Here is a 278,762-nt window from a genome sequence, read left to right as displayed (position 1 = left end):
GTATTACACAGTCGATGGACTTCAAGTTTTCTAATCTTCATGAAAAAAAATTTTTGAGCGAAAAAAGATGTCTCCAATCAAAGCCTTATACAACTTCGTTACTTCTCATAAATATCAACGTTCACATAATGATGAACTGACTGTTTAGAACGCGGCTTTGGAAAACAACGACTGAACTTTCGTAACCAATGTAACTGGACTGGTCCTACTTGGCAGAGAAATTTCTTAAATCCCAGTAACCATTTACACCCTAACATCAGTATACGCATCTTCTCCATACTGTCCTCTACACAATTCATGAGGTACTGACAAGGAGAATTTGTTTAACAATCAAGAGCTTCTTTAGTTGGTGATCGTTTCCCTTATTCTTGTAAACTTAACGTTTGACTCTGGGGTGATATTGTAAGGAGAAATTAGATCCTGGTCACTATTGGGTCAAAGGATTAAAAAGTAAAATCATAGTAAGCACTCTGACCAGTAAGTACTATACACTCACTTTCTCCAACAGATTTCTTAAATTTTCATCATCAAAAGGAAGTGCTCCCTGAGAAGAAGAAGAGTAGGACACATAAGAGAGAAACTTCTCGTTTGGTTTTCTTAGTTTTTTTTTTCTTTTAATGCAATTAAAAATTGCTAGATCTTTGATTATGGGAGTACATTTAACCAATCTGCAAAATGGTGTTGTGCTGATAATAAGAGTTTTATGAAAAGTTCCCGGATCCCTAAACCTCTAAACTTGAGCATCTAGGGTACCCAACATATACTCTACGGTTTGTGCTGGGGATAATTTCCTAGTTCCCCAAATGTAAGGTGACGTATCTTTCAGTGGGTTATCAAGCACTGTTGGAGCATAGCCTTGCTGAATTGAAGGCATGTAGGCAATGGACTGGGTGACTTTGGCCACCTCTGCCACCATCATTCAGTCGAAAAACAGACATCAAATAGAGGAGGGAGGGAGGGGGGAAGTAAGAGAATGAAGAAAATAGAAGTGTATATCTCATAAGTGGTGCAGCAGAGAGCTTTTCCCTTGACTGTCACAAAACAAAAACCAAAGTGATTGAAACAGCCAATCAGAAGAAAAGAAAAGATCACAAAGAGCCAATCAGAATGCAAAGTAAAATCAAGCACAATGCTGACAGACATTGCTTTTGGTTTTGAATCTAACTGGTTAAGAGGATGGTACAAGTTTTCTGGAACAAGCACACAGCAAAGGAAAGAAAAACAAGATAAAGCCCAGATTACTTTTGACACTCAATTGTACATCTTTTACATAGGATAGGTTGTGCTCTTATTAAAGTGATAACTTACAACAAGCAGAGCATAGAGGATAACGCCACAGCTCCACACATCTGCTTTTCGACCATCATATTTTTCACCCTAAAATACAAATCACCTCACAAATTACATACATTGCAGATTGAAAAATGAACAGTATAAAACTATATTAGACAAGGCATACTATGAAAGTTTCAGATGGTACATACTCGAATGACTTCTGGGCAAGCATAATGTGGAGACCTGGCAGAAGATGAAAAAGAAAATACTTGAGAAATGACAAAATGACAGTTTGAAGTTGTCTAGCATGCACTTATAAAATGTGTATTACTATCATTTTATACAACATGTAAAGAAAGGATATAAAGTACAGTATATGTAGCATACCCACAGCTGGTCTCAAGCATGGCATTATCTCCAACCTGCCAGTAAAATGAGGCCAAACATTGTTACAAAAATTGAATGTAAGCATGAACATTGTATGGCATTATTTTCATGATTTGTTTTTTGAAGGATCAGTCTGAGTCACACTATCTCTTGACTTGAACTAATTTTTTTACTCCTTACAATACCTCTTGCTATGAAGGAGTATCAATGGGCCAAATCATTTTTTATCCCATCCCACCCTTGCAATGAACAGAAGGAACAGTCCTACCCCACTCCAACCCTCCCTTATTGCAATGGACAGAAGAATAGCAGACTATTTCCTTGGTCCACCTATAAACAGTTTTGGGCTGCACACCCCTCTGACGAATGGCAGGGCTGATTGTAATTCTCTTAAATGCATGTAAATAAGCCTTTCCAACCCCATAAAAACCATAAAATTTTAAATCAAAAGTGATATGAATAGGACTAATTTGCATGCACATGAAGGAAGAGTGGCAACATTTTCCATTATGAAAGAGGCAGACTCGAAGATTTAACCTCTTTTTTGATCAACAAAGACACATTTTCCCTTAAATAAGCACTGCAATTTCTGAGACACTTAACCCTTTAGCCCCTAAGAGTGACAAGCATCTAATTTCTCCTTACAATATCACCCCTGAATCAAACATTAGGGTCACGAGAATAATGGAAAGGATCAACAAGTACAGGAGCTCTCAATTGCTAAGCAAAATCTCTTTGTCAGCACCTTTAAGTTAGGAAATGTACAGAAAACAGAACTGAGAATGTGTACACTGATCTTTGGGTGTAAAGGGTTAACAAAAATAAATAAAAAGACACATAATTGTCAAAATACTTTAGAATTATGGGAAAACACACACATATACCTGTAAAGATGCCATTCCAAAGTCTGCAACTTTTATATTCATCTTTTTATCCAGAAGAAGGTTCTCAGGCTTCAAATCTCTGTGGCTAAAATATACATTATAACTTGAATTTAGCAGGCAAAAGCCAAAAGTCTCATAATTAAGAGAAGACCTCTCCAAGAACATGATATCAAAACTTAACTTAAGAAATAATTCACTCAAGACAAGATTAAGAATTAATTTTAGCCTGTAAAAAGCCATTGCTCACATTTACAAGAAATAATTAAAACTTGACTGTAACATCTTGGAGATAAGTGAAACCAAACATGAGTTACAGTACATACATCATTAAAAGCGACATTATAGAAATTTTCACGTGCACTCTAATTGGCTGTCTGTAAATGTACACATTTTCTATGAACAACACCAAAAGGTAGCAAAAACATGAAAAGAAGTCAGGAAACTGTGAACACCAGAAATATTTCTGGAGTATTTAATGTGTTGAGAAGATCAGACCAAAATCAGAACATATCAAGTCTAAATGGTTTTTCTGAGTTTGAAAGAAAAGCTTGGTCGGTGCAAAAATATATGTTAAACATGCACTCACCAAACACAATGCTTGTGACAAAAATCAACAGCCGAGATCATCTGGGCAAAAAATCTTCTTGCCTAATTAAGAGAGAAAAATGAAAGTATGCTCCCTGAAAATTATTTTTCCAAAAGCAAAGTTAACATAAAAACTTTACACTTAACTTTCAATAAAGTAGGGTATAAATACCTCTTACTAACTGAGTTCAAGGGCCCTACTGTAAGTTACAGACCAAGTTTTTTTTGCTCAGATTTATGGCCCAAGCATGAAATGCCCAGGCCATACATTATGTGAAAAAAGCAAGGTTCTGTAACTTACAGTACAGACCAAGAAAAACAAGGTTAGCAAGATGTTTATTATATCTCTGGGTTAAAATAGAAGGGAGAAAGATTTCAATCCAAGCAGAATGGCCATTGATGATTGATGTGCATCAAATCTTAACACAATGCAGCAAGTATGCCCATAACATTTCCATCAACCTGCTGTTTGCAAAACCCTTCAAACTCTCTCCACATATATTTTGTCTTTTCACAGTATTTGACAACCTTTTGAGTAGTCTTCATTGTGGATGGTCATCTTTCTTTATTTGCTACTTGTCTTCTTCAAAAAAACTCTAAAACTCCAACTGGGAAGTTTAAGAGCTTTGCTTTATTTTCTCATTTGCATAGTTTTCCTGAAATCTGTTTCAAATTTTTCTTCAAGAGACATATTGGCAATCAAAACAAACTTTTGAATTAAGTAGGCCATACAGTGAAATATAGCCTGCAAAATAGACCAATCATAGTGCACGTACTAACTGAGAGATATAATAATCCAAAATATGCTGAGTTACATTTTCAGTAAAAATTAAAGCTGGTGCTCAAGCAAAAATAATTTAAACATGTTACCTCTCCCAGAGGAAGCCTTCCTCTCTTGACCAGGTGGTCAAAAAGCTCACCACCAGAAACATGTTCTAACACTAAAAATCTAAAAGAAAGAGCAAGATACATTTGAGTTTAACTCTTTATACCCTAACATCAGTATGCACATTCTCCATACTGCTCTCTATAAATTTCCTTAAGAGCTGACAGGGAGAGTTTGTTCCCCAAACAAGAGCTTCTAAATGGTTGGTGATCAATTCTTTTATTCTGACTTATGACCTTAACCCTTTAACTCCCAGTTACTATCAACCATATACTTTTCATAATGTTAGTTCAGAGAATTTAGTATTGGCCAGGATCAACTTATTTTCCCCAAATTGATATTTTTCTTAATTCTCATCACTTATCTGGTTGATATTGTATTGACATTGTACTTGGAGAAATTTTGTCTTAGTCACTCATGGGAGTTAACCCTTTCACTCCCAAGATCTAATTAGTAATTCTCCTTACTATCTGCCATACAATTCTTATGATGTTAGTTCAGAGAATTTGGTATTGGATCAACTAATAATCCCATGATTGATATTCTTCTCTATTCTCATCACCTACCTGCTTGATATTGTATTGACATTGTAAGGAGAAATTCTATCTTGGTCACTTGTGGGAGTGAAAGGGTTAATGAGTTTGGGGGTGATATTGTAGGAAGAAATAAGATACTAGTCTCTCTAAAGGGGTCAAAAGAGTTAAATGATGAAAAAAAGAAGAAAATATTACAAGCAGTGTCATAATGATAGTTGAGTTCAGTAACTAGTGATTTCAATCAAGTATTGATGGAGTATCAGTCAAGTATCATGGCAGTAAAAACCACACCACTGAGTTGCCATTATACATCACAAGCGAGTCTGTCAACTCTTAGTTGACTATCATCAAATTTCCTCCGAATATCTGTTGACTATCTACTGGTGCAGAGGCATTTCCATATCAAGCAGCTGCCAATGGTGTCATAGGAAGTTGTGCCATGAAAAGGGGCTACAATGGGCTGAAACCCAAAGACTAACCTGCTTCCCTTGCGAAATGGCTTTTGGAATTCCTAGGAATTCCTAGGATTTTCCTAGGAATTCCTAGGAATTTATTCCTAGGAATTCCTAGGAATAAAGGTGTGAATTTTTACCGTAAATTCGGACTGGGAATTCCTAGGAATTCCTAGGAATTCCCAACCATAACAACTCTGGTTCTAAAAACCTAGAAATTCCTAGAAATTCCCAGAAATTCCCAGAAATTCCCAGAAATTCCCAGAAATTCCCAGAAATTCCCAGAAATTCCAAGTTTATAGCCAACAGGACTTGGAATTCCTAGGAATTCCTAGGAATTCCAACTCAGAGAACCAATGACTTTCCCTGAAAAGCTGTAAATCTAAAAAATTTCTAGGAATTTCTGGGAATTTCTGGGAATTTCTGAGAATTTTTGGGAATTTTTGGGAATGTTTAAGAATTACTGGGAATTTTAAGCAAAAATTTGAGGCTAATGATATAAAATAAATACTTTAAATTAAAAAAAACCCAGCTAAAATTCAAGTATTCAATGAAATTTATTTAGAAGCTTAATTAAGGCTTACATGTAAAATATTTTTGATTAAATAACATCAATGTGTGGTAATATTAGGATGGGATTTGATTTATTTTTCTTTTCTTGAAAACTTCATACGGATTAATCCTCAATTACAGCTATTCATATAAAATAGTTCTAATCAATCATTAAATTTGGTTTGACACAAATTGTGAATAAAATCTGTTGATTCTTTTCCATAAAATACAATATCTTAAGTTATATTTGAAAACCAAGCACTCTTGGGAGTGAAGGGGCTAATTACAGACCAATAAAATTGATTTTTTGATTTAAATCTTGTTGTAACTGTAACAATATATTAGAATAAAGTTATCCTAAACTGCAAACTTAGCTGCTGTTTGTACTGTTTGTATTTTTTTTCCTGGGCTCACAATGAGTTGGCCATGAATGAGGTTGTCAACAAGAACCTTGACCATTTTGTATCTGGATTCCTTGACATCTGAATTTGAAAAAAAATAATATATTAAAATATGTAAATTTAAAGCTCAGACCAGGCTTTTAAGATGGCTATGAGGAAAAGGGCATTCATTGGATTCTCAAATTGAGAAATCTCTGTTATATTGAGTGACTTTTATATTGGAGTTAGTACATCTCTCTCATGGATTTTACTAAAAAAGGGCTGAATACATTATTTTGTTTTTACCAAGGAGGGCTTCTTTATGTACTAAGGTTTGTTTAATAACAGTTCCTATTATGAATCTTGAATGTTCCCAAACGTGACTAGAGGAATCTTGAAACCTTACTGATAGGTTTATTTCATTGTAAAGCATAAGCTTAAGAAACTGCGGCATGCAAGTGACCGATTCGATTCTCAGAATTATTCTAGTTTCAGTTGCGCCGAGCGTTACGTAAGCTTAATTCAACCCGCTACATCTATTCTTTTATAAGATTTTGATCACGTAACGAATATCGCAATTTTTACTCACCACAAACTTTCAAAATCGTAGCTTTACAGATGGCCACTCGACCCTTGTTTGTAACAGTCAATATGTCAACTGTTGTCCCTTCTTTCAACTCCACGGCGCCAACGACTTTCTTTTCTTTTACAACACTCACGCTATTCTCGTTTTCCCATTGAACCACAATAAAAGCTATCTTTAGAAATGTTATATTAAGCAAAACAGTTGAGAAAAGCGATCAACCGATCCAAAGTACATTCAAAGATGAGCGCCAAATGGAGTCTTCTTTGTTTCCGATCACGGGCATGATCACGTGGATCTTTTAGGACTTGTAATTGGCTAGCAAAGTGAATCCGCTGGCTTGCCGATTGCAGTGTTAAGAGAAGCGCCCAACTTTATTCTGACTTCTCCGACCGGTTCTCTGCTTCTAGAAGATGGATAGTTCGGTGATACAAATAAAGATGTGAGCTCACTCTATGTAGAAATAATCGAAAAGAATCGATCGTATTACAAATGCACGATTTGTGGCCGAAAGTTGTCGAGGAAACAAAGACTCGAAACTCACTTGAGTTGTGTTAATGGCCAAGGTGAGAAATAACACAAGCCAATCACAGTTTTGAATGCGACTACAAATCGTCTTTTACCCTCATACATATAAAAGAAGGATACCACATTCGGAAGTATAAGAGATACATAGATGATCCCAGTGTACCAGTACCTAAATCTACAAAGCTTGACCGTAGCAAGCGTTCAGCAACACGTTCCAACACCGCCATCTCGATTCCTCAGTCAGTCGTTTCCAATGAACTTAAAGCAGTATTGACAACAGAGTAGAGTGCGTCTTACAAAGGAGAAACATTTGTACAAGAGACAGGAGTAGCTATATGCAATTACAGAGGTGCGTTGGAACTCTGGTCCACAAATAGTTATGCACTGCCCGAAGTATAAAACAATCTTGTTGATAGCTGACAGACAGAGAAGAACAACAAGTAAACTTAAGAGCTGTTATTGTTGAAGTGTGACTATCACTTTTCATTTTTATATAAAGAAGGACTTGTAATTTGCACCAAAAATAAAAAGATGTAATATTTTTTTGGGAGATCCAGTGATTGGGACATTTAAGAAATTAAGTTATGAGAGAAAACTTGGTTGGTACTTCTCACTACTAACAAGTCTTGTTGACAAATATTTTCAGATCAGAGTTTCAAATAAAGTAAATTGAACATTGACTACCTTTGTCTTGTCTGCATGCCAAATGTTTGCAAAGTGTGTGGATGATCCACAAGTATTGGAACATATACAAAACATTTTTGTAAGAGTTCCAATACTTGTGGATCATCCACACACTTTGCAAACATTTGGCATGCAGACAGGACAGAGGTAGTCAATGTTCCCCTTTTCTTACAAAAATGTTTTGTAAGAATAAAAACAGCAAAACAAATTACAGCAATTAGTCATGAAAATAGAGCAAAAAACTGAAAAAAAAAGCAGCAACAACAATCATGAAAAAAGAAAGATTAATTAGGTGTTGAGTTTGTTTGTCTAAGGCATGAAATTTCTACTAAAAGTATTGTCAACAAAAAGTCTCTGACAGCGTTTGAGGCAACTGAGCTTGACTGTTCCAAGGTTTTTTAACAAAGGCAACCAGTAATGTAGGTTAGGGAAGTAAGATAACAACGTAATTATTGTTAATTATTGTGGAAGTTGGCAATTTCCATTTAACATAACTGACAGCTGGTTCATGAGAAAATCCATATTAATGTCAAGATTTACTAAAACTTAGTTTGAGTAATAAATTTCATGATCTTTAAGTTATAAACATGTACATGTATGTATATCTCTTGGTAAGTTTTGTATAGCATACCTTTTATTGAGCCAAAGTTTTAAGCCTCTGAAATTACTCTTTTTCTTAAAACCTTCACATTCAAGGTATTGAGAATTTCTTAGAATTTATGTGGACCTCAGGGTATTAAAATTGCCTCAAATAAAGCTGAGAATTCCTAGTAATTCCTAGGGATTCCAAGTCCTCACAAAACTGGAGTCTTCCTTTCCCAGAAATTCCCAGTAATTCCAAGCTTTCTAAATCAGAGTTAATTTGCATAGTTGGGAATTTTTGAGAATTCCTAGGAATTCCTAGGAATTCCTAGGAATTCCCAGAAATTCCCAGAAAACTGGGAATTCGGTTTGCAAGGGTCATTTGCATAATTGGGAATTTTTGAGAATTCCTAGGAATTCCTAGGAATTCCTAGGAATTCCCAGAAAACTGGGAATTCAGTTCGCAAGGGTTGCATGCAGTTTAAATAAACAGTGATAAAAGGGCTTATAGGCAGAGGTAGGGGTATTGGCTACTGCTAACAGGCTTTCAATGAAACACCTGGTTACATCCATCAACTATTGACCAGTTAGTCGATGAAGTGACAGAAGTTGCCACGATCCTTACGTTTCCCTATATCTTTATGTGGGACCTCTAAGATCTCAACAATTTCAGGACCTTGATATTATCATGGAAGATATTTGAAAGTTAACAACGGCAGAGAAAGCAAGAGTTTGGCAATATCAGTAAACTCACAGGTGTTTCTTGCTCTCATAAACATCGTATAGTCCAAGGACATGAGGATGATCGATAAGCTTCATGATGGCAATTTCTCTTTCAACCTGGAACAAAGAAAACCAAGATACACACATGTGAATCAGCATCATTCAGCATGTGACAAATAAAAAATTGCATGTCAATCATTGAAATGCTATCAAAGAAATTTGTTCCAAAACCATTTCCCAGTTATGAGTAATGTGTGAATCAATTCTACATTCTGAATTTGCTCAAAGGTTTGTGCAAACTTCATGGAACCCCTCAGACATTTACAGAGAGGTTTGGGAAACACTAAGCTGAAACTGCAGTGTTTATCGCGTAAGAAAAACACACAAGAATGGCAGGAGCAATGCTAAAGTAGCATTGTACCGGTATATAATCTCTGCATTCATATCACTATGCCTTAAAGAGCACTTAAATCTGTTATTGTGCATGCTCTTAAATTTAAAAGCATTTTCTATTAAGTTTTCAAATTTTAAAGAGGAAGTTTAAGTCAAATGTAAAAACATTTAGAGAGGAAGTTTATCCCTTTAGCTCCCATGAGTGACCAAGATAGAATTTCTCCTTACAATATCAATACAATATCAAGCAGACACGTGATGAAAATAAAGAAAAATGCCAGTTAAAAACCAAATTCTCTAAAACTAACATCATAAGAACTTTACAGCAGACAGTAAGGAGAATAACTAATGAGATCTTAGAAGTGAAAGGGTTAAGTCAAATGTAAAACCACTCTCTCAGGGTCATAGTAAATAATCAACTATGTGTATTTCACGAACACATGTACCTAAATACTCTCTGAAAAAAAATACACTCTTTTCTGGGAAACATGCTGGTTTTTCCTTTTACTAGACAAAATCTGTGAACTACATGTTTATCCAGTACAAAAAAATACTTCTCTGGACTTCAATCAAACCTGTCAAAAGCTGAAAATAGACTAAGATAAACAAAACAGCGCAATTTTACTTTAAACCAAAAAAACACATCATGCACAATTATGTAAATAAACACAGTATGGTGGGATGACATGAATTACAAATGAATTTACACTATTCCCCAAGGTCTAATCCACATGTTCCTTTATGAAAATATCATGTCAAATGAATCAAACTACAATTAAAAACAGTGGTCAGTAAATTCCTTGATTACAATTTCCTTTCTGAGAAAAGGTTAATTTTCTTCAAGTTTTGAAGTAGATAGATACTACAAAATATGGATGGCCTTGGAAATCAAGTTTTACAATAAATCTGTGTTGTCTACTTAACCACATCTCGAGCTGATGATTCACACACACAAGTAGATGAGGAAATACTGTGGCAAAATCAGTGAAGCTTTTTACTTTGGACTGCATTAATAAGAAAAGCTGAATTCATACAAAAATCTACATGTTTTATTCAATCAACAACTCTTACAAATGATATCATAATGGGAAATCAGAATTATTCACTTGATAAATGCAAATTTTGCCATTAAAGAAATATGTTCATGGTAAGCCAAAAAACACAGGTTCATCCTTTATTTCAGTCTATAATTTGGAAAAAAAAAATTTGGGATCTATTTAATAACAACAGTATCTCCTATTTCTACTACTAAGAGGATATTAGATAAGGAAACTATTTCATAATTTTTTTTACTTAAAAAGGACCAAATTTTATCATGTTTTTATTATCAGTGCAGGAAATTAAAAATAAGTGGTTTCTGTATTTACATCACACCATAGCTTAAGGTCATGCAATGCTTGAGAGACCAAAATCTTCACTTGAACTTCATGTATTTGTTTCATTAAGATAATCAACTGATGCTGGCTTTAAAAAATTGAAACTTTTACCAATACAATGTACAGAAATACAGTCTTGTTGTTGTTGATTATTTCAGCTTCTAAAAATAACTTGAGGAATTATTTCCCTTGCCATTCATTTATGATAATGAAACATGTCCGAATTGCACATACAAGCACGGAAATACTGTAAAACATCAATCTGTGTAAACCTTAGGTTCTCATCTTGTGAAGAATATTTTTTTGAGCCAATTTCTAAATTGATCCCAAATTTGGCATTCATACCACATCATTCTGACTACAAAATTACCTTTTCACACAGCACAAAACCTCATATTTAACCTTAAGGTAAATTTAAGAATAATTTGCTCAAAAACTATTACAGAAGGTTCTTCACGCAAGATCTTAGTGATCTGTAAGGAAGGCAGGGGGACCTGAGAAACTGCTTGTGGGAGAGATGGTGGGGAATTCGGCATCCTGAAGACCATCCCATTGAACAGGAGGCTTAATATATCATATTTACTTGTGCGAGCAATATCACTAGGCAGTGGACATTTTTCTTAAACATCAACTCAATTTAAAGCCCAAAAGATACATTTTTTTTATATACAGGAGTAATGGTATCAGCAGTACAACTAACTCAAGAAGAGAAAGTTAGCTTATGACAAAAAGGAGTGAAAACAGTCATCCCACCCAAGTATAGGTAAGAGGTTTCATTAAAAATTTTTTCCCTTAAAATTAATACCCCAAGAAATGTTCTTATTCAATAAAGAACTTTTATAATGGCAGTATAATCAATACTGCAATATCTCCAGGAGATTACTGCTGTAGTGGAACAACACAAGCTCTGCAAAATCAAGTCTTCTCAAAATCAACATTTTGCAATAATTGCAACAAACATGAGCCTTAACATCATAAATGTAACTTGTATATAATGTATAAAAATTGTAGCAAAAATGATTCTTCCTTGAAGAAGTTTTGCCAAAAAATAAGAGCACAGTAGGAATGAAGCAAAAAATAACAACTTCGAGAGTTAACCATACAATCTTCTCAGAAGTAATCGTAGTGACATGACGAAATTTCTACTTCCTGCAGACTGTCTGACTAGATTTATTTGCACTTGATTATTTGATTTCCTCAATACAGCTTCAAGTGCGAACATGATGTACTATTCAATTTCCTTTATGCATCAAGAAAAACAAAACAAAACAAATTCTTCAAATCTGACAATTGGGGGCGCAATTATTACATGTACTATGCAAATATAGAAGAGCCCCGTTGTGATGGTGTTGACCGATGAAATGTAACAAAATTGACAAGAAATAGACATGTCGACAAGTTGATCATGTTCACACATTTCAGAAAACATGGTATATTTTGATGGGGAAAAAAGATAAATTTTTATCACCTTTTTAAATGAATTAGATTAGAGTACAAAACTTTTTTAAGTGAGACTCAAACGGCGAATTGAGAATTAGGTCAGACTGTGATTGATAGAAGTTGTTTACAAGGTAACGTTGAATCGATTTCAAGGGTCAAATTTGTACCACAATTTCGCAAACTCGTGGAATCTTACTGAGATCGTAAGTTCTCACATCGAACAAAATAGTGTTCTTCGGTTTCGAACTCTCGAAAACAACATCTGCATGTTTTGTAATAAAAATCCCCTAATTGGCCGGTTGACATAAGATAGTCACCCAAAACTAACAAATACAACGTGTAGATTAACGGAAGCAATTTCTAAAAATTCTAGCGTATGCAAAGAAGTTATTTATCCGGATAAGGTTCTGTTCCGAACCTAAATATTTTTTTCTTTCGCAAAAAGAAGCACTGTCTCCGAAATAACGTTTGTCAGTCGACGGACAAAGCGAACCATAAACCTAAGTTTACACATATTTTCTTTAAGGAATACAGAACACAACAACTGACAATGTTTTACTGTGAAATAGAAAAGGCGAATGTTTGTTTTGAGTTTTATCTTATGTCGAAATTACCGTCATCTGTCATGTAGTTGGCGGAAGAATTTATTTGTCACGGAAGATTTACGAAACACTTCAAGCGCACAAACTTGCTTAAAACAAAAAAAAAATTTTGACCCTAACCTCAATAAACAGGCTAAACGAAAAATCTAGTCCAAATATCCTAGGGAAACAAAGCAAGCCTGAAACTCATCAATATTTCAAACAGGGAAGTTTTGGCAAAAACTAAGACGAAACTTCAGTGTTTATCGCTTCACTAGAAACAAACAGGAATGGTACGATACTAGTGGCAAACAACGCGTAAATAAGCTGATTTCTCGTATTGCACAAGGATGTTGGCTGCAACGTAATGAAGATAACCCCGTTACAAGATAATGTGGAAATAAATGGCGATCTGTCAAGCCGTTTGTTATTTTCATCGCACAATCAGATGCAAATTGCATGTTTACATCGTCGGAATATTCTAGAATCTTTCAATTTTCCCTAAAGTTCTTATTTACGTTGAAACAACCAATTTGTGAGAAGTTCCTACCTTGCTTAAAACTTGCTCGCTAAGCTTCGTACGGTCGATAATTTTAACTGCAACTTTCTTCTTGGTGACACAGTTAATTCCAAGTTTCACGAGCCCTGTTGAAATGAAACAAAAACAGTCAAGCGAGCTGTAATAAAAAAAAATGAAAGTACAAAATTTAGAGAGCGCGAAATCATTGTTCGTACCGGTTTGCCCTCTACCCAAAGTTCCTTCGAGAATGTAGGGTCCCACAGACCGTATTTCAAATCCTGCCATGGCAAATCAAAATTTTCAACACTTGTGGTGCAGAACTGATTTATAGAAACGCAAATACTCCCCAAATCTGCCGAACTTCAGCATCATTTCGGAAGCTGTGCGATATTCTCAACAAAAACTGGCAAACTCCAGCTTTGAAAAGCTTCAGTTTGAACCTAATTATACTACATCTGTCAATCAAATCTTATTGTTCCCTCATTGACTGTGATTGGTTAGCGTCCATTTTCACAAACAAACAACGAACAACCAATTTTTTTCGCGGCAAATGAGCTGGGATCACGGTTTCGTTCCCGCACCTGGCCGCGAAACGATATTTTTAGGCGTATTTTTTTCTGTGTTGACAAGAAGCTTGCGATTTATTTAATTGAAATGTTATTTTCACCACTTTGGTATTCTACACATCGAAAAACCTCCAATCTGAGAGGCAGATGTCTCTATGATAAAAAATGATAAGTTAAACCAATTCAAGAGATCGTAAAATTTCTGTTGCAATATGAGGAAAAATGTAAATTTGACCAAAGTGGCTGTGTTTTTTAAAGAAAAATCTATTTGTTTGGCACAAACGTCATTTAGCTTTCTAGATTTAAACCTATTGCAACTTGTTATTACCACAAATTTAAATGAAATGATAAGATTTAGTCTTATGTAGTCACGCAAATACAAAAACGCCGAGAAAAAAAAGCAGAAAATTTTTTTTCATTTTTCTACCCTATGGTATTTAAAAAACGTATATTTGGGGAGATTCGAAGGTATCATAGAGGTCAGAGTAAAGAAGATTTCTGACAAGCAAAATCTAGTATACAAGCTGCCGACACCCATTAGTATTTCGGATTCCCCTCGTTGTAATAATTTAATTATACCCACAAAGTCTCACCAGGAAAGGTCAAAAATAATAATACAGCAATTATGATAATATTAACAATAAAATTGTAATGAAAGTATTAATGTTAAGTGGCTCCTAATTTGAATATTCGAAGATCGCGCTCAGAAGTTTTTATCCGGCTAATTCAGTATTTGCATCGCGACTCTTTCGACATTGCTGATCAAGAGGAGTGCGGGCGCTTGTCTAACCGGCTATTTAACTATATGAAATATAAATCTTCCGTTGAAATTAACTTCCCTTTGGAGGACTTGGTCTAATGATCACTAAGATAAAAAAATTCTTAAATATGAGCAAGAGTTGATTTTCCTCCATAATTAATCGAGGTCATTCGCTCTCTGACCCGTTCGTCGATCGATTTGAAGTGCAAAAGAGTGCGACGTTATTAAAATTTAAGCTCCGAACCACTTGATTTAAGCCAGGTTGTTGGATCTTAAGACCAAGATAGATTTTCTTGCAGAGGCACCAGATGCCTTGCGTTGGACCACGGCGGACACCAAATTCCCACAACCACCCTTCCCCAATCTCAGCATGCACCAGCATGCATCCGTTGTTGTCAGTCTGTTGCTAATTGTAGTGTTAGTAATCGCTCAGTATTCTAAGCAGCAATGCAGTTTCACAACCTATTTATGCGTTCTTCATTGCCAAGTCATTATTCTGAGACAAATTGTTAAATGCCAAAAAACTCTTTCTATTACTGTAGGGCGTACAGCTTCGTTTCATTCCTTCACAAATGGTGCATCTAATGACGAACAAAAAGAAAATCCTATGACGGAAATCTGATAAATCCTTGATGAGGGGGAAAGGTGGGTTTCTTTTTGATAGACCAAGTAGCTCAAGTATGCTTCATAGGACAGAAATGTTCAGCCATATGAGTCAGTCTTACGAGCAGTCTTCCTACGGAAATAATAATTGATGATTCATTGTGAAGTCAGTGTGGTTACAGTAGGTTGTCTCCTTGACGTTCTAGTTTATGTTATTTAGCTATTGAACCAATCACAACTCTAAAAACAATGGCCAAAATTGTCGGCATTGACGTCAATACCTGCCAAGAGTCATAAGGATCTCTTGTATCTGCTAAAAGCATCGATATGATGTTCACATGTTTACAGTCATTTATTCATCTCTTTACTGGTTTGCTACGAACCAACATTATGACCAGCTCTCAGTTGGCTTGTTAGCTAAGTTGGTAGAGCACTGCACAGGTATCGCAAAGGTGATGGGTTCAAATCACTACTGCTTAAGTAGCGTTCATTACTGCGAAGATTGCTTTCAAATTCATTTCTCTAACCGCAGTCCGCATATACGATTTCCATATATTTACAGTCATTTAAAAGCATTCATGGTTTTATGATTCATCAAGGGGACAAAGAAGCGTTAGGAGTGATTTTATAGTAATCAATAAGAAAGCAATGTGACAAGAAGGCGAGCCTTTTTCGATTCGTACTTATTTATCTGTTACACAAATTATTCGTTAGCAACTTCCATGATTTGTAGTCTGTGCTAAGCTCTCAGTTAACGGAAACAATCGAGAAATGCGCTGTCCTGATTGATCAACCACTGTCTCTACTTGCCGCTTCCAGGGCCAGGGCCTGGCGAAAGCAACCTAAAACAGACCATCAAATGTATAATATTCTGACCTGGAAGGAGAGCCCTATGATTACAATTTCAAGCGATTTCCTCCCGAACAATAACTACTTCAAACTTCACCCTCTTCCCTCTTCCTTCTCGACTGAAGTTCTCTCGCTCAAGTACTTAAGTGCTGTTGGTGGATCTTAAGTCCCTTGATGGGTTATGTATATTTTAGCGCAAATATTTCAGCCAAACGGAGCTTTACAAAGCTTTTTGTACTAATTTATGTAAGTTCAGTTGTCTTTTCTCTGGTATAAGCAACCATTGTTATTTTATCATTGAGAAACAAAACGCGATCTAGAAAGGCATATTTCCTAAAACAAAACTGGCGGCCGCTCTTTGCGTACAGGAAGGTGTGAAAGACACTATAACAGATATAAACCAGTTATACATTTTACATATGTTTGCGAATTTCCCTATAACCTGTTTAAAGCACCGCACTCCATCCAACGGAAACTGGGATCAAACGCCACGCGACCACGTTGTGCGAAAATATTTAGCCAGCGGGGTAGTTTTAGAATGCCATCCAAGATGGCGGACCACGAGACTGTTCTTCTGGAGGTAATAAACACCAAGCACAAAAAGACCGGTGGAACCTTGCGTCTCATGTCCAATGAACTGCTTTGGATACCTTACGGATCAGATAATCCTAAACTTTCATGTGCATACTCTGAAATCAAAGGTAAAATTGACCAACCGATTTGATTCGATTGAATTATTGAAGTTATGTCACGTGTACGGCCTGTCTTCATCAGCCGGTATATTGCTACTGATCCTACCATGTGATTATAATTCGAAAAGTGGTGCGTTGTATGATATCGTGTTTCGATCATTGCGCTTGTAGACTGATGCTATCACTGGAGTTTTCTTTCCTAATATTACAATCGTCCAGTTGTTGGGTCGATGTTAACTGCATTAACCAATGAGTCGCGGATGCCATAACATGGAAATAGGGTTGAGAGTGCATCATATATGCATGACTATAGTTTTAACGCCTCGAAATGTACGGTTTTATACATCATTTTTCACATGTCCACACTCTTCTGATCAGATTCAATTGAAGGACTCTGTTTCCCTTCAGCTTTTCAAACGTATCCACATTTTTTCTCACTTTTTCCTTGTTTTTAATGATTAACCATGCTCTCCGTCAGGTTCGCAACATGAGAATTTTTTAAATTTATGAGCCAAGGGTGGACTTGTACAATTCTTCAAGTGAAATATCCTAGCATCCCTACTGGGGCCAATTAATTCTTGTAAACCAATAAGAGGTGCACCCTGTTGTTTTAATCAACCATTTACACCTTAACATCAGTATGCATATTCTCCACACCATACATTTCCTAAGGTGCTGACATGGGGAATTTGTTTAATAATCGAGGGCTTCTTTAGTTGGTAATTATTTACTTTACTCTTGTAACCTTAATGTTGGATTTGGGGTTGATGTTGTGAGAAGTTAGATGTTACATGTACAGTAGTCTCTCTCAAGAGTCAAATGCTTAAATGGCGGCTCACTGCAACAATTAGCGCTAAGAATTTGACAAATGGAAATGTGTATGGTATCTCTGTTATTTTATAAAATAATACACTCTATCTGATGGTTTACCATGCACCACCTGTGGATATTGTGGGAGTTTTCCTAGAATTTGTCTGAGCCCCTTTAAGAGCAAGGTAAAATATGAGCAGTGAGCTCCACCAAATGGGCTTGTGTCAAACTTGTGTGGCAGACACCATTTTCCATAAAAAATTGACAAAATATAAATAATTCAGTGACTGAAGTGGTATTCAACCCTTTACACCCTAACATCAGTATACATATTCTCCTTGCTGTTCTCTATAAATTTCCTAAGGTGCTGACAAGGAGAAGGTGTTTATCAATCAGTATGTTTTTTAATTTGTGATTGTTTTCTCTATTCTCATGACTTAAATGTTTGATTCAGGGGTGATATTGTAAGGAGAAATTAGATGCTAGGCACTCTTAGGGGTCAAAGGGTTAATAATTCCACTTATTGTTCTTGGTGATGTCATAAGTAAAGAATAAATACCAAATTTATGAACAGGTTGTCTAAAGCAATAAGTTCTGTCAACAGTTCAACGAATAAGTCCAGAGGGCAGCTCAAAAATACAGATACAGATTGTTCTCCATGATGGAAACTCCTTCACTTTCCAGTTTACAAATGACTCAGCCGTAAATGCCAAAAAAGAAAGAGATGATGCTAAAGACCTCCTTGCTCAGCTTATCCCAGTCCATCGAAAAAAAGCCAATAAAGAGCTTGAGGAAAAGAACAGGTAAAATTTTGAAGTTATCAAAGCTATATTTTGTTTGATATGTCATGTTGCATTTGATGATCTTGTGAGGTAGTGGCTAGAAAGTTGTCCAAGACAGTTACAAACTATTTATGGGAAAGAGGTATCCATGGGAACTCTTCAAGTTGTCAACACTATACAAAGGCATTGTTATGCTATATCATTAAACTGTCAGTGAGTACCAAAAATCCAAATACAGTTCTTGTAATTACCTGGAAAAAGATTAGGATTTTGAGTAAAACATTTTCGCAGTTCAGCCATCAAAATAATTTGAACGCAAGACATCATAATAGGATTGCAAAGTACTTTTAAGGAAGGGTCATGTGTCACCACTGTGCTGCTCATTAATTGTCTGAAGGTTAACCTTAACTGCACTCCACATTGAAGAACAATACTTTAAAGAAGAGGGTTACATTGAAGTAGAACTTACATGAAGTTCCTCACCAGGGGCAGATCTAGGATTTTCAAATAGGTGGGGGGGGGGAGGGGGCACCACGAGTGCTGTTAAGTTGCAGGCTTTCTAGGGGAGTCTGGGGGCATGCTCCCCCAGAAAATTTTGAAAATTTGAGTCTCTTAAATGGCCATTTCCAGCATTTTAAGACCAATTTCTTGCTCATAAGCCTCTTTAAAATGATGAATTAAAAAACCTAATTCACAAAGAAATAAGTTTAGCATATTGTCAAAAGGGAGGGGTGGAGCACCTTGGTCCATGGGGATTGGTGTTTTGAATTTGAATGTGTCTACTACTGTGATTTGACTTTGCCACGACTGTGTAGCTTTGACTCCCTAGGACTTTGCTCTATAAATACTTCCTGGAATCAGTGAAATTGGAGACAATTGTTTACTAAGCTGAATCTAGCTCTTCATGAGGGCTAGGTGAGCTCAGTCTTTTGTCCATGAGTAATAGAACCATGCCACGAGCCAGTCAACTGTTAAAGAAACGACTAACAAAAAAAAAGCAATTATATCTTGTCTCGTGTTTACAACAACTGAACTTATAGAAATACACATCATTGGTGAATAATGTCATCATTTTTGCATCACCAGAGCGTCTTTTGACGACTAACTTTTAAGAAATAGCTTTATATCAGTAATGTTGCATTAGAGCAAAGTAGAATAGTTACACTGCAAAGATTTGGGCCACAACTGATGCCGGTTACATCTTGAAAGTTGTCTGATAATATTTTTTAGAACCTTTCTTACAGTGAGAGTTAGTTTTGATTTGAAAAAACTCAGTTCAGCACTGATATTAATTTTTGGCCGACCTAAAAGGGGGTGGCATGGGCTCCCCATGCCTCTCCCCTTGAGTCTGCCACTGCCCACATTGTCCTTTACTTTCAGAGAGGTCCTGATTGTGATATGACAGAGGTATAGGCATTTTAATACCAAAGATGATTTAAATGCTGTTCTTTGAGGACAAGTATTTTTTATCAGTAATGATATTAGTGCAGTTATAATTAAAGATCCTCAATGATTGAGGTATTTGATTAATTCAACCTTATATAAATGAAGTTGGTAACATAAACTTTTGCTCTTGTTTATTTATTTCAGAATGCTGAAAGATAATCCTGAGTTGTATCAGCTGTATAAAGATCTAGTTGTCAGTGGAGTTATTACTGCTGAAGAATTCTGGGCAAATAGAGCAAAGGTAATTGTATAGTTTCCAAAATATATTTTCATGTATTGTCCCTTTTCCTCTTGGGAACCTTTAGAAACCACAGCAATTAGGTCGTGGCAAAACAAATATTTAATGGGCAGAACAATTATAGTTCAGCATGTGTGTTTTAGAACTGTGTTCATTTCTTTGTGGTCCTCTGCAAAATAACAACATTATCATCAAAATTTGGGTGGTCTAAGAGAGGAAACGCTGCTCTTATACATTATTCTGATGTTAACTTGTGGTACCAGAAAATAGTCACACTACACACATTTATCCATTTGCAAAATTCTTAGTAAATATAAATGTATATATATTTTTAATGGATATTTACTTTGGTATTGCTGTTTAACTGTGAAAGGTCTTTCATGTTCATCTGTGTACAGTCCTTTGGAATCTCTTTGTAATGTATCAAGAAAACAGTTATAAGGGATTCAGGGGTACACCAGATCTTGATGGATTCCAACTAATGAGTGACAGCATTTCATGCAACATGTTAAGAAACTACTGAAAAGGACTGTCTCTTCCAAGCCCCTTGTAATGATTAAGTTTTGAGACTTCAGATTCGTAAAGTTTTTTCAAAGATCACACAATCAAACTAAGCGGCCTCGTCTGACAACCAAATAAAGGTATACTGTTTATTACAGTATACAGGTAAATTTCTCACATACCACCCAAAGCCACTCTTAGTAGTCTTTTCCCCTCTGAACAGGGGTGGCAAATGATTAGCATCAGGGCTGTTAATAAGGGTTGTTAGCCTTAACACCTGTTACAGCTGAGCACACTTGATGGTGTGAGTGAAGAGGTCAATTGCTGTTGAGTTACACCTGGGCAGGTATTACTCAGTAATGGGTGTTATCTCCTATGTAATGGCTGCTTCAAAACTTAGTGACAGCCCTGAGCAAATACTGGTACCACAAACAGAGACAATTGCCTCATCTGGGACAAACTTGGACATGTAATTGTTAAAATAAGACACTGCAGCATATCCTTGTGTTTACAATCTTGACAGCAGTTGAATGATGATGATGATGATGATGATGATGATGGTGACTATGGAGCATGCAACACTAAAGTTAAAGTACAACAATTTGCAATAATGTTTTTTTGTCTTTTCCTTGCAGAATCAGGACACCCAAGTAGTACAGTCAGACCAGGCTATTGGTTTGTCTTCGGCATTGCTTGTATGTTGAATATTTGTTGAATACATCTACATGTACTGCTTATTTCTTTAGAAAATATTTTGCATGACAATTTGTCCTCTTTGAAATTATTAAATTATCTCTTTATTATTTAGAATTATGACAGTTGCTGTTATGAAACTGGTGTTTGAAATTCTGTTTTGTTATTCTTTAGGCAGATATGCAACCAGAGAGCTCAGGCTGCAATGAAGTCAAATACAATTTAAATGTGGATACTATAGAGGCCATATTCAAGACATATCCAGCTGGTAAAGAGTTAGACACATACAGTTTAAATATTTCAGTGCTCCAAGCTGTGATCAAGTCTTAAAAAATTTTGGTGGCTAAATTTGCAGCAAAAGTCAAATTGAGGACTTGTGTTCTGTGGTCATGTAGCAAGTTGTAAATGTTTTTCTCGCTTGGTGTTTTTTGTTCAAATTTGAAGTAACATAAACATTTGTATGACAATGAATGATGTTGCTCAAAATGCACTCTTTTATTTTCTAGGCAACTAAAATTCTATTACTTAAAGCCCTTATTGGTAAAGGTCTTCAACGAAAGACACAGTGACTAGCAACTTGTTGACTTATGTAATTTATGATAAAACTCTCCCTCATTAGTTAAGAGAAGAATGTTAAAGAATTTTTGTAATGATAAATGGCTCTATGATTGATAATCACTCAATGCAAGATAGGGTTAATTTCCAGGGCATAACCATTCTTAAATCAATTAGTAAGAACATTTAGCAGTGAATTACTTATCAATTAATTACTAAAATAGTTAATTAATTATTGACTGTTTCAATCTATTTTATGTAGTGAAAAGAAAACACCAGGAAGTTGTTCCTCATGAGGTATTTGTCTTATGTTGAGAAATAGAGGTTATTCCATGAAAATTGCACTCAAATGATTTTCAATTCACAAGTTACAATGCATCAAAAGAACGAAAGAGTGAGCATAATGAACGAGTGAGTTTTTTATGCATTTCAGCAAGTGAATAAAAAATTGTTCAAGCGCTTTCCATGGTATAATGTTTTTATTTCATACATACTGAAATTTACACTGTGAAGTAGGCTGACTGACTGAAATACATTGTTTATCCAATCAGAGGCACAAAAAATAGTACTTCACAGTATAAATGTCAGTATGTGTGAAATGAAGTTTACTCTCTGATTAGCTTACTTGTGGAAAAATCACAAAGTGTTCATTCTTTCATTTTGTATATGGGTGGTTACTGTTGGCTACTGACATTCATCGTTGATTGTAAATACAAAGAAAGGTGTAAAGATCCCTTCATAGATGAGAAATACCTTTCTAAGTAGCACCTCATGTACTTTTGAAGAAGGCTTGTTCCAGGCTTTAGGTCAATGGAAAAAAGCAGGAATGTGCATCTTGGTGGAAGTGTCATTCTACTACTGTATCCCTTGACAACTACCAAGTGCCTTTCACCTGATACAGTGCTCGTTTCAACTTACAATGAGTGTGGGAATGTCTATTTTGAATATAATTTGAAATATTCAATTATACCACTTTCTTGTTTCCAGATGCCAGAGAAAGACTTTTGGACAAAGTTTTTTCAGTCGCATTATTTCCACCGAGACAGAAATGCCACAAGGGCAATGTCAGGTGACATCTTCACTGAATGTGCTAAGGAGGATGAACAGGGTAAAAGAATAATAGCCTTCCCTTCCAGTCAAACTAAAACAGAGGATAACAGGATAGTTTAGTATTATCAACTATGAGCTGATAAGTAAACATAAATTGGCCACCTTAAAGGATTTAAAGCTGATGTTTCAAGTGTTAGCCCTTCATCAGAGCCAATGATGAAGGGCTAACACTTGAAGCATCAGCTTTTAAACTCTTTATGGAAGCCAATTTTGTTATCAACTCAGTTGGTAAAAGTTAATTACCCTGTTGTACTCTTCCACTAACGCAACACCACAGTTTCTTTAGAAACTTAACTCCTTAAAACAGAGGATGATCAGCCATGCCTTGAAGATGTGTCATTGCTAAAATCTTATCTATTTTATGTGCCAAATGTGTTTTGTGTGGCTGACAATTGGTAATTATCAGGAAACGTCAATAAGAGACTGGAGTTTTAATTCGAAAAGAGGTATTCATTTACTCTGAATTTTGTGTGATCGTTAGGAGAGGGTAGCAAGGGAAAGCATTCTTGTTCCTGACCTGTGTTGGTTTTTCATAAATTCTTCATTGGAACCAAATGAAAAACTGTTTGTTGTCCATTTGTTGTATCTAAAGGCAGTTTAAATCAAGGTGTCTTACACCCTTCTTCTACACAGAGCAATTGTCAAGGAAACTTGCAACCTTCAATGATCCTTTGTTGGACTTAACAGGAGCGTCACCAGTTCCTGAAGAGGTCTGTAAACAGTGCTGTGATCAAGTATAACAAGAAACGAGTCAGTGTGCGCTAATTATTTGTTTTTGATTTTTTCACGACTTTGAGGAGCAAATTATTAATTGTCTTTCTTCTTTAAATAGGGATATGGACTAACTGCAGAAGCGGTAGATCCCAAGAACAACGCAGTAACTCAGTCCTTGTTTAGAAAGCTGAATCACCACAGTTTAATGGTGGTACAAGCCACAGCTTCTGGGTAAGAAGTCACAACATAAGTGACACCATCAACATGGTGACACACTCGCCTCTGCCTCGTTTGTCTCTTATTTGATTTAATACTGAACAGATTCATTATAATTTTGTACCATTCTCCTCAGTTCCAGCGTAAACAAAGAAAAGGAGAAAAATGGAAAAAATGGCAAAATGAATGAAGCAGATCCCCCTGCTAAAAAGGTTAGCAAATTATTCCTGCCAGTGGTTCTCCCTCTTTAACCAACGTAGAGGCTCTGTGCATGTAACAATTTGTTTTCTAATTTTACTGAAGAGGGAAGCATTTTATCACCGCTAAAAGGAAAATATAGGGAACGTTGGGGAGGAATAAGTCCTTGTCGTGTTAGTTAAAGATTTAACACTCGCTTCTTAATAAGAGTGACAAACTTATCAGCTCAGTACTTGACTGAAAGGCTAATACTCAACTTTTTGTTTTGCATAGTTTTCTGTCTGAAAAACAAATATACTTCACTAGTACTAAGTTTCATGTACTTTTTAATTTCTATATTTTAGAGTCGTCTCAGAGGAATGGTGGAATATGACGATTTGTCTGAGCAACAATCCAGAGAGCTCCCGAGCTTAAAAATTGCTGACTCGTCAAAGTTTTCGCAAGGTCTGATACCGGCTATCCCAAAGGTAAGACAATCCATGGATCAATTTTCAATTGAGCAGCAAAAGAAAGCCGGGCTTCGTTCGGGTTTGCTTTGCGACGTGGTGAGATTGGTCGAGAAAACTCGCTCCACTTTCTCAGCCAATTAGACTCAAAACTAATAATCTGTCGCGACGTGGTCACTCTCGTTTTTTCGCTCTTTATGACGCATACGTATAATTGCTTTGAGTTCTCGTTGGCTCGTTGTGTCATTTTTCTTTGCTCTGATTGGCCGTCGTGATTGCTTTCGATTGGCTTTACGACAGGCAATCGGAATACGCAGCATAGGAACATGGCATAGGGTTTTCTATACCAAGCTTTTGCAACTGAGCCTCTTTTTCAGTTAGGTATCAGTTTTAATTTGTTCATAGTGTAGTTTCGTGTCGATTTCTACAGGAAAGGGGATCAGTTCACTCCAAACTCAGTCATAGAGACATTTCCAAAGCCATCCAGAGTAACCAAAGGGAGGTTGAATATTGGCGACCAAACCTACCCGGGGTAAGTAGTGTATGCTTTAAATGCCCTCCTAAGTCACATTTAAGAGATATTATCTTGTTAACGTGGGTGACAGAAATAACGCAAAGCCTTTTTCTCTAGCGCCGTTAGCATGACAAAGGTAACGCAAAGCCTTTTCCTTTGGCTCTGTTAGCGTGACGAAGGTAACGGAAAGCCTTTCTGTTGTACTCCGCGCAAGGCAAAAGTGAGGTAGAGCATAATTTTTGGCGTAGTCCAGTGGAACACAAAAACTTTGCTTTTGCACTGTTGTGCGTGTCTGATATAACACAAACCATTTTCTTTGGTGCTATCGCGCATGACAAAAGTAGAGAAAGGTCTTTTCTTTTTGGGTCGTTGTGTGTAACCAAAACAACGGAAAGTCTTTTCTTTTGCGCTGTTGTGCGTGATAAAAATAACTGGGAACTTTTCATTGTTACTGTTTAGACTCTTCCCAGTGACATGGCTTGTCACGTCCTTACAGAAATGTCCCCTGGTGGATCTCTGATGAGCACAACTTCTGAGACAAGCATGCAACGTAAATATGAAATCAGTGCAAATTTTGAATAGAATGTCGAAAGTAATCTGATTGCATCAATGTCATTAATATCTACTCGAACTGATTGATTTATTGATCGATTGATTGACTGACGGACCAGCTGACTGACTGACTGATTCTCTAATTGACTGACTGACTTACCGACTGTCTGACTGACTGACTGACTGACTGTCTGACTGACTGACTGACTGTCCGACTGACTGACTGACTGTCTGACTGACTGACTGACTGTCTGACTGATGGACTCAATAGATGATTGTTTGATTGGTTGATTGCTTTGCATTGTGTAGCAAACTCGTGCTACCCTCTCAACCGATCAGATGTAAATGGAAAACCAGTCGCGTCTTGGTAGCGTACGTGTTCCTGAGCTCACTCTGAGCATTCATTTGTTTCCTCTGCTGTTGTTAATCTTTGCTTTAATTGGCTATGGACTTGTTGGCTTGGACTACCATTTTAATGAAAACGATACGAAAACAATTTGTCAACCAGAAACATTTCATCAGTATTAATGGCAAAAACGACGTGTTTGACAAAATTTCTGGATTTGCGAGAACGGCTTTTTAGATACTCTGAGTTTTCTAGCGTTTGTTCCATCTTTCATCGAGGAGAGAATATTTAACTAAGCAGATTTTTTTTTTGTTTTAACATACAGATTTAGTGTCTTCGTCAGTTCAGGCGGAAGTCAAGCTTCAGTACAACTCACTGTCCGAGCTGCTGAGACACTTTTGGTCATGCTTTCCAATCAAGACACAATTCTTGGAGGAAAAGGTGAGACAAGCTCGGGTAATAAACTGTAAGGTTTTTTTCTTAACAACCAGATGTCAGAAAGGCAATAGTTGGCTATTGTATGATATTTAACTGTATTTCCTCAAATACGCTCACGCTCCACGCTCTAATAAGTGCCCTTCCCCGAGTAAGCACCCACCCCTAAGCGCCCCTCTCGAATAAGCCCCCTCGGTCCCTCCTCCCCCACTTTCTTAAATAGTAGGGATACAAGCCTCTACTCTCACTTTATTTAAAGCTTTTTAAGCTTCAGAAACAGTGGAATCAGTGTAATAGAATGATAAGCGCACCCCTCGATTAAGCACCCCCTTCCGATAAGCGCCCCTCCTTATAGCCGAAATTTGAAATAAGCACTTAGGCACTTATTTGAGGATATACATTATTCTTGTTTGTTTTTTACACAACGTGATGTAAGTTGACATTCATATGCTGAGATGAAATGGCTTGATGTGTGAATTCTTGGTTAACAGATGGTTAAAATGGGCCAAAGCCTTGAAAAGTACAGAGATGCCAAGCTGCAGCAATTCCGCAATCAACTTCCCGCCGAAGAGGCTCATGTAAGGAAGAATGTTAAACGTTTAAAGCTTCGTGTCACTGCAGTGTACATTCGCCATCGTGCAGTCCTTTCTAATCTTTCAGTTTCACTTAAATCTGTCATAAAACTGCGGATTAGATCAGTCGTTACTCCTTTCGCTTTTAACCTTGGTATGATAGTACCGTAGAAGACGAAAACAGCTTTGTTATCGGAAACGTCGTTACACACACATTTTCTCCGATATAGTATGATTAAATTTCATCAGCAGGGAGTTTTCAGGTTTTAGGTTCTTTTATTTCCTCATCGTCTCTTTATGTTATTCGTACTCTTATTTTCCTTGTCCTTATTTAGCTGGCCAATCACTTAGTAGAGATGCTAGACACTGCGCTTACAAAGTACAGAACGTGGCTGGAAAAGAAGTCAGGCGCTAAGATCTCTAGTAGCTGACCGTGAATGCAGGAGACTCGCCGCAATTCAGCATTTTGTGATGCAAGAGTGAAGGGAGGAGAGGGTGGAGTGCGAATAGGCGGCCTTCTTTCGTACATTGGTCACCAAAGTGACACTCAAGATTTTTCCGCCTTGTTCAAGAAAAAAAGCGGATTGAGTTGTGTCTTTCTCTTTACTGGCAACTTGAGATAATTGTTTGCAGATAATTAAAGAACTTCGCTTTGTTTATATTGGGACATTCTTTGACAAAATGTTCCACCTTTTAACGCTGTGACAGTGAAAACCCGATGTCTGAATTGGACTTTGAAAGGTGTTTTTCATCGTTATTCAACCGATTACTGTTTTCATCAGTGTAACATTTTGAATAATGTAAATAATTTCTCCATTTCAATTCCTTTTTGCTAAAAGTGAATTAGAGTAAAAGAACTCTAAAGCCACTTCCGTAAATAGTTGTATTTTTTGCGTCCGAAAGACATGATAAATTCCATACTGTAAATCGTGTGCCTATTTGTACGTTTGGCAACTGAACAGAGTTCCTCACATCATGTGTTTTGGAGTTAAAAGGGGAAATAAAAGATGCTCTTACTTTTCTTTTGGGTGAGGCAATTTCAACTTGGCGGTCTTGGAACAGCTACCTTGAGATTTCTCTTTCTTGTGACTAGCTTCTAATTTCCCCAACAATATCACCCCAGAATCATACATTAACCCTTTACACCCTAACATTAGTATGCATATTCTCCATACTGTTCTCCTTACCTTTCCTAAGGTGATGACAAGGAGAATTTGTTCACCAATCGAAAGCTTCTTTGCATGGTGATCATTTCCTTTTTTCTTGTGACCTTGATGTGTGATTCAGCGGTGATATTGTAAGGAGAAATTAGATGTTAGTCACTATAAGGAGTAAAAGGGCTGAAGTCACTTGATTAAGGGAAATGATCACCAACTAAAGAACCTCTTGATCATAAAACAAATTCTCCTTGTCAGCACCTAAGAAAATGTTTAAAGAATGTTATGGAGAATATGCGTACTGATGTTAGGGTAAAAAGTGTCAAAGAAAAAAAAAATTTGTACCAAGGAAACCTTCCGCGGCCACATCTTTGTTATCAACAAAATCATCAAATGTTTTTAGCTTTCACACATTGCCCACCAATCAAATATTACCACTTAGGATTAACACTGAACTTAAAATCACCAGTGAGAGCACACAGAATTGAGGAGGATTTTGTGTTCTTTTGTGAACTTAGACCATCTCAGGTTGTCAAAATGAGACATCAATAATTTGGGCATCATGGTATGACAAATAAATAAAATGCAATGTTCTTACTAAAAGGAAATCTTATCAGTAGAGCTCATACTTATCTGCTTGAAAGTAGGTGGGTGAGAAACTAGTGAGGAGGGAAATATAAATCAATTTTGTCACACCTTCACCCTATTTTTCAGGTAATATCCTCTGAGGGAGCCACATCCAGAGGCAATTCTCCTTCTTTCCCCACCCCAAAAAAAACAATCATAACTTCATTTCACTGACTTTATTCTTTGCAAACCGTAGGTGTAATGCCACAGGGTTGTAACTACAAAGCAAAGCATGCCTGAGTAGAAAAATCAACATATTGGCCAAAAAGAATCAGTTGAGGAAGATGACATTGTCAATTTTCATGCATTTGTCGTGACCAGCGACAAAAACACTCCACCATCAAGGTGAAGCACAACCATGCAAGTGTTATCTGACACACCTTACTACTGAATTGCTCTTTAAAATGTAAAACAAGGAACTTGACTTAAACCTATGAATAGCAGAAACTAACTGAAGTGAGGAGCTTCTAAAGCATAACTTACAGTAGCAACTTAATCACCATTTCTTCACAAATGTTTCTTAACCTTAAACTCCCATGACTGAGTATCATGCAACCTCTCCTTATAATATCCATTCATTATCTCACAGACAGGTGATTAGAATATTCAGACTTATCAGGCAGAAGTTGCAACCTTGATCTTGCACCAAATTCTCAGTAAATAATTTACAAGAAAATGTGTAGCAGCTAGAGGGGAGAAAAAACAATCAGATCATGGGAGTTAAAGGGTACATTTAGTTCAAATCAACAAGCAAGAGTGTCTTTACAATTAAAGCTGATAAGTACATAAATCCCTTTTGTAGAAAATCAATCAGACTGATATCTCAAAGTAGAACTGAAGGCTGACATTAGTTAACCCTACGGTAAGCAGAATCATGTTTTGAAAAGATTTTAAACTGGACAGTAACAAATTCTAAAACAGACACCAACTAAGTTGTTGTGAAAGGCATTTCTTTTGCCAAACATAAACTACTGATAGTTAACAAGGTCTAACTGACCAATCTACATAGTACATGTTTACTATCACCAGAATCCCTCAAATTTTGAGCTAATAACTATTATAAATAATATTTACTTCTTAAAACTACATCAACCTTTAAAATTAGTATACATGACTAAACCTTTCACTATCAGGAGAGAACAATATTAGAAACTTATTTAAAAATAATATTGTTACAGTAGTGAAAAATCCTCATTCAAACAACTCACAAACTCAGAGGAAAACAAAACAAATATATAGTTAGGAAGATCTTCTTAAATTTAAAGGAAACCTCCAACCTTGAAGAATTGGGAAACACGAATTGAAATGTATAAAAACCTGTCAACAAATATAAGCAAAACTAGTGCTTGAATTTCCTGGAAGGCACCATTTTGGCACATTTGATGTTATAGCTCTTCTGTCCACAGAGTCCAAGGGGTATCCTGCAGATAACAGTGGCATCCGAAGCACACCACACAATTCAACATGGAAACACACACAGAATTTCAGTTTGAAAACTGGCAACATCTTTTTCCAATTTATCTTGCACAAAGTACAGTAGAATCCCACTAACTTGAACTCTACTAAGTCAAACCATTGGGTAACTTGAACAAGACCCCATTTCCCTACCACCAATTTTTAAAGTCATTTACTGTCAGCTAACTCAAACTCCCACTAGCTCTACCTTTTGTTTCCCTTCAAGAAAGTTGAATTTGCTGGGTTCAACTGTAGTTAATTTCTATTTAAGGAAAAAACTTTCAACTTAAAAGATAAGTTTGATAATTAAACAAAAAGTTTGTTCCATCAGTGGAGGTTTCCTTTAAGCCAAACTCAAATAAATAGCAAAACGCAAGAAATGTATAGCACACTGTAAGGGTGTAAACAATATTAAGTTCCTAAGAGAGAGAGAGATGAGACCTATTACCTAATTAAATTATCATTCAACGGTAGCCAATTTAAAACATACTTGTCTAATGCTAAAAAATAAAACAAACTTTTATTTTTTTAGAATTAAATTAAAATTTGGAGCAAATTTTGTTTCAGGGCTTCTCACAAATATGAACACCACCAATTGGGAAAATATAGTTACTTAATGAAGACAGATCTTTTATCTAAAATACATACAGCTGTACCCGTACAAGATATTTTAAAAAACTAACTTTGATTTATTAAACCCATTGCTTGAAGAAGGTCATCCAATGGTGCAGTTTCCTTTGGATCCAACAAGTTAAATTCTTGGTGATACAAAAAAAAGTTCATCAAAACTGTATTAATGTGAGATTGTAGTCCATGGTTTAATAAGTTGTTGAAGTGTGCATAGTACATGTGGGCCAACACATGAAATAGAAGCTTGAAAATTTTCCGCACTGTTGTCAGAAATGTTGCCGGAAATGTCAGACCTGTTGAGAGAGGATAAAAAGAGGGAAGTATCGATTTGAGATAAAATTCTCACTCTAGAGAACAGTAAGATTTAATTTTTTCATTATTGGTTTTTCTTGTTCTTCAGTTGATCCCTGTAATTTGAACCAAACAATTTCCTTGTATGATCCTGTTGTACTTTACCCTTTAACTCCCAAGATTTGATTATCAATTCTCCCCTCTGGCTCCTCCACTTCCTTTTAAATGAGTTACGAGAGTTAGATGTTAGATTAAGATAAAAACTTCTCATTACCAGTTTGCTTGATAATGTATGGATATTAAAGGGAGAAGTTACATGTTAATCACTTGTGGGAGGAAGGGTCAGTATCACAGGGCAGCAACTTCTTTAAAACAATTAAAAGGGAGAATATTTTCTTTGAGAAGGGAACATTTGTGAATGCAAAGTTGTATCTTGAAAGCAAAATGCAAACCAGTGAGAAATATAAAGAGAATTAATTAAAGGGCAAATTAATACCTTAGGCATAACTGTACATTTGTCTAAAAATTTGACAAATATTTGATTTTTTAACATGCCCTTTAATTGTTACATCACATGTAGTTTGTCAGTCACCTAACCAAATTATTGATACAGACAAGAAGGCCTATTCGCACATACATCCTCCTCAATCCTGTTAGCTTACTATGTTCATGGCATTTCAAACATGGTGTATATGCCACAAGTTTTCCATTTCCCTGACTAATTACTTTATAATAGTATTTATATGTTGAGGAAATGGTTGGGTTGAAATATAATACAAAAACTTGCCAGTAGATAGTTTTATTACAGTTTTTATTCAGTGTAACGTAGGGCTGGAAAATAAACTATTAAGAGCTCCGCTTTTAGGCTTGGCTAACAACATGGGTTAAAATGTTGGGTACAACCCATTTATTATTGGCTATCATTGACTAATTGTGACTTTTACATGTACTTTGTTTTGATCTAGGCCACTGCTAGTAACATTTATTACTAACATAATATCATCAGCATGCCTATTCTTTGTAATGTTCTTCATACATTTAAGGTGTCGAAAATGAGAATTTGTTTAACCCTTTAACTCCCAGATCAAGTTTGTAATTCTCCTTAATGTCAACCATATAATTTTTATAATGCTAGTTCAGAGAATTTAGTATTGGATCAACTAATTATCCCAAAATTGATATTTTTCTTTATTCTCATCACTAATCTGGTTGATATTGTATTGATATTGTAAGGAGAAATTCTGTCTTGGTCACTCATGGGAGTTAAAGGATTAACAAGACATGGTTTCTTTAGCTGTTGATCATTTCCTTTAATCTCATGACCTTCATGTTTGATTCAACAGCGATACTGTAAGGAGAAATAAAATGTCAATCACCCTAATGGGTTAAAGGATTACCCTTACCATATTTTGTTGGAAACACAGCATCATCATGAAGATACTTGTGACTACATGTCAAAACCAAATCAATGTACTGAGGTGCAGAAACATTTGTTTTGGTAGTTTTCTTTCCTTTGTCATCATGCCAAAAGTAAGTTCTAAAAATCAATTGAGATGATTAGAATTTTTTATGTGTAGTATGATCATTCAAGAAAGAGTGATACTTAAAAATACTGTTGTCAGTTGATGTGATCCGTGTTTCATTAACATGAGTAGGAGTCATTGTCAGAGATACATAAGGAGTTGCTTGTCTGAGTCAAATATCATCATAAGTCTAGTTCCTGAAAACTAATATTATTGGTCAGTTTTGCAGTGATGCTGTTGGTTGTAAGACTCTTGAAAAGCTGCCTAGGTGAGTTGTGATTAATAAGTTGGTTCTGACCTGCTGGTAAGGTAGTACTTAAGTTAGGTCATTCTGTTTAGTTCATAGAAAATGAATGGTCATAAATGTAGTTTTTCAACGATAGAAAAATACTACAGTTATGCAATAACTATTGATACAGTACATATACGACATTAAGACTTTGATTTGAATTCAAAAGACTCATCTAACTTACACAGAGCCAGGTGCTGACATGGTAGGACAGGTTGTTGTGGTACATCTCTCACTGACACTTCCATACAATAAGTCAATTTGGTTAAAGAAGGCTAAAGCTACAAAGAGGATGGAAAAATATACATTTCTATTTCCTAGTTCATCTGCAAATTAAACAGCATTATTAACTGAAACAGGTCATTAAGGGACAAACATATGACAACTGGTAGCTCCCATTTCACAGACCTCTGAAAAATAGTTATCCTAATGAGAACTCTGTTAAGTACATCTACAGGTAAACAATCCTCATAGTCCTTGTTTTGGAGTGAAAATTCTATCATTGCTGAACTGAACATGACTGATGGTTAGGGTTGGTGGAGATACAATGTAATTTACAGCTGTAATCAAAAGAATTGGAGTTTATAAGGCCAACCATATGGAAGAGATCTACAATGTTTCAAATTACTGTCAACCAAAGAAAACTGCAAACTGTAACATCGAGATATGTTATGGATGTTTGATGTGTGATCGAAAATCACACATGATCAGAACAATCGAAAAAACCAGGAAACCACAAACTTATAAAGTTTACTGCTTGGAGTTAAGTTTTCTCAAATCTGATGAGCTTGTTCTTCTTAATTTCAGAAATAAAAGTTTTCCTGTAGTTATCTCAGAGGTTCACCCTTCAATCAAAGCACAATCTACAGTCATACTAACTGTTTGATGCCAGCCATTCATTAAGGTCAATACTTGGTGGGAGAGGCACAAGTTCTCTGACTTCTGATATTTCTCTGATAAAACTTTTAACATATTGTTCCTCTAAGTACGGTTTGTTCTCTTTTACTTCTGGTTCAGCAGGCTTTTTCTTCCCCTTCCTTAACATGAGGAGAAAAACTTGAAGTTAACTACAACACATCTACTTTTTATGTTTAATTTACACCATGATCCCAAAGGCTCTGGATAACAATAAACAACAAAACTGCAAAAGGTCTGCAAGAAAGCTGCTCCTGGACTTAAATTTTTTACCTCCCAAGGGCAGATTCTCAATTCTCTCCTCTGGCTGCTAGACATTTCTTTGTAAAATCAGTTATAAGAATTTGGTGTTAGATCAAAATAATGTAGAGATATTATAGAGAGAAGTTAATACCTCTTTCTTACTTCTGGACATTTACACTGTCACCAAAATTTTTAAAAATTTTGTTCTTTTGCTCTTCAGTTGGAGAAAGTATTAAAGTCCAATTTGCTGAAAAAAATCATTGATTTTCTCATGAAATTGTTAAGTCAATTGGTCAGAGAAATTTACATTTGTCAGGGAAATTAGAGGTATCTCAAAAATCTGACAGTGGCAACTATTATGGTAGGGGGGTGTTTTGATACCAAACCTTCTACTGCTCAGTTTCATTCCATGTATCTCTTTTAACATGTAAAGAAGCCCTGCATAAACTAAGCATCAAGATCGCTTGTCAGTTCCTCATTAAAATAGGTATAGTTGGATGGAATACTATGAAGGTTGTCTCGATTTCTTAAATTCCCAGTAAAATTAATCACTGCTGGTTATTTAGTTATAAGAGAAACATGACCAGCAGTTGATATCAAGCAATTTCTAAGTATTCTGAGTCAGCAAAAAACCAAGCATGAGATATGAGATTTATAAATCTCCTCCTATTTTAGATTCTAAAGGTTTTCTCAATTTATGAAAACTCTCAGAAAAATTTGCCACTACTGGTCATTACATCATTTAAGATCATGTACTCAAAAGTTTCTTTTCCAGCATAAGGTGATTAGAATCTCAATTATAAAGTTCATTTCTTTTGTTCTACATAACCACAGTCTTTAGAGTGCAGAGTTATCAGTGAAAATGGACAATTCGGAAAGAAAAGAAGCAGTTATAAGACATCATCTGAAGCACATACTTGAGCAGCCATTTAGAATTTTTGTTATCCATTTCAAACCATGTGACCATGTAGCTAAAAAGGTCTATAACTCCTTCAGTGTTGAAAAATGGTTGAAATATTTTATAGCAGAAAGGGAAAAATTTCAATACACCAAAAGTAAAAAGTGAAGCAAAAATGAAAAAGTAAAGATGAGTCACAATAAAAATTCAAAGGCTTTTGATGTCTTCTAAGATTTTAACGAACTTAGTATTAAACCATTTCTTACATTTAGATCAATATATGCATGATGCACACTAGAATTAATAAGAACATTTTAAACCAGCACACTCTGATTACAGCTAAAGCTCAACATCATTATGCAATTATATAATTTGAATATTTTGTAACATTAGCACATAATAAAAGTGAAATAATAATGATCGCACAAAATATTACCAGTCAATTAATAGAAAATCCTATGTGCATATCAAAGATAAATTATTCAATATCCAATTATCCAATATTTTCTAAACTTATTGTATACAAGTAATTGTTCCTGTATTTTTCATAAATTTGATTCCCATTATAACTTCACAAAGATTAATTATCTACCTTTACCCTTGCTAGTTTATAAACAAAAACCCTTTCAAGATTATGAAACATGAATTAGTGTTTTGTTTGTTTCAAACAATGCACACTGGACTGCTACACAGCAATTACTGGTTATTTGGAATTCTTTTCTTTCTTTTTGTCTTTTCAACTACATCATTGTTGGGATGACATTTCCTCAAAAAGCCTCAATGGATGATGCTACCCCCAACCAAAAACAAGGAAAAAACAGTGAAAATACATGTAAATTAGACATACATTGTAAAATATAGCTGTTATTTCATAGTCAGAACTGATCCCTACCCATGTTTACTTAACTTACGATGCATGTCTAATTTAAGGGACATAATTTACCCATATATATCAGTTCTACATTAAAATATAGAACTGATGTATTTGTGAATTATGTCACCTGAATTTTAATGTTACCGCCGCATTCGCTCCTTGTTGGAAGAAAAGCATGCAGATCATTTCGAAACAGAAGCTAACATGCATTTTTCTTGTTTCAAAACAGACAGACGTTTATCGCACCTGTATATGTTGTCTTACTTAAATATCGCTACAATTTAAGTTTTTAGGCTCTCCATCACTTCCAAGAGAGAATAGGATGTCCGGGAAAAAAACAAGACAATATTTAAGCCACACAACAAAAAAATGGATTCAAAACTGACTTAAAACAAATCTCTATATTCACTAAGACAGTCCAATCGGAAGAAAAGGTTCACATGGCGATATTTGGTAAATTGATACGGACTGTAACGATATTCGTGCTCAATACTAAGTGAACGAGTCATCGAGCCGCCGCGCCACACAATTATGCGCTTTCTTGAGGTCTTTCCGCCCAAATTTTTCTTAGAAATTTCCTGTCATTTGATTTAATAACAAGTAAACACTATTTCAGTTTCTTTGTTTCATAATTATTGTACAGACCGCACCCAACATGACCGCGGAAGAAAAGTAAAGAAGACACGAGATCACAACACAACACCGGCTTATAACTCACCCCATCAACCAGTCCATGTTTCTGGAGAGCTGAAAGGGCAGTTTTATATAGTTCACACATTTGAAGAGTCTTCCAGCCAAATGTGTTTGCTACATTGCTTTAAACAGTGAGATAAATGGCTGTAAGACTTCGTAAACTTTTTGTTTGTAAAAGGAAAATAATCAGAGAAATTTCTCGTCGAGTATACTGGGAACCAGGCTCTTGGCTATGAAGAGGTTTCCGCTGGCTCGATACAATGAGGCGGCGCATTATTTCTTACTTGTTGTCCTGAAGTGCTGAAGTGGGTTAAGCTTTTGCAGAAGTCGTGTCGAGGGGTCAGGCAGTTTTCAACTTTTCAAAGTTTTTTCGGTTGAACTGAGTTATTCCCAATAGTAAGTTATCGCAGCTTTCCCTAATTTCGGGCCTAAAGGTATAGTTGTATGAGGGACGGAGGCTTTGAAAGCCAGCGTATCGGATGAATTAGCCCATGCGTGCAGGTGAGATAAAATCATCCATATTGAGAAACAACTAGCCACATGTTAATGATAAAGTCTTTCAACTCTATTGAATTTGTTATATCTTGAGACCACTGCACCTCCAAAGCCGCTAAATAGCCCGCTTAGTTACTGAGACTGTAGCTACATGTATTTGTGAAAAACTTGAAGCTGTAATAATCTTATCGCAACGGTTCGTAATTATCGGTTCGTTAGCAGGACTTGTTTTACACCACTACAATACCTCCAGCAATGCTTCTCTACGTGCTGAAACTTGTTTCGAGGGCTACTTTTGGCTTTATTAAACGTTCCAACTGTTATTTAATTTTACTGAATTCTTTCTTTTTTTGTACTGTTAATCCTATCGTGACTCGCTTGGTCAAGCTTGTACATGTCGCTGTTAAAAAAACACATCCGCATTCTTGCAGAATGTCGGTGATATATCGAGGGAAACGCTTCGCCACTTTCTCAGTTTACTCTGAAAACAAAAGGAAAACAATTGAACTCTTGTCTATTTTCATAATTTGTAGCTGGATTTAATGAAGACGTGATAATTTCAATATAAGAGTCTCATTTGTTGATACAGTACTAATCCTGTTCAGTGAAGTACTAATTGAGAAGGAGCTGGTAAGCTGTGGTTGTTGTCAGGAGAGGGTTATCTTTTTCCAGCACAGGGATTCCACTTTGAAAATGAGTCTTAATTTTTTTTAAAAGGTTAGCTCATTACATCTGGTGTCAATTTTACGAAGTGTTGAGCTATTTTTGAAGACAATGAACATTTTCCTAAAGCTAGGACTTTGTCCTGGTTACATGTCTACATCACATTCATTCCCACTAGCTGTCACATGCAAATGTAAAGGTCAAATGAGTGTTAAATGTTACAGGAGGTGGTTCAGACAAAAGAAGTGATTATTATGTAATTGTTGTGACTTTAACCCTCTGGTTGTGATCATAATAGGAAAAGAGACTGCCTACACTGTATTATTTCACATAAAGCCTATTTTCAGCACTCTCTTAAGAAAATTTAATTTTTTTGATGATATAGAAAATAATTTGTTGAAAACTGTATGTTATTTTCACTGATTAAGTAATTGGTGTCCTGTTGTTAGCAGCACATGTTAGCTACATGCTATTGCTTTCTTTACCAAGACGCTATTGTCTGAGTTGCTCTCAGTCTCTGTCTTCAATTTCTCATGCAACTTGAATAGTTTTATATTTTAGTTTAAGATTAGGCATTTTCTTACCAACCATTTAGAACTACTTCATTTAAAGGCTGCCTTGAGATTATTTATCTTTTCAATCTAGTTCTGTATCAGATTGATAGCATTTTTGCACGAGACTCTTAAATATTGTGCCCTAAATTGTGGACTGATGAGTGATATAAACATGTATGTAGTCATCTAGCTATATAAGATACTGTATTATGTAATCTTTAATTCAGAGCCGGAAAAAGTTTTTATTTAGTAGTGATTGTGTTTTACAATCAATTTTTATTGTATCAGAGCTCAAAGCCTAAAGCCCCTGCTCTTTTCATCTCAAGATTCAGTTTGTGAGGACAAGAAAAAACACATTTTAAAACCAGACGCGGAACTTTCCTGGTTATTAGAACCTTTGCCCCACTCTCAGTTGGATACCACATTTCAACTAGACATTGTGTTTATAAACACTCGATTTTCACCCTCAATACCGGTTTATATGATTCTTGTCTTATAAATTGTTTGCAGTGTCTGGAGGGAGTATTATCAGAGAAGAGGTTGTGCTGTGAATAAGTCTGAGCTGGTGCCAAACACTTTGAAGCCAGAATGTCAGAAGCAAAGGATCTGTTGTCTATAAGTGACTTTTACGCACAGAAAACAGTATTTATTACTGGGGCTACTGGATTTCTTGGTAAAGTCGTGATAGAAAAACTTTTAAGGGCATGTCCTCGTGTGAAAAAGATTTATCTTCTGGCAAGAAGCCGACGTGGTGTTAGCCCCCAACAGAGAATTGATGACTTGTTAGATGGAATGGTAGGTTTTTCTTATGACTCTTCTTTTTTTTTTACTATATTTCTGATGCCATTAACTTTAAAGTTGATTCTCATATGAGATTCAGTTCAGAGCTATCATCAAAAGTTAAATGCTGATAAACTTTTATGGAAAAACTGCTCACTCTTTTCACCACTTGAGACACTTTTGCTCACCACACAGTTATATTGTAATTGCGATTTACAGTACTTGTCATTTTCAGATGCTGCAACAGCTTTTCCTAATTATGGCTGTTTTTTTATCTCATTTTATGGATAGAAACTGTGATTTAATTAGCTCTGTAACTATTATGTAACTATGTATCTGTTATGTAGAGATGAAGTTCTGTTGAAAGAGGATAGTAAATAGATAAAAGAGAGGATTCTCTACTTTGAGGCCATTAGTTTTAGCTGGGAAATTCTTGATATTTGCGTGATAATCCTCAAATCTCCTGAAGCCAAAAAACACCTGGTTATGTAACAATCAATTGTTACAATTCTGTATTGACATATGCAGTATGTTTAATTAGAGTAAAAATTTTTAGTTAGGTCAGTAACAAATTGTAAATTTATATCTCGTTTATAGCTCTATGACAGAGTAAGAGACATGGGTGGTGACTGGAGAAGCAAACTTGTACCCATCAAGGGGGACATTGCTGAAGATAAACTTGGAATGTCTGATGAGGATTGGAAAACGCTTCAAGAAAATGTCGAAATTGTATTCCACTCTGCGGCAACAGTCAGATTTGATGAAGATCTAAAGTAAGCATCAGGAATTGAATTTAGTTACCGAAACAACCAAGCCAAGCTCACATTTTTCATTTTCATCTTATTTTTATTCCAGTTATAGTACTTAAACATGCTGCATTGTTAAGAACTCGAATTTAATCCCCTTTTCAATTTTGCAGTCTGTATATAAGTGCCCGTGATATCTTTCCATAGGGATGCAATGACTTTGAATTTATATGGAACTCAAAATGTCATTGGGTTGTGCCGTGGGATGAAACGTCTTGAGGTGAGAATTTTTAGATTTTTCAGGTGGGCAGTGTTCTTCAGAATTGATAGCAGGGAAAATCAAAGCAAGGAAACTAGAATGAGACTAAATTCTCAAATGTTAGGTTACAGTCAAAACAATAAAAAAAGTAGCTAATGTTTTGTTTTGTTTTTTTTTTTTGTTTTTTTTGTTTTTTGCTTTTTTAGAATGCACAATATTTTACATCTTTCAGTAATGTGTGTGGGTTATTTTGTCTGATCCAAATCTGGGGGTTTTAATTGGAAGATGAGAAACTTGTTTGATTAAGAACAAGGCAGCAAAAGATTTTAAATGATTTGATTTATGTAGATAGTAGAGTAATATTAGGTGTATTAGTTCTTTTGAAGACTCCTATAGCCATGTTGTTCACATACTTTTGGCCTAATAAATTGACCCTGTTACACCCTCCTCTCCTTACCAAAAGAATATTTAAAAGTTTCTCTTTAAATTTCAGATTTGCTTATCAAGAATCGTGTTAGAACTAACTTCAGATGAACTTACATCAAGCGCAATTTTAATCTTTTATTTATCTACTAGGGGGGAGGTCTAATTGTAAAGTTTGCCTCAATTTGAATTAATAATACATAACATACATGTAATACTATATACAAATATCTCTTATTTACATTTTCCATAATTTTTTCTTCAGGTCTTGGTTCATGTATCCACAGCATATGCTAACTGTGACAGGGAAGTCATTGATGAAAGGATATACCCTCCTTCAGTAGACCCTGACAAGCTTTCCTCATCTATTGGGTAACTAAGTGACAAAAATTTTTATGTACATTATTCATGTAGCATATGATGTACATGTATATTCAAAGATGTTTCCTCCACACAAACACATGCATGCTGAACAAAGATATTCATAATTACATCTTTAGGTTATGTTCTTGTGCTAGGCTCTTGCAAAAGTAATTCTTTGGATGCAATCTTTTTTATTGTGATCAGCTGGATGAATGATGACATGGTGAATTCTCTAACACCACATTTGATTGGCAAGCGACCCAACACATACACTTTCACCAAAAGTCTGGCTGAGCATGTCTTACTTCAAGAGGCTGACAACATCCCAATAGCAATTTTCAGGCCTTCAATCATTGGTGCAGCATGGAAAGAACCCTTGGAAGTGAGTTGTGTCATGCTTTTCTGTTAACCACCTAATAAAACTTCTGTCAAGTACTTGCACTACATGCAAACACACATTACTTTGTACTGGTCATTTAAAAGATTAATTTGCTGATATGTTCTTGCAGACATTCTGAAACAGGTCAGACATACCCTCAATAACTTACTTTAATGAATCAATAAATAATTAAAGGATATTTTGATTTGCAAATTCAGTTGTTGCGGCAGTGTTTGTGTGTGTCAGAGATCTGGAAACTGTATAGATATTGTAATTCCCCTTATATTATAATGATTTACAATTTCTCCAGCAGCAAAAAATCCCTGCATTTGATGGTTAATTTTCTTTTCAGGGTTGGGTGGACAATTTCAACGGGCCTAGTGGTCTTTTTGTTGCTGTGAGTTGTTGCTTTTGATTTCTTTTCCTCGATTTTATGTACAATGTACCCTCTGCTCATGCTGCTACTCAGTGTGCAATGCCATAAATCTAGAATTTTAAGGACACAAAGGTCATACTGTTCTTTCATCCAAAGGCATGTTTCTGTATATCATATTTGAAAGGTATCAATCTTTTTTTGAACTACAATCAAAGGGTGCAAACAATTCAAATGATCACTTCCTTATGTCAGGACAGTGATAGCTTATTGTTACAAAATTTCCTATCCTCAGACTTATGTTTCTTTTTTTATCTTGTATTTGTAAAATCAATCACTATACATTTTTATGTACTTGCAAAGTGAAAATGGAACATCTCCACAGATAATCAACATAAATGGTGGCAAGTTTGGTAGTAATTTTCTCATCTTTGAAACATTTAGATTTTGTTGAACTTGTAGTAGCTGAGTGAAGGACTGGTAAGATTCCATGGACAGAGACAAAGGCCTTTTTTTTCTTTTTCAGGCATAGTTGTAAATAAAATGTGTTTTACTTGTAGGCTGGAAAAGGAATGCTGCGGTCAATGATCGGAGATTGGAATGCCATTGCAGATATTATTCCTGTTGACTACTCAGCCAATATGTTGCTTGCCATTGCTTGGCACAGAGTTGCAAAAAGGTAGTTGAATGTCTTATTTTTGCTGCATAGGTACAAAGGAAGTGTCGGTAGCTCTATTTCTATGTTTCCAATACATGTAGATAAGCATTCATGTTCATACTGTAATCATCATCATCATAATCATCATCTTTTATTTGCCTTATTTTCACAGTACAAAATTTATTTACAGCGTTAATAGCTAGAAGGCGAGGAGACCCAGGAAGCCACCAGGCTTATGGGAGAGCCACCTCACTTGTAATAATAAATCAAGTTAAGAAAAAGTGCTGCGAATGTGTGGCTGGCCAATTCAGTGATTATATAAGTAAAAACTCTTGCATTTTCATCTTAAAGCTAAGAAGCTTTGATGAAGGAGTGACTGAAATAGGAAGAGAGTTCCAAATTAATGAAAGTAATGAAGGTTTGACAGGATAGAGTTATAGATGACTGAAATTTTTGAAGAGTCATGAGGGCCTGATCAACAGAGCTGATTAACCCATTTCCATTAAAGCGCTGGCCCCACATTTGATACAAAAAATTGAGTCAAGCAAATGAAGGGGTGATTTTCAAAGAAATGCAAAGAGTGAAGTCTCATCTTACTTTTGAGCTACTTTTTTAGATTACCATCTAAAAGGTCATGAGAAACAGAAACTAGAAAAATAAAAAAAGAGGTCATCCAAGTGATGAGACTATGAGAGGAAACTTAAAATGCCTTTTATTTTCTAATGAAGGTTACTCTGGCTTTATTTAGTTAGAAGGGATAGTCCAGTTTTCCTGGCTCAGGTCTAAAAATACTGTACAAGCAACTTTGATTTAGTGACATGTGCAGGATGAAGTACCATAAACTGCCTTAAATGCAATTGTTACTTGCACGGAATTGTAATCAGTCTTGTTTCCTTGTAGTCATTCAAGTATTCCGGTCTACCATCTAACCACAGGCACGTTGAATGGATGCACCTGGGGCAACTTGTGTAAGTTTATTTGAATCTGTCAATTGAATCATTCTGTATATAGCTTGAAATGTTGTGAAGTAATTTTCTGTTAATCTTGTATTTTCCTGTCTTGAATTAAATTACTTATTTTTATGGCTTTGCTTTTCATGACCTGCTGTCTTCTTCTGGCCATTATGTACTTATAATAATTATACATTATTTAAATTATATTTACTGACAGGTACCATGGTTAGTAAGCATTTCCAGAATTATCCATTTGAAGGAGTATTCAGGAGACCGAACTTTGCTTTTGAGCAAAGAAGGTATCAAGTTGAAATTTATCATTTAGAAAAAAGCCATTGATTTACTGTATAATTATTATTGCAATCAATATTGTCTAGCATGGTTTGTCAGTCATTGTAGTCTTGTTTGGACAGATGAGTGGTTGTATGACATTAATGGAAGGACTTTGACAGACTGAAAGATTACCTAATCAATGAATAGATCATCAGAATGATGCAATACATTCATTAATTGAAATTTGGAAGATTGACAGCTTGATTGATTGACTGACTAACTTACTGATTGATGGATTGATTGTTTTGTTAATTAATTGATTAATTTGTTCATTCATGTTATTTTACAGACTGATCCACTACTACTGGTGCTATATTGGTCACAAAATCCCTGCCTTCATTGCTGACATGGGATCCTTTTGTTCTGGGCAAAGACCAAGGTGAGTGAGTTGGAGTGTTTTGCCCAAGTTTTTTTACATGTATTTGGGCTCATGAAAGACAAAGGTGCTGTAATCAAAACTACCTTTGAAGTAATGTTTCATCAGTTTTGTGCATGAATCTTTTTCTAAGCCAGAAATTAACGATTTTTGAAGGTACAGAGAATAAGAAAGATGAATTTTGCCAGACAAGATGGTTTCAATGGCTCTTCAGTTAAAAAAAAAAAAAAAAGAAAGAAAAAAAACTACACTAATGTGATCTGCTTGTTCAGAGAATGTTATGATATGTTTTGATCTTAACAGAATGAATAAGTTATATGGCAAGCTGGACAGGGCAACCAAGAGCTTGATCTTCTTCACTTCCAGAGGCTGGGAGGTAGAATTAGACTTTATGATTGTATTTACAATTTACAACATGTTCCTTAAATCTATGTTTGGATTGATAATGACAATCGATGTAATGTGGACATACGAACGTATTCTCATTGAGATGGGTGAGTTTGGGAGCTGGTGCCTAGAGGGATGGTGGAGGCAGGCAGCCGTCCTGCATGAGAAGAACGTATTCATGGTACCCTACGAGTGATGGTCAAAGATAAAAATACTTTTACAGTGAATTAGGCCGTAAAAAAACAAAACCTAACACTTCCTAGAGGGATTATTAAGAGAAAAACTACTCAGTAAGTTGCAGAGGTTGTGACCTCTGTCGGATCGCCCTGAGTTGAGTTTACTGAGTCTCCCACCAAAAGGACATTTAAAATAGTAAAATGCTGGTCTGTCGACCGTGAGTGCAAACGAAGTGTAAGCAACTGTAGCAGTACAAAGGAGCTTGTTGAATTATAACTTGTGTTTTTTTACTTGTAGTTTTCAATGGACAACTATCATGGACTGATCCAGGATATGAGCCCTCAAGACAGAGAGGTTAGTAAACTTGTTCCTTGTGCAATTTGGTTCGTGTTATCCAAAATTTCGGCTGTAAGGCTTATGAAGTTCAAATTTAAAGAACTGAAATAGCCATGTAACATTGCATGGTTAGAGGAAACGACAAATTATTTACTGTTTTCAGCCACTTTGTGGTACATAAACTGTTATGTAAACTAAAGCCGTAAGGTTTTTTACTTAAGAGTTATTTCTTTATGCAGTATCCATACATTTTCAAATTTAACGGTGACCAGGTGGTAAAAAATGTCAACCACGGAATATTGTTTGATTTATCACAGAATTCTCATTTCCAAAATCATGAGGAATGTATGACAGACAGTGCAGAGAAGTGATATTTAGATCCTGGAAGAAAAAAGGGTTTAGAAGACCAGGCAGACTGGATATTTTCTATTGCTTATTGTGCTCTGAATGTTGGCGAGTTTTACTTATTGCCCTTTTATATCACGCATTTTTGTAAGATGCAACTTTTGTGTAGCTTATTTTAACATTTTCCTTGATCTATCTGTGTTCTCAGACCTTCAACTTTGACGTGCAGAAGCTGGATTGGAACAACTATTTTTTGCACTTCATTCTCGGCCTCAAGAAATTTGTTCTCAAAGAAGATATGGCCAATCTTCCAGTTGCGCAAAGCCGCATTCGCAGGCAAGACTCTTAACATGCTATCAGTTTTTTTGTACTCTTATAATAGTATATAAAAACGTATTTCACTTTGAATTTATTAGAGTAAGTCGCTGTTGGTTTATTTAGGTGAGGGTAAAGAGATTTGAAATGCGCAAAATACAGGGTAAAATGAATTTTTAGAGTGATACCAATTTTTGTGAAATTTTAATGAATGCACATGCAGAAAACAAGACGCGCTGAGTCTTTTACTACCCTCTGCTTAACACTTGGACTCCTAAGAATGACTAACATCTAATTTCTCCTTACAATATCACCCCTGAGTCAAACATGAAGGTCACGAGAATAATGGAAATGATCACCAACTCAGGAAGCTCATAAATGTTAAACCAAATTTTCTTGTCAGAACCTTAGGAAATGTATGGAGAAACAGTAAGGAGAATATGCATATTGATGATTGGATATAAAGAGAAGAGATACCGTAAATGTCTTGGTGTAGTACTGGGTTTGAGGTTTTCTCGTTCCTCGACCAGCTTCTCGGTGGAGACCACGTTTGTCGTTGATTTTTCAGGAGAAATAGAATAGTTCGTTCTAGCATCTTTCGTTGCTACTTGTGTCGTATTTAGGATGGTTGTTGGTGGCTAGCTTTTGTGAAAGGAATAAAAGCTTTCTTGTTGTTCTGAATCATACTTTTGAAAATGTTCCTCGATCCCCTTTCTCTTTCATATAAATTCAGAGATCTTTTTACTTTAGCCTAGATTGACCTTAAGCTTTCCCTTGGTTCATTTCCAGATTGCGGAACATCCGTTGGTCCATGTACTTCTGTTTGTTCCTGTTTTCGTCATGGCTCATTATCAAGAGGTTTCCGGCCGCACAAACCGCTTGGGCCCAGTGCTTATCCGGTGTTCACAAGCTGGCGATGGCTCTGGAACCGTTCAAGCTCTCTAACTGAATGTCCCCACGTGTAGCTTGAAGTAATGTAAAGCACTTGAAATTCAAGCAGGATAATTGTTGTGCCTTTCCATGAATGTTTCATGATATAGGGCTTTGTAGGTCATATATCGCACAACGTAATGTACGTTTCCCCGAGACAAAAAAATTGTAGTGTTTAGGTAACTTCTGAAATTTAAAATCTAAAATTGACTTGTACTTATTTAAGATTTCGTGGTAGATAGATTCGTTAAGTTGCTGATTGTTATCACAGGGCTAAACGTCCTTTGCTAGGTACGACTCTTGTAAAATTGATTCTACAATAGATCGTAGAAATGGTATGTTAAGACTGAGGATAATTTTGTGTAGTGGGACTGCATTGGGATCGAATGATTCTGGTACACATGTCATGAATTCCTCTTGACTCTGACGGGGCTTTTTCAGGAAGATAATAGTGATTTGAATTGTAATTGTATTGTAGTTGTAGGTATTTAACACGTATAATTAACATTACGAAAATCGACTTATTTTTGTGATTACTGAAATAAGATATATGAATTATTTTTGCCATAAAATGTAACGAGATCGATAATTCTCACAACACGTGGCCCGTACGTAGTTAAGTTTTGCCTTATGTTCAACTCTTGTTCTAGAACAAACAGGTTTATTTCTGTAAAGGAGGTTTTCAAGTCCCAACAACTGCATCACATATTGCCTAATCAGTAGGCATTTAAAGACGATTTAAAGGTCATCGACTCTCCGAGGGTTTTCAAATTACTGTTAAGAGAACAAACACAATTGAAAACTGACCGCGTAATGCTGGTTACGTGGTAACCAATGCTTAGAAAGAAATAGTTGTCTCTTCGATTTAAAAAACAGAGTGTGAACTTAAAAGAGTAAATAAATAAGTGTCACTTAGAACAAATAGTTACGTTATCATATTCCAGGCGTGTGTCACGGAAAGACCCGAGCCATAAGTGAAAATTGCCAATTACCTTCGGAAAAAAAAGGCTCTTATTACCAACAATCTTTGAAAAAAAGAAGTTCTTATTACCAATTACCTTTAAAAGAAAAAAACTCTTATTAAATAACAAAAAAACTACAATTTCCTCGATTGTGATTGGTTTGATGCCATTAATTCACTTGCCAATTTGATATCGGACAGTTCAATAAGCCAATCACATTTTAAGTTATAATTTTAGCCAAAAAATCACATTTTTTTCGTATGATTACAGACCGAATTGGACTCCACTCAGTCCTATTACCATTACATATTGGATGGAAAACATAAAAAAACGTGCGAAAGGCCACATTCATTACTTTAAAACAGAATCTAGTCTGTCACACTTACGTTACTGTTCGACGTTAATGGTTATGATTGAGCACTCATTTCTTCATTGTTTATTCCTTGTAGTTAAATCGATAAAAAGACAATAACATTTTTGCCTCAGCTGTTTCACTAATAAAAAACCAATTGCAGGTAAGAACTGGACATTCTCTTAACCTTTGTCTTCCTTTTCGGAAACATCACTTTTCATGTCGGCTTGCAAAGGCTCATCGCTTTGTGGCTCTGCTTTCTCATCGTCCTTTTCCGGGCCATTATAACCATCATTCTCCACACCAAATGTCTGTAATGTCTGTCTGTGTAACGAAAACAAAGCAAGGCAACGGGTGAGAAGCTGAAGAGAAAAATCAGAAAAAATCGCCAATACATTTACATTTTACCTCTTTCTGCATTTTCTCTATGTAATATACGTCTTTTCATCTACCTTATGTAAAGATTTCCTTCGTTTCCCACAATAAAGCATCGAGGAAATATCTCTCATAATCCATGGAAAGCGGCCAAAAAAATATCGTAAGATTAAATAAAAATTCATTAAAAAAACACGTGATGAGAAAGGCCAAGATGGAGCGACCAAGGTGCTCAGAGAAAGTGAAGTTTAAATCGGATTTCTAGAGGGAAAGTTAACAATGAGGCTTAATTGTTAAGGCTGCACAAACACTAATAAAGTTCACTACAACTGGACAATGGTGAAAGTAAAAACCCACCGCTAAGCCATGACTTTTTGCTCGTGTTCCATCCGATAAACCAGATAGCAAGTACATATCTTTGGAATCGATGCTGTACATACGGGGCTGTGCAAAAGGATCGTTGTCATTGTGCAGAATTGACGCCTTTCTCGCCCTCCAACTATTTTTTAATCTTCTGTTTTGAAGCTTTGTGAGGAAATACCAAAAAATTAGTTTCGGCTTGAAATGCACTTCAACTGAAATTACATAGAGTCCACTAATATAGAACTGTAAGTCCTTTTTTATTGTAACTTCTAGGCTGGGGAGACTGAAGTTTTCCCAAAGAATAGTGTTCAGAATCGGTCAGAAGTGATTGAATATCAGCTGTGTGTTCTAATCATACTAACTATTGCGACCCTTGGTTAAATCTGAATGGAGCAATTTTCAACCGAGTGACAATAGAAATTCGTGATGGCATTGGTTGGATTCTATATTCATTTTTTGATTTGTTTTTATGTTCGCGCTGCCTTCTCGATCAATGAAACTAACGTGACTTGTTTCTCGCGTTTATTCGCGCTTATAGCTGGTATTGTGACCTCTCTCCAGTTTTAGTGTTCATTGACCCCTTCTGAAAGTGCTTCCTCTCTTTGATTGACGATTATAATTACGATCTTCCTCTCATTGATATGGGAAGCACCAAATCTTACTTAAAGCTTCTATTATTACCCTGTTTACTAGAGAGAAACCTTTTATAGGACTAATCGTTACTCACGATTAAACACAGCAGCAAAGCAAGAAAAACCAGAATTATAATTCCAAGTGTAATCACAACCGCAATCCACGCCTTTACAAAGGATGTCGCCTCAGGCTGCTCACTCGGACAAGTTGTCGTTAGTGTAGGACCAGCGACCTACCTTACACTTTCAACGGATACCGTGAAATTTGAGCCTTCTTCATCTTTCTCTATTACCTCCTTCAAAGTGTCGGCATTAACATCATTCGTAGTTGTAAGGAAAACTGTGAAGTCGAAAATTGTACTCCCCATATAGAAGTTTTTCACCTCAAGATCAAGTAAATTCTGTTCGTATTTCTTTTCGAGAATTTCTTTTCAATGGGTTTCAGACCTGCTCTTAAGGTGTTTGTACTTAACGTAATTGCTATTTGCATATTCGTTGTCCCTAGGCTCCTCCATTTTGCCTCTTCCATCGAATTTCTTAGTGCCTTCTATTATAGTCATAGTACAAATGAAAGAAACAAATTTTATTAGTAACGGCTGAACGTACGGGTAATTTCGAGAACATTTCACGAAAAGTGTCAGATAACCAATGATAGAATGCTACTGACATGCTTACCCCTACGCAATGATGTGAAAAAGTCATGTTTAGGAGTGACCCTAAAGTTCCGTGACGTATAAAGGGTGTTAGTATAAACTACAACAGTGGATAGCGTTGAAGACCCACTATGATTAAACCACAGATCTGACGTACAGATGTAATACAACTAATCTGAAATATACATGTTACACCACTGATCTGAAGAATGGATGTTCTACCACAGATCTGAAGTGCGGGTGTTATACCACAGATTTGAAGAGTGGATATTATCCCACAGATCTGAAATATAAATATTATACTACAGATCTAAAGTATTGATGTTATACCACATATTTGAAGCATGGATGTTATACTACACATCTAAAGTATAGATGTTCTACCACAGATCTGAAGTATAGATGTTATACCACAGAACTGAAATCTAGATATCATATCACAGATCTGAAGGATAGATGTTATACCACAGATCTGAAATATAGATGTTATACCACAGATCTGGAGTTTAGATATTATACCACAAATCCGAAGTATAGATCTTATACTACAGATCTGAAGTATAGATGTTATACCACAGATCTGAAGGATAGACGTTATACCCCAGATCTGAAGTATAGACGTTATACTACAGATCCGAAGTATAGATGTTAAATTACAGATCTGAAGCATGGATGTTATACTACAGATCTGAAATATGGATGGTATACCACAGATCTAAAGCGTGGATGTTCTACGAAAAAATATGGCCCCAGATGTTCGAAGGGTGGATAACGCTATCCACCGAATAAATCTCTATCCGGTGGATTGCACAGGACGTTTTGTTAACATTTATCTGTTGGGTTACAGTTCATCTGTTGGGTAGCGTTGCCAGGTCTTTGAACAAATAGGCCTTGAATGTAGATGTTATACCACAGAACTGAACTGTTAATGTTATACATCAGATTAATGTTATACATCAGATCTATAGTATGAATATCGTGCTGCAAACATGAGATGCGAACAGTTTTCTACAAATGAAGTATGGATGGTCTGCTTATTCACTATCTTACCTTTTGACGATGTAGTGGGTGATTGCGACGTTACTGTTGGTGTGGGACCAGCGACCTGCTTTACACTTTCAACGGAAATAGTGAAGTTTGAGCCCCCTTTATCTTTCTCTATTGCCTCCTTCAGGCTGCCGGCATTAACATCCGTCGTAGATGTAAGGAAAACTGTGAAGTCGAAAATTATACTCCCCTCCTGGAAGTTTTCCACCTCAAGATTGATTAAGTTCTGTCCGTATTTCTTTTCGAGAATTCGTCTTAAATGGGTTTTCAGCCTGTTCTTGAGGTCTTTATACTTATCAGAACTGCTATTTTTATATTCGTCGTCCCAAAGTTCATTCACTTTGCCTTTTCCGTCGAATTTCTTAGCGCCTTCTACTGTAGTCATAATACCAATGAAAGAAACAAATTTTATCAGTAATGGTTGTTCCTGCGGGTTATTTTAAGCACGTTTCACGTAAAGTGTCAGGTAGCCCATGATACGTGATTGCACCTTTGCAATCACGTGCAGAAGTCATATGTCATATGGTCAGGAGTGACCCTCAAGTCCCGTAACATAATAACGGATGTTAGTATAAACTAAAGAAGCGGGTAACGCTATGATTATACTGCACATCTAAAGTGCAGATGTCATACCACAGATCTGAAGTGTAGATATTGCACCACAGAACTGAACTATGTATGTTATACAACAGATCTACAGCATGAATATCGTGCTGTAAACATGAGGTATGGATGGTTTACTTATTTACTATGTTACCTATTGACGATGTAGTAGGTGGTTGCGACGTCGATGACGTAGACACTGTGCTTGTAACTGCTTTTGGTGTCGTCGATACAGCTTGTTTTGTCGAACCTGTCGATACTATCGACGGGGAAGGTAATGTTACAGGTAAAGATTGTGTTGACTGGATTCGTGATACTGGTGGTGACAATGATGACGGTTGCAGTACTGATGATGACTGTGGAAGTGGTGGTGGTGGTGGTGGTGGTGGTGGTGGCGGTGGCGGTGGCGGTGGCGGTGGCGGTGGCGGTGGCGGTGGCGATGGCGATGGCGATGGCGATGGCGATGGCGATGGCGATGGCGATGGCGATGGCGATGGCGATGGCGATGGCGATGGCGATGGCGATGGCGATGGCGATGGCGATGGCGATGGCGATGGCGATGGCGATGGCGATGGCGATGGCGATGGCGATGGCGATGGCGATGGCGATGGCGATGGCGATGGCGATGGCGATGGCGATGGCGATGGCGATGGCGATGGCGATGGCGATGGCGATGGCGATGGCGATGGCGATGGCGATGGCGATGGCGATGGCGATGGCGATGGCGATGGCGATGGCGATGGCGATGGCGATGGTGATGGTGATGGTGATGGTGATGGTGATGGTGATGGTGATGGTGATGGTGATGGAGATGGAGATGTTGATGCCAATGCTGATGGTTCAGGTGATGATGTGAGTAGTGTTGATGCCGCTAAGGGTGATGTTGTCGCTGACCCTGATGGTTGAGGTGATCCTGACGTTGCTGGTGATGTCGGTAGTAATGCTATAGATGTTTGTGCCGCTGATTTCGATGCTTCGGCTGAGGATGAGGACATTGGTGTTGATGCCGCTAGAGGTGATCTTGTCGCTGACCCTGATGGTTGACGTGATCCTGACGCTGCTGGTGATGTCGGTAGTAATGCTACTAATATTTGTGCCGCTGACGGTGATGCTGGTGGTGATGTCGATGTTTCGGCTGAGGATGAGGACATTGGTTTTGATGCCGCTAGTTGTGATGTTGACCCTGACACTGATGGTTGAGGTGATCCTGACGCTGCAGGTGATGTCGGTAGTAATACTATTAGTGTTGTAGGAGTTGGCGGCAATGTTGAAGCTGACGCAGATGGCGAAGATGATGATACTGGTAAGGAATAAAAGAGATGATAATGTTATCTAAACTTTTTTTGAGTCTTTATCATAAATAACCTTTAACTTTTTAACAGATGGTTATAAGTACAGAGTGAGAAATGCTTTTTGGTACACAACGCGAAAGGCGCCAAAAGCTAAGCAAGACAAGCTTAAGCAGCATAAGCTACGATCTACATGTAAATACACGAGTGAATAGCTTGTTTACAAGTGTCCAATCCAATTTTCCATTAAATAATCGTCAAAACTGATTAAAAATCTGGTATCATCCTGAATGAGAGGACGATTGCTCTCTAAATTCATGCTCTATTTAATTTTCAAATATCATTTAACGTGATTTTTAATTTAAATCTTATTTAATTCCCTAGAGTTTCCCAGTTCTCCTCCACCAAACAGAGGCCGTTGGCTACAGGCCAAACGGAGGAGGTCCGACCTACTCGAACTACATCGTCACATTATAAAAAAGGCACCCACTCTTTGCTAACACAGACCTAAACGTGTCCTTAAACCTTTAATTCCCGTGAGCGACCAAGACAGAATTTTCGCGACTAATGAAAATATGCTGAGTTATACACGGTAACAAACAACATTAGAAAGCGCTTTAGTCAGATTCTCCCGCCTCGACTTAGTGACAGGAAAGATGTATTTAGAAAATTTAAGTTGTTCAAGTGAGCACCTCCGCCCCATGGCGAACGTTGACCTGTCTGCAATGTTAGTTGAAAAAAATCACACCACAGGAATCAAGTTTCTAGACTGACTTTTTCCTGCAGTTTTTTCAAAATGTGCGGATCAACCATAACTGCATGGGATAACTTCTCAAAGAAGTAATTTCTCTTGACTATTTTCGTTTATTTATGTCAACATGGTTCTTTGATGATCTTTGGTTCTAGACGAACGACAATGAATTAATTAAAGGCTTCATGAAAAAATTACTTGCGTTCGTGTAAATTCATCCAAATCGCTCTGAATCATTTTGTCAGAGGTAATAAATATCCCTTTCGACTTACTTAAAATCTAAATGGCTGAAATTATTAAAGTAAATCTTATCACGCAACCATTGAGTTTTAATTACGAATATCCGGGAAGAGTCTAATGTGTTTTGACCTTTAAATGTTGTCTTTAATGGACTTGAAGGCCTCCCGCTTCAAGGCTTAGTTAAAATTGCTGCTGACAGGGGCTCCTTGTCAGCATATGTGTCAGAATTCTACTGAAGCTTTAATGGATCGTCTGACCAGTTTGCGTGTGAAAGAGATACACTACATGTTAAGTTATTCTTAACTGAAGCAAATCAGCTAGACATCTGCACGAGAGAAAGCAAACAAACATGAAAAGGTTTTTATATTTCTGCATTCTTGATACAACAAGCTAGGGAATTTGTTTACCTTGTGAGCTAGTCGCGATCACACAGACCGTAAAAGACATGATCCACATCATAGTAACCAACAGAGTAATCCTCGTTTTGATCTGATCCATCGTGGCTTTATATGGACGACAGAGCTTGAACGATATACAATCACATAGGTTGAGGCTCTCCTATTCAACGCTAACCTAGACTTCCGCGGAACGAGGAACCTGAGAAGAAATCAAACGCGCAACGCAGTGAGCCGGACGGCAGAGTAATCGTAACCTTTTGTAACCAAGGTTTAAAACAGCTTTGGCGCGTTGCTGAGCACGCTTTTTTCAATAATCCCTCTACTTCGGAAGAAATATCAGACGTGAATCAATTCCAAAACGGAAAATTATGTCAATTATCGCTTGTCTGATATAAGTGCCCGGATTAAAGGGCATGTAAACCCAAAAATACATGATTTTCTTATACTATGTAAAAAGTGGCGTAGAAAACGAATTTGAAATTAGTTTTGTCCAATTCGACTTATTTTAGGAGAAAATTGGCATTTTCAACTGAAATTCCATTTCCGGTAAAAACAATAGCGAGAAGTCGTGACGTAAGCGGTGGAACCAAAATATTGCGCAACACATATTCCCCAGTAGAACTGGTGTGGGAGTTCGTGTAAGTAGCGGTAGTTCTGAAGATGTTTTTTCAGAAGATAGCGACTCGAATGTCTTAAGCTTAGTAAATGACAGCGCTGGGGATAATCCAGAATCTTCAGGAGAGTCTGGGCCACGTCCTTAACAATATGAGCCGCGTAGGGTTCACCGAAGCGATCCGCACGAAGACAGTACAGAACATGTCGACAGCGATGCGACCGTCTCGGAAACTCAGACTGGTATTTAATTTACTTTGTGATTTATTTGTATTTAACATGAAAATGCAATAAAGCGAGGGTACAATCTAAAGGACTGCAACAGAATTTTTTTAAACTTGAGCTTCTGAGAGTGTTTTATATAAAATTATCAAAGGTGCGAGTGTGGAACATGTCAACCAATGCCGACAACTCATGAAAGTGATTGTTGTACGGAAATCGGGCGATTGTGGCAAAATGGCCTGAAACCCAGATAAGTTGTATCACTGAGCATCCAGGTTTTCAGTCAATTTGCCTTGATTTCTGGGTGCTGGAGACGGCCAATTACGCGTACAGGCAGCAGCAAAGCACAGATAATCACACCGGAAACGACTAAGCTAAATATTTTCTGTTTCATCTGTTTTGTTACATTTTGAGATCGATTTACTTGAGTTGTTTCTGCCATTGATTTAATAATACAGTACTAGAGCTAGTTGTTTTTCGCTTCTTTCCTGGCAGGAAATTTCGCTAAATTGCCTACAGATAGCTTGTTCGTTGGTGTTGGGGATATCTCGGCAAACACTTTAGGGTCGCTGTGCTATCTTGTGCGGTAAACAATATCCTTCATCTCAGAAGCATTTCCATCGATAAACAAGTTGTATCATGTACATTTCCTTGTGTGGCCTTCATAATTATCCAACCCTGTTTGTGTTTGCTTCGATTTGAAATATTGAAAAGATAGTTTTGCAAGCTGAAATCAGGATCTTTTGAGTTGTACTCAAAATGATGAATTTTGTCCTACTGACCTTTGAATGTATTTTCACTGCTGTGAAAACCGTGACACAAATTCTTCTGCTGTTTCTCTGCAGGGTTTCTCAAAGGAAGCACCAAGCGGGGCTGGCTTGGATTTTCTTATAGAACATAAGGGTTGATTATGGGATCCTGTATAGAATTCTTTGTATCGAACAGATAAAATTCCAGATCACGTTATTACACACTGATATCAACGAATTCTCTTTCTTTGATACGTGTTTCGAATTCAGGCGAAGGTTCAGACATGTCAGTGACTTTTACGGGCTCAGCGCTGGCTCCCGAACAACTGGCTTCCTTATAATCTTTCATTAAATGAGAAAAAAGATGTTTTTAGAGAACCAATAGCTTTTGTTGTTTAATTAACGAAACGTTTTCATGTAAATCGATTTTGTACTTTCTCTGTTGACCTCTAACTTTTGAAGAGCTCAACTTCTTTCTCAGTTCGGTCGGCCACTTTCGAATCCTCGTCGTCTGCCGACTGTATGGTTTTATACTTCCGAATAATTTGCTTCTGGTGAGGCCTGAATCGTCGGTACAGCATCAGGAAGAAAAATGACTGCTACAAACAACAGAACGTTCGAACGGCTCGACGAAATCGGCTATTTTCACTTGAACAAATTTCACAAATTGTCGCTTCAAATTTGCGTCATTTGGAAATATTTGCATTGTATGCCCAGTTTTGTTTGAATCAGTACAAAACTGGACGACACAACGCTTTACCATTACGAAAAAATTGAATATATTGAAGCAAAATGTAAGTAAAAAATCATGACGAGACCAGCAAACAACGGCTGTAGAAAAGACTCCTTCGTGCCTCACGCGATTATAAAACGAGACTTTGGAGGGTCCACCCGTGACGTCACAGGAAAGATGGCGCCATTCAAGATGGCGAATGTTTCGAATTTGGAAGAGCTTTTACAAAGTGAAAATGGACTTTTGAGAATAAACGAATGATACCTTTGGTGTACTTGATATATTTACTAAACATCTATGTGAAAAGAAAATGAACGTTTTTTGGGTTTACATGCCCTTTAAGGCATACTAAGTAACAGCGCCTTTGTGTTTCAGGGGTTGACTGACAGAAAAATTGTTTACTTGACCGCATCGGTAATCCTTGATCATAATTATGAATATTTTGCATCGAAATGATAAAGATTGTGCAGTTAAAGGACATTTCTTTGGGTGCAGCTCTTGCTTAGGTTTATTTTAAGACGACGCGTAACTTACATGAGTTATTCGAGTTTGATTCGATTTTGAGTTGTGTTTTGAAGTGCGGATTGACGCCGAGCGGTTATCATTAGGCAATGTTTAATTTTTTTATTATTGCCACTCAAAGTTTGACAGCCGACTTACAAACGATTGGCTGAGGAAATCGTGTTATATTTTACTTGGGTCAAGGTAAATATAGAAGTCTGGTCACATATGTCGTCAATCCTCGCCCTATGGAATGCCATCGCCTCTTAATAAAATGTGTAATAAATACCACGTTTTTTAGGAAAAAAATAAGTATATCTCAGCGTGTTTATGAATTAAGAAAAAAAAACTCAAAAAATAAAATTTCAACGGAATCTTGCGATTATTGGAAAGTATATAGCTCCTGGCATAAGGTAGTCATGGAAACTGAAAAACTTGTTGTGCCGTATGTCAATATTCATATTTCTTTGGACGAGAAAACTGGTAGCTAAATTTTCATTTGTTGAATGGTTGTCCAATTTTGTGCAGGAGTGGCTTGCACTTTAACGGTTGCCAGCACATAACTTTTGCTCTTTTAGGAAAGAGAGCGTTTCAGCATTACAAATTTATCATTTAGAAAATAGCCATTAATTTACTGTATAATTATTGTTAATTAAAGTTGAAAGCAATAACATTTAATGTGACAGCGCGATGCTGTTAGTGAGTTCGCACTAATTACTTGGCTGTGTAACCGCGTGATGCGGTTCCAGTCAGGACCCATAAATTGACCCTTGCTCACCATAGAGTCTCCAGTAGCTCAGTGGTTAGAGCATCCGACTAGATCACGGAGGGTCGTGGGTTCAAATCCCATCTGGGGCTCGGATTTTTTCCGAGTTCTCCAAAATTTAATTTATCATAATTATTGTTGCAGTCAATAATGTCTTGCATGGTTTGTCAGTCACTGTAGTCTTGTTTTGTCAAATGCAATTAGCATGCATGGTTCTCATCAAGAGAAACTATTTACTCTTGTTCTCATACATTGTTTTGGAACGTAAATTGCCCTCAATGTAAATAGTTCGGGCTAAATCTAAGCTATTTTCATTGAGAGAGAACTACATTTTAGATATTATTTTATAGGTTTTGGAGTACAGGAGTCATGGCGGTCAGACGTTTCTCAAATAGTTCCCGGAAAGTTATAAAGTTTCCTAATATTATCTGTGTGATACTTGTAATATCGCATTGGAGATGTCTTTTAATCACACCAAGTCATGATCTTGCACCATCTGCAACGCTAGGAACTCTGGCTGACTGGACAGATATCAACTCTTCGACAAGCATTAGCAAATTGGCCAGCCGCCATCTTGGTTCATTGTCGTGTTGCCGACGTTGCATTAATACCTGTACACAATTTCGTCGCAAGGGCTTTTTTAGGCCTGTAGCGTATTACTCCAATTCGAATGCGATTTTTCGACCGGAGCTGTTAATCATTTGCGGTGATGTCGATGTAAATCCAGGACCTGTGAGTAAACGAAAGCAAGCAAGGTCTACTGCTCCAACGTGTCCTGTTTGTGAGAAAGCAGTTGCAAAAAGTCATAAACGCTTTATCTGTTGGATATGTCACGATATGATGCATGTTAAATGTTCAAACTCTATGGCTGATTTTCGAACTTTCTCTGCTTCATCGCCCGTTTCGTGGACTTGTAATCGATGTGCTTTCGCATCATTACCATCTCTCAACGACAGCTCACAAGATTCTCATTTTGGCGTTCTTGAAGGAGAAGAAGGGGACTCTAGTTTGCTTTCTTCTTTATCGCCCACCCCAGTCGAATGGTATAAAGAAAATATTACAAGAAAAATCTCTCGATTGGCCACCTTAACACAAACAGTATCATTGGCAAAATAGATGAGATTTTGGATCTACTTAACGAATGCCGTTTTGACATTCTCTTTATCTCTGAAACGAAGATTGACAAGTCTGTTTCCACAAAATTATTATCCAACCCACATTACCGTGTCATCAGGAATGATAGAAAAAGGGGTGCCGGTGGTCTATTAGCTTATATTCACAATTCTTTAACTGCGAGAAGACAACTCAAGCTTGAACCAACTGGTGTAGAATCTATTTGCCTCAACGTAAAGGGGAATACAAATACATGGTTTTTCGTTTGTGCCTTTTATCGCTCTCCAAGTAAGTGTAAAGTCACTGACTTCATCTCTGCCTGTTCTACTGCTGCAGAAAACATGCTAAAAATCAGGAATGAAATTGTATTTATTGGAGATTTTAATATTGATATGATGGACCATGTTGATGGGAATTTGCATAATACGAATAATCCTTTGGCTGATTTCTGCGATCGCTATTGTCTCTCGAATACAATAACTGAACCAACAAGGGTTACTAACACAAGTGAAACCCTAATTGATGTGATCCTAGTTAATCGAACTGAGCGATGGACAAAGAGTGGCACGCTGAAACTTGGAATAAGTGATCACGATCTTGTATACATTGTGAGAAAACTACGCCTACCGAAATCGAAAGTGCAAACGATTGAGTCCAGAAGTATGAAGAAATTTAATGAAGCCTCTTTTTGTTGTGATTTATCTACTGCTCCATGAGACAGTGCCCTTGTTTATGACGATATTAATGACGTCTGGAACCACTGGTCAAAGCTCTACAAAGAAATACTAGACAAACATGCTTCTTTTGTGAAAAAAAGGGTTCACGCAAACCAACTTCCGTGGATCAATGTCCAAATAAAAAGAGCAATTCGACTGAGAAACAAAGTATACCGCAAATATCGCCTTAGTCGGAATGACGAAACTTGGGAAAGTTATAGAGTACAAAGGAACTTAGTTACCAAACTTAAGCGAATATCTATTAAACGGTTCTTTTTAGACTCTTCGGTTAACACAACAACTCCTGGAGATTTTTGGAAGCGGGTAAAGCCTCTTCTACCGTCTTCTGGACAAGATAACAGCGATGGCACATGCATAATGGATAGGGGTGCAGTTGTAAGTGATCCATCCAATCTTTTCAATGAACCCTTCTCTTCACCTGTTCTTGATCGAGCTGTTTTGACTAAGTCTGTTGAAGATTTTGAACATCATCCGGGTGTGACTTCAATCTCGTCACGCAATTTCAATCTTGGTTTTTCATTTCAACCTGTCAGTACGGAATACATTGGTAAATTGCTCACTGGCCTTAAAACAAACAAGTCTTGTGGACCTGACAATATCTCTCCCATGATTCTTAAGCTATCTGCATCAACAATCAAAGGGTCTCTGACTAAGCTCCTTAATTACAGCCTTACTAACTCAACGTGGCCACAGGAATGGAAATTAAGTAATGTTACTCCAGTCTATAAAAAGGATGATAGCTCTCTTGTGGAAAACTACAGACCAATCAGTATCTTGTCGTCCATTCCCAAGATTCTTGAGAAAGTTATGTATGATCAGCTCTATGATACTTTCAAGACTCACTTCTCTCTCAATATGTCTGGATTCTTAAGTGGCCACTCATGTTGCACTGCTCTTCTAAAAATGGTTGACGACTGGAGACTAGCCCTGGATTCTAAGAAAGTCACTGGAACTATTGCCATTGACCTTTCCAAAGCATTTGACTCTGTGTGTCACAACCTACTCCTAGCCAAGTTGCGTGCTTATGGTTTGAATGATGATGCCCTCAGATTCGTACAGTCATACTTGACCGAGCGACAGCAAAGAGTTAAATATAATTGCAAACTCTCTGATTTGCTTCCCGTTCAATGTGGTGTGCCTCAAGGTAGTCTTCTCGGTCCCTTATTTTTTAATATATATATATGAATGACTTAAACTTTGCTGGCCAGATCGCTTCCTTGCGTCTATATGCCGATGATACGACAACTTATCGATCTCATCACGATATCACTTTCTTGGAAATCTCCCTGAACCATGATATTGACATCCTCCTGTCTTGGCTTTCTCGTAATTATCTTATGGTCAACAACATAAAGTCCCAAGCTATGATGGTTGGAGATATTGCTTACGTCCCTCAATTTATCATTGGTGACTCTGGAGTCGAATTATCTAACTCACACAAAATGCTTGGGGTCATAATTGACGACAAGTTAACATTTGTTGATCACATACAGAGTGTCATAAAAAAAGTCTATGCCAAGATTGGTGCCCTTAGGAGACTCAAAAAACTTATGCCTGTAGATGTCTCCCTATCGCTCTATAAGGCTTACATACTTCCTCACCTGGAATACTGTAGTCCGCTATTGCTTGGAATAAATAAAACACTGAGCTCTAAACTGGAATCAGTCAATAAGTATGCACTTAAAACTTTGCTTAATCTCGGCAATAGTGTTGACTACAATACAATTTTAGCTAAAAGCGACATGACAACTCTAGAACATAGGCGATTTTATAGTTCCTTGGTATTACTTTTTAAATGATGAAATGGAACGGTCCAGAATATATTAAAAACTTTTTTCAATTGCGGGAATCTAGACATAATTTAAGGAATAAAGGCGTAAATCTAGTGAAACCAGGGTATAATAATAGATTCTATCATAATTCTTTTACATATAAAGTTAGTCACCTTTGGAACAGTTTACCTAGAGAACTTAAAACAGCATCTAAGCTTAGCGATTTCTGTTGCAAACTTAAGACTTTCGATTTCAGCACACTAGGACCTATCTGTAAATGTAATACATGTATTTGACTTTCATTGTATATACACATACATTGTCATTTTTATTCATATTAATCTACTGCAATATCTTTCACCGAAAATAATGTTTAGACTCCTTTAATTATCAATATTAATTACCTACAAATTCACAATTATTATTCATACTCTAAACTTATATATTTTTACCTATAAAGTTTTTATTTTTTTTTATCTGATTCAGTTGACATTGTCGCTTGTGTTTGGGCTTTTACCTTCAGCTCAAATCTTCTCCTTTTTGCCTGTGTTAATTGAGTTAGTTACATGCTGGAATTTATTTTGACTTATAAGTACTTCTTATAATGTACCTTTAATTATAGTTAATTTATAGTCTACCGTTTTATACATGAGCCACTGGCTCGGGCAATTGGGCAACCATGCCTCACGTTAGACAATAAACTTTGATTGATTGATAGATTGATTGTTTGGACAGATAAGTGGTTGTATGACATTAATGGAAGGACATTGACAGACTGAAAGATTACTTAGTCGATGAATAGATCATCAGAATGATGCAATTCATTCATTAATTGAAATTTGGGAGATTGACAACCTGATTGATTGACTGACTAACTTACTGATTGATGGATTGATTGTTTTGTTAATTAATTGATTAATTTGTTCATTCATGTTATTTTACAGACTGATCCACTACTACTGGTGCTATATTGGTCACAAAATCCCTGCCTTCATTGCTGACATGGGATTCTTTTGTTCTGGGCAAAGACCAAGGTGAGTGAGTTAGAGGGTTTTGCCCAAGTTTTTCTACCTGTATTTGGGCTCATCAAAGACAAAGGTGCTTGCTGTAATCAAAACTAGCTTCGAGTTACTGTTTTATCAGTTTTGTACATGAATCTCTTTCTAGGCCAGAAATAAACAATTTCTGAAGATACAGAGGTTAAGAAAGATGAATTTTGCCAAACAAACTGGTTTCAATGGCTCTCCGGTTAAAAAAGAAAGGAAAAAAATTACTCTTATGTGATCAGCTTGTTGAGAGAATGTTATGATATGTTTTGATCTCAACAGAATGAATAAGTTATATGGCAAGCTGGACAGGGCAACCACGAGCTTGATCTTCTTCACTTCCAGAGGCTGGGAGGTAGAATTGGACTTAATGATTATATTTATATTTTACATCACATTTCTGAAATCTATATTTGGATTGATAATGACAATCGATGTAATGTGGACACACGAACTTATTCTCATTGAGATGGGTGAGTTTGGGAGCTGTCCTGCATGGGAAGGACGTATTCATGATAACCCTACGAGTGATGATCAAAAATAAAAATACTTTTATAGTGAATTAGGCCGTAGAAAACAAAACCTAACACTTCCTACAGGGATTATTAAGAGAAGAAGTACTCAGTAAGTTGCGGAGGTTTTTGGCCTCTGTCGGATCGCCCTGAGTTGAGTTTACTGCGTCTCCCACCAAAATGACATTTAAACTCATAAATGCTGGTCTGTCCACCGTGAGCGCAAACGAAGTGTAAGCAACTGTAGCATTACACAGGAGCTTGTTGAATTTCAACTGATGTTTTTTATTCGTAGTTTTCAATGGACAACTATCATGGACTGATCCAAGATATGAGCCCTTAAGACAGATGGTTAGTAAACTTGTTCCTTGTGGAATTTGGCTTGCGTTATCCAAAATTTCGGCTGTAACTTATGAAGTTCAAATTTAAAGAACTGAAATAGCCATGTAACGTTGCATGGTTTGAGGAAACGAAAAATTATTTACTGTTTTTCAATCATGAGGAATGTATGACAGACAGTGCAGAGAAGTGATATTAAGATACTGGGACATAAACTGTTATGTAAACTAAAGCCGTAAGGTTTTTTATTTAAGAGTTATTTCTTTACGCAGTATTCATACATTTTCAAATTTAACGGTGACCAGGTGGTAAAAAATGTCAATCAGGGAATGTTGTCTAATTTATCACAGAATTCTCATTTTCAAAGTCATGAGGAGTGTATGGCAGACAGTGCAGAGAAGTGATATTTAGATCCTGGAAGAAAAGAGGGTTTAAAAGACCAGGCAGACTGGATATTTTCTATCGCTTATTGTGCTCTGAATGTTGGCGAGTTTTACTCATTGCCTTGTCTGAAGCTGGTACCTTCCTATCATGCATTTTTGTAAGATGCAACTTTTGTGTAGCTTATTTTAACATTTTCCTTGATCTATCTGTGTTCTCAGACCTTCAACTTTGACGCGCAGAAGCTGGATTGGAACAACTATTTTTTGCACTTCATTCTCGGCCTCAAGAAATTTGTTCTCAAAGAAAATATGGCCAATCTTCCGATTGCGCAAAGCCGCATTTGCAGGCAAGACTCTTAACATGCTATCAGTTTTTTTGTACTCTTATAATAGTATATAAAAACATATTTCACTTTGAATTTATTAGAGTAAGTCACTGTTGGCTTAGTTAAGTAAGGGTCAACAGATTCTAAATGCGCAAAATACAAGATAAAATAAATTTTTAGAGTGATACTAATTTTTGTAAAAAAAACAAGACATACCGAATCTTTTACTACCCTCTGCTTAACCCTCGGACCTTTAAGAATGACTAACATCCTATTTCTCCTTACAATATCACCCCTGAGTCAAACATGAAGGTCACGAGAATGAAGGAAATGATCACCCACTCAGGAAGCTCATAAATGTTAAACCAATTCTTCTTAACAGTATGGAGCATATGCTTATTGATGATTGGATATAAAGAGAAGAGATACCGTAAATGTCTTAGTGTACTACTGGGTTTGAGGTGTTCTTGTTCCTTGACCAGCTACTCGGTGGAGACCACGTTTGTCGTTGATTTTTCAGGAGAAATAGAATAGTTCGTTCTAGCATCTTTCGTTGCTGCTTGTGTCGTATTTAGGATGGTTGTTGGTGGCTAGCTTTTGTGAAAGAAATAAAAGTTTTCTTGATATTCTGAATCATACTTTTGAAAATGTTCCTCGACCCCCTTTCTCTTTCATATAAATTCAGAGATCTCTTTACTTTGGCCTAGATTGACTTTAAGCTTTCCCTTGGTTCATTTCCATATTGCGGAACATCCGTTGGTCCATGTACTTCTGTTTGTTCCTGTTTTCGTCAAGGCTCATTATCAAGAGGTTCCCGGCCGCACAGACCGCTTGGGCCCAGTGTTTATCCGGTGTTCACAAGCTGGCGATGGCTATGGAACCGTTCAAGCTCTCTAACTGAATGTTCCCACGTGTAGCTTGAAGTAATGTAAAGCAGGATAATTGTTGTGCCTTTTCATGAATGTTTCATGATATAGGGCTTTATAGGCCATATATCGCACAATTGAAAGCTGAGAGAAAAATGCTTCTCGTATTGTACGTTTCCCGAGACAAAAAAATTGTAGTGTTTAGATAACTTCTGAAATTTAAAATCTAAAATTGACTTGTACTTATTTAAGATTTCGTGGTAGATAGATTCGTTAAGTTGCTGATTGTTATCACAGGGCTAAACGTCCTTTGTTAGGTACGACTCTTGTAAAATTGATTCTATAATAGATCGTAGAAATGGTATGTTAAGACTGAGGATAATTTTGTGTAGTGGGACTGCATTGGGATCGAATGATTCTGGTACACATGCCATGAATTCTTCTTGACTCTGTCGGGGCTTCTTCAGGAAGATAATAGTGATTTGAATTTGTAATTGTATTGTAGTTGTAGGTATTTCGCACGTATAATTAACATTACGAAAATCGACGTATTTTTGTGATTACTGAAATAAAATATGTGAATTATTTTTGTCATAAAATTTAACGAGATCGATAATTCTCACAACACGTTGCCCGTAGGTAGTAATAAGTTTTGCCTTATGCACAACTCTTGTTCTAGAACAAACAGGTTTTATTTCTGTAAAGGAGGTTTTCATGTCTCAACAACTGTATCACATATTGCCTAATCAGTAGGCATTTAAAGTCGAATTAAAGACTCGAGCCATAAATGAAAATTACCAATTACCTTCGAAAAATAAAGGCTCTCATTACCAACAATCTTTGAAAAAAAGAAGCTCTTATTACCAATTACCTTTTAAAAAAAAGCTCTTATTAAATACCAAAAAAACTACAATTTCCTCGATTGTGATTGGTTTAATTCCATTAATTCATTTGCCAGTTTGATATCGGACAGTTCAATAAGCCAATCACATTAAAAGTTGTAATTTTAGCCAAAAAATCACATTTGTAGTTTAAATCAACCAATCGCAATTTAGGCCCCCATTCTCAGTCTTTTAATGCAAATTTTCCCTTTCTTTCATAACTTGGCTATTCTTCTTTTCTCACAAACAATAATTTTTATGATTAATAATGGTAATAGGACTGAGTTGAGTCCAATTCAGTCTGTAATCATACGAGCGATTAACAAAATCGGACGACCGCGAAGCGAGAGTCCGATCTGTTAATCGCTCGTATGATAGAATTGGGCAACACGATGTCCTGTTACCAATTAATCAAAACTATGACAAAATTTGAGAAAGAAACTAGACATCGGTTATGCGTTTCATGTAAAAGAAAGCAACAACAACAGTTTGCTCGGCGGAATGCAGGACAACAGGGCGCGCATAACGCGTTCTGTCCACTTACACAGGTATAACGTTTTAACTGTCCCTTTAACTGTCCAATTACAAGCATGACGCGTACAGTGTCCTATTGGTGCTCAAATCGGGCTGTTGATGACCAATCACGTTCGAGAATTCTGTTATAGCTTTGATTAATTGGTAAGATTTCGCGGTCTTTCGATTTTGTTATCATTCGTATGATTACAGACCGAATTGGACTCCACTCAGTCCTATTACCATTACGTATTGGATGGAAAACATAAAAAAACGTGCGAAAGGCCACATTCATTACTTTAAAACAGAACGACCGTTATTAACTAGACTGTTATCTACATCCAGTGCTACATGCGTCAGTATTTCGAAAAATAGGTAACTGTTCTTTCTATCTAAGTCTGTTACACTTACGTCACTGTTTAGGGGCGGGGGGGGGATGATTATGTAACGAATTGAACATACGTGTAATGCTATCGGCGACTTTATTCTCAGACACTCCACTTGATATTATACACTTAAAGTATAGTCCTGAGGGAAACAAAACTAACTAGTTTCCCGAGGGACCATACATTAAGAGCTTTGTCATACATTTAGACTTTCTCTGAAACAATCATTTGCTGTTGTATTAGGCGTGCGGGCAACAACTACGCATTGTATCCCGGTTGGGATACATTTGAATTTGATCAGGGGCACGTGACCAAGAATCAACCAATCACAGTGCTCGCTTTGTTGAGAGAAAGTCTAGGTATATAACAATATTGGTTACTCTTGTCATTATTCACTGCCCTACTCAACATAGATAGGAAGAGAAGGGCTTGGCTTTGACTGCGTAAAATGCTTTGCCGTTTCATTGCACCCAAACGAGAATAACGTCAGCCGCGCAAGGGCGTGGACTGAAAGCGAAGAGCCCTCTCCCTTTTCGTCATCTTTTAGCTGGTTTTCACCCCATGCCCTTGCGCAGCTCATGCCTCCCCCACTTGGATAAAAGGAAAAGGATAGGCTTCCTACACTAGCCACACAGGCGTTCTCGACATTACTGGTTATGATTGAGCTTGGGATCAGAATGACTGAAAACCTCATTTCTTCATTGTTTATCCCCAAAAAAAGAAAACCAATTCCAAGTAAGAACTGGACATTCTCTTCATCTTTGTCTTCCTTTTCGGAAACATCACTTTTCATATCGGCTTACAAAGGCTCATCGCTTTGTGGCTCTGCTTTCTCATCGTCGTTTTCCGGGCCATTATAACCATCATTCTCCACACCAAATGTCTGTAATGTCTGTCTGTGTAACGAAAACAAAGCAAGGCAACGGGTGAGAAGCTGAAGAGAAAAATCAGAAAAAATCGCCAATACATTTACATTTTACCTCTTTCTGCATTTTCTCTATGTAATATACGTCTTTTCATCTACCTTATGTAAAGATTTCCTTCGTTTCCCACAATAAAGCATCGAGGAAATATCTCTCATAATCCATGGAAAGCGGCCAAAAAAATATCGTAAGATTAAATAAAAATTCATTAAAAAAACACGTGATGAGAAAGGCAAAGATGGAGCGACCAAGGTGCTCAGAGAAAGTGAAGTTTAAATCGGATTTCTAGAGGGAAAGTTAACAATGAGGCTTAATTGTTAAGCCTGCACAAACACTAATAAAGTTCACTACAACTGGACAATAGTGAAAGTAAAAACCCACCGCTAAGCCATGACTTTTTGCTCGTGTTCCATCCGATAAACCAGATAGCAAGTACATATCTTTGGAATCGATGCTGTACATACGGGGCTGTGCAAAAGGATCGTTGTCATTGTGCAGAATTGACGCCTTTCTCGCCCTCCAACTATTTTTTAATCTTCTGTTTTGAAGCTTTGTGAGGAAATACCAAAAAATTAGTTTCGGCTCGAAATGAGCTTCAACTGAAATTACATAGAGTCCACTAATATAGAACTGTAAGTCCTTTTTGATTGTAACTCCTAGGCTGGGGAGATTGAAGTTTTCCCAAAGAATAGTGTTTAGAATCGGTCAGAAGTGATTGAATAACAGCTGTGTGTTCTAATCATACTAACTATTGCGACCCTTGGTTAAATCTGAATGGAGCAATTTTCAACCGAGTGACAATAGAAATTCGTGATGGCATTGGTTGGATTCTATATTCATTTTTTGATTTGTTTTTATGTTCGCGCTGCCTTCTCGATCAATGAAACTAACGTGACTTGTTTCTCGCGTTTATTCGCGCTTATAGCTGGTATTGTGACCTCTCTCCAGTTTTAGTGTTCATTGACCCCTTCTGAAATTGCTTCTTCTCTTTGATTGACGATTATAATTACGATCTTCCCCTCCTTGATATGGGAAGCACCAAATCTTACTTAAAGCTTCTATTATTACCCTGTTTACTAGAGAGAAACCTTTTATAGGACTAATCGTTACTCACGATTAAACACAGCAGCAAAGCAAGCAAAACCAGAATTATAATTCCAAGTGTGATCACAACCGCAATCCACGCCTTTACAAAGGATGTCGCCTCAGATTGCTCACTCGGACAAGTTGTCGTTAGTGTAGGACCAGCGACCTACCTTACACTTTCAACGGATACCGTGAAATTTGAGCCTTCTTCATCTTTCTCTATTACCTCCTTCAAAGTGTTGGCATTAACATCACTCGTAGTTGTAAGGAAAACTGTGAAGTCGAAAATTGTACTTCCCATACGGAAGTTTTTCACCTCAAGATCAAGTAAATTCTGTTCATATTTCTTTTCGAGAATTTCTTTTCAATGGGTTTCAGACCTGCTCTTAAGGTGTTTGTACTTAAGGGAATTGCTATTTGCATATTCGTTGTCCCTAGGCTCCTCCATTTTGTCTCTTCCATCGAATTTCTTAGCGCCTTCTATTGTAGTCATAGTACAAATGAAGGAAACAAATTTTATTAGTAATGGCTGAACATACGGGTAATTTCGAGAACATTTCACTAAAAGTGTCAGATAACCAATGATAGAATGCTACTGACATGATTACCCCTACGCAATGATGTGAAGAAGTCATGTTTAGGAGTGACCCTAAAGTTCCGTGACGTATACAGGATGTTAGTATAAACTACAACAGTGGAAAGCGTTGAAGGCCCACTATGATTAAACCACAGATCTGACGTATAGATGTAATACAACAAATCTGAAATATACATGTTACACCACAGATATGAAGAATGGATGTTCTACCACAGATCTGAAGTGCGGGTGTTATACCACAGATTTGAAGAGTGGATATTATCCCACAGATCTGAAATATAAATATTATACTACAGATCTAAAGTATTGATGTTATACCACAGATATTAAATATAAATGTAATACCAAATATCTGAAGCATGGATGTTATACTACACATCTAAAGTGTAGATGTTCTACCACAGATCTGAAGTATAGATGTTATACCACAGATCTGAAGTCTAGATGTCATATCACAGATCTGAAGGATAGATGTTATACCACAGATCTGAAATATAGATGTTATACCACAGATCTGGAGTTTAGATGTTATACCACAAATCCGAAGTATAGATCTTATACTACAGATCTGGGCCGGGTTGTTCAAAGCTGGGTTAAGATAACCCAGGGTTAGTGTGAAATCTGATTTCAGGTCTAAAAGCTGTAAAATGAAATTCAGTCAAATTCTTTTAGTCTAGAGTGTGACTATTTGACACTTCAAATAAAACACTGAAAATTATCCCAAAAAGGCTTTTGAGTAAAGGAATAAGGAAACCCAGATTAAAATTTAACCCTGGGTTAGCGCTAATCGGCCTTTGAACAACTGGGCCCTGAAGTATAGATGTTATGCCACAGATCTGAAGGATAGACGTTATACCCCAGATCTGAAGTATAGACGTTATACTACAGATCCGAAGTATAGATGTTAAATTACAGATCTGAACCGTGGATGTTATACTACAGATCTGAAATATGGATGGTATACCACAGATCTAAAGCGTGGATGTTCTACGAAAAAATCTGTCCCCAGATGTTCGAAGGGTGGATAATGCTATCCACCGAATAAATCTCTATCCGGTGGATTGCACAGGACGTTTTGCTATCATTTATCTGTTGGGTTGCAGTTCATCTGTTGGCTAGCGTTGCCAGGTCTTTGAACAAATAGGCCTTGAATGTAGATGTTATACCACAGAACTGAACTGTTAATGTTATACATCAGATCTATAGTATGAATATCGTGCTGCAAACATGAGATGCGAATGGTTTTCTACAAATGAAGTATGGATGGTCTGCTTATTCACTATCTTACCTTTTGACGATGTAGTGGGTGATTGCGACGTTACTGTTGGTGTGGGACCAGCGACCTGCTTTACACTTTCAACGGAAATAGTGAAGTTTGAGCCCCCTTCATCTTTCTCTATTGCCTCCTTCAGGCTGTCGGCATTAACATCCGTCGTAGATGTAAGGATAACTGTGAAGTCGAAAATTATACTCCCCTTCTGGAAGTTTTCCACCTCAAGATTGATTAAGTTCTGTCCGTATTTCTTTTCGAGAATTTCTCTTAAATGGGTTTCCAGCCTGTTCTTGAGGTCTTTGTACTTATCGGAACTGCTATTTTTATATTCGTCGTCCCAAAGTTCATTCACTTTGCCTTTTCCATCGAATTCCTTAGCGCTTTCTATTGTAGTCATAATACCAATGAAAGAAACAAATTTTATCAGTAATGGTTGTTCCTGCGGGTCATTTTAAGCACGTTTCACGTAAAGTGTCAGGTAGCCCATGATACATGATTGCCCCTTTGCAATCACGTGCAGAAGTCATATGTCATATGGTCAGGAGTGACCCTCAAGTCCCGTAACATAATAACGGATGTTAGTATAAACTAAAGAAGCGGGTAGCGCTATGATTATACCACACATCTAAAGTGCAGATGTCATACCACAGATCTGAAGTGTAGATGTTGCACCACAGAACTGAACTATGTATGTTATACAGCAGATCTACAGCATTAATATTGTGCTGTAATCATGAGGTATGGATGGTTTACTTATCTACTATCTTACCTATTGACGATGTAGTAGGTGGTTGCGACGTCGATGACGTAGACACTGTGCTTGTAACTGCTTTTGTTGTCGTCGATACAGTTTGTTTTGTCGAACCTGTTGATGCTATCGACGAGGATGGTAAAGATTGTGTTACAGCTAAAGATTGTGTCACATTGTCATTAGATTGTGTTACAGCTAAAGATTGTGTTGACTGGATTGGTGATACTGGTGGTGTCGATGATGGCGGTTGCAGTGCTGATGGTGACTGTGGAAGTGATGGGGATTGCGGTGATGGAGTCAGTGGAGAAGGTGATGGAGACTTTGGTGGTGCTGCCGATGGTGACGGTGACGGAAAATCTGATGGCTCTGGTGATACAGGCATTAATGATGACGAGAGGGATGGTGGCAGTGGTGTCAATGGTGATGGCACTGTTGACACTGGCGCTGATGGTGGCGGCGATACTTGGGTTGATTCTGATACTGATGTGAGTGGTGATGCTAGAGCCAGTGATGATGGTGGCTGGGATGCTGATGAGGTTGATAGTGGTGATGACCGGTTTAATGCTAATGCTAATATCGATTGTGACTCTTGTTCTGATGATGATGACCCTAATGCAACTAGTGTTCGCAATAGAGACGTTGATGGTAATTCTGGTGGTTCCGTGGATGACGGTGCTGGTTGCGTTGATTGCGATTGTGGTAAATCTGACTTTGATGATGGTGAAGTTGGCGGTTGTGGTGATTCTGACTTTGATGATGGTGTTGGTGATGGAGATGTTGATGCGAATGCTGAAGGTTCATGTAATGATGAGAATAGTGTTAATTCCACTACCGGTAATGTTGTCACCGACCCTGATGCTTGAGGTGATCCTGACACTGCTGGTAATGTTGTTAGTAATGCTATAGATGTTTGTGCCGCTGACGGTGATGCTGGTGCTGATGTCGATGCTTCGGCTGAAAATGAGGACATTGGTAGTAATGCTATAGATGTTTTATTTGCCACTGATTTCGATGCATTGGCTGATGCCAATGCTGAAGGTTCAAGTGATGATGAGAATAGTGTTGATTCCACTAGCGGTGATGTTGTCGCTGACCCTGATGGTTGAGGTGATCCTGACGCTGCTTGTGATGTCAGTAGTAATACTATAGATGTTTGTGCCACTGATTTCGATGCATTGGCTGATGCCAATGCTGAAGGTTCAGGTGATGATGAGAAAAGTGTTGATTCAACTAGCGGTAATGTTGTTGCTGACCCTGATGGTTGAGGCGATCCTGACGCTACTGGTGATGTCGGTAGTAATGCTATAGATGTTTGTGCCGCAGATCTCGTTGCTTCGGCCGATGCCAATGCTGAATGTTCAGGTGATGATGAGAATAGTGTTGATTCCACTAGCGAAGTGATGCGAAAGAGTGCTGTTACGTTTAAATATTTCACCGACTCTGATGGCTTAGGTGATCCTAAAGCTGATGGTGATGACTGTGGTGACCCTGATGATGTTGTAAGAGTTGGCGGCGATGTTGAAGCTGACGCAGATGGCGACGACGATGTTGCTGATAAGGAAAAACGAGATGATAATGTTATCTAAACTTCTGTTGAGTCTTTATCATAAATAACCTTTAACTTTTTTAACAGATAGTTATAAGTACAGAGTGAGATATGCTTTTGGTACACAACGCGAAAGGCGCCAAAAGCTAAGCAAGACAAGCGTAAGCAGCGTAAGCTACGATCTACATGTAAATACACGAGTAAATAGCTTGTTTACAAGTGTCCAATCCAATTTTCCATTATAATAATCGTCAAAACTGATTAAAAAATCTGGTACCATCATGAATGAAAGGGCGATTGCTCTCTAAATTCATGCTCTATTTAATTTTCAAATATCATTCAACGTGATCTTTAATTTACATCTTATTTAATTCACTAGGGTTTCCCAGTTCTCTTCCACCAAACAGAGGCCGTTGGCTACAGGCCAAACGGAGGAGGTCCGACCTACTCGAACTACATCGTCACATTATAATAAAGGCACCCACTCTTTGCTAACACGGACCTAATCGTGTCCTTCAACCTTTAATTCCCGTGAGCGACCAAGACAGAATTTTCGCGACTAATGAAAATATACTGAGTTATATACGGTAACAAACAACATTAGAAAACGCTTTAGTCAGATTCTCCCGCCTCGACTTAGTGACAGGAAAGATGTATTTAGAAAATTTAAGTTGTTCAAGTGAGCACCTCCACCCCATGGCGAACGTTGACCTGTCTGCAATGTTAGTTGAAAAAATCACACTACAGGAATCAAGTTTCTAGACTGACTTTTTCCTGCAGTTTTTTCAAAATGTTCGGATCAACCATAACTGCATGGGATAACTTCTCAAAGAAGTAATTTCTCTTGGCTATTTTCGTTTATTTATGTCAACATGGTTCTTTGATGATCTTCGGTTCTAGACGAACGACAATGAATTAATTAAAGGCTTCATGAAAAAATTACTTGCGTTCGTGTAAATTCATCCAAATGGCTCTGAATCATTTTGTCAGAGGTAATAAATACCCTTTCGACTTACTTAAAATCTAAATGGCTGAAATTATTAAAGTAAATCTTATCCCGCAACCATTGAGTTTTGATTACGAATATCCGGGAAGAGTCTGGAAAGAAGACCTTTAAATGTTGTCTTTAATGGACTTGAAGGCCTCCCGCTTCAAGGCTTAGTTAAAATTGCTGCTGACAGGGGCTCCTTGTCAGCATATGTGTCAGAATTCTACTGAAGCTTTAATGGATCATCTGACCAGTTTGCGTGTGAAAGAGATAAACGACATGTTAAGTTATTCTTAACTGAAGCAAATCAGCTTGACATCTGCACTAGAGAAAGCAAACAAACATGAAAAGGTTTTTATATTTCTGCATTCTTGATACAACAGGCTAAGGAATTTGTTTACCTTGTAAGCTAGTCGCGATCACACAGACCGTAAAAGACATGACCCACATCATAGTAACCAACAGAATAATCCTCGTTTTGATCTGATCCATCGTGGCTTTATATGGACGACAGAGCTTGAACGATATACAATCACGTAGGTTGAAGTTCTCCTTTTCAACGCTAACCTAGACTTCCGTGGAACGAGGAATCTGAAATGAAATCAAATTACCTTAGAGCACAACGCAGTGAGCCGGACGGCAGAGTAATCGTAACCTTTTGTAACCAAGGTTAAAACAGCTTTGGCGCGTTGCTGAGCACGCTTTTTTCAATAATCCCTCTACTTCGGAAGAAATATCAGACGTGAATTAATTCCAAAACGGAAAATTATCTCAATTATCGCTTGTCTGATATAAGTGCCCGGATTAAGGCATACTAAGTAACAGCGCCTTTGTGTTTCAGGGGTTGACTGACAGAAAAATTGTTTACTTGACCGCATCGGTAATCCTTGATCATAATTATGAATATTTTGCATCGAAATGATAAAGATTGTGCAGTTAAAGGACATTTCTTTGGGTGCAGCTCTTGCTTAGGTTTATTTTAAGACGACGCGTAACTTACATGAATTATTCGAGTTTGATTCGATTTCGAGTTGTGTTTCGAAGTGCGGATTGACGCCGAGCGGTTGTCATTACGCAATGTCTCATTTTTTTATTATTGCCGCTCAAAGTTTGACAGCTGACTTACAAACGGTTTGCTGAGTAAATCGTGTTATATTTTACTTGTGTCAAGGTAAATAAAGGAGTCTAGTCACGCATGTCGTCAATCCTCGCCCTACGGAATGCCATCGCCTCTTAATGAAATGTGTAATAAATACCACGTTTTTTAGGGAAAAAAAAAGCATATCTCAGTGTGTTTATGAATTAAGAAAAAAACTCAAAAAATCAAAATTATAACGGAATCTTTCGATCACTGCAATGTATAGCTCCTGGCATAACGTAGTCATGGAAACTGAAAAACTTGTTGTGCCGTATGTCAATATTCATATTTCCTTGGACGAGAAAACTGGTAGCTAAATTTTTATTTGTTGAATGGTTGTCCAATTTTGTGCAGGAGTGGTTTGCACTTTAACGGTTGCCAGCACATAACTTTTGCTCTTTCAGGAAAGAGAGCGTTTCAGCATTAAAATTTATCATTTAGAAAATAGCTATTAATTTACTGTATAATTATTGTTGCAATCAATATTGTCTTGCATGGTTTGTTAGTCACTGTAGTCTTGTTTGGACAGATGAGTGGTTGTATGACATTAATGGAAGGACATTGACAGACTGAAAGATTACTTAGTCGATGAATAGATCATCAGAATGATGCAATTCATTCATGAATTGAAATTTGGGAGATTGACAGCCTAATTGGTTGACTAACTAACTTACTGATTGATGGATTGATTGTTTTGTTAATTAATTGGTTAATTTGTTCATTCGTTTGTTTTACAGACTGATTCACTACTACTGGTGCTACATTGGTCACAAAATCCCTGCCTTCATCGCTGACATGGGATCCTTTTGTTCTGGGCAAAGACCAAGGTGAGTGAGTTAGAGGGTTTTGCCCAAGTTTTTCTACCTGTATTTGGGCTCATCAAAGATAAAGGTGCTGTAATCAAAACTAGCTTCGAGTTACTGTTTCATCAGTTTTGTACATGAATCTCTTTCTAGGCCAGAAATAAACAATTTCTGAAGGTACAGAGGTTAAGAAAGATGAATTTTGCCAAACAAACTGGTTTCAATGGCTCTCCGGTTAAAAAAGGAAGGAAAAAGATTACTCTTATGTGATCAGCTTGTTGAGAGAATGTTATGATATGTTTTGATCTCAACAGAATGAATAAGTTATATGGCAAGTTGGACAGGGCAACAAAGAGCTTGATCTTCTAGCATCACTTCCAGAGGCTGGGAGGTAGAATGGACTTAATGATTATAGTTATATTTTACATCACGTTTCTGAAATCTATATTTTGATTGATAATGACAATCGATGTAATGTGGACACACGAACTTATTCTCATTGAGATGGGTGAGTTTGGGAGCTGTCCTGTATGGGAAGGACGTATTCATGATTACCCTACGAGTGATGGTCAAAAATAAAAATACTTTTACAATGAATTAGGCCGTAAAAAACAAAACCGAACACTTCCTACAGGGATTATCAAGAGAAGAACTACCCAGTAAGTTGCGGAGGTTTTTGGCCTCTGTCGGATCGCTTTGAGTTGAGTTTACTGCGTCTCCCGCCAAAATGACATTTAAACTCATAAGTGCTGGTCTGTCCACCGTGAGCGCAAACGAAGTGTAAGCAACTGTAGCATTTCACAGGAGCTTGTTGAATTTCAACTGATGTTTTTTATTTGTAGTTTTCAATGGACAACTATCATGGACTGATCCAAGATATGAGCCCTTAAGACAGATAGGTTAGTAAACTTGTTCCTTGTGGAATTTGGCTCGCGTTACCCAAAATTTCGGCTGTAACTTATGAAGTTCAAATTTACAGAACTGAAATAGCCATGTAACATTGCATGGTTTGAGGAAACGACAAATTATTTACTGTTTTCAGCCACTTTGTGGGACATAAACTGTTATGTAAAGTAAAGCCGTAAGGTTTTTACTTAAGAGTTATTTCTTTATTCAGTATCCATACATTTTCAAATTTAAAAGCGACCAGGTGGTAAAAAATGTCAACCAGGGAATATTGTTTGATTTATCACAGAATTCTCATTTCCAAAATCATGAGGAGTGTATGGCAGACAGTGCAGAGAAGTGATATTAAGATCCTGGAAGAAAAGGGTTTAAAAGACCAGGAAGACTGCATATTTTCTATTGCTTATTGTGCTCTGAATGTTGGCGAGTTTTACTTATCGCCTTGTCTGGAGCTGGCACTTTTATATCACGCATTTTTGTAAGATGCAACTTTTGTGTAGCTTATTTTAACATTTTCCTTGATCTATCTGTGTTCTCAGACATTCAACTTTGACGTGCAGAAGCTGGATTGGAACAACTATTTTTTGCACTTCATTCTCGGCCTCAAGAAATTTGTTCTCAAAGAAGATATGGCCAATCTTCCAGTTGCGCAAAGCCGCATTCGCAGGCAAGACTCTTAACATGCTATCAGTTTTTTTTACTCTTATAATAGTATATGAAAACATATTTCACTTTGAATTTATTAGAGGAAGTCGCTGTTGGTTTAGTTAGGTAAGGGTCAAGAGATTCTAAATGCGCAAAATACAGGGTAAAGTGAATTTTTAGAGTGATACTAATTTTTGTGAAAAAAAACAAGACACACCGAATCTTTTACTACCCTCTGCTTAACCCTTGGACCCTTAAGAATGACTTATATCCAATTTCTCGTTACAATATCACCCCTGAGTCAAACATGAAGGTCACGAGAATAAAGGAAATGATCACCAACTCAGGAAGCTCATAAATGTTAAACTAATTCTTCTTGTCAGAACCTTAGGAAATGTATGGAGAAACAGTATGGAGCATATGCTTATTGATGATTGGATATAAAGAGAAGAGATATCGTAAATGTCTTGGTGTAGTACTGGGTTTGAGGTTTTCTCGTTCCTCGACCAGCTACTCGGTGGAGACCACGTTTGTCGTTGATTTTTCTGGAGAAATAGAATAGTTCGTTCTAGCATCTTTCGTTGCTGCTTGTGTCGTATTTAGGATGGTTGTTGGTGGCTAGCTTTTGTGAAAGAAATGAAAGCTTTCTTGATGTTCTGAATCATACTTTTGAAAATGTTCCTCGGCCCCCTTTCTCTTTCATATAAATTCAGAGATCTCTTTACTTTAGCCTAGATTGACCTTAAGTTTTCCCTTGGTTCATTTCCAGATTGCGGAACATCCGTTGGTCCATGTACTTCTGTTTGTTCCTGTTTTCGTCATGGCTCATTATCAAGAGGTTCCCGGCCGCACAGACCGCTTGGGCCCAGTGCTTATCCGGTGTTCACAAGCTGGCGATGGCTATGGAACCGTTCAAGCTCTCTAACTGAATGTCCCCACGTGTAGCTTGAAGTAATGTAAAGCACATGAAATTCAAGCAGGATAATTGTTGTGCCTTTTCATGAATGTTTCATGATATAGGGCTTTGTAGGTCATATATCGCACAACGTAATGTACGTTTCCCGAGACAAAAAAATTATAGTGGGTAGATAACTTCTGAAATTTAAAATCTAAAATTGACTTGTACTTATTTAAGATTTCGTGGTAGATAGATTCGTTAAGTTGCTGATTGTTATCACAGGGCTAAACGTCCTTTGTTAGGTACGACTCTTGTAAAATTGATTCTATAATAGATCGTAGAAATGGTATGTTAAGACTGAGGATAATTTTGTGTAGTGGGACTGCATTGGGATCGAATGATTCTGATACACATGCCATGAATTCTTCTTGACTCTGTCGGGGCTTCTTCAGGAAGACAATAGTGATTTGAATTTGTAATTGTAATGTAGTTGTAGGTATTTAACACGTATAATTAACATTACGAAAATCGACGTATTTTTGTGATTACTGAAATAAAATATGTGAATTATTTTTGCCATAAAATGTAACATGATCGATAATTCTCACAACACGTGGCCCGTAGGTAGTTATAAGTTTTGCCTTATGCACAACTCTTGTTCTAGAACAAACAGGTTTATTTCTGTAAAGGAGGTTTTCAAGTCTCAACAACTGTATCACATATTGCCTAGTCAGTAGGCATTTAAAGTCGATTTAAAGGTCATCGACTCTCCGAGGGTTTTCAAATTACTGTTAAGGGAACAAACACACAACTGAAAACTCACTGGTTAATTTTAATGCTGGTTACGTGACAACTAATCCATGGAAAGAAATAGTTGTCTCTTCGATTTATAAAATAGAGTGTGAACTTAAAAGAGTAAATAAATAAGTGTCACTTAGAACAAATAGTTACGTTATCATATTCCAGGCGTGTGAGTCACGGAAAGACTCGAGCCATAAATGAAAATTACCAATTACCTTCGAAAAATAAAGGCTCTCGTTATCAACAATCTTTGAAAAAAAGAAGCTCTTATTAGCAATTACCTTTAAAAAAAAAAAGCTCTTATCAAATAACAAAAAAAACTACAATTTCCTCGATTGTGATTGGTTTAATTCCATTAATTCGTTTGCCAATTTGATATGGACAGTTCAATAAGCCAATCACATTAAAAGTTGTAATTTTAGCCAAAAAATCACATTTGTAGTTTACATCAACCAATCGCAATTTAGGCCTCCATTGTCCGTCTTCTAATGCAAATTTTCCCTTTCTTTCATAACTTGGCTATTCTGCTTTTCTCGCAAACAGTAATTTTTATGATTAATAATGGTAAAAGGACTGAGTTGAGTCCAATTCGGTCTGTAATCACACAAGCGATTAACAAGCGGGAGTCCGATTTGTTAATAGCTCGTATAATTACGGATAGAGTTGGACGACACGATGTCCTGTTACCAATTAATCAAAACTACGACAAAATTTGAGAAAGAAACTAGACATCGGTCATGCGTTTTCATATAAAAGAAAGCAATAACAGTTAACTCGGCGGAATTCGGGACAACAGGGCGCGCATGACGCGTTCTGTCCACTTACACAGGGTTGACGTGTTAACTGCCCCTTTAACTGTCCAATTACAAGCACGACGCGTACAGTGTCCTATCCCCTATTAGTGCTCAAATCGGGCTGTTGATGACCAATCACGTTCGAGAATTCTGTTATAGTTTTGATTAATTGGTAAGAAGACTTCGCGGTCGTTCGATTTCTTATCATTTGTATGATTACAGACCGACTTGGACTCCACTCAGTCCTACTACCATTACATATTGGATGGAAAACAAAAAAACGTGCGAAAGGCCACATTCATTACTTTAAAACAGAACGACTGTTATTAACTCTACTGTTATCTAAATCCAGTGCTACATGCGTCAGTATTTCGAAAAATAGGTAACTGTTCTTTCTATCTAGTCTGTCACACTCACGTCACTGTTTAGGGGCCGGGGGGGAGGATTAATTAACTAATTGAACACACGTGTAATGCTATCGGCGACATTATTCTCAGACACTCCAGTTGATATTATACACTTAAAGTATAGTCCTGAGGGAAACAAAACTAACTAGTTTCCCGTGGGACCATACATTAAGAGCTTTGTCATACATTTAGACTTTCTCTTAAACAATCATGTGCTCTTGTATTAGGCATGCGGGCAACAACTACGCATTGTATCCCGGTCGGGATACATTTGAATTTGATCAGGGGCACGTAACCAAGAATCAACCAATCGCAGTGCTCGTTTTGTTGAGAGAAAGTCTAGGTATATAACAATACTGGTTACTCTTGTCGTTATTCACTGCCCTACACAACATATATAGGAAGAGAAGGGCTTGGATGGCCTGCGTAAAATGCTTTGCCGTTTCATTGCACCCAAACGAGAATAACGTCAGCCGCGCGAAGGCGTGGATTGAAAGCGAAGAGCCCTCTCCCTTTTCGTCATCTTTTAGCTGGTTTTCGCCCCAAGCCCTCGCACAGCTCATGTCTCCCCCACTTGGATAAAAGGAAAAGGATAGGCTTCCTACACTAGCCACACAGGCGTTCTCGACATTAATGGTTATGATTGAGCTTGAGATCAGAATGAATGAAAAACTCATTTCTTCATTGTTTATCCCTTGTAGTTAAATCGATAAGAAGACAATAACATTTTTGTCTTAGCTGTTTCACTAATAAAAACCAATTCCAGGTAAAAACTGGACATTCTCTTCATCTTTGTCTTCCTTTTCGGAAACATCATTTTTGAGGTCGGCTTGCATAGGCTCATCGCTTTGTGGCTCTGCTTTCTCATCGTCCTTTTCCGGGCCATTATAACCTTCATTCTCCGCGTTAAATGTCTGTGTAACGAAAACAAAGCAAGGCAACGGGTGAGAAGCTGAAGAGAAAAATCAGAAAAAATCACCAATACATTTACATTTTACCTCTTTTTGCATTTTCTCGATGTAATATACGTCTTTTCATTTATCTTATGTAAAGACTTCCTTGGTTTCCCACAATAAAGCATCGAGGAAATATCTCTCATAATCCATGGAAACTGGCCAAAAAATAGCGTAAGAGTAGATAAAAATTCACTGAACACGTGATGAGAAAGGCCAAGATGGAGCGACCAAGGTGCTCAGAGAAAGTGAAGTTTAAATCGGATTTCTAGAGAAAAAGTTAACAATGAGGCTTAATTGTTAAGGCTGCACAAACCGTAATAAAGGTCACTACAACTGGACAATGGTGAAAGTAGAAACCCACCGTCAAGCCATGACCTTTTGCTCGTCTTCCATCCGATATACCAGATAACGAGTACATATCTTTGGAATCGACGCTGTACATACGAGGCTGTGCAAAAGGATCGTTATCATTGTGCAGAACTGACGCCTTTCTCCCCTTCCAACTATTTTTCAGTCTTCTGTTTTGATGCTTTGTGGGGAAAAACAAAAAAATTAGTTTCGACTCGAAATGCATTCAACTGAAATTACATAGAGTCCACTTAAATAGAACTGTAAGTCATTTTTTATTGTAACTCCTAGGCTGGGGAGATTGAAGTTTTTCCAAAGAATAGTGTTGAGAATCGGTCATAAGTGATTGAATAACAGCTGTGTGTTCTAATCATTGCGACCCTTGGTTAAATCTGAATGGAGCAATTTTCAACTGAGTGACAATGGAAATTCGTGATGGCATTGGTTGGATTCTATATCCATACTTTGATTTGTTTTTATGCTGGCGCTGCCCTCTCGATCAATGAAACTAACATGACTTGCTTCTCGCGATTATTCGCGCTTATAGCTGGTATTGTGACCTCTCTCCAGTTTTAGTGTTCATTGCCCCTTTCTGAAGGTGTTTCTTCTCTTTGATTGATGATTATAATTACGATCCTCAATAATAACGATCCTTAACTCATTGTTATCGGAAGAACCTAATCTTACTTACAGCTTCTATTATTACTCTGTTTACTAGAAAGAAACCTTTTATAGGACCAATCGTTACTCACCATTAACCACAGCAATAAAACAAGCAAAACCAGAATTATAATAACAAGTATGATCACAACCACAATCCACGCCTTTACAGAGCATGTCGGTTCAGGTTGCTCAGTCGGACACGTTGTCGTTGGTGCGGGACCAGCGACCTGCTTTAAACTTTCGATGGATATAGTGAAATTTGAGTCCCCTTCATCTTTCTCTATTGCCTCCTTCAGGCTATCGGCATTAACATCCGTCGTAGATGTAAGGAAAACTGTGAAGTCGAAAATTATACTCCCCTCATGGAAGTTTTCCACCTCAAGATCAAGTAAATTCTGTCCGTATTTATTTTCGAGAATTCCTCCTAAATGGGTTTCAAGCCTGCTCTTAAGGTCTTTGTACTTATCGGAACTGTTATCTGCATATTCGTTGTCCCAGGGCTCCATCACTTTGCCTCTTCCATCGAATTTCTTAGCGCCTTCTATTTTAGTCATAGTACAAATGAAAGAAACAAATTTGATTAGTAATGGCTGTTCTTGCGGGTTATTTTAAGCACGTTTCACGTAAAGTGTCAGATGCCCAATGGTACATGATTACCCCATAGCAATCATGTGCAGAGGTCATTTGTCAAATGGTCAGGAGTGACCCTCAAGTCCCGTGACATAATGACGGATGTTAGTATAAACTAAAGCAGCAAATAGCGCTATGATTATACCACACATCTAAAGTGTAGATGTCATACAACAGTTCTGAAGTGTAGATGTTGTACCACAGAACTGAACTATGTATGTTATACAGCAGATCTATAGCATGAATATCGTGCTGTAAACATGAGGTGTGTACATGTTACACCACAGATCTGAAGAATGGATGTTCTACCACAGATCTGAAGTGCGGGTGTTATACCACAGATTTGAAGAGTGGATATTATCCCACAGATCTGAAATATAAATATTATTCTACAGATCTAAAGTATTGATGTTATACCACAGATATTAAATATAAATGTTATACCACATATCTGAAGCATGGATGTTATACTACACATCTAAAGTGTAGATGTTCTACCACAGATCTGAAGTATAGATGTTATACCACAGATCTGAAGTCTAGATGTCATATCACAGATCTGAAGGATAGATGCTATACCACAGATCTGAAATATAGATGTTATACCACAGATCTGGAGTTTAGATGTTATACCACAAATCTGAAGTATAGATCTTATACCACAAATCCGAAGTATAGATGTTATACCACAGATCTGAAGGATAGATGCTATACCCCAGATCTGAAGTATAGACGTTATACTACAGATCCGAAGTATAGATGTTAAATTACAGATCTGATCGTGAAGCGTGGATGTTATACTACAGATCTGAAATATGGATGGTATACCACAGATCTAGAGCGTGAATGTTCTACGAAAAAATCTGGCCCCAGATGTTCGAAGGGTGGATAACGCTATCCACCGAATAAATCTCTATCCGGTGGATTTCACAGGACGTTTTGCTAACATTTATCTGTTGGGTTGCAGTTCATCTGTTGGGTAGCGTTGCCAGGTCTTTGAAAAAATAGGCCTTGAATGTAGATGTTATACCACAGAACTGAACTGTTAATGTTATACATCAGATCTATAGTATGAATATCGTGCTGCAAACATGAGGTGCGAATGGTTTTCTACAAATGAAGTATGGATGGTCTGCTTATTCACTATCTTACCTTTTGACGATGTAGTGGGTGATTGCGACGTTACTGTTGGTGTGGGACCAGCGACCTGCTTTACACTTTCAACGGAAATAGTGAAGTTTGAGCCTCCTTCATCTTTCTCTATTGCCTCCTTCAGGCTATCGGCATTAACATCCGTCGTAGATGTAAGGAAAACTGTGAAGTCGAAAATTATACTCCCCTCATGGAAGTTTTCCACCTCAAGATCAAGTAAATTCTGTCCGTATTTATTTTCGAGAATTCCTCCTAAATGGGTTTCAAGCCTGCTCTTAAGGTCTTTGTACTTATCGGAACTGTTATCTGCATATTCGTTGTCCCAGGGCTCCATCACTTTGCCTCTTCCATCGAATTTCTTAGCGCCTTCTATTGTAGTCATAGTACAAATGAAAGAAACAAATTTGATTAGTAATGGCTGTTCTTGCGGGTTATTTTAAGCACGTTTCACGTAAAGTGTCAGATAGCCCATGATACATGATTGCCCCTTTGCAATCATGTGCAGAAGTCATATGTCATATGGTCAGGAGTGACCCTCAAGTCCCGTAACATGATAACGGATGTTAGTATAAACTAAAGAAGCGGGTAGCGCTATGATTATACCACACATCTAAAGTGTAGATGTCATACAACAGTTCTGAAGTGTAGATGTTGTACCACAGAACTGAACTATGTATGTTATACAGCAGATCTATAGCATGAATATCGTGCTGTAAACATGAGGTGTGGATAGTTTTCAACAGATCAAAGTATGGATGGTCTACTTATTCACTGTTACCTTTTGACGACGTGGTAGGTGGTTGCGACGTCGGTGACGTAGACACTGTGCTTGTAACTGCTTTTGTTGTCGTCGATACACTTTGTTTTGTCGAACCTGTCGATACTATCGACGAGGAAGGTAATGTTACAGGTAAAGATTGTGTTGACTGGATTCGTGATACTGGTGGTGACGATGATGACGGTTGCAGTACTGATGATGACTGTGGAAGTGATGGAGATGGCGGTGATGGAGTCAGTTTTTTTGATTGGTTTGATGCTAATGATGATATCGATTGCGACTCTTGTTCTGATGATGATGACCCTGATGCAACTATTGTTGGCGATAGTGACGCTGATGGTGATTCTGGTGGTCCCGTTGATGATGGTGCTAGTTGCGTTGATTGCGATTGTGGTAAATCCGACTTTGATGATGGTGATGGTGTTGGTGATGGTGATGGTGATGGTGATGGTGATGGTGATGGTGATGGTGATGGTGATGGTGATGGTGATGGTGATGGTGATGGTGATGGTGATGGTGATGGTGATGGTGATGGTGATGGTGATGGTGATGGTGTTGGTGATGGAGATGTTGATGCCAATGCTGATGGTTCAGGTGATGATGTGAGTAGTGTTGATGCCGCTAAGGGTGATGTTGTCGCTGACCCTGATGGTTGAGGTGATCCTGACGTTGCTGGTGATGTCGGTAGTAATGCTATAGATGTTTGTGCCGCTGATTTCGATGCTTCGGCTGAGGATGAGGACATTGGTTTTGATGCCGCTAGTTGTGATGTTGACCCTGACACTGATGGTTGAGGTGATCCTGACGCTGCAGGTGATGTCGGTAGTAATACTATTGGTGTTGTAGGAGTTGGTGGCAATGCTGAAGCTGACGCAGATGGCGAAGATGATGATACTGGTAAGGAATAAAAGAGATGATAATGTTATCTAAACTTTTTTGTGAGTCTTTATCATAAATAACCTTTAACTTTTTAATAGATAGTTATAAGTACAGGGTGAGAAATATTTTTATCGGTACACAATGCGAAAGGGTGCCAAAAACTGAGCAAGAAAAGCGTAAGCAGCATAAGCTACGATCTACATGTAAATACACGAGGAAATAGCTTGTTTACATATGTGCATTCCAATTTTCCACTATGATAATCGTAAAAATTGATGCAATAATCTGGTACCATCATGAATGAAAGAACAATTGTTTTCTAAATTCATGCTCTATTTAATTTTAAAATATCATTTAACCCTTTAACTCCTTGATCAAATTTGTAATTCTTCTTACCGTCAACCAAACAATTCTTATAATGTTAGTTCAGAGAATTTAGTACTGGATCAACTGATTATCCCCAAATTGATATTTTTCTTTATTCTCATCACTAATCTGGTTGATATTGTATTGATATTGTAAGGAGAAATTCTGTCTTGGTCACTCATGGGAGTTAAAGGGTTAACTTGATCTTCAACTTAATTCTTACTTAATTCATTGGGGTTTCCCAACTCTCCTCCACCAAACAGAGGCCCGTTGGCTACAGGCCAAACGGAGGAGGTCCGACTCACTCGAACTACATTGTCACCTTATAAAATGGGCACCCAGTCTTTGCTAACACAGACTTCAACGTGTCTATAGCCCTCTAACTCCCGTGAGTGACCAAGACAGAATTTCTCCTTATTATATCTATACCATATCATGCAGACAAGTGATGAGAATAAAGAAAAATATCAATTATGGCATTACCAATTGAGCTGATACCAGATTCTCTAAACTAGCTATTGAGAATCATTTGGCAGACACGTAGGAGAATTACTAATGAGATCTAGGGAGTTAAAGGGTGAATTGTTTTCCTTTTTAACTCGTGAATTACGCGCATGCGCAAAAGCGAGTTGTAGATACGATGTAGGGAATGGCATTCGCTCTCTCGCTCGCTCGCTCGATTGGTCGATTCCTGTAAACTTTTTTTCGATTTTAAGCTTTTGAGTGCATTTGATAGTTTTTGGCGAGCAAAAAACAAACGAAATGGTGACCTTTGTTGCTAAGAATAGTGGTGGGGTGACAGAGAGTTTTTTTTTTCGTTTTAGTTTCAACAAGCGGCGCCAGCAACTGGCAGCATGCAAGGATTCACACTGAAATAACAGTACAACCTTTTTCATAAAATTGTAATTTACAATCCTTGAACTTGAAAGTAATCCGAAGATTCATTGAAAATATCCTTTACTGCGAAGCGCTCGGAGTTTACAGATGTTCAAAAGCTTTTTCTGCTACGGCGTGAGATTGAGGAAAAAATCGATCATTACGCTTCGTATCGTGTGTTTTTCCTGTGTCAAGCAACACAAGATGCCGGCGACTAACGAAATTACAAGTTAACACGAAAATCAAATAACACCTAAACAAACAATTTTAGCTACCGATTTTCAGTGAATTTTTAAAGAACAATTTTATTTTAAGTTTCAAGACAATTTGAAGATTCAAAATAAATATTACGTACTAAAATGCGAAAGTTATACACCACAAAATTGATAAATAGGCCTGAAATGAAATTCTATCTTGTTATTGATTCAGTACGTTGCCTAGCACGTGACTAAAATATGACAGTGGCAGTCTTGGCTAAGTTATATCACTCAAAACTCGTTCCCGTTTGTCTCATTTGATAAAGAGGGAATCGTTAATGTTTTCATTAAGACAGTATTGCCTTGATTTTCTAATATTTACAACGAAAGACAGTAAATTTCACTTTTCACCCTCATTTACCTCCAACCTTTTCTTTTGAACCAGAAACAGAAATGATATACGTTTAAAACACATGACATCATCCACCCTTGTCAAATGTAATAGCATGATCATTTCAATTGTAATGCCTTCTTATCCCAACGTTACTTTGTTTCTTTGCTACATCAGCGAACACTGAACTACTGCTCGTACTCTAAATATGACAATCGACCACAAATTCCCTAAACTAGATAACATTAAACATAATCCAAAAAATCATATAAGTCATCTGTCAATTCACGTGTTTGCTCACAGAGCACTTTAATTTTAATTTTTGTGACTTCCTTTATGGATATCCACTTTTACACACGGGTTTCAAGGACCAAGAGAAAACATTATTTGCGACTAGTGAAAATATACTGAGTTATACACAGTCACATACAACATTAGAAAGCGCTTTAGTCAGATTCTCCAGCCTTGACTTCGTGATAGGAGTAACGCAGTTATGAAATTGAAGTTGTTCAAGTGAGCACTTCCGGTCCACGGCGAACGTTGACCTGTCTCTAATATTAGTTGAAAAATTACGCCACAGGAATCAAGTTTCTAGACTGACATTTTTCTTGCAGTTTTTTCAAAATGTGCGGATCAACCATAACTGCATGGGATAACTTCTCAATGAAATAATTTCTTTTTAGCTATTTTCGTATATATATGTCAACATGGTTCTTTCATAATCTTTGGTTCTAGACGAACGACGATGAATTATTCAAAAGCTTAATTAAAAATTACTTGCGTTCGTGTAAATTCATACAAATCGCTCTGAATCATTTTGTCAGAGGCAAATAAATATTCCTTTCGACTAACTTAAAATCTAAATGGCTTGTGTTATCAATTCAGTTGTTCTTAAGCTTTACGCCGACGAATTCTCAATTTACGGAAATAAGTTTTCTGGAAGGATGATTTTAAGGTTATTTCGCTAAGTGCTAGAATGATTTCGATGCAGCTAACAACAGGCTCATACAGAACGGTTTGAAAGTAGGAAATAAAGTATTACTGCTCGTCTGCTTCATAATCTCAAGCCCGGAAAACAGATTAATCATCATTAAGTGAAGCAGAGCGTGTGATCCGTAAAGAAAAGCTGAATAGATGTTTGACATAAGTAATTGTGAACCTTTGTGTTTTATACATGACTACATTTCTGGAACATAAACAAGTCAATGCATTATTCGTCGCTTTATATAATTGTCTGAGCTACAACGTCCTGGATAAAGGAAATGCAGGAAATTATGAAAGTAAATCTTATCAGGCAACCATTGAGTTTTAATTACGAATATCCGTGAAGTCTAATGTGTTTTGACCTTTAAATGTCGTCTTTAATGGACTTGAAGGCCTCCCGCTTCAAGGCTTTGTTAAAATCGCTGCTGACAGGGGCTCCTTGTCAGCATGTGTGTCAGAATTCTGCTAAAGCTTTAATGGAACATCTGACCAGTTTGTGTGTGAAAGAGATAAACGATATGTTAAGTTATTCTCAACTGAAGGAAATCAGCTTGACATTACAGAAACGAAACTGCACGAGAGAAGCAAACAAACATGAAGAGGTTTTATATTTCTGCTTTCTTGATAAAACAGGCTAAGGAATTTGTTTACCTTGTGAGCTAGTCGCGATCACACAGACCGTAAAAGACATGATCCACATCATAGTAACCAACAGAGTAATCCTCGTTTTGATCTGATCCATCGTGGCTTTGTATGGACGACAGAGCTTGAACGATATACAATCACGTAGGTTGATGTTTTCCTATTCGACGCTAACCTAGACTTCCGCGGAACGAGGAAGCTTAGAGGCAATCAAATTCCTCTAGAGCGCCGCACGGCAGAGTAATCGTAACCTTTTATAACCAAGGTTTAAAACAGCTTTGGCGCGTTGCTGAGCACGCTTTTTTCAATAATCCCTCTACTTCGGAAGAAATGTCAGACGTGAATCAATTTTAGAAACGGAAACAAGTGATGTAAATTATCGCTTGTCTGTCATAAATGCCCGGATTAAGGCATACTAAATAAAAGCGCCTTTGTGTTTCAGGGGTTGACTGACGGAAAAATTGTTTGCTTGACCGCATCGGTAATCCTTGATCATAATTGTGAATATTTTGCATCGAAATGATAAGGATTGTGCAGTTAAAAGGACATTTCTTTGGGCGTAGCTCTTGTTAAGTTTTATTTCAGGACGACCCGTAACTTACATGAATTATTCGAGTTTGATTCGATTTCGAGTTGTGTTTCGAAGTGCGGATTGACGCCGAGTGGGTTGTCATTACGCATTGTTTAATCAGGTATTTTTTTAATATTGCCGCTTAAAGTTTGACAGCCGACTTCCAAACGGTTTGCTGAGGAAATCGTGTTATATTTTACTTGGGTCAAGGTAAATATAGAAGTCTTGTCACATATGTCGTCACTCCTCGCACCATGGAATGCCATCACCTCTTAATAAAATGTACAATAAATACCACGTTTTTTGGGGGAAAAAAAGTACATCTCATTGTGTTTATGAATTAAGAAAAAAAAATCAAAATTATAACGGAATCTTTCGATCACTGCAATGTATAGCTCCTGGCATAACGTAGTCATGGAAACTGAAAAACTTGTTGTGCCGCATATCAATATTCATATTTCCTTGGACGAGGAAGCTTGTAGCTAAATTTTTATTTGTTGAATGGTTGTCCAATTTTGTGCAAGAGTGGTTTGCACTTTAACGGTTGCCAGCACAGAACTTTTACTCCCTCGGGAAAGAGAGCGTTTCAGCATTTTTTTTTTTCTGCTGAAAAACCCGTACTAATCCCCTTGACGAAGATTTCTTTCGCTGTTGATGCGAAACATTTCCAACTAACCGGAAGCCGAAGGCTCTGGAGAAAACGGAAGTCAATGACTTCCTAGTTCCCAGCTTTTTGGCAAAGCAAATAATGAAAGAGATTGGGAACAGCAGCGATATTCTGGAAAAAAGCGTGTTTCACGGAGTTACGGGAATTCAGGTCTACCTTTACTACTTATTTTATTGGTTTACTAGGATTGAGAATGCCGATTACTGACAAGGATATACCCTGTGTAAGGGCTATTCATAGCTGTGCGAAATGCAATCGACCATTCAAGGGAAAGGACTCTAAAGAGAGTTATATTAAGCATCTAGAACACAGTTCAAAACATAAGATCTCGAAGGCTAGTGTACCCGAAAGTTGTGGTCAATGTGGTCGATACTTTTCAAGCACGAGAGCTTTAATTCAACACTTGAAAAAAAGTCGCCATCATTTGAAAGATTTGCACTACGCCGCTTGCACGGGGAAATTTCAACTCGTGGAGAAATTAATGAGAAATGAGATGGCAGATTCGCCAGGAGACTCTCATCAACCGTCGAAACCTCAGATGGGATTCACGCCGATGCATTGTGCTGCCTTCGGCGGCCACGAAGAGTGTTTGACGATCATGCTTAGCTGGGCCGATGGAGATCCAAATGTTGTTGATCCCAAAGATGGCAAAACTCCTGTTCATCTAGCTGCATGGAAAGGACACGGAAACTGTCTCAGATTACTGCTCAAGAAGGGTGGTGATATAAATAGACCTGATTGCAATGGAAACACTCCAATGTCTTTAGCAAAAGATAGATATTGTATGTATGTAGTTGGATATCATTTGGCTGGTGAGTGCTGCATTAATTCAACTGTTTGGGAAATGGCTGAATTACATTAATTTGCTAAGACTGGAGGGTGCAGAAAATATTCCCTTCGTAGGGAAGAATGCATTGTATGTATGTTGTTGGATATCATTTGGCTAAATGACTGAATGCCATTAATTTGCTAAGTCTGGAGAGTGCAAAAAATATTCCTTTCGTAGGGGAGAATGATGGCGGTTTGAAGAGCGAGTTTTCCAGCTATTTTTGAACTTTGTGACGAAGCAAAACATGAAGCTGGTAGTTATTTCAGTTAATTTTTAGTTTGTGCTTGTAACCCTAAAATTTTTGTTTAGTCTTGTGCTGAACTAAAAGAATAGGATGGTGACAGTCTGCGTTGATTCACCAGTGAGTTGGCAATACACTGATAACTTTGGTGGCATACAATTCAGCAAACTTTTTCGTTTCTTCCTAATCATATTGCAACTTTGATGACAAATTGGCGTCGAACGGAGTATTTTTTAAAATCGTGAGGTACTGTTTTTTCACAGCAAAGCAATTCAAGCTAACTTGGCGTCTAACGGAGTATTTGTTAAAATCATGAGGTACTGTTTTTTCACAGCAAAGCAATTCAAGCTGATAATGGAACCGTTATGTGACAATCTACGCCGTGTAAATATTGCAGAGGTACCCACGCAAATCGATGGTCGTGAAGAACCAAGGCAGGCTGAAGAAATGAGTCCATCAAATATTCAAGGTGAAGCTATCTTAAAATTGATGAGAAATGTTTACAATAAGTGATTTTGACTAAGCTAACTATCATTTTATGAGTAGCATTTGTTCCTCCCTTTTCTCTCCCTTGCCCTGAAAGGTGGGGTCTTTTTTGGTAAAACGCATAGTCCATAGCCACCATCAGCAGAACTTTATTCCAAAACCTAACAACTCTCCCCTAAAACGAGACCTTATTGTTGCCAATCAGTAGAACTCACTACCTCAGTCACATAGTAAGACCTGAACGTTTTCTAGATGTTAACTAATGAGAGAATTTCTTAAAATAAATAAAGTGATATATTTACAAAACCTAAGGATAAATTATACAAAGGAAATTCGTAAATGACAATTAATAAAATGTTCTACTGAAAATATTTCTCATTCGTGCATCCCAAACCTATACAGACAAATCCAGTGAACCTTATGAAGTTCTTGCGAGGGGCGAGTTGGCAGTTGAAATATTTAACAAGGCACTACTTGAGGGGAAAGCTTGTGTACCTCGTATGCAGCTCACCGTGATTGGAGATGTAGGCGTGGGCAAGACAAGCCTGGTACGTTCTCTTAGTGGAGAAGATTTTGTAGAAGAACGGGAAGAAACTCGTGGAATTGTCACATCCATGGTTGAGATGACAGAATTAGACGAGTCGTGGCATGCGGTTGACCTGAATAATTCCATTGTAGATGACATTTTAGCTGAGAAAGTGTGTCAGGGAATTAGAGGCACCCCAGTAAAAGGCCAGTCTAATGATTCTCATGGCAAACAACCTGGTTGTTCTCAGTCAAGACTGTCTTTTCACCCAACCAATTTCAGGCGACTTGCTAGCATAGAAGGTCCATCTACTTCAGGAGGTACTGGAATAAGAAGCAACGCGGATGAAACAAGTATGGTAAATATGTCTCCTTCTGCAAGTCCCAGTCTTCTATTTGGAGACACCCCTTCACGTACCATGCCAGTCGATCAAATCAAGCGAAAGCTGAGTCTCCCTGCGGGAACGTTACCGAATGATAGCGAGAAGAAGTACACTAAAATCAGCATTTGGGACTTTGCAGGCCACTCTTTGTATGAAGCAATGCACCATGTTTTCCTAAATCGGCGTTCATTTTATCTTGTTGTATTGAATTTGGTTCGGCTGTGTAACCCTGAGACTGCTAACCAAGCCTTAGAGGAGATACACTTTTGGCTCAATTCCGTACGCGTGCATACTCCTCACACGACACCTGTGTTCCTCGTAGGAACGCGCCGTGCTGAAGTGGCTGACGAAGATTTGGCTACTGCAGAGAGTGACCTTTATGATGAATTGGTAGAGAGCTTTGGGCAGCAACTGGTTAATAGTAAAGAACGAAGCTTCTTGTTTCCGGTAGAAAACTCCCTAGGTGGTGAAGACTCTGGTGCCATAGCCTTAAGGAAAGCTATCGAAAATGAAGCTGCTCTCTTACGGAAAATGGAGGAGGAACTTCCTGTGTTGTGGCTTCATTTTGAAGAGGAAATTCTGAAGTGCAGGGATCATCCACTTTTCCCACCTTGTGTGCGCAAGATCAACCTGAAACGCATGATGGAGCAGAATACTTCCCGTGTTGTCGAAGAAAGAGAGTTTGACAGCATGCTGCATTTCTACCATGACAGTGGAGTGATAATCCTACCAGGTCAGTAAATTATCATATAGATATTTCCTTTCTGTAACATGTCTCATAAATCTCAACCAACCATGTTCATTAAAGTGACAATGATTTGGTTGAGGAATTTGAGAACATTCTTTAAACTCTTCAAGCGAAACTAAATTACTATTTCGAAACCTTTACCCCGTTCAAATGGAGGTAATTTTTTTTTCAGAGGAGCTGATCGGACCGACGACGTATCACTCCGAGCTGAACGACTTGGTGGTCATCAATCCACAATACCTAGTCGATGTTATGACTTGTCTTCACGATGTTACCGACCACCTGGATATTGATCGTAGACACCGTAGTCAGTGGAAGACCTTGCAAGAGGAAGGAGTGGCTGACATCGAGCTTCTTAAGTTTTTATGGGAAAAATTCAGAAGCCCTATTGCTGAGCTTGTTGGTATCTTGGAAGCTTCAGGTATGCTGTGCCCGATCTCTGCCTCAGCTGAGGTAAAAGACCACGAAGATGGCACCGTTCCAGTTGAAGGTGACGAGAATAGTGCTCAAATCAGCAAATACATTGTTCCATTTCACCTAAAAGAGAAAAGCTTGATGAGAAAGTGGGAAAAGCTTTGTCAGAAAAGCTGGTCTGGAATTTGTACCTCAGACAAACTCCTCGTGTTTGATTTCCGTAGTTTCCTACCTCCCGCTCTCTTTAACTACTTTATTGTTCGTACAAGCGCAAGAAGCAAAGACAGTAGTGGTATGAAACCGATCATCACCAAAGGGATGGCCATATTTTCATTTGAAGATAGTTTCTTTCTTCTTACGGAGATGTGTCAGAAACACAACCAAATTCGAATCAGGGCAAGGCAAGTGCGATTTCCTCCTTCTTGATGGGCAACACACTTTATCCCCCTGGGGTCAGCAGTTTGAATGGCAGCCATGTGGGTCAGCATCTCTCATTTGAAGCCTGTTCATCAACGAAATTTTAATACATTGACATAGCAGTGGCACAGTCGGTGTCATTGAGTCATACGCATTCACATCTATAAATTATTCTCGTGGAGATTGTTAGAAATTAGGAATTGTAGATTTTCGCTCTACCACATGTAAACGAAACATTAAAAAGGTTTCTTCAAATCATAACCGTAGAAGTTAATTAATAGTTCCATTTGTGTATAGGTTCTCTACTTATTTATTTATTTATCTATTTATTTATTTATTTATTTATCCCCCCTCATAGGTACAAAAATGGCAAGAAGCTCCACAAATTGTTTAACATACTTATGTCAATAATGACAGACATTTGTCAGCGCCAGTTTAGATTTCTTAAGTTCAGCTTTGGGCCTGTCTGTCCTAACCCACGTTGCCCTGGGTCATCCAGTGACGGAACGGTTCGCCGAGCGGAAACCTCCTCTGATGAAAGTGATGAGGGCGATGATGATGGAGAGTGCGAAGGTGGTGGGCTCGTGTCCTCTGTCCATTCCCCAGCCGAAGGCGTTCGTCGCCACGTAATCTGCATTGACCCAACTGTACCATCTAAGCCCATGTGGTGTAACTCTACGCCAGTACACGAATTTGAAGAAATTAGACAGTGGTTTGTCGAGGTAAGGAAGTATCTAAACAAAGAATCGCCCCAATTTCTTATCTTTAAGACTTTTCTTTCGGCGTAAATTCTAGGCAAGAGAAGTTGAAGGTCAAAAGACTTTCTGGTTATTCCCGTAAAATTATTTCATAATCAATCTCATTTCAGAGAACCGTTAAAGATCTTGAAAAAAAGAAAGCAATTTTGTTTCGGAAAATTACCATGCGTCGGTTCATTTTTCGTGAAAAAGTTATAATTTTCTCCTCTCTCTTTCTTGAATTTTCTTTCCGCAGCCGCAAGATGGCAGTTCTAAGGTCCCAGAGGATTCTCCTTGTTATTCTGGTAAGTCAATTTCCATGTTGAAAACAAGAACTTCCTCTTTAATTACTTCACCATTTTCTACATGCCCTTTTGACTTGACTTGTAATGTACAATAAACGTAGTATATACAAAACCACACTCGGCCTCTGCCGAATGAGCGTTTGTAACATCATGCTGATCCTTGAGATGGAGCCAAATGATTATTATTCTATAAATATAGCAGTATCCTCTGGGAGAGACCATAGTTCCTACCAGCAGTTTTGAATATGCTGAATGACAAAACTCAGAACTACTGCTAATGAAATTTAAAGAAAGAGATCAGCAAAACTCATTTTAACTGAGGCTGATCTAATTTCGGCTTGATCAATCGTTGGATCAAATGGATCTCAATGTTTATTTGTGGGGTGCATGTTCAAAGTTTGGCATGTTTCTCAGTTTTTTCAACCTATGTGCTCTGTTTTTGCCTCGTAAGAACAAGTTCAGAGTTGCTGCCTTGTCGTAGTCGCCAAGCAACTGGCCAACAATTGGAAGTGGCTTGGAAGAGCCCTTCTTGTATCAGAAACAACCATTCAAAACATCCATGTTGAAAACAGCTCAGAGAACGAAAGATCTTATCAAGTCCTCATCCATTGGGAGCAAACCGTGGGTTACAAAGCGACTGTACTTGAACTGATAAAAGCAATTGAAGAGGTTGGCGACGTTTCAACTTTGGAGGCATTTGAGCAACACCTTGGTGATCGTCACGTTAATGCAGCCGATCCTGGTTCCTTTCAGTAGGCTGTTTTCCTCTCCACACAGACCTCTAGATTAGAAAGCATAAGTAACAACAGTTTTCTCGTTATCTCTTTTTTCGGCCACCGCGTACCCTGAACTTTTAGCAATCCCATGTGAGAATCACCAGGATGCTCCTAGAACATTTTGAAGTTAACCCTTGCGGCCAAGTAAGAAAATTCTCAGTTTAGATTGGAATGACCTCTTCTCTGCCCACCTTTCTCCTTGTCTGTCTGTCTGTCGAGTGACATGCAGAAAGAGGGACTACCCTCACTAGGAGAAGCACACCACACAATCAACTGCGGCGTACAGTCGTTAGAAAAGCAAAATTGGTTTTGGCTTTTTTTTTCTGATAAAAACAGATAATTTCAAGGATTCAGGCATAATTTGAGATTTTTAATGAAGGCGGACAGCGTATATCATGATCTTTATTCACTGAAACTTCCCCAACTTTCTCATAAAGTAGATAAGAATATGGCGGAGAATGATTTAAAACTATTGTATTCGTTGTTAGGACTTAGGACTTGAATGGAACAGAGACATAATAACTTGTTTGAATTCTTAGAATGTTTAATACTGGCAGAGTAAAAGACGCGATTGGAACAAAAACTGCCAGGAAATTCGAGACAAATCTTCCTAGATGTCTTTCAAGAGAATTTGTCAATAGGTAAGAGCGAAATATTGAGACACATTTTATTTCTGATCTAAGGAAAGTTATTTTTTTAAACCTTTAGGATACCATTCAAAGCCTTCTTGTTGTCTTATTCTTTGTTTAGACAATTTAACAGTGAGTTTTGCCGGAATTTCCTCCATTTTTTACGTATGTTGCACTTTACTTCAGTCTAAGTGCAAGATTAAAAAAAAAAAAAAAAAAAGAAAAGAAAAGGCGCGTAAAAAAGCTTCTAGAAACATGCTTTGAATAAAACATGCCATACGCAATCCTTACCTTACCGAATTTCCCGGGCAAAAATTATTACCGAACACGAAAAGAAAAACTGAAAATTGAAATAGGTTGATTGTAAAATGGAAACTACAATAGATGACGGTAAGTTATCATAAAGGGGCATCCCTTTCATTTCCAAACATGTCTTTAACCCTTTAACTCCCAGGAATGATTAAAATGTAACTTCTCCCTATAATAGCCATTTATTATCCAGCAAACAGGTAATGAGAATACTCAAACTTATCAGTTTAAGGTTGTTTTCTTCATCTTACACCAGATTCTCGAAACTAAGATAAAGGAAATATATAGCAGCTAGAGGGGAGAATTAACAATCAGATCTTGGGAGTTCAAGGGTTAGAGGAAGTTTTATAATAAATAATAATAATAAATAAATAATGACAATCTTTAATGAGGAAACTTTTTTACTAAAAAGTGGTTTACAAAAAGGACCTCGAAAATTAAAAATTAAAAATTTACAATGAATAAAAATGCTAAAAGATGCTACTAAAAACTAATGTATCTTATGTGTAATACAAAACTTAAATCAATGAATTAAAAATCTGACGCTTCAAAATATTTACATTATCAGAGGCTCGTATAGTTTTGTCCAGCGAGTTAAAATCACTTACAGCATGATAGCCAGTTCTTTGTTTGCCCCAGTTTCTTTTAACGGATGGAATTTTGAGGTTTGCTTTATTTCTTGTGTTGTAACTATGCTGTTCTTGCTGAGTGACTAATGTTAGCTCGTGATGCGTGAGACCATTAAGACATTTATATACATGTACGCATCGGCGCTGGAAGCGCCTTTTTTCTAGTGTTAACCACTTCAGTGTAGTTAACGCATCAGACGCAGAGGAATACAGTGGTCGATCTAATATTATTTTAGCCGCCTTATTTTGAAGCACTTGCAAACTAGACATTAAAGTTACATTATGTTTGTCTCCCCAAACTAAATCAGCATACTCGAATAAGGGCATAACAAGGCTTTTATAAAAAAGGATGCGCGCCTTAAACGGTAACAAATGCTTAATGCGTCTAAGTAGGCCAAGCCTTTGATTAACTTTCCCTGCCATGTATTCGACATGATTTGTCCACGAAAAATCAGACGATATTAAGATTCCAAGATATTTAAAACAAGTAACTGTAAGTTTTAAGTTTATTTTTATTTTTTATTATTACAAATGAAGTTATGCTTTTTATTATTATTATTATTATTATTATTTTATGGATACGGTGTCTTAATAAATAGATCAATTTCCGAGTGCACAAAATATCGTGCACTATGATGATGCTCCTCCCTCTTAGTTTTCTGCGGAAAAATTTAGCCAAGAAATTATTCTGAACAGATGTAATTTTTTTTTTACTTAATGGCAATCTATTGTTTTCAAATCAGCCGATTGTCTTGCAAATGTCAATGTTATGTGTATAGGAATCAAAACACTGGCTGAGCTACAAAGTTTAAATATCTTACGCCAATTCATGTGCAACGAAAAGGACATAGAGTCGGAAGTTATCGACACGAAACCGGCCTTGATCGTCAGCCATTTTAAGCTTTAAAGGAAAGGATTTGCTAATACCGAATTCAGGTTCTATTCAGAACATTCTGAGACTGAATGGTGGCTGAGGAAGTCTGAGGTAAATATAGAATTTGCAGGATGATTTCACAAAAAATCCCGCAAAATTTTGAATTTTGATCAAGCCATGGAAAATGAAGAAATTACCGTGAACGAATTTTTGTAAATTACTTCAATGTTTTTCTCTATAAACGACATTTATAAGCACAAGGAAATTTTGTGGTATTTAATTTTGTTTTGGATACCACACCGTTACGGAAAATCTCCCTGGTTCGACTTTAGAAATCGGCCCACAATCTCATTGAACAGAAAATTTACAAACTATCATTATTAGCTTGTTTTTAAATCAATGAACCCAGGAAAATTTTATTTTTAGCAAAAGGGATGAATTGTTGAATGAAATTTTCAAGCCCGTTCATTTTTAGGGATATCTTGCATCGAAATGATAAGGATTGTGCAGCAAAGGGACTTTTTTTAGCGAAACTCTTGATAAATTCTGTTGTAGGAAGACACATAAATTACATGAATTAGCCCTTTGATTTCGAGTTGAGTTTCAAAGTGCAGATTGAAACCGAACGGTATTATCATTAACTGCTTTATTGTTTTTAGCATTTCCAGTTAAAGTATGACAGCCCCTTTCGTAACTGTTTGTTTTGAAAATCGTATTATTCAACTTTTTGTCAAGGTAAAATAAAACTTGTCTTGTCACACAGGTCGTCAATCCTCGCCCTATGGAATGCCATCCCCTCTTTAATCAAATGTCAGTAATAAATAGTGTGTTTGTAAAACAAAATTTTATATAAAATAAACGTCAAAATCTGAAAATTATTACGTATCCTATGGCTGGTTGTATAAGATGTATTCCGTGATCACGAGTAAACCACTCATGTCAAACTTTATACGAAAACGCAAACCCTGTCACGCATTCTACACATTTGCTGCACATTTTTCCACATTACAATCATCTGTATCTTTAATTTAAGTTTTTTGGAAAAAATTCAAGTCGCCTTATTGACCAAGTTTTCTCTCTTAGGAAAAGATCAACTTCGTTCTCAAGAAACAATTTTAATCCAGTTCTGTTCCTTGGGAGTGGAAAAAATTCCGTTCGGTTTTTCCAATTCTCTTCCACCGACCGGATGCCTTGGGCTACAGGCCAAACGGAAGTGATCCCGACTTCCTAGTTCCCAGTTTTTTTCGTAAAGTCGTAAATGAAAAGGATTGGGAACATCCGCAAATTCTCTGAAAACACGTGCCCCAGAGTTCTTAGAAATTGACAATGAAGGACCAATATTCCTGTGTAAGAAATACGTCGAACACCTACTCTTTCCTTCAGTGTTTTACCCGGATCAAAGATGCCATTTGCCGACAAACATATATCCTGTGCAAGGGCTGTTCACACCTGTGCGAAATGCAATCGGCGATTCATGGGAAAGGAATCTAAAGAGAGTTTTATACAGCATTTAGAACACAGTTCAAAACATCAGATCACCAAAGCTGGCGTGCCAGAAAGCTGCGGTCATTGTGTTCGTTCCTTTTCGAGCACGAGTGCGTTACTCCAGCACCTGGAAAACAATCGCCACCATTTGAAAGATTTACACCACGCCGCTTGCACGGGAAAGTTTCAACTAGTTGAGCAATTAATGAGAACTGAAGCCGCAAATTGTCCCGGCGATTCTCATCGCCCGTCAAAACCTCAGACGGGCTACACGCCAATGCATTGTGCAGCCTTCGGTGGACATGATGAGTGCTTAAAAATTATGCTTAGCTGGCCCGATGGAGACCCAAATGTCGTTGATCCTGCCGATGGCCGAACTCCTGTTCACCTCGCAGCTTGGAAAGGACATGGCGTTTGTCTCAAGTTACTGCTTAGGAAGGGTGGAAGGCTACGTGAACGTGATTTCAGTGGAAAAACACCGATTTCTTTAGCCAGAGATCCATCTTGTTTGTCTTTAATTGTTTATTATTTAGCTGGTAAGTACGATGTTCAATGTTTAGCTTAATCTTAACCACCGTTGATTTTCGCTTGTTTATTATTCAGTTAGACCCGGGTCATATATTGATGGAGGAAGAAATTATAACAACAGAAGCTTTACGAAGCTACAAGAATTCCTTCCCTCGCGAGTTTTCCATTGGCGAATTAACCCCTCTCATGTATGTACAGTATGTATGTAAAATTATCTGGAAAGAGTAATACATGCATAGACCGGCCCGAAACTGGATTTGATTGAAGCACGCGTATACAATTCAAAAAAGCAAAAAAGTTCCTTCACCATAAGGGTGATTTCTCAGTAAAAAAATTATTAAACGATTTGTAATTATCATTAAAGTTTCCTACCAATGTCTGTTTCGAAAACCGCAGTAAAAAGGATAGGTCACCATGCTTACTAAAGGAGGCTCCATGGAGTTTTTGCTGAATGTTGACGCGCTCGCCAGTGGTAATTTGGCTTTGCCTTTGATTTTCTTCAACTTGCTTTGGTAAAATCTCTCAAAATTTTCACAGTTTTGAAAATCGACCCGCAGATCATCTCAAAGCTGAAAAATATAGGGGTCATAATGGCAGTTTCCTCGCTATTTGCAATTTTGTGTTTTCTTCCTCTATCTTAAATTTGGTCTTATGAATTTTTTATTATCAGCAGGCACTAGGAAGGGTAAAAACATGTTTAACGGTCCAGCTAATCTAAGGAAATTCCGCTGAAGGAAACACGATAAATCTTACTTGAAAGATCCCTATTTTCTTTGTCGCAAAACGTTACGTAATGGAATAGAACTTTGCCACGATCGGTATCTGAGCAAGCGCAGACTTACGAATCTGTCGCCCGCTAATTTGGAAATCTTTCCCACGGTGTTTTCTTTTCGGTTGACCTCTTTTTCAGGCGTAGAAAGTCTATTAATATTACGGGTACAGTTGCTGGAAACCCTAGATTCCATCACATAAAAACTGTATTGTGTTAAACTGTTTTTAACACACCTTTTTAGATAACAATCGTGCGATCGTATCGAGCTGCCATGTTTGTTTTGCATGTTGACACTTTTAAAGATCGTGCTATGTTCGTACTCAGATCTCGCGCGGTCAAAAAACCCTTTGGAGCCTGCTTAAGAGAAGTGACAGGACCAATCTTACCCCATTGATGGCTGTGTTAGTACCAATCACGCGTGTGATATCATCGGTTACGGTACATTTAATGTTAAACTTGAAAAAAAAAGCTTAATAGGTAGAAGGTCTCGAGCGTATGGAACAATGCAACATGTAATTTGGGCAAAAATCATTCAATTTCAAAACGGTCATCAAGTAGTTGCTTTCAAGGTCCTGATTTGAATCCTTGAGCAACAAGCTTCGTGCACGCTGTTAGCTATATCTTTTTTTCCCTCTGATGATTTTTTTATTCATTTTTCCAATTCAAAAGGTGAACTTTGTATACCAAATTTATGCAATAGAAATGTAGGTCACTGTGCTCATTCAAGACCATAAGACCATCATTCGTTGATTGAAACACAATATTACAATTTCATCAAAATGTGCACGCTTATTCGCCTGATTAAGTGATTTTTCAAAATTCTGGTTGATATTTCATGTGATCTTCACGTTGTTTACAACAAAAATAGTTTTGAAATGATAAGTGTTTGGTCTTTTACAGAGACAGAATACAGGCTGGACGTGGAAGGATCAATTGAACTTGTATGGAAGAGTCTTTGCGGGGAAAGCAGTCCAATGGTTTCCTCGCCAGTCATGGAACTCCAAAACCCATGCCATGGTGGGGTGATCAGTCAATCCAACAATGAAGGTAAAGTTCATTGCAAAGACAATATAAGTATGTATTTTTTTACCAGGATGATTATTGCTATAAAAAAAATTCCATATTCCAGCTTTCCCTCTCACTGTGTAGACATTTGGGGTTTAGGCCTGTCCCGGTTGTCCTCTGCAACTTTTGAGCTACTTTTAGCATTTGGAGCAACGTAGTTTTGAGGGACTAGCTACCATAAGCAATTTTGCCTTTCTGAGCAATTTTAAAGCAAAATATAGGTTTAGAGTGCACATCAAGCACGACAAAGTCAACAATTTCATGAAAAAATTCAATAGATATATGGTTTTCGACTCTGAGAATGCAATCAATAGATCTAATTACATTCAAGCATGTGTTTTGTCCTGCTAGGCTTAGGAGTATCCTTAAATTTTGCCCATTTCTGCGAGAAACTTTTTCAAGCTAAGTTTCGAGCTATCTTTCTTGAACGATGTTTGCTTTTATCATGAGAAATGAAAAATAAAGCTTTTGATTTACGTTTACGTTTAAATTTCAAGAAATTTAAGACGTAACTTTTTTAATTTTTGCAGTTTTTAGCAATTTTTTAGCAGTCTAGCTAGCAACTTTCCAGCATTTTACATACACAATTGAGATAGGCTTAATGGGGTCCAGCTTTTCTATTACCCATCAAGTGCAATTTTTATTTAAAAAAATCATTGTCTAAAAAGTAACCCCTCCTTTTGCTAAAGCTGGACCATTTGAGGCCTAACCAGTAATATTTGAATAAAGTTACTGACTCAGAATTTAACATTGTTCACATTGATTATGCATATCAAGTACGGTTGGGAATCAAAATAAGACTGTGCTTGACCACAGTCAAAATAAATGAGTGATGACAGGTCCAATGATTAAAAATCATCTTGCAAATATCTTACTGTTTATTATTGTTGTTATTGTTGTTGTTGTTATTGGGGAATATGACCGTTAAATGTGTAGGCTTTTAGAACAAAGCTAATGATTAATAAATTATTTTACGCATTTTAACTAATGCAGAATTTTCCAATGAACCATATGAAGTCCTTGCAAGGGGTGAATTGGCAGTTGAAATATTCAATCAGGCACTACGTGAGGGAAAAGCACGCATATCTCGCATGCAGCTCACTGTCATAGGGAATGTAGGGGTCGGAAAGACCAGCCTTGTACGTTCTCTCAGTGGGGAGGAGTTTGAAGAAGAAAGAAAAGAAACTCATGGAATTGACACTTCCATGGTCGAGAAGACAGAATTAGACGTGTCGTGGCATGCCGCAGACCCGAACAAGTCCCAGGTGGATGAAATTTTAGTAGATCAAGTTTGTCAAGGAATTCAACGTTCCCCAAGGGCGGGCCATCCTTGTCCTATTCGAGGGAGACGGCTGACTCATTCTCACCAAGGACCGTCCTTTTTGCCAAGAGGGCAACATCCTTCTTACGTAAGTCGACTTCGTAGCATAGAAGGTCCATCCACTTCGGGGAGAACCAGCGCAAGCAACGGGGAGCAGACAAGCTTAGTGACAGAGTCACCTGCCTCACTGCACAGTCTTACTCATGAAAGGAGGTCTTCACGTGAGATACCAATCGAAGAGATCATGCGAAGGCTTAGTCTGAATTCGGAAACGTCTTTGGGTGAGAACGAAAAGAAGTACGCTAAGATCAGCATTTGGGACTTTGCTGGCCATTCTCTGTACGAAGCTATGCATCATGTTTTCCTAAACAGGCGTTCCTTTTACCTTGCTGTGCTAAATTTGGCTCGGCTGTGTAACCTTGACAGTGCCAACCAAGTTTTAGAAGAGATTAATTATTGGCTCAATTCCATACGCGTGCATGCTCCTCACACGACTCCTGTGTTCCTAGTGGGAACACACAGCGGCGAGGTAAGCGAGCAAGACAAGGCAACAGCAGAGAAGACGCTTCATGAAAAATTAACTGAGAAGTTTGGTCAACAGCTTGTAAAAAGCAAGGAAAACAGTTTTCTCTTTCCAGTAGAAAACACCCTTGGTGGCGAAGATCCCGGTGCAGGGGCCTTAAAGAAGGCCATCGAAAATGAAGCAACACGCCTGAGTAAAATGGATGAGGAGTTTCCCCTATCGTGGCTTGATTTTGAGGAGGAAATTCTGAAGTGCAGAGAGGACCAAGACTTCCCGCCATGTGTCCGTAAGTCCGACCTAAAACAGATGCTGGAGCAGAGTACATCCCGTAATATCGATGATAGAGAGTTTGGAAGCATGCTGCAGTTCTATCACGACAGTGGTGTGATCATCCTGCCAGGTCAGTAAAAAGTCTTAATTTTAATTTTTCTTATTAATCTTGTCCCACAAAATATCATGCAAACGATTTAATTGATATTTATGTCAAGTTCTTGAGAGAAATCCCCCCAAAAAATAGAACCGCATTTTTTGAATTTCACAAGCATAAACTTAGGCTGTTATGTTAAGGCCAGCCATTGTCGCGGCTAATTTATTTCCAAAAAAAAAGGTTGTTATTCAAACCCTAAGTCATACTTTTATATTCCCCTCAGCTCGACTAGAATAATAATTTAGAATTTACTTTCAGAAGAGCTAATTGGACCAAAGACACACCACTCCGACTTAAACGATGTAGTGGTAGTCAATCCACAGTATCTCGTTGACGTCATGACCCGCCTACACGATATTTCCGACCACCTGAATATTGATCGTGAACATCAGAGTCAGTGGGAGATGCTGCAAGAGCAAGGAGTAGCCAACTTCAAACTTTTGGAGTATCTTTGGAAAGACTTCAAAAGCCCTGCCACTCAGCTTGTTGGCATCTTGGAAGCTTGTGGTATGCTGTGCCCAATCTCTTCTTCTGTAGAGGATGAAGACCGTGAAGACGGTACTAAACCAGTTAAAGGTGATGAGAATGAATCAGAGATCAGCAAATACATCGTACCATTTCATCTAAAGGATAAATGCTTGAAAGGAAAGTGGAATAAGCTTTGTCGGAAAAGATGGACTGAAATTTGTACCTCGGACAAAGTTTTAATGTTTGATTTCCGTAGTTTCCTGCCTCCTGCACTCTTTCACTACTTCATTGTTCGCACTGGCTCTAGAAGCCAATCAAGTAATGGTATGAGACCGATCATAGCCAAAAGGATGGCTATATTCTCATTTGGAGACAGTTTCTTCATTCTTACAGAGATGTGTCAGAAACACAACCAAATTCGAATTAGGGCCCGGTAAGTGCTCTTTTCAACTTGATGGAGTTGGATCCCTAATACCCTATTTAGGACTAATATTCCATCCAGTAGGAAAAGTATTACTTTTAGTCTCCAACCTTACAGCATCGTCTCTAGTATTTGAGAGCGTTAGTGTCGTATGAAGAATTTTAATTTGACGAATTGTTCTAATTAACAGGGTGGTGGCATAATAAGTTCTTCTGTGTCATGTTCATTTGCATCATTTAATCATTCTCTTGAGGACGTTTTCTGTTTCAATATCAGATCTCGGGAAATATGAGTTTTTGGCTAAACTTATCGATGTTAGAAAAGGTCTCCTTCAATCTAAGCCACCGGGATAAATGGTAGTTCCTGGTGTCTAATTCTGTCTTCTTTCATTTCTCCTACAGGCACAAAAATACCAAAAAGCCTCATGAGTTGTTTAACATCTTGATGTCGATAATGACAGACATCTGCCAGCGCCAGTTCCGATTTCTCAAGTTCAGTTTCGGACCTACCTGTCCCAACCCACGTTGCCCCGGGTCATCGAGTGAAGGTATAGTTCTTCCAGTAGACACCTCTTCTGACGAAAGTGATGATGGCGACGATGATGAGGCCGAGTGTGGTGAGCGGGAGTCCTCCGTCGACTCCTCAAGCGAAAGTGTTCGTCATCACGTAATTTACATAGACCCGGCTGTCGCATCCAGGCCTTTGTGGTGTAACTCCACACCAGTCCATGAATTCGAAGAAATCAAGCAGTGGCTTGTTAAGGCAAGGCAATGTTTAAAAATAAATGCTCCGTTGAATTCTTCTTCCTGAAGCTATCCTTTTTGATACCTACTGATCGCTGTTGTAGCCCTAAAGTTTATTCTTTTTCTTTCCTTAGCCACAAAATACCGTTTCCAAGGTCCCAGAGGACTCTCCTTGTTATTCAAGTAAGTCAATACCTTACTGAGACCAAGTGCTTCTCTTACGTATGCTTCACTCCTGCTTGCGTGCCAAGTTAATTTCGTAAATACATTCTTAATTCAAAATATCAGGGGTCCCTATTGTGCCTCTGCAGATTTGTGTTTGAATTTGTTTTTATTTCTGTTATCCAGAACCTGTTAAGTCTTGCTGCCTTGCTTTAGTCGCTAAAGAACTGGCCTATAAATGGAAGTGGCTTGGAAGGTCTCTCTCGGTAGAAGACACAGTCATTGAGACTATTCATACTGAAAATCATTCAGAGGAAGAGAGAGCTTATCAAGTCCTCACCCGATGGAGTCGAGCCACGGGATCCAAAGGTACCGTGCATGAGCTAATGAAAGCGATCCAAGAAATTGGCGACGTTCCGCCTTTGGAGGCATTTGATCGACACCTTGGAGATCGTCATGTCGAGGCAGCTAAGCCTATTAACTAGTTATTCCGCTGCACTCTCGAAGGAATTCGAAATATTAATTGAAATTTTTAAAAATGGAGTCGTAAATAAGGCCGTTTGTCTTTTTTTTCTCGGTTTTGTTGGTAAGCACGTGCCAACAAATCTTACGTAAATAAATTATTCTTGTGCTCGAAAATTTTGAAATTTACTCTTCAATAAGACCAAGCTAATTTTATGTCAGTGCCAGGTTGTAAGTACTCACATGAGTAAAACCGATACGGTTGAAATAGAATTTTCAATTTAAATTGTTTGATTTTGCGACCAGCCTACCACGTCTGTCTGTATAGTAGCGATAAAATATTGCGGTTAATTATCGCAGCGAATGCATCAGTAATGAAGAATACCCGTTCTCATTTTCCCACCATGCATGTTCATTCAGGGAATGAACATGCATGGAGTTGACAAGGTTGGCAAATTTGATGGTAGGCTGGTGATAGTTTACATAATAACGTACATGAAAAAATAACGCGCTTCAGATTGGCTGGAAATGAGTGCATTCTTGTGTAACGCGAATACAAATTTGTAAGACGAGTGCAAATTTCAAATAGCGTGCGCGCCCTAGCAAAATTTCGTGTGTCTTGACTTTCAACGATGTTTTTTCATTAACATTAATTATTAACAGGTAATAACATGATTTCGAGTACAATTTGGTGTAATAAGAACTTGTAAATTTTTCAAAGACTACAAAATTGCACTTGCCTTACGGGCTTGTGCAATTTTGATATCTTTGAAAAAATTAACTCGTGCTTATTTACACCAAATTGCACTCGAAATCATGTTATTACCTATACTAAATCTTACATGAGGCGTGCTCTCAATAGTCACATTGATGAACATAAAACTAAACCCAAAACAAAAATAAAGTGAAGGAAAGAGAAGGCAGAATTTGAGATTTTATCTGTTCGAAGAAAGAAGACTTTATTTCTGTATGAAATGATCTTTAAAGGAAAATTCAAGAACAGTGTATTTCAAGGTATAGTTTTAATACAACCATTTCGATCTTAACTTTGCACGTAGCATGATTGGGTAGTTAATTTAGCCCTGGAAATTGAAACTTTCAGTAAACTTAGTGTGTGTCTCTGAATGGTTTTTTTTTTCGGGCTATATGACCCTATATAGAAAGGGTCAAACAGCCCTTCCGCCACCTAGCATTCCTCATCAGACCGGGTAATGAACAATTACAAAATATATTTTAATTTTAGGACCGATATTGTGGAATTCATTGCTGGTAATGAGTTGTAATCGGACATGCCACGTGAGATCTTTACCTTGCGGAAGGTTTGCAATTGCAAAATTCACTATACGACCAAGGCCGCGTACAAAATTAAAATCGAAATAGTTCTATTGTAAAATGAAATATAAAAAACAATTATACCAATAAATTATTACAGAGTGGCTTACGTTTAGTATCTTTAACAAAGGACCTCTTAGGAACTTATCACTAGGGACTTATTAGGAACCTGTTACTAGGGACCTGTCAGGGACCTCTTGTTATTTATCGCCTGGGGAGGAGGGGGGGTGAGAGAATTTTGTTTGAATCATGATAAAATCTACCTGATCCCCCAATAAGGCTTCGTAACATTCTATTGATCCCCCACTCACTGGCTGTCAATTCTCAATAGTCCCCCTTTTCATTCGACGATCCCCCTCCCCCCCCTCCGTTCCCATATAAAGCCATGTAATACCCCAAAAAATCCCCCAACCTCCCCCACCCCCTCCTGGAGAGAAATAATAACTGGTCCCTTACCATTCATTTCCGAATATGTTTTTAAAATATGTTTCGCGATTTATTTTTTTGTCGTTGTTTTCATTTTTTCATTAAGTATAATTTGTACCTAGGCTCTGTCGTAGATCAAAAGTAGTTGAATTTTCTTATTTTATGAATACGTTGTCTGAAAAGCTAGATTGTGTTCTGAATGCATGAAATATCTTTCGCAGTGGTGATGCTTCCCTTACTAGTTTTGAATAGCTTCCCAGTGCTCTGCGATAAAATTTAGTCTTTAAATTATTCTGAACAGATGTTATCCGCCGACTTTTTGGCAATCTATTGTTTCGAGAGAATACTTTGATTGTTTCCAAATCGGCTGATTGTCTTACAAAGGTTACTGTTAAGTGTATAGGAATCGAAGCATCGGTTAGGCTACAAAGTTTAAATATCTCCCCCAATTTGTATGCAACGAAGTTACGCAAACAAATCACTGACCGTTAGCCAATCGATTCTTACCTTTAGAGCTGGAGACAACGCCAAAATATCTGTTTGATGGCATATGGCGATGTGTCCCAGAATGTGTTGGAAATTATTTTTGTTAGCCGAAGGTAGGTGAATAACAAGACGGCATGTCTGCTCTCGTTTTATTATAGGGATTTCTTTGTGTCTTTAGCCACTCGCAGTGTTTTCCTGTATAACTGCTACCTCATGACATAGATTCTGCAAAGTCGTTTACAAATTGATTTTAAGCGTGGAAGGAAAGGACTTCGTCAGGCAGAATTCGGGTCCTGTACAGAGACTGAACGGTGGCTAAGTAAGTCTGAGGTAAATATAGGACTCGCTTGATGATTTCTCAAAGATTCCCGCAAAATTTTGAATTTGGATTAGACCATGAAAAATGTAGAAGCTAATCTTTGAAATTATTTTAATGGTTGTTCGTTGTAAAAGACATTTGAATACACAAGGAAATTTTGTCGTATTCAATTTTTTTCGGATATTACACCGTTCTGGAAAATCCCCTCGGTTCAACTTTTAAAAATCGGCCCCATAATCTCATCGGGAAAAGTTTTTGACAGGTTCAGAACATTTACACACTATCATTATTACCTTTTTTAAGTCAGTGAACCTAGGAAGAATTTATTTTTAGCTTAAAGCATAAATTGTTTATTGAAGTTTTCCAGCCCACTCATTGTCGGATCACTAATGTCATCGAGTCAGTTTTGAAGGATAGCAAACTTCAATAACAGATGTCATAATTATAATGTGTAGGCCCGCTGAGTATACGTATATTGAATGTCAAAACAATCCTGCTTTTAAGTTTGACCTGTTTGCAGGTGTCGAGATACATCTGAATATTCTGTGCAGCCATAAAACATGAAGAAGAAATCCAGCTATTACTTTAAGGGATTTCGAAATGACTAGTTGAAACAAAGAGATGATTGGGCAAATTAGTGTTGCAAAAGTTGACGGCTCAAAAGACCGCGGATTTGGTTTAATTAGTCACTTGTAATTCTTGTTTTTGCCAAACAAACATGTTTTAAAACATGCTGAGGGGCAGTGAAAATTCGAAATTGCTGTTGGAAATTCATCCAATGTTACGGTTTATCATCTGTTACAATCTGTAGCCAGGTACTAAGCAAATTCCGTGTAAATCGCTCTAATTGCACTTAGAATGCCTCGCAGCTTCACCATAAATCGTGAATGGAGGCTCAGTGAATGATCTCCAATTAAGCTTTCAACGTTTTTTCCTGCGTAATGGAATATCATTAGACTACGGCTGGTGGTCTAGTAGAGTTTTCTAACCTGCGGACTCTCGCTCTTTAAACCCGTGCGCTAATAAATGTTCCAACCAATTGCTTTGCACGAACTGTGTTACTTAAGTCAATGCAACGCAGAAAGTCACATTTATCCGGGTATCAAACACATTTTTTTTCAGTTTTACCAGTTTTAACACAAGGCCGTCAAAATCAAAGCGATGTATCACACATAAAAACATCAATATCACCATCTCCAACAATAACGGCGCCAACGTCATCAATCGCATCGCCAATTAAAGACGACGAAGATTTAAACGCAAACCGAGAAGGAAACATTGTAAGTCCACGTGAGTTTAAAGGGCGATTTGCAATCACAAACATCGATTACAAACCCCAATATGCAAATGTCAAAAGTGACGAGTACAAAACTCTCAAAGACTCTCTCGAGAAAGCATTGGACAGCTCGTTAGAAAATACTGTTCCTGGTTATATCATGTGTGCAGTGCGCTGGTTCTATAAAGGAAGTGTGATCACAGACTTTGTTGTGTTTGTGAATGGAAATGAAAACGTCTCCCCTGAAGAGTTACAAAAGGCGATTGTCTCAGCTTCGTCCACGGGTTCGCTGGCAAATTTTAAGTTGAAGAATGTTGTTATAGAGTCACCGCAGGACCAAAGAAGTGGAGAAAATGAGGACAACAAAGGGTCTATGATCATGATCGAGCTGTGGATGATAATTACTTTCGGTGGTATAGTGATTGTTATTGTTCTTCTCTTCTTCATTCTTGGTCTTTTGGTAAGTAAAGGATGAGAGAGATCGATAATTTTTTTTATCAGCGTTTATTATAATAATGTATCAACCCTTTTACTCCATGATCTCATAAATAATTCTCCTTACTGCCTGCCTTACAGCTCTTATGATATTAGTTTAGAGAATTTGATATTAGATGCACAACCTAATCGACCCAATCCGGATAAATTGGCTCCTGGATATGGAATTTTTCGACAGGGCTCTCCAAAGTGGATGGATACGGAAACGCTAACTTTGCGTTTAAAAGTGAGAGGAAAGCACTTTGAAAAATTTTTTTTTAAACTTTCTTCTGTCCCTTTAATTTTTTGGTGTGAAAATTACGCCTATAGCATACAAACTATCAAGGGTGTATCAAAACGATACTGCCTCCGTTGTATGCAGTGTAGATTGGTTGTATGGACGCAAGGTCTGATACAACAGCACGAAAGCAATAATTTTCATTCCACTTGTTATAATATCATTTTATGATACCCAGCCAATTTCGTTGCGACAACGCCTCTAAAATCCTCATCACTACCACTTCGATCTTTGAACAAACTTGTTTTAGATAAGAAACAGATTGTTAAAGAAAGCCCTAACTCAAGAGAGACGTGTCACTGAAGACCTAAGACACCAACAACAGTTGCAGCAAGAGGGGACAAGGGAAACGTTGTCCATTGTGGCTGCGTCATCTACTGATGAACTTACGACCATGCTTGATAGCAAAAAGGAAGTAAAGGTGTAGTAACCTTTATCCGTGTGATTTTTGTCCCTAAAGAAGGAGTGACACATTCCTTGCCCTGGTGCTAGCATTCCTTTGTGTGCCTTCTGGTGGCCCCGCCTTCTTAAGAAACAGTACATTAAGGAAATTAGTTTTCTTCCGTTCTGGGCGTGCTAAAGTATGAGAATAAGTCTTAAGGCGGAGAGAAAAAATGAGTATAAAACTGTACCAAAGCATTCGTGACTTCTCAAGTACTTTGGATTTCAAAGGAATTATAAGATGATAAACCATTTTTTCCCGAGAGTGTCTGATAATCACGCTTAATAAAATGAGGAGCAAAATATTGCATGTAGTAAAGTAACAAAAGTGTGTATTGCTCCCTTAATAATTTTATCCTAATCCCCGAGCGGTTTGTCGTTAATCATCAGAAATACCAGAGTCGATCATTTTCCATCGGCACCTCAAGGTCAGCGGAAAGACTCATGGAGCTCTTGAAAGATTCTGATCAGGTGAAAACTGCCACAGGCGAACGAGCAGAACGTAACTCATCTACAGTTTTTTCAGGATCGGCTACTGTTCCCAGTGTCATATCAAACGTTTCAGCCCATGAGGTATGTAAAGTTCATATCATTCGTAGGGCTGGTGGGTGCACTTAAACCTCTTAATCCCTTAAAGTGACTTGAGTTCTAATTTCTCCTCACAGTATCACTGTTGAATCAAATGTAAAGGTCATGAGAATAAGGTAACTGATCTCTAATTGAGGAAGCTTCTGTTTGTCGAACAAATTCTCCTCGTCAGTGCCATTGGAAACGTAAACAGAATAGTATGGAGAAAATGCATATTGATGTTAGGGTGCAGGGGGTTAATGAAAAGTTTTCTTTCTTTTTTTGTCACTATCTTTCACATATATTTACTGGTAGAATGCTTATGTTCTAAAAGGTTGTTGTATGTCTCATGCCAAAACGGGCTTTCTCGCAGTATTTATGGAAGTTTTCCATCCTAAACTTGCGCCTCCGTTGTGTAAGTTCCCGGACTCAGTCAATTGGTACATCACCCGAGTTTCATGAAGTGATAACTTGATTTCAAAGATTCGATCCTTTACTACTCGTTTCATTTTATCTTTTGTGGTAAATTATTTTTTGCGCCATTTTTCAGGGTGAATTCAGCACTTCAAGCTCCCTAATTGATGACGTCACGATGTCAGGAGACCACACCCATCCAAGAAAGGTTCCTTTTGCAATGAGCAAACCGTTAATTTTCATCAGCCCTCCCAAGGAAAACACAGTGTCGACTGCTAAAGAGGTAAAATAAATGTTATGAGTTAGACTTAACTAATTTTTTACCGTCCCAAATTGGTCCCAAAATCAAACCAAATGCAATGTGTCTGAAACTATAGATTAAAATATCTGTTCTTAGGTGGGATGTGGAAAGGAATGATTCAGCTGTGATAAGGGTCCTGAATCCCGACTGTCATTATGTTGTGTTCTTGGGAGAAGCATTTTACTATTTCCGCTAAGCCTTTAACCCTTTACACATCAACATAATTGTGCTTATTCTCCATGAAACATTCATCAGCTATGAAACTGTAAGGAGATATTGAATGAAAGTCACTAGTAAGGGTTAAAAACTTAATTCGTACCTGTAATTTGCCAAGAACAACTTAACAAAACACTAAAATTAAGTCAAGAAGAGTAACAGCGCCTTTTGAAACTTCATATTACAGTACCAAGAAAAACTAGGCAGCTATGCGAGATCAGTCTAAAAACCCTTTCAATCCCAAGATCTCATTGGTAATTCTCCTTACTGTCTGCCATACAATTCTTATGATGTTAGTTCTGAGAATTTGGTATTGGGTCAACTAATAATCCCCTAACTTATATTACTCTTCATTCTCAACACTTGTCTATTTGATATTGTATTGATTTGGTAAGGAGAAATTTTGTCTTGGTCACTCATGGGAGTTGAATGGTTAAGCAGACTTTTTTTTATATATTTTCGTAGGATTGGCCTCAGGATGAAGAAACTCAGAAAGAAGGCGATGAATCTGAATTTACCAAATTAAAATATACTCCGGCGATACTTCAGCAGGTACAAGCGTTTGAACAAGGAACTATCAACACAAGCGACGAAGAAGAAAATGATAAAAATCAACTAATGAGAAGCGAGCCCAAAAAGCTGAGACATATTTCACTCAGCGCTACTGCATCACAACAAATGAAAACTTCCGAAGAGCGACGACGGAGAGAGCATGAGATTCGACCTTTAGGTGGAGTGATCAAGGTAGGTCTTCCTGCTTCCTAATCAGAAGTGGATATGAAAGGGGTTACGGTGCTGATACAATCACATTGGCCACGCTTAAAAATCCTATACCTTTATGACTCATAAAGGTATAGAAGTTCTTAGGTTGCGATTAAATCGCAGCCTATCACTTCGCGGTGATGGGCATCGTAGACCAACAGCTTTTCATTAAGTCGGGTAGAACAAAACCACCCTCTCATGGAGTCATATGCGTGTATACATGAGTGCGTAATCAACTTCAGTCACACTATAATATGATATAACTTTTATTTTTTAATGTATAGCGTACTGAGGCATTGAAGGAAATTTTCTGGTTTGAAGTGTGCCATACATATGGTAAGATGTAAGTTCGGAAAATTACAATGAGGAGCAAAAGTCTTGGTGCTCTCTGCTACATTTTGAATTTTTTGTATAACCGTCGATTATTTATCAACCTCTCTGCCTTATTTCAATGTTACCTGATGTAAATAGAATGGTTACTAATTTCCTACAACATTGCGAGGACTTTCAATGACGTATCGGAGATAAATTACAAGATTTCTGTTCATCATGTTGAGTGGAGGGTTGTTGGCCACCAAGTGAGGGAGGGGAGGGATGCCAACTTTTTTTGCCACTGAGTGTAGATCTGCAACGCATGATTACCTAGAATAAATATGTCTACTAATAACTGAAGTGTTGAAACGGCTTTAACGCTCCATCAATTAATCCGCATTTTTCCTGCGGAAACTGTACAGATACCAGGAAGTGGATTGAGTGGTGGAATTAATTTGAGCTTTTATGACATGTTAATAATGACAGCGTTTACCTTTTTTTTGCAGAGGTTTGCACTTCGCCCATCTGATACCGATAACAGTGCTACAGAATAATCTAACTGGTCTCGCTCCACGACTCGATAAGTGATAAACTCGTACTAAGTTTGACCAAAAGGAGCAGTGTAGGAATTGAAAAATGACGCATAAAATGGCGGTATGAAAACAAGTGTGACAAAAATAAACGAGGCGTACTCAGCTTTCTAACAGGATGGCACTTATAATTCTCCTATCCAGAGGCATGCTTTTTGAAAATTAAGCATATTTTTTTGGATTCTCTTATCAAATACTCTTTTTTTATTGAACACAGCATAAAGGATATTTCAATTCCGGCCACAATTGAATTTATCGCTGCAATTTAAAAGAATCCAGTTATGAAAGTGAGCCCATTTTCTATTTCTGGATAGCAGGCAAAGATTTGCTTCTCTAGAAAGCCCCTAACTTGCAAATTTGCTTTAATTTTGGTTGATGACCTGGCCGCACGAGTAAGGTGACTTTATGAAACATGCGCGAACCCACGGCCAGGTTACTAAAATGTTTTCAAAATGGCAGCGTTTTAGGAAAAATTTCAAGCATATCATTTGCACACAGTTTTTGAGGGTTATATGACTATTTGAAGACTAAATTCGCGGTAAGTGGAAATTTTGTAAACATACTTTTTAATGGGACAGAAAAATAGTGTGGGTTTCATAAGTATGCATCACAATTAAACCTAATATAAAACATTCAACATCACATCGAGAGTAACACCAGTCTTTAACTTTAATGATATGACCTACTCACATGACTACATTAGTATGATGAATATTTCCTCCGCTTTCTATGATGATAGAGTTTTCTGTTTGTAAGATTCTTATACAAAAGAGAAAAAAAAGCAAGCAAACACTAACTGTGTACAAACAACCATGTTCCTGGTTTTACATTGACGTAATTATTTTCCTTGATGTTATAATAGTGATAATAATAATGATAATAACTCTCTGAGGGGCTCTTCAGGGCCAATACAATCTAATTTAAAACAAACATAGTGTGTCAATAAACATAACGTTTAAAAATCCCAACTGACTAGAGACAGACTAGTTGACTATATACAATTGCAGCCACAGGGGGAGGGAGGAGGGAACTGAGAACAAATCTAGTGAGAAGCAGGGTGCAGGGCTTTAACTGGGACGACCAGATTACAAATCCCCCGCCCCAACTTATCGGCCACACTGCCTCCACAAATACACTGGTAATGAGAACCAGCAGACAGCATACCGGCCGAGCTAAGAGCGGGAGCCTTTTTCTAAATCGATTTACCATGAAACAGAGACGCCAAATACAAATAGGCATAAAACCCCTGTTGGCTGGCATCCTTTTTACAAGCAATGTATTTCTTAATTAAAAAGAGTTTTTATAGCTGGTAAATAGGCCTAATATCTAAGAAACCTCTTTAGCCTTTCATAAAATCAATTATCATGTCTACAAAACTCATCGACCTTCATCCAAATTAACGAATATTTACATTTTATTATGGCCTTTGCCGAGGTTTTGTTGGTTTTAAACTCTTGAAGAACATACTGACAGATTCCTAGCATCAAACTGGCAACAGTGTTTTGTACAGGACTGTACAAATTGTGATCGTGGGCTATTTCCGACACGCCCAAACCCTCCGTATGAAATGGTGGGTAAGTGCGAGGTCTTTGACGCGGACATGGTTTCCTATTCTATCCCAAAAGGAAAGATGTTGTTATAAGAAATATTTTGTCCTTAGCCTCATTTGAACGTTGAAAATCCGAAATGGTCTATCTATTATCAAATAACAGCGGAGATCCCGCACGCAGGGTATGCCTGTTTATTTCCTAAAGTTAATCTTAATTTAAGGTTTCAAATCTGTAGATGATTCATATTCCTAGATGAACATGCAACAGTAAATTGATGTTTACAGAAATTGCGGTCGTTTCGCCCTACGACTCACTCAGGTCACTTCGCTAACATTTTAGGTTATGTCATAACGTCTGTTTTTAGTTTTGTTTTCTTCGAAGTGGCGACAAATGAAATGTTGTACCGTGAACATACGGTCGATGAGAAGTTGCTCAAGTTCTGCCGATGGAACCGATCCGACAATAAACGTATTACAATACGTTATTAGCAAGGCGCTGCCCTGAGGCGTTGGCGTAACGACTCGTAGGCGAAATGACTGATCATCGTTTACATAGCAATTTATGATGTAAGCAATCTCTGTGAGTAGAACGTGTGTATATTGTTAAAACTGAGGCATAATAATCTCATGGAGCTTTTTCCACTATGCTGTGGCAGAAATGTCATGAAATGCTTAGAAAGCGCACCGCCTACTTTCCTACTCTAACTGAAGCCTCCGATCGAGAAAGACACCCAAATAGGGGAGTACCAACTCACTCCCGCCCCCCCTTCTCCCCCAACCGTTCACTAAGAGATTAAGTTAGGATTCAGAAGATACTGGATTATCATATGAATTTAACACAACAATGCAATCCTCACTGCTAACAGGTGTGGTCTTGGTCTCCTCCTTCTGGATTTTCTCGGGGAGATTCTTAGTCCTGCTTCGTCTTTTTCGGTACAACTCAAATTTGACCTCGGGTGCGTGCTCTTTGATGTATTTCCAATTCTGACGGATAACCTGTCAAAATTTTATTCACCTGCGGTGAAAAAACTATAATATTCTAATTTCCAAATAAGCTGGAAGATATTCTTGACAGTTTCAAGTTTCAGTGAGGAAGTTGTGCCTCTCTTAAGGTCTCACATAAACTCTCCGAAATGTTATAAGTTCAAAATAACGGCGTTTACTCTAATGTCGCTCAGTTTGCTATTCTTACTTGGGACCTGCACTAAAAGTCCGCAAACAAACTGCATATAGAGATTGGTCAACAAGCTCAGCTTCACGAATGTTGTATGCAATTTTGAGAGCAACTTCGACACGGGAAACCAACAGAAAAAGAAAGAAGGACAAAGATGGCTGGGAATGGAAAGGATTCATGTAGATTGACTATAAAGGACTCTCCGATTGAGGAAAAAACAAATTTAGCGAGCGATTACGAGCTGGGAATTTATGAATGAACTTACCACAATAAGGAAGAGTATCATCACTGCACAAATGGTTATCGCTGCCACCACAATCAAGCTTATTGTCAATTTGCTCCTCTCGTTCTCTTTATCCATCTCACTACTCTCAGTAGCAGTATTTCGTTTTTCGTGTATTCGCTTGGCATCAGGGAACGTCTTTTCATACGTGTCACTTTTTGTAAACGTTGTAAGTGTGTCTTGCAATTCTTTTCCTGTCGCGTTGGTGGCTGATGAAACCAAAAGATAGTACTCCACCTTCGCTAAGGTCCATCCGTCATTTGCTTTAGCGAGCGAAACGACCTCAAAATCCACGACGTCGTCTTTGTCTTGGTAGAATTCGTTAAGAGCATCTTCTATTGCTGTTTTTATTCTTCTGTACTCAGAATTGTTGTAATCAGTAAAGGTATCCTTCCATTCTACACCAGGCAACAGGAGGCTCATGTTCTGTCGAAGGTTCACGATCGACGCTTTTTCCATGCAAATGTCGAGGGCGTTGTCAAGTTCATTTTCGACTCTTTCTTTTCCAAGATCAGACTCAAATTCAAATTCGCAAAACGTTCCAGGGTTTCTGTGAATCTTCAAGAATTTTTTCACTTTAAAATCAGTAACGCCCGTCACGTTTTCAAGATCCTTTTTCAACAGACTTCTCACAGCCAAAGCCATTTCTTTATACTGAATGGTTTTCTTGTCCAAAGTAGTTTCGTTCCAAGTGATGTTTGTTCCATTGCATTTTACCTCAATTGTAATGCTTTGTTTTTCTGCAGGTTAGTTAAAACGATCGAAAAAGCTGGATCTTAGTAAAATTATTATCTTGTGACTTATAAATATACAATGAACCCACTATTTATTACACAAAACTGGCGCGTTTTATATAATTAAAGATTACATCAACAGATAACACAAAGGCTTTAGATGAGGTACAAACGCAGGACCAAAAAATAAAAAATGATCTTCATTTCGTCAGGGTACATATATTTTTTCTTATACCGTCCATTTTTGCCACAAATTTATGGACAAGAGAAGATTCCACATACAGACATGCTTTTAAAAAAAACCCGTTTGGTTCATGGAATTCAAAATTTACATAACATAGTGTTTCAATATGTAACAGTCATGATGGAGTAAGAAAAGATTCAAAGATTAGAATATTAATTTTCTAAAGTCAATCGAAAGCCTGTTTTCGACTGATGGTGAAACAAGTGATTCAATAACAAAGCCCTATTAATTATTAAGGCCCTTTTTCATTTCATTGACAAATTACCATAGGCCTAATTAAACACCTATTTGTGACTACGAAGAAAATAGTTAAAACAACTCACGCGATCGAATGAGTGAAATAGTTTAATCTACTGGCGTCAGCCATAAAAACATGTCCTTAGACAGTTTTTAAGTTTTTATTAAATTCGACAAGAGTAGCTCGAGGATACCTTCTTAAGTTACGATGTTAAGGTTGATTGGTAGAAGTTTCGAAATACTCCTCGTTGTAGGAAACTAACGGCTAGCGACGAAAAATTTAATTTTTCTCACTCGCAGAATTAGCATCACCCCGGCAACAACTATGTCATTTAAAGATCAAAATGGAACTGGTCCAAGAAATCGTGTTACCGCTACATAACTTTTATTTTCGTTCCGTTTCTACTATGAACTAATTCAGAGTTGAAGAGAGCAAAGATGGCCTTCTATTCCCGCAGTCATGGCTGCAAGATAGACAAGGAAGGTTCCTATGTTTAATAAAATCCTCGTTAAGCCAAAGTTAGATCAAGATAATACTAATAATCGAGAGGTTGTTTTTGAAGTTTAACCAATGAATCCAATTCATTTGAATATCCCAATTATTACCCACCTAGTCAACCCTATTTTAATAACTGTTTGAAGACGTTGATGTCACTTTCAAGGATGGTTTTTTTGTGTAATAGTTTGAATTAGTTTAGATCCATGTAATCATCAAGTTTTAAATCCCTTAGACATGTTACCGAGCGAAAGTTATTCGCCCAAGAGCTCATTTAACGGAGAGTTTAACGCGATGAATATACCGTACATAAAATAATAACAAAAATGCCTCTTCATCGAAACAGCCTGAAACTTACCGAGTTAATTCCAAGTTTTATCGAGGAACAGATATTTGAATTCAGCTACAAAATCGACCGTTGGTTTTCTTGGCAATAGCGGTTTTATAGTTAAATGGGAAAGCGAAAGTCTATCGAACGACGAATAGAACGTCAGAGTTATTGGAACGCCAATACACCTTACCTGACATCCAAACTGTAGCTGCAAGCATGGTCATTATTACTGTCACATAGCTTACAATTTTCAGCGATGCTTCCTTGGAAGCCATCACGAGGTTTTTCCGATAAAGCAGTTAAGGCGACAACTTGACCTAGGGATACAAATTTTGTGGACCCTACTTCAACTTGTTGAAGCTGCATCTGGTTACGTTTTGACAGTCTGAAGATGTTTTCCCCTCGGGTTGCATAAAGTAGTTATTAACGATGCTAATAGATTTATGTGAAAGCTTTTGTTTTGAGACGTTCTCTCTTGTCAGGCCACGCAGATGTTTCATACCTTTATTTTTTTATTTAGTGTTTTCATCCTCCTTTCCAATCCAACATCTCACTCAGTTGGTTGAAAAAATGGTTGAGAAAGATATGGGTACCGGATGAACTCATTCGTAATCTCGCGTTACTCAAAGATACTGTAATTAATTCTCTTAGAACTGTCTCGAAGAGTTTGTGAAGCATTGCAAAATTGTCTGTTTTTCAGCTGGAATTGGCTGATAATGTTTTCTCTGTGCTAATTATGAATGGCGCCCTTGTAACTAGTTTTAACAAAGGCTTTCGTTTATTTGTAATACTTGTATCTTTAACTTTTTTTCCCCTCAAACAAAAACATGACTGTTTATATTCATACTTTGCCTAAAAGCATCATCCCTTAGTTGGCAACTTTTTCGCCCAACTATCACACTTCGTCTCTAAGTTTTTACGGGCTCTTGCTTCATAATGTTTAATTTAAAAGTCTTTCGTATGTTTATAATACTTACTCCCCTAAGCTATTTCCTCCGCAAACCAAATTATGGCTTTTTATATTCATACTTTGCCTAAAATCTTTCATTCCTACGGGCTATTGTTTCATAATGTGCGATTTCATATAGTCTTTCGTATGTTTGTAATGCTTGTGCCCTTAAGCTTTCTGCTCCTCAAACCAACACATGTCTGTTTACATTTATACTTGGCCTAAAAGTGTTCATCCCTTTGTTGAGCAATGTTCGCCCATCTATCACCGTGAGATCGTTAGCGCCTATATATTACACGCCTTAACGCGTGTAATTTATTCGAAATGCTCTTGCGGCTTCGGCGGTTTAAAATTCGTCGTCTTGGCAGGACCGTTATTCAGTTCGCTTTAATTCACTTGGAAACACAACTGCAGTATACAGTGCAGTTTATGTATCCATTTCCATATCTAGGTTTTGTTTCGCTTTCGGCGCGGGCTTTTCTTCAATGTAACGTTGGTTTATGCGTATATTTCTTTCAGTAGTTTAACCGCACGCTACGCTAAGGTATCGCTCTACCGCAAGGTATCTTTGCACTGCTTGTCAAGTCAATACAGATTAAACGCGTATTAAAATGTCATTCCTGGTGTCAGCATCGAATCCGCTATGTTGGCAGTTATAATTACCTTCGCCATTTAGTTCTTTCGGGCTGCACGATTTAATAGTCTTTACTATACTTGTGCCTTTAAGCTTTAAGTCTATACTTGTGCCTTTAAGCTTTTTGTAGCCCAAACCAAACCGATGACTTTTTATATTCCCACTTTACTTGAAAGTGTTCATCACTTTGTTCAGCAATTTTCGCCCAGATAACTATTAGGGACCGGTCATTATTTATCGCCTGGGGGGGGGGGGGGGGGGGGTCGGAGTATTTTTGTTGTCACATCGGAGCATTTACCTGATCCCCCCGTAGAGTATCTAGTTTTTTAGAGATCCCCCCTTATCGGTAGTGGAAAGTTTCATGATCCCCCCCCCTTTTCTCCCAGCCACCGCCAAATAACTTTTTGAATATGCAAGTGATATTTTAATAGTGGTACTTACGTCTCATGGACCTTGAACCACAACGGTAAATATTTGCTCGTCAGATACGAACTGAATTGTCGAGGAAGTGCCAATCTCAGGCTGTTCATCCAAATCCACGAAAACATAGTCATCGTCGCTCTCTGCCTCTCCACTTTCGGATTCTTCATCCTCGGATTCCACGTCATCTTCATCACTCGACAGTTCTTCTGTTATCACAGTCTCTTTATTCTGTCGGTAATAGTGACATCGAATGGCCTTCACTTTGTCAAGTTTCCGACCCACAGTCGTCAAACCATGCTTGTTGAGATACAGGTCTAGTTCTCTTACCCGCAACTTTTCAACTTTGCCACCCTCGATGAGGTTATCCCATTGAAAGTCCTTGTACGTTCGTTCGGCCTCTTGCCTTCTTCGCTCCTGAGCTGCTCTTGTTCTGATGTCCTTTCGGCTCTCAATATCCTTCAAATGATTAACATATGCAATGACGTGCTTCTCTTCCACATTATATTTTGAGCAGAAGCTCTTCATGGTATCCTGATCGTTTCTGATACTGTCAGAATGTTCCTCGTACAGATCTTTAATACATTTTCTTGGAAGGTAATCATCTGGTGTCCTTTTTTTTTGGTCTGATCCCCCCCATTATGCTTGTCAATTACGGCTGATCCCCCCTAAAGGTCTTCAAAAAACCATGTGATCCCCCCCTAAATACTCCGACCCCCCCCCCCCCCCCCCCCCAGGCGATAAAAAATGACCGGTCGCTAATTTCGGCTTTTATTTCTCACGGGCTTTTGTTTCATAATATATAATTTTATATGCGTGAGCTACATATCGACAACCTAAGGGCCAGGTCTTAAAATTGCAACTTCTTCTAGCTAAAAAAAAAATTAACTAATCGCTCAAAACATTTTTAATGCTGACAAAGATTTAGGAAAATGCATTTTTCTTACACAAAATCGTCTTCTTACTGTGTGACTTGGAATCAAAGGTTTCACATAAGAAATCATTCCATTTTACGGGAAAGGCCCGTGACTAATTTTAAGATGTCAGTGAATGTTTGATTGTCAAGTTTTAATCATCGTGGCCTGATAACAGTAATCATCCTAAAGGGCATCAGTTTGAGAGTCTATCTGTAAGTTGCAAGTTATTTAAAGGTGGAGAGTAAGCTCTACCTTACACTCAAGTTATGAGAGTTGGAGTCAATTGCAAATTCTGAAAGCATTTGACAAACTCTATCAGAAAATCTGTATAAACTTATTTTGGACTAAGAGCTGAAAAATTTTCTACAACCCCATTCCTCTTTTCATAGTCGGATATTACCAGAATGCAATCTTGGGGACATAAAATTCTTCGTAACTTGACATTGAACGGGGAGGGGAAGCAGAAAAAATACCAATAGCAGACTTTTGTGACCCTTTTAACCAGGGTTGTTGTTTGCGTCTTGCGTGATGAAACGTCACTTTCAGGAGACGCTTCAATTATAAATTATCGATTTGTTTCAGGTGTGACCCATTACAGAGTTTCTATGAGAGATTGAATAGCAAACAAAAATTTTTTTTTACTGGAGTGGTTTGGACACTCTTCAAGATATAAATGACCTTCATTTATTTGTAAGAACACTTAATCAAAATAGTGTTCGTCATGTAAGCGTCAGAGCTGAAAAACGACCAAGCATGTCACGAAATTGCTTTTGATCGTAAATTAAAATGGCGGTCGTTTTGAAAACAGTCAACATGATGATATTCTCTGTCCACACAAGTTTTCATCACATCAGCAAATTTAGGCCGATTTCTACTGTGTAGACCTTCCCCTCTTCATTACAAATATCGACTTACCTGAAGCGCGATCTGGACAAACTGTATCTATGCAATGGAGATGCTAAAAGCTTCTAACATGATTTCTATTTGTGCCCTAAGATGAAAATGTGTTATTCTAACGATATTTCGTGCTCTCTCTCACAGGGATTTCTACAGCGAACCTTTATAGTACATTTAAGCTAGATCGCAAAACTAAGCCACTTTTCAAACTTCATCGATTTTCCGCGTTAGCCTGGAAATGTTGGTGACACGTTTCGGCCTTTTTAAGCTCTGTCATCCCTAGCAAGGTTACTTGTTTTTCCTCAAATCATGTACTAGTTTTTTTACCTCGTCGAAACACATTATGTAAAGGCTGATAATTATGCACATGCATATATCTCTCTTTAACTTTAAAGCTACTACAACTAACTTAGGCTTTGTAGACTTACGACTGCCTTTGACGTTGCAGACATTTATACAGATTCCATAGGAGAATGACTTTGCTCCACAAAAGTATAAATACATTTATTGTTATGGCTGAGAAGTGTACTCTTCAGTCCAAAGTTCTGTATAAGGTTGTTACTGTCAATTTCTGTGCAAACTGTAATTAGCTAAGCTGCAGTTTCTCCTGGAGATGGAATTGACACCTGTCTTCTCTTTTCCTGAGCAGTCTGGTTTCGATGGCAGAACTGAAAAAGATGTGATTCTTCAAGTAAGATTCTGCATTATTCTGAAGGTTAAAAGGTGATTCAAAGCCTTTTCCTCATTTTAAACAGTAGATACTTTTGGGTCGATTCTACCCCATATGTTCATTATTTCCTTGAAGGTTGCACATCAAACAATTGTTCACTACGTTATCAACGAGTTTCGATTAAAAAAAAAAAAGTATCATGTCAACAAGCAATGTTCCATTATGATATTTGAGATAAACAATAAGAGTGAGAGCGAAAGAGGAATCACAGCAAAAAAAACTAGCGTTCACCGAACGGAAAACAAAGATTGAATTCACGGAAAACGCGGCTTTTTGTAAACTTTTACCCATGTTTTGCGTACGGAAAATCCAACGTTTTCCGTGCGTTTTCGCATCGGTGAATCCCAGTATTCGTCCATTATAAGGTAGTTTTCCTTCGCGGTAAATGCAAGTAAACAAATCATCTTCCGACATCAACCACTCGGCTAACTCACTGCAAACAGCTTGTTTTTCTTTTGTTCATTGGCATTTTCCCCGTATGCAACAACGTATTCACCGGAGTTAGCGGCTGGAAACACGCATTTTCCTGGAAGATTAATGTGTGTAAATGCAGGAAAAAGCAGTGATTTCCTGTGTTTGCCGTTCGTACAACGCATAGAAAATGTCATGTTTTCTTCTGTTCGGAACCATTTTTCGCACGGTTAACGAAATGTTCACAAGAGTTTTCCAATCGAAAGCATGCATTTTCCAACATTTCTTCCCAAAGGTGAATTCGAGCAAGTTCGATGAAACACATTTTCCGATTGCCCTACTTTTAAGATTCAAATTATCAATAGTTTGAATGCATTTGTGTTATGTGAACTTGCCTTTTTAAAGACAATTGCTTTAGTTATGATAAGCAACGAAAGAAAAGCCAGCGCTTTGAGCACTATCGACCAAATAGACAGAGAGTCACTTTTCTCTTCGTACGTATCGTCTCCACCCACTTGAAACTCATTTGTTTTCAGGTTTGTGTGTGCCTGCGATCTTGGTGCAGAGGATAACTGTTGGTTACCTGCGGTGGACTGTGTTCCCGATACTGAACCATCTGTGGAGGACTGCGCACCAGATTGCGAAGCCCCTGTCGAAGACTGTGCTAACGATGATGAAGCACCTGTGGTAGACCATTTGTTACCGTTTGAGGACTGTGTCGTTGATGTCGAAGCCCCTGATGTGGATTGTGCTTGACCTAAGGTGAACTGTGTTTCCGATACTGATGATGTCGGCCAAGCTGCTATTGGCCTGGACTGACAGGGGTCCTGAAGTTTGGAAGGCTTCATCATTTCTCAGATTTTTTGAATTTTTTTTACCTTAGGGAGCTATGTTCATAATTACCTTAACCTTTTACCTCTTAATATCGGTATCCATATTCTCCCTTCCCTTCTTCATACATTTCCTAAGCTGCTTACAAGGAGAATTTGTTTAACAATCAAGAGGTCCTTTAGTTCATGATCATTTTCATTATTATCATGATCTTCATGTGTGATTCAGTGATATTGTGAGGAGAAATTAGATGCATGGCACTCTAAAGGTCAAAGGGTATATTGTAATTTAACTGTCGTTCAGAGTCATTGTTATGACCCAAAATTCACTCCTTCAATCTATCAGTTTTTCACTCCTTCCTTTCATTCCTGTTAACTGTTTGTTAAGTCCGCTGACCAGCGCATGAGACATTCGTATAATCAGTTCCCGTGTGAAACTCAATTGATGAATGAGAATTGTCAAAATTGGCTGCTGAGAAATAACCCGTTTTTCAATGATATATTTGAGCGCAATAAATTTTACTGGTGGATGGAAATAGGCTGAATTAAGACTGCGGCATATATTGCGCATATTAGACGCTTGCATAAATATTCGACTGGAGGGCGATAAGTCGTATTACAGTTCAGTATTTTTAGGGCTTCTGCACAAACCTTGTTGATCCCGAATTTAATTATTGGACTGCCTAAAAGCTCAAAATCGATTAATTGTACTTTAGAATGAATAAACTCACTTTTTCCAAAAACAGGAACAGGAAACACAAACGCTGTTGTTCGGCAGTTGGTTTCTTAAATTCTGATTACGGCGCACTAAATGGGTACACTCACACTTTATGAGGTGATAACTTGATTTCAAAGATTCGATCCTTTATTATTCGTTTCATTTTATCTTTTGTGGTAAATTATTTTTTGCGCCATTTTTTCAGGGTGAATTCAGCACTTCAAGCTCCCTTATTGATGACGTCACGATGTCAGGAGACCACACCTATCCAAGAAAGGTTCCTTTTGCAATGAGCAAACCGTTAATTTTCATCAGCCCTCCCAAGGAAAACACAGTGTCGACTGCTAAAGAGGTAAAATGCGTTGTACGAACGGCAAACACAGGAAATCATTGCGTTTTCTTGCATTTACACACATTAAACTTCCAGGAAAATGCGTGTTTTCAGCCGCTAATGTTACGAGTTAGACTTAACTAATTTTTTACCGTCTCAAGTTGGTCCCAAAATCAAACCAAATGCAATGGGTCTGAAACTATAGGTGGGACTTGGAAAGGGATGATTCAGCTGTGATAAGGGTCCTGAATCCCGACTGTCATTATGTTGTGTTCTTGGGAGAAGCACTTTACTATTTCCGCTAAGCCTTTAACCTTTTACACACCAACATGATTGTGCTTATTCTCCATGAAACATTCATCAGCTATGAAACTGTAAGGAGATATTGAATGAAAGTCACTAGTAAGGGTTAAAAACTTAATGCGTACCTGTAATTTGCCAAGAACAACTAAACAAAACACTAAAATTAAGTCAAGAAGAGTAACAGCGCCTTTTGAAACTTCATATTACAGTACCAAGAAAAACTAGGCAGCTATGCGAGATCAGTCTAAAAACCCTTTCAATCCCAAGATCTCATTGGTAATTCTCCTTACTGTCTGCCATACAATTCTTATGATGTTAGTTCTGAGAATTTGGTATTGGGTCAACTAATAATCCCCTAACTTATATTACTCTTCATTCTCAACACTTGTCTATTTGATATTGTATTGATTTGGTAAGGAGAAATTTTGTCTTGGTCACTCATGGGAGTTGAAGGGTTAAGCAGACTTTTTTTATATATATTTTCGTAGGATTGGCCTCAGGATGAAGAAACTCAGAAAGAAGGCGATGAATCTGAATTTACCAAATTAAAATATACTCCGGCGATACTTCAGCATGTACAAGCGTTTGAACAAGGAACTATCAACACAAGCGACGAAGAAGAAAATGATAAAAACAAACTAATGAGAAGCGAGCCCAAAAAGCTGAGACATATTTCACTCAGCGCTACTGCATCACAACAAATGAAAACTTCCGAAGAGCGACGACGGAGAGAGCATGAGATTCGACCTTTAGGTGGAGTGATCAAGGTAGGTCTTCCTGCTTCCTAATCAGATGTGGATATGAAAGGGGTTACGGTGCTGATACAATCACATTGGCCACGCTTAAAAATCCTATACCTTTATGACTCATAAAGGTATAGAAGTTCTTAGGTTGCGATTAAATCGCAGCCTATCACTTCGCGGTGATGGGCATCGTAGACCAACAGCTTTTCATTAAGTCGGGTAGAACAAAACCACCTTCTCATGGAGTCATATGCATGTATACATGAGTGCGTAATCAACTTCAGTCACACTATAATATGATATAACTTTTATTTTTTAATGTATAGCGTACTGAGGCACTGAAGGAAATTTTCTGGTTTGTAGTGTGCCATACATGTGGTAAGATGTAAGTTCGGAAAATTACAATGAGGGGCAAAAGTCTTGGTGCTCTCTGCTACATTTTGAATTTTTTGTATAACCGTCAGTTATTTATCAACCTCTCTGCCTTATTTCAATGTTACCTGATGTAAACAGAATGGTTACTAATTTCCTACAACATTGCGAGGACTTTCAATGACGTATCGGAGATAAATTACAAGATTTCTGTTCATCATGTTGAGTGGAGGGTTGTTGGCCACCAAGTGAGGGAGGGGAGGGATGCCAACTTTTTTTGCCACTGAGTGTAGATCTGCAACGCATGATTACCTAGAATAAATATGTCTACTAATAACTGAAGTGTTGAAACGGCTTTAACGCTCCATCAATTAATCCGCATTTTTCCTGCGGAAACTGTACAGATACCAGGAAGTGGATTGAGTGGTGGAATTAATTTGAGCTTTTATGACATGTTAATAATGAGAGCGTTTACCTTTTTTTCGCAGAGGTTTGCACTTCGCCCATCTGATACCGATAACAGTGCTACAGAATAATCTAACTGGTCTCGTTCCACGACTCGATAAGTGATAAACTCGAACTAAGTTTGACCAAAAGGAGCAGTGTAGGAATTGAAAAATAACGCATAAAATGGCGGTATGAAAACAAGTGTGACAAAATAAACGAGGCGTACTCAGCTTTCTAACAGGATGGCACTTATAATTCTCCTATCCAGAGGCATGCTTTTTGAAAATTAGGCATATTTTTTTGGATTCTCTTATCAAATACTCTTTTTTTTATTGAACACAGCATAAAGGATATTTCAATTCCGGCCACAATTGAATTTATCGCTGCAATTTAAAAGAATCCAGTTATGAAAGTGAGCCCATTTTCTATTTCTGGATAGCAGGCAAAGATTTGCTTCTCTAGAAAGCCCCTAACTTGCAAATTTGCTTTAATTTTGGTTGATGACCTGGCCGCACGAGTAAGGTGACTTTATGAGACATGCGCGAACCCACGGCCAGGTTACTAAAAGGTTTAAAAATGGCAGCGTTTTAGGAAAAATTTCATGCATATTATTTGTACACAGTTTTTGAGGCTTATATGACTATTTGAAGTCTAAATTCGCGGTAAGTGGAAATTTTGTAAACATACTTTTTAATGGGACAGAAAAATAGTGTGGGTTTCATAAATATGCATCACAATTAAACCTAATATAAAACATTCAACATCACATCAAGACTTCGATAAATACAAACTTTAATGATACGACCTACTCACATGACTATATTAATTTGATGAATATTTCCTCCGCTTACTATGATGATAGAGTTTTCTATTTGTAAGATTCTCATACAAAAGAGAAAAAAAAGCAAGCAAACACTAACTGTGTACAAACAACCATGTTCCTCGTTTTACATTGACGTAATTATTTTCCTTGATGTTATAATAGTGATAATAATAATAATGATAATAACTCTCTGAGGGGCTCTTCCGGGCCAATACAATCTAATTTAAAACAAACATAGTGTGTCAATAAACATAGCGTTTAAAAATCCCAACTGACTAGAGACAGACTAGTTGACTATATACAATTGCAGCCACAGGGGGAGGGAGGGGGGAACTGAGAACAAATCCAGTGAGAAACAGGGTGCAGGGCTTTAACCGGGACGACCAGATTACAAATCCCCCGCCCCAACCTCTCGGCCACACTGCCTCCACATATACACTGGTAATGAGAACCAGCAGACAGCATACCGGCCGAGCTAAGAGCGGGAGCCATTTTCTAAATCGATTAACCATGAAACAGAGACGCCAAATACAAATAAGCATAAAACCCCTGTTAGCTGGCATCATTTTTACAAGCAATGTATTTCTTAATTAAAAAGAGTTTTTATAGCTGGTAAATAGGCCTAATATCTAAGAAACCTCTTTAGCCTTTCATAAAATCAATTATCATGTCTACAAAACTCATCGACCTTCATCCAAATTAACGAATATTTACATTTTATTATGACCTTTGCCGAGGTTTTGTTGGTTTTAAACTCTTGAAGAACATACTGACAGATTCCTAGCATCAAACTGGCAACAGTGTAATGCACAGGACTGTACAAATTGGGATCGTGGGCTATTTCCCACACGCCCAAACCCTTCGTATGAAATGGTAGGTAAGTGCGAGGTCTTTGATGTGGACATGGTTTCCTATTCTATCCCAAAAGGAAAGATGTTGTCATAAGAAATATTTTGTCCTTAGCCTCATTTGAACGTTGAAAATCCGAAATGGTCTATCTATTATCAAATAACAGCGGAGATCCCGCACGCAGGGTATGCCTGTTTACTTCCTAAAGTTAATCTTAATTTAAGGTTTCAAATCCGTAGATGATTCATATTCCTAGATGAAAATGCAACAGTAAATTGCTGTTTACAGAAATTACAGTCGTTTCGCCCTACGACTCTTTCAGGTCACTTCGCTAACATTTTAGGTTATGTCATAACGTCTGTTTTTAGTTTTGTTTTCTTCGAAGTGGCGACAAATGAAATGTTGTACCGTGAACATACGGTCAATAAGAAGTTGCTCAAGTTCTGCCGATGGAACCGATCCGACAATAAACGTATTACAATATGTTATTAGCAAGGCGCTACCCTGAGGCGTTGACGTAACGACTCGTAGGCGAAATGACTGATCATCGTTTACATAGCAATTTATGATGTAAGCAATCTCTGTGAGTAGAACGTGTGTATATTGTTAAAACTGAGGCATAATAATCTCATGGAGCTTTTTCCACTATGCTGTGGCAGAAATGTCATGAAATGCTTAGAAAGCGCACCGCCTACTTTCCTACTCTAACTGAAGCCTCCGATCGAGAAAGACACCCAAATAGGGGAGTACCAACTCACTCCCGCCCCCCCTTCTCCCCCAACCGTTCACTAAGAGATTAAGTTAGGATTCAGAAGATACTGGATTATCATATGAATTTAACACAACAATGCAATCCTCACTGCTAACAGGTGTGGTCTTGGTCTCCTCCTTCTGGATTTTCTTGGGGAGATTCTTAGTCCTGCTTCGTCTTTTTCGGTACATTTCAAATTTGACCTCGGGTGCGTGCTCTTTGATGTATTTCCAATTCTGACGGATAACCTGTCAAAATTTTATTCAAAAATCGGTTCCAATTTATTGAAAAAACTATAATATTCTAACTTCCAAATAAGCCGGAAGATATTCTTGACTGTTTCAAGTTTCAGTGAGGAAGTTGTGCCTCTCTTAAGGTCTCACATAAACTCTCCGAAATGTTATAAGTTCAAAATGACAGCGTTTACTCTAATGTCGCTCAGTTTGCTATTCTTACTTGGGCTGCACTTAAAGTCCGCAAACAAACTGCATATAGAGAGTGGTCAACAAGCTCAGCTTCACGAATGTTTGATGCAATTTTGAGAGCAACTTCGACACGGGAAACCAACAGAAAAAGAAAGAAGGACAAAGATGGCTGGGAATGGAAAGGATTCATATAGATTGACTAGAAAGGACTCTCCGATTGAGGAAAAAACAAATTTAGCGAGCGATTACGAGCTGGGAATTTATGAATGAACTTACCACAATAAGGAATAGTATCATCACTGCACAAATGGTTATCGCTGCCACCACAATCAAGCTTATTGTCAATTTGCTCCTCTCGTTCTCTTTATCCATCTCACTACTCTCAGTAGCAGTATTTCGTTTTTCGTGTATTCGCTTGGCATCAGGGAACGTCTTTTCATACGTGTCACTTTTTGTAAACGTTGTAAGTGTGTCTTGCAATTCTTTTCTTGTCGCGTTGGTGGCTGATGAAACCAAAAGATAGTACTCCACCTTCGCTAAGGTCCATCCGTCATTTGCTTTAGCGAGCGAAACGACCTCAAAATCCACGACGTCGTCTTTGTCTTGGTAGAATTCGTTAAGAGCATCTTCTATTGCTGTTTTTATTCTTCTGTACTTAGAATTGTTGTAATCAGCAAAGGGATCCTTCCATTCTACACCAGGCAACAGGAGGCTCATGTTCTGTCGAAGGTTCAAGATCGACGCTTTTTCCATGCAAATGTCGAGGGCGTTGTCAAGTTCATTTTCGACTCTTTCTTTTCCAAGATCGGACTTAAATTCAAATTCGCAAAACGTTCCAGGGTTTCTGTGAATCTTCAAGAATTTTTTCACTTTAAAATCAGTAACGCCCGTTACGTTTTCAAGATCCTTTTTCAACAGACTTCTCTCAGCCAAAGCCATTTCTTTATACTGCATGGTTTTCTTGTCCAAAGTAGTTTCGTTCCAAGTGATGTTTGTTCCATTGCATTTTACCTCAATTGTAATGCTTTGTCTTTCTGCAGGTTAGTTAAAACGATCGAAAAAGCTGGATCTTAGTAAAATTATTATCTTGTGACTTATAAATATACAATGAACCCACTATATATTACACAAAACTAGCGCGTTTTATATAATTAAAGATTACATCAACAGATAACACAAAGGCTTTAGATGAGGTACAAACGCAGGACCAAAAAATAAAAAATGATCTTCATTTCGTCAGGGTATATACATTTTTTCTTATGCCGTCCATTTTTGCCACAAATTTAGGGACACGAGAAGATTCCACATACAGACATGCTTTTAAAAAAAACCCGTTTGGTTCATGGAATTCAAAATTTACATAACATAGTGTTTCAATATGTAACAGTCATAATAGAGTGAGAAAAGATTCAAAGAGTAGAATATTAGTTTTCTAAAGTCAATCGAAAGCCTGTTTTCGACTGATGGTGAAACAAGTGATTCAACAACAAAGCCCTATTAATTATTAAGGCCCTTTCTCATTTCATTGACAAATTACCATAGGCCTAATTAAACACCTATTTGTGACTACGAAGAAAATAGTTAAAACAACTCGCGCGATCGAATGAGTGAAATAGTTTAATCTACTGGCGTCAGCCATAAAAACATGTCCTCAGGCAGTTTTTAAATTTTTATTAAATTCGACAAGAGTAGCTCGAGGATACCTTCTTAAGTTACGATGTTAAGGTTGATTGGTAGAAGTTTCGAAATACTCCTCGTTGTAGGAAACTAACGGCTAGCGACGAAAAATTTTAATTTTTCTCACTCGCAGAATTAGCATCACCCCGGCAACAACTATGTCATTTAAAGATCAAAATGGAACTGGTCCAAGAAATCGTGTTACCGCTAGATAACTTTTATTTTCGTTCCGTTTCTTCTATGAACTAATTCAGAGTTGAAGAGAGCAAAGATGGCCTTCTATTCCCGCAGTCATGGCTGCAAGATAGACAAGGAAGGTTCCTATGTTTAATAAAATCCTCGTTAAGCCAAAGTTAGATCAAGATAATAATAATAATCGAGAGGTTGTTTTTGAAGTTTAACCAATGAATCCAATTCATTTGAATATCCCAATTATTACCCACCTAGTCAACCCTATTTTAATAACTGTTTGAAGACGTTGATGTCACTTTCAAGGATGGTTTTTTGTGTAATAGTTTGAATTAGTTTAGATCCATGTAATCATCAAGTTTTAAATCCCTTAGACATGTTACCAAGCGAAAGTTATTCGCCCAAGAGCTCATTTAACGGAGAGTTTAACGCGATGAATATACCGTACATAAAATAATAACAAAAAATGCCTCTTCATCGAAACAGCCTGAAATTTACCGAGTTAATTCCAAGTTTTATCGAGGAACAGATATTTGAATTCAACTACAAAATCGACCGTTGGTTTTCTTGGCAATAGCGGTTTTATAGTTAAATGGGAAAGCGAAAGTCTATCGAACGACGAATAGAACGTCAGAGTTATTGGCACGCCAATACACCTTACCTGACATCCAAACTGTAGCTGCAAGCATGGTCATTATTACTGTCACATAGCTTACAATTTTCAGCGATGCTTCCTTGGAAGCCATCACGAGGTTTTTCCGATAAAGCAGTTAAGGCGACAACTTGACCTAGGAATACAAATTTTGTGGACCCTACTTCAACTTGTTGAAGCTGCATCTGGTTACGTTTTGACAGTCTGAAGATGTTTTCCCCTCGGATTGCATAAAGTAGTTATTAACGATGCTAATAGATTTATGTGAAAGCTTTTGTTTTGAGACGTTCTCTCTTGTCAGGCCACGCAGATGTTTCATACCTTTATTTTTTTATTTAGTGTTTTCATCCTCCTTTCCTATCCAACATCTCACTCAGTTGGTTGAAAAAATGGTTGAGAAAGATATGGGTACCGGATGAACTCATTCGTAATCTCGCGTTACTCAAAGAAGATACTGTAATTAATTCTCTTAGAACTGTCTCGAAGAGTTTGTGAAGCATTGCAAAATTGTCTGTTTTTCAGCTGGAATTGGCTGATAATGTTTTCTCTGTGCTAATTATGAATGGCGCCCTTGTAACTAGTTTTAACAAAGGCTTTCGTTTATTTGTAATACTTGTATCTTTAACTTTTTTTCCCCTCAAACAAAAACATGACTGTTTATATTCATACCTGCCTAAAAGCATCATCCCTTAGTTGGCAACTTTTTCGCCCAACTATCACACTTCGTCTCTAAGTTTTTACGGGCTCTTGCTTCATAATGTTTAATTTAAAAGTCTTTCGTATGTTTATAATACTTACTCCCCTAAGCTATTTCCTCCGCAAACCAAATTATGGCTTTTTATATTCATAGTTTGCCTAAAATCTTTCATTCCTACGGGCTATTGTTTCATAATGTATGATTTCATATAGTCTTTCGTATGTTTGTAATGCTTGTGCCCTTAAGCTTTCTGCTCCTCAAACCAACACATGTCTGTTTACATTTATACTTGGCCTAAAAGTGTTCATCCCTTTGTTGAGCAATGTTCGCCCATCTATCACCGTAAGATCGATAAGATATATTACACGCCTTAACGCGTGTAATTTATTCGAAATGCTCTCGCGGCTTCAGCAGTTTAAAATTTGTCGTCTTGGCAGGACCGTTATTCAGTTCGCTTCAATTCACTTGGAAACACAACTGCAGTATACAGTGCAGTTCATGTATCCATTTCCATATCTAGGTTTTGTTTCGCTTTCGGCGCGGGCTTTTCTTCAATGTAACGTTGGTTTATGCGTATATTTCTTTCAGTAGTTTAACCGCACGCTACGCTAAGGTATCGCTCTACCGCAAGGTATCTTTGCACTGCTTGTCAAGTCAATACAGATTAAACGCGTATTAAAATGTCATTCCTGGTGTCAGCATCGAATCCGCTATGTTGGCAGTTATAATTACCTTCGCCATTTAGTTCTTTCGGGCTGCACGATTTAATAGTCTCTACTATACTTGTGCCTTTAAGCTTTGAGTCTATAATTGTGCCTTTAAGCTTTTTGTACCCCAAACCAAACCGATGACTTTTTATATTCCCACTTTACTTGAAAGTGTTCATCACTTTGTTCAGCAATTTTCGCCCAGATAACTAATTTCGGCTTTTATTTCTCACGGGCTTTTGTTTCATAATATATAATTTTATATGCGTGAGCTACATATCGACAACCTTAGGGCTAGGTCTTAAAATTGCAACTTCTTCTAGCTAAAAAAAAAATTAACTAATCGCTCAAAACATTTTTAATGCTGACAAAGATTTAGGAAAATGCATTTTTCTTACACAAAATCGTCTTCTTACTGTGTGACTTGGAATCAAAGGTTTCACATAAGAAATCATTCCATTTTACGGGAAAGGCCCGTGACTAATTTTAAGATGTCAGTGAATGTTTGATTGTCAAGTTTTAATCATCGTGGCCTGATAACAGTGATCATCCTAAAGGGCATCAGTTTGAGAGTCTATCTGTAAGTTGCAAGTTATTTAAAGGTGGAGAGTAAGCTCTACCTTACACTCAAGTTATGAGAGTTGGAGTCAATTGCAAATTCTGAAAGCATTTGACAAACTCTATCAGAAAATCTGTATAAACTTATTTTGGACTAAGAGCTGAAAAGGTTTCTACAACCCCATTCCTCTTTTCATAGTCGGATATTACCAGAATGCAATCTTGGGGACATAAAATTCTTCGTAACTTGACATTGAACGGGGAGGGGAAGCAGGAAAAATACCAATAGCAGACTTTTGTGACCCTTTTAACCAGGGTTGTTGTTTGCGTCTTGCGTGATGAAACGTCACTTTCAGGTGACGGTGAGGACGCGTTCTTATAACACGTCGATTTTCATCAGTACGCTTCAATTACAAATTATCGATTTGTTTCAGGTGTGACCCATTACAGAGTTTCTATGAGAGATTGAATAGCAAACAAAATTTTTTTACTGGAGTGGTTTGGACACTCTTCAAGATATAAATGACCTTCATTTATTTTTTAATATATGTACAATGTTCTATCAATTTAGTACGGTTTGTAAGATCACTTAATCAAAATAGTGTTCGTCATATAAGCGTCAGAGCTGAAGAACACGACCAAGCATGTCACGAAATTGCTTTTGATCGTAAATTAAAATGGCGGTCGTTTTGAAAACAGTCGACATGATGATATTCTCTGTCCACACAAGTTTTCATCACATAAGCGAATTTAGGCCGATTTCTACTGTGTAGACCTTCCCCTCTTCATTACAAATATCGACTTACCTGAAGCGCGATCTGGACAAACTGTATCTATGCAATGGAGATGCTAAAGTTTCTAACATGATCTCTATTTGTGCCCTAAGATGAAAATGTGTTGTTCTAACGATATTTCGTGCTCTCTCTCACAGGGATTTCTACAGCGAAAGTTTATCGTACATTTAAGCTAGATCGCAAAACTAAGCCACTTTTCAAACTTCATCGATTTTCCGCGTTAGCCTGGAAATGTTGGTGACACGTGTCGGCCTTTTTAAGCTCTGTCATCCCTAGCAAGGTTACTTGTTTTTCCTCAACTCATGTGCTAGTTTTTTTACCTCGTCGAAACACATTATGTAAAGGCTGATAATTATGCACATGCATATATCTCTCTTTAACTTTAAAGCTACTACATCTAACTTAGGCTTTGTGGACTTACGACTGCCTTTGACGTTGCAGACATGTATACAGATTCCATAAGAGAATGACTTTGCTCCACAAAAGTATAAATACATTTATTGTTACGGTTGAGAAGTGTACTCTCCAGTCCAAAGTTCTGTATAAGGTTGTTACAGTCAATTTCTGTGCAAACTGTAATTAGCTAAGCTGCAGTTTCTCTTGGAGATGGAGTTGACACCTGTCTTCCCTTTTCCTTGTTTCGATGGCAGAACTGAAAAAGATGTGATTCTTCAAGTAAGATTCTACATTATTCTGAAGGTTAAAATGTGTCATTCAAGGTGGTTCAAAGCCTTTGAAGATACTTTTGGATCGATTCTATCTCATATGTTCATTATTTCCTTGAAGGTTGCACATCAAACAATTGTTCATTACGTTATCAACGAGTTTCGATTAAAAAAAAAAGTATCATGTCAACAAGCAATGTTCCATTATGATATTTGAGATAAACAATAAGAGTGAGAGCGAAAGAGGAATCACGGCAAAAAAACTAGCGTTCACCGAACGGAAAACGAAGATTGAATTCACGGAAAACGCGGCTTTTTACAAACTTTTACCCATGTTTTGCGTACGGAAAATCCGACGTTTTCTGTGCGTTTTCGCATCGGTGAATCCCAGTATTCGTTCCATTATAAGGTAGTTTTCCTTCGCGGTAAATGCAGGTAAACAAATCATCTTCCAACGTTAACCACTCGGTTAACTCACTGCAAACGGCTTGTTTTCCTTTTGTTTATTGGCATTTTCCCCGTATACAACAACGTATTTACCGGAGTTAGCGGCTGAAAACACGCATTTTCCTGGAAGATTAATATGTGTAAATGCCCGAAAACGCAACGATTTCCTGTGTTTGCCGTTCGTACAACGCATAGAAAATGTTATGTTTTGTTCTGTTCGGAACCATTTTTCGCACGGTTAACGAAATGTTCACAAGAGTTTTCCAATCGAAAGCATGCATTTTCCAACATTTCTTCCCAAAGGTGAATTCGAGCAAGTTCGATGAAACACATTTTCCGATTGCCCTACTTTTAAGATTCAAATTATCAATAGTTTGAATGCATTTGTGTTATGTGAACTTGCCTTTTTAAAGACAATTGCTTTAGTTATGATAAGCAACGAAAGAAAAGCCAGCGCTTTGAGCACTATCGACCAAATAGACAGAGAGTCACTTTTCTCTTCGTACGTATCGTCTCCACCCACTTGAAATTCATTTGTTTTCAGGTTTGTGTGTGCCTGCGATCTTGGTGCAGAGGATAACTGTTGGTTACCTGCGGTGGACTGTGTTCCCGATACTGAACCATCTGTGGAGGACTGCGCACCAGATTGCGAAGCCCCTGTCGAAGACTGTGCTAACGATGATGAAGCACCTGTGGTAGACCATTTGTTACCGTTTGAGGACTGTGTCGTTGATGTCGAAGCCCCTGATGTGGATTGTGCTTGACCTAAGGTGAACTGTGTTTCCGATACTGATGATGTCGGCCAAGCTGCTATTGGCCTGGACTGACAGGGGTCCTGAAGTTTGGAAGGCTTCATCATTTCTCAGATTTTTTGAATTTTTTTTACCTTAAGGAGCTATGTTCATAATTACCTTAACCTTTTACCTCTTAATATCGGTATCCATATTCTCCCTTCCCTTCTTTATACATTTCCTAAGCTGCTTACAAGAAACATTTTTTAACAATCAAGAGTTCCTTTAGTTCATGATCATTTCCATTATTATCATGACCTTCATGTGTGATTCAGTGATATTGCGAGGAGAAATTAGATGCATGGCACTCTAAAGGTCAAAGGGCATATTGTAATTTAACTGTCGTTCAGAGTCATTGTTATGACCCAAAATTCACTCTTTCAATCTATCAGTTTTTCACTCCTTCCTTTCATTCCTGTTAACTGTTTGTTAAGTCCGCTGACCAGCGCATGAGACATTCGTATAATCAGTTCCCGTGTGAAACTCAATTGATGAATGAGAATTGTCAAAATTGGCTGCTGAGAAATAACCCGTTTTTCAATGATATGTTTGAGCGCAATAAATTTTACTGGTGGATGGAAATAGGCTGAATTAAGACTGCGGCATATATTGCGCATATTAGACGCTTGCATAAATATTCGACTGGAGGGCGATAAGCCGTATTACAGTTCAGTATTTATAGGGCTTCTGCACAAACCTTGTTGATCCCGAATTTAATTATTGAACTGCCTAAAAGCTCAAAATCGGTTAATTGTACTTTAGAATGAATAAACTTACTTTTTCCAAAAACAGGAACAGGAAACACAAACGCTGTTGTTCGGCAGTTGGCTTCTTACTGATTCTGATTACGGCGCACTAAATGGGTACACTCACACTTTATGAGGTGATAACTTGATTTCAAAGATTCGATCCTTTATTACTCGTTTCATTTTATCTTTTGTGGTAAATTATTTTTTGCGCCATTTTTTCAGGGTGAATTCAGCACTTCAAGCTCCCTTATTGATGACGTCACGATGTCAGGAGACCACACCTATCCAAGAAAGGTTCCTTTTGCAATGAGCAAACCGTTAATTTTCATCAGCCCTCCCAAGGAAAACACAGTGTCGACTGCTAAAGAGGTAAAATGCGTTGTACGAACGGCAAACACAGGAAATCATTGCGTTTTCTTGCATTTACACACATTAAACTTCCAGGAAAATGCGTGTTTTCAGCCGCTAATGTTACGAGTTAGACTTAACTAATTTTGTACCGTCTCAAGTTGGTCCCAAAATCAAACCAAATGCAATGGGTCTGAAACTATAGGTGGGACTTGGAAAGGGATGATTCAGCTGTGATAAGGGTCCTGAATCCCGACTGTCATTATGTTGTGTTCTTGGGAGAAGCATTTTACTATTTCCGCTAAGCCTTTAACCCTTTACACACCAACATAATTGTGCTTATTCTCCATGAAACATTCATCAGCTATGAAACTGTAAGGAGATATTGAATGAAAGTCACTAGCAAGGATTAAAAACTTAATGCGTACCTGTAATTTGCCAAGAACAACTAAACAAAACACTAAAATTAAGTCAAGAAGAGTAACAGCGCCTTTTGAAACTTCATACTACAGTACCAAGAAAAACTAGGCAGCTATGCGAGATCAGTCTAAAAACCCTTTCAATCCCAAGATCTCATTGGTAATTCTCCTTACTGTCTGCCATACAATTCTTATGATGTTAGTTCTGAGAATTTGGTATTGGGTCAACTAATAATCCCCTAACTTATATTACTCTTCATTCTCAACACTTGTCTATTTGATATTGTATTGATTTGGTAAGGAGAAATTTTGTCTTGGTCACTCATGGGAGTTGAATGGTTAAGCAGACTTTTTTTTTTATATATTTTCGTAGGATTGGCCTCAGGATGAAGAAACTCAGAAAGAAGGCGATGAATCTGAATTTACCAAATTAAAATATACTCCGGCGATACTTCAGCAGGTACAAGCGTTTGAACAAGGAACTATCAACACAAGCGACGAAGAAGAAAATGATAAAAACAAACTAATGAGAAGCGAGCCCAAAAAGCTGAGACATATTTCACTCAGCGCTACTGCATCACAACAAATGAAAATTTCCGAAGAGCGACGACGGAGAGAGCATGAGATTCGACCTTTAGGTGGAGTGATCAAGGTAGGTCTTCCTGCTTCCTAATCAGAAGTGGATATGAAAGGGGTTACGGTACTGATACAATCACATTGGCCACGCTTAAAAATCCTATACCTTTATGACTCATAAAGGTATAGAAGTTCTTAGGTTGCGATTAAATCGCAGCCTATCACTTCGCGGTGATGGGCATCGTAGACCAACAGCTTTTCATTAAGTCGGGTAGAACAAAACCACCTTCTCATGGAGTCATATGCATGTATACATGAGTGCGTAATCAACTTCAGTCACACTATAATATGATATAACTTTTATTTTTTAATGTATAGCGTACTGAGGCATTGAAGGAAATTTTCTGGTTTGAAGTGTGCCATACATATGGTAAGATGTAAGTTGGGAAAATTACAATGAGGGGCAAAAGTCTTGGTGCTCTCTGCTACATTTTGAATTTTTTGTATAACCGTCGGTTATTTATCAACCTCTCTGCCTTATTTCAATGTTACCTGATGTAAATAGAATGGTTACTAATTTCCTACAACATTGCGAGGACTTTCAATGACGTATCGGAGATAAATTACAAGATTTCAGTTCATCATGTTGAGTGGAGGGTTGTTGGCCACCAAGTGAGGGAGGGGAGGGATGCCAACTTTTTTTGCCACTGAGTGTAGATCTGCAACGCATGATTACCTAGAATAAATATGTCTACTAATAACTGAAGTGTTGAAACGGCTTTAACGCTCCATCAATTAATCCGCATTTTTCCTGCGGAAACTGTACAGATACCAGGAAGTGGATTGAGTGGTGGAATTAATTTGAGCTTTCATGACATGTTAATAATGACAGCGTTTACCTTTTTTTTGCAGAGGTTTACACTTCGCCCATCTGATACCGATAACAGTGCTACAGAATAATCTAACTGGTCTCGCTCCACGACTCGATAAGTGATAAACTCGTACTAAGTTTGACCAAAAGGAGCAGTGTAGGAATTGAAAAATAACGCATAAAATGGCGGTATGAAAACAAGTGTGACAAAATAAACGAGGCGTACTCAGCTTTCTAACAGGATGGCACTTATAATTCTCCTATCCAGAGGCATGCTTTTTGAAAATTAAGCATATTTTTTTTTTGATTCTCTTATCAAATACTCTTTTTTTTATTGAACACACCATAAAGGATATTTCAATTCCGGCCACAATTGAATTTATCGCTGCAATTTAAAAGAATCCAGTTATGAAAGTGAGCCCATTTTCTATTTCTGGATAGCAGGCAAAGATTTGCTTCTCTAGAAAGTCCCTCACTTGCAAATTTGCTTTAATTTTTGTTGATGACCTGGCCGCACGAGTAAGGTGACTTTATGAGACATGCGCGAACCCACGGCCAGGTTACTAAAATGTTTTCAAAATGTCAGCGTTTTAGGAAAAATTTCAAGCATATTATTTGCACACAGTTTTTGAGGCTTATATGACTATTTGAAGTCTAAATTCGCGGTAAGTGGAAATTTTGTAAACATACTTTTTAATGGGACAGAAAAATAGTGTGTGTTTCATAAGTATGCATCACAATTAAACCTAATATAAAACATTCAACATCACATCAAGACTTCAATAAATACAAACTTTAATGATACGACCTACTCACATGACTATATTAATTTGATGAATATTTCCTCCGCTTTCTATGACGATAGAGTTTTCTGTTTGTAAGATACTCATGGAAAAAGAGAAAAACAAAGCAAGCAAACACTAACTGTGTAGAAACAACCATGTTCCTGGTTTTACACTGACGTAATTATTTTCCTTGATAAAATATATTAAAGTTCACACGGCAACCAGGTGGACAATCAGACATAGTTTGATGCTACACTGGTTTGCATATTTAATGAATGTAACCGAAGAAGTTACAATTCATAGACCCAACGTTTCGACACTCCTGTCTAGTGCCTTCATCAGGGGTGATCTAAACGCTGCAACAAGAGGTCCTTTTATATGATCACTAATTAGCGGCCTTTTTTCTGACGAGGTGTAAATAGGCGTCAGGAAGCAGACCGCCATCGTCACGATGTAAAGGAGCGTGGGCGGAGTCAATGTTATCCCACCCAATTGTATGGTTGGTTAGGCAAGTATGCTCCGATAAAGCTGAATTTTCCTTTTTGCAAAGAAAAACCGCTTTTTGGTGCTCTTTTAACCGTGTACCAAACTGGCGTTTGGTCAGTCCGATGTATTCGTTGTCACAGTCATTGCAAGGAATAGAATAAATACCATACAATTGGGTGGGATAATTCTAAAATGGGTCTATGAATTGTAACTTCTTCGGTTACATTCATTAAATCTGCAAACCAGTGTAGCATCAAACTATGTCTTATTTTCCTTGATGTTATAATAGTAGTAATAATAATGATAATAACTCTCTCAATGGGGGTTTCAAGGCCATTACAAACTAATTTAAAACAAACATAGTGTCTCAATAAACATAGAGTTTAAAAATCCCAACTGACTTGTGACAGACCAGTTGACTATATACAATTGCAGCCACGGGGGGAGGGAGGGGGGAACTGAGAACAAATCCAGTGAGAAGCAGGGTGCAAGGCTTTAACTGGGACGACCAGATTACAAATCCCCCGCCCCAACCTCTCGGCCACATTGCCTCCACATATACACTGGTAATGAGAACCAGCAGACAGCATACCGGCCGAGTTAAGAGCGGGAGCCATTTTCTAAATCGATTTATCATGAAACAGAGACGCCAAATACAAATAAGCATAAAACCCCTGTTGGCTGGCATCCTTTTTACAAGCAATGTATTTCTTAATTAAAAAGAGTTTTTATAGCTGGTAAATAGGCCTAATATCTAAGAAACCTCTTTAGCCTTTCATAAAATCAATTATCATGTCTACAAAACTCATTGACCTTCATCCAAATTAACGAATATTTACATTTTATTATGGCCTTTGCCGAGGTTTTGTTGGTTTTAAACTCTTGAAGAACATACTGACAGATTCCTATCATCGAACTGGCAACAGTGTAATGCACAGGACTGTAAGAATTGGGATCATAGGCTATTTCCGACATACCCAAACCCTCCGTATGAAATGGTAGGTAAGTGCGAGGTCTTTGATGTGGACATGGTTCCCTATTCAATCCAAAAAGGAAAGATGTTGTTATAAGAAATATTTTGTTCTTAGCCTCATTTGAACGTTGAAAATCCGAAATGGTCTATTCATCATCAAAGAACAGCGGAGATCCCGCACGCAGGGTATGCCTGTTTATTTCCTGAAGTTAATCTTAATTTAAGGTTTCAAATCCGTAGATGATTCATATTCCCAGATGAACATGCAACAGTAAATTGTTGTTTACAGAAATTGCGGTCGTTTCGCCTTACGACTCACCCAAGTCACTTCGCTAACATTTTAGGTTATGTCATAACATCTGTTTTTAGTTTTGTTTTCTTCGAAGTAGTGACAAATGAAATGTTGTACCATGAACATACGGTCGATGAGAAGTTGCTCAAGTTCTGCCGATGGAATCGATCCGACAATAAACGTTTTACAATACTTTATTAGCAAGGCGCTGCCCTGAGGCGTTGGCGTAACGACTCGTAGGCGAAATGACTGATCATCGTTTACAGAGTAATTTATAATGTAAGCAATTTCCGTAAGTAGAGCCGTCTCTATGTGTATATTGTTAAAACTGAGCCATAATAATCTGATGGACCTTTTTACACTATGCTGGAGCAGAAATGCCATGAAATGCTTAGAAAGCGTACCGTCTACTTTCGTACTCTAACTGAAGCCTCTGATCGAGAAAGACACCCAAATAGGGGAGTACCCACTCACTCCCGCCCCCCCCACCCCCACCCCCACCCCCACCCCCTCCCTCGACCGTTCTCTAGGAGTTTAAGTTACGATTCAGAAGATACTGGATTATCATATGAATTTAACACAACAATGCAATCCTCTCTGCTAACAGGTGTGGTCTTGGTCTCTTCCTTCTGGATTTTCTCGGGGAGATTCTTAATCCTGCTTCGTCTTTTTCGGTACAACTCAAATTTGACCTCGGGTGCGTGTTCTCCGATGTATTTCCAACTCTGACGGATAACCTGTCAAAATTTTATTCACCTGCGGTGAAAAAACTATAATGTTCTAATTTCCAAATAAGCCGGAAGATATTCTTGACTGTTTCAAGTTTCAGTGAGGAAGTTGTGCCTCTCTTAAGGTCTCACATAAACTCTCCGAAATGTTATAAGTTCAAAATGACAGCGTTTACTCTAATGTCGTTCAGTTTGCTATTCTTACTTGGGACCTGCACTAAAAGTCCGCAAACAAACTGCATATAGAGATTGGTCAACAAGCTCAGCTTCACGAATGTTGTATGCAATTTTGAGAGCAACTTCGACACGGGAAACCAACAGAAAAAGAAAGAAGGACAAAGATGGCTGGGAATGGAAAGGATTCACGTAGATTGACTAGAGAGGACTCTCCGATTGAGGAAAAAACAAATTTAGCGAGCGATTACGAGCTGGGAATTTATGAATGAACTTACCACAATAAGGAAAAGTATTATCACTGCACAAATGGCTATCGCTGCCACCACAATCAAGCTTATTGTCAATTTGCTCCTCTGATTCTCTTTATCCATCTCACTACTCTCAGTAGCAGTATTTCGTTTTTCGTGTATTCGCTTGGCATCAGGGAACGTCTTTTCATACGTGTCACTTTTTGTAAACGTTGTAAGTGTGTCTTGCAATTCTTTTCCTGTCGCGTTGGTGGCTGATGAAACCAAAAGATAGTACTCCACCTTCGCTAAGGTCCATCCGTCATTTGCTTTAGCGAGCGAAACGACCTCAAAATCCACGACGTCGTCTTTGTCTTGGTAGAATTCGTTAAGAGCATCTTCTATTGCTGTTTTTATTCTTCTGTACTCAGAATTGTTGTAATCAGCAAAGGGATCCTTCCATTCTACACCAGGCAACAGGAGGCTCATGTTCTGTCGAAGGTTCAAGATCGACGCTTTTTCCATGCAAATGTCGAGGGCGTTGTCAAGTTCATTTTCGACTCTTTCTTTTCCAAGATCGGACTTAAATTCAAATTCGCAAAACGTTCCAGGGTTTCTGTGAATCTTCAAGAATTTTTTCACTTTAAAATCAGTAACGCCCGTTACGTTTTCAAGATCCTTTTTCAACAGACTTCTCACAGCCAAAGCCATTTCTTTATACTGCATGGTTTTCTTGTCCAAAGTAGTTTCGTTCCAAGTGATGTGTATTCCATTGCATTTCACCTCAATTGTAATGCATTGTCTTTCTGCAGGTTAGTTAAAACGATCGAAAAAGCTAGATCTTAGTAAAATTATTATCTTGTGACTTGTAAATATACAATGAACCCACTATTTATTACACAAAACTAGCGCGTTTTATATAATTAAAGATTACATCAACAGATAGCACAAAGGCATTAGATGAGATATAAACGCAGGACCAAAAAATAAAAAATGATCTTCATTTGGTCAGGGTATATATATTTTTTCTTATGCCGTCCATTTTTGCCACAAATTTATGGACACGAGGGATTCCACATACAGACATGCATTTAAAAAAACCCGTTTGGTTCATGGAATTCAAAATTTACATAACATAGTGTTTCAATATGTAACAGTCATGATGGAGTAAGAAAAGATTCAAAGATTAGAATATTAATTTCCTAAAGTCAATCGAAAGCCTGTTTTCGACTGATGGTGAAACAAGTGATTCAATAACAAAAACACTTTTAATAATTAAAGCCCTTTTTCATTTCACTGACACATTACCATATGCCTAATTAAACACCTATTTGTGACTAGAAAGAAAATAGTTAAAACAACTCACGCGATCGAATGAGTGAAATAGTTTAATCTACTGGCGTCAGCCATAAAAACATGTCCTTAGACAGTTTTTAAGTTTTTATTAAATTCGACAAGAGTAGCTCGAGGATACCTTCTTAAGTTACGATGTTAAGGTTGATTGGTAGAAGTTTCGAAATACTCCTCGTTGTAGGAAACTAACGGCTAGCGACGAAAAATTTTAACTTTCCTAACTCGTAGAATTTATCTTTTTTCAAGCTTAGTGAAGCATCATCCCGGCAACAACTATGTCATTTAAAGATCAAAATGGAACTGGTCCAAGAAACCGTATTACCGCTAGATACGGCTTTTATTTTCGTTCCGTTTCTATTATGAACTAATTCAGAGTTAAAGAGAGCAAAGATGGCCTTCCAATCCCGCAGTCATGGCTGCAAGATAGACAAGGAAGGTTCCTATGTTTAATAAAATCTTCGTTAAGCCAAAGTTAGATCAAGATAATAATAATAATAATCGAGAGGTTGTTTTTGAAGTTTAACCAATGAATCCAATTCAAAATATATTAAAGTTCACACGGCAACCAGGTGGACAATCAGACATAGTTTGATGCTACACTGGTTTGCAGATTTAATGAATGTAACCGAAGAAGTTACAATTCATAGACCCAACGTTTCGACACTCCTGTCTAGTGCCTTCATCAGGGGTGATCTAAACGCTGCAACAAGAGGTCCTTTTATATGATCACTAATTAGCGGCCTTTTTTCTGACGAGGTGTAAATAGGCGTCAGGAAGCAGACCGCCATCGTCACGATTTAAAGGAGCGTGGGCGGAGTTAATGTGCCATGCCTCCAAACATAGTTAGTTGAGGGGACTACTAACTATGCTCCAAAAAAAGGCGCTGGTGGTAACGCCGATTAGTGGTGATAATTTTAGAATTATCCCACCCAATTGTATGGTTGGTTAGGCAAGTATTTGCAATTCGAAAGAACTGCAGACGTTTACCAAACAGAGAGAGAAACATGACAGAAAACTCCGTCACTTGGTCAGTAAGAGGTCTCCTGTTAATTCAGGCTCATCTCTGAAAGATAAATGGGTCATGAACCTTTCCTTCAAGGAATTATCCGCGCTGGAACGGAGTGGTTTAGAGAAGGGTCTAAAGTTTGCTATTGCTCCTCGCAAAATACCGACCGCCGAAATTGTCGCCGCTGTTGAGGATCCTGTCACGAAAGGACAACGAACCGACGCCATTTATTCTATTCCTTGCAATGACTGCGACAACGAATACATCGGACAGACCAAACGCCAGTTTGGTACACGGTTAAAAGAGCACCAAAAAGCGGTTTTTCTTTGCAAAAAGGAAAATTCAGCTTTATCGGAGCATACTTGCCTAACCAACCATACAATTGGGTGGGATAATTCTAAAATTATCACCACTAATCGGCGTTACCACCAGCGCCTTTGTTTGGAGGCATGGCACATTAACTCCGCCCACGCTCCTTTAAATCGTGACGATGGCGGTCTGCTTCCTGACGCCTATTTACACCTCGTCAGAAAAAAGGCCGCTAATTAGTGATCATATAAAAGGACCTCTTGTTGCAGCGTTTAGATCACCCCTGATGAAGGCACTAGACAGGAGTGTCGAAACGTTGGGTCTATGAATTGTAACTTCTTCGGTTACAATCATTAAATCTGCAAACCAGTGTAGCTTCAAACTATGTCTGAATCCAATTCATTTGAATATCCCAGTTATTACCCACCTAGTCAACCCTATTTTAATAACTGTTTGAAGACGTTGATGTCACTTTCAAGGATGGTTTTTTGTGTAATAGTTTGAATTAGTTTAGATCCATGTAATCATCAAGTTTTAAATCCCTTAGACATGTTACCGAGCGAAAGTTATTCGCCCAAGAGCTCATTTAACGGAGAGTTTAACGCGATGAATATACCGTACATAAAATAATATAACAAAAATGCCTCTTCATCGAAACAGCCTGAAATTTACCGAGTTAATTCCAAGTTTTATCGAGGAACAGATATTTGAATTCAGCTACAAAATCGACCGTTGGTTTTCTTGGCAATAGCGGTTTTATAGTAAAATGGGAAAGCGAAAGTCTATCGAACGACGAATAGAACGTCAGAGTTATTGGAACGCCACTACACCTTACCTGACATCCAAACTGTAGCTGCAAGCATGGTCATTATTACTGTGACATAGCTTACAATTTTCAGCGATGCTTCCTTGGAAGCCATCACGAGGTTTTTCCGATAAAGCAGTTAAGGCGACAACTTGACCTGGGGATACAAATTTTGTGGACCCTACTTCAACTTGTTGAAGCTGCATCTGGTTACGTTTTGACAATCTGAAGATGTTTTCCCCTCGGGTTGCATAAAGTAGTTATTAACGATGCTAATGGATTTATGTGAAGGTTTTGTTTCGAGACGTTTTCTATTTTCGGGCCACGCAGATGTTTCATACCTTTATTTTTTTATTTAGTGTTTTCATCCTCCTTTCCTATCCAACATCTCACTCAGTTGGTTGAAAAAATGGTTGAGAAAGATATGGGTACCGGATGAACTCATTCGTAATCTCGCGTTACTCAAAGAAGATACTGTGATTAATTCTCTTAGAACTGTCTCGAAGAGTTTGTGAAGCATCGCAAAATTGTCTGTTTTTCAGCTGGAACTGGCTGATAATGTTTTCTCTGTGCTAATTATGAATGGCGCCCCTGTAATTAGTTTTAACAAAGGCTTTCGTTTATTTATAATACATGTATCTTTAACTTTTTTCCCCTCAAACAAAAACATGACTGTTTATATTCATATTTTGCCTAAAAGCATCATCCCTTAGTTGGCAACTTTTTCGCCCAACTATCAAACTTCTTCTCCAAGTTTTTACGGGCTGTTGCTTCATTATGTTTAATTTAACAGTCTTTCGTCTGTTTATAATACTTAGGCTTAGTTTATACGTCGCGCTACAGTCGAATTTAATTCAGACGAATTTAATTCCATTAAATTCGTCGTTCCGTCGACATAAATCGTGGCGTGGTTTTATGCGTCGAAATCAATACGGTCGAATTTAATTCTCTTCCCAAATGCAGTGTCTCTGGTCAGAGGTGTCATTTTGAAACAAACATGGCGCGGGCTAAAGCTCTGAAAACAATTTTCCTCGAGAAAATTTCCTGGGAAAGACAACGGCGACGTCATCCGTTTCCCATTCAGAGTGTGGTTAATGAAACCATATGGTAATGCTAACCTTACACCTGAAGAGGGCTATTTTAACTATCGTCTAAGCCGCGCAAGAATGGTAACTGAGCAAGCCTATGGACAACTGAAGAGCAGGTGGAGAGTTTTGTATCGAAAGTTAGAATGTAGACCAGATTCGGTGAAACTGGCCGCGCTCGCGTGTATTGTACTTCACAACATCTGCATTACCACAAAGGACAGCCTTCCTGCCCAACTGGATTTGTCAATTGATCCTTTCACACAAAAGAAAAGGTCCAGAGAAGAAATACGAGATCTGTTGCAGATGCGCAACTGCCCTAAGAGAAAGGATTCATCTCGCAAAGCTGGAGCAATACGGGAGGCTCTGACAAGGAAAATGTGGCAGGAAAAAGAAGCAAACGAACTGGAAATGTAGACGTAATTAAAACAATTTTTTTGTCATCCATGTTATTTTCAAAGTTCTCCATAGATTGTAACAAATAAATCACTTCACTACATGAGCCTGAAAAAAACCCATTTGAAGGCGCATAGCAAACTAAAGGTGGTGCAAAAATATACAAAACGGAAAGTGATATAAAGCGGAAATTCCATGGCATTTGGCAAATCATAGTCAAACAGTTCCACTCGACTATAAAGTTCCCATCCTGATAGAGCACATAGAGCCCCGACATATGAGAAAAGAGCGTGAAAGGCAATGTGTTAAAACTATAATTTACCATGTAGCAAGTGTTATGAACCTTTAACAACGTGACTCCGCGGACTATTCCGCACATTTTAGACTAATCGAAAACACTACGTCTCGGGTTTGATTTCTTTCACGAATTCTCCCAAGCCCCATAAGTGTTAAGATGGGGTTCTGTAACCACGCAAAAAAACTGCTAGCGTTTCAGCGCTCTCCTCCCAACGAAAAGATTCTTCAAACATTCTGGCTTGCAGTCTGTAAATCCAAAACCTGAACGCTTGGAATAGGTTTTGAGGTCGGTTACCCTTTAACAGATCCTAACTTAGGGTTTGTTAGATCACTTTTTTTGTTTATGGTAACTTCTTTAATAAGAGCGTGGGACAAAGAAAAAATTCTGACTCCCTATGAGGAATCGAACCTCAGACCTTTGGATTCCGCTCACTGTCTTTCTTATTCTATTTATTTAGAAAATGTAGTCGACATATAAAATCCATTACCTCGGCATCGTCTGCCAATGTTTAAAAAGTGAGAAGCTATAAGGACGAGAATGCTGTTTGCCATACATGTCCAATACACCCAGACCGTTGCGATTCGTCTACGGCCGTTGACGAATCGTTACACCGGATGTCGAATCGTGCGTTAACATACCGAAAGTCGAGAGGCGCGCACGTGAGCAATGAGTGAAAATGAGTGGCATGGTACGAAAACATGACAACATGAACCTTCCACGTTCTTAAAGCAAAAAACGACCGCAAGTCTATCGTCAGAATACTAAAAACCATACAGAGTAGCAAATGTTGACGATTCGACACGATTCGACTTGAATCGAACGACTCGTCACAGCAAATGACGATGCGTCGAACCGGATGTCGATTTGCAAATCGACATCCGGTATGGCGGGTCGTCATTTGTTGTGACGAGTCGTTCGATTTGACAATATCTTCAACCCCCTATCGCAGACAATTACGAATTTTTTCTAAGTCTCTTGCAAATTGACTTCCGGTATGCGTATCCGTGTCATAAGAGATGGTTTCTCAGACCTCTGGTATCACAACACCACTTAGCCGCGAATCGACTTCCGGTTTGACGATTCGTCAACTGCCTTTGACGATTCGCAGCGGCTTGGGTGTATTGGACAACCCTCGAACGTTTTTATTCACGAGTAGCGATGCATAAAAAAAATATGTAATACCTGCTCAACGAGCTAGGTTTTCAAAGTTTGTCTTTCGGTCATTTTCTATGGTTGGACTAAGTTGGCGCCTAAGAAATATCTGACACGTACCCGTGAATTTTTTTTGTTTACTTTTGAGATTATTTCTGCCGGCCACTTCAATGAGTTTAACATTATTTTAAATCAGTCATCAATGGAATTGGGAGCAGCTGTACCGATGCCGCTTGTGACTCCGTCGCTTGTGCTCTGTGAAGGCTAAATTGCTGAAGTCGTCGGCGATTGGATGTCCCGAGAACTCACATTTTTATTGGTTGGTTCTTCTGCTTCTGCTTGCAACACCGATGATCTAATTTTGATCTGCTCTCACTTATGTTACGTATGGATGACGTCACCATTAACAACCTTCCTTGTTATCATATAAAACAAATAGATTCAGTGTTACCGTGGGTCTCTACCAGATCACATAAGCCGTCAAAATGCAACTTTCTTGTTCTTAACACATTTTGACGTCATCTGTCATTTATTGCTGATCATGAACAGACGCATGGCAACACTGGATGAAATCTACTTGTTAACTAGATCATGAGCGCCGTAGTCATTGGCGAATTCGGAAGAAAATGAAACCGTTCGGATTCTCCTGGCTCCAGTTTCATCAAACTTTATATGACTCCTACTACAATGAAACTCCTGATCTTAGCTTGGCCGGTAGTGACCTCACAACTCCGACTACGATTCGAGCCCTTCTCCGTCGCTAATGAAAACTTGTACAGGTCGAGATAACGCGCAAACTTAATTTGCATGCCATTTTGGTACACAACGAGCCAGTTAATTGATTTCCAATAGACGTCACCGCCATTTATTTATTTGTTTATATTCGTGAGAACCATCCGGACAGTCATTTCCAGGATTAAATGAAAGCTCTTTTGCTCGATCTCACACGCAAAAAAATGCTTTTTTCAAACAGAACAAAGCGTAGGAAGTAACTTCGAAATGAGTGATTGTTATCTGAAAGGAAACCTTAAAATTCAGCTGGCTACAACTGGAAGCGAGGATACAGTTTTTTATTAATTAAGAAAGCCGCCCTCTAAGATCTAAATAACAAAACCACTCCAATAACTCATAAATGAGATGTATTGTTCAATTTTGTTCAGTTGGTAAACTAGCGCAGAGCGCGCCTCTTGATTGCATCAAGAAATACGTACGTGGCTTTGAATTTTTTGGTAGACACTTCGCACTTGTAAATTTGACAGGATGTCGCAACACTTAGTTAAACTTTTCTTTGTATTCAGTCAATTGAATTTCTGTTACCTCCTCTTAGCTTTTATGACAGTTTCTCCGCTATGACAAAACATACTCTGAAGAAGCGGTTTGCGCTTTAAGCCTTCATTTCCAAACTTTGTTATTTTAAATCTCACTTTTTCTGTCGCATCTTTATCAATCGTTGCGTCTGTTAACCTCATTCGTAGCTCTTTGCTGTATTTTTTACCCCTGCAGGCTCTCATGCATTTCCTCCTATTTGACAGTAGTTGAAACACAGCTCGTACGAACACGACTCAAAAAATCATGGAACTCATAACACCATCAACATCGTTCAATTAAGACAATTTAATTTACTCCTACCAGCTCCACTCAGCTTTTGATTTTATCGTGGATTATTTAAACAATTCTCAGTAAATATTGAAATAGCTTATCTTTCTGCCCAACGTTTCCATTGAAATTAAGTCACAAATAATATATATGAAAAACTTTTTTTTTCCTTTGCTGTTGACAAAAAGTGACGATTTAACCTTTACGGCTAAAATGCAATTTAAGCAATAATAAGGGGAAAAGCTAGACAAAAAATACATCAAATCGATGATAAGTAAAAAACCGTGGGCTGAAATGACTTAACACTTAAAAAATTTTTGGAATTATTTACAACAAACAACGGCTGTCAGGTAACTATTTTGATAGTCCCTGTAGTGCAAAGAGGCCTTGGGAACCCACATATCATCTCGGCAAGATGCAGATATTTCATTACATGTGCGCCATTCACGCAATCTAAAACCGCAGTTTTGAAGAAAATCTTTGTGGAAGGCTTTCATTTTTATAAAGCCGAAAGCGAACGCCGCCCCTTTTTTGTTATAATGGTGATGGTAAAGATGAAGGCATATCGCGTTTCCCATTTGATGGCAATCAGCATCACTCTTTTCATGTTCACAGGTGAGTTAGGATTGTTCATTTTTTTATCAGCAAGAAAAAGCAACTGCAAAAGTGTTTCAAAGTGTTTTTTAAATGGTGACTTTTAAATCAAATTGATGCTAATACCGTTGTGCATCTAGACAAAATCTTTAATTTGAAAATGCACAGCACCGTGCAATTTCAGGGAAAGGGAAAGAGATGATTTTTCAATGGTCAGTTTCTAACTGCTAACGAGACGACGAAAAATGTCCAACGTTTCTCACGAACGTATGACGTATAGGAAAATGAAAGAAACAATAGGAATAATCTAGAGAGCTTCTGTAAGATTTCCAACCGAGCACTTTTCGATTTCGCTGTTTGTTGAATACGTAACCAACTGAGTCTCGCTACTGGAGACTCGTTGGTAACGGAACCATGTATTAGCTTTACATATGCCTTTCTTTTTTTGTGCTATTGTTAAAAAATTAGTCGCATAATCAATTTTCCACCGGGTTGAGCAATCGCTATTCGGATCTTCCCAAAGTTATTTTTGCCAACTGCATCATTTCCGTGGTTGTTGACATTTCTCAGGACATTAGTGAGGTATGCAAATCGCGCCTATTCTTTAAATCAATACTTGTTCTTCGTTTTGGTTGTTGAGAAGGGCGTTCCAGCCACTTTGTTTATTGTTCGGTGTCTCCAGGTTACCAATTGTCTTTCCCCGAGAAGCAATAAAGCACCTAGCGGGGTGTTTTAATGAGTGAATTGTCTCGAATTTTTTAGTAAAAAGTGTGAATGTTCGACCAAACCGATGTCAATCAAGGATCAGCAAAATCAAAGCAAATAAAGCAAACCACGTCGGGTTGCTATATTTATTCATCTTAGGATTTAACAGAGCTTTTTCTCTTTTTCTTTTTCTTCCTTTTCATATAAAAAAGTAATATGACCTCTGTGTATTTGAAATCTCATTGACAGACATAATTGTTAACAACCTCGCAACAAACATAACTATCAGATCCATCCCAAGCTCGTTAATGAAATATTATTTTCATACCCTTCTGCCTGTCTGTAGCGAAATCTTATAATCACTATATAAACAGCACAAACGCCGCATGAATTGAAGTGTCAGTGCTGTTATTTTTCAATAAGGTTTGTTACCCTGGAAATCAGACAGAGCCCTCACAAAAGGCATTTTTGGTATATTAGGAACAACAAATATTAAAAAAAAAAGTCAAAGGAAAGTATTTCCTCAGCAAAATGTTTCCGCAGAGGAAATACCTTGGAAAAACTTCCTTTGTTGAAAAAATATTAGCTAAATGTGTGCAATTTTTGTACCTCGGCTATCTAAAAAGTTTCTAACGTAGCTATTTGTGCAGTTCTCGGGTCAAATACGATACTTGAAAAAATATAAATAAACAACTCTATTAACTTTTCTTTCTAGAACGGAGTTTTATCTCGGGTTTAAGGAATTTTTGGAATAAGAGAAATAGCCAAACAGATTATTATGCATTTGGGGCAGTATCAGACAAGCATAATTTTCGTTAAATAATACCCTATAAATAAAAATAATTATAATACTCTTCATCGTTAATAATAACCTCTGATTCTACAGCTCACGCCTTAAAAGAACGACGAAAGAGGAAACAAAAATTGCCAAAATTAGGAAAATTTGAATTCCAAAAGTAATCAAATAACGAATACACATAAGTATCAGTTTTTTAAGTGATGAGTACTTACCTCGCAGTGAGATAGGAGTCTCACAGAGGGTAGCAAAATGAAGACTAGAGCAAAATCCTGAAGACTATCCGCCAGAATACCTCGATGTTTTTACCTCAGTGGATTTTACATTATGTTCGAGAGCATAACTGTGAAAACCATCAACCAAGTTTGTAAAGGATTTGATTTCTACCAATGTCTGATATGTAACGCAACCAACCACATGACGGTCAGGGACACTATGCTTCTCAATGCAAAAATTCTCAAAAGTGTAACGCACAAAAAAATGTGTCAGACATGCCTTGCTAACGCAAGTGTCAAAGCTGTTATTTTTCAATAGGTTTGTTACCCTGGAAATCAGACAGAGTCCTCACAAAAGGCATTTTTGGTACATTAAGAACAACAAATATTAAAAAAAAAAAAAAAAGAAAAAAAAGTCGAAGGAAACTATTTCCTTAGCAAAATGTTTCCGCAGAGGAAATACCTTGGAAAAACTTCCTTTGTTGAAAAAGTATTCGTTAAATGTGTGCAATTTTTGTACCTCGGCTATCTAAAAAGTTTCTAACGTAGCTATTTGTGCAGTTCTCGGGTCAAATACGATACTTGAAAAAATAAACAAATCTATTAACTTTTCTTTCTAGAACGGAGTTTTATCTCGAGTTGAAGGAATTTTTGGAATAAGAGAAATAGCCAAACAGATTATTATGCATTTGGGGCAGATATCAGACAAGCATAATTTTCGTTAAATAATACCTTATAAATAAATAAAAATAATCGTAATACTCTTCATCGTTGGTGATAACGGCTGATTCTACATCTAACCTTAATCACGCCTTAAAAGAACGACGAAAGAGGAAACAAAAATTGCCAAAATTAGGAAAATTATAATTCCAAAAGTAATCAAATAACGAATACACATAAGTATCAATTTTTTTAAGTGATGAGTGCTTACCTCGCAGTGAGATAGGAATCTCACAGAGGGTAGCAAAATGAAGCCGGAGGAGGTGGGATACTTATCCCGTTTCACGCACATATTTTAGAAAAATTCACGCGTCACGTTTATTTTAAAACACCATTTCAGACATCTCAACTTCAAAAGAACAAACCTCAAGTCTCTCTTCTTTTATGCGAGGTTTCAGGGAAACCTTGAGGCTTTCACGAAATGAAAGAAAATAATTCACGGGTCACGCATATTTCAGAAGACAAATTACGCTTCGTGCTTGATCATAAATTCACGAATCACGCTCGCCTTTCGGTAAAATTCACGCCGCGTCACATTTTTTTTCTGGCCTTAAAAACTCCTTCCCACTTTCCTTTCTGATTTGAATAATAATAACAATAATAATAATACTAATAGTGATGATGATAATGAAGGATTTTCATATCGCTATATCCATCAGCTCATGGCGCTTTACAACATTTTGTGGGGGACTTTACTCAGACTGCAATTAGCCGTTGACACTTAAGAAGGAAATGTTTTTCAGATGTCCCCATTTCAGACCACCAGACCTGTGCAACGTCAAAATGACGAGCTGAAAAGCTGTTCCGTTTGTATGAAATTAATTTAATCGTCGTGTGACATTTTGATACCCTTGTCAAACCATAAAACACGATGCTTGGGAAAATACTGTGCGTTCTTAATGGTTTGCTAATTACTTCTGTGTCGGAAAAGCATATGAATATGGATTCCTTTATAAGCTATTTATAGTTAGACGGTTCAAAGATTCGTTTGTGTTGTTTTCAACTTTTTCCTTGCCTTAGGCATAGTTAGTAGAGGAGACTAACTAACTCCTCTACTAACTATGCCTTAGGCGATTGACGTGTTGCTTATTCAAGGCCGTTAGGTGTATTTCGAAAACTAGAAGCCAAAATTCTAGAAAATGAAATGATAATAGTGGAATAATAAATCTTTTATTCAATAATTCAATATATTAAACGAACAGACATGTTACTTACTGCTTCACTCAAATTTTTTGTCGCCCCAAAGAAGCGTAGAAAAAATATTACGTAACCCGCAAAATAACTGCGGGTACTATTTGTAGACCATGGAATGAGGTAATCCTGAAGACTATCCGATTACCTCAATGGTTTTACCTCAGTGGATTTTACATTAGTTTCGAGGGCATAACGGTGAAAACCATCAACCAAGTTTGTAAAGGATTTGATTTCTACCAATGTCTGATATGTAATCAGATAGGTAAAACTCAAACTAAAACAACGCAACCAACCACATGACGGTCAGGAACACTATTCTTCTCAATGCAAAAATTCTCAAAAGTGTAACGCACAAAAAAATGTGTCAGACATGCCTTGCTAACGCTAAATGATACTAGCCGCGTATTTGCTGCTACTTACTCCTCCCCTGTGACCTTCTCAATTAGGTACATCTCCACCCCACCCCTGCAAGAGTGTTTTTTAAGTTTTTGGTTTTTCACATTTTACACAACTCTTCATTTACGTGTAAACACGTCAAACGTGACTAAATATTTTCCGGGTTCAAACTCTGACGATTTTTATAAATTTCTCAGAATTGCCGTTACGTCATAACATCCCACGAAGTGTGTATGTGGCAAAATAGCATTCTTTCGCGAGAGATCTGGGTAAAAAAGATTAAATTCCATGCCTATTTTCAGACCAAAAGTGGCTTTATTTTTTTATTTTTAACAGAAATAGCAAGTTTTGATGTTTTTTTTAACTGCTTCAAATGTTTTTAACTCGTGCATTACAAGTGCAAGATTTTGAAGTGAGAAAGCCATAGGTAAATTCATTTCATCAAAGGTCTACGACCTTCACAGATCAGGCTCGTCTCTTGACTTGATTTTTCTGCGAGGGAAAGATACTTCTGTAAGAGCAAATATAGTTGGCACAAATGCGATTTCTGTGTAAAAATATGTTGAAAGCATCTTTTGAAAAAAAACTAACATCCTGGTGAAAAAAAACTGGTGAAAGCTGAACTCAAACTCTGGTGAAGCTGCCTTACATGACCTCGTCTTAAGGTGTAATGGCGTGACTGTCATCGCCCGTGACGAGCTTACCAAATAATTCTATATGATAAAATCAATAAGGAGCAACATACTTGACAATTCTCAAATTTATTTTCCTGGAAACATCCCAACGAGGCCGGATGCAGTGTCATCTATGTCACACAGAACATCGGTTTTTGATTTCACAGACGGCGCCTGAAAGTAGATGGAACATACCTCTCATCTCATTGCGCTTCTCCTTTCTAAATTTTTGTGATCTAAGTTTTTGATTTACGATCGAAGAGTATTTCTGAAGTTTCGAAGTTTCCTAGTTCATCAACTGGTTATTTTGGCGTGTAAGGCTTTGAATATATCGAGAGCAGAGCAGAGCTGGCCACGTGCTAAATGAGCTCATTGATCATCTTAAGGATTATTTATACAGCTACGAGTACAATCAGTACAACGTCCACCTTCGAAACGAGTGTGTTAAGGCATTGCATCAGCAGAAAAATATCGGAATGGCTTCAAAAATTGCTTATTTTGTCGTATTTTTCATTGGTCTACGCTTCGGTTTTAATGCAGGTAAGATGGCTTCTGTTTCTACTACAACCTCATCCATTCTTATCGCTTTCAATGTTTCTGCATCGCATAATTTTTTTTTTTTTTTTGCTTGAACCTTCCGCTGAGTTCGGTCGTTTTAAGTCGAGAAAGTTGTCTGTTGTTTTTTTAAAGGTGGCCTTTTCATCTCCGAAGGTGAGGGACTTTTGTGATAGAAAATGTAGAATCGATAAAGAGGCTTTTCCAGAGCGATATCGCTTTTCCAGTTTTGATTTTCACTGGACAGAATACAAACAACTGAAAAATACCCGGACTACTTTCTTTGAAAAAAAAAAACAGTGATCAGATGGCAAACTGGCGTCTCTCTTTTAAGTTCATCCATCCCAATAAGAAGTAGAATTTTCCAGTTGTTTTTTTTCTCGACCGCACGAATAATTTGACAGATGCTGTAAGTTGCAAATTCAGGCAATTGCGACAGACACTTCTAAAATGAGAGCCCATTTCACAACAGAGGAGGACCACTATCGCATTATGCTTTTGTTATTTATTCACGAACACCACAGAGATTAGGCATTTTGAATGTATGTGTACTTTTTCCATAAATCAATCGGAGTCCCCTGTCTTCGTGAAGACCCCTCATTGCTTTTTAGGTAACGGAAAGGTTCTTTATTCCGCGTGAAGCAAATAAAATAGAAAACGCCAGTGCATGCTCGTCATCGAATCAGCAGGTTTTCTTCCATAATCTTAACTCATATGAAGCATATACATATAGGAATCGTCAAACGTGTGGCGGGCAAATGAATTTGTCCGTGGGTGAGTATTTACCTCAAAATTTCTCGTGTTAGTACTTACCATTCATAGCGGCGTTAGTCATTTGTCTGAAAAGTCACTTTCAGTTTGAAATTATATGCCATAAAATACATATTCTCGCCAATTTTTATTCGTACATTAAAAAAAGGCGTTCGATTTGAAGACATGCAGAGAGGGTTGATTTTATCAAAATACTTATAATGATAATCGCCAGTTGTATTGTATGACTGCTAATCGCCCAAAAGGTTTTTTCACGAGATTCGCGGTACAATTTATGAAGTCACCCAGTTTTTGCATTCAAGGCGTAAAGCCTTAATGTCCATGAAACCTGTTCCGGATAATAATAAAATGATAAATCTCTCCCTTTTCTTTGATTCCATCTCCTCAAGAGGTTTACAATCTCTTTCAAATTATTTTGGTCGAATATTTTAACCTAACGCGCCACATTTCTTAGATTTGGACCGAAATTTTTATTGAGCTAATGTCCTAATTGTAGCAGTTAATTTTATCTCAGTTTGAGAACGTCCACAAGAGTCAGAGAATTAATCCCTCTTTCGACTTTATCTTCGTTATCCTTTCCTTTTTGTCCCACGCTCGAAACAAATAAAAATTCAATGTCCATGTTATCCATCGCAGTTAAAAATTTCTACCCACTGTTTTTACCGCTATGTACGTCGCGCACTAAATTTCACTCGTTTCGTGTTTTGGAGGAGCGTGTGATACGTGAGAGGAATTTTGGCTCATTTTCCGCCGGCAGTTTTCCGAGAAACTCAGTATTTATAAAATTCTCAGAAGATTAAAAGGCGGATCTGTTGTGTCCTTTTATGATTAAATGACGCATGTGATGACAGTTGTCTGACGGGATCTCATGTGAATCTCTTAACAAACGGTATTATTTTGTCTCCGCGTTACTGACCTCGTCAGCTGTGAAACTGTAGATATTATTTGCATGAAAACATTTGTTACCGTTCCGAATTTGATAACCTTTAAAGGCCTTTTAGTCGGCTTACACACAAATTGAAATTGCTTTTTAAATAAACTCCTCCCTGAATATTTCTGTTTTCTTTCCGGCCGAAATTGACAAATGTGTAAATGTCTTCTGACTTAAGTCTGATTCGCCTTCGCTTTTCGACTTGGTTGTAAACCTCAAGGCTCTTCAAGGGCCCATTGTTTGAGAGAGACGCAGCACTAACCCAGGATTACAATTCAAAACTGGGTATGACTTATCTGAGTCGCATATATTTTTCGTCAACTGTTAAAGGTACCACAATGTCGTGTTTTCGAATAAAGATTGACGGCTGTACATTAATTAAAGTAAAAGGACTAAGATATAATTACATAAACTTGTAATATGTAAACTCTTCGCTGTAACGCTGATATTTTCAAATCCTTGCTGTTTTTTGAGACTGTACTTATCGGGGAACATATTCTTATAATCTTAAATTTTATTCAGGGGTAAAAATATAGGTTTATTCCAGATCAATCCAGCATCAAAAGATGGTATTTCTAACTTGGAACTGTTGACTTACAATGCTGTTGTCTTTTCACATACAGGGGCTTTAGGAAACAGCACCGGAACGACCTCGCTCCCTTGTACCTCAGCTACTACGTTGCAAAGGGCACAATCAACAGTTGTTTCAGCTACGACGACGGAGAAATCATCACCATCAGTTTCAGTCACTAGGTATGCTTCCACGTCATATCAAAAAGCAAAACTGTCGAATACATCAACTATGTCACTCAGACAGTCGACAAGTACATGGAGTTTGGAATCAAGTAACACACCCCATAACCCATCATTACCAGTTTCGTCACTGCCGAATATTTCAGCCACAATTCTGGACGAGTCAAAAAGCACGCCAGTATTATATTCATGTACTGTCGTGTATTCTTTAGCATGCGCAGCCTTGTCGAATGTCTCAACTTCTACCATGACACGGAAACAATCGAACAGTATCGAATCGACTATTTCAAGTTCTGTACTACAAAAGACAAACAGTACATCAAGTTTTGATTTAAGTAGTATGCCTTATTCTACATCTTTTCCTACTTCGCCGTCTTCGAGTATTTCAAGTCCTGTACTGCAAAAGACAAACAGTACATCAAGTTTGGATTCAAGTAGTCCGCTTTATTCTACATCTTCTCCTATTTCGCCATCCTCGAGTATTTCAAGTTCTGTACTACAAGAGATAAACAGTACATCAAGTTCTGAATCAAGTAGTACGCCTTATTTCGTATCTTTTCCAACTTTATCAGCATCAAGTATTTCAAGCTCCATACTGCAACTGACAACAAGTCTATTAACTTCTGATTCGAGAAATTTGCCGTCCTCCACATCCTCTCCAACATCGACGCTTTCGAAGATTTCAAGTTCTATGGTGCCAATAACACAAAGTTCATTAACGTCAGATTCTCGTAGTGTGCTATATTTTACATCTTCCCCTACCTCGTCATCAGCGAGTATTTCAAGTTTCACGCCACAGCAGACAACAAGTTCATTGAGTTCTAACTCTAGTACTATCTCGAGTTCTACACTACAACAAAAAACTAGTTCTGTAAGTTCAGATTTAAGTAGTGTGCCTTACACCACATCTTCTGTTATTTTGCCATCATCGAGTTCCATACTAGAGCAGACAACAAGTTCGTCAACTTCAAATTCTAGCACTGTCCCATATTCTACATCTGCATCTTCGTCATCTCTGATTATTTCCACGCCAGGATTATATTCATGTACTATCGTGTATTCTTTAGCATGCGCAGCCTTGTCGAATGTCTCAATTTCTACCATGATACGGGAACAATCGAACAGTACAACAACACTACATTCTGGTAATATTACAACTACGACGACTGAACAACTCGTACCTTCATTGACAACAGCCCCAAGAAGTGCGAATTATTCCACATCGTCCACTATATCTTCCTCTCTATGCAGTTCCTTGGCATGCGCAGCTTTATCAAATGTCTCAACTTCCATCCTGATAAGCGAACAATCAATCAGTACAACAACACTACATTCAGGTAACCTTTCAGCTACCACGGAACAACTCGTACCTTCATTAACAACAGCCCCAAACAGCGCGAATTATTCCACATCGTCCACTAGATCTTCCTCTCTATGCAGTTTGGTTTATTACAGTTCATGTTCAGCTTTCTCTCCGTTGGATGTTTCGAGTTTATCACGAAGACAATCCTCACGTTCTTCATCGTCAGTATCGGACACCACGACTTTTCTTACATCATCAAAAATCATATCGACGTTGCCTGTTCCAAGCAGTGTGCCTTACTCTACATCTTCTCCAGCCTTGAGGTCATCGGGTATTTCAAGTGCCATGGTGCACCAGACAACAAGTCCATCAAGTTTGGATTCAAGTAGTACGCCTTATTCTACATCTATAGCCTTGCCATCATCGACTGTTTCAAGCTCCATGATGCAACAGACAACAAGTCTATCAAGTTCTGAATCAAGTAGTACGCCTTATTCTACATCTTTTCCTATTTCGCCATTATCGACTATTTCAAGTTCTGTACTGCAAGAGACAAACAGTACATCAAGTTCTGAATCAAGTAGTACGCCTTATTCTACATCTTTTCCTATTTCGCCATCATCGACTATTTCAAGTTCTGTACTGCAAGAGACAAACAGTACATCAAGTTTGGATTCAAGTAGTACGCCTTATTCTACATCTTTTCCTATTTCGCCATCATCGACTATTTCAAGTTCTGTACTGCAAGAGACAAACAGTACATCAAGTTTGGATTCAAGTAGTGCGCTTTATTCTACATCTTCTTCTACTTCGCTGTCCTCGAGTATTTCAAGTTCTGTTCTACAAGAGACAAACAGTACATCAAGTTCTGAATCAAGTAGTACGCCTTATTTCGTATCTTTTCCAACTTTATCAGCATCAAGTATTTCAAGCTCCATACTGCAACTGACAACAAGTCTATTAACTTCTGATTCTGGAAGTTCGCCTTCCTCCACATCCTCTCCAACATTGACGCTTTCGAAGATTTCAAGTTCCATGGTGCCAATAACACAAAGTTCATTAACGTCAGATTCTAGAAGTGTACTTTATTTTACATCTTCCCCTACCTCGTCATTAGCGAGTATTTCAAGTTTCACGCCACAGCAGACAACAAGTTCATTGAGTTCTAACTCTAGTACAATCTCAAGTTCTACACAACAACAAACAACTAGTTCTGTAAGTTCAGATTTAAGTAGTGTGCCTTACACCACATCTTCTCTTATTTTGCCATCATCGAGTTCCATACTAGAGCAGACAACAAGTTTGTCGACTTCAAATTCTAGTACTGTCCCATATTCTACATCTGCATCTTCGTCATCTCTGATTATTTCAAGCTCCTTGCTGCAACTGACATTTAGTCCATCAAGCTCAGATTCAACGCAGGAAACAGTCACCTCGATCCAAGATTTTAAAAAAAGTCCTATCAGGTTGACCACCATTCGGACTTCCGTTTCAAGCCGTGTCCTGCCTACTTCATCATCTTTACCACATGAGTCCAAGAGTGTGTTCTCTATCCTATCACCAACACCCTCATCTACAAAGCTAACGTTGATCACTTCATCAACAGCCATCAGTCCGCCAACTACTCCTGATCCAGGAACAACAAAGCGATTTACCGTGAAATTTGTAATCACAAACGTGGATTATGAAAAAGAACATGGAGACGAGTTTATATCTCTTTCAGAGAAAGTAAAAAATTCAGTTGATAAAGCACTTGAAGAAAATATCGGCAGGGAATTTGCTTACTCCATTGTGGAACGGTTTAGTAAAGGTGAAAATATTAACTGCCAGATAACAGTCGTCGTCTCCAGAGCTTCCAACGTCACGGAAGAAATGATTCGAAACGCACTCGGGGAAAAGCTTGGAGACTTAGAAATAACGAATGTTGTTATTGTAGACACAGAGACAGAAAAACCAACTGCTGAGAAAGAGATCGCTTTTGTAGTCACAGCGACATTAAAAGACGAGGTGTACAACAATAACCTTGGAGACTCCTCTAGCAAGGAATTCAAAACTTTAGCTTTAAAACTACGTGAACTACTAACTGGAGTTTTCGAAGAAAGATATAAAACTTTGTTTGTTCGAGTGGAAATCATAGCCTTCCGCCAAGGTAGTGTTATATGTGAATTTAACGTTATCACGAAAGAAAATTCGAAGGTGACGAACGCTGATGTAAAAGAAACACTAACACAAGCAAGTAACAAAGGAGAGATAGGAGATTACACTTTTACTGAGATTCAAGTCGAGAAAAAGGCGAGCACAAAACAGCAAACTGGGGATGAAGAAAAAACGTTGCCCAGCTGGTTGTTCGTTGCGATTGCGGTCTTGGGAGTAATGGTGCTGCTTGCAATTGTGATTATATTTTTGGTAAGATCAAGTTATTATGGATGGGAGCTGATATTCAAAATAGTAAAGAAGAGCTCAATTATTTTTTAAATCCGCCTAGCCAAAGAAAAATAATTTTAACATCTATCTTCTGACCTCAGTAGCAGATGTCAGACATCTACCAAATCGGAGATCCCTTTTGCAGAATCTAATAGGGTGGAAAAGGAATAACAGAGACGCAATCAACAGTGACGCATGGTATACTAGCCCCGTGAAATCCACCGTTTTCTGTGCCAAAATCTAAAGGCCTTTATCTAAATAACGGTTCTCGATCTTCCATATCCTTGTCCATCCTCGCCTGTGTATACTACGCAGGTCACGTAAATTGTGTCATCGCCTCTTAACGTTATCAGTATTATAATTATTTGCATTTACTTTCTCGTCGATTTGCGTCGATAATCGTAATATTTTTGTGGTTTGCCGTATGTTAACAAACTTATGGGCGAGGTTAGGAGCGTAACAAGAAATTTTTCAAAGGGAGATTCACGGTTACGAATTCCCTGCGCCCTACGTTTATTGGCCATACAGCATCTGTACCTTGTGCATCGGGCTCGTATCCATACGAGAGAAAAACTTATGAATTGAGTGTGAAGCATCAAATAAGGTTCGTGCTATGCTCATTCCTCAGATTAGCACGTTTTCGCCACTTGGATCATATGTTTTACAGGCATTTGAATAACAAAAGAGTTATCTCTTAAAGGGGTGGTGGGGTCACAGGTAACCGAGCGGCCCTGCTACAGCTACGCACCTCGGCAAAGGTTGACTAGGATCCTTGGAAACGACGGACGTTGTCATGAAACGCCCTTATGGTTACCCTGAAACGTTATGTAGCTTCCAAATTAGCAAAAACTAGAGCGGCGTTAAGAAAATACGGCTTATAACCTACAGTGTTTGATGAAGCACAGATTGTAAGATTGTTTAAAATAATCTCAAACAGCTATAAAAAATATATAACCAGATACATGTAACCTTGTTTGGCTAGCTTTATCGGAACGTATGGCACTGGACAAGGAAAAGCTCCCGAAGTTTGGGCGATTCCATTATCTTAAAGCGGGATAATAAAACTACCACATTACAATTCCTTGTATCAATTCTGTTTTTTATTCTCAGGCTTGTAGAAAGCGAAATAAACGAAGCCACAACCTAGCATTTCTGGACGTATATGAGAACTATGGTATTGCGATGGAGGAAGTTCAGGTGGGAAAATCGAACATGAACCATCAAGAGGATGACTAAAATAAAAGGTGAAAAATCAACGAACTCTCTGCATGCTTTTTTAGAGTTTCTCTTAGTAGTTTTTATTTCAATAGTTAACCCTGGAGCACTGAGTGCTGGTAAAAACGTTTGAAACGAAATGGCAAGATGCTTACTAGAGAAAAAACATTCATTTAATGGTCGATGACATTTAACTGTTGTTGTGAACGACGCTTGATTATAATAAGGAACATGGGACGCTTTGCGGTTAAGCGAAGAAAAAGCGAAACCAAAGCAACCCTATGAGAGGAAAGGAAGTCTAGCTACGATTCTTATCAGCTACATGTATCTGATTAGACGTTTTGGTGTGTAGTATCGCTGAGTATTTTTACAAGTTGTGCCGTATTTTGACTTGCCCTACTGGCTTGTTAAAATACAAACAACGAGTACAAATACTCAGCGATGCTACGCTCCAAAACGTCCAATAAGTTATTTATTATCCAACTGCTTTTTTTTCTGGTAACTCTTTTGGCTCATTTCTCATAGGGCGGGAAAAGCAAAGCAGATAGAGAAGCGTTGCGCGCGCAGCCGACTGGTTAAACAGGTTTTTTTAACAGTCCAAAACAACCAACTGTCCAAATAACCGTACAGTATCGCAGGATATTTGTACTCTGTAACATTATTAATCCGATTTCATTCTCTGTTATAGATAAGCTATGGCCAAAAATGAAAACGAAATGAAAAAGAGATATATCGCGTTCAAGATGAACAACACAATGCACATTTTAGAGATATTGTACAGATGCAGGGAAAATGCCCGTGAATAACATTATACTTGAGACCCAAGTAATCTACAAGTTACAGAGGACGGCATGTCTTTTAATTCCGAAAAAAAGACTGACACTTAAGAAAGAAAAAATCAGAGTGAGGGGAACAGTTTGTTCCTTCAAGATTCATCACCATTTGGTAATTTCTCCCTAGCATTTGCAACGAAGGATGGCCACAATGGATATAATGTGGATAAATTACAGGGAAACTGACCACGTACATTGAGATTGAACGAAAATTCCAGTTCAATGCCGGCTTCTGTTTGACTTTGCTCCATGCATTTACATAGGTCACGAAGGATAAAGAAGGACAGTGTCACTGACTGGAAGAAAAATCCCCCCCCCCCTAGGGGGGGGGAATTGTATCAGGGAATACAAAAAGGTTAACTTTGCTAAAGAAACGATAAAAAACATTACATCCCTTTTTTTTATAAATCATCGATTAGAACCCATTAGAACTAATATAAAAAATATGAAACTAGATCAAATATCAATATCATTGATGTTAACATGGTGAAGATCAAATTTTGAAATAGGAGGCAGTTTGTTGGTGTCTCATCTAGAGAAGTTCTGCTCAATTTAATAGGAGTAAGTTTTGTACGTCATAGTGTTAGCAAGAGATATTGGCGAGTCTTTGAAGACTTGTTTTTTTGTGAGAAAAAAAAGGGCAAGAATACCCAAGAAATAGCGCACAATATTGATAAATATAACGCAGCATAGCCTTAATAAAGAACCTCTAACCGTTTTTGTCACTTTTTTCTTATATGTTAGAGCTTCACAAAAGAAAAAGAATTGACCATAGTGGGAATAAGGGGTGATTAAGATGTTTCTTTTTCTTCGCTTTTACCAAATATCATTCATCTGTACCGTTTAGTCGACCTTAAAATGCTACATCAAGGCTACTCACATACTCACGGCCAAAGTATGATTTAAAACAATTTTCCGCCTATATATCCAGCACGAGGATCTACCCTTTAGGTACTAAAAACAACGCATGATTACTATTTTCAGTTCGTTTTAATTTTAAGATTGTATGTGTTCATTAAGTCTCCATTTCATTTGGGACGCCCCAAATATGATCGGAATGTCGTCGTGAATTGTACCCCGGGCCCAAATTGTATCTTTAAGATGATATTCGAATAAATTAGCATCATGGCATAAAGATTTTTCTTTAAAATTTTGGACACACTTTTTAAAAAAATCCGTGAACAACATCAGACACTCTGAAGAAGACCGAGACAGAATTTCTCCTTACGATATCTATACAATATCAGGCAAACAAGTGATGAGAATAAAGAAAAATATAAATTATGGGATTACTAATTGATCAGATGCCAAATTCTCCAAACTAACATAATGAGATTCATTTGGCAGACAGTAAAGAGAACTACTAATGAGATCTTGGGAGTTAAAGGGTAAAGTGTCTCTAAAAACTTGATCAGTAAGGCAGATAAGTGCAAAGGACAAATCACACGCTGACATTAAAATGAACAGTAAAAGTTCATTTCAAGCAGAGCAACATGGGGATAATTAACTTCATTTTTTTTAATAAATCAAGGGCTTTTATTAAGCAAACCTAATAGCAGATAAAACTAAATTAAATATTTATAATATTAGAAGTCAAATGTTGATTAAAATAGTCCTTTGTTAGAGGTGCCTATGTCCAAAGAATTTAGACTCCAATGAATACATATTGTACGCATGTCACTGCATTTGCTAGATATAAAAGAGAGTCTTAAAACACTAACATTCTTAAGGAAAAAAAATCAATTAACTTTAACTGTTTTTGTTTGTTTTGTTGTTTTTTTCCAAAAGCAAAGATCCATCATACAATAACGTAACAAAAATAAAAATAAAGAGTTCCAGATTAAAGTTAAACACATTGGTTGTCACTTAAAGAAGAGTTGTGATAATTGACAATCCAAATTTATTTATTGCTAAAATTGCTTTAATTCAGGACCACAAAAAGTATGGTCTCACACTAAATATTCAGCTATCTTACACAAAAGATATATACAATACTTACAGTTCATGAAATTACATGTCCATTTTTTTTCTATTATATGCATCAACCAATTAATCATGAACAAATTCAAAGAGCCTTCTTGGTAGTATTAGGAATTCCACTTTTTGGTCTGCCTGATTTTGGTCTGGTTGAAGGACTGTTAAAATAATTTGAGGAAATTAATTCTGACAATGAATTAATCATCAACAAATAGTTATTAATTAACCATAACTAGTAATTATTATTGATTAATTCATTCTCTACTAGGGGTTATTTTTAACTGACTCTCAACAGTAATCCAGGAATGCATTGGCTTGGCTTAAAATCTTTCTGTGATTGCTCTAGTTAAGTCCAACCACACTATTTCACCAATACTAGAAATCAAAATTTAAAAAATGGCAACTTGGTCACCAGCTTTCTCCTGCTCTTCAGGCTGGATGCTTGTTTCTCCTCTGAGCTCTCTTTTGCTAAGTTAAAAACTTTCTTTCTTTATAACTGATTCCTTTGCTTTGTACTTTAACCCTTTAAACCCAAGGAATGATAAACATCCAGTTTCTCCAAATAGTGTCACCCCTAGATCAACATTAAGGCCATAAGAGTAAAGGAAGTGATTACAATGTTAAGAAGCTCCTGATTATTAAGTAAATTCTCCTTGTGAGTAGCATTGGGAACATATAGAGAATAGTATAGAGAACTCGTAAACTGATGTTAGGGTGTAAAGGGCTAATATTCAATAAAAGTATGCCCTATTCAAAAACACAAAATTAATATCAAACCTGCTCAATTCCTGATCAGTTTCTTCCATGATAGCTGATTTATCAGGTAAGGTTGCTGTTAACAACAATGAAAATAGGGTTATAATTTAAAGTTAGTGTCAAATAATTTTCTGTACCTGTCAGAGTGGCCATAAAGGTTGCAGCTTGGAGCATTGTATTATCATTCTACATAAATCCAAAAGTATACTTCCAAATCAGCTTTAGCCTCGTTATCACAAGACCCCACAAGCTTTGAGCTTTAAACCCTATTGTGTTTAAATAAAGCAAGCCTTTCTATTGCTCCTTTCACATAGAAATAAGAACTTATTTATAAATAAAAGTGAACTCCAATACTAATAGCTATTTACACTCAGGCTTCCTTTTTATAAAAAGGCTTTTTTGCATTAAAAGAGTGACATGTGGTTCCTCTTACCAACATTGTTATTGACTCCAGGGTGTTTTGCAAGGCCAATAAGAAATCCATAAAAAGTAACTCTTTCAACAGATGATAACAGTTCCTTAATGACCTCAACAGGTGGACAACTGAAAGAATGATTTTCAAACTACAGTAAATTCCTTCAAAATAGGAAAAAAGTTTTTAAATCATTGAGCCTCAAGGCTCTATTTTGGATTTCAGGAAAAGTCAATCCAATGTAAGGCAATCAGTTTGTATAAGGCTTTAGAGTGACAAATGTCATACTTATAGAAGGATGTTTTTTCGTCTTGTCACGAGTGTGGGACAAAGAAAAATTCTGAGTCCCCATGAGGAATCAAACCTCAGACCTTCAGATTTGCACTCCAATGCTCTACCACTGAGCCACAAAGACTCTTCGGTGATCAGGGTCTATTACAAAGTTCTAATGACACGTGTCCCACATACGGCTAGGATCAACAATGTCGATAGCGTAATGTTTTTTGACAGAAAAGTAGAGGCAGAAAAGCAGTAGCTAAGATCAGAAATATCAAAGACATCTGGTACAGATACACATATGGACTAAGAAAGATGATAAAAGTTGGGAACTTGCTCGTCAAGTAAAAAGATTTGAAACATTTGCCATGGATCTGGGAGAAAAAAGAAACAGTTTAGAAAGGAGTATACCTGAAGGAGCCATTGCTGGTATGAATAATTTGAAGGATGGCCTCCAAGAAAGAATGAACCTCCACTCCATCCTCAGGACTGACCTGAGCAGCATCTGGTGCAGTGTGTGCAGGCTGCTGTGTCTTGTGCTGAGTGGGCCTGGACAGTGTTGGCACTATCACTATCTGACCAGGTCTATAAGTACCTGATATCAGGGCTTGATAAGTGCTGTGAAGTTTCTCTATAAACTCTGTAAAAAAAACTCTTTGTCAGAAAAGAATTTATGCACATCAACATCAACTTTACTTTCAAGCCTTTCTTTAGAGGTATGGACTGGTAACATTTAAAGGAAAGATTTCCACAAAAAACAAAGATCAGAAGAATGTCAAAGTGAAGAAATGAAGAAGGTGAAAAAGATTGGACAAAAATAACTGTAAATGAGGTTTGAGGATGAATTTTTAACATATTATGTCAAAATATATAAGCATTGCTCAATTGGAATCAAAGGAATAAGTAGGATTAAGTGTACGATTACCTTTAACAGAATCTTATTGAATGTTGGAGCTAAACATGTACCAAAATGTTTTATTCATTACTAAAAAATTACTTTTTTTCTTTTTTACCAGAGACAGGGTCAAATGCAGTCTTGCAGACCTTCCCCCTCTCCACATAAGTAAGCCCCATTAGAAGTCCATTATAACAAAGGGTGAAAAGCAAGGTGATGTTTCCACTAGATGGGATTTGCCGAAAATAAAGGGCAAACACAAATTCAATTGCAAAAACTATTCAAAAAAAGAAAAATGTATTACTCAAGTTATGAAACCACCATGAAGACAAAGGTAAATAGAGAATAATATCTATTTAGGGAAATTATTACAGAGGACTAAAGCTAAACAAATGTAAGAGCAAATTAACCCAGATTGCAATTCAGTTTTGGTTTAGGTTTGTGTGTAAATGGCATCTCCTGAGACAATCAAATTTGCTGTAGTTTTAATTTGCAAACATGTGATAAGATTTTCACCTCTTCAGACTGAAATAGTCAAGATTACTATTTGCTAACTTACCCTCATAAAAGAACTGTGTTTGGAAAGCATAAAGAAAATCTGGAAATGACATCAGACAATCCATAGCATCTTCCATTAAAATAATCCTGAAAAAAGGCAGATGTTTTAACCCTTGAATTTCCAAGATATGATTGTCAATTCTCCCCTCTAGCTGCTACACATTTCCTTGTAAATTAGTTGGAAGAATTGGGTGTTAGATCAAGATATAGACTTCCACCTGATAAGTTTGAGTGTTCTCATTACCTTTTTGCTAGATAACGTATTAACATTATAAGGAGAAGTTACATATTAATCACTACTGGGAGTTAAAGGGTTAAAGGATACCTAGTTCTAAAGTGAGTGACAAAGAACAGCATGCTAGTGATCCATGTATAACCCACCTTGCTGTCTTCTGAACTGGCTCAAATGGAAAATCAGGGCACAACAGGCACACTAGAGAATGATATTCCTTTGCAGATAACAAATCTGTGGTCAATAAAAAATTAGCTCCCTTAAGATGTTTGCCCATTTTCTTTTTGTTTGCAGAGTAGTGCATGCAGACCAGGCACTGAAAGCTCTCTCGATAATTTGTTTATTTATACTTAGTCTTAGAAGTTTTCCATCAACTTAAGTCTCACCAGGAATAACTGTTGACACTAAATACAGCATTTCCTTGAATAAGTGCCCTCCCCTGAACATTGGTTCCCCCCCCCAAGACCACAATATCAAACAACCTCCCCCTCCCCCTAAATGAATGCCCCCTCCCCCTAAATGAATGCCCCCTCCTCCTTCACTTCTCTTAAGAGGTAGAAACAGAAGAAAAATTTTTTCCTGTTGAAACTTTCTTTCTATCTTTTAAGGATTCAACTAAAGTAGAATCAGTTCAGGTTAATAGTGTCTTAATAAGCACACCCCTCCCTTCAACAAACACCCCTTCCTTCAACAAACACCCCTCCTACTGGCCAAAAATTTTTAATATGTGCCTGATGATTAACTGAGGAAATACAGTACTCATAATATAGGCTAAATTATATTAGGAACTAATTCACCATCTTCAAATTAAACTACGACTGACAATACACAAAAAAAGGAACAAATTAAAATCAAAAGGAAAACAAGAACGACACAACAACTTTTACAGACTCAATATTATTTCCATGCAAGCTCTGAATTTTTTTTTCTATCATACCTCCATTCCTTCCGATATGTCTAAAACATTTCCAAAACACTCTGATAAAAGAGGCAATATTGTGAGGTGTCTTCTTGATGTAACTGTACTCCCTGAATAGAGTGTGATTCCCTTGCACAACACTCCTGAAGCTATGAAAGACAGTAGATAGATACATTAGACACTAGAGAATGATTTGCAGGGACAAAACTTTCTCTACCTGGAGTTTCTTTAAAGAATTCTGTACCAATCAAGTTCCTCAGGAGACAGCAGAAAAGATTCATTGATTATTTTCTTAGTAGTAGCACTATTCCCCAATTGATGACAACATGCTGAATAAAAAATTAATGATAATGCTACCTCAAGAGGTTACCATAGCCAAAGAAAAAATAAGGCTGTGCTTAAGGCATTCCAGTATCTCAGTAACAAACACCTGACTACAGTACCACAGCTATTACTTAATTAATAAAAATAAAAAAGAAAATTATGATGATGAAAACAATGATAACTATACAAATGGATAATAAATCATACAACAAATAAATGAATTTCATTAACCACTCACTAATCACTCAGAAATCGAGCTGGAATGACCCTTGGATTCTCTTCTTTATGCTCCAGTAGCTGTGCAACTGCATCCTGTCAGATACAATTAAAACATAAATCATGAAAAATAAACATTAAAATACAGTTCCTACCTAATCATTTGTAATAGTGCTCGCTAATTACTAGAGAAATTGAGTATCAATTTTAACATCCATTTAAACTTCTTGTGACCCTGACCTGTAATGAATACATAATACTTTGATGAAAACATCAATAGAAAAGATGGTATTGATTGGCCTAGCCTCAAAGCTGCTCGGTAAATATCCACCACTTTGATGATTACCCATGACCTTGAGTGACCTCGACATGATTATTGTACAATCTGCAGTTAGATGACATCCTAGGCACTGATTTTGAAAATTCACTGTATGCTTTCAGCCAATCAAACAAGAGATGGTGAATTGAATGTATAATAATAATAATAATAATAATAATAATAATAATAATAATAATAATAACACAATCTCCTTAACATTTGTGAAGAGGTGGGAAGACTCACAGTGACTCAGCTATACAAGTAATGGAACCCCACAAAAACTCTTTTCTGCTCCTTGCAACCTACAATCTGCATAACACATCCTCCGCTATACATCTGCATATCTTACCTGAAGGTAGGTCAGTACGTGGCACTTCGCTGAAAGAGAAACATATCCTATACCTCAGAAGAGAGAAATTGTTTATCCAGTTGTCATGATCGGACAAACATCTGACAGTGTCAATTATAGCGATGCGTAGTCTGTCAAGTTACCAGGTGACCTTACCTAAATATTGTTCAGCCGTTAGGGAAAATCTGTCACTTTCATCGGACATTTCATGAAGAAGCGACTTTGTCAGGTTTAAAGAAATATATTTTATCAAGACTTGGGAATTTTTGATTCAAATAGCCCCTTTTCCCGCCATATTGGATGGCCTGCAATACTAAACAGCGGACGGTACCAACAAAACTCATGCCTAAGAGAGCCAGCAGTGAAATGAGTAATTAAAGATGGCGGAGGATAGTGTTAGCTTAGAAGACGAATTCTACAAGAAACTGTTGTTAGAAAAAGCCAAAAAGCTAGAAAATGCACCTCCTGATAGGCACGAATTTGTACCAACTCCACAATTTGTTATGAAATTGCGAAACAGTAAAGAAGAGAAAGTCTTTATCAATATTTGTACTTCAGAGAAAATCCCTCCAGCTAAAGATGTAACGGAGGAAACTTTAGTTGAAGTTTTGGAATCTGAGGACCCTACTCAATATCGTGTACCTATGAGTCTTGGAGAACCTCATGTCGAAGTTGATAATCGTGGCCAAGGTGAGGGTCCTATGTTTTGAATGTTCTTTTCTTTACAGAGGCGTAGTCTTATATTAATTTACTGTTGTTGTGGATGCCGTGTGCCACTTTAATAAAGCAATCCGCATACTTGCATACTCAAGCGCTCTCCACTCACTATTTTTTTAAACTGTGATATTTCTAAAGCTCTTTTGCTCATTTCAGGTTGCACAGCATATGATGTGGTTATAAATCCAACGTTTTACAACAAGATTCAAAACAGTGAACTCTTCAAAAGCTTCTTCTTGACAATTGTTTTTGAGGGACTTGAAAGTAAATATGATATGGAACTAGAAAGGAAATGGACTGTACTGAAGAACAAAAAATGCATAGGAGTTCTTCAGCCCCATTGCATAAGGAGCAAAAGTAAACCAGTAATAATGGAAATGGAAAGTGAAAAAAAACCACTTTCAAAACCAGGTAGTATTAGAAGCAAAGTTTTTTTATTTAAACCTTTTGGGCCAGTGATTTGCAAGTGGTCTAACCCAGTTTTACACAAGCAGCGTACAATACTTGTTGTTACTTTATTCGGTAAAGTTTCCGAACAGCCCCATACTACATTATGCATTCAGTTCTTGGATAGAGAAAATAACGACAAAAACAATACATTGCCATTGGGAAAACAGATTTGTTTCACAATAGTATAGGGCTGTCTGGAAATTTTTCCCTTTATTCTTTTGAAACTGAGACAAGCTACCACAGTTAACCCTTTCACTCCCAAGATCTTATTAGTAATTCTCCTTACTGACTGCCACACAATTCTTATGATGTTAGTTCTGAAAATATGATAGTGGATCAACTAATAATCCCCTAGTTTATATTTTTTTTCATTCTCTTAACTTGTTTTCTTGAATTTGTATGATAAGGTAACGAGGAATTCTGTCTTGGTTACTCATGGGAATTAAAGGGTTAAAGGCCACCAGGCTCACAAGGCTAAGATGAACCAATCCCTCAACACTTTACTTCTTGTAGTTCTGTTAGGGAAAAGGTTGGGGAATAATAACTCAGCAGTGAAGAAGCTGGGGTCTGGTCTAAAACAGGAACAAGAATTAATAAAAAGGAGAAATGTCAAGAAATGGAAAAATATTTTTGAGCTTTAGAATGAGAGGTTAATAAAAAGATATTTTAAAACTAGATCAAGAGTTGCAAATACCCAAGATAATTATTTCATGATAATAGTTATCATGATAAAAGCAGGGAGGATATGATTATATAATAGTACTGCTTTATTTTTCACTAAGTATTTTAGAGCCAATCACACCAAGTATGCTCAGCTAAATCCACCAATCACAGATTTGATCACAATAACCATAGCAACAACCATTTATCCTAAGAAAATCTGGAGAATTTCCAAAATGGAGAAAGTATTAACTTTAGAAATCATTTCCTTTCAAAATGTTTGTGGATGTAGATGTATTTTGTTTTTTCGGAAATTGTAATGTTTATGGTTGATTGGTAACAGGACTTCATGTTATTGAATTCTGTCTGCAATCATGCTCATGATTAAAAAATCGGATTCCCACTTGGTGGTTGTTTGATTTTGGTAATCACTTGTATGATTCAGACCAAATTGGACACCACTCAGTCCTATTACCATTAATAATAATAATAATGATGATGATGATGATGATGATAATGCTGGTGCTATCAATCATCTCTCATCATATTGTACCTCAATTTCTACTACATGTACATATAATCAATTTTTTTTTTTTTGACCCAAAAAAACTAATTTATTTTATGGCTTGCTCGCAATTTCACTCCCAAGATCTTATTAGTAATTCTCCTTACTGACTGCCACACAATTCTTATGATGTTAGTTCTGAAAATATGATAGTGGATCAACTAATAATCCTTTAGTTTATATTTTTTTTCATTCTCTTAACTTTTTTTCTTGAATTTGTATGATAAGGTAACGAGGAATTCTGTCTTGGTTACTCATGGGAATTAAAGGGTTAAAGGCCACCAGGCTCACAAGGCTAAGATGAACCAATCCCTCAACACTTTACTTCTTGTAGTTCTGTTAGGGAAAAGGTTGGGGAATAATAACTCAGCAGTGAAGAAGCTGGGGTCTGGTCTAAAACAGGAACAAGAATTAATAAAAAGGAGAAATGTCAAGAAATGGAAAAATATTTTTGAGCTTTAGAATAAGAGGTTAATAAAAAGATATTTTAAAACTAGATCAAGAGTTGCAAATACCCAAGATAATTATTTCATGATAATAGTTATCATGATAAAAGCAGGGAGGATATGATTATATAACAGTACTGCTTTATTTTTCACTAAGTATTTTAGAGCCAATCACACCAAGTATGCTCAGCTAAATCCACCAATCACAGATTTGATCACAATAACCATAGCAACAACCATTTATCCTAAGAAAATCTGGAGAATTTCCAAAATGGAGGAAGTATTAACTTTAGAAATCATTTCCTTTCAAAATGTTTGTGGATGTAGATGTATTTTTGTTTTTTCGGAAATTGTAATGTTTATGGTTGATTGGTAACAGGACTTCATGTTATTGAATTCTGTCTGCAATCATGCTCATGATTAAAAAATCGGATTCCCACTTGGTGGTTGTTTGATTTTGGTAATCACTTGTATGATTCAGACCAAATTGGACACCACTCAGTCCTATTACCATTAATAATAATAGCAATGATGATGATGATGATGATAATTATAAATGCTGGTGCTATCAATCATCTCTCATCATTTTTTTTTTTACCCAAAAAACTAATTTATTTTATGGCTTGCTCGCAATTTCCCTGGACACTAATGTGTATACCATAGATCAAGTGTGGTTACTTTAATGTTATGGAAGTAACCACACTAGATTTACAGTATACACAAACTATCTGTACAGTGAGTGAATTTTCAAAATTATTTATCATTCTTAAGAAACATTAAAAATGCTGTACTGCGGTGCACCTTTATTTACTTTTTATCTCTGTTTCCTCCTTAGCAGAACCTAAAATGATTGAGGTAGTACAGGACTCCAAATCAAGGGCCTTGACTCCAAAGTATAATATAATAAGGGAGCCACCAGATGGAAAACCAGAGTTTTTGGTCATTGAGATTAACCTCCCAGGAATTGTGAGTAAGGACAAATAACTTTTTATCAGGGTGGAGATGACAAACAACTGTGATGTGATGTGCTATTTGGGGTGTTGAAAGTTTCTTGTTCTCTTTTTAACCCTTAAACTCCCAAGATCTGATTGTTAATTCTCCCCTCTAGCAGCTAGACATTTCCTTGAAAGCTAATAACAAAACTTGGTGTTAGATCAAGATGAGTATTCTCATTACCTGTTTACTGGATAATATATTAATATTGTAGGGAGAGGCTACATACTGATCACTTCTGGCAGTGAAAGGGTTAATATTACATTTTGTGAGTTTTAATCCTTTTCATGGGATTAGTTTAAGCTACTTGCTTGTATTATTTATTCTTTCTTATAAGAATTCAGTGTTTGTGAGTTTTAGTCTTGAAGACTTAAAAATGAAAACTAGACAGGCTTAGATTAATACTTCCTTCAAAGGAAACTGCTCATATAAATAAATAGCTTGTAAACATCCTGCTCCTATGATTGGGCACCTCAAGAGATCTAATAGCAGCGAGACCATCTGTCTGCTGAGCTGGAATTGATGTGTCCAAGGAAACTGCTTTTTCTTTGTGATGGAGAGAAATCCTGGTTTTCTTCATGAAAGATAGAAACAAAATATTGTTGTTACAGTATCCTTCCTGGAGCTTTCATGGAGTTGTGGTTAGAAATGGATATGAATGCGTACATTCATATTGTTTCATTTTGTTTTAAACTTTTTCATATTTTTCCTATTCAATCCAGAAGTCAACTAAGGACACCACTCTTGATGTTGGTGAAGACAGATTAGTCCTGAGAGTCAATCCTGACAAGTACCAACTGGATCTTGACTTACCTTTTGATGTTGATAATGACACATGTGGGGCACAGTATAACAGGAAAACAAAGGTGAGGTACCTTGTATCATAATATTATTTGGCTTATTATTGTTACATCTGTTTCATTGATGCCTGTTTGCTTTTTTCCATCTTAGCACATCAGAAATATCCTAGCATGATAAGGCCATATTAGTCCTTTTTAACTCCACAATCTTAAAATCAGTTATCTGCATCTTTTTTGTTGTGTTCATCATGACTATAGAACTGAAAATTCTGTTGGGGTTGTGTCAATCCATAACACCTGGGCCCAGTTGTTCAAAGGCCGATTAGCTCTAACCCAGAGTTACATTTTAATCCAGCTTTCTTTATTTCTTTGTTCAAAAGTCTTTTGGGGAAAAATGTTCACTATTCTTTTTAGAACATCCAATGATCAAATTGCAAGCAAAAAGATTTGAACTGAATTTCCCTTAAAGTTTTCAGACCTGAAATCAAATTTCACATTAACCCTGGGTTACCTTAACCCAGCTTTGAACAACAGGGGCCTGGTTAATATTTCTATTTCTTCTTAACACTTTGACCTTTGACACCTGATAGTGACTAGCATCCATTTTCACCTTGCAATCACACATTAAGGTCAGGAGAATAAAGGAAATGATCACTAACAAGAGAAGCTCTTGATTGTTAAACAAATTCTCCTTATCAGCACCCTAGGAAATTGTATAGATAACAGGATAGAGAATATGTAAACTGATGGTAGGTTGTAAAGGGTTAAAATTTACCTACTTGAAAATGAGTTTATGGTGTACCCGAAGAGGAGTTCCAAGCAGGGTTTGAACACAATGCACCTATCATAAAGTCACCTCACCTCCCTTAAATGTGACGTGGACTTTTTCTTTTATTTATGCCATGTTTTATTTCTTTCCCCAGGTTCTTACTCTTACTCTTCATGTTCTCAGCAGCAGCTGACAGCAAAGTAAATCAATTTATTATCATTAAGAAATGTATAATTTAAAGTTGCTATCTTTTCTTATTCCATCCTTAAATTTTTTGTACCATAAATGTATTTTATGCTTATAATATTATTTAAATTTATGAAAAATTAACAGTTTAGGGCACAATGGTTCCTCATATCTGAGAGAGATTATGTAATGAGCCAGTAGCCTGTGCTAGGTGTTCAGTCGATGAGTGGAGAGCAAATATGTGGCAGAATGATCACATGGTGAGAGGTTCTTTGTTTTTTTTTGTTTTGTTTTTTTAACAGAAAATATATTCAAGTGAAAAAAGTATTTGGTACAATTTTCAATGTTTCTGTAAGTCATCATTTGTTGATTAGAGAAACATAACACCACCACTTAAACATGCCTGCTGTGTGTAGCATTGATCCTAATGTTTCAAGGTGTCAAGTGACTGTGTACACTTCTGCTATGTAACAGAACTCCCTAACCCTTCACCAGTAACCCCATATCTATTATTAGTATGTCCCTCCAGGCTCTATACGATTTCATGCAAAATGCTTGGGAGAATTTGGCTTTATATAAAGATACCAGTCAACACATCTGTTATCTCTTGTAACCTGTTTGATGACATTTGTCCTGATATGGCATGTGGAAGGAAAGTGCTGATAACTGGTGCTGGAGATGAAGAGTGAACACACCTTTTTCAAACCTTTGACCCCCAAGAGTGACCAGCATCTATTTTTTCCTTACAATATCACCCCTGAATCACTCATTAGGGTCATGAGAGAAGAAAATAATCACCAAATTAATAAGCTTGTGATTGTTAAACAAATTCTCCTTGTCAGTACCTTAGGAAATGTATGGATCACAGTATGGAGAATCTGCATACTGATGTTAGGGCGAAAAGGGTTAAAGCTGAATGCTTACTGTATTTCCTAGAAACACCCCTGTCCAACGATTCAAACACAAATACTTCACAGACCTTTGCTAGAACTTATTTTCTGGTGTCATTTTATACACTGCTGTCTGACTATTCAAACAGAAGTACTCAAGAATACACTTTGTGAGCTGCTGAATCACCCTATCATTTTTGTAAATAATTTGGAGTGTAGGATGGAAACTTTAACACCACAAATAGAAGTGGTAGAGTATCAAGGAGACTGTTGGAATATAACCTTCTTTTGAAATGGGGGAGGGTGCAGTGCCCTTATGTACTCTAATGAATAGTCAGATTTGGATAATATTTCCAATGAGTTGCTGATTAAGTGTCTTCCACCCCAGTTGTTAGCAAAGAGGGCATGGGTCTGCCTCCTAATGCAGATAATTGCTATTTTAGTAAAAAGTAACTTATCAGGTGATCCTGTTCCAAAACAACTGTAGAAAAATAAGGTGCTACACTCTACCCTGTAATTGTTGGGCTGATTAACCTTCATTTAAAGAGTGGATCTAGAAAATTTACAAAGAAAGGGTCCAATCAGTGATGTCTCAGCTCAGCCTTTTTTCATACTGAAAAAACACCTAAATATTTGCTTGAGTGACTCAAGTGTTGGTTACAGAAGAGAAAAAATGAAGACCCCTGGAAATTAAATGGGGTGCACGGCCTGCTGAGTGGCCTCTTTAAACCTTTAAATCTGTCCACAATTTTGCCAAGTCTGGTCGGAATTTGTGATTTATCTTTAACAAAACATCATTCAGAGAAGGACCGCAAATGGGTTACTAGGCATACTTGATTACTATATTGCTAATCCTGACACAGTAGCCCATTAACGCAGTGAGTTTTGCCTCATTCACATTTTTCTATCATGTGCTTGGCTGTACACAAGCCCCTTTTCATGTGACTGCATCTGTCCTACAAACAAACTGTTCAGGAGTGTCGCCTCAATGTAAAGCTTCCTATGCAACTTCAGTCAAGGAGCCTCTTGGCTCGTCGTTTTGAAGTGCCTCTTCGTACGTTGGAGGGAGATCAAACGAAAGGGTGCTGTAGGGAGGTGGTGACGGTGGTAATTCTTCAACCAAATCATGAATCGCTGTGCTCTCAGTTCGCTCACTAGAATATTCAGGGGGTGGTATAGCCAGCCCTGCTTCGCAAGAGTGACAGTCTTCTAAACTAAACGCGCTATTTTCTATAGCTGTCGAACGTAACTCTGTAGTTCCAGATCTAGAGCGCGGATGATGAGAGGACCGTCGCCTCCCGCGATTACTTCGCCTTCTCGACCGCCGACGTTGTCGATCGGCTCTTTGTCTAGCGTACCTGCTTTCTCGAACAAAACAACAACACAGTATTAAAAGGAAAATTGATCCGGTCAATATAGCAGCGGAAAGGAATCCCGCCTTTGTTAACATGACGTTTGAGGTGCTTTCGCAGTTTCCGTTACTGCAGTGTTCTCCGTCCAAGCATTCCCTTGAATTTCTGCAAGGTAAACGGCGATTTGGTCCCAAAGGTGAAGTTAAGGTTGAAGTTGATGTAAAGCATGCTGTGGAACATCTCATGTCTCGGCAACACAGAGAATAGTTCTGGCGTCTATCATGGCAATCGCCGTCGACAAAACAACGTTTGACAGTTGCGCTAGAGTTCTGAGTCGGCACACAATGAGAATGTTGGCAACTCTCTCCTTTATGACACATTTTGTCTGTCAAACACCAACAATCACTTCCCGCACGGCAGTGTGTCCCACAGCAAATCTGCCCTTCCGTACAGTCGTCGCGTTTTGAACATTTCGAGCAAGAAATTTCCACGAAAAAACTAACAGAAAGAACCAGTATCAAATCAAGTCCATAAAGCTTCTTCTTCGCCATTGACAGTTAATAAAAGAATCTTCTGCAAATCAGCACAATAGATGGAGCAAAAAAATTTCAGCCACGCGAGGGTTCAAATTTCATCTTGTTTACCTGAAATCGATCTTTGGCTTTCTCCCACAGTGGAGAAAGCATGACTAGATCGGTGCACGCTCACGAAAATAGACGGAAAGCAGGCGTTTGTTATGAATATCAACAGATTTTGCTTTGGTGTAACGCGAGCCTTGTTTTTACGAAAAAACAATGCTGATTATGGACGTTTTCTGAAATAAACGTCACGGCTCGGAAATGGCACGCGATCACAATTACCAGTTTCCCAGGGAGTCTGTGAGCTGAATTAAGTATGAAAATGAGGTAAATCGGAGTTAAAAAAAACGAAGATAGTTCATCTATAACTGTTTAAACGATTAATTTTACGACATTTTTTAAATTGCCTAGTCATGAGACTCTGACCTCGGTCATGGACTTTGCACCACCCATGTTTTTGTGTTTCATCGTTGCGTGACCGTACAGTTTGCTAACAGCAGTCATGGTTAATGAGTCTACCTTTATAATTTATTGTAATTTACCACCACCAGGTGAGCGGGTAATATAATTTTTGTAGCATGAGGCCCTGAAATCACGCTCCATGTAACAAAAATACCGCCTTTTATTTTCTCTCTTCTCTCTGTATAAAAATCTAAGTAAAACAAGACCTTGCATCGGGCAGGTCACGCTCAACAATTATTCCATTCATTCTGAAGAAGGCAGTCTGCAAGCAGACTGTTGCATAACATCCATCGATGAAACATCAGTTTATTCCTAAAGCATTTAAGTTTGAATAGTCTAATGTAAACAACTGCAAACTAAAATGCGTTTAAAAACTATAAATATATATACATTTCTCCCTGGCGCTTGGGCTGGAACCCATAAAATGCGTCATTTTATCTTGGTGTTTCATTGTTTTCCTCATGTCCGTCTAAGTGTCTCTCAAATTTCATTGAACTACACGATGGAGGAAAAAGTGGTTGCTGAGTAGCTGTAATTCCTTCTATCTCAATAACAGCCGCACTATTACAAGCTGCCGTTGCAGTGTTAATTTCCGCTCGATGAGATGCTCCATTTGTCTTTGCACCCTCTGTATTGACTACCCTTCGACCGCCTCGAGGCAAGAGTAATTGCCGCTTGACTTTCCTTTCCCGCAAGAAATATAGAATTGAAATAATTGTCGCTACTACTCCAAAAACGATTATAGTTATGATAAGTCCCCTGTTTCCCTTTCGTTTTCCTGTAGATTCGAGATTGTCGACGAGAACACATTTTCCTTCTTGACAGGCTTCACTTCCTACGCAATTACCATCCGAAACACAGTTCTGGTTGTTCTTGTTGTTGTAACTATTCGATACATAAGGAGGTGTATACGGCTTTTCAGTGGAGACGATGTCAGTAAGAGAGTAAAATGTAGTCTTGGTGGGCTGTGTTGGTCGACCACAAAGCGAATCTATACATTCCTCGCCACCAGAACAATCCGCGTCTTCCGAACACAGTTGTGGGCACTGAACATCCCAAAAGCAATATCCTGAGCAACATATGCCATTCACGCATTGTGAATTATCGCGGCAGGCCACACAGATACCGCAAAAGATCATCACTAGACCAAGTAAGAGCGACCAAGCGTTCATTTCTAACCAGACAGGTCTTTAGGGATCGAAAACAAATCTAGAACTGATAAACAGTGATTGAATTTCCAATACGCTAAATTCCCAGAAAACTAACAGTGCAGTCAGATTCTCGGAAACACAGGAAGTGAATGTTAACTGCAGTTCAACGTCATCGGAAGCAACTGTTTAACTTGAAGTTTTCCTTGCTGTCCAGTGGTTTCTCCAAACAGTTAATTTTAAATATGATTTAAACAGAAAGGCGATAAGGAGAGAGGGAATGATCAATGCCAAATTCGTAAAACTGGGTATATGAGAATGTATCGCAGACGGTGTGAAGTGGATTTATATCTTACGATTGATCTCGAGTTGAGTTGGGGCAAAAAAAGTTTCCAAGAAAATAACGAGGTGTTTCCTGAAGGGATTAATCTCTTCCAAGCCAGTGCCGCGCTAAAGCAAAACTAGGTTGAGGTGCAGAGGCCCGAAACCAGACTAGTCAGCAATGATAAATAGCGACGCAGAGAACAAGAGCACAGTTGGTAAGGTCTTAAAATGCATGTGAACCCCTTTGTCAGAAATAAACGTTAATAAATTGAAAGACAAAGCATGGACCCGCCCCCCCCCCCCCCCTCGAGAGAACCATTTACCATGTCACAAAGGGTTCAACATCTATAGAAAATACATTTTTCACAGCCTCCATAACTCGAAAAGTTCTTAACTTTGGGTGTGTTATTGTTAAATTGACGCACATAATTTTCCCACGTATCTCCGCATGGTATGCGGTAAAGGGAAAAAATTTAGTTATCGATCAATCAATCAATCAATCGGCAAATCAAAATTTTTCTTAAGACGGGCAAAACAGGATTGTGTCAGATTGGCAATTGGTAAATAGTGATTTGATTGTATTAAAGAGTGATCTTGTATTAAAAATTATCTCTTGACTGGCAGAAGGGAGGGGACCAATCCTGCCGTGAAACTGTGCCATAAAATAGAACGGGACCGTCCCTAGTCTGCCACTACGTTCGAATTCACCAGGAATTCAAACGGCAAAGGAAAAGAAAATTATTAACAACCAAGAAATTATTAAGGTTGTCTAAAGCTTTAAAAGTACCGAATAATTCATCGTTCTCTATCAACATGTCTATTTCCGTGACAGAACTGAACACTAATGAAATTATTAACTCATTTTTATCGGAATCTTCGCTGATATTTCACACCTTGGTGTACCGCACATCCGGGCATGAGTACTTAGATTACCTTAATTTAGTTCTTGTCAAACCATGTTTTTTAAAAGGAAAGTTGATGCTTTTCCCTTAAGCCAAGAGATATGTTGTTTACACGTTTACAGTGGATCAGGTTTGTTGCTTGCTTACAGTCTCTGATATTTTTGATATCATTAAGCGCCTTCGAACATTAGACTACTGGCGCTAAATAAATAACTCCCTTTTCTGTCTTAAATCGGCAGATGCTACTTAACTCCAGACAAACATAGAAGGCAGCACAATATCTTAAATACTGGCAAGTTCACACTGCATATTTAACTAGTAAGGTAACAACGAAGAAAGACCGCAACAATCGGTTTCAAGTGATGCACTATACGTCACAGGCTGTTCTATGGCAACAACTTAAACCGCAACTGGAGGCACAAAAGTTGTCAACGGTTTGTACACTAAGGCATGACGAAGAAATACTGCACATTACTCCGACTTGTCAGTTTTTTGTCTTCCCCTTGTCACTGCTTCCATCTTTAAGTAGCTGTTACATTAACTGTAACGATTCTTCATTGCGTCTTCATAAGACGGCGGAGCCTGCGATGGGAGTTTCCCATCACTTGACATGTCATAAGGGGGGAGGGGTGGTGCACGTGGTAGAGGGTAGTGGGGTTGTAGCGAATGTATCACGGATGGCATTTCTGTTGACTGCTCGTGATGATCTTGAGCCCTTTCGTTCATTCTAGTTCGAATCAACCGGATCTTATGGTTTGCGAAGCACACACCAATCACCAAAAGTATTACAACGACTGCTGGAATAATAAAAGGCAACAGAGAGACGACCAGAGTTCGTGTATTTCCCGATTTTGGCACATCTGTGTCGTCATTTTCTTTTCTCATTTCCTTGCACTTTCCATCGACGCAAATTTCCGTCACTGGATCGCATTCATAACTGTGATGACATTGCTTGGGTGGCAAGGTGTCCGTTGTGCACTTGTTACTGAAGCAGTTTTCTTGCTTTGAAATGTCGCAGTCATCATTTTTAAAGCAGTTGTTCCCACAATATTTCCTGAGGGAGCATTTATCAAAGCAACACTTCCTTCCCCCAGAAAGATAACAGTCATTGTCTTCAGAGCATGGAGTAGCGATAGAAATCGAGGCTCTAGATGCGACGACGACTATGAAAAATTTGATAAAAGCAGCCGAAGACATGAAAATCAAGGAAACTTCCTAAATTCTGAGAATTTAATATATCGTGACCGATATCGCTCCCGGTATACAGCGCTCCTCCAGCACGTGGCAGTACATAAACTCTTATGAATTCGTATTCGTTCGTTGTATGTTAATGATATTGTCACTAAATGCTAATAAGAAGAACAATTAGCAACGCTTGAGAACATTTATTCAATCAACCAATGCTGCAAAGGATAATGATTTTCGTCGGGCGGTAGGGACATGACTGAAAAGCCGGCGAAAGGACATTAGCTACTGAAGTCAGCGCTAGACTGAAAGTTCCCTTTATCAAAAGATCAGATACCGTGAACATACGTGTGGCTCTATAAGAACATCCTCAACTTATACACTGAAGTTTACGGTAACATGTTCAGCCGTTTTCGGGGAATAGAGGAGCGAGGGGGGAAGGGTGGAGATCATCATTTGTTCTGTGGATCCGCCTGACTGCGAGGTGACCGTGAGGGTGGGGGAGAGGACTAGTGGATTTGAAATATTTCATACTCATGACCCTGATCTTGACTGTAATTTTAAAACTGTAGTTCCATTTTCTTCTTTTCTTTTCTTTCTTTTTTTTTTTTTTATTATTATTATTTTTTTTTTTTTTTTTTACCCACAACCCGCACCCGCCATCCACGACCTCTACCGACGACTCACGACATTAAACTACACTTGCCTCTGTTGACAACTGAATATTTTTTTATTTAGTTGCTTGTTTTCACACTAATTTGCCAACAGAGACACTTAACTTTTAAAAGAGAGACAAAGATAATTCATATTTTTAAAATTCAATTCATAAATGGCATCGCGCATTTGCATATGCTTACAATTATGAGGTATGAACACTTTCAAAGAAAATGTGATAACCTCGGGTTTGCAAACCTGCTATGATCTTTGATGATACTGGCTTGGTAGCTTTTCTGTTTGAGATGTCGTTCAAAGCCGGGTACGGCATCCCTCGCAGTGGTGTGGGCTCATAGTCTAGTCATCTCCATCTTTGGTTCTGACACGAACTTGCTCAGCAATTCATTGAGCAGCGCAGGAGGAATTTTTTCTACGTTCCTGAAGTCTACCTTCCTCTGAAGAAGGGTTTTTAGCAGGCTTACGTCTCTGTTGGTCTTTGCTCTGGAGTTTTTGTTTTCTTGCTCATCCATGAAGTCATCTCTTATCTCTCAAGGGGAGCAAATCTTGGCACTTCTTCCATTTTGTTTTGAAAGAAAGCCGTCCGCTTGTTTCCCTCCACTGTGAAGAACTACCGTTTGTGTCTCTGATTGGACGAAAGATGAATTTTCACAATCATTCGCTTTTCTGATTGGTTGGTTGGGTATTCCGTACGAATTTTACGCGGACTCTATGCGTAAATCTCAGTATGTATGACTGAAAATCAAGTGTTCTTTATTGTTCTTCTCACTATTGAGGGTCCCCAGTAGGTTTTTCGGGATCCGGGAGGGAGCGAAAAGCGGGATTGTTACAGATCACGGGAATCGACGATTTCGAGGGACGGGATTTGGAAAATAATTACTTAAACGAACCGAGAACCGGGAAGTCCATTGACGAGAAATTATACAGAAATTGATCAACGACAAAGTCCGAAAAAGCCTAGCCTCACACGCAGGCGTTTTTAGGAGATCGCGATTCCCTTCTCCCCACCAAACGCAGAAATGAAAAGCGATCCCCCTAAAACGCCTTCGCGTTCGTGGAAGGCTTAAAAAAGCTGCACAAAGGTTATTAGGACAGAGTTAGCTGGGCACGTGCCAGGCACACGGCCTTTGCCCTACGCTGCTGTTTTCATTGCGACCCCTCGGCGCGGTGATATCTGGACGTTCTGAGCCTTTGCCTGTCCTGTAATGGTGACCTTTGATTTCTTGCTGACCGAGCAATTTACCTCTGTTAGAGAGAAATTCAGCCGGGTGAAGCAGTCAGCCTCGAACGCTCTGAAATCGAGGGGAAGCAAGAAAACAGGGGCAACATGAAGAAGAGAAAGATGAGATATTAGAGTACGATTCCCCAAGCAGTGATGAAGAATCGGATCAGTCATTTCCGGAAGTCGAGACGGCACGTGATGATGGTGACATTCCATCTTAGGAACGTGAGGCTGATTTTTTCCTAGGAAGAGTTTCCCGCTTCGGAAGAAGTCTTCGCTTCAACAGCAGAATTGGGTTCAGTTAATTGTTCTATACTTGCTTTGTTATGGAGCTATGTGATTGCCTCCACCTTTTGTAGCTTTATGCATAGCATTCCCTCGTTCCCGTACTTTGCTGGATGAAGGTTATGCCTTCACCTTCAGCCCCCACTAAAAAATATGCTGCGTTGGCCCTGAGGAGGTACGTCATTCGTGCAGATCTTTGAAAACTTCTAAAATTTAACGATTTCATCGTTTTGGTGAAAAAAGATAAACTTACGCCTCACGGTGACCAAAGACTTCAACGGATCATTGCTGGTTGAGGAATTCTTCTCCCACCGAAAGGCCTTGTCTGGCTTAATCAATCCCCTGGGATTGCGAACTGACCTTTAATCCCGTAATCCACGGGATAGCGGGATTAAAGGACCGTTTTGGGGCCATGGGACCGTTTTGGGGCCATGGGACCCTCGCTATCATTTAGTGACGAACTTTTCGGCGAATTCGTTTTTGCGACGTTGAGCTGAATTTTCCAAGTCATGGCTCACTGACAACTGTCTTTGGCCTTTTTGCTTCCCAGATCTGTTGTACATGGTATGTAGGCATGTGTCTTAACAACCGTTACAGTCTCGCCTCAATCATCTCCGGTTTTATCTTATTTTGTTGCTGTGTTTTGGTGATAATTTTTCTTATTGCCTCTTTGGGCTTGAAGTGCTAACTAAAGGATAAACTTCGGTGGAACGTATTTCTGACAAGGCCCCCAAATCCCTCACCTCTGTCAGTTCATTGTTTATTTATTTAGCCTTCGGTCTAACCAGTTCATTTATCTCAAAAAATGCGTGAGCTTTGTCTCATGAGTTTAAACTGGCGCCGTTTTCTTCATGTTCATGTGGTATTCGAAACGAATGGCGCCAGCTTCATTCTGTCTTGTTTATTTCAGCAGAATACTTCTGCCATACGAAATGGATTTTGAGTCAAATTGTACTATGAAACTCGCACATTAAAATTATCAAACTTTCTCTGATACTTAAATATCATTATGAGACGAGTGATATAACAAATGGATAATTACTCAAGGGGCTGGAACTCCTTGTTTCATTAGAATGTTAACTACAGTATTTCTGTCGTATTTAAAAGCGAATTTCGGGTTAAAATGTGTTCAAACTAATTTGACTTGCATTTCACTCTGCCAAAATGTCTTTATCCTTTAATTTTTATTTCCTAATTGAGACTGATGATAGGAAATAACTTTTATGTTCTCTTTTGTTTAGGGAGATGTGAAGTGACCCCACTACAAATAGTTGGTACTATGGAAAGAATGGATTGGTGTGACATTTACTATGGCAAGCTGGTATCCAAGAGAATGTCATTAGTACCTGAAGCTTACTACTGGTATAGATTATCAATTTTTTGTTCTCTTCAAGCAACTTGCCTCAACTAGCTTATGCTATATCAACTTGTGTCTATACTTTTTTTGCAACTATAAAATTACCCATAAAAGTTTTGAAAGTTTTGTCCAAATTTCAATGGAAGAGAATATGAGGAGTGATCAAGTGAAATATTGTCATTATTGTCAAGAGTGTTTGAGCTTCCAGTGAGAGCTTAAGTGACTGATGTATGATTTGTTTGCTTTAAAATTGGCACAGCCAAACTCCTGGCTAAAAAACTATAAATTTCCTCAAATAGGCATCCAAGCCAATGCCCATTATTGCAGAATGTACAATGTCAAAGTCCGATCCCCTTTTGAGTTTAAGTCTCATTTCTCTAAAATCTGATAGATGTTAAATCATCCATTTTCATAAAGAGATCAACAAACCTCTCCACATTAGTTTAATCTGACCTCATTTAGTCTTGCTCCCAGGAAAAAAAAAGAGGCTTTTGCAGGGCATGGAATTACACCTAATACAGGTGCCAATGTGACTAGATTTTTCACTTTGGTGGCCAAATCCTGAAAATTAGTCACCAAATTGGCAACTAGAATGTTTCATCATAACCTTACCTAGAGATATAGTGAATAAAAAAGATTTTCAAAGATAAATCCGCGGTAAACTTCCTCACTAATTTTGTTTCCAAAACACAGCACATGCATCTCGATCAATAACTAGATGCTATCTTGGATTTAGGTGAGCTTGAACGTTGCATATTATCCATCCTAGTGCCCACTTTGAAGCACATAAAAGATCTTTTCCCTAGCTTAATTTCTAGAACGATGACAGCATAAAAAAAGGTTATTTTTGTCTTTGAAAATGGCAAACAGCTTTATTTTAGTTGGCTACCACTTTGAAGAATTTCGGAGCCAATTAAGTGGCTATCAGAAAAAAAATTAAATTTCACACCTTGTTTTGGAAATATTTTGTTTTTTATCCTCACTGTTAAATTTTAGCCCTACTGGTTCTTTGTTGTTTGGCATGTAATAAGAGTTTTTTTCAGACCATCGAATTGTCACCTAACTCTTGTAATTTAAGGGGTTGGAGGATAAGGTTGCAAAAAGTATATACAATTTTGTTGTGCAATTGAAATGATAAATGAATATGAATTTTATTAGGAAATAATTGATTTATTTAACTATTTGTATTACACTGGAAGCCCAAACTAGTAGTTGTTTTAATTCACAATTTCCCCACATCATTGATCATATCTGATGATATTTCCAGGACTAATGATTCAAGAGACTTTCCTTACTCCCGGACCGATATAATCCATAATTGTTCCTCCAGTTCTAACAAGCTCTTTGATGTAACGATGGTATCTCTAGTACTGACATTGTCTTACCTTTATTTACTTGACACTTACCCTTTTTGTTTTGGTAATCAGCCCCGCAGGTTGTGATTCATGACAAAAAAAACTTTTGAAACAAAACATTAACTTCTGTAAATTTTAATTTCTGGCTAAAATTGGAAGTACATAGCACTAGCAGTACAAATGCTCACAGGAAAGTGTGTACTTCAAATGATTAACATTAACTTTGAGATAGCAATGACACAATAAAAGTAAACTATCCAATTCGTTTGATCTCTTCAACAGGCCTCTTGCATCCTTCACAAATAACATCATTTACATTGATGGCCCAAACAATCACAAGACAAGACTCTAAGTTGTTTGTACAATCTTTTGCTTTTTGAAAATAACTTCCTTCCACACACCACACAATAATTTTAAGACTTAGCTGCTTCCATCTAAGTTACAGAGGGGAACAAGAGAGGTTTTCTGAAATACTCCACTGTTCTTTTCGGACATATTTTTCTGCTTCTTTTCTTTCTTGATTACCAATGCAGGCCCATGCTAGCGGTTTCTCACATCAAACTAAAATAATAATTTACAGAATATGCACAACAAAATGCCCCTCTGTTGATCAGAGGTAGGAGAGGTGGAAAAAGAGAGTGGGGCCAAGTGGCTGGGGTTGTAACAGAAGGAGGCTGGAGGGAGACTGGTACCAATTCTACTCTATCAGTCTATACTTTTCTCGGACCCATGTTGCATGTTCCTCCTCAACAGAAATCATTACAAAAATCAGTCTGACCAAATTCTGATCCTGCTGATTTGCATCCTATTTTAACAATCCTAGAAAAACACCAAGTTAACATTAATACTTGCAACTTTGGTTCGATCACTGATGATTCTCTTTTTTCAGAAACCCATCAGTGGCATACACCAATTTTCACCCATTGACCCTAAAAGTAACTGGTAGCTAATTTCTCCTTACAATATCACCCCCTAATCACACATTAAGGTCACCAGATTAAAGACAATGATCACCAACTGAAGAAGCTCTTGATTGTTAAACAAATTCTCTTTATCAGCATCTTAGGAAATGTCTGGAGGAGAGTATGGAGAATATGCAAACTGGCATTAGGGTGTAAAGGGTGAAACAAAGAAGGACATGGCAGCTACTTGCTAGTCACCTTCAAGGTATAAAAAGCTTTTTGATTAGTAGAGTAACATATATGTAGAAATATTGCATGTCAGACTGGCTGAAAACAAGTGCATTTTTCATGTAACACAGGTGCGATGTTGTATCAAGAGTGCAAAGTTGTAACACAGGTGCAAATTAAATGTAGCACACCTGCTGTCAAAGTTTTGAACTGTCTTGACTTTCTGTGAAGCCTTTTTTTGCTTCTAGTAAGAACAAGAGTTCTAGTACACTTTGGTACAAATTTGCTGTCTTTGAAAATTTTACTTGTGCTTATTTACACCAAATTGTAAGTGAAATGTTATTACCAATACTAATTTATCACCCCTTGGTGACACTGATGTTACATGCATCCTTGAGAACTCCCCCACCTTCACCCTCCCCAAGCTATGTCTTGGATTGTAAAACTAATCTTCCCCACATGTACATCGTTTATGTTTATAGAAGGAATCCACTGTAGGGAATGATGCTGGAGAAGAACTACAAAAATCTGTCAATCAAGTGGAAGATGCCTCTTTCTAGTTATCCAGAGGATAAAAAAGGCAAGTATGGTCTGATCATGGTTAGCAGGGGCATAGCAAGAATATTTTATATGAGGATCTTTACCTTAGCAGCTAACTCGGAACCATACCAGGTTATTTTATTGCTAATGTCCATCTCATTTTATTCACTCTTTGACCCTTAGTGACTAGAATCTAATTTCTCCTTACAAGCCACCCCTGCATCACTCATTAAGGTCACAAGTTTAAAAGAAATGATGAACAGCCAAAGATACTCCTGATTGTTCAAAAAATTCTCCTTGTCAGTGCCCTAGGAAATGTATTGATAACAGTAGAGAGAATAGGTATACTGATGGTTAGAGTGTAAAGGGTTAAACAAAGAGAAAGGCTCCATAAGGAGCTTTTTTCAAAGTCTCAATTTGGCAACCATACATCATAACATGTTCACCAGATGTAAAATTTTTGGCCACCACAAAAAGGTTCACAGGGCAACTCAAGGTTTAGTACAAGGATAACCTAATAGAAATAGGCAAATCTTTATAACCAAAAAGAAAAAAGTATCAGTATGGGTTGTAACTTTCAACCATAAAAATACAGTAATTAAAACATTACAGATTGCTACCCAACCACCAGATGCTGGCTGCCACATAGGCAACATTGCCCACAGATCAAGTATTGAGGCCAAAATGTTTTCTTCTCACCATTGGTACCCAAGTGGACATAACTCAGAGAGCTAAAGAAAAGTATTGCCAGCAGACCATGACCTCCTTATTCAGCCCTTAAATGGATAGATATATGCAAAGCTGTTTACTCTGCAGTCTAATATCTTAAAGATGACAAGACATTGAAAATCTGTTCTGTAACTGCAAGTTTATTATAAAAAATATTTATATTCATATTTTTCCATAGTTTTCCTTTGCTTCTTTTTCTCTTTTTGAGGCTTAAATTGTTAAGGGTAACATGAATAAAATAACTTTTACCATTAACTGACAAAATTTACATGGAAGTGGACACAGCTTCCTCCTTAAAGATGTGACACAAAGTCTGAATACCACATACATTGCAAGATGTCTCAATAACAATACAGTTGTACCTTTAACATAACAATGCTTATAGAGATTGTGTTAAGTGACCAAGGCTGTTTGTGAAATGCCTCCATTGCAGTAACTTCTAGCTAGAATAACTTGGCCTCATGGAAAGCCATGGCTTTCATCTGGTAGACTTGTCATACAAGTCTCAACATTATCACAGAAAAATACACATCTCTTCAATTTTTTAGTGCAAACACTAAATTTTAAGAAAAAAAAAATTTTCTTTGCAAATAGCTGCTGATATACTTTTTTATGGAACAGTACCAGCTCAGTTGCTATAAGTATCAGCATTACAAATTCTGTATAATGAAAAACAAAGCTGCCCTAATTGACTGTTGCTCCATTTTCAAATAAGTTTTAAAATCTAAATGAAGAATTGCTAGGCACTTTGATTTCTTTATGACTAAAGGCTTCAATGTAAAAGATAAATAATCCTACACATTTTCAAAGGCTTTTTGGTAACATCAAACAACCCCTAAGGTAAGCAATTGATTAAAGTGACAATGGAAAATGGTGTGATGATCCAATAAACCCAGATTAATTGAAATTTAAGGTTATCAATTGTGGATGTCCACTGATAAAAACTGATACTCAGACTAAAGCCTAAAAGTTACCCATTTTATCATTGACGCCTGGATAGTTTCATGGCTAAAACTTAATTAACGATCAGGTTTTTTGAGACAAGTTATAAGAACTCTTACTAGAAATTGCTTTTTTTCTGTCTTCCAAACCTTCGTTTACTAAACTAAGAAGAACTTCCAATTCTGTGATTTCTCTAGTTCACCCAAAATTGTGAGAGCTCAGTAGCTTACTTCCTTTAAATAAAAAGCTGTTGTGCAATGGTTCTGGAACCCACTCATGTTTCCCAGTCAATCCGCGTGATTCACCTATGTACTAAACTAAATTCTGCATGACTCATCCTGTCTTGCAATCAAAGTTGTCCCAACAAAAAGCTACTCTTCAGAAAGAGAGCTTTAACTAGAACTCTTCTTTGTGGTGATATCACATGCTCAAATGTAGGGCTTAAAAACTACTGTACAGCTAAGCTGCACAGAACTATAAACATTCAGTCCTGGGGAGACTAACTATCCCGCGAGGATTAGACATATATAGGAGTGTCGAGCCCCCAAACCCACCTCCGTATACCCTAGCACAACTAAAGCTTTTAACCATGAACATAATTACTACTTTGTGTAACTTGATTCACATACTACTTTGATTTGCTGTTCATTTCATCATCAAACATCACCGGATAAGCCCTTGGTCACACCAAAGGCATCGAAGAATTCCTGACAGCCTCATCGTAACTTGGTGGAGGTGGTAATTCAGGCTCGTTTACATGATTTCCTTGACTCTGTAATTCCAGTGAACTGTAAGGCGGCGGTCCATCGGCTGGTAAAGGAGGAGGAGGAGGAGGATAAGAGTTTTCTTCGAAATCAATCACAGTGTTATTGTGAGAAAAAGCACTCCCTGAGTTCATTTCTACTTGCGTGGCTTCGTTTACGGAGGGTCCTGATGTCGTCTGTGAATTTCGCGTCACTGGTGCGCGATTAGGTGGTTTGCGAGCTCGTTTGCACATGTGGTACAAACATGAAAGAACTGCACTAACAGCGACGAAGAAAATTATTCCAATCGTTCTGCTTCCGGACCAAAAGCTCCCACTAGAACTACCAGTGCTATAGTTTCTCTCACAACGGTTTTCATAGCTGCAGTGATGATTTAAAGGACAGTCACTATTCCAAGTGCATTCGTTTGTTGACGGCGGATTCCAGGTTGAAAAAGGGGCTAAAGTAATGGTAGAACGTTTGCAAGAGCCAGAGTCACATGTTTGAGATGTAAATGGACAATCACTATCAACTCTGCATTCGGGGCAGTAGAGAAATTTGTCAACACAGTCGCCCAAACAGCATTTCTGACTGCTCTTACAATTCCAATGACATCTTTCTGAACTAACGTTGGAAGAAGAGCAGATTAAAGTCAACCCAAGCGAAATCAACCAAATATACATGAACACGAAGCGTCCCCTACAATGGCACAACGGGAAAGTCGTTTTCGAGTGACAAACAATAAACGAAGGGAATTGTTCCTCGATAGAAATTGCCTTGTAATCTCTCCACGATTACGTCACTGTTGCCATAGAAACACAAGTAAGATTAGAATATGATGTAATGTCTTTTTCAAGGAGTTGAAATGCGTTCGAACTTAACATCGTGGAATGAATCTGGGTGAAAATCGAGTGATCTTATCAAATTTTAAACCTATTTACTGTTATAAAAAATTCACCTATTAGTCTGAGAACAAATTTTACAGACTTCGTAATAAATAGCGTGGGTTGAGGGGGTTTGTGAATGTAACGCAATTTCTGTGAACACGCGAATTCTTGCCAAAAAGCCCTGTTTAAAAATTTTTATTTTGATCGTCAAGGACAAAGTTGGTTTTGGAAGGGAACAATGAAATTAAGTCACGACACCAATTCTGATTGAATGATTTATATAAACTTCTCTTACAGTCTACAGAGTTACGTACAGTATGTCGCCCTGAAGTGATCACGTGCTGATTTAGCTCTAATCCTTCCCAACTAAAAGTTAAGTAAATAGACTTTTTCCGTCCACTTTGTATAACAGTATATTTAAATTGCGCCGTCTTTGTGGGTTCATCATCTTTGCCATAACAGGATCAGACGAAAAATATTCGTTATTTGTAACAATCGATCTGGTGGCTTCAGTCGTTTCGATTCAAACATCAACAACTGAAAATTTGACCACGCAATATAGGAAAAAAATAGCTCTATTATGGTCAAGTTCTAGCTCAGGAAGTGTAACAGCTACATCTTAATTAATAAAAGCAACGATTTCGTGAAACTCCACGCAGCCGAATTTAGATCAACAGCAAACTGATCGGCCATCATCGCTAAAGATCGCAATTCTTGACAGCCTCGTCGTAAGTCGGTGGAGGTTGTTCTGTATCATTGCTGTCATCACGTTGTTGCTGGAATTCTAGAGAACTGTACGGTGGTGGTGCATCCGGCGGCAAAGGAAGAGAAGTTTGTTCCAAGTCGATCACAAAACCCCCATTCGAAACCCCGGCTCCGGCTATTTGCATATCAACTTCGGTCACAGTAGTTGGCGCTGTTGCCACACTTTCCCGGCTTTCCAAAGTTGTTCGCCAGGCATTTCGCGTCGCGAGTACCCGATCACGAATCCGTTTTTTATCTCTCTTGTAAAGGCAATAAATAATGAATATCACCAATACCACCGATACAAAAACGATTATTACTGTTCCAATCAGTTTAGTTCCTATTAATGGAGGTCTTGAAGTGGTAGATACACACTTCCCGTCCTCACACACATGGCCTTCTAGACAGCGGGCATATTCGCCGTTGCAGTAGTAGTTATTCGAGTCTGACTCATAACAGAGGCCATCTACTCCACATTTCTTCCCGGACGAACAATCCTGATCCCCAGAGCATCTCTCGCAAAACTTTTTTAACTTACAGAAACCCGACGAACAGCAAACGTCTTCATGACCGTAGTGGGAACAATCCCAATCGTGATAACATCTCTCTGAGCTTCGAACACTATAGGCGAAGGAGATAAAAATCAGCCCGAGCGAAACCAACCAAATATGCATCAACTTGTTGGCGTATTCGTAAAACAACAAACTTAAAGTATAGAAAGAGTTCCTAACCGTTAAGATTAAACTTGAAATTAACTTTATAGCCTACCAATGCGTCACGATTGCCAAGGAAACACTGCCAAAATTGGAAAATAGGGTAATGATATTTCCCGTTTTTCCTTTGTGCAGCCAATATGATGTAAAATATTTTGTCGCCCTATGAATCGTATACGTGTTTCAAACGAGTATTCGATTAACAGGGAACCATATTCAATATGGTTCCCTGATCACTGAATTGTTTTTATGAGAAAACACTCATAAAAACAATTCAGTGATCATCGAAACAAACGTTAGTCAGTGACCAAAACACTCACGAGGCTTAAATTGCAGTTTGCTAAACATTGTGACCATTAGCACACTCATTTTTTTCAGTTAGCTTTCTGTGTTACCTTTGGCGGATTGTTTAGTTTAAATCCATATCAAATGATGCAAAAAAAGATAAAAATAAAAATTCGTCAACTCATTAACTATGAAATATCAGGACAAATTAACAGACCCCTGCTGATCTGTGTGAAAAGAGCTTTTCTTTCCAAAAACAAAATTCACAAACAGCACGGAGAAAACATTTAAGAAATGAGTTGACACCTTAGTGAAACGTTTCCTTTTCTTTCAATATTTTTTCTGGAGTTTTTAAATTTACTTTTCCTTTAATTATTTTTTTATTATTTTTTAGTTTTTAGAGGGAGGAGGGGGGGGGGCTGATAATTAAGGTTGGCAAAAACTGAATCGACCAAACTCATCTCAGAAAGAAATCAGGGCAAATTTCTTTTAAAATATTAAGTTTATTCAATCCTTTTCTTCCCCTTAAATTATGAATAAACTTTGAATATCCAATTTACATAATCAGCAGTTATTTACCTTACCCCGGTTGCTCACAAGCGCAACCGCTAAAAAATTTATTTCATACATGTTATATACGCGCGGGCTGAGAGCTTTAGCAGAGATAAGAAGGATCATATTTAAATTACAATTTGTTACGAATTTTCACCGAAAGAATTTTGAAACTTCAAAAACTGTAGGGAAATAAATAATCCTACTTATTGAAATAATTATTTCGTGATTGATTAAAAATTTATTGAAACGCGTGAACAAATCCAAAAAACAAACTCGAAACAATTTCATTTCCTTGAGCGTTCATCGACGTTGAAATTTCAAGCCAAAAAATAGATGCATGCATGTAGCGACGCAGTACAAGTTGTCTTGATGCCTTTAGGCTCATTATGGTTAAACAATATTCAACGCAACATCCTGTTAGTGTCCAATGAGGGCGTTATTGTGAGTGCTTGTGCTCTGCTCAATAGACCATAATAAATAAGTACATCACTAGAAAAATTCACATACAAAGACCATTAGAACTAGGTAATTTTCCATAGGTTTTCCGTCACAATTTAGTAATATCTGGTCCTGTATCTTTGCCGTTCTCTCCATCTCCTGGTTGCTCAAATTCCAATGAGTCGTAAGGTGGTGGTGCTTCAGACGGAAGATGGGACACTGCTTCACAGCCAGTGTCACCATCAAAAGCAAAACTTCCTGATTGCATTTTCACACGTTCTCCTTCGTCGCTTCCGTGTCCTTGTTGTTCGAATTTTAGGGAATTGTAAGAAGGAGGCCCATCGGCCGGCAACGGAGGAGAAACTTCTTCCATCGGTATATCAACAAACACATCCCCCGCTCGCAGGGCAGCATTAGTTTCATGATTTGTGTTTGCAGCCGGGCGTGCATTCCTTGAGATTTCAGTGTGACTTTCATGTGGGACTCTTTTGAGTCTCTTGTGCAAGAAAAATGAGCATAATATGAAAATCATTAAAATGGCAATGACGATGAGCGAGGCTGCGAGTATCAGTGGAGAACGGTTCACAGGATTTTTGTCCTCTTGGGGATGGACACACTTTCCGTATCTGCACACATGAGAACTCAGGCAATCGTCGTCTGTGGAACAATTTTCATCATGTCCATGTTCTTCTGACATTGTTGAAGGTTTTGCGCGCGTAAAGGGAGTGAGAGGTGGTGCCAGAGTTACTGGAGGACTAACACATAGACTCCGGTCATCACTGAGATGTAAAGAGCATTTTTTCCCGCCAGAGCAATCGGAGTCGTCCTTACACCAGACGCAAAGCCACGAATAAGTGCACATACCCTTTGCGCAGCACACTTTAACTCCCTCACATTCCCCATCGTGGTGGCAATAGTGAGATAAGACAGTGGAAGTAAAACAGATGAAGGCCAAGGCTAACGAGAGAGACTTGAAGTAAGCCATTAGGTGATATTTGAGATAACGATCTCTGCACTGATGGGCGCACGAGTGACAATGTAAATAACCTTTTTATAACAACAGAGTCACTGCTTTATAACAATATAGACTAATTGTGATTGTTTCGTTGCCAATTGTGTCTGTTCTAAACTTGGAACATTGTTTTCATTTATCGGTGAATACATCCTGCCTATCTGAAGCAAGGTCGCGTCATTACACTGACCCGGAAGTGACGTTTTCGCTGGCACGGTGGAGGGGAGGGGAGTGGAGGGACTGTTCATTATACATGAATCAATTTTTGCCTCAAACGTTGACGATCGTTATTTGTCTCCCACGTATAAATACGTCTGATAAACACTAAGCCTTGTATACCATTCCAGATATTATTGTATGGTACAATTGCGTTTTGACTGTCATGGGTAAATGTACCTTTGTTTACGATATTTGCTTGCATTTAAAATTACATTAGGACTTAAAAGGGAGCAGTTCTTTGAAACCACCGCGGGAATGGCATACATTGTTATTCTTAAGTCGTCTTTCAACCGAAAAAAAATGAGTGAACCAAAAGTGTTAAATATAACATTGACCATGGGATATACAACCTTTTGTCATGTGGAGCACAAGTTAAAGGAACATACTGCGAGAGAACTGACAAGCGCTCTGTTTGTATTAAGTTATGATCGAGGACTCTTATGATGCATGATAAATCACTATAGAATCAGCATAATTTCGATGCGCTTAGCGAACACTTCCGAACAAAAATACCTCCAAAGAGCTTCAAGGAGTCCAACTGAATTTATAGAGAGAGGTAATCGTTTCAGAAAAGCTCGAATCAATGTTTTTCCTACATGATTTATATGATTCGCGATGAATAGAAGTCATTGGCACTAGAAGTTCATAGTGTGCCACTCATCAGTAATGATCGGTGAAAATGCAACGGCCGAATCTATACATCAATGCTATAATTAGTCACAAGGCATTTGCTCTGACTGAAGGAATTCTTCGTCACTACCGCTATAAGATGATCACTTCACCTCGTTATTTTCATATCTTTGCAATTTAAATCCCGCAGAACTTTGGGGCAGCGAAGCAACAAACGGTAAAAATGGACAATTTTCCTCCTTCATAAAAACAAATACGCAACCACTGGCAACAGAACTTTCTCGTTTCATTTCAATAACATCTCGTTGATCTTCCGTATCTTTTCTTCTCCGCTCGAGTTCTAGGAAACTGTGAGGTGACAGTGCATTCAGTGATAAAGGAAGCGATATGTTTTCCGCGTCTATAGCAGTAATATTTTAGCGGGTAGTTCCTGGTTACATTTTATCACGCAAACGTATGGTGTAGTTGAGCAGTACTGTATGAATCGCCGCACGCACGCCTTCCGCTATCGCTGATACCGTCTACTTCAAAACCATGTTAGGAAATCGAACCAAAAACTAATTTCCTGCCGCGAGGAATATGGAACAGAATTCTTTTATGCGACTTTTATAGCTGATCAATTCAAGTCACGTGGCTCAAACAGAGCTACAGTGTTAAAATGTGAGCGTGTGACTGCATTCTTTTGAACAGACCGCACTGGTAAAATACCCGATACCAGTTTGCGAGGTCTAAGCAAGGCGAAAGTCAAAACATGCGAGTCATGAGGTGATATTTGGATCACTACAGTAGCAATGAAGGCACTTGGACAAAGCATAATGACGCCTCATGTAAATAACCTCGGTCGAGCGAATAAGGGTAATCATATGCAAGATATTTTTGCATGAAAGCCTTTGGTTTTATTTCTGATGTGAACTTTCTAGACATGTTCGTCTATTGTAGGTCTCAAAGAGCACTACCACAACACAAGACTCGGACAATCCACGAGTTATGGCAAAGATTAACTTGAATTTATTGTCGTAAATTTTGCCAAACTTTTTATTTTTGTTTGCCGTTGAAGTAGTAATGGAGGGAAAGAATGACGGAAATTATTTTTCAATTGAACCTCTCGAGCTTTGCATGCAACGCAATACTTTTTTGGCCCTATACACCCTCACATCAGTGTGAAAATTATATCCATGCTGTTCTCTAAACTTTTTCTACGGTACTGATAACGAGAATTTGTTAACAACCGAGAGCTTCTTAAGTTGGTGATCATTTCCTTTATTCTTGTCACATTAATGTTTGATTTAACACTGTAAGGAGAGATTTATATGCTAGTCACTTTTAGGAGTTAAAGGGCTAAAGATAAAAATTCAGTTTCTGTGCGATTTTACATCATTATGTTTCTCTATATTTTTTCTACTATTTAAGAAGTTAATGGGTTAGGAATACCGTAATAAAGGTGATTAATACAAGAGCTACAACAATCGTACAAAACACAAAAGTGATATCAATGCATAGATTAAAAAACAGTCATCGAACCGTATCTCATTTGATGTGCATCATGAAAACTTCTTCGACATAACTAGTTGGCCGTTTTTTCTTACTGGTTGTCTTCATTCCTCAGTGTTGCTTAAACTCCTCTGCACCTTCGGGTTGTGTACCAGAAATAGTTGGGAGAAGAGACACTTCTTCCTCTTTGAAGGGAGCCCAGCGGCGCGGATTTGGAGTGGAACTTCCTGTTTGCATTTCGACCGCGTTGGCTGGTTCTTCATTAACATTTTTGTTTTGCTCAAATGTCGAAGAGTTGTAGGGCGGCAGAGCATCAAATGGCAAAGGAGGAGTAACATCACCCACATCGACTACCGCAGCATTAGAATAAACATTCCCTGGTTGCATTTCATTATCGCAAGTAGCATGTGGTGAAGTAGTATTTTGGCGCGCTTCCGTTTGTTCCGTTTGAGCCACAATGAGCGTCACCATCCTCCGTTGTTGAAAGTATCTTGCGTATTTCACCCTCCAGCACCCAAAACAAAGAAGAAATTTCGCTATAACGGCAAAGACTAAGAGCAGATAGAGTGTTCCACTGCCTGAAGACTCTGTGTCTGCATCATTTGTATCATAGTAAGGACCATCCAATTCATAAGTTACTGGCTTAACATCGGGAATGGTGGGCAAATCAACCTCCGGCGAGGTAAATGGCTCAGGTTGATAGGTGTCCGTGGTATCCGTGGTGTCTGTGGCGTCTGTGGCGTCCGTTTCCCAGCAGAAGCTCTTGCTGTCACCTAGGGGAGTGGAGCATGTCTTCCCATAGGGACAATCGGAGTCATCTTTGCACCGCTGACGACAATACTCGTATGTTAAATCTGTAGATTCTAAACAGAATCCCTCGTCCAACTGGTGGACTTTGCAGCACACCTTTCCTTCTTCACACTGAAAATCGTAGCTGCATTCTTGTGAGAAAACGTTGGTGATCAAGCAGATCAAGACAAAGCTAAACACAACCCAACACAAACAAGTCATGACGAGATCTCTGGAAAAACGATGTCGACAGATCTACAAGATGTAACGAAAGAAAAAGCAACTGGCTCTGTCTGCATTACCAAACCTTAGCCTCCTCTTAGGATATCCATGATTGGTTCGTCAGATGATTTACGACATAGTTGCCGGAGAAACATCTCTAACATTCCGTCAATCAGAACGTCTATGTCCACCTACCAGTATGTCAAATGAACCCTGAGGTGAAAGTTTTTTTTTTTGTCATAAAATTATCAGTTTTTGATAACTTGGGATTCCAAACCTCTCTCTCTCTTGACGTTTCAAGTACATGGGACAAACATAGGCATGCTATGCATGCAAGAGTTATTTCTTTGTGTGGGTGGATTAATTGAAACGTTGTAAGTGATGTCTACATTTTTACAAAAGAAAAGAGTATTAACGCAGAAAAGAACGAAGACGTCGAATTAACTCACACACAGGTATTTTGCAGTCGATTGTTTGTGTTGTACGAATAACTGCCACGGATACCTGTTAGTACAAAATGCAGATTGCAGAATGAAGAGTGCAGACCATCAAATCCTTACAAGGCTAAGGAGAGCACAGAGGCAGGCCATAGTGTGTCTCATGCATTTGTATGCTCTAAAAGTAACTCTTTCTTAGTTTATGATTATTGATCAAACTCTCATGAATATGCAAAATCGTATAGCAATCAACGCTTGTTGATTCAGAGGTAGAACTTAATTTTCAGGATCAAAGCGGTCTACAACAACTGCAAGATCATAATTTATGCATTATGATAAATATGACGTTCCTTCAAGTTATTTATGAGAAGTTGGTGTTAGATAACGATAATAACTTCTCCTTGATAAGTTTGACTATTCTCATTACCTGTTTGCTGGATAATGTATGGATATTAATGGGAGAATGTATGAATTAATCATTTCTGAGGGTCAAACTTACGTGCACTCAATTTAGGCATTAGGATCGGTTTCGCACCAAAAAAACTACTTCGCAAAAAAAAAAAGTTCAGTTATTCAATGTGTTTTTAAATCTGTAAGACAAACATAAGCAAGGATCACTACAGGAAATGTATTAGCACTCGTTAACAACATCCGGATAAAACGAGACAGTCACATCAATTAATGCAATACAGTTATTAAACCACAACGCACAACGTATACATTTGAATTAGTCGACATCACTAAGCGGCGATTGCTGCTGTTAGTGGAAAGTCTTCTTTTCCTTGTCATTTGAATTTCAGTGAATTATAGGATAGAGCTGCAGAAAACGGTACACGGGTAGAACCCCCTTTTCTTGGTTGCATTTCATATTTCCTGGTTGCATTTCAACAAAATAACTTGTGCGGATGGTAGTTGCAGTTTCGCCCTTATTTGCTCGTCTTAATGAAGGTTTGATGCGCCTCGCACTCTACAGTTGTCGAGAAAGTCTGTCACAGATCCACCTCAGAAACCACAACCCAGAACCAACTGGGTTGGTCCTGGGTCGGGGTTCGCCCTTATTTGCTCCTCTTCATAACAGTTTGATGTGCCTCGCACTCCACATTTGTCAATAAAGTCTATCACAGATCCACCTCAGGAACCACAACCCAGGACTAACTTTCAAATAAACAGCGATGATCATGAGCATGCTTACCGTAATCTAGCCTAAAGCCTTTATATCTCTTTTCTCCGGAAAGACTCAACACAGACACCTTCGTCAAACCAGGTTCTGCAGCAAAATTCCTGCCTTCACACTACCCATCGTAACGGCATGCTTGTCTATTGATACTGCTGAAGAACTAGACCAAGGCAAATGGTGAAACAGAGAATTAACTCTGAAGTGTAAATTAAAGTGCTATTTAAACCCATGAATAACCCACAGGGCGTTAGCCCTAATAAAGGGAAACAGGGAACCACACGAGGCAAAGAAAAAATCTTTTGACCTCGGTGGGAATCGAACCCACGACCTCCGGATTAGATCTATCGTTACTCTGCCGACTGAGCTACGAGGTCGCACAGAGAAAGTCGGGGACGATTTAGGATGGTGAATCGCGGCGAAGAGAAAGTAAGGGTACATATGGTCGTAACGCCCTGTGGGTTATTCATGGGTTTAAATAGCACTTTAATTTACACTTCAGAGTTAATTCTCTGTTTCACCATTTGTGTTCCCAGTGCTACGCGGCACAACATTCATAGACCAAGGCAAAGCTGAGCCTAAGCCAACAGATGCTGGTCATAACAGAATCCTTTGAAACTCGCAATAAAGGCGAATCATTGCATCTTTCGAGACATTAAGTTATTTACATACAGGATGTTGTCGTAAAACTCAAAGTTTCAATATTGGTTAAAGAAACCGAAATATAAAGGTTTTATGCCTATCAAAGCCTCGGAATGATTTTCGGTAGAGTCTAATCATACCTACATACAAAGGAGCTCGTGAATTAAAAAAAAAAGGTCTTCTCCGAGAATATTGAAAACCATTCCGTCATGACGCCTCATGTAAATATCCTCGTTCGAGCGAATATGAGTAAATATGATAATTTCTGCGTTTGTCGAACGTGTTAACAAACACTATGAGCTTCACACATCATTTCATATGCAAGATATTTTTGCATGAAAGCCGTTGGTTTTATTTCTGATATGAACTTTCTACACATGCTGATCTATTGTAGGTCTCAAGGAGCACTACCACATCACGAGGATCGGACAATCCACAAGTTATGGCAAAGATTAACTTGAATTTATTGTCGTAAATTTTGTTAATGGGTTGAGAATACCGTAATAAAGATAAATAACACAAGAGCTACAATAATCGGACAAAACACAAAAGTGATATCAATGCATGGTTTCAAAAAGAGTCATTGAACCATATCACATCCGGTGTGCATCATGAAAACTTCTTCGACATAACTCGTCGGCCGTTTTTTCTTACTGGTTGTCTTCATTCCTCAGTGTTGCTTAAACTCCTCTGCACCTTCGGGTTGTGTACCAGCAATAGTTGGGAGAAGAGACACTTCTTCCTCTTTGAAGGGAGCCCAGCAGCGCGGATTTGGAGTGGAACTTCCTGTTTGCATTTCGACCACGTTGGCCGGTTCTTCATTGACATTTTTGCTTTTCTCAAATGTCGGTGGGCTGTAAGGTGGCGGAGCATCGAATGGCAAAAGAGGAGCAACATCACTCACATCGACTACCGCAGCATTAGAATAAGCATTCCCTGGTTGCATTTCATTTTCGGAAGTAGCACCTGGTGAAGCTATATTTGGACGCGCTTCAGTCTGTTCCGTATGAGCCACAATGAGCGTCACCATCCTCCGTTGTTGAAAGGATCTTTGGTATCTCAACCTCCAGCACCCACAACAAAGAAGACATTTCGCTATAACGGCGAAGACTATGATCACATAGAGTGCTCCACTGCCCGAAGACTCTGTGTCCGCATCATCTGTATCATGGTAAGGACCATCCCATTCATAAGTTACGGGCTCAATATCGGTGGGAAAATCAACCCCTGTTGAGGTAAACGGCTCAGGTTGATAGGCGTCCGTGGCGTCTGTGGTTTCCCAGCATAAACTCTTGCCGTCACTCAGGTGAGTGGAGCATGTCTTTCCATAGGGACAATCGGAGTCATCTTTGCACCTCTGAGGACAAGGTATAGATGCTAAACAGACTCCCTTGTCAAACTGGTCTTTACAGCATACTTCTCCTTTTTCACACTGAAAATCGTCGCTGCACTCTTGTGAGCAAACGTTGGTGATTAAGCAGATCAATGCAAAGCCAATCAAAACCCAACACAAATAAGTCATGACGAGATCTCTCAGTGAAAGAACGATGCCGACGGGTCAACAAGATGTTACGAAAGAAAAATCAGTTGGCTGCGCCCAGATTACCGAAGCATGGCCTTGTCCTTGGATTATTATGATTGGTTCGTTGTGATGATTTATGACACAGTTACCGTAGAAACATCTTTCACGTACCGTCAATCAGAACGTCTGTGTCCACCTACCAGCATGCAAATGAATCCGGAAGTGGAAGTTTTTGTTTTGTTATGAAATTATCATTCAATGATCTTCTGAAAGTGGGATTCGAAACCTCTCCCTCCTCACGTTTCAAGCACATCGGACCATAATGTTCCCTCTGTTTCCATCAAATCGTTCTAAGGCTGTGGATAGCACAGTGGCAGGCCATAGTGTGCCTTGTGCATTTGTAAGTGTTTCAAGCAACTCTTTCTTAGTTTAAGATTACGCCCTAACAGTGCTTTGATCAAACTCTCATGAATATGCAAAATCGCATCGCAATCACGCTTGTTGATTCAGAAGTAGAACTTAATAGCCGTTCCCGCCCAATACATTCTTAAAACAACTACAAGATCATAATTTATGCATTATGATAAATTCGGCGTACCTTTTACGTTAGTTCTATGAAGTTGGTTTTAAATAACGATAACAACTTCTCCTTGATAAGTTTGACTATTCTCAATACCTTTTCGCTGGATAATGTATGGATATTAGTGGGAGAATGTATATGTTAATGACTTCTGAGAGTCAGACTTACGTGTACTAATGCTCAAACTTACGTGTACCCACGCTCCAAACACTAGCACCTCTTGGACTACGCCCTCGTGCGCCAAAAGGACCCGTGTGACGCTTTACATACCAGAGTTATGTCCAGTGCCGACTGCAACACAGACCACAAACTGTGCCGGACCAAAGTCCGACTCAATATCAAGCCTGCAGTGAGGAAAAGAGGGGTACAGGTGAAGAAGCTTGACACCAACAGGCACCAGGCGAGGAAAAGTGAGTTTGAAGAGGAGCTTCAGACCAGACAAGAAAAGAAGGAACTGCCAGTCTGGGAAACAGATCCAAAGCACCATTTGTAGCAGCTGAAAACCATTCTCCAGAAAGCTGCGGAGAAAGTAGGCGGCCTCTCCACGAGGAAGCACAAAGACTGGTTTGACGAGAACGATGCCGAAATCCAAAAGCTTCTCCAGGCAAAACGCTCCTGTCATACAAAGTTCCTCTCTAGGCCGGATGACCACGCTACTAAGACAGCATATAACGTGCAGTTATATATAGTCAAGACTCAGGGAGATTCAGAACAAATGGTAGCTCGATCTGGCTGAAAAGACACAGTTCTACTCCAACATCGGAAACTCCAAGGCCTTCTACGAAGCTTTGCGTGCTGTCAACACACGAGGTCCAGGCTCCTCTACGCTCGTCTGATGGCTCCGCACTACAGACTGATAGGGTCTCCATCCTCCATCGCTGGACAGAGCACTACTCTAGTCTCTTTAGTGACAGATGCTCCGTCCAGGAGGCCTCCATTGAGAAGGTCCTCAGCAGGACGTCAAGCTAGAACTAGACAACCCACCAACAGAGGCAGAAATCTAGGCGGCCGTTGTCAAGCTGCAGCCAGGCATAGTTCCAGGCATTGATAGAATCCCGGGAGAGGTGTATGTAGCTGATGGAGTCACTGTCATTGCACGACTCACTACGCTATTCACTTCCTACTGGGAGAGTGAAAAGGTAGCACAGGACCTCGGAGATGCAGTGATTGTCTCCCTCTACAAGAATAAAGGAGACAAATCCGACTGCTCCAACTACAGAGACATCACCCTCCTCTCCATAGCGGACAAGATTCTGGAAAAGGTGCTCCTAGACCAGCTCATCCCTACCATCGCCGAGCAAAACCTCTTCGTGAGTCAGTGCAGCTTCCGCACCAACAAAAGAACTGTCGACTTGATCCTTGTGCTACGCCAGTTACGAGGGTCTCAATGGGGTTAACCGTTAGTCGTAAAAAAAGTTAACCGTAAAAAATATGTCTGGTGGAAACAATGGAAAAGTGTTAACCGTTAGCTGGAAATTGGCCAAAATTTTAACTGATAGCCGTAAAAGTCGTCACCCCATTGAGACCCTCAGTTACAGGATTATTAATCGGCGATTGCTATTGTTACTCTGTAGTCTTCATTTCCCTGTCGTTTGAATTCCAGTGAATTGTAGGATAGAGCTGCAGGAAACGGTACACGGGTAGAATCCCCTTTTTCGTAGACAACAGTAGGATGATTACAATTATCTCCTGGTTGCATTTCAACAAAATGACCCCCTTTTCCCTGGACAACGGTAAGATTATTACAATTTCCTGGTTGCATTTCATTAAAATGACTTGTGCGGATAGTACTTGCAGTTTTGCCCATATTTGCTCGTCTTTATGACAGTTTGATGTACCTCGCACCCCACAGTTCTCAATAAAGTCCGCCACAGATCCACCTCAGGAACCACAACCCAGGACCAACTGTCAGACAAACAGCGACGATCATGAGCATGCTTCCCGTAATCTTTATGCCGAAAAAAGCCTCAAAATAATTTTCGGAAAGGTCTGATCATACCTACATACCAAGAAGCTTGTGAATTTAAAAAGGTTTTGTTCCCCGAGGATATTGATAACCATTCACCATATTGTTTTCGGTAGTAGGTATATATGAGAACTTTGAACAAAGATCACGAGAATTCTTGTATGCGGCTTTTATATCTGATCGGTTTACAGTCAAGGCGCCCGACAGTCATCTCGCCCGAAGTCATGTCGCCCGAAATCTGAGTCATGTTGCCCGAAATTTTAGTTATGAGGCCGGAAAAAAAAAGTCAAGTCGCCCGAAGAAACAAATACTAAAAACATCAGAATTTCAGACTGCAAATAGGCAATAAAGTTGAGAAATTTTTATCACTAAAGCACTCTTTGTTTCCGACAACACTATGAAGATTCTGAAAGCGTTTTTCGTTCCTTTCAACATAGGGAAACGTTGTTTCGTTTCTAACAACAAAATGAAGCGTTGTTTGTTTGGTATATAATCGTTTCAGTCTTACTCACGGACGTTTCGTAAGTTTGAGAAACTTTATCTTGGTTTCTAACAATACCATGAAGGGAAGCGTTGTTCGTTTCTACAACAAAAAATGCACGGATACAGAGTAACATACAAGTAAAGTTGTGTTGTGACTCTTTATGCCTTTCTTAACAATAACAGATGAAAAAACCTGGTAAACGAATGTCGATTGTCGCGTTGGACAAGTCGGTAAAAGGTCAACGCTTCATTTTGTTGTTAGAAACGAACAACGCTTCCCTTTGTTGTTAGAAACGAACAACGCTTCCCTTTGTTGTTAGAAACGAACAACGCTTCCCTTTGTTGTTAGAAACGAACAACGCTTCCCTTTGTTGTTAGAAACGAACAAAGCTTTTAGAATCGTAACTCAAACATATTTTAATTCCGACCATACGATCGATTTCTGTGTAGTCAAAGTCTTCATGGTATTGTTAGAAACCAAGAGAGAGTTTCTCAAGCTTTCGTAGTGTCCGTGAGTAAGAAACGAGTACATACCAACCAAAAACACTTCATTTTGATGTTAGAAACGAACAACGCTTTCCTTTGTCGCTAGAAACGAACAACGCTTTTAGAATTGTTACTCAAACGTACACTGAAATTCTGATGTTTTTTTAGTATTTGTTTCTTCGAGCGACTTGTCTCTTTTTTTCGGGCGACATAACTAAAATTTCAGGAATCCTGAGTCAAGTTTCGGGCGAGATGACTCTCGAGCGACTTGACCGGTTACCATCTATTCAATCCAAGTAAAGCGGCTCAACTGAACAGAGTTACATTCTCAGTGTGGGGTATAATTTCCTAGTTGAAGTCCACTGTGGGTGAAATGGTAACTAACCTGAGCCCTCACCTCCGGCAGACGTTGCCGGCTTACAGTGCGAGCTTGTGACTGCAATATTTTGAACAGACACTGGTAAAATACCCAATAACAGTTCACGAGGTCTAAGCTGGGGGAACGTCGAAAAATGTGAGTCGTGAGACGATCTTTGGATCACTACAGCAGCAATGAAGGCACTTGGACAAAGTGTAATGACGCCTCATGCTAATAATTTTTGTAACATTAATGTTTGATTTAACACTGTAAGGAAAAATTATATGTTAGTCACTCTTAGGAGCTAAAGGGCAATGAATAAAAATTCAGTTTCTATACGATCTTACATCATTATTTAAGGTTTCTCCTTATTTTTTCTACTATTTAAGAAGTCAATGGGTTAGGAATACCGTAATAAAGGTAAAAACTACAAGAGCTACAACAATCGGATAAAACACAAAAGTGATATAAATGCATAGATTCAAAATCAGTCATTGAACCATATCACATCCGGTGTGCATCATGAAAACTTCTTCGACATAACTCGTTGGCGGCTTTTTCTCACTGGTTGCCTTTATTCCCTCAGTATTTTCTAGGCTTCTCTGAACCTTCGGGTTGTGCACCAGCTATAGCTGGAAGAACAGACGCATCTTCTTCTTTGAAGGAAACCCAGTGGCGCGGATTTGAAGTGAAACTTCCTGTTTGCATTTCAGCCACATTGGCTGGTTTTTGATTGACAGTTTTGCTTTGCTCAAATGTCGGAGAGCGGTAGGGCGGCGGAGTATCAAATGGCAAATGAGGAGTAACATCACCCACATCGACTACCATAGCATTAGAATAGGCATTCCTTGGTTGCATTTCATCGTCGCAAATAGCACGTGGTGAAGCTGTATTTTGGCGCATATCTGTCTGTTCCGTTTGCGCCACAGTAAGCGTCACTATCCTCCGTTGTTGACGGTATCTTCCGTAACTCAACCTCCAGCACCCACAACAAAAAATAAATTTCGCGATAACGACAAAGAGAATGATCACAGAGAGTGTTCCACTGCCTGAAGACTCTGTGTCTTTATCATCTGTATCATCAAAAGGATCCGCTTGTGAGTAAACGTTGGTGATTAAGCAGATCAAGGCATAGCCAAACAAAACCCAACACAAACCAGTCATGACGAGATGTCTCAAAGGAAAAATGATTCCGACAGGTCTACAAGATGTTACGAAAGAAAAGGCAGTTGGCTCCGTCCGGATTACCTAAACATGGCCTTGTCCAAGGATTACTATGATTGGTTCGTTGCAATGATTTATGACATAGTTGCCGTAGAAACATCTTTAACATTCCGTCAATCAGAACGTCTGTGTCCACCTACTTGCATGCAAATGACCGGGAAGTGAAATTTTTTGTTTTGTCATGAAATTATCATTCAATGATTTCTTGAAAGTGGGATTCGAAACCTCTCTCTCCTTACGTTCCAAGCACATGGGACCATATTGCTTCATCTGTTTCCAAGATCATAATTTATGCATTATGATAAAATTGGACGTTCCTTTTAAGTTAGTTATGAGACGTTGGTGTTCGATAATGATAACAACTTCTCCTTGATAAGTTTGACTATTCTCATTACCTGTTTGCTGGATAATGTATGGATATTAAGGGGAGAATGTATAATCACTTCTGAGGGTCAAACTTACGTGCACTAAATCTAGGTATTAGGATCGGTTTCGCACCAAGAAACTACATCAAAAAAAGTTTATTCAATGTGTTTTTAAATGTGTAAGACAAGCATAAGCATGGATCACCTCAGGCAATGTGTTAGCACTCGTTAACAACATCCCTGCAGATAAAACGAAACAATCACATCAATTGATGAGAGACAGTCATTAGACCACAACGTATAAATTTGAGTTTGTCGACATCACTAAGCGGCAATTGCCTCTGATAGTCGGCAGTCTTTATTTCCCTGCCGTTTGAGTTCCAGTGAATTATAGGATTAAGCTGCAGAAAACAGTACACGGGTAGAACCCCCTTTTGCGTAGATAACGGTAAGATCATAACAAGAATTTCCGGGTTGCCTTTAAACAAATGACTTGTGTGATGGTAGTTGCAGTTTCGCCCTTATTTGCTCGTCCTAATGAAAACTTATATTTTGGTATAAATGCACGGAGGACATGTCAAAATTGAACATTAAGCTTATTTACATACAGAATGCTGTCGTAAATCTCAAATTTACAACATTGATTAAAGCAAACCGAAATTTAAAGGCTTCATGCCGAACAAAACCTCAAAATAATTTTCGGTAGGGTCTGATCATACCAACATACCAAGGAGCTCGCGAATTTAAAAAAGGTTTTGTTCCCTGAGAAAATTGAAAAACATTCCCCTTATTTTGATAGGAGGATCAATACTCGACCCGACCAAAGGTATGTCAATAGAGAAGAACAGGAAATAACCATTTATGGGTTATTGAACCATCCCTATCGATCAATTTGTGTAATCAATATATAATTAATTTGTATAATGAATGTTTAATCAATTTGTATGATTATGCCATGATCACGCGTGGCGATGAAACTTGTTCTTGAAGCAATGTAGAGGGATATTTTTCAAAGGTTTCGCATCAACTTGTTGCTTTCTGTGGATGGAATTAAATTTTTAAAGCAAACTTGACCCGAAATTATTGGTGGAAGTAAATAAAGTACTAAAAATCACAACAACAAAAAAAAGGTTAAAGATTAAAATTTCATGAAAGATTGCAACCTGTGAACTTGCCACTCCAATCATAGGTTACTCCAATTGATACATCCGGATACAGAAAAAGAATCGCTCTTTTACAATGTCCATGTTCATTCTGATTCGTCCAGAGGTCGATTCAGAACTCTCCCTTTTCTCGGCCTCTTCTATCTTTTTAAGTCGTATAAGCAGGTAAATTTAAAATTCAAAGAAAACCTTTTAGTTATAAATTACATATCCATTGATATGGTTGGCTACACTAACCAGTTAGTACAACCAAACCAGTAGATTTTACAAAAAGAACATTTGGGTTTGCCTAACATTCTGAGGTCAATGTTAGGACATTACAGCAATTATTTAATCTCATTATTAGATAAAGATTATGGATACTGCACTGTCAAGGTGCAATATATAATAAATAAATATTATGATGGTAAGAAATTTTATCAAAAGATTAAACAAAACACGACAGACAAGCTGCGCAAAATCCACCGCAAAAGTGATAAGCTTGCAGTGAAAGCAAATAATCATTTCTACATGTGGTTTGTATGAAATTGAAACAGCACCAAGTCACTTAGAAAATCCCTTAACCTCGTAACTTCGAGGAGTGAATGACTCTCCTTGTAATATCCATTATTAGGCTAGATCAAGCAGTTATATTAAGTATATTCAATAATCTTATCTATTTTACTATTGGCCTCGATGATGGTTAAGATCTTATTTTTAAAAAACTATTTACCTCGTGGTCATTTACGACCGGGTTCATTATTTATCTTCCAGTCACTAAACAGTGGCAACGAGGGAAATTTCTTGCGATTGCATACCTCTCTCTTGAGTCTCGACGTATAACTTACTGAAAAATTCTGCTCTTGAATCGCTATTGTATTGAGCACGTGAACGAAAGTGATTCAAGAATTTCAAATCGGAAACTCAAAAACGAATTTTCTAATTTCTAACGCGTCCATTGTTTCGAAACCGATCGAAGAGGACCATGCATAATTCTCAACGAAAAAAACGCCTAGAGTTGATTGCAGCATGTATATGCGGAAACTATAGCTGCGATGTGATATGACCATATGACCATAGCATTTTTCTGAACCCACCCGACATACAGAAATCACTTATATGTGTATGGCGATTGTGGTCACCCACGGGTCTCGCAATTTGTAATGCTGTAAGCAAATAGCAGGTTTTCCAAGGTAGCTATGAGTTTCGATAGTAGGTATATGTGAGAAAGTAAGACCAAACACGACCCAATAAGCATTCCTTAACAAAGATCACCAGAACGCTGAAACGTATACGCATATCCGAGTGATAACATAAATGATAGATTCCAGTCTTCTGATGCACCGTTCTTCAACAATATCGATAGGTTTCTAAGGTAACTATAAGTCAGTAACATTAACGGGAATGTCCTTCTACTACTCTACAATCCGTGACAGAAATAAAGAAAAGGCTGCATCACAAATTAACGGTCTACATAAGAATATTATAAGCGAGTTATTCAACTGTGATAAATCCGGCGCGAGTTACTGCTCCTTGTCGCGACTTGCTCTCGGTTGCTCAAACGCTGTATTGTTTTCATTTCCTTGTCGTCCAAAAACCATATGAAAATTGTACTCCGGTGTAGGTGCACATTGCATGCGAGAAACGACTCCTTCGACGAAATTAGAAACGGCAATTTCTTGCCGCACCTCCTCTTTAGACTCAATATTTCCTTTTCCCTCTAATCCCAGGGAACTGTAAGGTGGTGGCGCGCCGGGCGGTAAAGGAGAAGCTTCTGCTCCTCCAATTACATCAGGATACGAATAGGCATATCCTGGTTGTAGTGCAGCACAAGGTGGCAATGAAACATACGGGTGATTAATAATTGCTGCTGTTGTTGTGTTTACAGTGGTTGTTGTCTGCCTTGTTGGTGCAACGATGGCCATTCGCTGATACACTCGTCTTTTGTATCTCATTCTCAGACAGGCCGCCCAAAGCAAAATCTTCACAAAAACGAGTATAATTATCAAGAAAATGTACCCAATGTCCAAACCGTCGCTGTCGCTTGAACTGTCGTCAGGTACCGAAGAGCTGCAACTTCCGTCGTCGCAGTCTTCGCCTTTTGAGCAATCAGTGTCATAAGTACATGTTACATCATCCGTTACCTGCGGCTGAATCGTTTCTGTATCAGGATCAGGCACAGTGAAGGACAGTGATTCGGTAGTCATGTCCACTGCATCCACGCAAAGACCAGCATAAAGACCCGATTGCTTCAAGCACTTCTTCCCTGTGGAACATTCAGCGTCATAATAGCAAATGACACACTTATCACGGGGAGTACAAGTGTTGGAAACTATGCAGCATTCTTCATCCCCAGAGCAATCACTATAGTATAGGCATTGCTTTGAGTGGACACAAGAAAAGGAAAAGATCAAGGCCAAACCAAGCACAAGCGACCACATTTTAGGAAAGAGCGTTCGACACCCGATTTCAACACGGAAAAATTGTATTATTCCTTAAAAATTCCGGTTTTAATCAACATATGCGCAATAAGGCGCTAGAATTACTGAAGGAAACTGGACAACACTTAGTATCCTAGCGACTGATTGCAGATTCATCAACTTTATCGATCGCAAACCTGTTTTGATCGTAGGAGCTAAGCGCACTGTTGACCAAAAACGTGATGGCACTTCCACAAACTGTTGGCTTCAAAGCTGAAGCAGTCGATGAAGAAGGAGTTTGGCGTGCGTGCACTGTTGAAGAAGTCGACGATGATTACGTGATCATTTCCTTTGATGGCGGAAATGCGGAGTGGAATCGCCGCGTCTGTGATCCATGTATCAAAATGTATTCAGTTCGTTTGTTTACGTTAGGCTACAAGGACAAAATGGAATTGTGCTCTAAATCAAGAGAAATGGTACAAGATATCGAAATAAAAAAGACCAGTAAATAAGCATCCCTTATCTACATAACATTCCCTTCAGTGAACAATGTCTTCGCTTTAGGAAGACCGACTTTTACTTTTAAATATCACCCAAACCGTTATGAAAACAACTAGACCCTGTGAGCAGGGTAACTGGGATACCTGGATGGTACTGGATCCTTGGGATCAGGTGTAGTGATACTACGGGTGTAGGACTAGTATACTAAATCTCTTTGAACTGAGTTTCCATGGGCTTCCTTACTAGCTTGGACTTGTGATATAATCTTATCTTTGTCTGCACGATCCAGTGTTTTATACCATTCTGCTCTGCCAGACAAAAGTTTTTCTTTTTCTTAAGGATTCAACGACTTATACCATTCTGCTATTTTTTGTTTTTGTGCAGAATTGAGCGAGTTAAACCATTCTGCTCTCTTTTGTTTTTGAGCAGTATCCAGTGATTTATACCAAATTGCTCTGCTAGACAAAAGATTTCGTTTTTCTGCAGAACCAAGTGATTTATACCAATCTGCTGATTTGGACAAAAGCTTTTCTTTTCCTTTGGGATTCAGTGATTTATATCATGCAGCTCTGTGAGATAAGAGCTTTTCTTTTTCTACAAGATCCAGTGACTCGTACCATATTGCTTTATCAGACAAAACTTTTTTTTTCATGGCAGTTTCCATTTGTGCATAGGTTTCTTTTTTCCTTTTTGCATATAGTTCTTTCTGACTATGAGACTTATGTCTTGCCATTACTCTTTGTCTTCCAGCGTTTGACAAATTAGTTGAACAACATAGAAATTCGTTACAATATTCTACATCTTTACTCTGGAATTGTTTTTTACAATATCCACTAATGACTGAATAAGAAAATCTATGTCATTCATTTTTTCAAATTTATCAAGTGTGCCACTAGGACTGAATCTTATGATAGTACTTAACACATTTACTTTTTTCTTATATTATTGTGCTGAAAAATACAGCTGAAGCAATAATTTGAAATCCACATTAAAAACCCAGTATTATCCTTAGTATTATCTGTGATTAGCTTCTGAAGCAAAAATTTGCTACCGAGAGATGTACAGCATAGTATTCCTTTTTTTCTCATATAATTGAAGTGTCCTTGAGAAATTGTTTATAGTCAGTGGATGGCTATCACCATTGAGTTTTTTTATGTAAAACTTGTTTGCATGGTCAGTGATTCTACCTAGAGTCTGTGAATTCCAATACCCACAATATTTGATGATGGAAAAACAAATGCTATAAAAAGATGTGGCACAACAGCATAACAAGGGAATATGAATGGTTATAATTTCTGCATCTGCATGATTTGCTTTAAGGGGGACAGCTGACAACTGTTGATCAGAAATATCTGTCATATCACATTGTCTTTCATTAATATGTACACCTTTGAGTTCAAATAAATCATTTGGATCCTGATAAAGACCTTGAAATAGTTTATCAGCTCATTTAAGGTGTTAACTTCTAACACTACACAAGTTCCTTAAGGATGGGGCATACCATATGAATCTCTACCATGAGAATCAAATGTCTTAAACTTACCATCACCATTACAGTAAAAACCTGCTGTAGTACTAAGGATTGTTAAAAGAAGGGAATTATAATTTTGTCCTGGCAAAGCCTGCATAGCATTAGCAAATGTGACACAATAATTGAAATCTTGTACTTCACAGGTACCATGTATAGTACCAGTCTAGCTTGGACTATATTGAAGCTGATAATTAATATTGAACACTATTATCATTTCAGGTACTTCTGTTAACAATAAATAGGATTGCCTGGATAGACAAGATAGACCAGAATACAATTCATTTCCAGTGTTCATGATATTAACCAAGTCCACTGAGGATACAACACCATTCCTCTTGTTATATATGGGGGAAACAAGTGACATAGCTACAAACTATGTACCAGCATTTAATCCAAACATTACCACGTTGTCTTGACTGTAAGGAGCTTGAATTGTTTTAGTAGAATTAATAACAGGACCAGGGTTTGTTTCTATATCCCCAGATAGATTGGACTTAAAATGATCTACCCTGTGATTCAGATTTTTATGAACATTTGGTTCTGATTTAGACCTCCATCATTCGACTGCTTTGGCTTTGGACTTTTTAGTACATGTGGATATTGGTTTTGCATTTTCAGTTTTCTGTGTTTTTTAGACTTTGAATATTTTCTCCTGACAGCAGAAGAGGGATATTTCGTTGTTCTTTTATTCTCACGTCTGATTCCATGTGCATATATTTTTTTACGAGCTTAATTTGTAAAAAGATGCATTCGGGAAGACTTCTGTATGCTTTTTCTGATGTAGGTTCTAAGTAAACGTCTTACTTTCCTGGATTTCTTCAAAATACGTGTAATTCTTGTCTTTAGTATTTTGCTGGGCTCAAGATCACGAACACCATGCGTACGAGGGCGATTAAAATAAACAAATTTGTCGAATCGAGATCTACAGTTACAAACTGTATTATCATATTTCAAGAAAGCGACAAAACTTTTGAGTTTGTAAAACATGTTTCGACAGAAACTTCTGTCATCTTCAGTTAACTACTGTACAAAGCGTTGGAAGTTGAATTATATGGTAAGTAGAACAATGCTAATTATGATGAATAGTGACAACAAGAAGAGAGGTAAAGCATGAAAGTGTGAAAGTTAAAAAGATAGTTTTAGATTTACATGGTGTAATTGTTGATTTAAAGATGGTTGTTCTCTTTGAATATGAATAGCCTCTTTTATCTTATGCTGAAAACCGGTAGAGGCGTGATCTAAAACATGGAAGTTAGCTGCTGAACATAAAGCGCGACAATGCCGAGGATCTTTCAAATGCCTGAAAATGTGAGAGGCCCTGTCACTGACTAAGTGCTCTCTAACAAGTGTGGAAAAATGCCGGCAGGTTTCTCCGACGTAACAGGCATTACAGCAGCACGTACAAACTTGTAAACCACACGTGAACGGAGCTCGTCAGGGACATGGTCTTTCACACCAAACAAGTTACCGACGTTGGAGGAAGAGAAAACCAATTTGATGTCCAAGTCATTGCAATAGCGCTTAATAAAATGGCGGATCTTTTTTTGAGTGATAGCAGAAAAGTGGCCTATGTAGGGTAGCTTAAAGTAGAACGTAGGTGAAGTGATAGTAAGGGAACCCTGGGGAAGGTGATTGTTTTGGGTCCCAGTGATGTAACGGTTTATAATCTTCTCGATTACATGAGCAGGGAGAAGATTATTTTTCAGAACATCAGTAAGTTTGTTAATGTCCTCGTGAAACCCTAACCAGGTGTTATTAATTTTTTAAGCCCTAGCAACGAGTGTCTTAATGAGACCCACTTCGTAACAGTACGAGGTGAAGCTGAAATAATTAGTTAGTAACCCAGTGAAAGTTTTCCTGCGGTAAACCCTAGTTAGAGAGGAATTGAGGTCATGATTGTCAATCAGGACACCTAAAAAGGGTAATTTGTGATTAACCTGCTTTTCCATAGTGAACTTGATGTTAAGGTGCTCAGAGTTGATATGGTCGAAAAATATAGTGGCATCTCGATCTGAGTTAAATAAGCAAAAAGTATCATCCACATACCGGCGATAAAATAAAATTGTAGAGCCATTAAAATTTTTCAACCAGAGTTTTTCGTGATGTCCCATAAAAAGATTAGCTAAGATCGGAGCAAGGGGAGACCGCATGGCTACGCCATCTATTTGATCATAAAAAGAACCATTAAATATGAAATGAGTCTGGGCGGTAGCTGTGGTGAAAAGGCTTCTAAGTTCAGATTTGTTTAACTTAACGTCGGGATTACCCTCAGAAATGTAATTGACTGCTAAGTCAATACACTCCTCAAGTGGTATGTTGGTAAAGAGACTTTCAACATCAAAAGAAACCATAAACTTACTATACATGGATAAAGATTGGATTTCCTGTACAAAAGTGAAAGTGTCAGTGGCACAGTAATCAGTTGGAACGTGAGGCGTTAAAAGATGACATAGGTACTTGGCCAGGTTGTAATTGTATGTAATTGTATATAGTTTCTTCGACCGCATCCAAACAGGTTTTACTACACAGCTTCTATCTTACACACTTTGTCCGTGTTGAAGTCGTCATGGATTTTCTGAAAACACGCACGCAAAATATAAGAACGCAAGAGAGAAATGAAGCAGCTTCCTATCGACTTAGTGTTACAGAACGAACTCTGTACAGTAATTTGATTGGTTTGTTGACAGTTAGATACTCACACGTCAAGGTTTCCACCGGAAAAAAAAAATTGGAAGAGAATGCCGGCGATTTGACCTCTTTACTCAAAACTATCCTTAGATAACGCAATTTTTTGTAGAGATTTGTTTGAAAGCCGCAAATGTTCGACTAATCTCGCCAAATCCTTGAGTGAATTTATGACTTACCCCTTCTTATTTTAAGGAACTAAGTAAGGTCTTGAACCTTGACTGCAAGGAAAATTGTTAAGGTGTGCATGACTTGCTTACAACTTCCAGACATTAAATCGACAAAACACCCTCATTAATAAGCTAGAAATGAGACTCCTGATACAACACAAAGGGGAAAAGTATAAAACAAAAGTCAATGTGCCGAATGGCACCATCCACACAAGTCAAAAAGGCTTATTCTGAAACCATTCTGGCTCTCACGATCTGAAAGCCAATTCTTCTAACTGACGACGATAAATTCTCTGTTAGTCCTGAGAATTTACAATGAAAGCAAGCAAGGAGTGTCGTCATTGATTTTGTATAATCTGCCATGCGATTGGTCTAGTAAACTCCCGCCATCATCCCAACCAAGCCGATGTCTAACTTAAACCGATCGCGACTCGGTCACCCCGCGTTTTCCCGCCTTTCAAGTAGTTAGCTTGTCTCTACTTTAAGTCTCATTCGCTAATGATTCTGATAAAATTGGCCGATGGAGTTACTTTGATTTTGGTTTCTTCAAACAATATCCCTTGTCTGAGAATCTTCTTAGATCCTATCGTCTGTTTATTTGGTACCCAGTCCCTTCACCAATATGTCAACTCGCCGACGCCATTAGACAACTCATCGACAATCATGGTCACTAGAGTTAGGCTGAAAGAGCTCAATCCGAAATTCAGATACAGTCAGCGTTAAGTAAATGACTTCTTCGAACAAAAAGCAAGTGAAAACATAGTTCTTTAACTTCAGTGAAAGTATAATTAGAAAAAAAATGATGCCAGTATTAATTCTCTTATATTTTAAAACACGAAAAAAAGGGGAAAAAATAGGTTCCACTCGTACTCATGTTAATGTCAGTAAGAAAAGAGAAGGATTGCAAAAAGGTTGTTCTCAGTTTTATTTTCGTTCTAGTATTGATGATCACATTGATGATGCCCTGATACGATTAAGTGATACCAATACATTGTTTTACAAGAACTCTCACAAGAAACTCCTTGCTTTACCTTTATTACCCTACCACGAGGTCGACTTTAATTTAAAAAAACCGGGTAACAAAAAGCTTGTGTCGGCGAGTTGACCAAAGGTGTCGGCGAAGTGACCGGCGGGTAACCGTCTATTTGACACCAGTTAATTTTTGTTGCGTGATCTAAGCTCATCTGCATCCATACAGATGAACGTTCAATGTCCTTTACACACCAACTTTGTACGCAAAAGTAACAACTTTCAAACCTGCTCCTCTATACTTTAGGCTACAACAAAATATTTAGTTTAATGCAAATCAGTAGCTTGACAAGAAACAACCTGATTATTCTTTTGAGCAACTGAATAAATTGCAACAGCGGCAACTCCACAGGGGGAAACAAAGGAAAAAACAACAATTGCAACATAAACATAGACACCAGAATGGATGTGGGTATACTCAGGATCACATGCAGAAGAAAATCAGAGAAGAAGAGAAAGCCACAGCGTGGATGGAGGTTAAGGAGTGAGGTGTATAATGCAGCTACCCTCAGAGCTGGCTATCAGTAAAGTGCATGAGGGCTAACATGTCGCACTCTCTGCAAACAAGATAGGAGAAGACAACAATGACAAGGCCACCCAAGAACAAGCTTCACAAGGTATCTGAATCAAACTGCCTTTCTTTTGTGATCTATTTCATCAGTATCTAAAGCAATCTAATGAACAAATTTTTCAATTCAACATCAAATAATTCCCACAAAAAGAATCTCAATGGTGTATTAAAAAACTCTTGGAAAAGAGCAATTATCATTACCAAGAAATCAGAACAATTGGACCTTCAATGAATCTTACACTGAATCCTACAAGTAGGTTTTAGGGGAACCTAACCTCAATTATTTCAGCATTGTGGGAACTGGATACAAAGAGTTATCATAGGAAAAAATTCAGATATAGAAACAGTTGCATAAGGCTCAAAGGTCAGACTACAGAGCTCACAGTAAAAAAATAAGTACTTATGATTGCAACTATTGGAGGCAAGTGGCACAATTTGCACAAAAATTTAAAACAATGTCAGCTACTTTGATTTTCTAATTCCGTGTTTAGTGCCATTTGGAACATACAAAATTAAGTGTTTGTCATTCTTATCATCAAAGAATACTATTTCACTCCCAAGGAAAAGAGAAAGATAATGTGAAAAAAGCCACACTATCCAAAGTAGAGGCAATTATAAATATATTTTATTATTCCTCCCTTTCTGTGTAAATCAAAAAATTTTTTGCAGTAGAACGAATATTTTTCAACTAGTTGACCCAATGAGATATAAGCAATCCTTGCAGCTATGAACACTACTGAACTAGTAGTTGAAATGAGACCTGAAAAAATTTTAGGCCATACAGGATTTGAACCATGACCTCTGCAATACCAGTGCAGCGCTCTACCAACTAAGCTAACAAGCCAACTGGGAGCTGTTCATAATGTTGGATTCAAATAAACCTTCCAAGTGGTGAGTAATTACTGGAAATTGATGAAAATCATATAAGTGCACTGTGGTGAAGAAAAGATATAAGCGATCCTCGCAGCTATTTTTTTTCAGGTCTCATTTCAACTACTAGTTCAGTAGTGTTCATAGCTGTGAGGATCGCTTATATCTCATTTCTTGACCACAGTGCACATATACAATTTTCATATATTTCCAGTAATCATTTGACCCAAATTTGTTTCATTCAAGAAGATTTCCCTCAAGGAAATAAAAAGTTGGAATTCACTTTAAAAATTGGATTCGATTTTGCAGTGCAACTGTTCTATAATATATATCACAAATGACATAAAAATGTGCCAAGTTAAAAGAAAAAATAGTGGCACACAAGACACTACTGTGTGTCATTGATGGAATTATCCTAACAACATTTTGATCTCTTCTGTGATCAATTGCTGTTGGTTGGATATGATAAAAAAAATTAAAAATGCTGTCAATGGTGACATCATCCGTACATCTGTCCCCCAATAGATCATAAGAAAGAACCAATCAAAGTGCATGTTTAATTCAGTTCATCATCTTAACCCTTGAACTCCCCAAGATCTCATTAGTAATTCTCCTTACTGTCTGCAATACAATTCTGGTGATGTTAGTTTGGAGAATTTGGAATTGGAACAACCAATAATCCCCTAATTGATATTTTTCTTCATTCTCATCACTTGTCTGCTTGATATTGTACTTACAGTGTGAGGAGAAATTCTGTCTGGGTCACTAGTGGGACTTAAAGGGTTATGAGGAATGGGCATTGGTGGCAAGGTGAGAGAGGCCACCTAAACCCAAAATCACCACTAAAGGACCTGGGGATGAGTAAGGATATTCTCTGGAACAAATAAGTTTCTAATCAAGATTTTAAGGGTTAAAGCCAAGTGGAACTGAACAAATCAAGTTAGACTTCTGGTCATAAGTAGTATCATATTAGATACAATTATACTTCACAACATCATGAGCTCACTTAACTCTTTAACTCCCAAGATCTCATTAGTAATTCTCCTCACTGTCTGCTTAAAGTTCTTGTGATGTTAGTTTGGAGAATTTGGTATTGGATCAATTTATAATTCCCTAATTGATATTTTTCCTCATTTTCATCACTTTTCAGCATGATATTGTATTGATATTGTTAGGAGAAATTCTGTCTTGGTCGCTCATTGGAGTTAAAGGGTTAAAGAACATAATTCAACTGTGTCACTACATTAAGCACACTGACACAATTTAAGTCTAAGTTTACTTTGTGAACAGGACTTGTGGGTTACTTTTGCAACGTTTCTGTACATTCCTAAACACTAGCAAGTAAAAGGGAATTTTTGTCAACAGAATCCTCCTAAAAAGCTCAAAAGTAAAAGAGAATAAGTTACTCACAGTATTTCTGTCATCAAATCTTTGGATAATTATAAAATATCTTTAGTATTCTAAAAAGTAAAACCAAAAAATTCGTTACATCAGAAATTTAAATATCTTTCAGCAATTACCCCCTATTTACTTGTAAGACATTTTTTACATTTCCTTTGAGTTGTGGCGTATTTTAATAAACCTCCTGGATAAAACATTCAGGAATACTGAACACCAAATTGTCTAGAAGTTGTTTTTCATTCAACTGCTTTCATCACATGCATTCCTTAGAAACAATTAATTCAAGCATAGCCAACCTGTTAAACTGTCCAAATAACCCTACAAAATCACGAGGTATTTGTACATGAGTAGTGCGTTATTTGTACTCAACTTAATGCAGTTGGAAAATAAAAATAATTACGATATTCTCTACTCAGTAAAGGTAATACTGTTTCTGATTTAACATAAACCTAAATCCTGTTGGTCCCAGAGTTCCACTGTATTCTTTTTATATGCCATAAAATAAGGTTTGGTTGAATCAGACCAGTTGTTCTCCATTAGATAAATTATTATTTTCTTTACTCAATGATTTACATCTAAATCTCTTTGTCAGAGGTGTCATCAAATCCTAACATACACTTAAATGTAATCAACAATATAAAATCAAGAAGAAGAAAATAAGCTTAATTGTATTCATTTGGTAAACATTTGGGAAAATTTTACAATATGCTCATTAAATGTGAAGCAGATTTAGAAAATTAATCTCAGTACTGACATGTACATTAATGCAAATTCAGACAGGTTTTCTGGTATGACACTTAACTTGGTTCAAGAGGGGGGCATTGGAATTTTTGGTTAACAGTTTGGGTAACAGTTTCTCTTCGATCTGAGCGGCAATTACACGCCTCCACTGATCTCAAATTGCTGTTAAATGCAAATGTTAACAAGAGGAATGCATGACAAACCAATTAAAATATCGCAGGGATCCCTAGGTAGTCTACATGTAGCCATACCCACTCCCTCCCCCAAGGTGAGGGGGAGTGGAGGGTAAGGGTACACACAATAGGATACAGCTATGCACGGAATATTGCCAGAGTTTCTTTATCAACGCCACCTCGAAGTTAGTAACCAAGTTACAGGCCACATATGACTGATTGATTCAACATTCCTATAGAATCTCCAAACTTTCAGGTCTTACTTCACAAATGGAAATGTTAGATTAGGGATTTTCTATGAAACTTTCCAGAGCAGCTATAGCTTTTAGCAACTGCAAAATTGCAATCCTATAGAGGACTTTTGTGCAAATTTCCTTAATTTAACTAGGCTCCATTTCCAGCTGCTGAGTCCATAGAGACCATGCTCGAGGTTCTCAATAGAGCAGCTGTTAATTTAAACAGATACTAGAAGATACAAATGCCAAGTCCATGGCATTCATAAATCCTGCAATGAAATTAGTATAGCTAACTCTGTATGCTCCACTTGTCACCATTGTATCAGATCCATCAGGGTTTTAATAATTGGGAAGTGAAAATGTATTGGTTTTGACAGTTTTGCATGCAGTTTTCAGTTTTGATCAAATTTTTTTTTTCGCTTTTTGGTTTTGGATGATTTTTTTCCACAGTTTTGCAGATTTTAATAAGCCCCAATGCCCCTCTCATTCAACTATAAGAGTGAAAATGATATGTTAAATTATTTTACAATCATTTACCCTGAAAAGCACATATTCTGAACACAATCAGTGTTGAGATTTTCTTCTGTATTTTAAATAAAGCTTTTTGAAGTATCAAAGGAGGATCAAAATTAATGGAAACTTAATAGTGAAACAGATTTCTATCCAATATCTCCAACACTCAGTGTACAACACCTCAGCCTCCCAAGCTAAATAAATAAATATCAGAAACTTATAAAAGCTTTGCAAAATTATGTAGAAGTGAAGAAATCAGTAATTTCATCTCAAAAGCCAAATTTCAAAGGTTCAACATCATATGCTGCTAAAAAGAAAGGTAACATACATGTTTAAGAATTAAAAATAACTGAACAGATAATTTGAGGAAGTAGATCTGTATAGTATCCACAGAAGTGGAGTTGTAAAAATAAGAATCTTCAGAAGATGATGTTGTCTTACAAAAACTTTTCCCAAAGCTTGATGCAGAGTTGCTATACCTATAAAGAAAACAGTTGATCTTAATTTCAACCCAAGAAAACTAAATAAATTATAAAATCACACAATATCTAAAGAGTAATTCTTCCCTTTTATTGCTTCACATTTCCTTGTGAATTAGTTGAAAGAGAATTTGGTTAACCCTTTACCTCTCAGAAGTGATTAACATGTCACATCTCCCTATAATATCTATGCATTATCCAGCAAACAGGTATTGAGAATACTCAAACTCATCAGGTAGAAGATATTACCTTGATCAAACACCAAATTCTTGTAAAAATTATCAAGGAAATGTGTAGCAGCTAGAGGGGACAATTAACAATCAAATCTTGGGAGTTAATGGTAAACACTGTAGATCTACATCAAAGTAGCTGATAGGATTGTCTTGTGCACTTCAACTCTTTCAATTCCAAGAGTAACCAAAAAGGTCATAGGTAAAACTATTGCACATTTCAAATAAACAAATCAACACATATTATCCACCAAGTCATGAGATCAGTTACTAATAATTTACCCATGAATTTTTGAGATAGCTTTCAATAATTAACATATAAAAATAATCATTTAAACCCTGCATATATCATTGTGCCTTCTATATCTAACCAAAGCAAAAATATTCTTAACGATTTTTTAGTTTTGAAAGTGCAAAAAAACGTTTTAAACCCAGCTAAATAGTTTGTTGCCTTTTATACAATGAATCAACTATCTTCTGTACAACATCTTTGTGTTGCCTAGAAACTACATTTCTTTCAACCAGAAAGGAGAAATTTTTATGTATATTAATTACAATAATATCAAATTCCCTGCACATAGGGGGATACAAATAAACAAATATATCGGGCACACTATATTTCATTAATAAAGAAGTAAGTTTCTAAAGAAACTGCGGTGCTACATCGGCGTGAGAGTAGCTTTGAAACTCTTAATGGTGACCAATTTACGCAATCAACTCAGTTGATAATACCAAATTACCTTCGTAGACCCATTTACATAACTAAAAATTTTCTTTCTTAGATTAAGAAGAAATGCACAGCGGTTCTAACGGAGAATTGCTGAACAGATCTTAAGATTTACCTGTTCTTCGTCGCAAACTCTCGCAGCACTTCCATCGACTAGATCATCATAAGGTGGCGGTGATGAAGATTCCACGTCCAAACTACTGTCAAGCGTGACTGCATCATAAGCAGGAGGCGGTATTTGAGGACGAGAAAAGCCAATAATTGGATTTAATGTCGGACTGGTTCTGTTCAACGCAAACGTTTCAACTCCGTTACGTGAAGGTGAAAATAAATTTACACCATGGCCCACCTGGGTAGACGCAGAATAAACTCCTCGGGAAAATCTTTGTCTCCTACGTTTTTTGTAACAGCGATACGAACCATAACTAACAGCGACAACAAAGATCAAGACACCGAAAACGGTTCCAACTATGACGAATATGCGTTGATCAAAATGAAAGCTTACTTGAACATTCTCTGAATTTTCAGGAGTAACGGGTCGCGGAGCTGGCTTGCATTGACCAGATTCGCATTCTTCATCTTCAGGACAGTCTGTATTATAGCTACAAAACGCTGGAAAAGGGATATCCGGATTCTCACAGCGATTACGATAACAAATCTTTCCACCATTGCAAGTATCGTCCGAGATGCAAGCATCGGGACAATTCCACCATGGTTTGCAAGCACTTGAACAACAAATGATCCCTGCCGACGAGTTTTTTTGATCACATTCAAAGTTTTCAGTACAAGCAAGGGCAAATAGTTCCAGTTTGAGAAGGCTCTGGAGAAATGCCAAACAAGTTATAACACTGAAACCAGAGTACATGGCGCTTTAGTACAATGTACAACACTCGCACAACCCTGGATGCTATCGTTAGCTTCCCGTCGGGATCTGGTGCGAGTAGGCCTAGAACCCATGCCTAACACTTGACAGATAAATTTACCGCGGATCATCGAATCTCCTCTCGACAGCGAAACAGTAAAGTTTTCGATTCCGCGGCAATACACCCGGAGACGGTACGAAGGAAGGGTACGCCACACTATTTTTGAAGATTATTGATTAAAATTTTATATCCTTTTCCTTCAAACTCATTGTGTCATTGCAATTGTGGTAAATAACCATGGTGTAGGTGATTAGAGACATCGTGTAGACTCTTACGTTTTGGGGAAGCCTCTTGTTGCATAACCTTCATACAATTATGTCACATCTTATGCTTGTCATCCCAACTTGAGAATCGAACACCAAAAAATTACTCATTCTATATAGGGGTGCATTTCTGTGAAATCTCTCGCTGAACGAATGCTGTACCGCAGTTAGTTTAGGGAGCTTCTTCAAAATGACTCAAAAGTTAAACTTGATCACGAACATGACTTTTCCAACGTCCGCTGCCAGAGCTAGTGCGTCATGGGACGTTTTTTGCTTATTGATATTGTTAATTAATCAAATCATGATTACTATTACCAAGAGTTTGTAATCTCTTGTTACAATACTTATTATTATTATTATTATTATTATTATTATTATTATTATTATTATTATTGCTTCATGCATTGATCAGATAGGATCTTAAGTTGTAAAATATTTGCATTTTCACAAAAATGTAGGTTTTTCAAAAACCTACCCATGTGTGCATCAGATGTTATTTCTTTTTAATTATGGTTTATTACATCACGATCCCACAAGCTGCGAAGCTTCAACCCCATCGTGTGTAAATTAAGGTTTCACTCACTTACTTACACGGATCGATCAGTTTTATTTACGAGTTTCGATGCATCAAAAATACGAACTAGAGGGTTTATTGGTGCATGGCAACGAGTGGACAAAAAATCATTCAAGCACTTTCCATGGTATGATGCTTTTATTGCACACACACTAAGATTTTTTCCTACAGAACGACACACTTGAAAGATTGGAAGCAATTAATATTATAAACACCACCAAACCCGAAAGGTGTCGCGATATTTAGTCTCAGTTGACAACTATATATATTTTGTATTTTGTTATTTGTTTTTACACTAATTTGCCAACGGGGATTCTTTACTTTTGAAAACGAAACATAGATAATTCATATTTTTAAAATTCAATTAATGAATGGCATCTCGAATCGCAGATGCTTACAATTATGACGTATGAAAACTTGCAAATAAAATTGGACAACCTCGGCTAGGCAAACCTGCGAGTTTTCTCAAACGCTAAATCATTGATGATACTAGCTTCATAGTTTTTTTTTCTGTTTGAGATATCGTTCAAAGCTGACAATCACTCCCCGTAATGGTGTGGGGTTGTAGTCATCTCCATCTTTGGTCCTAACAGTGAGCACGCACTTGCTCAGCAATTCATTGAGTTGAGCTGGAGGTATTTCTTCAACGTTCCTGAGCTCTACCTTCCCTTTCAATAAAGGTTTTTAGCGGGCATACGTCCCTGTTGGTCTTTCCTCTTGTGTTTTTGTTTTCTTGCTCATCTATGAAGTCATTTCTTGTTCTTTTAAGACGAGAAAATCTTGGCATCTCTTCTTCCATTTTGTTTTTTCAGGAAGCCGAGCGCTAGTTGTCCTCTACTGTGAAGAACTATCATTCGTGTCTTTGATTGGACGAACGATGTATTTTCATAGTTGCTCGCTGTTCTGATTGGTTGGTTGGATATTTCGTACGAATTTTACGCGGGCTTTTTATTGATGTGTAAATCTCAGTATGTATGAAATAAAACCTATTTCAACCATGTCAATGGTGATGGCGAATATGACTAATCCGTTTGTAAGCATCCTTCATGACTCAAGAAACTGCAAGTAGACGTGATTATGGCAAATCGTGAGTCCACGGATCATTCCGCTACACGCGCGCGAACTAACCCAGACACTATATAAATTTGGAGTGCATCTAGAAACCCACGCATTAATTTTGGCAAAAACATTCGGGAGAAACGTGCGCGACTAAACACGGATTGGTAACTCTCCAAGTTGGGCCATAATAAGCAGCATGGCATCACGCAAGCTGAAATACTGTGTTTAGTCGGATCAATTATTTAATTGGGACTCTTGAGATCTGAAAAACTCATTCACAGCCTTCGCCTCCTAGTTTGCCGGCCTGAGCAAACTGAAAACTGAAGATTTTCTGTGGTTCTGTGGTTAGCAGACTCTTAAACCAAGATTAACGCCAAAAGACATCTTTCCTCTTCTAACCGGCTCTAAATACGATTATACATTTCTGGAGTGTTTTTAGAGCTACATTGTTTACGTTTTGTCACAACAGTGCCAAATAATCACTAGATATTTTTTAAAATGCTCAAGATGAAAATTTTTTTCATTGTCATACAAATATAATTTTGAGAAATTTATGACTTCATCTGTGGCATACTGAGCCAAGCTTCATGGCGTAATATGTACTTATATTAGAGGTGAAATATTGGCCCCTTACGAGCGAATATAGAAATACATTTCTGAAAAACAACTAAATTTTTTCTAAAGCGATGCTTTTAATTTAAATCGGTCGTAACCAGCAATCTACTGAACTCAAACAGGGATCTAAGCTCCGGTTACCGAGTTTCGAATTTATTACTTGTATGCAGATTCTGGAGTCTGCCTTTGAAGAAATCGTACACGCTTTCGTCGTTATAATACTTTTCTTTTATAACCTGATTTGATCAAGTTGTAAGGCATTTTCATTTTCTTTTTAGGACACCTGTATTATTATTGAAATGGAAACTCTAATCTGTTGGCGCGTCCGTGATAAATTATTCCCAATTTCTCTTTCATTATTTTCCTTTCTGTAACAGCTGATGGTATAAGCAACAAAACTTGGCAGTCTTGGCATGTTCACCAATTTATTTATCTATACTAGTTTATAATCTTTTCCGAGGCTGCGTGCGATAACGCTGAACTTATCAGTCGCCTAATTCATTATCATGTCAAAAGAAAGTTCTAGTTTGTAAACCAAATGAAAATATAAAAATAGATGAAGATTAATGATTTTGACAAGTTTCACTTCTGTGTTGCGCTAAACGGCCGACTCTTACTTCAAATGATAACCGCAGGTTTAAATCGCAGATTTAAGAGCTTCGTGGTTTGGAAATTGATTAAAAAACACGGCATAATAACATGCAATATCTACCTTTGCGTACGTTGATTTTTATCGAAACCATCCTCGAGAACCACAGGCACAAAAAAAAAAGCTGCGTTATTAACCAACAGTGTGAGTTTTAATCAATAACGTGCTAATTCGCACGGAAATATGATTGTTACGAGCTTTTCATGCCTGAAACTCTAGATTTTCTCGGTTTATTGCTTTCCATCGACGTTAATCGCGTTTCGCCGTTGAAGGCAACTAATCAAGTGAGTTTTCAGCTCTTTTTGACGGCGCAATAATTATTTCCACCAGCCAGGTAAACACAGCTGTTTTCACGTCGTTTTCTAAGCCTTCTCTGCTTCGTCGTCTTCTTCGTCTTCCTCGCGAATTGGAGCCAAAGCAGGTCCGCCGGTTATAATAGAAATTAAAGCTTCGTCTTCTGCATCAAGTTCTTTTGAATCTTTCCCTTCTTTGACCGGGAAAGCCTCACTTTCAGCACCTACCAAAGCGCTTTTTGCCGCGCTATCGGCGTCTTCGCCAAGGTGGTGAACTCTCTTTAATTTGCCTTTGGCAACTCGTGTTCTCATAGAATGCCTTTCACTTTTCATTCTGCTCAAACAACAGCAGAAAAGGCAAGAGAATATGAGCACGCCGATGATTGTTACAATTGCCAATAGTGCCGGGTTCAATTTTGAGGGTTTATTATTTGTTACGCAGCTTCCGTTGCGACATTTCGCAGGTTTCGAACATTCAAAATCTGTTACATAAAGCCAACTTGACTCAAAATCGTTATGAGACATTGATCTGTTGAAACAAGGTAACGACCGAAGACACTCACAGAATCCACTGATGTATCCGAGGTTGTCTGCCAAGTTATCGCAATCCGCCTGTTCTTGACACTCAATTTTGCAAACTCCGACGCAAACGTTACCGCAACATGTTTGCGAGTTAGGGCATTTGTGGTCTTCGGAACAGGTAGGCAATGAATCCAGTGCAACTTCACATACCATCGACAGCAGGACTTGGAAAAAGACTGTCACTTTAATACACCTCTTCATGTTGCGAGATCAAACTGCTCTGTTTTGGTCCCCCCATAAAGATGGTGAAGTTATTCGTTTTGGTAAACACACTCGGAACTTTGCTCATTTACACACTACCTCGACAAGTGGTAACAATGCCACGAGCACGACTCGCAGGTGTTAATAACAGGAAATAATAGATATGCAAATATAATGTGCTTATCAATCAGCGCTGTTCTACTGTTGTTATCTCAAAATGGGTTTCGGAAGCACGATGTCACCTTAAATAATAACTTCTAATCGGCGATATTCGCCAATCTCAGGATGACTTTACACATGTCTGTCCGAGGCACTGCGGACGCCAAATGGATGGAAAACCGCATTTGTATCGGGAATTGATAATTCAAGACAGATCCGTCGAAGCGTTCAATTCGCGCTCAATAGATTTGCGTTTGATGGATGCCAACTTGACAAGTGATTAAGTCAGAAGGTTTCAAATGACGTGTACGGGCACGTATTGCTGGGGAGAATCACGCACTTCCCATTGTAAAGTATAAGCATATTTCTCTAATTTCTGTTTGCCTTGGCTACGCTATCTCGTTCCGCTTGAAACAACTGTTTTGTTCGCACCGACCACAACAAACTCAATATTCCCGCCTACTTGGTTTCCACTCGGTAAAGAAACAGTATTGGACGATGAAAAGCGACTTTAGGCCAAACATCGATGGATTTTTTGGCTACTAACTCTAAAATCGCTGGTCCGACTTTCTGCTTAGAGCCTACAACCTATAATTTCATCCACGCTATATCCTTACCTTCGGTTTGAAATTCTAAAGAAACGTTTGACTGAACGAACAAGATGAAATTTCAAAAGTCCATACGTTTCAAAGCAGTACCCAAATCAGGTCTATTCAGCAAGGCATTTCTCGTTAAGCTCTTAAGCTTAATTGGAAAGTTCGTTTTCATTCAAGCAATAGGCTTCAGCATTTGAGGAAAACTCTTTTCCACCTTGTGGCAAATTAAAAGAAAAATAATTGCGAAGACAATACAATTTCTAACAATATAATGCATAATTTGTAAGTGTTCTGTGGTGCGTGTTCTTTGTTTATATTTTCGATCGCTAAGCAAATGTTTAGAAATGAGGTTCAGTGCATGTCTTAATAGCTAAAACTAGCGGAGAGTGTCAAAACAAATGGACAATAATGCCGATGTTTTGAGGAAATTATAAATTTAGCTTTGTCTCCATGTGTTTATTTATTTTCTTTTTTATTAAATCGACTTGGCCGCAGGGTTAACCGGCTCTGTAACAATCATAATTAGTTTTCATACAACAGCTGGTCGTGCTTACAGTTTGTGTTTTTCCAGATTTTTGGGCCACTTCACATCTCCAGTTTTGGTCATAAACACCACCTCATCTCGGCATCATGAACAAACATTTGTTGGTATTTTTAACGTGTGCTCCAGGGCAGACTTGTCAGATTTTTCTTTATCACTAATCGGCTTCGCCGCGGCTGACAAAGGAAAAAAATTTGCATACATTTTTTTGGGGTCAACCATTAGGTTGAGAGGATCAAAGAAGATAACATAGCCAGACAAATGTTCCCCCGTTGTCTAGTCAATGCTAAGAGTTGGACCATAGTTAGTCGGTCACACTTTGCACGAAGAATGACACAGCGTTTGTCTAATTCCATAGCGGACTGAAAATAATAAACAACTCGAGAAGTTCCACAAGTACTTTTCTTTTTTCAATTCGACATGGGAAAAACAGTGGAGGATTACTACCACTAAATTCACATTTTTAGCACCTAAGAAAGGACTTCAAACAAAGATTCATCGCCCTAGGGTTGGATTTCACAGACTCCCTACTGTGATCCAACGCATGGTTGACATCTTCCCTTTCCACAAGATTTAATCGAAGTCAGATTTTATAATTATTCATTATTTTAAAATAATGCCAATAATAGTGTCACTTGTCGATAAAATAGCCATAAAGTTGAACAAGAATATTAAATGGTCAGGTACTGAATTGCACAAAAGCTAAGAGAAACAGACTAAACTCGTTATTCAGACATTTTCCCTTTCCACTAAATTTTATCACGTAGTTAGGTTCAATACTTGTTTATTAATTGTGTCACTGGCCGATAAAATGGCTGTGAAGTTGATATAGAATATTTAACGGTCACGTACAGGATTTCTTAAATAACAGACCAAAACCCGTTACTTTTACTCCCATAGATGGGAAAGTGGTGTGTTTCATAAGTTACGCGTGCAGAGCTCACAGTGGACTCCATGAGCTAAATTTTGTATTTTTCTAGTCAAATAAAAGAAGACAGGCCATTACCGAAGTGAAAACAACTCCAGGGTTTTGCGTTTCGTTTGTTTGACTCTCTTTCCTCGTTCGCACTATAAGATTAATTCAAAGAAGACAGGCTGCTGACTATTGTGGGATTCATAGTTCCTCTTCTTGGGGCAGTTTATGCGTTTGCTCCCTTCACCTTGAAGAATCTGGTTGAAAACTGTCAATGTAAAAAAAAAAAAAAAAAAGCTAGAAATTTATCGTTCGCTGAAAGATCTAATTGTTTAAGGCAATTTCACATATACAGAACAGCAAGATATCTCTTGAGAACAGCTATAAACAAAGAACATAAGGCAGCCACGTCTCGTCCCTAATGATATCTTGGATTAGTACAGTAATATGCATCCTATCTTCTGCTCTTCATTTTGAGAGAAACGCAGTAACCAGCGCCAGTGACAAAACCGCAGTGAACAGTAAGGCTACTCTCGTCGACTGTTTTCAGGTCGAATTCAAATTCAGAGAGTTAATTTTTGCCGAGGGAAGGATACCTCCAGAAAATCCCGAAGAAAATCGTCTGCCAGGGTAAACACGCGAACCAACTAAAACCTCGAATCATATGTTTCGTCAAGCACGAGATTCAAATGCCCAAGGAAGCCCAAGGAGTGTTGGAGAAAAGGATTTTAGTTCCCAATCGTTATTTGGGAGTGCCAACATAGATCTCCATGACCACAAGCCGTTGCTTGTTCGCGGGTTCGTGGATAACAGTCTCCGGTGAAGCCCTCATGACTTCTTCGTAGCTTGGTGGAGGTGCTTCAGTTTCATGTCCAACTTCACTGTATGACTGTGGGCCACTAATTGTGACAAGAGAAGAGATTTGATGTGTGCGCGATTCTACGCGTTCCGGCTGTTCGTTCACTGAGCTCATTCCCTCACTTCGAACATTCCTATTTTGCTGGACGCTTCTTGCTGTGGAACTTATATCCATGGTGACAATCGAAAGCGTAGTGTTAACGTTATCATTTCTTTCATTTCGTCGTTGCCTCGCGCAACAACAAATGAGAAATATCAGGGCTGCGATAGCTCCAATCACATTGAGTATAGTGTTATTTGACAACGAGATCTTGGAGGAATCATTGCTTGTGTCAAATCGAATGCAATACCCATCTTGACAGATGTGTCCACTTGGACAATGTGAATTATGGTAACATTCTGTTTCGAAGAAAGAACATTGTAGTTACACACTCATTTAATGTAGACAGCTTAAGGGATCTGAGACATGACTACTGAGCTATCCATTCATCTGGGAAGTGGCCAATGCAATGATACCCGTTATTAGAGAAACCAATGAAGGGAATGAAACAACATCATACACTTGAGCTGCGACATAAAGATCTTGATAAAAGAGATATGATTGCATTTACGACAACAATTGCAGTATAGTTGTGGGACTATGAATAAAGCCTTTAAAAAAAAATTCAGGTTTGAATGGGAGTCGAACCTTTGACGGGCTTGATGGACCTTCAAATCAAACTTAACAGAAGCTGGTTCTTATGTAATATCTCATTTTTATGTACTATCCCACATCATTTGGTGCATAATTTTTCGACGTGTCACTTGTGTTTAATAGAGGACAATCGTAGATTAGAAGACACAAACGCTAAAACGTGGATCATTCAATGATCCACGTTGTTGTCAGTCTCTGTTTTACTGATTACAGCAGAAAGACTCACCATAACAGCCCTCGTCGTAACTACACGCTAAGGTGGCGTACTTGTTCATAAGACAGTACAAAATCTGGCAAACAAGAACTCTTCTTTCCATTCTCATGTACAGTTAGGGTATATTCTAGATCAGTGTTTCCTCAGAGCAAAATAGAATCTGTTTTCTCGCCGTTTCGGTATCTGATCTTATGCAGACTGTGGTCATATTTTAGGGAGTATTTTTCAGATATTCGTTTTTCAGCTGATGCACTTCTGAATATTGGTTTTCAGAATCAAAGATACCAACGCATGCTGTTGTATGGTTTTTAATCAAAGGGGAAGTAAATTAATTCTGGGTATTTCAAATTGTAAATAAGTTAAAAGACAGGATTCCCTTTAAAATTTTGACGTTTAGTACAAAAATTGACAAAATATTCTTTCTCAAAACATGCTTTCCTTTGCATAGCCTATTCGTGGTGAAAAAGATTCGTTTATTTGCATATCAGCAATATTATACTATGAAACAGACAGTTCTATATTTGACCCGAGTATACTTTTTTACACGAGGGTAATTTACCACATTCCTGACCCGTTCTAAATCCATATTGCGTGGCTGCTTTTCTTTCGTAGCTAACACCTTCGTTCATCTTTGTGTGACAATGAAGACCAAATTATTAGTAAAACTCTTCGGATAGACTGGATCAAAATGTTTATATTATGAACGGTTCACTGAAAACAAATTAAACAACAAATGAATATGCGAAATTGATTAACAGTGACTTGAAATAACAAAGCCAAGAGCCGAATGAAAATCAGTTGAATAAACAACAGGCAAAAATACGAAACAGTTGAAAGGGCTTTCCAGAGCCATATCATACAGCTAAGCTGTATGATATGATAAGCTACAAAGCTTAGTCTATGCGGTTTCTTCTTAGCTTCGAATAATCATGGTGACATGTTGCTGATTTTGTGGCAGAGGTCTTGAATGAACAGCCCCCTATGACGCCCCCATAACTTCTTCATAACTTGGTGGAGGTGCTTCAGTGTTATATCTGTCGTCAATGTAAGATTGGAGACAGCTGTAAGCGATAGTATCAGAAATTTTATTACGAGCTTCTTCGTGTTGCGGTAGTTCGTTCACTGAACTCACTTCATTGCTTCCCATCTGTTCATTTTGCTGAATGTGTCTCATCCTAGAAGTTTCCGCATCCGTTGTGACAACTCTTGGTGTGATTTTTCTGTTGCCTTGTGCTTCATCTTTTAGCATTATACAACAACAACAGAGAAATACAACGATGACAACTATTAAAACTCCAAAGACGAGGGACACTGTTGTGTCCCTTCTGCCACCTGGTATGCAGTGCCCATCATCACACATATACCCGCTGTTACAGCTTGGATCCTCATAACATTCTGTTTTAAAAGAAGAAAGGACACTGCACTTTCACAAACCACTCATTAAAAGCAGCTGGAAAAAAAAGATCACCACAGTTACATAACAAGTAGGGGAAAGAAGAACCTTCGTGTGGCTTCGTAACTCAGTTGGTACCGCGCATCACTATCTGGGAAGCACAGGTTCGAATCTTGTCTAAATCTAGTTTTTTTTAAGGCCTCCTTTATGTAATTGCCTAAATTTCAGCACACCTGCTTCACTTCTTCTTCAAAAAAATTTGAATGATACTTTCCGAATCAAACTTGTAGGTATTCTAGCACATGTTTATAGAGCTTTCAAAACAATTGACTGAGAAGTGGAAATTGTTTAATTTCGCAATGATACCTACGATGAATGAATACATTCAAGGGAACATATGAGCATAATGTGTTTGATCTGTGATAGAGGAAAGATGATCCCAGATAATACACGCCTTTTTTTGAAGTACCTGTGAAAGTGAAGCCTGCTAAAAATAGATACAGGTTTAGACTAGATTCGAGTCTGCGAATTTATCCAAATGGAAGCTAGGAAGTGATTATGCGATACATGATTTTTATTTTTTTTCTCCCTTGACAGTAACATTTCGTGGCACAGAATCTTTGAAATTGTTCTCGTTTCTGGTGGAAAGCAATCGTTGATTTGATGATGCCAACGATAGGACAAGAATCACAGATGTGAGCTCATCTAATACGCCTTTCAATCTGTAATTACAGGAAAGAGACTCACCATGACAGTTGTCGTCATATTTACAAGTTGAGGTCGCGTTATTGAGCATAAAACAGTATAGAATCTGCCAGACTAGAATTTTGGTTTCCATCCTCATTTAAAACTAGGGTAGGATCTCAATCAGTGTATTCTTACTACTAAATGGAACCCTGTTTTCGTCAGTCAAGCTGGTATTATTCAGTTGGCGTTGCAATATTTTGGCAACAATCTTAATATTTGGTTCTAAGCTGATGTGAATCTAAATATTGGTTTTCAGAATTTCACATATCAATTTCGACATTTGGTTCGATTTCCATCCAGCAAGTAAAGAACATTACTTGAGCATTTCAAATTGACAATATTTGCAGAACTAAAAACCTTTGGAGCTTAAGCAAAAACAAAGCAGAATCTGACAATAAGTAGAACTTTCCTTTTCATTCGCGTAAGGACGGTATTCTCGTACGTTCTTTGATATGCATATTAGCTAGTAATAGAAATGAGGAAGTCATGGGGGAAAATCTCGAGCATTGGCTGCAATATCTGATCGATTCCACTCGAGTTATTTTTGGACTGTAAGGGGTAATTTGCACGAAATTATCCTTTTCTCTTCGCAATTGTCCACAAACTTTCCAAACATACGCCCACAGAAACAGACCGGAGGTTTTTCTTTTTCCTGAGCAAGGGCAACGCGAAACGGAGAGCCAAACGATACTTGAGTTGATGCAATATTTCATGACGACCTTTTGCATGGACGAAATGTGAATCTTCCATTCATTAAAAATTCGCTGTTTACCCGAGGGTTTCGCTCAGCAAATAGGGATTTCCGACTTATCACGACAGATCTTACGACAAAATATCGATGTTTTTACGCCACGTCACTGGTTACGTATTCTTGTCATAGTTGTGTTACGCGATGATCGCTTGGTTCACGTAGTCTGTCACGTGCGGTAAACTTCACAGAAACCATTACAGCGATACGTCATTTGTTGTCCAATATGAATCACCCACTGAATCTCTTACTGCTCATGCAAGGTGCATAGTTTCTATGGGCTAGACACAATAAGTATCAAAGAGTACATTCGGTAAAATATGCTCTCTTATTGCCCCTCTTCAGAGAAAATAGCTCCGGTCTGAACAGACGAAAACTTTTAGCCCCCTTGTAATGCAAACGTATTTTACAACCAGCTATGATTAGGATAACCTCCCATTTTCAAAGAAGTTTCATGGTAAACATATTAATACTTGCCTTTAAATCGCGCATGATGACATATGAAAAACTGATAACTTTCGATTGATCGATTCAGTATTGATGTCGGCTATTATTTCCATAACGCCATTTATTTTTTTTTCTTTTTAACAATTCCACCAAACAAGCAAGACATGGCTGTGGAAGCCCTCAAGGGCTCCTCACAGTTTGGTGGAGGTAGCCAGTCTCAAGTCCTCGTTCGGTAAAGGCCAGTGAAAGAGCGGGTGAACGACTGACAGCGGTTACGGTTGTCAGGGAAACAGCCGCGTGACCACCCGCCCACTTTATAGCTTGTTTCCGCTGACCGAGACCCTTTACATATAAAATTTAAATATACGTGGTAACATGATGATCGTTTGACGGTGTTCTCGAATGAGGAGCCTCCTGTGAAGCCCTCATAACTTCTTCATAACTTGGAGGAGGTGCTTCCGTCTCATCTTCGACTTCAATATATGATCGAGGGGCACTGTCTGCAACGGGATTAAAAGTTTGATCAAACGCTTCTTCATGTTGCCAAGGGTCGTTCATTGTACTCATTACCATCCTTTCCACCTGTCCATCTCGTTGAATTTCTGCTTCCCTTTGAATTCCATTCGTGTTGACAGTTCTTAGATTGGTGTTAATGTTGTCATTTTCTTCGTCTTCCTCCATTTGTCTTATGCAATGACAAACAAGAAGCATGAAGAGTACGGCGAGGGAAGCTCCAATCCAATAATATATCGTTTCACCTAGCTGAAAGAATAGAAGAAAGGAAGAAAGATTGAAGCAGTTGTGGACAAATAGCCTGAAAAAGAAATTCAGCTTTGAACGAGACTCGATCCTTGGACCGTTCTGCGAACGAAGCTAAGTGGATGCTGGTTATTATCTAATATTTTCATATGCAAGTTTCATAAAGTAGAATCTAAAGTGCATAAAGATTTTAGATATATGAAAATTCACATATTTGCACTGCGGTGGAAAGATGAAATTAGAAGATCCTCGCAGCTAAGAACACTACTGAAACTAGTAGTTGTAAGTAGGACCTGAAAAAAAAATTTCAGGCCCGTACGGGATTTGAACCCATGACCTCTGAAATTTTTTTTTCAGGTCCTACTTACAACTACTAGTTTCAGTAGTGTTCTTAGCTGCGAGGATCTTCTAATTTCATCTTTCCACCGCAGTGCAAATATGTGAATTTTCATATATCTAAAATCTTCTTTCACTCGGATGTTTATTTGTACCCAATTCATTAATCAGTTCCCAGTTGGCTTGTTAGCTCAATTGGTAGAGCGCTGCACCGGTATCGCAGAGGTCATAGGTTCATATTCCATACGGGCCTGAAATTTTTTTTTTTTTTTTTTCAGGTCCTACTTACAACTACTAGTTTCAGTAGTGTTCTTAGCTGCGAGGATCTTCTAATTTCATCTTTCCACCGCAGTGCAAATATGTGAATTTTCATATATCTAAAATTTTCATTCACCCGGATGTTTATTTGTACCCAATTCATTCACCAGCTCTCAGTTGGCTTGTTAGCTGAATTGGTAGAGCGCTGCACCGGTATCGCAGAGGTCATGGGTTCAAGTCCCGTACGGGCCTAAAATTTTTTTTTTTTTCAGGTCCTACTTACAACTACTAGTTTCAGTAGTGTTCTTAGCTGCGAGGATCTTCTAATTTCAACTTTATAAAGTGCATAAATTTACGTTTATTTCTTATGGGGATCAAGCGTGTCAAACGCAACTGTTTGGGGATGAAGCGGTTGAAGCGTGCCAATCGATCACCATATCAATCGTTTTTGGGTTCTGGGTTGAAACACAGTAATCCAGACTTCTCCTCGTTCAAATGTTAAAGGTAAACAACGAGGTGGCCAATTAAAGTCTTGTAACACGACTCCTACTTTTTACCCAGATTTCCACGCCTCTCACGCCCCATCCAAGTGTTTTCGTTCAAAAACACGCTATTTAACTGCTTGATGACACGTTCTAACCTAACATCAACGCCCAAAAAGCTTTTGAATACGAAGAGTTTCGAGGATCGTGTCAAAAGTGGTGTGTTAAGAAAGTGCATCGTGCTGTAAACGCTCCTCTCAAGCGTGGACAAATGAAAACAGAGAGAATGCCGAAAGATGCGTCACATTCTGACATTACGAAGGCATTACCGTTTTGGGGCGTTTAAATGTGGGTGGTTGGCGAAATCGCACCAAAAGGTACGCGTTTTCAAAGAAAATGCAGAAGTATGGACAAATGAGAGCAAAACTAAAACGCTAATGTAGTGAATATATTTTGCTTTGTTTTGTTTTTGAGACGAAGACTAACATTTCCGAAAACGCATTTGTGGTTGGAACCTCCATTCATTTACTTCTTCCTAGCATATCCAGCGTATCGAAAGAGCACGAGTAAGTCGCCATGTTGTTTTTCTTAACAACATGCGTTACGGCCGGCAAATTAATTCCGCATAACTTCAGCCGACCTGGCGCAAACGACAACGGTCGCTACCTATGCTTATTCGACCGTCTCACAAGGTACGTAAACCAGCTAAATCATCCTTAAACGGATTCTTTTTATGTAGAAGCATGAAACCAAACCAACATTAAACAGTTGATTCTCGCGGAATATGAATAAGTATCTTAAGTCTTTGGTGGACCACAATCGCGGATTTCGATTCACACGTTCAGACAAGTATCATGGATATAATAACGAGTAATCCCTTGCTTTGGTAATCACTGCAACGAAACTCACCATTACAACGGCTCGGAAATTCCATCTGACACCCTGAAGTCGTGTACTTGTGCTTAGAACGGAACAGAATCTGATAAAATCCGAAATTTTGTTACCATTATAATGTAAACCTCGTGAGGTGTCTGTATCAGTAAACCTCTGCGGTAAAATGACATCCCGCATTCATTCCGTTAGTTTTAAAGTCTTCTGTCAACGTCATCAATATTGTTTGGAACACTTTTCAGTAAATTTTCGATTATTACGCATTTGAATATTGGTTTTCAGGTTGCTGTGTTCCTTGTCCGCGTCTTTAATTTTTTAGTATTTAGTGCAGACTTTCACCTTGTAATTTAACTGTTTACAGACAGGAATCCCTTTAATGCTTCAATTCTCAGAAAAACGGGACACATTCTGATCAAACACAGCTTTACTTTTCATTGCATTTACGTGTGAGGGAAGATATAGTGGATAAAGAGTATAAAAAGTCCTATATTTGTCCCTCGTCATTTTCCTCATATCATGGTAATTTACCTTAGCCTTGAGCTGATTACGTACATCTTAAGCGGTTATATAATGGATGATTTTAACATTTATGGAAATTTTTAATTGGAGCTGCAAATGGAGGTTCTTGCAGCAGAGAATGCATGTCAGCGGAAAAACGATCGTAACTTGACAGGTTGATTAATTGATCGATTCATTGACTGATTGATTGAATGATTGATATTCTCTTCTTAAACCTTGCGTTGAGGAAAACTTTAATTTCTCTCTTCTTGCTTGTTTTTGTTCAAAAATCTCGTGACTGAGATGCTCCACAGTTACACCATTTCAAACCACTTCCCGATAGCTGCGATGCGACAGATTGCGTAACCGAAGTGAGTTGCGTAATGTCTTGTCCATACCGCGTACAGCTTTGCGACTTCAGCCGTAATTAAAATTTACTTTGAGGAAAGTTGTTGCTACGATCATCAGTTACGTGCGGCGCGGAAAAAGTCGGTGACAGACTTTTGAGAGTAAAATAGCGGTATTACTCGGGTAACCTTGCTCGTTTCCTATGTTAACCCAATCTTAAGAGCCGTGAGTCACCAACCGTCAAACATGAAAACCCGCCGAGGAATGATTCAATGGAAACAGAGTCAGTTAACCGTAACAACTTCATAACGTGGGTGGCCAAACTTCCATCACACCTCAATCGACTGGAAATCGAAGTCAAAACAAATCTTGACTTAAATCTTACACTACCATACACATACAATCTAAATAAACATAATATTATAATTGCTATAATATGCTCTCTTTGTTAAATGGTTTTCTCTGTTCGAAGAATATACTCCCGAACCTGTAAAATAAGAAAATATTGGCATAAATATCCCGCTTTATAAAAACTTTACGACATTGTAAATTGGTAAAGGTGTGACACGAAAAGCGATAATCTTCGACTTCCTTAGCTAAATATTTCCCAAAACTGTGAACAAGTTGCCCATTTATGTTGATACGAGACTTTCAGTCATGTCCCGGCTATATCCTCGGTAGAAGCTCTCATGGCTTCTTCATAGCTTGGTGGAGGCAACTCATCTGAAGCTGCTAAACATCTGTAAGACGGGGGACCGCAGTCTGCAATAGCATCAGGGCTCGTAGGCACACTCGCTTCGGCTCGATCTTCAGCTGAATGCGACTCTCCGCCAGCAGCACCAGTTGAATTCGAAGTTCCAGTAGCACCTTGCAATCCAAATAAGTATACAGGACCTGTGCTTTCGTTGTGGTTTGCAGTAGGTTCAGCCGCTTGCTGCGATGCTCTAAGATTGGCAGCACGTTCTTGGTCTCTTCGCTTTAGCGAAGCAAAATGACAACAAAATCCAATTACAATGGCGACCACAACAATCAAAACAATGACAAAAGCTTGGCCGATATCGGCCATACCGACTGAAGTTTAAAGCGAACTCTTTAAGGGCACACTTTGAGTACAATATCCAAGATGGAGGTTAGACATCTTCTTCAATTTTTCTTTAATTCATTTCGAAAGACTTTGATCACTATCACAGCTGGTTCTCAATCCGTTCTGAACCCTTTGCTTACCAATCTAGTCTCTCGTATTCTCCCTTGTTAATCAATCGAAGTATCAAATGTTTTTCTCAAGAAGTTGTTGACCCAAACTTAACTTCCAGTGAAAAGTCCGGCGCACTTTTTCAGTTTTCAACGCCGTCTCAATGTCGATCGTAACTACTGTAAATTGATATGATAGCCGCCATCTTGATTACGAAGTCACGATTGGTAATTTAAGTAAATGCTGGTCATGTTTATTTTAAATTGTTGCACTGTTTTTCCGCAACTATTTGAAAAATGAGCACCTGATGTTTCATAGCATATAATAATTTGACCACTGAATGTGATTTCCCACTGAATGTGATTTCCAACAAAAAACAAGTAAGTTATCGAAAACACATTCCCGCCACCTGCAGTCACAAATACGCACGTTCAAAATCTAATGTAAACAGATATTAATTAGAGACTGGCTTGAGCAAATAGGCAAATCCATTGGTTGCAGAATGAGGGGAAAATTCAACAATTTAAGAATATGCGAGTTCAATGTTGAGACAGAGTGTAGAAAAGTTGTCTATGAGTCCTTCGATCACAAACTGCAAGACTCAGAGTTCCCCGTCCCCTCGCTTCGATTCTTGTTCTAGTCACGCAACACTCTCACTTCCAGAGTATATTGCGTGACAAAACCAATCGGGACAACAACAATAACTACGACAGTGGAGGCAGCTGAAGTTGAAGTGTCAACTACTTTGCAAATGACAACGTGTGGAGCTCACCTTCAAATTTTTAAATCAAAGCTTTTTCAAGTTTCCAAAACAATGATATTTACTTACAAATACGGATGAAATGGAAAATGTCCCAGAGCATATCAAGAGCATGAATACATATGCTTTAGTAAACAAAAAACCAGCTGGCAAGTTCAGTTGCAGTTCTCTTCTTACTACTTAAGCGGTTAACTAAATACAGAATCAACCTTACGCAGAAATGTCAAGCAATTTTCCACCTTTTCCGTTGTCACTGTTGGTTATTACAAGAAAAATCGACGAAATGTTTCAACGCAACATTACAGGGGTTGTAGACAAACAGAACGACTCTCCCGTGGTTTAGCCTGCGAGAAGGCTTTCATTGCGGCGAGACACGCAGCTTTCCAACCACTGAGCGATGCGAGCGATGCGAGCGATGCGAGCGATGCGAGCGATGCGAGCGATGCGAGCGATGCGAGCGTGCGAGACGTGTGAGGTCTGCGTGTGGTCTGACGCGAAAATGTTTCCTGCCAGAACCCTCGCAGATTTCTCGCAAGCTCGGACGAATCTCGCGGACTTCGACGAAGCGTTAGCGAGACTTAATCGAAGGCTACCGTTCGGCGATATAAAATTCAACCACTGTTGTGTGACACTAAGATTTTTCTCCAACCTTTGATAGCGACTAGAAAGATTAACAACCGCTTTGGAATATTATACCGGACTTAAAATAATTTAAACGGTCTTACTATAGGTTACGTGTTCGATGATGTTCAATTGCCAAACACAATCAATTCTCTGAAAATTCTTAGAATTTCCTTCCTATTACCAATGTCGGTCATCATTTCAGAGCAACCCTACCCGTACTGTCCATGTCACATGGCTAAATTCTCTTGGGAAACCCTAACGGCTTCCTCATAGCTTGGTGGCGGAGGTTCATTTGAAACCGCTATGTACGGTGGTGGGCCACTGTCTGCGATAGCATCAGGGCTTCTTGGACTTTCGTCGTGATTCTGACTAACATCTTCAGCCACGCTCGATGACCGTTGATGTCCAGTTCTAGTCGAGTCTGAAGTTGAACTAGCTCCCCGCAGTCTTAAGATGAAAATAGAACCTGTCTCGCTTTGATTTGTATAACCAGAAGGTTGAACTTCACCTTGTTGCGTGGTCCTTCGCCTCGCAGCGATTTCTCCTCTTCGCTTCTGAGCAGTTATGTGACAACAACAACCAATTACGATGGCGAAAAGCACGATGACCAAAACAATGAAGACAGTTTGAACGACTTCAGACATACCGGAATAGAGTTAACAGCACAATCGACAAAAGAATCGAAAGGTTCAAAGTCCTGAACGAAAAAAAAAATCCAAAATCCTTTCGGATATTTGTTCCGATTTGTGTTATCTTTTCACGGCGAAGTACATAAATACTATGAATAGCTATTCAAGCAGAACTTATCGTTCCTTGAGCTTGAGATTCTTTAACGAAATCACTGGGAAGAATTACTCCTCTTTTCGATGGGGTCTCTAACAAAGAACAGTCCTGTTTTGCTCTTATAAACAGAGTTCGGTCTGCTGACCGCCATTTTAAAATTTTCATTAAATCAAAGTAGTCACGCAATGCCAACCGAATTTGGACCATTAAGCGGCATCCTATGTAACAACTACTCTCGACAGCCAGCTGCTCGCTTTTTAAAACTTTATTTCATAGGGTAACTTAGAATTATAAACTGAGTTGATAACGTAAACAGGCCACCGTAAAGAGTTTAAAAGCTGACGTTTCGAGCGTTAGCCCTTCACCATTCGCTGTGACCAACACTGATATTGATCCACTGTTGGGTTAGGAAAGGGGCAGGGATAGGTGGGCAGTTGCCCAGCTACTGATATTGATCCTAACTGGTTTATTTAAAAAAAGCCCAAAAATATAGATAACTCTTCCCAACTTTATTTTGTAAGAACAAACAGAATGTTCAATGTACAAAAAAACACTTTCGCTTTGACTCGTCTTCATGCGCGCACATTGTATAATTGTACATAATCCACGATGGAAACTCATAATGAAAACTTTTGAATTACATTATCAAATGATCCAGTTTTTAATATTCAAAAACTATTCCAGGAGTGCGCTTCGGATATAAGATGGTAAACAAACGCGACGCATAGCGCCGACTTGGCTATAACTAATCTTGTTTCCAACGAGCGCGAATGGAATAGTTGTTTTATTAAATTTCTTTAAATCCTGAACGTTTGGATACCCTTAGCTCCGCAAAAGTTGGCGCAAAACATTCCATACAAGTGGACACGAAAAAAGAGCCGATAACCGGAGTTGCGTGAACCAACCAGGATTGCAGTATTAGAAGTTAAAAATTTCATGATGCAATATGCTGAGAATTTCGACGATCATTCATCACCGCTTCACTCCAATACCCTCCACTACATTTCTTTGAGCGCTCATTTACGATCAGCAAGTCAAGTAAGGAGTCGCGTTTGATTAGTGTTTCACTCATGATCAATAACTTAATGTAAGAGGGACTTTTTTCCAAGGTCAACTTTCCATGAAGAAAAGCAACTAAAGGGCGCTGCAAATATCTTGCACAGATCAGTATCGCCATGTTTAGAAAGTTTGGTCATACAACTACGACCTGAGTGTGCAACATTCTAAATGCATATTTTCATAATTAAAATCCCTATTCTTCAAGAAATTTGTGTATAATATGCAAGGTATGTCACGTAAAACTGTGCACATTCACGACTGTTTATAGTACTTTTTACACTTTTTAAAACGGTGGTCACCCATTTCGAATCGCGGTCGCTAGTACTTCTCCAAGGCGGAGACCTTCTCTCAATAGAAATCAGTGTCCATCGGCCGTAACAGAACACCATAAATATGTGCGTATCCACCTCGCCGTGACTCAACGTGAAAAAGATCCTTGATCTGCATACTTGTTCGACGATTCGTCCAAAGGTTACGATTGCTTGATGATAAAAAAATTCCAAATTATGATCTGGGTTATTCAACCATTGACGTTTCACAAAGAGTCGGATTTACTTTGCTGAAGTGACAAGGTTGCAAATTATGTCACTTAGGGCTAAAACTGAAACTTGTTTTTAAATTTGCCCTCTTGTCGTCAAGCTGACATCCTAGAGAATTAGCCAGAGAAATTTTTGTGGTTTTCATTGAGCTCTAGGCAGCTTTAAGCGGTCAAATATCAAGGGAAGATGATAATCCGGTTGCTTTCAAAATTTTAAACCACTGAGAGCTTCAGCACGGAAGACTTTTTTCAATTTCATTTCGCGCTAGATGCATTTTTAGGCTCTCCACTCTATTACGCCCATGTCACACATTCTCTGACCAGACTGTCTATAGTCAGCCATGCTTTAACGCATTCCGTTGTCGTGCGCACGGTTCCCAAGTCTATAGTAGGTCTTAATAGTTGAGATTGCTTATTATCATGAGCTCGACTGTGAAGAGACTTGCGTTAGATCTGATAGAACACCTTGTCCGGGATGCTCGTACCTACGAACAACTCTTGACAACCTCGATGGATCGCGTGGCCATAATCTGTGACAGAGAAACCCGACTAACATAAGCAGCAACACGAGTAATACCAACACGACACTGAGAACCAACCAGTTGTACAACTTGTGCTTTTCAGTCAGCTCACACGCCGCACAAGCTGCTTGCTCCGTGGCATTTTTCTCGCAAAAAGCAAAGGGAAGCATCCATGAAGAAAAACCCCCAACCACAAACATTGACACCGTGAGTCGCTTCCATCTCGTGACAATGACATGTGCGTCCATTTTTCACCTTAAGAATCTAGTTATCATTTGACCAGAATAAAAGCTCTCTTTGTGAAAACAATTCGCTGTTTACATGACACTTCACGCTGATAAAAAGAATAATGAACTTAATACCCAGAGACGTGAGTAGGGTCTTGAGGAGGGCTTGTATGTCAGCAGATCAGTACCATACAACAGATGATTGGCTATTTGGAAACATTCACATATCATGGCATTCATTTCGGCCGGCTTTCTCAGGTTATTTTCCTCTTTGCAGCGATAATGCACAAACATGGCGCCGGATAAGATTATGGTTGTCAACGAGATGGTTAGCTTTGAAGGCGGTGTTTGAATAATATGTTTACATAGAGTGAGTCAATGCATCCTCAGGGCTTACACTAGCTTTAATTTGTTGGTTTATAAACAATTTAACAACGTCATTAGGCGGAAAGTCAAGGATTGACTACCTGATGTTGGACTCGTCATCAAAACTCAAATCCAAAACTAAGAGCGCACGTGTAAGTAAGGTGTAAAGACAACCACCCTTCTTCTCTGACTAACCAATTTAGACAGCCCTCGAGAAAATCGGATGTAAATGCTTGCGGTATAAGTGCTGGTTTTGACCTAGGCCAGTTTTGGTATTATTTCGCTGAAGTGTGCGAATAACATCTGACCGAAATGATACTTCGGCTCGTGTTAGATAACAGATGGAGTGCGGTTTCCCGCTGAAATGCAAGTTTGTCTTTGAGGCTGCAGAAGCTGAGGTGTTAGTCAACTCAGAGGTGATTGAAATTTGCTGAAGAAGGTCGATCTAGTGGAAAAATTTGCTAGATAACATCGAGGAAAAATGGCCGAGTAGGCGCCTGGATTTGTCTTTACCCTCCGGGCTCACTGATGCAATTATTACCATTAACACCATTAATTTCAAAAATTAAATTACCAAAACAAGATCAGATAAAGAACAGATGCGAAACCTACATTATACTGATTACAACAAAGTGCGAGGAACCGTTTGCTTCGAACCAAAAAGAAAAAGGATTCCGTGGAAAGAAGGCGACTCGATCCCATTAGCCCAAAAACTCTAAACTCTTTTGTGCCTGAGGAATGGCTGGTCAGTCATGAGGGCTATTCTTTCAGATATGTCTGTGATGATAAAGAAAATGACGTCAGCAAGAATCGGACACGGTGACTGAGGGGATAAAGAAAAAAGCTGCATATCAGGAGAAATGATTGTCATTGATAAGAAGACGTTAATGGCTCTGGGAAGAATTCAACGGAAATTCTAATGAGTAAAGTCAGAGAACAACAGACTGGGGGCGGCCGAGATTGTTAGTGATATTGGGCAAGCGAAGGCAAAAACTTGGATCTGATCACCGGTTAAAAACGAAAAAAAAACGACGCAAGAAGCCCTGTCGTATGTATTCTTAGACTAAGTTTCTTCAATGAAACAAAAACGTGCTCTGTAATATCAAAGTTTTCTACCCTTGTAAATTTACACAAGGAGACAAAATGTTGTCGTGTTAACGTTGCGACAAGATAAACAAAGCCAAAATTTCAGGGGATCTTTTGATGAGTTTTAAAATATCATTTACGGTGTTCATTGCTTACACAATCAGTTTATCTTCTACAGTATCTTATATTTGGACAGCTGCAAACAAGTAAAGGAATGAAAGAACCGCTTCCTGCCGTAAATTATTTATCGTGTTGTAATTCTTGTCATGAATCTGGCAAACGATGTGAGAAAACTTGGCTCAAGCAATATTCAAGAGTACCTCATCACTCAACGTGTCAAAACAATCACTTATCATCTTTAGATCCATAGTGACTTTTCATGCAGCCTACGTGATTTACCCTGGATACCTAGTGTGTACGGCGGAAGTCTGACGCGATCTATTGTGTTCGTCTATTTAGGAACAGAAAAATATTCACACTAATTAACTGATCCAAAACACGTACATAAGTTGCAAAGAAGTAATTACGGTTTTTTTCTATATTTCTTGTGGCTCCAGACGATGGATTCATGTATGTACAGGCTTATTCAATACATCGCCCTCTTAAAAGCCACTTGTGGTTGATTCACTCAAGTGTCCGGATTGGCCTTCCCGGTTAAATGTTATTAGGAAATATAGACTGGTTTCTATCTGCTTCAAAGGGATTACCACTCAAAACTGTTATTTCTCGTTCTGACATGAAATACTAATTTTTACTCTCTAATTTACACGTTCCTTCTGTACATGCCTTTGTTGCACATGATTCAAGTTTTTCTTTAAATCATAATACTGAGGAACTTTCCTCAATGTTGGACACCGCTACCTTTAAAACATCTTCGTAGCTTGGCGGGTTGGACGTATTTCCGTACCGCTGATCGCTGTACGGAGGAGGTTCCTCGTTAATGCTTTGAGTATCGGGAGGAGGTTCGAATGCTTCTTCGTCATCTTCGCCTTCTTCCGATCTGGGTCGAGGTTTATCGTAAGCCGAGTAAAAATCGTAAGGCGGTAAGCGCGCGTGAGGGACATAAAAGCCGTTTGAAAATCCATCCAAATCTCCATTGAGTGCAAAATTATCAATTCCCATATTTAATTCAACCTGCGACGTATCGTGTCCAGTCAAGTGACTTTCATTCCAATAATCCTCCCCTGTTTGTGATCCTTGTGTCGTTGCGGAGCGCCTCTGTTGATTTCGCCTTTGTTTTGCCCGGGCCAGGCAGAACGAAATCAAGCAGAAATTTATAAATAGAATTGAAAATCCCACAAGAGCGATAGCAAATTCTTGGTTTCCTGAGAGCAAACTGTGGCTCGTGGAAGTTGGTTTCCCAATTCCGTTTGACCCTGTAGAGATCATAGTCTCCGCTACTGTTTTGTATTCCATTGACACGTCAGTCGACGGAATCTGACTGTCCGACTTTGACTCGACGTAAACGCAATGTCCTTGTCGACAGACCTTGCCAGAGCCACAGGAAATGTTCAAAAGATCGCAGTCAATAATGTCGATAACTCGACTGTTGTTCATCCGCGTATTGTTTCCGCAATTGCCCTGTGGAGGTGGGCATTTTACAAAACTTAACGTCAGCTTTGCTTCGAAGGAAATAACTAAAAATACAACCAAATTTACCGACGTCATTTCTAAGCTTGAATCCTTAACAACAACTCTGTCATCAATCCTGCCGACAACATCACATAGCTTTTTCACTCCATTTCTGCTTCGTCACAGCAGCCTGGCATATTTCCTCGCAGATATTCCACTCTACTATTCATGTTTTTGTGATTGATTAACGATGCGGTAACGTTTTCTCAACTCCCGTTGGCTCAAGCTGCACTTAATATAAATTACAATTTGCATGTGAATGACATGTTCGCTGCGTAGCCACGTAACAAACAATAACAAGGGTTTATTAGCATTTACAGCGCACACTTCAAATTTAGTTTTATTGTTTAAATGTGTGAAACGACAATTGTATTTTTGCTGGAAAAACACGATCAAAAATGGTGCAGTATTTTAAAGCTTAACATAAACCACTTTCAAAGCGTGCTGATTTGAACTAAAAACTCACTGCGTAATAGAATACACTAGGAAAGCCGTGAAAACGTGGTTATTTATGGTAATGTTTGCGATGCAGTCATTACCTGAACATGCAAATTTTAATGGCAACAGCAGTTAACAACACAGCACAATTTGCGACGTAAACTCGTGCTCACACATTTTTCATTAGTACACCGTCCCTATACATCCAGGGATGGAAATGTAGTTATCATAATCTGATGTCATCCAATAAACTAAAACACACCTTCACGTTTTTAACTGTCTTGCAGGTCTTAAATTTGGCGATAACAAAAACAATAGCGAAACTTCTAGTTCGAAAAAAGGTTACCAAAATGGGAACTTTGAGGAAACATTCTATTTATAACTATAACCTTGAGCGTCAAAGGGGAAACTATATTATTAGATATCCTTTTTAAAGTTGCGAAAGAAAATTAACATGTTCTTAACTTTCTACACAGGAAATTTATACCAGCACCCAAATGGTATCCTTTTTTTCGTGATTTCACATTTTTATTTATCCACATAATGTTTTAGCCGGGAAAACTTAATTCAAAATCCAACACACATAGGTTGGACCTAGAGAGAGAAGTGCTATCGTTTTGTCACGAGCCTGCAACAAAGAAAAGACCCGAGTACCCGACGAAGAATCGAACCCAAGAGCTTCGGATTTGGCCCACACGATGCCACTGACTGCCACTGAGCAAAAGGCATTCCCCTGGCTGGGAAGTGCATCTTACACCCTCGGTTTAAAAACTTCTGTAACTATGAAGAAATTCCGACTGTTATTTTTCCAATATATGGTGTTGCACTGCTTACTTGAAATTTTCAAAACATACTCTTTAGTTACTTATGCCCCATTCACACCAAAGCTTAAACATGTTTAAAAGTTGTTTTGTTAAACACAGTTTAATTTTTTTTTTCTTCATAGAAACTATTTAACCGAATATTTTTGACTTGAATGTAGCACATTGGAAATGCAAGTTAGCAAGTACTTGAATCCAATGGAAAATCAAGTTTTTCAGTTCTCTGTTTATAATTTTCATTCAATGAAAACCAGTTTAACAAAACATGTTTTGCTGGTGTGAATGGGGTATTAGTTAGTTATACCCTAAGCTTTTCCCGGAGCATAGGCCATCGATCATCACCCTCCTTGACCTCCTCCTGCCCTGGGCTGGCGTTTTAAGTGTGGTTCAGTTTTGGCCCCAATTCTTAATACCAGCCAGAATACCTCGCCCCCAGATGTTTTTTGGTTGTTCTCTAGTCCATTTGCTCTGTGGATTTCATTTCATTTTATGACTATCGGCTAAATCGTTTTGGCCGTTTTACGACTATCGGTTATCCCCATCAAGACCCCCTCGTAACACCGTCTGGATGTTTCCTCAAGGTGCGGCCACTCCCTCCGACTGATTTGTGATTGAATTGGTTCCTGTCCTAATCTTTCCCATAGCACCTCTTTTGCTTTTCTCTCTGTTCATGTTATGTTCAGAATTCTTCTCAAGCAGTTGTTGATAAGTGATTGGAACTCATTACTTTTTAGACCAGGTATTTTTTCATCGTGAGGCTTATTTTCCCTGTAATAATAAATTGCAGTTTTGGTCGCCTGCTTGAAGAGGGATCAGTTCTTCCTCAGTTTTGTAGGAGATTTTATCCGGATGCCAGAAACAGATTTTATACTTTGAATACACTTTTCCTGTAAACATTTTCATGTTATTCGCAATGCAGGATGTCTACTTAAAAACATTTATTGCGAGTAGCTTAAAGTGCCTGTGACACGAAATTTTTTTTTGCGTAAATATTCAGCTCGTCATATATACAAACCAATTCCGATAGAATAAAGATTTCAAAAAACTTAAAACTCGGTTTTTTCGGGCCCTAAAGTGGACTTATTTTGTCTTCAAGCATCCCGTCGACTGGTAACGAATTAGCGAGTGATGACGTAGAAAACTGTGAAAACTCTCCGTTGACACTCACAAATCTCTCACATCTCTTGTAATTTTGTATCGGTCAGCGTTGAAATACCCTTGCAATAATGTCCGATAGTGATGTATACCTACCTTCGGCAAGCTCTACCGAGAGTTTTGATATATCGTACGCAAATAGTAAAGAAGAAATGGGAGTTGCGAGTACGGTTCAGCCCTACGAAATTAAGGAGAACCGCGCGCATCAAACAAAGATTTCGACGAAGAATGACTAGGACGGTTTCTCGCGTGCGGTGTTCAGGTCAAGATTAGAACAAAAAACTCCCGTTACTGAATGTTTAGTTTTCTATGGCGAAATCTATGTTAAGAATGGGTAGCTGTGTTCGTTTTTGTTGACAACATTTTATTCCTTCGCACAAAGAGCGGCAAGGGTTCCCCTTGCTCAGTGTTCTAGATTTTCGTTGCTTTAGAGTGATTCCTTTAGCAAACCACAAGCTAACTTTTGACGAAAGAATCGGCTGTATCACGAGGCACGATGATTTTGTGCCGAGAAGTCATCGGGCAGTTTTTACCGCAAGCCTATCCAAAGATTGCAAAGACTGAGGCTGTCGCCGTGGAGCCGGTCAAACAGAAAACGAGTGAGTTTATCTGATTCAAGTTTACACGGCCCCTTCGAGCTTGTGTTTATGACAGTATCCACCAAAGGTCTCGCACTGTTCTCGCAACAGGATATTGGTCAGTTCAGGAAAGAGCTTGACCTTTATCACAAATTATGTATTCCTGGTGACAAAATACGATGGAAACTACAACTGGTAGGATTTTCATACGATAAGAAAAGCGCTAATGTAGTCATGTGGAAAGACAAAGAGTATGAGTACTTCTCAAGCGCGTGAAATAAACCTGAACAATAGGGAGCTCACCATTCTTCGCTTGCGACATGTCAGCCGAAAATAGTGATGAACAATCGTTTACGGTATGGAAACAGGCCCCTTAATGAGCATTCTTTTAAGCTGAATTCTTCGGTTATCTTCCCCTGATTTGTCCAGTGGTATGTGTTCGTAACAGCCGCCTTCAGAGCCGTTACGGAGCATAGGGCTGACGACATTGAAGAGTAAATCCTCCCCTACGTTGACGATCGAAACGCGTCCATTCGGCCATACAGCTACATCCTTTGGAGTGTATTGCATAGAAATATACTGTATATGTTTGTTATTCTCGTAGCTGACATCATTTGGCTCTCCGGCCACGCATTACGTTCGTTCTCTCTTCCAGATTACTCCTTTCTCCACTATAGTCGCCGACGTGTCTTCACAGTTTTCTACGTCACAGCGATGTAACATGATCGTTTTGGCCGCGCGCTTGATTGAGACACTTTTTGGCCGCCAAATCGTACTTTCAATGTACAAAAAATGTTCAAGGAGAACTCGCTAATTGCTTAAATCGATTATTTCTAATTTTGAATAAGGCGATTAACCAAAAAATGCAAAAAAAAAATTCGTGTCATAGGCAATCTCAGTTCCGTGGAGTGATATAAGCAAAGAACATTGCAGTATCGTATTTTAAGCTGCACTCCGTCGCGACAGAGTATTCCAGAAATGTGCCACGAGCTATGCCAATCGCTGTAACTGGATTAAAATAAAGGAATGATAAAAAATAATTATAGGGTTCAAAACCTGGGAGTTAATTGAGCCCTCTTAAATGAAAGCTGGTTAAAACAACGCGTAACCAAGTTTCTCAATCTCTCAAACAGGACCCGCATCAAGTGGCATTCTTTTGATAATTTTTCTTTGAAACATATATTTTTGAGATAATAATTGTCTCAGATAATAACGACTGGATTCCGTAAGCATATTGCACAGCGATTGGCAGCGCAGCCGACTCTGTCGGAAAGTAACAGAAAATATTATATAAGGAACAACAAAAGACAAATGAAAAATTGAAAGTTTTTATTCTACACAGCTAGTGACAGCAACAAAATTTAGGACGCACGGACAATAGGGTGAACAGCGCAAGGGAGATAAAAGTTACCGCTTCTTCTAGAAATATAAAACTAATCATGTCGAGAGGATATTGAAAGAATGTCGTCCAATGTAATGAAAGTATTATCGTTTTCCCCTGCTATCCGCCCACTTACTTCCCCATTTGCCATGGAGTTTATCTAACTTGAATCATTTCCTCGCGCAAACCAAGTCTAAACACGAAAACAACATTTTTTTAAATCGGACCGCATTGATCATTGTTACTTACAAAACAGGAAGCCTTAATCTTATTACCTCATCACCAACGTTTACAAATAAAATAACTGAACTGCTGTTGCGGGCATTGGACCATCTGCACAATGTTGTTGCAACGAATTTCTTTCACGTCTATTGACATTACGAAACCATTCCTCACATAAATTTGTGTACTCTTTATTTTGAACCAAATAAATTAAAGTTAAATAATATATACAACTTTCAGCGTGTGCATGAATAACGAATACTTGTTCAACTATTTACAATCAATAGCAATAAATAGAAACGAATAAAATTCACCTTTACAAAGTTGATCAATGGCAATAAAGGCTGTGCCCGCTAGTAAGTTAAAAGAAGTAAAATCAAATCTAAAAAAAAGGATTCTTAGATCTTTGAAATCAAAGATTTAAAAGGATATTTGAACGTAGAAGAATTAGCAAGTAAATTCTTAAAACTACAAAATTCACTTATAATAAGACTGTAATTAACTCGTGCGGTTTTACTAGAAGATTACGTAAAAGCCGTTTAATTTGAAACCCGTAGGTCGATTTTCCGGACTCGCCTTTTTCCGGCCCCTCCACCACACGACGAGATGAAACAAAAATGCAAATCCTGTTAATTTTTTTTTTTTGTTTTGATTTGTTTGTCTTTCTTCCAAGTTTTGTACAGTAACAAGAGTGAAAAAGACAGATGTTTTTTAAATTCTTATTTTCAGTGAAATACAGTAATCTAAAAAAATACGAGAGGGCATTGCCGTCAAAATTACTTGAACTGCACATATAACTAAAGACTATCTTCTAAGGGACTTTCTTTTGAAAGACTATCTTCTGAACGAAACTGAAAATTAAAGGCATTCTTCAAGTTATAACTTACAGAGTCGTCTTCGAAGTACTCATCGAAAGCAAATTAAGTTAACAGGCGAAACATGAATAGAATAAATAAAAGCGACCCTTCATTTTAGTTTGTGGGAGCAACATAATCGCCGTGCATTTAATTATTTCGCATAAATTTTTGGATAATTAACAGGAAAAAAGATCAAAATTGTCGTTAGCAGTATGATAAATTATTTTAAACTTTACCATTTGACACAGACTTTAGCCTCTGATAGACTGCCACTGTGAGCTTACATAACTGTACAGTGTTACCATTGCGTGCCACCGCGTGCAACCTTAATCACATCGCGTGATTCAACAGTAACGAACACGTTTAGTTCTTCACTTGGACCGCACCGCACTTAAACTTTGAGTAAATTTTTCATCAGCCAGCGGTGGTGATAACAGTGGTCCCTGTTTCTAAAGGCTTTAGTAACTGCGAAATCTTCACCACATGCTCATACGGAGGGGGAGAGTTTCCGAACAAAATACCATACTCTGGCGGTTGTTCATTTGATGTTTCAGTTCCCACGTTTTCTCCTACAACCGTGCTTTGCATCTCGCCAATACCGTTTAAATTGAAGCTAAAAAGACTAAAATAAGGCGGAGGACCAGCAGTCATACTGAGCGACGAAAATCGCCTTCGCATTAAGTAGTCTGGAATTTCCACACCCGTGCTTGAATCGCATGTGGTGCTCTCATTCGATGGTGCGTCGACACTCTGTGACCAAGGTCCTTGTTTAAAGCACACGTAAACCAAAACGATAGCAAGTCCAATAATTAATGCCACAGATATACTCATAATGATTACAATGATCTCCACTCCGCTGCCTGAAGCATTCGAGTTTTCACATTCATCGCTACATAGTCCGTGAGAGCATGATTCCAATTCACCATTACACTGCGATGACACACCGATCGCACATGAAACTAAAACCATCGCTGGATAGAAAACGAAAAATTTCATGATTTGATTAAGTCCCATCTTATTAAGATTATAAAAATCCACGTCGACGTTTATCTCCCCTTGCTTGGCTCGCTCGCGTGAGGTTGTTTCTTCCCAGTTGTGACGGTATGAATGAAGTATCTTTTTATATTTAAGTTGTTTATGTATTATGACTTTATACATACCTTTCACACTGGTTAAAGGACTTCCGGTTTCCATGACGTCACAGGCGTGTGTCATGCCTTCCTTTCTTGTCAACGGAAAACTCTTGAATGAAAGGGATAAAAACTTGTTTATTGAGATCCGTAGTATTCGCTTTGGAAACGCTTGCCCACAAACATACTGTGCTGAAAGAACAAACCCCATCATCGGTCAAAAGGCGTAAAAGATATTGAGTAAAGTTCTTAACAGGATTTTTTTTTTGTAAGTTACTAAAAATTGAAAACACTTTGGGGCCGCTGTAACCTTGACCAGTGACCGCACACAGACCAAAACCTTTCAGGAACCTGCCCGATTTCACGTTTCGCTAAACCCCGACAGTAGGGCGCCCACAAAACTGTCTCTTAAATGGTATGGAAGTGAAATGACAATAAAGAATCATTAATTCTAATAAAATAAGTGTTGAGTCAATTAGAGTTTGAAATTGGACTATGATGCAAACGTGACTATGCATTGCTAATTGTGGTTAAGAATCCAGCTAAGGAGTTTTTAAAAATGTGTTGCTTAAGAGTTTAATTTTCTTTATGTTCTAACATGTTTTGAGCTCTTTTGTCAAACAATCGTTCTGGTTTTTTAGGATATTGGACTGGAGCTTACGGGATGGAATTCAGTATATTTGCCCCACTAAAGTGACATCAAAAATGAAACCAACTAGATCGGTTCTATTAATACTGATATGACATTTTCACGAGTCAATAGTCGGAAAGCCATTTCATCAACTAGTTTCAGCTTTCAACCTATGCCAGCCATCTACAAGACAAACCCTTCTTTTGCAGCAAAGAAATTTCTAGCCTGATAGGTTCTACCTACACGTTTAGTCGAGAAACCACAACAATACTCAACCACACGTTCGCGAATCCCTCAAGAGCAATATTTTCTTCATATATTGAGCGCGTATATTTTTTTAGACAATTTCTGGAATAGAGTGGTTCGTAATTTATATGCCTTTTTTTTTCTCCGAGGTTGTAAGAAGCGTGTTTCAGGTTTATTTTGGATGGGAAAGTCTCCTTTTCTTCGCTCAGCGTACGGTAAACTAGCGAATTTAAATTCTTAATTTTCTAGTTGAGCGACCCAGCTGAAAAGCTGAAATTTTCACGAGATTTAATTATCAAAAGAACATCAGGAATCCGCGGTACTTTGGTAAATTATGATAGCTGAAGTTAGGTAAACAGCATGGAGTGCTACACCGCGCAACCACTGATAACCACAAGAATCAGAATTCTGATATTTCCCACAATGCTTTATCTCACTGAATTATCTTTGATTGCCTTTCTTAAATAGTAGGCAGCGATTAGAACATTCCAGCTGAATTCGAACATAGCTACAAATTCAGTTACTACTGTTGAGTTTTGCTTTGCTGACTTGAAAATTTTATTTCATTTTACTTGGCGAATTCTCCCAACCAATTTACTCGGAAATGAGTAGAAGCCAAAAGGGAGAATACCGAATTATTAAAAAAAAATGTGACTTAAACGTTGCCTATTTTCAGCGTTACCTGACGGGGAGTTTTGATGTCATATAACTAACTTCAATTTTACTAAAACTGGTAATGATGACGATTCCCCAGCAGTTTTGCCGACGTCGAATCGTGTTAGGGGGAATAGACCTTTTTCTTGGAATCTTTGACTTACTAAAAATTATTATTAAATCTGGGCTAACGACGATTGTAACAGGGTAATTTCTTATTATCAACTGAGAGTAGTTTGAACATCAAAACCTAGAATACTGAGTCTTATAGACCGTAAATTGCAAATTGTTTGTGATTCTTTGATATTATGCTATTTAATCCAAATTTATCCCATTTCAACCGAGTTAGTGAGAAATTGGACCACAACGCATAGATTGCAGTTTAGTGTATATAAAATACGACAACATGAAAATCGAAAGTATGTAGAGATTGTTGATTAATTTCTGCAAATGCTGTAGTGACGTTTTTATAAAGTTCAAGAATCGAAAGAACCTCTTTATTTACTATTTTTGGTTTTGAACCCTATCTCCAGACATCAAACCAGCCCATGATATCCTTAAAAATCATTTTACAACACAGGTGAAACGAGACTAGCTTTTTTGGCGATGATTTTACAGTCCATGTAACCCAAATAAGGTTGAAATACAACGTTCAAGGCAATCTACTTCAATATCTGGTTCTTGTATTGAGCTCGTGTGTCTGGGCTGGCTCTGTGGTCATTCAGTGAGGGGTTTTCAGGTTTGTTTTGAAGGAAAAGACCCTTTAGATCGTCAACTAATAGTTTGTGTACTTAAAAAACAATTTTCCACCTGAACGACTAAGAGAAATTCAGGCTCAGGAACCTAAAACTGTGACGGAAAGCTGAGATGCGCTTGAAGTCTAATGATCAGAAAAAACACAAGAATCTCAAGTAGTTTTATATTTTTAATTTATAAAAACACTAGAACAATTGACGACAAGGCACCAACCCACGTTTTCATCGAATATTATCTGTAATATAATCAAGCACTAAATACTAGGGCGATATTTGTTCAAATACTTCAGATTATTGATTGTTATCCGTACTTCTTCTTAATTACTTGGCGTACTTGTAAACGTTCGAAAATAGCAACTCTTAGAAACATTCAAATGCACAGTTTGAGAAACACCGCGTTAACGCGATGCTTTCACTCCCTCCTTTGGCAGGATTTGTTCACTTTATTCGCTCCATGTAGAGCCCATCCTATTTATCATCCGCAGTTGAATTTCTAGCTTCATTACATTTTATTTTCGCGTCCGTGGTGATCTTGTAAACATTGAATGATTTTTCCCCGGCAATAAAAAAACCATTATCGTAACTTACTGTGGGAGGGAAAGTAGAAGACGTAAAAGTATATAAGGGCAAACCAATGTTGGCCAAATTTTAGAATAGAAGGCGGAAAATGTTTGTGAAAACTTTTCATAGAAGCCATTTAAAGACGTAAGAGATTGTAAGATGAGAAGTGTTCATTAGTGTTTCCCGAATTAGCAATGACTCCACCCTGTGTCAACGTTGTAGGACTTCTGCTGACCATTAATCAATGAGAAAAAGAAAAAATAAAGTTGTATGTGTGAGTGCATGCATTATTTTAAACAAATCCAGACTTTCAGGTCAAACCTTGACCTATTTCGTCACCGAAGATAAGAATAATTCAACGAGAGAGTGTTTAGTCACGAAGCTGAAATATTACGTGATAATTTCCTTGAAAACGACTTCTGCTGACCATTAATCAATGAGAAAAAGAAAAAATAAAGTTGTATGTGTGAGTGCATGCATTATTTTAAACAAATCCAGACTTTCAGGTCAAACCTTGACCTATTTCGTCACCGAAGATAAGAATAATTCAACGAGAGAGTGTTTAGTCACGAAGCTGAAATATTACGTGATAATTTCCTTGAAAACGACGTCAGCAACGCCCATGAGAAAGTAGCGAAACAAAAGATTTAATGCGCAAAACAACAGTCCAACATGTGCGTTTTAAACTGTTTTGTACATTTCTTAGCCGCTCTATGAAAACAATAACGTGAAACCCCCAAATTTTGTGAACTCTTAGAACGGAAGCCTCGATGACGACTTAGTCCTCACTGCATTTCCATATTAGGCTAATGGTGGGATCTTGCACTGTCAGAAACGGTAATTACATCAAATTTCTGGCAAAATTTTCGGGGGAAATGGAAGTTGATTTTCTAGGCGACGTTCTCCTGGGACTTCACCTTCGTGAGATCTTTTACTTCCTCTTGTTAAGTTCTTTACACGACATAAGCGAGTTATCGCGGTTAATTTAGCTTACGACAATGATTAGAGAGCACTTTTGATTAATAAAGACATGTTGTGTCTTTCTAAACAAAGAGATGTAAAAATAAACCACGCAGGGATTGGTCATTGGCGTTCTCCAGCGCTTCAGGCAGTTTGTCACTACTTCGTTTAAGTTCTTATTAGCTCATAATGATCTTTTCTTTCGTTCTGTTTAGTCATTGTGATAACTTTGGTTTTGTTTTAGGATGAGCCAAGTCATTAAGACTTTTGAGAATTTTTCCTCTCCGTTTCCCTCTGAGCCATTACCTGAGGATGATCACAATGACAAAGCCTTCGTCAAAGTCGATTCAAAATAAAATGGCTCTCTTCGTCGAAATTCTTAAGAACAACACAATAATTTGATTCCGAGAAACTTGTTGCGACAATTCCTCTGTCATCATCAGTTTCAATCAACGCAGAGTACAAAGTTCAATATATATCATTACAAGGAATTGGTGCTATTTGGTACAACCACGGACGAAAACGTGGCGATGAATGGTTACAAAGAAAGACTTAAATCAGCATGATACAGTTCATGCGGATTCAATGTGGATTTGCTTCAGTTGAATATGTAAAGCTACATTCTCTGATATTGAAATTGTTTATTAAATGGGTGACTTCGATGTGTCCTAACTTGAAAATTGGATGAAATTTCATTCGGCCAAAATGGTCTGTAAAATGTCATTTGTAACCAGCGTAAACTTTCTCTACTTCAGTGCGTGATTTAGAACACGACTTCAAAATGACAGATATTTAAAAATATCAAGTACACTCCCAATGTTAGTTAACACTGACCAGGTGTTCTTTCTCGGGATTTCTTCCCTCGCTGGATATTTCCATCAATAATATCAGAATCGTTAGCCTTCAAATTTGTCAAACGTCTCCCAAGAACTCATTCATTTCATCCAACCATGAAAAAGTCTCGAAAATTGGTGGTTATCAGCATTGGACGATGCACGTAATTTTTGGGTCCTCTCATATAACAAACTGCTAGGTTCATATTCCCGTGGACATAAAAAAAAATTGAGCACGTTTCACTGATGGTATTTTTTTTCTCAAATGTTGACATAGTTTTGATTAAGTGGTAGCAGGCCTCTCTGTGGTCCAAATATAAATCAAATATAAAACTATCAGTACACTTGGCATTAATTACTTTTTACTGCTATCATCATATCCTAAGTGTATAATGAGCTTAAGTCTCAGTTTAGACTTAGTGACAAGATATTGTAACGCCATCGAATATAGAGGAACTAAGTAATGCAAAATTTTGTGACTTACCGCACGGTATGACTGTATTATCTAAACTGAGACTTAAGCTCATTATACACTTAGTATAAATGAACGATTTTTGAGGTAGAATGATTATCCTTTTGCACTTGAAAATACTCAAAATCCGGTCATTTTTAGTAGGAAAGTCATTTTCAAGAGCGATTTTCTGAAAACTCCTATTACCCACGACAAATCAACACACGGTAAATGATAGATCAATCTCTTCTCTAACAGAAACCGTTTTAATTTTGAAAATTGGCCAACGAGAACCTTTATCCTTTTCAGTTTGAAAATTTTGTAGTCGAAGTTGCGTTCAAAAATGGCGCGTTTTGAGCAAGCGAGCTATTGTCTTCAGCCCAGCCATGAATTACAATGCAGCCTGTCAAACTAAACAGTGCCCATTGCTGAAACCCTTTCGCTTGTAAAATTATTCTCAATTACAGACTCAGTCAAATCATGACGGCGTCCATCGACCAACAAGCTGTTCGTGATCGGAAGCCGGCTCTTTTCAGAGCTAACTGAAGCCCTGCAATCTGTATGCGATCGGGAGCTGATGATCAGTTCCAGTCCAGAGATAGCACTAGCATAAAAAGCTCGATAGGAACTGTGATCCTAAAATAGCGAATGTGATCGTATGCTCTGTTTCGTTCGCTTCGAAAAAACTTTGAGCGATTCAGAGACTTGATTTTGTGCTTCATTTACGATAAAAGAAATTTTTCGATGAGCCAATCGAATTCTTAGTGGGAAATTATAGAAAACACCCGCTGAAGCGAAATGTGTGTTGATTAAGTTTTGGCGAGATATGAACAAGTAATTTTCTATGATAAATATCGAACGCATATGGTCATTACAAATTCAACGCTTGCGATAACCAGAGTGTGCGCACTAAGTGTGATGTCAGAAACAAAAGATGAAACAAAACGTCACGAGGCCTTTGTTTCTTTGCTCCACCTTGACAAGTTAATGAGCTAAGGCAGTATTCCCTTTGGAGGAAAGCGTACGTGATCTGCGACTAATGAGAGCCTTCCTGTTTACGCTTCACCGCTAATATTACAGATCTATGATATTTTCGCCACTGCGAGTAAATGTTGCGAGAACAATAGGCATTCTGCCCAGTGATGTCTTCGTTTGAAGGTCTACTCTCTCAACCAGTGCGAAAAATTTACTGGAGAAGATTGTTGAAAACTACATTATTTCACAAACCAATACAACAAGCGTTTAGTAAAATTCGCTTTTTGAATTAATGGTCTTGAGGAGATGAAAACAATTTTTAATTCTAAATAAAGGTTTCCTTAAACTTAAAACTACTTACCTTTCCCCCCCTAACTTGTGGCAAGCCGAAAACAGTGCCACATGCCGAGTTAACTCTTATGCACCGCTGCAGAACAGTTTGCCGCCATCTTCTGTTTATGATGGGGGTGAGAACGCTGGAACTAGCACAGGCAGCCCAAGTTCCAGCTGTGAGGAAAAAAAAGAACAGAATCCATTTTAGCGAGTTCTCCATTTCTGAAAACCAGCTTGGTAACCCTCTTGCCTCCTTTGTAAACCGTGCCTCGCCGGGGACCACACCGTCAATTGGCGTTAATAGATTGTTTTAGAACCACGGGTGCTAAGTGACGGTGGGGTCCCCGGTGAGGCACAGTTTGCAAAGGAAGCAAGGTTACTAAGCTGCTTTCAACAGTCGTGTGTCGCGATGAATGTGTACGCGGGCCGTTATAAACGACTAAACTGGAAAATTTTGAAGCAAACTGCGACTTTGCGTCGGTTTCACGGGGAGGACTGAATTTGCAGTAAATTGAAATTAAACTACAGTATATATGCTTGGATTATGCGTTGGATTTGTGGCCGCACGGTCATTCTGAGCTTGGATTTCTCGCTTCTCGGATCGGGCGTTCGGAAATGGAGTGTGCAGCATTGGGCTTCTCTTACGTAGTAAACCAAGAAATGGATAACTCGCTAAAATGGTTCTTTTCAACAAAGTAAGCGGTCAAATAACAAGTGATGCTCTGTGGAAGTAAGGTGAGAATTTTTTTTTCCTAAGAGCGGTCGTAAATATTCCCATGCAAAGTCTTATAATTTCTCCAAGGCTCTTATTTCGCAAGATGATTATCTCACAGCTGGAGCTTGGGCCGCCTGTGGAATTAGTGAATGGAAATGAGGGTGGAGGCGTGGTAGGGACGGCAGAGGGGAGGAGTGGGGAAAGAATTGTCTCTTCCCTTCTAATGTATAAAGTAAAAGCTGGAGACGCTGTTTGAGCAAATAAAATGAGAACATCATGAAAGTTAAATTCAAGTAATATTAACATTAACGTGTTTCCAAGTGTTTCCATACATTTCAAAATGGGCACTTCATACCATCTTGTCTCATGAAAAACTAGATGTGAACGTAATGTAAGGCGCAAACTGTTTTGATATCAAGCTCTTAGTTGAGTTACTACTCACCCCCACTCCCTCGATACGCGCTTTGTCATTTTCATTTAGTTCCAATATTCAACAATCAGAACATTGGGAAATAATTTATAAACTAGTAACGGGATAAGAACCATCCATTTTTTTTACATGAAGTTTAAAAAACACGACGAGAAGTAGGCTCCTCATGCATTAGGTCTATTCTTTGTATAGTTCGACGCCAAGAATTGATCTAAATTTAAGATATTTCACTAAAAATCTATCGTTTCGTAAAGTATTTTAGATAAATCTAAAATGGTGGTGTCGTTAAATGTATAGATATGCTTCTATGATTCAACTTTCCTTTTAACGTCCCAGAAGTGATTAACATCTAACCTCTCCTCATAATATCCATAGATTATCCACTTAACAGGTAATGAGAATTTAACAGTTTGAAGTAGCTATCTTGATCTAACACGAAAATCTCGTAGTTAACTTACAACGAAATCTGTAGCAGCTAGAAGGGAGAATTAACAATATGATCTCAGGAGTTACAGGGTTAAGTCCAAAAAATTTGAAATGCGTTGAAATTAACGCGCCATTCGTAAAATATTTAGAAACATATTGGTTTTTACATTCAGCAGACACACCTGAGTATAAACATTAAATGTTAATTTCTTTCCTAAAATAAGTTCTTTCATTTCACATGTGTCAAAAGACGAGCCTTTCCGTGAATATTCAATTTAGAGAAAATTAATGTTTACATTTAGCTATTAGAATCTCCTTGCCACGTTCTGGCTACCCAGATTCCACCAGTTTGCATTGGTACTATCCTTGTCTCAGTCATATCTTACCATAACGTCATTGGTAATACATCTGTCACTGCTGAGTATCCGCACCTGATTTCATTTTTGTATCCTCCCGTGCCCACCATTCTACCCACCAGACTCGTCCCAGCATGACGTTTCTCTTTCGGCCAGGATGCGCCGCGCTGGCAGGGGTCGAACGATAGGACGGCAGTGCTTCAAAATTCTTTGGGATTGACGCCTCATGACTTACTTCTTTCACATAAAAACTGGAAAACGGCCACCGAAGGTCCTGTGCTTTGCTATCGTCCAAACTTAAGGCCAAGTTATCTTCACGGTGGTTTTCCGTTGGAGGATTTCCGGTATCTTCCGATTGATTAGCGATTGGATCTTGTTTGGAACCGATCTTTCCTTCATCGGGCATGAAACATTTATAAATGGTGCGATATTTGTTTGCGTCGGATGAATCTCCGTTTGGATGAATAATGGGCCCACCGTCCATGAGTTCTTGGATCTCAGGGTCCACATCTCGTGTCATTTCAAAGCTGCTAGCCCCACTGGAGTTACCATCGTCATTACTTTCGTCGCTAGATTCCGAAGAAGAACCGTCGCTATTCGGCGGTCGTTCGTTTTCCGTACCCTTCATGGATCCGTTATCGGAATCGGCTAGTTCATCTGATCGTTCTCGCTTTATTTTCCTCATTGCCTTACGGACGGCAGTTTTAAATACTTTTTCCGAGTTGTTACTTCCGTTTCCGTCCGACTCGCTGTCACTTCCGTTGTCGCGTTTACAGATTTTCCTGACATGCGCCTCCAAATCAAATTCGTCTTCGGTTTCTTCGTCCGATGATTCTTCGTCGGACAAAATGGGGGATTCAGTTTCCAAGTTTTCAGCTGTGGAGCTTCCAGAGTCGCTAGAAGCCTCGCTGTACTGCCGTAAGATGGAGGCCACAACCTTCTTGACATGAGCCGTCGTTTCGGCATCTATCGGATCTACATGACGCTCTTCTTCCTTAGCAGCCTGTCTCCCGCTCTGAGCAAGCTTATCCTCGTTTATTTCTACTTGAATCTGCTGCATTGTCACTGATGGTTTCCTGAAACTACTAAGGAGCCGAACGGTTTGTTCTTGTACAGAGATGGAGTCCCACACTTCAATGTCATCGCCCAACGACCCTACAGAGCTTGTCAAACCATTCTGGTGTGACTTGGACACAGAACGAGTTGCTATCGAGCCCGCTCTCGATAGCTGGTAGCTCCTAGCATCTTCAGATCCTCCAGGCGTGGCTATACTGCCAGCAGAACCGATACTGCCCCTGGGATCGGAGTTGTAAGATCCCGCGCGATTTCTTGGACTGTTTTTACCCGTTGATGATTCATTATCATCCGAACTTACCAGGTAAGCGCCCTCTTTACCTTTGCTCCAGAAGCGTTTGCGTCTAAAAATGGGCATGACTGTAATCAGAAGTAAATCTGAGCATATTTCTGATAAACAAAGCTGAGCTCAAACGGCATAGATCGCCGCAACCAAGCACGGCGCATAGGTACAATCGTTCTGAAAGAGAACAAACGTTCGCAATTAGTTGAATTTCTTTCGCTCTTTGAGAGATCGAAAAACAATTAGGCTGCTTTTAAAGCCAGCTGTACGTCAAAAATGTGACTTTTATTACTTTTATTTTAGTTTCTTTGCATTAACAAACATCAACCAGCCGACAAGTTAGACTTCCTGTCGTCAGAAAGGGAAATTTTCCCTAAAATGACAAGTTTTAATTTCCTCTCTCGTTTTTTCATGTTAAAAACGGAAAATCTCTTATAGACGATGAAAAAATTATTTTTAGCGTCCGTGACTAAGAGAGACGTTTTAAGAATTACTCCTTCACGTAAAATTACAAGATAAACATCAGCTCCGTTGCCTTCACTGCATCGACTAATTGAGAACTTTTTGCGTAGGCGTCATGGCTCAATGAAGCATTTGCAGCGTATGATATTGAGATGACGCGCAGGTGCTAAAATAAGTCGTTTAACCGGCACGATATATCTCACTCGGTTATTTCTTACTTCACAAGTAAATGTTAGCTGAGAATCTTTGTATGAGAGTCACCTGTTTTCACACCGCTAACAGGATCTGGAAAAATTTAAGGCTCCTTACCAAAAGAGAGGTCGAAAACTTCCGCAAAAAGCCGTAAAACAAACCGTTGAGAGATGTCTAAGGTAGTTAAACCACCCGAATCTACCCACGCGTTATAAGAAGCAAACTGACCACCATAACGAATTTTTAAAAGCTGGCGCTTATTACGTACATTGAACTACATTTAAGAGCTAAAGGACCAAACGAAAGCTTGACATTCATAAAATTTAAGGCAATATGTAGAAAAGAGAATAGATAAATAGATCGAATTCGATTGGGTAAATAAACTACAAAACACGAAGATGCAATAAAACGCAATAAGACTGTAATAAATCAGAAAGAAAAAGCTACCAGGTAAAAACTAAGAGCTCCACCATCAAAAGTTAAAATTTCGCCCATATCCGTTTAAGGGAAGAAACCAGATTTTGATCTGGCTTTCGCAAGCTGACTTTTTAACTCTTTAACTACTATGAATGACCAGAACAGAATTTCTTCTGGCAATATCAATATAATAACGAGCCGACAGGCAATGAGAGTAAAGAAAAAAATCAATTAGACTACTATTAGTTGATCCAATACCAAATTCTCTGAACTAACATCATAAGAATTGTATGACAGACAGCGGGGAGAAGTAAAGGAAACAGAAGTGGGAAATGAAGCGCAATCTTGGTGTGGGGGAAAAAATTTGGTAAAATTCATAGACCCTGCTGGTCGCGCTCTGCGTTCGGATTCATTTTCTTCTCTCTGTTATTTTGTTGTACACTGAGCAGACAAGCTCTTAGAGTTATTGCTGTCCACATGTCTTTAAAGAAATTCAAGTTAATGAGTCGTTAAAGGCAGATGAAGTTTTTCACAATTACCAGGTGAGATGCGTCAAAAACGCGTCCTATGTTTTGCGGGCCTTAATTTGATTGTAGCTGTGAGGCAACAGTTTTTATTAACACCCAATGGTAGCTGGGAGAATATTGTAATAGCACATTAATTAATCGGCGTCTTGTAAACGTTATGAAAATTATTTTCGGCTTCTAGAGACATTAGAACGTTAATCAGAAGAAATGCCATGTGATTAAAATAAAACTTTTCTTATGACGAGAATTATGTCGAGAAACGTTGAAGATATATCCTCTTTGTACAGGATAACCCATGTAATATAGCTTGAAAACCGAAAGGAGTTTGACTTCAAAAACAAGAACAATAACAGAAGAATTTCTTGTTCAAGTGAAAATAAAGTGCAGCTCTTATGTCGCCTGAAATCTGTGTTGGATACACGAATTCTATTTAAAAAAAACGAATAATCCTTGACCTTGCAGATGACTATTGACGAATCGAAACTCGTTGGCAAACATAAATTTAAAATATTGCAGAAAGTAGCGCTTAATTTAAGAAACTAAGTCTCGACATGGCTTGTACCTGGGTCTCCCAGGTGCTCGTCCAGAGCTACTGTCAACCGACTTGCAAAGCCTCGTGTTGGGATCGAGGCCAAATGTAACTAGGCTCTGTGTCCCCGTAGATAGAATTGATTTCAGGCAAGATTTTATATATGAAATAAATTGTATACTGCGTTACCACCGACTGAGCCTCGAAGGACATCACATCGTTAAGGGTTTAATGGCTGGTCGGAGCTTAAATTCTTCTTTTACCATGTAAACGCACATCTTGCACACCTCGCAAACATATCGCACACATATCATACATATATCGCACAAATATTTCACACATATCCCACACATATCACACATATATCACACAAATATTGCACATATATCACTCACACATCACACATATATTGCAAGCACTTTGCACATACATCGCAAACATTTTGCACACGCATAGCACACGTTGAGGGCGGAAAAAAGTGGAAAGAAAAGCCATTACTGGCCAACACATTTGTCACTCGACAGCCCTGAGAGGCTAAAATGCCCCGAATAAATCAAGTAATAATTCAGGACAGAATTTATTTTATTTTGGAAGGTACAACACTATACAATATATACAGAACCGACACCAGAAGGCAAAAAAACACACTCACAAAAAAAAATATTGATGTTTCTATGCAGCAAACAAACATAGAGCTCGATAACGACATGACCGATAAGATCGTAACCATAGTTGGAAATAGTTCAAGGCAACATTCATTAATTGTGCAAAGCACAAAACGAATAGGACAATTGTACTTTGCACGTTGACGATAGTTCAACACAGATGGTTTTTCAACTTCTACTCCCGTTCAATATTGACCAATTCTTCAATATCAAAACCATGTATATATTTATACCTATTCAGTTCCTTTCTTTGTGGCAATGTTAGCCAAATAATTGAAATCAACTTTGATAGAGTTTAAATTACGAAGACTTGAATTTTAATTTGCTAAGGGACGAACCGAAGTTAAAAATATCATCGGAACCTGGTTCCATTACACCTGTCTCGAACAGTTAGCAATTTAACATCCACTTTCAAGATCACTAAAAGCTTCGTCGAATCCAGTCAATTCAAACTAAATTTGTTGTATAACCAGCTTCATTGCACAAAATTATTGATCGAACGATCGATAAAATGGACCTCGACGATAAATATTCGTCGATGTATAGAAATATGATACGAAATTCCATACCAAGCAATTTGTCGAAATTTTTCGTCGACTTTTGGTGCCTCTGGCCCTTAAAGCTAAACCCTTTGCGGTAATTATAAACGTAATAGTTTTATTTAACTACGACGGCAAAATCAGCCGAACTTTTGCTACGTTAAAACATTGAGGTTTCCTGCATTGTTATTAGAATAAATCGGAAGATGGCTTCGTACCAGAAATGCTGGCCTGTTATCATGAAAAACTTTAAAAGTTACAGAAACACTTAAATACTATTGTTTGAACAGCCATACTTCGAGACTATTTTACCTAAACTTACTTCCAAGTATTCAAGCTCTGAAATACTGGACACTCTTCGCCTCTGATTTCCAAGTCAATTCTATCTCAGCCAGCTCGGTTGCGAAATTAACAGTCACACGTATTCTTGCCTTAATGAAAATTGTAATGGTCTCACCTGTCACTTTATGCAAAGGCGATGTCATTGCCATGGAAACGACTCCAACCTGCAGGTGTATTAGAAGGTTTTGGTCACTTTCAATTATGTGAACAAAGCTCTTCTCCTTCGCTAATACTTCTATTGACAAAACAGACATTAACACAAACAGAAGACCAACGTGCTACAAAACATTTGTTATTTTCACTTCTTTATTCAAATTAAGCTATGCAACTACTGACTCAACTAAAAAATTTTCTGGTTCCATATTGATTAAGCCGGCTAAAATGAAAACGAAAGGTAAAGGAATCTTAACCACAAAAAAATTCCTTTTTTTTTTCTCTCGTAGGTATTCTCTTGGCCCTCAAAAAACGCAAAAGGAGATTAAAAAAAATCAACAATGATGAGAGCAAAGCCAGCGTCGTGCCATTGTCTGCGTCAGTTTCTATTTTGTAAAAGATGAAAGAAAAAACATGCAAAGACAGTTTTGAACATGAGTAATTTTAAGTGCAAGCGGTAAGCATTAATTTGTTTTAAATCAACGATCTTCTGACGTATTTGCTTTTCAGGACGATCCTGGAAACGAAAAACACACATTACTGAACTGTTACTAACAATAGATTCATGTATGTTTTGAAATCGCCTAGTTTTCCTATGTCTGAAACACGTATGTTTTGAAGAATACGACCTTTAAATAACCTTTGAAGTCGGTTTTACCTCTGCCTTTGAACCTGAGAGCCGAAAATTTAACCGTGAGAGCAAACAAAATGTGACTGACATTCATATCAAATAATTCTGCTTCAAAGTCAGGTCAAATGATAAAAATTATAGGGGGTAAAAGAAAACCAGCAATGTAATGCACTTAAACAATGACTGCAAACAAACAGAGATCTGAAAGGTACTTACTGAATTTTTAAGGGAACATTTTGTGAGTGAGTGGGCAACTTATTATATCATATACCTCTAGTTACTAATTTTTTTTTTGCATTTTTGCATTTTTCTTTCAATATGCATCATTTTTTTGTCAGGTTTTTGTTTTACTTTCTCAGTCTTGTTTTGAGTTCTGCCAATCAGTACCACAATTCCATGCTTCTTTCAGTTGGTGTTCCTAGAAGGCAACAAGGATCTCGTCCGTAAATACGATTTATAACTTGAAGATAGCCTCAGCACATTCAATATTTGTTAGCAAAGTTTGCCGAAATCTTTGCTAGGATATTTTTGATGAGCTTTACTAACATTTATCGATTCATTATCAATAATCGATTTTGCCATGATGTCTCCACAAATTGAATAAAAATTCACTGAGCCCTCTCAGGCAGTTTGATACTGAATTAACTCACCCACCCCTTGTGGTTTACGTCACGTTAAACATCCCCCCGCCCCCTCCATGAGCTTCGGTAATCATCTCCGACAATCAGTCGATCACAACCGACCAAACGCCAAATCGAGATGCACTCCAGAAATTACCAAACCAAAGCCTTGCTGTCTTCCGTAAATAAAACCATAGCAACAACAACTAGTTTGACAAGGTAATGAAATAGTGTTAAAAACCAATTTCATTCAGTCAAAGGCTAATAATTTTTTTTTTTTATTTTTTTTATTTTTTTTTTTAAGAAAACAGCCTTTCAGTCACGGAAAATTCAAAATAATTTGTCTACTTAACAGTCAAAAATTATAAATCATTTTTACTTACAGATATTAGGCATCAGTCGTTGGGCAATTCTGTTGATTTAAAATCTTTAAGAACAGTCTGATCGTAGGAGAATTGCTTCCTTACAAATAAATTTTGAAAAACAAATATTACTTTATGGACGGACGCACTTGGGTCCAGTTCCTTCCGCTAATGTCTTCATTTGGTGTTCCTTCTATTTGGATGCGCTGTTAATGAAAGTGCTAAGATCACGAAAGAAAATGACTGCAACAATATCAAGGGATTATAATATCTTGAACGATATTTGTTTGAATTTGGTTTTAAGGTTTGGTATTAGCATGTGAAAAGCTTTTAGCATGGAAAATGCGCCATCAACACCTCGTGAATTAATATTTACGATTTTTTTTCACGTTTGCTCATTATTTTAACGTGATGTCAATATTGTCAATGTGGAACAATGCCAGGGTTTGCCGGTGTCATAGTTTTGATGCTCCCTCCAATAATCGATAATCAGACATTACTTTCAAGCACACTACTTGTTAAACAAAAAACAGTTAGCTGTTGCGTATGCATTATGCTACATTCAGTCTGTGAATGATATTTGTTAGTCTGCAGGACTGCAGTAGCAAAAGAGGTGCGCTTTTCCGATGCTCCTGCGTGATTTTTGACCCTGTCGATTCCGGCAGAGTCTAACTGAAGTTAATTACTACTCGCAATATCACGACATTTTAACCCCTTACCTCCCAAGAGCTGATTGTTGATTCTCTCCTCTCGCTGCCAAATAATTACTTGTAAATTAGTTCCCAGAATTTGGTGTAAGATCAAGATAACAACTACTTCCTAATAAGTTTGAGTATTCTCATCAACCGTTTGCTAGAAACCGTATGGATATCTTAGGGAGAAGTTACATGTTTGTCACTTCTGGGAGTTAAAGGGTTAAAAGTAGAAAAGTGATGATATGAAATAACATAAATTAAGGCCAGGATAAAATTTAATTTATAACCAAATTATTAGAGCTGAAGTTGGGGTAAATTTCTCGCAGACAAAACGGAGAATTTAATTCCAAATTTTAGTAGTTGAAGAGTTTAATGCCAAAACACACCTGGACACGTACAACTGTGATAGGCAGCGAGAAAAAACCGTGGCAACAATTCGCTTTGTGAAACGATGAGGATGTTTGTAAAAATAATATGTCCCAACAGGTTGCGAAGACTCAATTTGGCTTTGGTACCTTTATTTCAGCGACATACTTAGTCCCAGCGACTTGCAATACATGCAAAGCTGTTTGTTGGAAATAACTGCTGCGGCGACTAATCGCCTGGTGACTTGAATTGGTAGTTCGTCCGTACATTGATTTGTAAGTCACGCAATGATAGACTAAAGAAACTTTTACTTCATTAAAAAAGCTGAGTACAGTGAAACAAAATAAATTAAATAGTTTTTCATTTGGGCTTAAAAGTCTTTTCCTATTTTTTTTTCTTCTTTCATAACCATTTTCTCTAAGTGTGGCAGTGATATTTTGAATATTTCAAACTGGCATAAAAATTAGACAATGTTGTCTCCGTTGTGTACGAAAATGTCATGGGAACACTTGACCTCAACAATATCAGCCTCTTACGATCACGCAAAAGTAGAATTGTTTTGTAAAAAATATTTGACTTGTCATCATGATTATGTTAATGTTTTGATCTCCTTCACAGTTCACTTCTTCCAATCTTCTTTGATGTTATCGAAGTCTTTTTCTTCTTATTTTCTTTTACCAATGGTTCGTCGCCTCGATAAAAATATTTACAAATAAGCTCTATAAAAAATCGTTTCATACTATCTTCTTGAAATAATTTAAGGTGTGATCAATAGATGCAAAACTATAATACATATCTTGCTAGTCCATTGTTTTTGCAGATGAATACAGCTCCTCGTGCTCTCAGTAAAAATTCTCATCCAGCGCTTATCAACTCTCACTGCGCGCTCACCACGACATCTTCGTATTTAGGCGGTGGACAATAAAACAAGGAACTGTATGATGGTGGAGGCATTTCCATACTGTACGAGTCTTGGTCGCTTGTTATAGCTTGATTTGTGCTTCCGCGAACCAGTGTACCATTGTAGGGAGAGGAAATAATTCTTATGGCGCTATTTGAGTTTGGAGGCATCCAGTCCTCAATTCGGCGATCTTGTTGTCCATTAGAGAATTCCTCCAAATCAGTCGATGAAGAAATTGTTCCTTGATTATTGGTGTTACTGTCGAACTCGCTGTTTCGTCGATACGTTCCAGATTCGACACTGTTTTGTTTACTTTTCAAACAACTGAAGAGACGCTTACGAAAAAAGCATGCCATGATCACTAACGCCGCCAGCAACAAGCCAATGGGAACAGGCCAGATTGAGTTAAAGATCGAAGAGAGTCGCATAAAGCTTCGATTGCACTGTGTTTGTGCTTTTGTAAGTAGTTCAAACCTCCTCTGACACCGCTACAAAGCGAGACAGGAAGAGGAACAACTTAGGCAAGCTTCGTGGAAAAATCTGACGATTATTCCAAAGAACCAACTCAGTGAACAATGCGACCTTCCTGTTTTGGTGATCTCTAAAAGGAACTGTATTGACCCCGTTTAAACGACAACAGATATTTCCTATTTTGGGGCTGATTGCTACATTCATACTTATTTAATTGTTATAAATGACGACAACTGGTTCTTGGAATATCTCCAAGTGCGTCCAAATGCACCAGCTGTTCCAATTCAGTCGCAATATCACATTCAAGCCACGTGGGTTTATGATAAACAGCCATTTTTTTAAACAGCCAAAATTAATGTTACATCCACAGAGTAGTTTAAAGTTTATCAAGCTTAAAGTATCGTGTGTCTTTCCATTATTCAGTAGCTGCCTACATTTTCTTTGCTCACATCGGTTCAGCTTGGATCCCATTTGTTCTGATTCGCTTCAGTTAGTTGATAATAAAAACAAAAAAATTAATTTGACAACTGACTGACGGTGCAATATTGCGCGTTGAGATGTATTGTAGCGGCACAGAATCCACTTAAAATCAAAGTAGTCAATTTAGCGGCTACCACGAGATTTTGAAACCAAGAATCGGAGCTAAAAAGCATTTTGATCAGCCTTGTTTGTAAAGGACATGGTAAATTCTTTTTGGAGTCTATAACTTTCTTGTTTTCGTGTTCTTCACCAAAGTTCGATGAATAACTTGGAACTAAAAGCACCATCCGGTGGTTCTATTTACGGAAACGGAAATAACAATTTTTGAATAGTCGCGTGAAAAAAAATATTTGTGTTTCGAAAACTTTCAATAAAGAATTATCACTTCCATCTGCTCTGCTCCTGTAAATAACACCAGTCCACAATAAACTAATTACGTAGAAACTACTGTATGGTTTACAATTAACGCCTTTATTTCCACAGGCTTTCCTTTGATCT

The 278,762-nt window shown here is 38.1% G+C and overlaps 36 protein-coding genes, 8 long non-coding RNA genes and 2 pseudogenes across 64 annotated transcripts in view; 16 read left to right on the top strand and 30 right to left on the bottom strand.

Annotated features, from left to right (window-relative positions):
- LOC113670414 (serine/threonine-protein kinase BRSK2) overlaps positions 1-14,139 on the bottom strand; it is a 25,370-nt gene extending 11,231 nt beyond the window's left edge. Inside the window, exons 1-10 of the mRNA XM_027186555.2 lie at positions 13,563-14,139; positions 13,378-13,472; positions 9,069-9,154; positions 4,002-4,080; positions 3,133-3,194; positions 2,547-2,631; positions 1,663-1,697; positions 1,485-1,518; positions 1,309-1,377; positions 497-544 (exon numbers count right to left, since the gene is read on the bottom strand). Coding sequence (XP_027042356.2) covers positions 497-544; positions 1,309-1,377; positions 1,485-1,518; positions 1,663-1,697; positions 2,547-2,631; positions 3,133-3,194; positions 4,002-4,080; positions 9,069-9,154; positions 13,378-13,472; positions 13,563-13,632 — 663 coding nt within the window. The 5' untranslated portion in view covers positions 13,633-14,139. The remainder of the gene's footprint in view (positions 1-496; positions 545-1,308; positions 1,378-1,484; positions 1,519-1,662; positions 1,698-2,546; positions 2,632-3,132; positions 3,195-4,001; positions 4,081-9,068; positions 9,155-13,377; positions 13,473-13,562) is intronic.
- On the bottom strand, positions 5,474-8,887 carry LOC149039037 (uncharacterized). Its single transcript, XR_016180237.1, has 3 exons — positions 8,882-8,887; positions 6,527-6,695; positions 5,474-6,039 (listed from the first exon to the last, which is right to left on the bottom strand). It is a non-coding gene; the product is annotated as an uncharacterized LOC149039037 (long non-coding RNA).
- Positions 14,140-16,653: 2,514 nt separating the features above from the next.
- LOC113670419 (general transcription factor IIH subunit 1) lies at positions 16,654-27,966 on the top strand. The gene is made up of 16 exons (XM_027186559.2): positions 16,654-16,826; positions 18,232-18,430; positions 20,000-20,096; positions 21,230-21,289; positions 21,462-21,555; positions 22,105-22,139; positions 22,830-22,950; positions 23,586-23,662; positions 23,785-23,897; positions 24,019-24,094; positions 24,425-24,547; positions 24,957-25,058; positions 25,500-25,590; positions 26,264-26,379; positions 26,865-26,951; positions 27,281-27,966. The coding sequence occupies exons 1-16, from the start codon at positions 16,664-16,666 to the stop codon at positions 27,374-27,376; spliced, it is 1,650 nt and encodes a 549-aa protein (XP_027042360.2). The 5' UTR covers positions 16,654-16,663; the 3' UTR covers positions 27,377-27,966.
- A 924-nt stretch (positions 27,967-28,890) lies between these two features.
- On the bottom strand, positions 28,891-36,764 carry LOC113670417 (MOB kinase activator 2). Of its 2 annotated transcripts, XM_089185162.1 has the most exons (6): positions 36,566-36,764; positions 33,797-33,954; positions 33,102-33,198; positions 32,509-32,642; positions 30,868-31,107; positions 28,891-30,150 (listed from the first exon to the last, which is right to left on the bottom strand). In XM_089185162.1, exons 1-6 carry the CDS (start codon positions 36,580-36,582, stop codon positions 30,050-30,052), a joined length of 747 nt encoding a protein of 248 aa, XP_089041288.1. In that variant the 5' UTR covers positions 36,583-36,764; the 3' UTR covers positions 28,891-30,049. The 2 variants fall into 2 exon arrangements, with proteins under 2 accessions (XP_089041288.1, XP_027042359.1); XM_027186558.2 differs by lacking the exon at positions 28,891-30,150 and having other exon boundaries at positions 30,683-31,107.
- On the top strand, positions 36,511-47,307 carry LOC113670416 (fatty acyl-CoA reductase 1). Its single transcript, XM_027186557.2, has 15 exons — positions 36,511-37,041; positions 38,763-39,047; positions 39,630-39,805; positions 39,986-40,058; positions 40,726-40,832; positions 41,028-41,205; positions 41,555-41,599; positions 42,136-42,254; positions 43,134-43,201; positions 43,404-43,485; positions 43,809-43,898; positions 44,199-44,271; positions 44,757-44,813; positions 45,349-45,476; positions 46,245-47,307. Exons 2-15 carry the CDS (start codon positions 38,841-38,843, stop codon positions 46,402-46,404), a joined length of 1,563 nt encoding a protein of 520 aa, XP_027042358.2. The 5' UTR covers positions 36,511-37,041; positions 38,763-38,840; the 3' UTR covers positions 46,405-47,307.
- A 590-nt stretch (positions 47,308-47,897) lies between these two features.
- Positions 47,898-49,437, bottom strand: LOC149039036 (uncharacterized). The gene is made up of 4 exons (XM_089185742.1): positions 49,363-49,437; positions 49,165-49,302; positions 48,432-48,599; positions 47,898-48,023 (listed from the first exon to the last, which is right to left on the bottom strand). The coding sequence occupies exons 1-4, from the start codon at positions 49,435-49,437 to the stop codon at positions 47,991-47,993; spliced, it is 414 nt and encodes a 137-aa protein (XP_089041868.1). The 3' UTR covers positions 47,898-47,990.
- Positions 49,361-54,444, bottom strand: LOC149039035 (uncharacterized). Of its 2 annotated transcripts, none has more exons than XM_089185159.1 (4): positions 54,060-54,444; positions 51,527-52,672; positions 50,773-51,144; positions 49,361-49,616 (listed from the first exon to the last, which is right to left on the bottom strand). In XM_089185159.1, exons 1-4 carry the CDS (start codon positions 54,148-54,150, stop codon positions 49,501-49,503), a joined length of 1,725 nt encoding a protein of 574 aa, XP_089041285.1. In that variant the 5' UTR covers positions 54,151-54,444; the 3' UTR covers positions 49,361-49,500. The 2 variants fall into 2 exon arrangements, with proteins under 2 accessions (XP_089041285.1, XP_089041287.1); XM_089185161.1 differs by having other exon boundaries at positions 50,773-51,141.
- A 164-nt stretch (positions 54,445-54,608) lies between these two features.
- On the top strand, positions 54,609-56,662 carry LOC149039034 (uncharacterized). Of its 2 annotated transcripts, XR_016180498.1 has the most exons (3): positions 54,642-54,905; positions 55,380-55,470; positions 55,730-56,662. It is a non-coding gene; the product is annotated as an uncharacterized LOC149039034 (long non-coding RNA). The 2 variants fall into 2 exon arrangements; XR_016180497.1 differs by lacking the exon at positions 55,380-55,470 and having other exon boundaries at positions 54,609-54,905.
- A 5,491-nt stretch (positions 56,663-62,153) lies between these two features.
- LOC149039033 (uncharacterized) lies at positions 62,154-63,878 on the top strand. Its single transcript, XR_016180501.1, has 4 exons — positions 62,154-62,289; positions 62,584-62,656; positions 63,109-63,164; positions 63,755-63,878. It is a non-coding gene; the product is annotated as an uncharacterized LOC149039033 (long non-coding RNA).
- Positions 63,879-67,277: 3,399 nt separating this feature from the next.
- On the bottom strand, positions 67,278-68,817 carry LOC149039032 (uncharacterized). The gene is made up of 4 exons (XM_089184048.1): positions 68,743-68,817; positions 68,545-68,682; positions 67,812-67,979; positions 67,278-67,399 (listed from the first exon to the last, which is right to left on the bottom strand). The coding sequence occupies exons 1-4, from the start codon at positions 68,815-68,817 to the stop codon at positions 67,307-67,309; spliced, it is 474 nt and encodes a 157-aa protein (XP_089040174.1). The 3' UTR covers positions 67,278-67,306.
- On the bottom strand, positions 68,757-74,424 carry LOC149039031 (uncharacterized). Of its 2 annotated transcripts, XM_089185157.1 has the most exons (4): positions 74,074-74,424; positions 71,157-72,689; positions 70,403-70,771; positions 68,757-68,996 (listed from the first exon to the last, which is right to left on the bottom strand). In XM_089185157.1, exons 1-4 carry the CDS (start codon positions 74,162-74,164, stop codon positions 68,881-68,883), a joined length of 2,109 nt encoding a protein of 702 aa, XP_089041283.1. In that variant the 5' UTR covers positions 74,165-74,424; the 3' UTR covers positions 68,757-68,880. The 2 variants fall into 2 exon arrangements, with proteins under 2 accessions (XP_089041283.1, XP_089041284.1); XM_089185158.1 differs by lacking the exon at positions 70,403-70,771 and having other exon boundaries at positions 68,758-68,996; positions 74,074-74,206.
- LOC149039030 (uncharacterized) lies at positions 73,875-79,006 on the top strand. Of its 2 annotated transcripts, none has more exons than XR_016180500.1 (6): positions 73,875-74,023; positions 75,548-75,637; positions 75,928-76,004; positions 76,456-76,512; positions 77,059-77,186; positions 77,934-79,006. It is a non-coding gene; the product is annotated as an uncharacterized LOC149039030 (long non-coding RNA). The 2 variants fall into 2 exon arrangements; XR_016180499.1 differs by lacking the exon at positions 73,875-74,023 and adding an exon at positions 74,085-74,208.
- On the bottom strand, positions 78,721-89,317 carry LOC113670412 (uncharacterized). The gene is made up of 6 exons (XM_089185156.1): positions 88,936-89,317; positions 84,592-85,485; positions 83,814-84,182; positions 82,121-82,572; positions 81,382-81,549; positions 78,721-80,978 (listed from the first exon to the last, which is right to left on the bottom strand). Exons 1-6 carry the CDS (start codon positions 89,024-89,026, stop codon positions 80,811-80,813), a joined length of 2,142 nt encoding a protein of 713 aa, XP_089041282.1. The 5' UTR covers positions 89,027-89,317; the 3' UTR covers positions 78,721-80,810.
- Positions 89,318-90,263: 946 nt separating this feature from the next.
- Positions 90,264-96,556, top strand: LOC113670420 (uncharacterized). 2 transcript variants are annotated; one of them, XM_027186560.2, is made up of 7 exons: positions 90,264-90,976; positions 91,569-91,703; positions 92,123-93,361; positions 93,549-94,191; positions 94,566-94,929; positions 95,201-95,249; positions 95,701-96,556. In XM_027186560.2, exons 1-7 carry the CDS (start codon positions 90,358-90,360, stop codon positions 96,003-96,005), a joined length of 3,354 nt encoding a protein of 1,117 aa, XP_027042361.2. In that variant the 5' UTR covers positions 90,264-90,357; the 3' UTR covers positions 96,006-96,556. The 2 variants fall into 2 exon arrangements, with proteins under 2 accessions (XP_027042361.2, XP_089041274.1); XM_089185148.1 differs by having other exon boundaries at positions 90,274-90,976; positions 91,632-91,703.
- Positions 96,557-99,718: 3,162 nt separating this feature from the next.
- LOC113670411 (uncharacterized) lies at positions 99,719-108,279 on the top strand. The gene is made up of 7 exons (XM_089185146.1): positions 99,719-100,487; positions 102,152-102,298; positions 103,310-104,560; positions 104,846-105,488; positions 105,878-106,238; positions 106,354-106,402; positions 106,568-108,279. The coding sequence occupies exons 1-7, from the start codon at positions 99,869-99,871 to the stop codon at positions 106,864-106,866; spliced, it is 3,369 nt and encodes a 1,122-aa protein (XP_089041272.1). The 5' UTR covers positions 99,719-99,868; the 3' UTR covers positions 106,867-108,279.
- A 676-nt stretch (positions 108,280-108,955) lies between these two features.
- LOC113670415 (uncharacterized) lies at positions 108,956-129,035 on the top strand. Of its 4 annotated transcripts, none has more exons than XM_089185151.1 (7): positions 108,956-109,200; positions 110,529-111,142; positions 111,705-111,875; positions 112,286-112,468; positions 113,013-113,159; positions 113,859-114,137; positions 114,974-116,025. In XM_089185151.1, exons 1-7 carry the CDS (start codon positions 109,152-109,154, stop codon positions 115,019-115,021), a joined length of 1,491 nt encoding a protein of 496 aa, XP_089041277.1. In that variant the 5' UTR covers positions 108,956-109,151; the 3' UTR covers positions 115,022-116,025. The 4 variants fall into 4 exon arrangements, with proteins under 4 accessions (XP_089041277.1, XP_089041278.1, XP_089041276.1 ...); XM_089185152.1 differs by having other exon boundaries at positions 109,012-109,200; positions 111,006-111,142; positions 114,974-115,707; XM_089185150.1 differs by lacking the exons at positions 108,956-109,200; positions 113,013-113,159; positions 113,859-114,137; positions 114,974-116,025 and adding exons at positions 126,817-126,963; positions 127,734-128,012; positions 128,849-129,035 and having other exon boundaries at positions 110,341-111,142.
- Positions 115,704-120,518, bottom strand: LOC149039029 (uncharacterized). Of its 2 annotated transcripts, none has more exons than XM_089185153.1 (3): positions 120,296-120,518; positions 118,046-118,803; positions 115,704-117,602 (listed from the first exon to the last, which is right to left on the bottom strand). In XM_089185153.1, the coding sequence occupies exons 1-3, from the start codon at positions 120,378-120,380 to the stop codon at positions 117,405-117,407; spliced, it is 1,041 nt and encodes a 346-aa protein (XP_089041279.1). In that variant the 5' UTR covers positions 120,381-120,518; the 3' UTR covers positions 115,704-117,404. The 2 variants fall into 2 exon arrangements, with proteins under 2 accessions (XP_089041279.1, XP_089041280.1); XM_089185154.1 differs by having other exon boundaries at positions 115,704-117,621; positions 120,296-120,505.
- Positions 129,036-129,585: 550 nt separating the features above from the next.
- Positions 129,586-134,397, bottom strand: LOC149039028 (uncharacterized). Its single transcript, XM_089185155.1, has 3 exons — positions 134,183-134,397; positions 131,932-132,689; positions 129,586-131,478 (listed from the first exon to the last, which is right to left on the bottom strand). The coding sequence occupies exons 1-3, from the start codon at positions 134,265-134,267 to the stop codon at positions 131,281-131,283; spliced, it is 1,041 nt and encodes a 346-aa protein (XP_089041281.1). The 5' UTR covers positions 134,268-134,397; the 3' UTR covers positions 129,586-131,280.
- Positions 134,398-139,809: 5,412 nt separating this feature from the next.
- LOC149039027 (uncharacterized) lies at positions 139,810-142,769 on the top strand. The gene is made up of 3 exons (XM_089185145.1): positions 139,810-139,950; positions 140,722-141,000; positions 141,837-142,769. The coding sequence occupies exons 1-3, from the start codon at positions 139,846-139,848 to the stop codon at positions 141,882-141,884; spliced, it is 432 nt and encodes a 143-aa protein (XP_089041271.1). The 5' UTR covers positions 139,810-139,845; the 3' UTR covers positions 141,885-142,769.
- Positions 142,770-144,853: 2,084 nt separating this feature from the next.
- LOC113670421 (uncharacterized) lies at positions 144,854-151,264 on the bottom strand. 2 transcript variants are annotated; one of them, XM_089185143.1, is made up of 3 exons: positions 148,967-151,263; positions 145,512-146,269; positions 144,854-145,068 (listed from the first exon to the last, which is right to left on the bottom strand). In XM_089185143.1, exons 1-3 carry the CDS (start codon positions 149,049-149,051, stop codon positions 144,871-144,873), a joined length of 1,041 nt encoding a protein of 346 aa, XP_089041269.1. In that variant the 5' UTR covers positions 149,052-151,263; the 3' UTR covers positions 144,854-144,870. The 2 variants fall into 2 exon arrangements, with proteins under 2 accessions (XP_089041269.1, XP_089041270.1); XM_089185144.1 differs by having other exon boundaries at positions 144,883-145,087; positions 148,967-151,264.
- Positions 151,265-159,162: 7,898 nt separating this feature from the next.
- LOC113675495 (uncharacterized) lies at positions 159,163-168,260 on the top strand. 2 transcript variants are annotated; one of them, XM_089185135.1, is made up of 5 exons: positions 159,163-159,297; positions 161,638-161,758; positions 163,301-165,476; positions 166,605-166,738; positions 167,398-168,260. In XM_089185135.1, the coding sequence occupies exons 1-4, from the start codon at positions 159,234-159,236 to the stop codon at positions 166,728-166,730; spliced, it is 2,487 nt and encodes an 828-aa protein (XP_089041261.1). In that variant the 5' UTR covers positions 159,163-159,233; the 3' UTR covers positions 166,731-166,738; positions 167,398-168,260. The 2 variants fall into 2 exon arrangements, with proteins under 2 accessions (XP_089041261.1, XP_089041259.1); XM_089185133.1 differs by lacking the exons at positions 159,163-159,297; positions 161,638-161,758 and having other exon boundaries at positions 162,050-165,476.
- A 794-nt stretch (positions 168,261-169,054) lies between these two features.
- On the bottom strand, positions 169,055-175,097 carry LOC113675433 (centriolar satellite-associated tubulin polyglutamylase complex regulator 1). The gene is made up of 10 exons (XM_089185136.1): positions 174,932-175,097; positions 174,776-174,804; positions 174,130-174,203; positions 173,586-173,716; positions 172,798-172,882; positions 172,418-172,503; positions 171,375-171,603; positions 170,709-170,818; positions 170,297-170,351; positions 169,055-169,677 (listed from the first exon to the last, which is right to left on the bottom strand). Exons 1-10 carry the CDS (start codon positions 174,978-174,980, stop codon positions 169,608-169,610), a joined length of 918 nt encoding a protein of 305 aa, XP_089041262.1. The 5' UTR covers positions 174,981-175,097; the 3' UTR covers positions 169,055-169,607.
- LOC113675487 (PIH1 domain-containing protein 1) lies at positions 175,071-180,763 on the top strand. Of its 4 annotated transcripts, none has more exons than XR_016180494.1 (5): positions 175,071-175,465; positions 175,649-175,903; positions 178,452-178,583; positions 179,329-179,472; positions 180,330-180,763. XR_016180494.1 is itself a non-coding variant. In XM_027192082.2 (5 exons), exons 1-5 carry the CDS (start codon positions 175,156-175,158, stop codon positions 180,366-180,368), a joined length of 879 nt encoding a protein of 292 aa, XP_027047883.2. In that variant the 5' UTR covers positions 175,071-175,155; the 3' UTR covers positions 180,369-180,763. The 4 variants fall into 4 exon arrangements, 2 of the variants coding, with proteins under 2 accessions (XP_027047883.2, XP_089041264.1); XR_003446606.2 differs by having other exon boundaries at positions 178,449-178,583; XM_027192082.2 differs by having other exon boundaries at positions 178,449-178,579.
- Positions 180,764-181,267: 504 nt separating this feature from the next.
- Positions 181,268-183,154, bottom strand: LOC113675474 (uncharacterized). Its single transcript, XM_027192058.2, has one exon. The coding sequence runs from the start codon at positions 183,152-183,154 to the stop codon at positions 182,252-182,254; it is 903 nt and encodes a 300-aa protein (XP_027047859.2). The 3' UTR covers positions 181,268-182,251.
- A 631-nt stretch (positions 183,155-183,785) lies between these two features.
- On the bottom strand, positions 183,786-185,383 carry LOC149039026 (uncharacterized). The gene has a single exon (XM_089185140.1). The coding sequence runs from the start codon at positions 184,813-184,815 to the stop codon at positions 184,078-184,080; it is 738 nt and encodes a 245-aa protein (XP_089041266.1). The 5' UTR covers positions 184,816-185,383; the 3' UTR covers positions 183,786-184,077.
- Positions 185,384-189,106: 3,723 nt separating this feature from the next.
- Positions 189,107-194,657, top strand: LOC149039025 (uncharacterized). 2 transcript variants are annotated; one of them, XR_016180496.1, is made up of 6 exons: positions 189,107-189,945; positions 190,623-190,743; positions 192,376-192,448; positions 193,152-193,260; positions 193,706-193,803; positions 194,376-194,657. It is a non-coding gene; the product is annotated as an uncharacterized LOC149039025 (long non-coding RNA). The 2 variants fall into 2 exon arrangements; XR_016180495.1 differs by lacking the exon at positions 192,376-192,448.
- Positions 194,658-197,325: 2,668 nt separating this feature from the next.
- Positions 197,326-198,533, bottom strand: LOC113675490 (uncharacterized). The gene has a single exon (XM_027192084.2). The coding sequence runs from the start codon at positions 198,480-198,482 to the stop codon at positions 197,763-197,765; it is 720 nt and encodes a 239-aa protein (XP_027047885.2). The 5' UTR covers positions 198,483-198,533; the 3' UTR covers positions 197,326-197,762.
- Positions 198,534-199,289: 756 nt separating this feature from the next.
- Positions 199,290-201,268, bottom strand: LOC149039024 (uncharacterized). The gene has a single exon (XM_089185139.1). It carries the CDS (start codon positions 200,782-200,784, stop codon positions 199,909-199,911), a length of 876 nt encoding a protein of 291 aa, XP_089041265.1. The 5' UTR covers positions 200,785-201,268; the 3' UTR covers positions 199,290-199,908.
- A 1,631-nt stretch (positions 201,269-202,899) lies between these two features.
- On the bottom strand, positions 202,900-205,654 carry LOC149039023 (uncharacterized). Its single transcript, XM_089185137.1, has one exon. It carries the CDS (start codon positions 204,160-204,162, stop codon positions 203,263-203,265), a length of 900 nt encoding a protein of 299 aa, XP_089041263.1. The 5' UTR covers positions 204,163-205,654; the 3' UTR covers positions 202,900-203,262.
- A 1,285-nt stretch (positions 205,655-206,939) lies between these two features.
- LOC113675463 (uncharacterized) lies at positions 206,940-218,880 on the bottom strand. The gene is made up of 7 exons (XM_089185741.1): positions 216,069-218,880; positions 212,419-213,011; positions 211,838-211,909; positions 210,996-211,066; positions 209,642-209,694; positions 208,788-209,173; positions 206,940-207,975 (listed from the first exon to the last, which is right to left on the bottom strand). The coding sequence occupies exons 1-7, from the start codon at positions 216,980-216,982 to the stop codon at positions 207,086-207,088; spliced, it is 2,979 nt and encodes a 992-aa protein (XP_089041867.1). The 5' UTR covers positions 216,983-218,880; the 3' UTR covers positions 206,940-207,085.
- Positions 208,118-209,932, top strand: LOC149039022 (uncharacterized). Its single transcript, XM_089185142.1, has 2 exons — positions 208,118-208,337; positions 208,732-209,932. The coding sequence occupies exons 1-2, from the start codon at positions 208,260-208,262 to the stop codon at positions 209,008-209,010; spliced, it is 357 nt and encodes a 118-aa protein (XP_089041268.1). The 5' UTR covers positions 208,118-208,259; the 3' UTR covers positions 209,011-209,932.
- Positions 218,022-219,462, bottom strand: LOC149039021 (uncharacterized; annotated as a pseudogene).
- A 490-nt stretch (positions 219,463-219,952) lies between these two features.
- On the bottom strand, positions 219,953-221,637 carry LOC149039020 (uncharacterized; annotated as a pseudogene).
- A 1,585-nt stretch (positions 221,638-223,222) lies between these two features.
- On the top strand, positions 223,223-230,488 carry LOC149039019 (uncharacterized). The gene is made up of 2 exons (XR_016180491.1): positions 223,223-223,494; positions 228,874-230,488. It is a non-coding gene; the product is annotated as an uncharacterized LOC149039019 (long non-coding RNA).
- LOC113675466 (uncharacterized) lies at positions 225,749-229,733 on the bottom strand. The gene is made up of 2 exons (XM_027192049.2): positions 228,934-229,733; positions 225,749-227,861 (listed from the first exon to the last, which is right to left on the bottom strand). Exons 1-2 carry the CDS (start codon positions 229,681-229,683, stop codon positions 227,856-227,858), a joined length of 756 nt encoding a protein of 251 aa, XP_027047850.2. The 5' UTR covers positions 229,684-229,733; the 3' UTR covers positions 225,749-227,855.
- Positions 230,489-230,565: 77 nt separating the features above from the next.
- Positions 230,566-231,578, top strand: LOC149039018 (uncharacterized). Its single transcript, XR_016180493.1, has 2 exons — positions 230,566-230,705; positions 231,391-231,578. It is a non-coding gene; the product is annotated as an uncharacterized LOC149039018 (long non-coding RNA).
- A 1,082-nt stretch (positions 231,579-232,660) lies between these two features.
- LOC113675468 (uncharacterized) lies at positions 232,661-235,175 on the bottom strand. The gene has a single exon (XM_027192051.2). The coding sequence runs from the start codon at positions 233,975-233,977 to the stop codon at positions 233,264-233,266; it is 714 nt and encodes a 237-aa protein (XP_027047852.2). The 5' UTR covers positions 233,978-235,175; the 3' UTR covers positions 232,661-233,263.
- An 865-nt stretch (positions 235,176-236,040) lies between these two features.
- On the bottom strand, positions 236,041-238,187 carry LOC113675432 (uncharacterized). Its single transcript, XM_027192001.2, has 2 exons — positions 237,965-238,187; positions 236,041-237,443 (listed from the first exon to the last, which is right to left on the bottom strand). The coding sequence occupies exons 1-2, from the start codon at positions 238,059-238,061 to the stop codon at positions 236,929-236,931; spliced, it is 612 nt and encodes a 203-aa protein (XP_027047802.2). The 5' UTR covers positions 238,062-238,187; the 3' UTR covers positions 236,041-236,928.
- A 607-nt stretch (positions 238,188-238,794) lies between these two features.
- LOC149039017 (uncharacterized) lies at positions 238,795-240,250 on the bottom strand. Its single transcript, XM_089185130.1, has 2 exons — positions 240,093-240,250; positions 238,795-239,347 (listed from the first exon to the last, which is right to left on the bottom strand). The coding sequence occupies exons 1-2, from the start codon at positions 240,187-240,189 to the stop codon at positions 238,932-238,934; spliced, it is 513 nt and encodes a 170-aa protein (XP_089041256.1). The 5' UTR covers positions 240,190-240,250; the 3' UTR covers positions 238,795-238,931.
- Positions 239,346-241,817, top strand: LOC149039016 (uncharacterized). The gene is made up of 2 exons (XR_016180492.1): positions 239,346-239,509; positions 239,943-241,817. It is a non-coding gene; the product is annotated as an uncharacterized LOC149039016 (long non-coding RNA).
- Positions 241,640-244,375, bottom strand: LOC113675431 (uncharacterized). Its single transcript, XM_027192000.2, has 2 exons — positions 244,032-244,375; positions 241,640-242,049 (listed from the first exon to the last, which is right to left on the bottom strand). The coding sequence occupies exons 1-2, from the start codon at positions 244,191-244,193 to the stop codon at positions 241,645-241,647; spliced, it is 567 nt and encodes a 188-aa protein (XP_027047801.2). The 5' UTR covers positions 244,194-244,375; the 3' UTR covers positions 241,640-241,644.
- A 49-nt stretch (positions 244,376-244,424) lies between these two features.
- On the bottom strand, positions 244,425-246,090 carry LOC149039015 (uncharacterized). The gene has a single exon (XM_089185132.1). The coding sequence runs from the start codon at positions 245,923-245,925 to the stop codon at positions 245,515-245,517; it is 411 nt and encodes a 136-aa protein (XP_089041258.1). The 5' UTR covers positions 245,926-246,090; the 3' UTR covers positions 244,425-245,514.
- Positions 246,091-246,813: 723 nt separating this feature from the next.
- LOC149039014 (uncharacterized) lies at positions 246,814-248,699 on the bottom strand. Its single transcript, XM_089185131.1, has one exon. It carries the CDS (start codon positions 248,077-248,079, stop codon positions 247,663-247,665), a length of 417 nt encoding a protein of 138 aa, XP_089041257.1. The 5' UTR covers positions 248,080-248,699; the 3' UTR covers positions 246,814-247,662.
- Positions 248,700-251,975: 3,276 nt separating this feature from the next.
- On the bottom strand, positions 251,976-253,939 carry LOC113675460 (uncharacterized). Its single transcript, XM_027192041.2, has one exon. It carries the CDS (start codon positions 253,681-253,683, stop codon positions 252,835-252,837), a length of 849 nt encoding a protein of 282 aa, XP_027047842.2. The 5' UTR covers positions 253,684-253,939; the 3' UTR covers positions 251,976-252,834.
- Positions 253,940-258,412: 4,473 nt separating this feature from the next.
- Positions 258,413-260,264, bottom strand: LOC113675470 (uncharacterized). The gene has a single exon (XM_027192053.2). The coding sequence runs from the start codon at positions 260,255-260,257 to the stop codon at positions 259,514-259,516; it is 744 nt and encodes a 247-aa protein (XP_027047854.2). The 5' UTR covers positions 260,258-260,264; the 3' UTR covers positions 258,413-259,513.
- Positions 260,265-267,620: 7,356 nt separating this feature from the next.
- On the bottom strand, positions 267,621-275,483 carry LOC113675479 (uncharacterized). 5 transcript variants are annotated; one of them, XM_089185128.1, is made up of 2 exons: positions 275,373-275,390; positions 267,621-270,089 (listed from the first exon to the last, which is right to left on the bottom strand). In XM_089185128.1, exon 2 carries the CDS (start codon positions 269,985-269,987, stop codon positions 268,611-268,613), a length of 1,377 nt encoding a protein of 458 aa, XP_089041254.1. In that variant the 5' UTR covers positions 269,988-270,089; positions 275,373-275,390; the 3' UTR covers positions 267,621-268,610. The 5 variants fall into 5 exon arrangements, 4 of the variants coding, with proteins under 4 accessions (XP_089041254.1, XP_027047874.2, XP_027047873.2 ...); XM_027192073.2 differs by lacking the exon at positions 275,373-275,390 and adding an exon at positions 273,701-273,721; XM_027192072.2 differs by lacking the exon at positions 275,373-275,390 and adding an exon at positions 273,566-273,681.
- Between the last annotated feature and the right edge of the window lie 3,279 nt (positions 275,484-278,762).

Source organism: Pocillopora damicornis, chromosome 10 (genome assembly GCF_964200805.1).
Source record: "Pocillopora damicornis chromosome 10, jaPocDami1.2, whole genome shotgun sequence".
NCBI classification, from domain to species: domain Eukaryota; kingdom Metazoa; phylum Cnidaria; class Anthozoa; order Scleractinia; family Pocilloporidae; genus Pocillopora; species Pocillopora damicornis.
The sequence above is the reverse complement of the archived record's forward strand: the minus strand, read 5'-3'. Positions and strand labels throughout refer to the sequence as shown.

Bases quoted from the DNA above. Each gene is read 5' to 3' on its own strand.
- LOC113670419 (XM_027186559.2), top strand. From the start codon at position 16,664: ATGCCATCCAAGATGGCGGACCACGAGACTGTTCTTCTGGAGGTAATA. The intron at 24,095-24,424 runs GTTAGCAAATTA...TCTATATTTTAG, and splicing joins CAGATCCCCCTGCTAAAAAG to AGTCGTCTCAGAGGAATGGT. The intron at 26,380-26,864 runs GTGAGACAAGCT...CTTGGTTAACAG, and splicing joins CACAATTCTTGGAGGAAAAG to ATGGTTAAAATGGGCCAAAG.
- LOC149039031 (XM_089185157.1), bottom strand. From the start codon at position 74,164: ATGGATCAGATCAAAACGAGGATTATTCTGTTGGTTACTATGATGTGG. The intron at 70,772-71,156 runs GTAAGATAGTAG...TGACTACAATAG, and splicing joins ACCTACTACATCGTCAATAG to AAAGCGCTAAGGAATTCGAT. The intron at 68,997-70,402 runs GTAAGATAGTGA...TGACTACAATAG, and splicing joins ACCCACTACATCGTCAAAAG to AAGGCGCTAAGAAATTCGAT.
- LOC113675479 (XM_089185128.1), bottom strand. From the start codon at position 269,987: ATGCCCATTTTTAGACGCAAACGCTTCTGGAGCAAAGGTAAAGAGGGC.
- LOC149039022 (XM_089185142.1), top strand. From the start codon at position 208,260: ATGTTCCCTCTGTTTCCATCAAATCGTTCTAAGGCTGTGGATAGCACA. The intron at 208,338-208,731 runs GTAAGTGTTTCA...TCCAAACACTAG, and splicing joins ATAGTGTGCCTTGTGCATTT to CACCTCTTGGACTACGCCCT.
- LOC149039028 (XM_089185155.1), bottom strand. From the start codon at position 134,267: ATGGCTTCCAAGGAAGCATCGCTGAAAATTGTAAGCTATGTGACAGTA. The intron at 132,690-134,182 runs GTAAGGTGTATT...ACTAACCTGCAG, and splicing joins AGCTACAGTTTGGATGTCAG to AAAGACAAAGCATTACAATT. The intron at 131,479-131,931 runs GTAAGTTCATTC...AAATTTTGACAG, and splicing joins TGATACTATTCCTTATTGTG to GTTATCCGTCAGAATTGGAA.
- LOC113670420 (XM_027186560.2), top strand. From the start codon at position 90,358: ATGCCGATTACTGACAAGGATATACCCTGTGTAAGGGCTATTCATAGC. The intron at 90,977-91,568 runs GTGAGTGCTGCA...GTTTTTTCACAG, and splicing joins AGTTGGATATCATTTGGCTG to CAAAGCAATTCAAGCTGATA. The intron at 91,704-92,122 runs GTGAAGCTATCT...AAACCTATACAG, and splicing joins GAGTCCATCAAATATTCAAG to ACAAATCCAGTGAACCTTAT.
- LOC113675431 (XM_027192000.2), bottom strand. From the start codon at position 244,193: ATGCGGGATGTCATTTTACCGCAGAGGTTTACTGATACAGACACCTCA. The intron at 242,050-244,031 runs GTGAGTTTCGTT...CTATTCTTTCAG, and splicing joins ATTTCCGAGCCGTTGTAATG to CTAGGTGAAACGATATATTA.
- LOC149039014 (XM_089185131.1), bottom strand. From the start codon at position 248,079: ATGTCTGAAGTCGTTCAAACTGTCTTCATTGTTTTGGTCATCGTGCTT.
- LOC149039027 (XM_089185145.1), top strand. From the start codon at position 139,846: ATGTCAGGAGACCACACCTATCCAAGAAAGGTTCCTTTTGCAATGAGC. The intron at 139,951-140,721 runs GTAAAATGCGTT...ATATTTTCGTAG, and splicing joins CAGTGTCGACTGCTAAAGAG to GATTGGCCTCAGGATGAAGA. The intron at 141,001-141,836 runs GTAGGTCTTCCT...TTTTTTTTGCAG, and splicing joins CTTTAGGTGGAGTGATCAAG to AGGTTTACACTTCGCCCATC.
- LOC149039026 (XM_089185140.1), bottom strand. From the start codon at position 184,815: ATGAACGCTTGGTCGCTCTTACTTGGTCTAGTGATGATCTTTTGCGGT.
- LOC113670416 (XM_027186557.2), top strand. From the start codon at position 38,841: ATGTCAGAAGCAAAGGATCTGTTGTCTATAAGTGACTTTTACGCACAG. The intron at 40,833-41,027 runs GTAACTAAGTGA...TATTGTGATCAG, and splicing joins AAGCTTTCCTCATCTATTGG to CTGGATGAATGATGACATGG. The intron at 43,202-43,403 runs GTAAGTTTATTT...ATTTACTGACAG, and splicing joins ATGCACCTGGGGCAACTTGT to GTACCATGGTTAGTAAGCAT.
- LOC113675433 (XM_089185136.1), bottom strand. From the start codon at position 174,980: ATGTCCGATGAAAGTGACAGATTTTCCCTAACGGCTGAACAATATTTA. The intron at 172,883-173,585 runs GTATGATAGAAA...TATTGACCACAG, and splicing joins ACATATCGGAAGGAATGGAG to ATTTGTTATCTGCAAAGGAA. The intron at 172,504-172,797 runs GTGGGTTATACA...GCCTTTTTTCAG, and splicing joins CCAGTTCAGAAGACAGCAAG to GATTATTTTAATGGAAGATG.
- LOC149039017 (XM_089185130.1), bottom strand. From the start codon at position 240,189: ATGAGGATGGAAACCAAAATTCTAGTCTGGCAGATTCTATACTGTTTT. The intron at 239,348-240,092 runs GTGAGTCTCTTT...CTTTTAAAACAG, and splicing joins ATATGACGACAACTGTCATG to AATGTTATGAGGATCCAAGC.
- LOC113675468 (XM_027192051.2), bottom strand. From the start codon at position 233,977: ATGAAGAGGTGTATTAAAGTGACAGTCTTTTTCCAAGTCCTGCTGTCG.
- LOC149039023 (XM_089185137.1), bottom strand. From the start codon at position 204,162: ATGACTTGTTTGTGTTGGGTTGTGTTTAGCTTTGTCTTGATCTGCTTG.
- LOC149039035 (XM_089185159.1), bottom strand. From the start codon at position 54,150: ATGGATCAGATCAAAACGAGGATTACTCTGTTGGTTACTATGATGTGG. The intron at 51,145-51,526 runs GTAACATAGTAA...TTATGACTACAG, and splicing joins ACCTACTACATCGTCAATAG to TAGAAGGCGCTAAGAAATTC. The intron at 49,617-50,772 runs GTAAGATAGTGA...TGACTATAATAG, and splicing joins ACCCACTACATCGTCAAAAG to AAGGCACTAAGAAATTCGAT.
- LOC149039024 (XM_089185139.1), bottom strand. From the start codon at position 200,784: ATGGCTTACTTCAAGTCTCTCTCGTTAGCCTTGGCCTTCATCTGTTTT.
- LOC149039029 (XM_089185153.1), bottom strand. From the start codon at position 120,380: ATGGCTTCCAAGGAAGCATCGCTGAAAATTGTAAGCTATGTGACAGTA. The intron at 118,804-120,295 runs GTAAGGTGTATT...ACTAACCTGCAG, and splicing joins AGCTACAGTTTGGATGTCAG to AAAAACAAAGCATTACAATT. The intron at 117,603-118,045 runs GTAAGTTCATTC...AAATTTTGACAG, and splicing joins TGATACTCTTCCTTATTGTG to GTTATCCGTCAGAATTGGAA.
- LOC113675474 (XM_027192058.2), bottom strand. From the start codon at position 183,154: ATGGCGAAGAAGAAGCTTTATGGACTTGATTTGATACTGGTTCTTTCT.
- LOC113675490 (XM_027192084.2), bottom strand. From the start codon at position 198,482: ATGCATATTTGGTTGGTTTCGCTCGGGCTGATTTTTATCTCCTTCGCC.
- LOC113675487 (XM_027192082.2), top strand. From the start codon at position 175,156: ATGGCGGAGGATAGTGTTAGCTTAGAAGACGAATTCTACAAGAAACTG. The intron at 175,466-175,648 runs GTGAGGGTCCTA...TGCTCATTTCAG, and splicing joins AGTTGATAATCGTGGCCAAG to GTTGCACAGCATATGATGTG. The intron at 178,580-179,328 runs GTGAGTAAGGAC...TATTCAATCCAG, and splicing joins AGATTAACCTCCCAGGAATT to AAGTCAACTAAGGACACCAC.
- LOC113675463 (XM_089185741.1), bottom strand. From the start codon at position 216,982: ATGTGGTCGCTTGTGCTTGGTTTGGCCTTGATCTTTTCCTTTTCTTGT. The intron at 211,910-212,418 runs GTTCAGAGAAGC...GTATTTTACCAG, and splicing joins AGCTGGTGCACAACCCGAAG to TGTCTGTTCAAAATATTGCA. The intron at 209,695-210,995 runs GTGAGTAAGACT...TTATTCTTGTAG, and splicing joins CTCAAACTTACGAAACGTCC to AGGGAGACAATCACTGCATC.
- LOC149039036 (XM_089185742.1), bottom strand. From the start codon at position 49,437: ATGGGGAGTACAATTTTCGACTTCACAGTTTTCCTTACAACTACGAAT. The intron at 49,303-49,362 runs GTAATAGAGAAA...AGTGTAAGGTAG, and splicing joins ATGCCGACACTTTGAAGGAG to GTCGCTGGTCCTACACTAAC. The intron at 48,600-49,164 runs GTGAGTAACGAT...TTCCTCACAAAG, and splicing joins CTTTGCTGCTGTGTTTAATC to CTTCAAAACAGAAGATTAAA.
- LOC113675466 (XM_027192049.2), bottom strand. From the start codon at position 229,683: ATGTACTCTGGTTTCAGTGTTATAACTTGTTTGGCATTTCTCCAGAGC.
- LOC113675432 (XM_027192001.2), bottom strand. From the start codon at position 238,061: ATGAGAATGGAAAGAAGAGTTCTTGTTTGCCAGATTTTGTACTGTCTT. The intron at 237,444-237,964 runs GTGAGTCTTTCT...TCTTCGAAACAG, and splicing joins TTACGACGAGGGCTGTTATG to AATGTTACCATAATTCACAT.
- LOC113675460 (XM_027192041.2), bottom strand. From the start codon at position 253,683: ATGACGTCGGTAAATTTGGTTGTATTTTTAGTTATTTCCTTCGAAGCA.
- LOC113670411 (XM_089185146.1), top strand. From the start codon at position 99,869: ATGCCATTTGCCGACAAACATATATCCTGTGCAAGGGCTGTTCACACC. The intron at 102,299-103,309 runs GTAAAGTTCATT...TAACTAATGCAG, and splicing joins CAGTCAATCCAACAATGAAG to AATTTTCCAATGAACCATAT. The intron at 106,239-106,353 runs GCAAGGCAATGT...TTCTTTCCTTAG, and splicing joins TCAAGCAGTGGCTTGTTAAG to CCACAAAATACCGTTTCCAA.
- LOC113675470 (XM_027192053.2), bottom strand. From the start codon at position 260,257: ATGTATAAAGTCATAATACATAAACAACTTAAATATAAAAAGATACTT.
- LOC113670421 (XM_089185143.1), bottom strand. From the start codon at position 149,051: ATGGCTTCCAAGGAAGCATCGCTGAAAATTGTAAGCTATGTCACAGTA. The intron at 146,270-148,966 runs GTAAGGTGTAGT...ACTAACCTGCAG, and splicing joins AGCTACAGTTTGGATGTCAG to AAAGACAATGCATTACAATT. The intron at 145,069-145,511 runs GTAAGTTCATTC...AAATTTTGACAG, and splicing joins TAATACTTTTCCTTATTGTG to GTTATCCGTCAGAGTTGGAA.
- LOC149039032 (XM_089184048.1), bottom strand. From the start codon at position 68,817: ATGGGAAGTACAATTTTCGACTTCACAGTTTTCCTTACAACTACGAGT. The intron at 67,980-68,544 runs GTGAGTAACGAT...TTCCTCACAAAG, and splicing joins CTTTGCTGCTGTGTTTAATC to CTTCAAAACAGAAGATTAAA. The intron at 67,400-67,811 runs GTGGGTTTTTAC...TTACACAGACAG, and splicing joins CAAAAAGTCATGGCTTAGCG to ACATTACAGACATTTGGTGT.
- LOC149039015 (XM_089185132.1), bottom strand. From the start codon at position 245,925: ATGGCCGATATCGGCCAAGCTTTTGTCATTGTTTTGATTGTTGTGGTC.
- LOC113670412 (XM_089185156.1), bottom strand. From the start codon at position 89,026: ATGGATCAGATCAAAACGAGGATTACTCTGTTGGTTACTATGATGTGG. The intron at 85,486-88,935 runs GTAAACAAATTC...ATTCCTTACCAG, and splicing joins GATCGCGACTAGCTCACAAG to TATCATCATCTTCGCCATCT. The intron at 82,573-83,813 runs GTAAGATAGTGA...TGACTAAAATAG, and splicing joins ACCCACTACATCGTCAAAAG to AAGGCGCTAAGAAATTCGAT.
- LOC113675495 (XM_089185133.1), top strand. From the start codon at position 162,108: ATGCCTTATTCTACATCTTTTCCTACTTCGCCGTCTTCGAGTATTTCA. The intron at 165,477-166,604 runs GTAAGATCAAGT...TTTTATTCTCAG, and splicing joins CAATTGTGATTATATTTTTG to GCTTGTAGAAAGCGAAATAA.
- LOC113670417 (XM_089185162.1), bottom strand. The intron at 32,643-33,101 runs GTAAGTTAGATG...ATTGATTTTTAG, and splicing joins ATGTCAGCACCTGGCTCTGT to AACTTACTTTTGGCATGATG. The intron at 30,151-30,867 runs GTTAGTTTTTTA...TGTTATCTGCAG, and splicing joins AATGGGTTTAATAAATCAAA to GATACCCCTTGGACTCTGTG.
- LOC113670415 (XM_089185150.1), top strand. From the start codon at position 110,477: ATGCAACGCAGAAAGTCACATTTATCCGGGTATCAAACACATTTTTTT. The intron at 111,143-111,704 runs GTAAGTAAAGGA...AACTTGTTTTAG, and splicing joins TCTTCATTCTTGGTCTTTTG to ATAAGAAACAGATTGTTAAA. The intron at 126,964-127,733 runs GTAAAATGCGTT...ATATTTTCGTAG, and splicing joins CAGTGTCGACTGCTAAAGAG to GATTGGCCTCAGGATGAAGA.